Genomic DNA, 288,358 nt, shown 5'->3' with positions numbered 1-288,358 from the left:
CATTTTAGAAAGAGTTTCAATTGGGAATTTGACCAGGTAAGCAAAATGTCTTTAGTAAGTTTAGCAATTTTAAATGCCGCTGACATATTCTTGTAAAAGTTGAATTTTGATGCATCTAATTCAAATGTCTCGGTCTTTAGCAAGGATCGCAATGAACCTTCCTTTGCGTGCAGGATATTATAAGCCCATCTGATGACATTGGCAAGAGCTGTAGCATAAGAGCTTGTTAATGAAAATTCCAGTCTTAGGGCTTGAACAGGTGTTGATTTAGAAACCTTTAAGAATTTTTTCAAAATTTTCCCTTCGGTTAGGTCCATATAGGACCATTGCTTTATTGGTATGTGCTCAGTAGCATAAGATAAAACCGGAGGAATTTTTGCTCTATACACTTTTAACAATGAAGAGAAGTGCCTATTTCCTGTGGCAGAGTACAATCTGGAAAGAGCCGTGTAATTCTGAATTTCTCTTTAAATTGTTTATCTGTTTTGTATTTTGCAAGTTCTTTGAGAAAATCCTGCCGAGGTAAGTATATTCATCAACTTCTTCTACTCTAACCCCGTCAAGTTTCCAACAGTATTTTACACTTTGTTTCCTACCAGAAAAAGCTACCACTTTGGTTTTTGTTAAGTTTGGAATTAAAAAATGGTCCTTTGAGTAATCATTTAAAGTATCCAGTAGCTTTTGCAAACCAAAGGGTGTAAGGTCCAACATTACAATGTCATCTGCGTATAGCAGAGCGTGAACACTATGTGAAGCAATCTTTGGAGGCAGACTAGAGCATTGTTGCAAATGGTGCGGTAAGTCACTAAGATATAGTGAAAATAATATTGGTGCTAGAAGGCACCCTTGTTTGAGGCCATTAGCAGTTTTGATCGATTTGGTTAGTCCTTTTTCACTCCCCATTTGCACCTGGGACCAAGTGTTGGTATGAAGATTAATTATGATCTGCAGTAGATATTCCGGAATTCCCAGTCTCCTTAACTTTTTCCACAGTGTAGGTCTGTCTACGCGATCGAAAGCTGTAGAATAGTCAATAAACGCAGCATACACTGGTTGTAATTTCTGTACGATGTATTTATCTAAAATAGTCTGGAGAATTGATATGTTGTCAGTAACTGAATGGTTAGGTCGAAAGCCTGCTTGGTACTTAGGTATTAAACCCTGCGAGAAGGCCCAGTCTTTTAGTCTATCCAAAACCTCAGCAGCGAAGATTTTTCCTGTAGCGTCCATCAACGCTATTTGGCGATAGTTGCCAGCGGTATTTTTACTCCCCTTTTTATAAATGGGAATTATAATACTCCCCTGCCACGACTTTGGTAGTCTCCCAGTGTTGAAGATATAGTTGAAGAGCGGTAGTAACATCTAACTCCATTCTTTAGGATATGACTGCAAAACCTTAATGGGTATTTGATCAGGACCTGACGCGGCGGTGCTTCTTGCTTTTCTGATATGTGTTTCTATGGAAAATGCTGTAGTTTTTGCTATCAGAATAGATTTATTTTCCAAAATAATGTCTGTGTCTTTTCTGTCTGATTTAATTAAATTTTCCTTGTATAGGTCGGTTAGATAGATTTCCCATTCCTGCGGTGGAACTGGTGTAGCATGTAGTTTCTTTTTTGTTCCTGTCATTTTGGCAATTAGGGACCAGTATTTTCTTTGATTGTATTTTTTAGCCGCTACTTGGATATCAACCCAATTTCTGTCCTGCAACATTCTTTTTTGGCTATTCTTCTCTCTTCTTAATCGATTTTTTAGTTTATTAATTTCTTCTTGAATTACAGGTGAAAATTTCAAGTATTGACCTCGAATAAGTTTGTTGAGCCTCTTCGAGGTCAAAGTTCTCCTGGTTGTATTTTTGTTGTTCTTCTTGGAATTTCTATTTTTATCTTGTTTTATCCTATCTAAGAGAGCTCTCTTAAGATTGTTGATAATACTTTCAAAGTTTGTTATTTGGTCGCTAGAATGTATACTAGTTAAAAGTTGACTATGTGAAATCATTTCAGTGATATGGTCCAAGGTCGCCGAGTTCCAAAAGATCCGTCTCTGGTTGTTGTTAATTTCAATATTACTTTTATGGAACATGATTCGGTTTGTCGAGGAGGGCATAACCGACCAACCAGTGTTTAAGTGTAAGAGAGCATGGTCGCTATCATCTGAGAAGTTGATGCTCAAATATGAAACTGTATCCACTAGCTCCATGCCACATATTATATAGTCAATAATTGTTAGAGATCCTTTCCCTCGTCTTGTAAAAGACGCCGGTATGTCTCCGTCCACGTTGCCATTCAGAATTGTCCCGTTTAGGTTTGGCAAACATGCTAATAACAGTTTTCCTCTCTTGTCTGAAGCTTTCCCTTTAGGAAATATTGGGATAGATAGTACCAGCGATTCTTCTTCGTAGAGATTTGCCCATTTTCCGATCTCGACATTAGAAATTTTTCCATTCAGGTCGCCCATGATTAAATAAGACATATTTGCTCGGTCTTCGACTATCTGTGCAATTGCATCCAAGGTTTCCACAAAGATGACGTCCTGGTTGGTGCCGGGGGGGACATACATATTAAAGAGTAGAAAGGCATTTTTTTGGTCTAGATTATGAGTCTTCAGCAAAACCTTAATACATTGAAAGTTATCAGAATTAGACTCAACAACTTCTTGGGACCATGAATGATCCTCGCTCAATAAAATTGCCAATCCGCCCTTTGCGTGGCCTCGGTTTGTAGCTTTAGCTGGAATATCATAGACATAGTAGCCCGTCTGGTTGAAAGATTTTGTTGCCCAGGTTTCCTGCAAAGTCAAAATATCAGGATGATTTTTGAGAGCTTCATTCATTTTATTATTTGTTTTTCCGGCTATGTTCCATGAAGTGATCTCTAAACCATTGTTAAACAGTAAGATGTTGATGGTAAGATAATTTATTACTGTTTAATGTCTCCGAGACCCAAGCCCAAGACTTTGTTGATTTTTTTGTCCTCTGTTGCTTCTAGGTCTTGGCTCCAGACTTTTCTTTCGCCATTGTTCCCATGAATTTTCAAAATTTCCTTTCTTGCGCGAGTTGATCCTAAATCATCTTGGTTAGAGTTCTTAGAATAACAATTCTCAGTTGGGGTATTCAAATTAGTGCCTACGGGGCCAGTAGTCCTGTTCTTAATTTTAATTTCCTTAGATAGAAATCTTTCGATAACATCATAACCACATTTATGTAATGTTTCTTTTTCCTTTATAATAATCCCGGGAAGTACTGATGACCAAAATGCTACTTCCGCTATTTTACAATTTTCTTTTATGGGGAAGGTCACCAGATCTATTTCTTTGCTGGTTATAGATAAAGGATATATTTGCTGTAGAAGATTAATTATCCTTCCTCGATTTAATGGTAAATTATCGATTGGAAAGAGTTCTTCAAATTGTAAATGGTTAGTCAAGATTTGTTCACCGCCTAGAGGCATCTTATTATTATTTTCACTTATTTCCTTGTTTGTCTGTCCTGCTCTTTCAGTAAATTTAGAAGGTATATATTCATTCGCTCTATAGTTCAGTAACTTTATTGATTGTATTTTTTTTCTAACACTAGTTGCCTCTACTAAAGGAAAGTTAGATATTATTTTATCGTTTTGTCCCTCTTGATTTTTTTGAGGAGTGGTTGTGTTTTTGAATTTTAGCTTTCGGGATTTCTTTTTATTAATTCTTCTTAGCGGTTTCCTTCTTCTATTTTTTCCCTTTTTTTCTTGGTTGAGTTTTATTTGGGAGATCTTGTCATCTCCAACTTCATCAGGTGTAAGTTTAATGGAGGTTCTTTGTTCTTCCTTATCGGACCTTGACTTTTGCAAGTTTAGTTTATTGGGAACCGAAAAAATAGAGTACTCTTTAACAGTGGGTAAAGGCTCTTCTCTAAAAAGTTTCTTCAAGGAGTATATTTTGACATCCTTAAGATTTTTCCGGATCTTCTTATTTGGTTTTTCAAGTATTTTTACATCGAGTGTTTGGGTACTAATGTCACATTTAATTTGAGGCTCAGTGCTTATAATGACATTAGAAGAAATATTGTAGTTGTCCTGCTTCGCATCAGTTATCTGTTTATTATTTGTTGCATCAGCGAATTCTTTTTTCCTTTTTTCTTCTACTAAGAATTTTAATATGCCAATTTGGACATCCAAAGTTTGATCGGAGTTTTCCAAGATATTACCTAAAAAAGAAAGAACTGATTCCAATATTTCCTGTAAGGTGTAAAGAGCTTTTGATATAGGTGTTGCAGTATTAATTGAATTAATGTTTTTAGGAAGAAATGGGTCCAATGAGGAATCAAGGACTATTTCGTGTTCTAATGATTGTTCCTGGGACCTGGTGAGTGAATTATCTGGATTTGACTGAAGATCTAAGATATTTTCCATCGACTTCATGTCGTTTTGAAAAGGATCCTCAGTACAAGAAAGGCTACCTATTCGTTTTATAGGTGTTAGAGATGTTAAGTGTAAGGACTCGTGATTCGGGATTTGTGATTCCTGTGTTGAGAATAATATCTTTTGGTTGGATTCAAGACCCGAAACGCTAGAATTTTGAATAATTTGATGGTCCGGGAGGGACAACTCTGTTACCTCATTGATTTTTGATGTTTCAATATTTGTTGGAATTTCCCATACATAAGTAGGAGCTTGCTTTTTTGGTGATAAGGCTGTGAAATAGTTACTAATTGCCGGGGTTCTAGTTATCTGGCCGTGTTTTATTGCTTTGTCAGAGGATTTTCTGACTGCTTCCTCAGTGCCCATTCGCTTCATTATTATAGTGCGAGATCTAAGCTTTTTAAAAGCCATATAGTTTTCCTGGAAGGAATTTGCGAGGTGTAGGTGATATTTCCTTCTCTGTTGTTGATTGATACGCCAACAGCTCAGAGAGTCGTCTCCCCGATAGTAGAGTCAAGTAGACAGATGTTACACTTACCGCACTGATGCCGGTTATTACTCGACCCTAGTAGAAAGGGTTTAACGCAAAAAAGTAACGTTGCTAAAAAACAGGCGTTAAACTGAGAAATGTTTTCGTTTCTCAATGCTTTTGCGACTTTGGCTATGGCGCTATGGTTTGTGCCCGGTGCTCGGCAGCTGAAATCAGTGCCGGCACCAGGGAGAGGGGATGAGAGAGCCATCTCTATGTGAATATCGCGCTCTCCTGCTCCCTCCCTGTCACGCAATGCAGCGCAGCATCTTCGGGTGCTGCACGGCGTTGCCTATCAGGTTTCAGAATCTGGGCCTTCGAGTCCTCCCTGGAGTCAAGGACAGTGGACAGATTCACCCCACACACTGAGCACATCTTCATGCATAACCAAAATCCCACTTCCACAGGCAAAGGTTCACCAAAGTCTCCCAAACTCAGCACTGCTTCAGAACCCCCAAACATCACTTGTGCGATGACCAGGACAGCCCAGCCACATCCAGAATCTGTTGCAGGCATCGACGCCTGTTCTGCTCGGCCCCATTAAAACTTCAACCAGCTACTTCAACGGCCCGTGTCTACTAGCACAGCCACTACCATCAACACATAATAATATTTTTTTGTCAAAAAAGCCAACTCTAACACAGTCACATCGTCGAGAAAAATCGTTTTGATAAAGCTGAATTGTCCAACTGGGCAAAGTATATATTGTACCTATTACTTAAATGAAAAATAGCTGTATAAACGTCATTAGAATATGTGGATGGATACTAATCCTTGTTGCACACTGCAATTTGCATGCGTTAGCTTTGCCATCCATTCAGCTGCGCCCTGCTGCGTCATTTTCAAAGCACAGGGATGCATTGTTTCAACAATAAGGCTTCGGGTTTTCCATTTTTAATGATTTTTACAGATAAATACAGACAGAAAACAGTGGGGCATATGTACAAGCCCCTATCGCCACCACAACGTCACTTTTTCAGATGTTGTGGTGGCGATAGGGGCTTAGCCTTATTTACAAGGAAGTGTTAAGCCACTCAACGTGGCTTAGCTCTGCCATGTAAATAAGGCCCCCTTTTATGCTACGGTTAGTATGAAAGGGGTGAGCTGTGGGTGTTGCAGTGGGTGTTCCACGCTACACCCATTCATTTTGACGCTGCCCCCTATGTACAAGGGTGGCGTATATAGGAGGCAGCACCAAAATTAAGACCAGCGAAAACTAGGTCTTCAGTTGGAGAAAAAAGGAGACATGCATTATGTCTCCTCGTTTTTGCTTTTTTCATGTGTGCTGGCTTGTGCAGCACATATTGAAAAAGCAAACTGAAATAAATTGTTTATGTACAGGAAGGTCTCCCATCACAACAATCCCGCCAGCTATTATTTCACAAACAGGTTTATTCCTTGATTTGCCATGAATAACAATTTCATCATTGTCAGTACAACACACACTGTTCTCATAACCCTCTGGATCTTCAACAACATCGTCATCGTCATCTTCACATTCATCTACAATACATTTAACTGTTTTTTAATTTCTACATGCTCGAGCAAAATGTCCAGTCATTTTGCAATAAGAGCACCTTTGTCCGAGGGCTGGACACTTCTTGTCATTTGTTAAGTGTGAAGAACTGCCACAGCGATAACTAGCACCTTTCAACTCACTAGGTTTGGATGAGGAACGCTCCTTAGTTTTGAATTTCCCTCTAACTGTTGATTTGCTTTTATCTTTTCGGACCTGGATTGGCTTGGTACTCTTACAATTTTATTAATTTCATCACTGGTATCTATTTTGGTTTTGTTCACTACAGTCTTAGCACACCTAGAAGTTAACTCAGCCTTGCTGATAATAGCAATAATTTCACGAAGGGTAGAGTCTCCATTTGTCCAAAGTTTATCTTGTAAGTTTTGATTATTGCAGTGCACTAACAGTTGGTAAAAAATGTGTTCCTCTTCTATAGTGCCAAATTTACAAGATAAAGCTAATCTTCTCAGTGAAGCAATATAGGGGCATATTATCAAGGGGGTTTATCTCCGCTTTTTTGGCTTTAAAAGCCAAGAAAGCAGAGATAAAATGATCTCCCTATTACCTAGCTGTCGCTAACACTAGTTAGCGACAGCTAGTAGAAGATAGCGACCATCTTGGGCCCCACTTTGCATGTCAGTGATATTTATCACTAATGACATGCAAAGTGGGCGTGCCAAGATGTTAGGGACTGGAAACAGTCGCTAACATCGCTATCTCCTATTACCAACGTTTGGAGATATTCGCGCTCCAAAAGCAAACACCTGCCCTGAGCAGTTCTTAGCCATGTTATCCAATGGTAGGTGGATAACATGGCTAAGAGCATTAGCTCGGTAATGCATGAATATCGCTGACTTTTCAGCGATATTCATGCATTTGCGGCCGTTTTTTATCGCATTTGCGATAAACCTTGGTAATACTTATCTGCGATAAAAATCGCCGCAGCTCAGCGGTAATGTTTTGTCTCTAACCAAGCAATAGCGATAATTATCGCTATTGCTTGGTAATATGCCCCACAGTCTTCAATTTTTCCTTTAGGTTGCTGTTTCCTGTGATAGAAATTAAATCTGTGTACAGCTTTGCAAACTGTAGGAGTAAAATAGGCATTAAGGTCAGCAATTGCCTGGCTAAACACATTTGCATCACTACCACTAAGGCTTTTTTTCTATGCTATTATATACTCTCAACCCACGAGGACCGAAACAATGTAAGAGAATCTTTTTCTTCCTTTCTGGAGGTAATTCTTTGCTTTCAAAGGTGTCTAAATATTTGATTAAATAATCCCTCCATTCTTCCCACCTTTGGCTGGATACCTCGCAGTCTTTAACCATGAATGCTTGGGTTGCAGGTATCGTTCATGGTAGTAGTTGCCATTATGTTGAATATACAGTGACCAAATATGCAATTAACTGATGTAATTAAGTGGTAGTGAAGCAATATAAAACCTTTTCTTTGTTGTTCCTTTATAATTGGACAATATCACTGGTGAAGTGAAATGCGAAACAATTATCCAAGTTCTGTAAAAGAAGTAACAGTACTTTGGAAGGCACGCTGTGTGTGTGTCACAGAAGAAACCAGAATGTCTTATGTGGGGCCTCTTGCCGGTTTAAGACTTCATTGAAAAGGTTGTATATATAAAAAAATAACAGTACTCCGGTAAATTTCGCTAAAAAGAAAAACATTTAAATCACAGTACCTTACTAGGCATGCTGTGTGTGTGTCACAGAAGAAAGCCAGGGTAATAATTGTGTACGGCAAAGAATAATGACTCTTGCCGCTTAGAGTTTCCAGTTATAACTTTTAAAGAGATCGGAGGAGAGGACAAGGTCCGCTTGAAAAATGGAGTCCTGTTGCGTGACCTCGTAGCGTGACCCTGCGTTGATCAGCGCGATCCAAATCCGACGTGTTGCACTATTACTGAAATGACGTGACAGAATCTGACGTATATGGTACGACCTCCGTGGCAACTGACTTCCTCGAATTTTGCTGCCGCTCGAATAATGCGGCCGAAAACAGTCATCAATAGAAGGGTTAAAGGTACAGCCACTTTTCTGTATGCTTTTTAGAAACGTCACACATTAAAGTACATTAAATATTTTCCAAGTTGTGCGCAATATCTTTAGTAACTGACTCCCTTGAATTGTGCTGCCGCTCGAATCCTGCGGCCGAAACAATCATCAATAGGAAGAACACGCTTCCATGTGTTGTTCGCAATCGTCAACACTTAAAGTACTTTAAATGTTTTCCGACTCATGCGCAATATCTTTAAAGTTTTTCCAAATATTTCAACGTATATGCGGTAACAAAAATATGTAGGAGTAGATCAATGTGACTTACATCGGTTTCATAGAGTCTTCCCTTTGAATGCTGTGATCATATGGCCGGGATGCCCGCCACCCCCTCCCAACACACATCCCCAAGGATGGGAAGTCGGACAATCGTTGAACTTTTGGAAGACGGGAGGGAGTCACCCTCCCGGCCGTATTTATTAAAATATGAAACAAAATTTAAAACATTAAATTAAAAGTTTCATCATTATGCATTATGTACAATTTGACATTTATTACATTTCGATGCAGTCATGTACTTTTGGCTAACATCCTGAAAATGCATACACTCTAATTCAAATTGTACATCCTAGCATTAAGGGCCAACGGCAAGGTCTTAACCGGTGTCAGATCCCTACTACCAATCTCCCGCCTCACCGTGTGAGCGGCGCATGCGCAGAGGGCTCTACCCTCATTGCCAACTGTAACTTCCCTTGTCGTGGTGGGGGCCCCCTTTCTACTCGACGCCATCTTAAGGGTCGTCCGAGTTCCCGTATGAGGTCTCTGTAGGAAGGACAGCGTGGACTCTCCCCCCCACCCCATACTCTCTATCCGCCGTCGCGGATATCCGGCCCCCGGGAAATTAGTCAGGAGGGGCATTTAACCGCCTCCCCCCCTGGGAGGGGCCCATGGCCATCTCCCCCTAGGCGCCCCATCCTTAGTGGGTGCCGCCTCCCCGTGGAAGGGGCCAATGGCCGTCTTCCCCCGGGCGCTCCCATCCCTTGTGGGTGTCGCCCCACTCTAGGGACCTTTAAATTCCTGCTCACCGATCATGACCTTACCGCCCGACAAATAAATACGACAGTTGTTTACCTACTAAAAGAAAAAATTCCACATCATCTTACTGCTATTACTGATCATTCCTGCAAGAAGAAATTTCTCCAATGCAAACCATATTTACATTCTCAACATTCCTTTATTCACTCTACCAAGGAAAAGGAAAGGCCTATACTTTCATCACTCAGAAAACTTTATTTTCTCCAAACATTTGCTATCAGGGGCTGGTGGGTGGGTCAAAATTGCTGCTTCTTCCGTCGAGGGCTCACGAGCAACGAGTGGGTGCAGCCTTCCGATCCGAGGAACAAGAGGACGATCTTCTGGGTTCCCGCTCCTTTATCCTTCTGCGGGAGGGCGTGTACCCGTCCCTGATACGCCTACTGGGCGTGGTCTTCCTTCGAGGTGTCTAGGACAACCCCTCTCGGGCGGGGGAAGGCGCGCTCCGGCTACGCCGCTTTGGGCATACCAGCCGGGCCACGCCCACCCCGCCCAAAATGGCTTCCCGGGAGGTTCGGGCCCCCATCCATACGTTCGGGGGGACCGAGCGGTCGCCCCTTTCCATATGGCCGGGATGCCCGCCACCCCCTCCCAACACACATCCCCAAGGATGGGAAGTCGGACAATCGTTGAACTTTTGGAAGATGGGAGGGAGTCACCCTCCCGGCCGTATTTATTAAAATATGAAACAAAATTTAAAACATTAAATTAAAAGTTTCATCATTATGCATTATGTACAATTTGACATTTATTACATTTCGATGCAGTCATGTACTTTTGGCTAACATCCTGAAAATGCATACACTCTAATTCAAATTGTACATCCTAGCATTAAGGGCCAACGGCAAGGTCTTAACCGGTGTCAGATCCCTACTACCAATCTCCCGCCCTCACCGTGTGAGCGGCGCATGCGCAGAGTGCTCTACCCTCATTGCCAACTGTAACTTCCCTTGTCGTGGTGGGGCCCCCTTTCTACTCGACGCCATCTTAAGGGTCGTCCGAGTTCCCGTATGTGGTCTCTGTAGGAAGGACAGCGTGGACTCTCCCCCCCACCCCATACTCTCTATCCGCCGTCGCGGATATCCGGCCCCCGGGAAATTAGTCAGGAGGGGCATTTAACCGCCTCCCCCCCTGGGAGGGGCCCATGGCCATCTCCCCCTAGGCGCCCCATCCTTAGTGGGTGCCGCCTCCCCGTGGAAGGGGCCAATGGCCGTCTTCCCCCGGGCGCTCCCATCCCTTGTGGGTGGCGCCCCACTCTAGGGACCTTTAAATTCCTGCTCACCGATCATGACCTTACCGCCACAGACCGGATAGTTGACCGACTATCCGGTCCCCCCAACTCCTCCTATAGGTCATGCTTCCTCAAACCTCTCAGCCATGCAACGAAATCTCCTATTAGTAAATCATTCCCCTCCCTGGACAGGTGAACCCCATCGTTCAGATACATATGGTCACCCCGGATACACCCATGAGGGATAACATGCAACTGTGCAGAACGGAACAGTCTATTAATCTTATTATTGACCCGTTTAACTGAATGGTTCAGAGCTGACACCGAAAGGCCCCCCTGCCACCTCCTTCTAGGAATCATGTGGGACCAGGCAATGGTGCACCCCGGGACTCTTTTAGCCAACCAGCTAACAGCTGACAAGATTCGTTGAAGTAACACTCGTCTACCCAGTGTCACCAAATCGTTGCCACTCAGGTGTACTATGACTATAGATGGCGGTGACCTATGCCGCCCTAAAAGTCCCTCGAAAAATGACTCAAATTTGTCAAAAACGAGCCCACCTTTCCCATGGAAAGCCACTCTGAAACCGTATTCCCCAGGTGCGTGAATCGCGTCACCTTCCTTGAATACGTCACCGGCGCGCCTCACGTATGAGTGGCCCACGACCCATACCATCCTCTCCCCAGTCGGTGATCTCTGACCGCTGGTCTCTTGATGTAGGGTCAACCTCCAATTCCGCCCTGCATGGCAGGCCCGCGAAACTGCAAAGTAAACAAAAGACAGAAAACGTGAGTGCATGTCAATTGATCACTTACAACATGTGCAACCGCACATACCTCTTAAAGCAATTCGAGGACCAACGGCCCAATTGTTTCACTTCCTCGGCACTCTGACCCCTGGCTGTAGCCTCAGTAGCAGCCCCTATCCTAAAGGAGTGGGTCCCAAAATTGCACGGGTCCATGCCCGCGTCAGCGATTGCCAGCGCCAGCACCCTCTGAAACTGAAATCTCGTCAGTGGGGTGCCATCCTTGTGTCGGAGCAAGCTCCCCCCCCAAACGGCCGCTCTCAGCGCCAAATAGTCTTCCACGCACTTCAACGGGCAGACGGGGGACCCTCGCTTGCGCTGCACGACCACACTATCTCCCATGGCCCCCTGGTCAGTCTTGGACCTGGCTATCATGATTACCATCGAATCACCCCTTATCTAGATGTGATCCCTGCACAAACCTCCCTCCATATCTCTCTTGTTCCTTGCGACAAGCTCGCTCACCCTCATGGCCCCATGGAATGCCAATGTGAACGCTGCCCGGAACAGAACTGCTTCGTAATGGGAGGAACACGTCTCGTCCAGCTTTGCTAAAAGCAGAGACAGTCTGTCTAAGCCAATCGGGTGCCTCGTATCTCTCCTGCAACCCTCAAGGCGCTGCCAGCCGCGAAGGGCTTTCTTCACCAAAAAAGAACCTGTAGGGTCTTTTATGCCGTGTACCTGGGCCATGAATGAAATGGCCGCCCTATGCCTACCGGCCGTTGCCACTGAACGGCCCTCCCTGTGTAGTGCAACCAGGTACCCCAGGAAGGATTCCTCCTGCCCCCAAAGCAGACTCCCCACAGGACCCAAATATGTGCAATAAGAACGAAACGCTCCTTCGTATGCTTTCCTTGTCCTGGGGGCTAGACTCGCTGCCACGAGGTCTTGTAATCCGAGGCACCGATTAGCCACATTGCTTCTGGGAATGGTGCTGCCTCTAAGTCTGCTGTGGGCAGATAACCCCTGAATGCCTGCATACGTGAACGAGAGAGTGCATCAGCCGCATGATTCAGTACACCTGGCACATGTTTCGCCCTGAACAGTACATTCAATCTCATGCACAGCAGCACAATCTCTTTCAACAATCTCAAAACCATTTTGCAGCGTGCTGCCTGTTGGTTAATGCAATCTACGACAGTCATATTGTCGGACCAAAACACCACTGAGCGGCCCCTGAAGTCATCAGCCCATGTCATCAGAGCAACCCAGATGGGGAATAACTCCAGGAACCCAATGTTACCTGTGAGGCCGTCGGAGTGCCACCATGTTGGCCATGTTTGTGCCGACCATCGATCACCTAAGATGGCGCCAAAACCCACGCTCCCTGCCGAGTCGGTCCATAGACCTAGTTCCTCCGAAGACTCTGGCGGGGAGCTCCAGACGACTCGACCGTTGAAGTCCGCCAGAAATGCCAACCAAATACGCATATCCTGGCGAACCTCTCCAGACAGTCTCGTACGGTGGTGAGCCTCTCTGAGACCACCCATAGCCTGCGCGATAGAGCGCGAAAACAGGCGGGCCATAGGAATGACCCTCAAGGCAAAATTAAGCTGACCCACTGTTCGTTGTAACTGGTGCAGGGTCACTTTCTCCCCCCCCAGGCATTGCATCAAGGAAGCCCGGAACTTGGTCACTTTGTCTACTGGTAGTCGGAAACACCCCTCCACAGAATCGAGCTCAATACCCAGAAACTCCAGTGAAGTAGATGGTGCGACCGTCTTACCTGGTGCCAATGGGACACCGAATTCATTCATGAGGATGCAGAAATCATACAGCGCCTGTGCGCAATTCCTATCACCGGCTGCCCCCAAAAACAGAAAATCATCCAGGTAATGCATAACATGTCTATGCCCTGTGGCCTCTGTAAATGCCCATTCCAAAAAACAGCTAAACATCTCAAAATATGCACATGAAATGGAACAACCCATGGGCATGCATTTATCCATGTAATACTTTCCCTGAAATGCAAAACCTAGCAGGCGCTGATCCTGCGGGTGCACCGGAAGCAACCGGAATGCTGATTCGATATCACATTTCGCCATCAGCGCCCCAGGGCCTAGGTGGTTCAATATGGCCACGGCATCGTCGAACGATGCGTATCGTACCAAACAAACTTCTGGGTCTATGGCGTCATTTACCGAGGAACCCCTGGGAGCAGAAAGGTTATGTATGAGTCTAAACTCCCCCGGATCTTTCTTCGGGACCACCCCTAACGGGGAACATATGAAATCGGCCACCGGCGGGCAGGAAAAGGGGCCAGCCACTCGTCCGAAACTGACTTCTTTTGCTATTTTCTTTTCTGCCACGCTTGGGTTGTGCCGTACTGATAACTGGTTTCTACAAAAAGGAATTCCCCCGAACTTCCCCCACCGGGATGTGGAAGCCATGTAAGAATCCCTTCCTCAACACCCCAGCGGACACATGATCAGGGTATTTGTTTAACCACGGAATCATAACCATTAGATCAACGGGTGTAGGTAATCTGTTACAAAGGTCCACCTCACTCCTGCTTAGGTCCTCCTTTTCCACCCATCCCGCCATTCTTTGATCTACATGCACTTTCCGGGTGTGAGGAATTCCCACAGCAGGCACACACATGCTTAAACTTGCATGTCCCATGCGGTCTGTCACAATTGCCTCGATTGAAGCTCCAACAGACCCCTCCTTGTCCGCCCTTCCCGCCAATTCTAGGCTGATAGCTCCCACCTGTGCCTGCTCGAAAGGGCACCCCGGGCTTTTGGCGGACAACTCCGGACCCGCTCCCGCCTGGCGAGGACGTACCTGTCGCCCCTGGCAGGAGTTGCTTGTGCCATGACACCGAGTCCAAACAATCCCAAGACAGAGAAGCATCATATTCCTTTGCTTTACGGAACTTCATGTCATAGCCTTTCCATTCTTCCCCTTCATACATTGAATAAAAATCCATAATGCGATTCTGATAGCAAACCAACTCAGTCATAACCTCAGGTTTACGTTCCCCCATAACTGCGGTAAATATAGAGAAGGCCTTAACCCAGTTCGTCACTGTCTCTTCCACCCTGAACTCGGCCATCTTGGCGCGCCATACACTAGGGTGCCACAAATCTTTCTGCGTTTTAGCATACTCCATCTCACGATGGTCCGTTAACAATGAAAACATGTTGACATACTTGTCTCCCCATATTAACTCTTTCGTGGCCAAGGGAACGTGCTGTGCAACCTTTTCCCGCCTTGAGGGTATCGAGCCCTCCCCCACCATTGGCAATGCGATCTTACCCGGATCGGCTATTGTTGCCGCCGCCTTCTCTTGACCAGCTGCTGGTACTCCTGGCGCCACCTGTGGGGGAACAAGAGGAACACTCGCCTTCGCGACATCTCTCGATTGCCGCAACTGCTTCATTAACACTCTGGCCTCTTTGGCCGGATCTCCCGGGGTCGCTGTGCCCCCCATCTTTGTTTCAAGCCATGCGGTCAACTGTGCGGCCAATTCTGGGGGCATTTCATCATCCTCGTCGAGGTAATCACCACTGGGATAGGCTGGCCTAAAACTGGTTCCTGAACCGGGACACCAGCCGGTACTAGGGGGACGATGGGTGGCACCTCTCGTGCCGAGACCCCCCCACCCGATACTGCCCTTTCTTTGATCCGTTTCCCTCTTAACCCGGGAACCACTCCCGGCAAGGCCGGGCCTATTACCTTTTTCGGCTGACCTGGGTCGTTCATTGTAGCCAATTGCTTCTTTACCTCCGCCAAACCTCTACCGAGCGATTGGACTTGACCGAGCTTTCGGTCCATACAAGCCATCCGGTTCGACAACAGGCGTAACATCTTCTCCATTTCGGAACCCTTTCCTGCTTGTTTGCTAGGCATGGTTACGAGTCTTCCGCCTTTGGTCGATCCACGAGGTCCTGAAATCCGTGTTGAACTGAAAGAGAAAAAACAGGATTACCTCGTTCAAAATTGCTGCTTGTTCCGTCGATGGCTCACGAGCAACGAGTGGGTGCAGCCTTCCGATCCGAGGAACAAGAGGACGATCTTCTGGGTTCCCGCTCCTTTATCCTTCTGCAGGAGGGCGTGTACCCGTCCCTGATACGCCTACTGGGCGTGGTCTTCCTTCGAGGTGTCTAGGACAACCCCTCTCGGGCGGGGGAAGGCGCGCTCCGGCTACGCCGCTTTGGGCATACCAGCCGGGCCACGCCCACCCCGCCCAAAATGGCTTCCTGGGAGGTTCGGGCCCCCATCCATACATTCGGGGGGACCGAGCGGTCGCCCCTTTCCATGAATTTTGTTTGCTTCTTCTGAATGCACAATTTTAAAGTTCCTTTTTGAGTTTTTGAAAATCCATTGAAGAGACGAATACGCTTAGGTTCCTCTCTGGGTTTAAGCTGCCATCGTTGCCATTGTTGTGAAGGTAAATAGTCCACACTTGAAGTAATTAATTAACTTTTATTCAGCTCGTACCCTCATACAGCACAGGGAAGTACGGACGCAGCCGCCAGTCAGCTCCTCTCTGTTCTCTTGTCCTAATCCCTGTAACAGAATCCCACAACAGAATTGTCATGCTCATTCAAAGGAAAATACTCAATCAGTATTGAGTGCTCGAGCTGGGCTCGGACCAAGCTCAGCTCGAGACACAACACAATGCAATACAAAAACACCGGGCCTCATTTTCACAAAAATAACAAAGCAAAGCGCCGCAAGCCATTGTGCTGTGCAGAGCGGTGTCATTTTAAAAGCATAGGGTGTTGTGCAGTTCCTATATATATCTATGTAGGTTCTGGGCGTTTAGGCAACATAGACTATAGGATTGGTGTCAGACTGATTCTGGACACCCCTATCGGGTATGTTTGCCTGCATACCAGCTAGCTCTCAGTGCCACTAAAAACCCCTCTTACCAAGGAGAGAATAGTTCTTGGCAACTATCAGACATGACAACCCTGTTCCCTCAGGACCGTGGAAACAGTGTTCTACTTTTCGCTCAGTCACACAGACTAAACGGTAGGGACGTTTTCAATGAGGATTTATTGAACAGTCATTATTCTGTGACTAGAAGCACTAGTAAAGTAAAAGGATGGTGGATTTCTACCATTCTGCTAAGACTATGAATGCAGGCAAGTTTATAAAATACATGACAATAAAATGCATACTCCCACGATGCAATCCTAACCAGATGTACCTAAGTGTACCTAGCCTGTGTGTAGGTGTTAAGCCAAGAATCCCTCCAGGATAAAGTCGGACCCCATTACCTGAAATGAGAGACTGTGGAACCCCGTTCTGGTCTCTAGATGGACACCCAGCAAGGGATGTCAGACCACTGCGAGCTGAAGTATCTGCATGCAGGAACCTCAGTGTCTCAGCCTGGAAGTCCTGATCTCTTCTCTCTATTTCAGCAAGATGTCATGTTTATATACCCGAACGTCTACCTTGCTGTGCCGCTGTTGGACTTAGGATGACGTCAGGAATGAACCTTGTATATAGTTATTATGCAGGAGATGGTAGTCCTGCTGTCTTTCCGGGAATCTAAGGATCCCCATGCATAATGTAGGAGGCTATTGTTCACGGAAAACCCTACGTTCTGTAAGTAGTGCTGTAACTAGGTAAAGGGTCAGTCCTAACAGCCCGTTATGTATGTAGTGTAGGGCCGAATATAGGTGAAAGTTTGAGATGTTATCCTAGCCTATATTGGGGTACCTATATATCCTAGCCTATATTGGGGTACCTATATGGAACATAACACCCACTCCTCATCCTACCGGACAACATAATTACATTCTAACTTATTGGTACACAATAACTATGGTAATAACCAATACTTTCGCAAAAACATTTTAAAACATTAAAAAGTGCTAAAACAATTGTCACTCAATCAATAGCTCTAATGTGTCCGTATATATAGTTCGAACAACTATAAGCATTGAAAAGCCATGCAGGTCAAAAGTGTCATTATGATTTTTAGAGTTCCAATTTATGAGTTCGTTTTTGAAAAAAAGAAAAGAAGGCCGAATTTTTCCCAGCACATGTCGGCCAAATGTGTATGTGTCCTGGCTGGTAGACGCAACATTGCTGCTGCCTGCCTCCGCAGGCTATGATTCCTGTAACACCTTGCAGACGATGTCAATTGAGCACAGATGATCTTCCATACTGCCTGCAGCCGATGCTGGGGAAGTCTGTGTGCCATCCAAGGCCTGGGTGTCAGATGAGGAGCCGGTATCCATCCCAACAGGAGCTGAGACTTCCTGTGGTGGCTCTAAAAATGCTGCCAACAACATTGGAATTCTGCTAGGGACATTGCAGAACATGGGCTGTTATCTGGTACAGTAGAGTATCAACGTCTGGTGGCGCAATCGATGGAAGTGTCAGACAGAGATCCAAAATGCATTCTTCTCAGCGGAACAGGCATCGGAGAACAGGTAAGACACAGTCCACCCAGAATGGTCTGAATGGCAGAAACCAAGAAGCACTTAGTTCCCTTAGGGGAGGTGGGCCTAGATGTTGTACCATGCGATCACGGTATTTACGCTCCAGGATCACTCTCTCCATTTCCTTGGTGACTGGGACGTCCATAGCATAGCAGAAAAATTACAATCCGAATACCTGCAATTAGGAGCAGCATCAACGGAAGCCGTCTAAAAAATGCTTCAGATTACGAAGTGTATAAAGTTTGGTATAACTTAGAGAAGTTGCTTAACAGTCCAGAACCTATGGTCTTAAAAAGGTGGACTATACCCATCGTATCAGACATTTTAAAGATACGATACACCCTTTCTGTTGAATGCAAGGGGCAGTTTGTATATATGAGTGCCTGTATCTTGGTCGAGGACCTTGCTATTTGAAGATCAAAAGTCTCTCGGGCGGAGGTTAAGGGCATGGATTTTTGAAGAAGCATGGCTTTCATTCTGCCCAGAGTATCAAACCATATAAGAGAAATATTCAACGAAGGCCTTAACGGCGCCTCCCTGATTGTGTGTGTCGGTGGAACTAATACTTGCATACAGCAAGTAACCCTGGAGCTCACAGTGACCCAATATGTAATGCTCGGAAGCATTCCGAAACAACCTTGATCGTTCAGCATCAAGTAGCTCCCATTCGAAAGCAACTCAAATACTGGGGTAATGGCGGCTGTCCGGGTACCTCTCCGAAGGCAGGACAAGTTTGCTACTGCTCCATGCAGGCCCCGTGTAACATAATATCGTGGTGTATGAGAGATCCATTTAAAGCATTCCCGCGGTTTGTGCCGCTTAGAAACACTTCTCGATCCTCACTCTTGCATTGAAATCTACGCGGTAATTCCCAAGATTCCTATAATTAATTCCCTACCCATGTCTTCATATCTGCCTGCCTGTTGTTGTTCTAGGCAATACTTAAACTAGAAAGTTGTGATCGGTAATGTTTTTTGGCCATGGATCAACCATTCTGTAGATGATAATTGTGATTGTCCATGCTGTAGTATGTACAGATCTTGTTCTAGTACTTCAATAACAAAAGATACAATGTTGCCCAGTGATTAAATCCTGGATGTTAATGTAGTCATACCATTGTCGCCTACAGCTAATGCTTTTTCTAAATTGATCCAATCTATTTCTCGTAATCTCTCCACTGCTTCTTGTTGAGAGATTTCCCAGATTTCATTATTCTGGGACCCAATAAGAAATCCCGTAGGTCCACATCCGCTGCAAGTAAGGATTAGTGTTGTCTCACCTCTGTGAGTGTTGAGGTTTTTAGCCAATCAAGGCATAACTTCTCAACAATGTATGATGTTACCACCCCGGATGTTCTCTTTGTACATAGCGTGGGTCTGTCCTATGGACAATAAACCCTTCGGTGGTACCCCATAATCTTTCTTGACATCTGTTAGTGTCTGTGGGAGAAACCAACCATCCCTTCCAATTGGGGTCTGATCTATTGTATTGCATGATGTCATCTAGCGTAAACCCTTCTTTGGACATATTGTTGCCCTCTATTTGTGATGGTGTTGTAATCCGAGGTGTGTTCAAATTCTTGTTCTTGGCTATTTCAAGACAGGAAATCTGTTGCACAGTTTCGTTCAGAAATATCATCTGCTGGGGAATGAGGCAAGCTCTAAATAGTGCTTCTTTTTCCCTGGACTTGCCAGTCTCCAGAACCCCAGACTGATTTTAAATCTACAGTCCCTTTCCATAAGTCAAAACCATGTTCAAACAGTTGGGTAACAAAGGAAGCAGAATAAATCTGTTTGGTATTTGTCAACACATTTTTCTGTTCAGATTTAGGTGTAAACTTTTAGTAATATGAGGCTGGGTCAGAAGTATTAAATCCTGAAAATATGAGAAATGTGTGCACACGTTTTTGAACTACTTTTCGGCGGTGTTGGGAAATATTCCCATTTTTGATATGTAAAAACATTTCTAGGGACTTTGACTTTGATTAGCTTTATTCGATTTCAGTATAAAAAATCATAAAAGCAACAGCAGTACATAAATATACACCAATACATTAATACATTTCATTTCATTTCATGAAAAGAATTAGATCTGTTTAAGAATAGATTAAATCAATAGAATACATCAGCTAATCAATGAACAACAGGAAGAGTGAACAGATTGATAAAAAGCAGGGGAGAGGTGGCCACTCAATACAAGACCACTTCTCGCCGTCCGGAAATTACTCTATGTTGTTTGGCATTGCGACGGGGCATATAATGTCCTGGGGTAGAATTCATATAAACTCCAAACGGATATAGGTCCATCACCTATTTGTGGCTGCCAAGATTGGAGGTATGGGACGACATATTTATTTCTAAATTTTACGAGTACCAAATCGCCCACAGTGTTTTTTGTGAGAGGTCCTAACCAGCCCACCCTTCTAACGCTTAATATAGTCCCGTCTATATTGGGGGGCAGAGGTCTATTTTTGGTGAGCCAGAACACTACCTTGTTCCTTAGGTCCTGCTGTCTTTCAAGTTTCCCCTTTGGGAGTTCAGGAGAGGACACACACAATTGGGGCTGCCTCTGGTGGCAAATGTAGGTGGTTAGTTTTGTGTGGTAAAGTATCATGACTAGCCGCTATTCTTTTTTGAGATGACTTCTCTTTATTCTGCCCAGCACTAGAGTAAGAACTCTGTGATGTTGTGGCGGCTTTCGAGATATTTAAGGTTTTCATGTGTGGAGCAACTGATTGGTTACAGGAGATCTTGCTTTGTGTAATGGAATTAGGCGTTTCTATAGGGGCTGGATACTGTGATTGTACGGATCCTCCCATGTTTTTTGTAACTATCGCCTTAGCTTTTATTGCTTCCTCAACACCCTTGAGCCTGTCCCCTAAGCTAGTCATTTTATCGATCAACGGGGATATAATTGACTTCATCATGGTTTCGAGCACCGACAGTAGGGAAGTCTGTGTAGTTGCTTTCAGTGTAGCAGTGCTAGGAGTGTTGGGTAAAGATGGATTACGATTTAATTTTTGTAGCTTGGCCTGACTGCCCGTTTGTTTAACCTCATCTCTCTTCCTTTTAGCAGAAAAATAAATAAATAAATAAATAAATAAATTGTACTAAGTCAATATCGACTATCTTAGAAGGGACCTGTTACATGGACCGGAAATATTCAATGGGTAACGGTACCTTTAGTCAATGTTCCTCGAATCTTTAGTAAAAAGCTAAGGGGGGTGCCCCGACCCGGCCTCCTCTGGACTTTGATGGCCTTTGATGGCCCCGCCCTTGTCCCGGGCTTCGCCCGGCGCGCTCCTGCGCGCTCTCCGCGGGGCGGAGGTAGCGCTCCTCCTTTCAAGCGCCTCCGGGCGCTTCCTCGTGACACTGCAGGTGTGGGCCGCTGGGGGATGCTGGGACTTGCAGTCCTATCCCTGGTGGCAGTGACGGCGGGAGAGAGAGCCGTGCTGCAAAGAACCCGATGCAGCCTCTGCGGGTCATGGGCTGGTAGCGTGGAGACAGGTAACCCTCCTGCAGTTAATTAGACCCCCAGGAGCTACGGCAGCGCTCCTCCTTTCAAGCGCCTCCGGGCGCTTCCTCGTGACGCTGCAGGTGTGGGCCGCTGGGGGAGTGCTGGGACTTGCAGTCCTATCCCTGGTGGCAGTGACGGCGGGAGAGAGAGCCGTGCTGCAAAGAACCCGGTGCAGCCTCTGAGGGTGATGGGCTGGTAGCGTGGAGACAGAACCCTCCTGCAGTTAATTAGACCCCCAGGAGCTACGGCAGCGCTCCTCCTTTCAAGCGCCTCCGGGCGCTTCCTCGTGACGCTGCAGGTGTGGGCCGCTGGGGGAGTGCTGGGACTTGCAGTCCTATCCCTGGTGGCAGTGACGGCGGGAGAGAGAGCCATGCTGCAAAGAACCCGGTGCAGCCTCTGAGGGTGATGGGCTGGTAGCGTGGAGACAGGTAACCCTCCTGCAGTTAATTAGACCCCCAGGAGCTACGGCAGCGCTCCTCCTTTCAAGCGCCTCCGGGCGCTTCCTCGTGACGCTGCAGGTGTGGGCCGCTGGGGGAGTGCTGGGACTTGCAGTCCTATCCCTGGTGGCAGTGACGGCGGGAGAGAGAGCCATGCTGCAAAGAACCCGGTGCAGCCTCTGAGGGTGATGGGCTGGTAGCGTGGAGACAGGTAACCCTCCTGCAGTTAATTAGACCCCCCCACATTTCTAGGGATACTAGATTTGTGTAGCAAGTAATGACCAAAATGTTGATAACAATACGTGGTGTTAAAATCTCATGTTTCTTCTAACATTTCATTGCTAGAAAATGCAGCAGATTGTTCTAAATCAGACAACATATTATTTACAGTTTCAAAATCCCAATCATCGGAAAATGTACTGGAGGTAATAACATAATTTAAGGAAATTTTGAATAAATGAGGTATTTCTATAAGTTCTGTAGGGCCAAAAATATCATAATCAACCTTGTCCCATACTATACCATACTATACCATCAGGTATATGAACTGCTGTAATGTTCACTGATGACAAGTCATTGTGTTCGTGATGTGATGAAACATGAGGTTTATGGGGTAAGTTCACTTTTGATGGTGCAGAGCTTTGGAGAAGGTAAGTTCCATTAATAAGTACGCAGAAAACAGTTACTAAGCCTAACCACAACAGAAAGAACAGGATCCCATTAAATATCCATAGTTGTAACCACAGTGACAGCAGGTAAGTCTTTTTAAGAAAAACAAAAAAGTCTTTGAGTTGTTGTTGATAAGTTCTTTGGGCTGGCATTGTTTCAGATTCACTTAGATTCAATTAAAAGGTATCAAAGTCTATGAAATAGCCGGATGCAATTCGGTGTATTTCCGATAGCTAAGCCGTTTTTTGAAACTTTTGGGTGGATCGTGTTGAGGTACGTTTACGCAGACCTCAGTGTTTGGTCTAATTGAAATTTGTCTTTCATTTTGATTTTGATTTTCTGTTTGAATATCAGTTCTGCTCCAGCAGGACACCAAGCTGCGGACAAGTATCACTAAAATACACACATTCGGGCCCATAAACCACACTTACTTACAATATCCGGGCTTTTCCATGTGTCCAATCTACCTAACTAATTGAGTCGATTTAATTACTAAGCCCTTTCTTACACATGGATCTATTTTAGTTGATTAGATATAGGTAATTTGACACAGTAATATTCACCTGGTTTATTCATTATATGACCACAGACTCAGTTTCGAGTTTAAAGTTTTATCTCAAATATTTTAGTGAATCAAATACATATTACAGTGTTAACTACATCATTCTGAAGAGGTAAGATGTGAGGGCATACTAGCCTCATTAAAATTATTGATGTTTTAGCGGCACGAAACTGCCGCTAAAACAGCGATAATGGGCTTGCTAATATGCGTTATAGAATTCCACTAGAAGCCCAGGTTAGATGTCCTGCACATCTTACCTTGGTTTCTATTGGAATTCTATAACGCATATTAGCAAGACCATTATCGCTGTTTTAGAGGCAGTTTATGACATCATGCTGGTGGCGCATGCGTAATTCATTTACCGCGTTTTCTAGCGGCCATTTTTGTCTCATTCAGGTTACTTGTTAGTAGACACATAGGCAAGCTTCCCCTTCTTCCACATTTTGTACATACTTTGTGTAAATTAGTATTACAAACCATTATTAGTACTTTATTATGATTTTATGAGAGGATTCATCCAGCAAGTTGCTTACGTGCAAATCCTTTCTCCATCAATCCCCTCTCTGATGGCATTTATGCCATAAACAGCTACCCATACCCAACTCAAATGCCAACTTTACTATATTTTCATTCCCTTCTCTAATTTGTCCATTCCTATCTGGTCTTTTCCTTCCATGTTCTTAATTTTCTTATACAATTCACCTTTTAATTCTTCAAGCCTAATTTCTTCATATTTTCTTTTCTTTCCCTGTTTATTTATCTCATATTTTCTTCTCCTTTTAATGCATATGCACCAGAGTATTAATATAATAATAATAAACTTTATTGCGTGATTAATAAAAATCTTTGCAATTACTCTTTAGAAAAGCTGGAGGAGATACATGATCAAGAGTTTTACAAAAACGGATAAAAGCAATAAAAAGAGTTAAAAATGAGGAAGAAAGATCCGTGCAAACTGGTACAGTACATTGGATTGGTATAAAAAAGCCTTTCAACATTTACTGAGACTTTGGTGATCAAAGAGAATTTTCTTAAAGTGCAAAAGCGGGTCTTTTTGAATCAAGTTCAATCACTAGCATCTGGATTTTGGATCGTGTTAACTGTTTTCATGAAGCGCACTTGTCTGCAGGCTAATTGGATATTTTCTCCCTTAAAGCTGAGCTTGTTCGCACACCACTTTGGTTCCAGAGCTGTGTTAGTTGGCCCCTTCGGGCTCTATCTAAAGCTTTGCAGCTACATAACAAGTGCAGAACGTCCTCCTTTGGGTTGTCGCAGAGCCTACAATTGGGGTTGGACTCCAGGCGTTTCCATGGGGGGAGGTGTGCTTTTGGCAGAATTACCCCCATCCTCAAAGTCTTCCTTCACCTTCCTTGAGAAGCAGGTGCTGAGATATGGCTGAGGTAAGGCGCTGGTGTAGCCTTGGATCACGAACCACCCGTGGGATCTCCTGGTTAGTGCTGCTTTATCTTCTTCCATGGAAAGTATTATTATAAGACATATCAATCTTATTCCAAGTATAGGTAGTGTTACTTGAGCTACAACTCGTTTACCAAAACTAGCAAACCAAGAACCTATTGAAGTAAAACTATTTGTTAGTCTTTTCCATACACCGTCAACTTCCAGTGGTTTTAATTCCTCTTCAAAATTAGTAATATTCTTAATGTATTTTCCAATTTCTAAACTTTTATCAGGAATGTAAGTGCAACAATGTTGCACTTTTAACATTTTACAGACTCCACCCTCTTTTGCTAATAATATATCAAGGGCAAGTCGATTCTGCAAAACCATAGATTTGATTGCAACCGTTTCGGTGTTGATCATTAAAAATCCTCCAGCAGTGTAAGTTGATAAGCGATCAACTACTGTGGACAATTGACAAATTCCTCATGAATTTAAAATGACTCCTACTGAAGGTATCAATGCACTGAATATATCTCCTACAATTTCTGCAAAACTAGCTCTTTTACTACATATTAGTTCATTATTGCTTTCATTGCTTCCAGTGATTCTTTTAACATGGTAAACTTTAGGAAATACTATTCCAAAATAGCAACTCCCATTCCACCTTTCAGGCTGCTTAAAATAAGCTTTGTTTCCACATATATAATAGATTCCAGGAAATACTGGATCTGTTCCTCCTTTTAGTTCCCATCCTCCAATAATGAAGAAATTATGTTCCCATTCACTGGAACCAATAAACATATTGTTATAGTCAGTTTTCAACCTGTGGAGACAAAACTTCCCTTTCTTATCGAAATCTCCTGCCACCACAGCCTGAAACTTGCCAGGTGTATAAAATGTTCCTTTCTCCACTCATAATGGAATTTTGGGTGTCTTTTCATTTGCCTTCTTCTGGAAATCTTGTCTCCTCTCTTCTACTAAATTCAAAAATATATTTTCTTCTTTCTAAATTAAATGTATGAGCTTCTGCTATATCTATTGCGTTTTGTGCTAAGAAAATTCTCCCATAAACTGTGCAACTAAACTAGTGAATACTGGATTCATATTCTTTCTAACAGGAACTTCTGAAAATATCACCCTAAATTTGAATAATAATACTGCAGTTTTTCTGTTTTATAGAACAGACTTGTTAGTACTCTACATGATATGCCATAGGTTAACGGTAAATGATATGTGACTCCTTCTGCTACTGATGCTGGTAATTTCATACATACATAACAATCACTAATCTCCATACTGTCTACATATTCAAATAATAATTTTGTAACCCCAGAATGGTCTATTCTACGATTCTTCCTCACTCTTCACAACAGTAATTTAAACCCCTACCTGAAAAGGAAAATACAACATGCTTTGTATTTGGGAGGAAAGATATGGGTTGAGACCAGGGATAGCAACCAACTGCAATGACAAACACACAGGAACACGACGAGCTTATATTTTCATGTGAGGCTATTGTAGTCACCAATAAAACATACTACATACCACACTAATATTGTGTTCTTCCTTAGGTTAGACCAATCCCTCTGATCACGTACCCCTGAATCGTCTCCCCTGTGTTTTTGGAAATAAAGCTTGGAAGAAATGTTGTGCAAAAGAAATCATAAAGGAAAACAGCAGGCAAGGTTAAATCACCCTTTCAAACGGTTTCCTGCCAACTTGTTTAGTTCATCCAATGTAGGAAGTGATCTTCGTCTTGCGACACCTCCTGTGCCTGGACACAAAGTAATTATCTCAACGAACAGTTTGATCCCAAACCGCTCCGATCTCCTTAATAAAATAAAGAAATGTATAAAGTGTTTGTCGGACCACTGATTCATTTCCGATCCAGATGGACCGTCAACAGGCTTCTCCCTGCACTGAGAAAGCGGAATGATGTCTCGTCCAACAGGGAGAGAGAAACTCTTGTTTCAAACAAAAAGGTTCTTCGTGAAACCTCGAATATGCACGCAGCCGTGTGCACAAAGATTTACAGATCCAATAATTCCTTCACCCGACCCAGAACGGGTTGAAAGGGACACAAACGAATGAAAAGTCTCCAAACAGGAGCTTACCGCAACTCCACCATACCAACCAGTACGACGACTTGGCAATAATTATCGGCACCGCTGGTGAGTCTTGGCTGAGTCTTATTTCCGGGAGTTTGCTTGACTGGCGTTGCTGCGTGACGTCGTCTCCCGGCATTCTGTGAAGTGTAGTCAGGCGTGTACGGTCGCCCTTTGTCCCGCAAAATGCGGACAGCGTCTCTACGCGGCTGTAACCATGATAGCACATCCCCCCTTACAAGGGACGCTGTCCAGCAGCAGGCCTTCCAGGAAACAAACGATGGAACTTTGCCACCAAACGAGGAGCACGAACCAAACGTGGAGGCTCCCAGGAATTCTCTTCCTGACCATAGCCTTTCCAGGAAATCAGGTACTGCAGATGCCCCCTCACCCATCTAGAGTCAAGAACCCCCTGAACTTCCTATTCACGGTCGTGCTGTACCCATATTGGAAACGGAGCACGCCGAACCGGACAAAGAGAGGGTTTCAACAGGGACACATGAAAAACAGGGTGGATCCTAAAATGCGCCGGCAAGCGTAACCTAACCGATACGGGGTTCACATGTTTAACCACCATATATGGTCCTATGAACCTAGGATTAAACACACTGTGTTTCTTGAACCTGATGTGCCTCGTAGACAACCACACCAGGTCTCCTTTCTGGTAGACGGGGCAAGGCCTACGGTGTTTATCTGCCTGCGCTTTGTACCTACTTTTGGCTCGAACGAGATTCTTGCGCATATCCGTAAGTATCCGGCGTATGCGCAACAACCTGGCCCTGACGTCTGGCAGTTTTACGTTATCACTTGGGAGCAACAAGGGACTGATTCTAGGATGGTGTCCATAAGAACAGAAAAAAGGGGAATGAAGCGTGGAGGAATGTTGCGTGCTATTGTATGCCACTTCCGCCACCCACAGCCAATCCACCCATGAGTCTGTGTTGGTCTGAACATAGCAACGCAGATATTGCTTCAGGGTCTGATTAAGTCTTTCAGTCTGACCATCGGTCTGGGGGTGGAAGCTAGTAGACAAGGAAGAGGATACATGCAATGCAGAGCACCAGGTTTTCCAAAATCGGGCAGTGAATTGGGCACCTCTGTCTGACACTATCACCCTTGGGAGACCATGCAACCTGACTAAGTTCACTAAAAGGAGGTGCGCCGAGGGACCAGCTGTAGGGACCTGATTACATGCTATAAAATGCCCCATTTTGGTTAGGAAATCCACAACTACTAGGATAGTTGTTTTCCCTTGATCTTTGGGGAGACCGACAATGAAGTCCACGGAAAACCTCTGCCAGGGTGTTTCGGGTGTAGGCAAGGGTTGTAAGAATCCCTGAGGTTGTCGACGATCAGATTTCATTTGGGTGCACTTCATGCACGCTTTTCCCCATTGAGTCAGGTCGAATCGTATTGATGGCCACCAGGACTGTGTCAAGGCTTTTTCAAGGGTTTTCACCAATCCCATGTGACCAGCATATGGCGCTTCATGACACCAGGCAAACACTGTCTTCCATAGGGTTTTTGTGGGTACGAGCACTTGAGATCCTCTCATAGGCACACCGTGTCTCATCTTCCACTCCGGATGATACAGAAGCCAGGTTCTCCACACACAGGTTTGTATACCCGATCGTACACGTTGCAGAAAATCCCCTGTTTGGGTTATACACACAACTTTTGCGGGATCAATGATGGATCTGCTAGGTGTTATGGCGTGCATAGCCGGGTTTTCTTGTCTCGTCAGGGCATCTGCCTTTTTGTTATCTATGCCCGGTCTGTACGTGACGATGAATCTGTATTCTTCAAAGAATAACATCCAGTGTAGCTGTCTAGGTGTGAGATGATGAGATGCTCGTAATAACTGAAGGTTCCGATGGTCTGTGTAGACCATAACCAGATGAGTAGCACCCAACAACCAATGTCTCCACTCCACAAAGGTATCACGTATGGCCAGCAACTCTTTTTCCGCTATTGTGTTGTTCGTCTCAGCGGGACTGAGTTTCCTTGACATGAAGGCAATGGGGTGTAACATTCCAGTGGATTCATCCCTTTGAGATAACACAGCCCCTAAGACAACTTCTGAGACGTCGGCTTCCACCAGGAAGGGCAGGTCAGGATTGGCGTGAGTCAGAACAGGAGCCGTAGAAAAGGCTTCTTTCAACCCATCAAATGCTCCTTGTGCCTCCGTATCCCATACAAATGGAACGTTCTTCCGTGTGAGACGGGTCAAGGGTGTCACCAAAGCAGAGAATCCACGTATGAACCGCCGGTAAAAATTGGCGAATCCTAGTAGACACTGAATGTCCATCACATTACTCGGACTAGGCCACTCCTTTACCGCCTTCACTTTTTTCTCGGCCATGACCTGACCAGAGGGTGTGAGCATCACCCCTAGGAATTCTACTGTGGTCACGTGAAACTCACATTTCGTGATCTTACAATACAAACGATGATGCAGCAAGGCCTGGAGTACCTGGCTCACATGTATCGTATGTTCTTCGGATGTGTTGGAATATACCAAAATGTCGTCAATATACACGACAACGAAACGATCGAGGTATTCCCTCAGAACCTCGTTTAAAAAGAACTGGAAGGCGACCGGGGCGTTACATAGCCCGAAGGGCATCACCAGATATTCAGAGAGCGCGTACTGCGTCTTGAAGGCCGTCTTCCATTCGTCGCCCTGCCTTATACGGACAAGATGATATGCACCACGCAAATCAAGCTTGGGGTATATAGTAGCTGATCGAACTTGCTCCAGCAACACCGGAATCAATGGCAACGGATATTGATTTTTAATTGTGATGGTATTCAGGGCTCTGTAGTCGATACAGCATCTCTTGTCTCCATTGGCCTTTGGTATAAAAAACAACGGCGAGGCTGCAGGCGATCATGATGGCCTTATATACCCTATAGCCAGATATTTATCCAAATAAGCCCGTAAGTACTCATTTTCGGGTACTGTGAGAGCATAGAGTCGTCCGTTTGAAACCACCGATCCTGGGAGCAGATCTATTCGGCAATCGTTGGCTCTATGTGGTGGAAACACTGCTGCCTGAACGTCGCTGAATACCTCCTCAAATGCTTTATAGCAGGGTGGCAGTGCCACTTCTTTCTCAGCAGCCGTGGCTATTCCATGTATCGAGGCCAAGGCCTTGGAGGGGCCTCCAAGTCAGGTATACACTGCTTTTTACAATATTCAGATACAAACTGCACCGTCTTGGTTGTCCAGTGTATAGAGGGTTCATGCTTTTGCAGCCAGGGAAGCCCCAGAATGATGCCGTATTGAGGTGCTTGGATTATGTTGAAGGATATCATTTCATGATGGATCCCATTGTGGGTGAGTTCATATTCGGGTGTATGGAATTTAATGGGGCCCTGCTATTAGTTCGCTCCCATCCACCGCGTACACCATTTCTGGCTGGTCTGTTGAAATTAGCTGTACACCTAATCTTTTTGCTTCTGCAAAATCCATAAAACATCCAGTTGCACCGGAATCTACCATGGCGTTAATGTTTTTCTCTCCTGAATCAACACACAAAGTCATAGCCAAAAACAAGTGATTCTTTTTCTTGGTCACAGCCAGGCGTTATAGAAGGGATGATAATCCTGCTTGATGGGTCCCCTTCACTCGCCTTCAAGCATTGGAGTTTTCCGACCTCTTCTCATTGGTTCCTGCTGCGGTTTGTCCTGTCCTAAACTTTCCTGATTTAGGCTTCACCCGACAGTCTCTCAAAAAATGCCCTTTTTACCGCAATATAAACAAACGCCATATTTTCTGCGGTGTTCTTTTTTGCTTAACGTTAAAGCAGCCCTCACCGCTCCGATTTCCATAGGATCCGGTGTAGTAGTTGATTTCTCCCCCAGCCCCCCTTTGTCATAAGACAGAACGGGTTCTTCTTTTTTCTTGATGTCTCCTTTTCTCTCTCTCATTCTGTGATCCAAACGCAGGGTCAGTTCAATGAGAGCAGAGCAGGTGCGAGGCTGCGGATCAATGTGGGCCAGAGCATCCTTCATCTCATCATTTAAGCCTTGATAAAATAAAGCGGATTGTTTGATTTCTGGCCAGTCGGTCTCTGCCACCAGACCACGAAAACTGTTTAAGTAGGTAACCAAGTCTGTGTTGCCTTGTTTCAGGACTAGCAGCTCCCTGTTTCGGCCCTACGATCAAATGTTTTTTCAAATTTTGATCTGAACTCATCCCAATCGTAGAGTAGTGGGTCGTCTCGCCGAACTACGGGGACTACCCACTGTGCTGCTTCCCCCCCTAGGTAGGAAATAAGAAAAGCAACCCTAGCCTGGTTGGTGGCGAACATCTTGGGCTTGCACATGAAATGCAATAACACTTGTGTCATAAACACCTGAACTTTCTTGTTGTCCCCATAGAACCGCTCAGGGAGTGCTAGGGGGATTTGTGTAGGCATTTCTACCACTAAGGAGGTGGAATGAGAAGGACTTGACCCAGCATCAAAGGGGTTCCCTTGCATTCGGTCCATTCTAGCCCTTAACTGTGCGTTCTTAGATCTAGAGGCCGCCACTTCTCTGTTGGAGGCGGCTAGCTCCGTTTGAACCAAAGCCAGAGCTGCCATGACGTCATCTAGAGTAGCCATTGTATCTTCAACACAGCCAAGAAGAGAAAACAATCTTGGGCCGATAAATCTGTCAGGCTCGCCGTCGGTTCTCTTCGGGGCTGTGTCGAATAGCCTGTAACCTCCCCCACACAACTCTCCTAGAGTCTGAAGCAAGAAACACAGACTACCAAGACAGTCCCGTGAGGGCGGGAAAGGAAGGGGACAGCGGGAAGGGAGATCTTAAACGACAAGGACAGAGATTTAGAAAACACCCCCCAAAACCCCACAATGGTCTATTCTACGATTCTTCCTCACTCTTCACAACATTAATCTAAACCCCTACCTGAAAAGGAAAATACAACAGGCTTTGTATTTGGGAGGAAAGATATGGGTTGAGACCAGGGATGGCAACCAACTGCAATGACAAACACACAGGAACACGATGAGCTTATAGTTTCATGTGAGGTTATTGTAGTCACCAATAATACATACTACATACCACACTAATATTGTGTTCTTCCTTAGGTTAGACCAATCCCTCTGATCACGTACCCCTGAATCGTCTCCCCTGTGTTTTTGGAAATAAAGCGTGGAAGAAATGTTGTGCAAAAGAAATCATAAAGGAAAACAGCAGGCAAGGTTAAATCACCCTTTCAAACGGTTTCCTGCCAACTTGTTTAGATCATCCAATGTAGGAAGTGATTTGCGTCTTGCGACACCTCCCGTGCCTGGACACAAAGTAATTATCTCAACGAACAGTTTGAGCCCAAACCGCTCCGATCTCCTTAATAAAATAAAGAAATGTACAAAGTGTTTGTCGGACCACTGATTCAGTTCTGATCCAGATGGACCGTCAACAGGCTTCTCCCTGCACTGAGAAAGCGGAATTCTGTCTCGTCCAACAGGGAGAGAGAAACTCTTGTTTCAAACAAAGAGGTTCTTCGTGAAACCTCGAATATGCACGCAGCCGCGGGCACAAAGATTTACAGATCCAATAATTCCTACACCCGACCCAGAACGGGGTGAAAGGGACACAAACAAATGAAAAATCTCCAAACAGGAGCTTACCGCAACTCCACCATACCAACCAGTACGACGACTTGGCAATAATTATTGGCACCGCTGGTGAGTCTTCGCTGAGTCTTATTTCCGGGAGTTTGCGTGACTGGTGTTGCTGCGTGACGTTGTCTCACGGCATTCTGGGAAGTGTAGTCAGGCATGTATGGTCGCCCTTTGTCCCGCAAAATGCGGACAGCGGCTCTATGCGGCTGTAACCATGACACTATGTTTTAGCACAATATTGAGCAACTTGGTCAGCATATCAATTACCAGCAGTCACATAGTCATTTCCTGACTGATGTGCAGCACATTTGACCACAGCTACTTCTTTTGCCAACTGTATGACTTCTAAAAGCTCTTTCACATATTGTCCATTTTTGACAGGGGTTCCTGAGGAAGTCATGAAATCCCTTTATATCCAAAATTGGCCAAAGTCATGCATAACCCGTAACTATACTGACTATCCGTGTAATTGGTTACTCTCTAATTTTTTCCAATTTTCTTTCCAATTTTCCAATTAAAGCAATCAATTTGGCTATTTGTGCAGACCTGACTCCAGTTAAATAGGATGCCTAAACGATTGCAGCCAATGTACGAATAGCATAAGCAGCACTCCCTACTCCTTCCTTATGCCTCAGGCATGAGCCATCTACAAATAATTCATTTTCACAATTGATCAGGGGTTCTTCTTGAATGTCTGGGAGAGGTTTTGTACAATATTCTGTTACATCTAGACAATCATGATCAACTTCATCCCTCACTTCTTCTCTGTACACATCAGGTAATAGAATAGCGGGATTTAAAACTGTGCACCTTATTACTGTTACGTTTTCTGCTCCCAAAATAATCCTCTCATATTTTGTTATTCAACTTGGGGTGAGAGACTGGGTTTGAGTTCTAGTCAAAAGAATTTCAACTGAATGAGGAATGTGTACCATGACAGGATGTACCATCACAATCGGTTCACTCTGTTCAAGACTTGTGCAAGCAGCAGCTACTGCTTTCAAACAACCAGGTAATGCAGCGGCTACTCGGTCCAAAGTAGCAGAAGAAATATGCCACTGGAGGTCTCATCAAACCATGTCTTTGGGTCAAAACTGAAAAGGCACAATTATCTCGTTCACAACAAAATAATGCAAATTCTTTTGTGTAATCTGGCATTCCCAAAGCAGGAGCTTCACATAGACAGTCTCTTAATTTTACAAAAGCTCTCATGCTTTCATCATCCCATACTACAGGATCTTTTGCTCGTTTTCTTGTCATTTATATCATTAGTTTGGCCAGTACAGAAAACCCTGCAATCCACTGCCTACAATATCCTACATCACCAAGAAACATTCAAATTTACTTCTGGGTCTGAAGTAACTGCATCCATTTTATTATTTTGATTCTTTCAGGTGTCACCCTCCTTGCTCCTCTTTCTAATTGATGTCCGAAATATTTTACTTTGTTTTGGCAAAACTGGATTTTATTTGGTGACACCTTGTGCCCTCCATCTGCCAGATGGTTTAACAAGGCAATGGAATCCAACACACAATCTTCTCGTGTTTTTGAGGCCACTAACAAATCATCTTTATACTGAACCAAAACTGAACTCTTGGGCATTACCATTGATTCAAGGCACTTTTAATCTGATTAAAAATAGAAGGACTTTCGGGGTACCCTTGAGGAACACGATTCCACACATAAATTCGATTTTCTAATTTAAATGAAAATATGTATTGGCTATCTGGGTGTAATGGAATAGAGAAAAATGCATGACTCAAATCGATTACTGTGAACTATCCTGCATTCCATGGTATCTGATACAAAATCACTGCTGGATTTGGCACTACAGGACAACAAGGTACCACTGTTCTATTTATTTTTCTAAGGTCTTGCACTATCCTATATTTCCCGTTAGGTTTCCTAAGGCCAATTATGGGTGAATTACAAGGGCTTCTCATTATTTCTTTTAAAATGCCTTGTTGAATCATTTGTTCTATTTCTGCTATGTCACCTGATTTTATTTCTGGACACATTCTATATTGTCTTGTATTTGCAGTCACTTTCACTGGGTCCACATCTGCCATCAATCCTACTTCTTTTCCAGTGAAATCCCATACTTTTGGATTTAATGTTAATTTTAATTTGTCTCGTAGGTCATCTTTAGTCATCATGGAATACATCTCATCTATCTCTGTTCCTTGTTTTGCTAACATCAATGTATAGATACTATCTTCATCATGGGTTTCAATTGTCACACCATCCGGTGTACAATATATGGTACAGTTCATCTTGCATAGTAAATACGCATGGGCGGTAAATTCCGTTCCACTCGCGGAATTTGGGTACATTCGCTTTCTGCGGAGAACGCGAAATTGCCCAAAATTCTGCGTTTCGCGACTTCACCATTTTTTTTGCTTGTTCGCGTTTTCAAAATGCGTGTTTGCAAGATATTTCCCCTCAAGCACGCAAACAGCGATTGCGAACAGAAAAAAAGCATCGCGAACAAGCAATTTCGCATGTTCGCGGAATTTGATTTGCGCCATTATTAGATTGAATAAATTCTTTCTTTGCTTCTTCTCTAATCATTTTCCCTCCCGGTTTTCCCGTGTTAATTTTATTCTGTCCTGATCCTTTATTTTGTTAATTATTTATTTCAAGTTCTTGTTGTTCTGCCAGTTTTACTGGTGCCCACATTACTTTTTGTTCTAACTTTTTCTGTCTATTTCGTCTCCACAATATTTTGCATATTTCAAGACTTCGTCTATAGGCTTCATTTGCAAGCACGGCGTGTGTGCTTGAATCACCTGACAAATCTCTGGTCTCAATCCAGACACAAATCGATATACAAAATGTCCCATACTTTTATCACCAATATTTTCAAATCCACTATACTGTTTAAACACTTGCAACAGACGCTGGTAGTATGCATGGACAGTCTCATTTATTTCTTGTGTTCTATCTATTTTTATCCACTCTATTTCTTTTGGAGGTATTTTCCATTTCAAGAAAGGAATCACTCGATTATATTTCTTCATTACCTCTTCTGAAGGTACACCTGTTTTCTCATCTCTTGGATATTCATCACTAGGCCAATCTTCTGTAATTTTACACTCTGTCCATAATTTGGATGTCAAACAGACCATCCAAATCTTTCAACAAAACCTTTGAAACTTTCACAAACCTTTCAACTTGTCTGTCCCATCCAACAGGCTTCTCTGTTAATTTTGGAAAATCATTTGTAAATCATTGTAAATGATAAAATATCTTGCCTAGTCCATGGAACATGTACATATCCCCCTCCGAGTACTTTTCTCATAGGACACAATCTTTCTGTCTTTTTTGTTTCTTTTAGTACATATTCTGATGCGGTTTTATTTGCTTGAGCTTCCTCCTTCTTTTTAGTCCACCTTGCCTTCCACCTTCTAATTCCCCCCATTTCTGCAAAATTGTCATCAATTCTTTAATCTGTAGTTTCCTTCCTGACATGTTCATATTTTCTAAGTCTTTGTCAGTAAATTATGCTCTGTAGGTTTTCTGCAGTACCTTGGATTTCCCTATTTCAATTCCCATCTCTGAAGCAAGTTCTGTTAATTTCTCATGAAATATTTTTCATTTCTTGTTAAGCTTCTACATGTGAATAATAACTCTTCTTCACAATACGTATTTAATCTGTCTATTCCCACATTTCAAGCTATCATTTCTTCTAATTCTATTTTTAATCTATAAATGTCCAAAATCTTTGGTGGTGGCACTGTTTTATCTACTCCCTGTGCTCATCTTCCAAATTCTTCTGGTGACATTAGGGTAGCACTTCTAGTTCCCGTGAAAGACTCCATTTGTATTTCTTTTGACCAACGTGGGGTAACTCTTTTTGGAGTCTCATTTACCTGTTCTCTGATTGGTGAGTCCATTAATGATATTAGTGACTCAAATTCACTAGCTTGATCTTCAATTATTACATTTTCTTTTCTCAGCTCCTTTACAGGAGTAGCCATAACTGGTGGGTTAGAACAGTTTATTTTATCCCCATATAATGGGACAATAGGACCTATAGTCACTGGTATAGTTAATGCTCCTGGATGTACACTCAATTGGGTTATTTTCTTTATTACTTCCTCCTTATTTTTATTTATGGCTTCTCTTTCCTTTTCTTGTAATATTATTTCATTTAATGAATCATGCAATACTTGTGGAACCAAAGGGGCGTCTAAACCTGGTGCACTCAGTATATTTCTATTGGGTCATTCCTGGTATGGCGGAGGATTCTTTGTTAAAATATCTTCCATGACCTTGTCTTCAGATTCACCACAACCTGTCATATTTTTAGTTTTTCTTGTACATTTGCCTCTTGGTTGCTCATCTGACATTAATGCAGAATGTCCTAGGAGAGAATTGTCTATGCTCCCTAGTACTCCTAGTACTGTCTCTGTCAAATGCCTCCATTTCCTACTCTTGCAGTGCTTCATACTGGGTTAATCACGGTCTGGGTTTCAATTCATTCATTCTATTTCTTCAATTATAAAGGATTTTACCATTGAATCTACCATGTTCTGGAAAAGCCAATATTCCATCACCTTTTGTATATTCGATCCAATTATCTAACCATACACAGGTATGATATTCTTTTTCCATCATCATAAATGAAGCTGGGGTTTGGGGCGGTGGGATAAGAATTCCTTCTCTAGTTTTAATAGGTTCATCATGTGTGAAATAATTTTAGATTTTCTGTATAAATGACATTTTTCTTTTTTCTAAGTACATATTATAGGTTCTTCTTGTAATGAATTCTTGTCTAACAAAACCTAAATGTCTCCTATCTGGGCGATTCCCTATTAAAGTTGGGTCGTGTTTCCACATACAATTCTTACTCCAATTTGGTTTAATTTTACAAAGCTCTTTTGTCCAATGCTAGCGCATCTTTTAGTGTAACCTCAGTATCCACTCCTCACTACTGACCCCTCCTTTACAATCCTTTGTAACTCACATGCCTGTTGTCTCGACCAATCCCAGCGTGGCACCTGAGGAGGTCAGCGTGACAACCGAGCCTTCGTTTACAATTCACTATCGTGTCACCCACACCCGCTGACCAATCCTAGCGCAGCACTTTGTGACATCAGTGCAACTCCGGCCACTGACCCTCCCTTCAAAAGGTAATACAAAAACTTATTTTCTTTAACCTTTTACCAAAATTTTCATTAGATGACAACATAGAAACATTTGCTACTTTGTCGATTTTACAAAATCAAATGATTAGTTTCTTTTACTTTGAGTAAAACCTTCTGCTTACTCTTCAGGCACTATGAGTAAAACCCTTCTGTTTACTTTTCACATAGGCTCAGTAGAACCTGCTACTCTTCCAGTGTTACCCTTTCTATGTGTTATAACACCAACATTTCAACAGCATATTCTTCACTGTCAATTACTCTCACTATTTCACAACTAAATTCTCTAAAACTGATGAGTAACCTCACTGCAGTGTGATTTCTATTCATCACACGCTATTCATTTCCCGGGAATTTCCAGACAACATTAAACAATATACAAACAGATTTGTTAATTAATGGGGGCGTGGCTTGGCGTGCAATGGAGGACGAAGTGCTAGGGTAGAGCTCCTGCTCGAGCTCCCCATTCCCGGGCCGCTTCTCCGGCCCAGTTATCCTGACTTGGCTGAAACTGCTGGCGGACCAACACACAACCCCCGCCCACCCACTGACCGACTGTGGGGCTGAACAGTCACTGTGCCCCGCACCGGTGCTAACTGGGACACCATAGCAGATTCTGGCGCAGTCCCCCTGGGGTGCCTAACTACGTGAGGCCGGGGATTTGGGCGTGCCCCTGGGCCTGATGCTGTGGCCTGTGCGGTGCCCGGCCGGCGCCTGCAGAGCCTGAGGGGGAAAGCCGGACGGCCCTCCGGACCCTTGCTGCCGACCGGCCCTGCTGAGTGGCTGTGCCCTCCTTACCTGGAGCTGCTGTGGACGATGGTGGTGGCAGCGGAGAACTGGTGGTGATCGGGCCCCGGGTGGGGCCGCGGCCCGAGGTGGCAGACTGAGAGGAGGCGCGGGATGCGGTGACCTCAACGCCTACGCCGACAGCTGCAAGGAAGAGGTACCCAACTGCCCTGCGGTGCTGCCCACGGCCATCGGTACGTAGAGGAAGCGGAGTGTTGCCTGAGATCGGGCGGCGGCCCCCACACACTGCCGCCACTTGGGACCCTAGCTCGAGGCGCTGGGCCTGGGGACGCGGCCTGTCTGCCACGCTGCTGAGTCTTGAGAGGTCTGGGGGCAAGGACTGAGTGATATGCCCCCCTCCACTCCACTGATCCACAATGGGCACGGCGCTCCCCTCCTGGGACGTGGCGTGGACTTTGCCTCTTGATGCCGAGGGGGACAGACGCCGGAGGGGGAAAGTGGGACACTACGGCTGAGTGCCACTCGGAGCGCACTCCACGTCGAGAGCTGCGGAGAACGGGAGCTCGGAGGCCCAAAACACGAGCGGAACCGCCAACGGCGAGAGAGAGTCTGTCCACCTCCTGGCACCATAAGATAGCGCTACTGGGCGCTGAGGCCCCACCGCTCCGCGTCTGGAAAGACGCCGCGCCACGGGAAGCCCTGGAGAGGAGGAAATCTGCGAGTGGGCCACGGGAGCTTCTGGCGGTGAACTGGGGGCCCCCCTAGAGACAGTTATCCATCTGCATCCCCCGCCTCATGCCACGGACTCGGGGGGTTGCCACGACGAGGAGGACATCGCGGGATAGCGACGCTGCCCGCGACTGCCCAGGCGCTTGCTCTCCAAATGCTGTGGAGGTGGCTCCTCACGCCGGCTGCCGCACAGGCCGGTGAGCTCGCATGAACCTCTGTGGTGCACCTTCATCGCTTGCCCTGCCCTGATACACATCCCAGTGTGGCCATTGATGATAGAACTGGCACGCGAGCGCTACCTGACACTAATGTAGCCCACGCTACTGCTCACCCGGCCTACACCTGGAAAAATCGGCTCATTGAACCCCAAAGCGCCTGAAATCTGGAGCTGCTCTTTGGGACACCCCCCTTCGGTCATTGCGAGGTGCCCCCGCTGCCTGCCCTGCTCATCTGTGCACCCGCGAGTGGACGCTGGCGCTAGCGATAGCTCCACGACCACGGAACCACGTGAATTATGGGGTGCCGCTGCCGTTGCTGCCACCTTAGACCCAGACTGTACTTGAGGCCACCGACCTCCCAGAATCCTGCATACTGATCACCTGGAGCTACGTTTTGCACTGTCCCACTCGTGTGCAAGCCTTGCATAGCCGCTGCGCCTGGCCCATGTCTGGAGGGGTGAAGACGCGGACCGGTACCGGAGGCGCGACGATAAAGGGGAAGATATCCAAGGCGGCGTCTAAGATGGATGCGGGACAGGTAACATCCAAACTGGATCATGTGTTGGCCGTCATGGAGCGGCTGGAAGAATCCCTACAGCAGACTCGCACCTCCCTGGAGACCAAGATTGACAGCGTGGCGATTGATTTGACCCACCTCAGAGCCGACCATAAGAAGCTGCAAGACCGCACTTCGACCCTGGAGGAGGCGGTGACGGCGCTGGAACCCACGGTGAGCCAAGCAGACAAACATATCCGGGACCTGCTAAACCTCGTGGAATTTTTGGAGGAACGTGCTGAGGACGCAGAAGGCGGGCACGGAGAAATAACATCCGCCTGGTAGGCGTCCCGGAGAAATGGGAGGGGGTGAATCCAGTTCGACGAGTAGAAGCCTGGCTACAAGACCTGCTGCCGGAGGGCGCACTGTTGCCTCACTTTGTGGTGGAACGGGCTCAACGGGTGCCCACAAGACCCCTCCCTACTGGCTCCAACCCCAGGCCTCTAATCTTCCGTGTCCTTAACTACAGAGACCGCGATACGATCCTGCGGGAATCTAGGAAGCTTGCCGACGTCCAGATAGATAACGCCACAGTGATGTTTTTTCCTGATTACACAGTACAGGTGCAAAGACAACGTCACTCCTTTTTAACGGTGAAGAGACGACTGCGGCAGGCGGACCTCAAATATTCGCTGCTCTTCCCCGCCAAGTTAAGAGTGGTGGCACAGGCCAAAAACACACTTCTTCACTAACCCTGAGGAGGTTGAGGCCTGGCTGGATGGAGGAGTGGCTGAGGCACCTCGGAGGGCACAAGGGACCACCACGGCTTTGCGCATACGAGGATCAAGACGGCGCCGCAGGCGCAGAACACCCACGCCTCCCCACACCCAGGAGGCGCCCATTCGCTCTCCACCAGCGGACCTGGCCCTACAGGAACAACAGGATGCGCTGCGCAGGGTTACGGAGATCAGCAGCTCCCCGACCCCGTCCATTGCCCCAAACACCAGCCCAACCACGTTTCCGAGTGACGATGAGGCGATCTACGGCCTGACGGACTCCCAACGATCTACGGATCCCCCGGACGTCACGCCACAGACAGTGGACCTTCTCGGCTGAATGGGACCCGGGGGCCTTCCTCCCCTGTGGTGCGGGGATGGCACAGCAGTGCTGGTGTTGTTCGGGCTTGCCCTGAGGTTAGCGACCTGCAGCTTTGACTGATGCAGGGATTTTCCTGCCCTGAAGGATCGAGCGACGAAGAGGCACAGTGAGTAACGTTTTGAAATGTACACATGGCCATGTTCTCTACCCTGGTGGGACTGACGCTTCAGCTGTGACCACACGCCTGCTAGAGACTTCTGTTCTGGCCCCAGCATCCTGGGTGGGCGGATCCATGGGCCTGCCTGTCAGTCACGGCCTCTCCTTTTCGGCCCGGGAGAGGCGACAATCCTCTCGTGGACACCATTGTTCTTCAGACTTTCGTTGTATAAGCCACTTACTACCCCCCTAGAACTGTATAGTTTACTATAGCTCATTTGAGTGTTTGGACGGCGACATGTTGTGCAGCCGACCTTTTGGCATTGTCTATAATGTTGCCTTTTCCTGGCTTTATATGTTCCTCTTCTCCCCTACCCTTAAGCACCTGTGGGGGTCACTGCGTATTGTGTTAACGACTGGATATGGTCTGGGGGCGAGGATGGGAACGGGGAGCCTGCGGGGAACCTCATCTGGAGGGCTGGACCTGGCTGGTGAGTGAGGTACTTACATGAGTGGTGAATATGGCTGGAATCCGGATCTGTACTTGGAATGTCAGGGGCATGCACACACCAGCTAGACGGTATCAGATTTACTCCTATCTAAAACGTCATAAGATAAATGTAGCACTGCTCCAAGAAACACATCTGAATAAGGCGGAGGAGCATGCTCTGCACCGTAGGTGGCGTGGGCAGCTCTATGCTACGGACTACTCCTCGTATGCACGCGGTGCCCTATTATGGGTCCGTCCTGGGACGCCCTGGGTGGTCATGGACACACATATAGATCCCGAAGGCAGGTACGTGGTGGCCCAGGGCAGGCTGGATGGGCAACAAGTGGTGCTAGTCTCCTTATATTCCCCAAATACATACCAGAGCGGCTTCCTTGCATGCCTCTCTATGACAATGGCGACCTGGCATACGGCCCCATGGATACTGGGGGGTGACTACAATTGCGTATTAGACACGACAATTGACCGCTCCTCCTCACCCCTAGCTGGCGCACCGACACACGGTGCCTCGAAGGCGCTGCTCGGCTGGGCCGCGCAGTGGGATCTCCATGATGCTTGGCGAGCTCACAACCCCACAGCACAGGTGTACTCCTATTACTTTGGCGCGCACAACCTACACGTATGCCTGGACAGATTCATGGTGTCTGCTGACCTTCTCCCACTTGTCACTGACACGCGATACATGGGACGCACTCATTCGGACCACAATCCACACTTCCTGACCATCACTTGGGAACACCCACACCCACCCATTCCCACCTGGGTTTCCAACCGGCGCTGTTGCTGGATGCGGCTTTCCGCGACTCCCTTCTCACGCAAACAGCCCAATATTTTGAGGAGAATTCTGGTACGGCGTCCTCTCCCCAGGTTGAGTGGGACGCCTTTAAAGTCGTGATTCGTGGCCACTGTTTGGGCACGCAAGGACACATGCGGCGGCAGCTAGAGGGCGACTTAACGCGACTGGAGACCGACCTGCTCGATCGGGAGCAAGACGCGGTCGGTGGCACAGCTGACCCGCTGACGGAGGCGCGTGCAGAACATGCATGCCTCCTGGAATGGCTACGCACTCTTAACTACGCTCCCCACTCGGCGCGGACACACCATCTGAAATTATTGGCATGGCTGATCTCACAGGAAGACCGAACGGCCCCGGTGGCAGCGATACACGTAGACGGGAGGGGCCTGCTGTACTCACAGTGCCACATTCATGAAGCATTCACGACCCACTACGGCGCCTTATATCGCTCCCGACTCCGCGACCCACACCCTGACATAGCAGGGTATCTTTCCCCCCTCCTGATGCCACAACTGACTATTGCACAACAAGACGAACTCGGGGCCTCGCTCACATCTGAGGAGATCCGTGAAGCAATCTTTAATTTATCCAATAGCAAATCCCCCGGCCCGGATGGGTTACCAGCCGAATTTTACAAGGCTGGCTCGGACATTCCCATTCCGAAACTCCTAAAGGTGTACGCTGCGACCGCAGAGGATTCCTCTCTTCCTCCCACGCTGAATGAGGCCAACCTGATATCCATACCTAAACCCAGCAGGTATAATACACGGGTGGGCTCTTATCGCCCCCTGGCCCTCCTGAACACGGACTAAAAAATTCTTGCTTCCACCCTAGCCCGGAGACTGGCCCCCCTGGTCCCCCTCCTGGTACACCATGACCAGAATGGCTTCTTTCCAGCACGCCACACCTCTTATAATATCCGTCGTCTGTTCCGTGTACAGGAGTATGCCGTTCGACACAGGCCTCGAGCAGGGTGTCTAGTGTTAGTCCTCGAGAAAGCGTTCGACTCTGTTGAGTGGCCGTACCTGGGGGTGGTAATGGAGAAGTACAAACTGGGAGGCGGCTATGAGACCATGGTAGATCTACTTTACCGCAGACCCACGGTCCGGGTCCGCACCGGCAAATTGCTTTCTGACACCATCCGCGTGCGAAGAAGTACCAGACAGGGCTGCCCCCTGTCGCCCCTGATGTTCTCTTTGGCCATGGAACCCCTGGCCACGATCCTCCGTACGCAGGGAAATGAGTGGGGAATCCCAATGGCAGATGGACTTCATGTGGTCTCGCTATACGCAGACGACCTACTATTATATGTCAGAGATCTGACGAGTGTCCCAGAATCGCTCACCGACATTTTCCGAACTTTCGAAGACATGTCGGGATTGCGGGTCAACTGGTCCAAGTCGGGAGCCTATTCCTTCAGCCCGGATACGCCTGAAAGCGATATCCGCCTGGGCGGCGAAAGGCTGTAATGGTATCCCACTACATTCCGCTATCTGGGAATCCATATCTACCGGAACCCAGCAGATGTCCTGGAGGGGAATATGATGAGAGCGATTGCTTCCATTCGTGCCCAAATCAGCTTTTGGAAGACCCTGCCCCTAAATGTGCCCAGTCGTGTGGCGCTGGCCAAGATGATAGTCCTACCACAGCTATTATACTACTTATCCAATATTCCGGCATATGTCCCTGTGACAGGGTGGGTTCTCGGGGGCCCCTTGAAGGGGGTCTGACCACCGAATGGTGGTCCGGCCCCATGTTTTCACATACCTCCGTTTCTTCTCCTCATCCCCAGCCCCAGGAACCGGAAGACGAAGCAGATTGGACGACTGGAGACCCCGGATACTGGTGGCAGACAGTGGACGATGAAGACGCCTATTCCTTTAAGGAACTGGGCTCTGGAGGAGTAGCCACGCTCCCTAAGCATGACGCGTCGAGGTCAAAAGGGACCCGGAACCAGGAAGCATCGGACGGCGTTTCCCGAGGAGCGAGCCACGGAGAGGAGAAGCGAGAGAGCTGCAGTCGTGAGGAAGAAGAGGACGGTATCCTGAGGAGAACAGAAGTGTCGGCGAAGCCAGGAGGCCCACGGTTTTGCGCCCCGCCACGGTCCCACGGGAGGAACGTGGCTTTAGCAGGTACGGGGGCGTATGGCAGGGTGGATGGGAAGTTCAGTCCCTAACTTCAAAGAGTGAAGTGCAGCGTCGTAGCCTAAGCCTCCGACCCCCACCCCATCACGAGCACTACCCTCCACTAAGAGTAAACTGCTTCTTTCGATGCCTACGGCTCACCCGGGCAATGAAGCCATATGCCCCGATACTCCCTCTTCAGGGCGCCCGCGGGGCAACGGGAGCATTGAGGGAGGCCCAACTGAGCAGCTGGACACGAACAGGAGTGGAAACGCTGGGTGACCTCTACGCTCTACGCTGACGGTGCGCAGCTTTCTTTTGCGGACCTCGCCGCAAGTACGGACCTCCCAGCTGGGCAATTCCTACTGCATGCATCCATTGTACGTACGCTGACCGCCTCCTGGGGCGATATGTCGGAGGAGTTGCCGATGCATCAATTCATGCAGTATTTACATGTCATGGGCAATGGCTCCCATGTAATACACTGGCTGGCGCAAGCCCTGCTGCCCACACGCAGCCTTCCCCCTTGCCGCTAAGGGAGAAGTGGGCAGCCGACAGAGGGAGGGACTGGACTGACAAGGAGTGGGCGATGGTATTAGATGGGCCAACTAACATCCCACGCAATCCCCGTTTCAAGCTCGTCCAATTTTACATCCTACACCGAGCCTATCTCACGCCCGACAAAATTAACAGATACTTCTCAATTACTGACACTGCCTGCCAGCGTTGTTCCCTGGTGGGAGCGGATCTCCTACATATGCTCTGGCACTGTCCCAACATTCAAACGTACTGGGACGAAGTCACAACAATGCTCACACAATGTACCGACGAACAAGTGCCGCGAACGTGGGAAGCCTGTATCCTGGGATTCTATAAACGCATGAAGCTGAACAAGGTGCTAGCACGGTTCTGGGATATGGGTCTAATCACAGCCAAACGCTTACTTACCAAACACTGGAAGGCCAGCAACCCCCCGCACATCCGACACTGGCACACATCCTTCATTAATTGGGCGCGGGCAGAGAGTACGGTGCTCCTGCGGGAGGAAACAGCGGGCCTCCGGAAGTTCCCCATTGCACAGCTCTGGGACGATCTCCTTAAATCCTTTCAGCAAGCCTGCCAGGAACAAGGGATAACTTGAGGTGTAAAGACCCACTACCACCACGCTGACGATGGACACTGCGAGGCACCGCAGCACTCACTTCCTCCCCCCCTCTGGTCAGCACCGTGCTCATGCCGACGCTAGCGCTCCTGCCTTTCCCCCACACCGCGCACGCTTAAGCCGCACCATACCCGCTCCCATGTTCTCGCCCCTGATTGCCTACACCACACACCCCGCCGCTAACGATGGGTGGACTTCTCCTCTACGCCCTGCCGCGTTCCCCGCGCACCAGACTCTGACCATGCCCCTCGACACATGACCACTTTCCTGGCTGCACTCTGGACATATCGTTCAAGTGCCCCAACTTGGACCCCCCTCATGCTCTCGAGGTGGCCCCGCCACATCCCGCCCCGGGACCACTGACCCCTTGCTACGACTGCAAAGACCCCCGCCCTATAACACACTGACAGGCACTATTGTTCTCTTACTTCCCACCCTTTGTTATCCCACCGTTGTATTGGTTCATGTATTTGTTCATTCACCGGTCATGTTCCACGACCAGGCCTTTTATTGCTGTAGACAAAGACATTCTATACGCCATGGCAATGTTGCGGGTCGTCACGTACCTGTTGACACAATGCACTGACATGCCACAACCTTCTGCACACATGGGCTGCGGACCACGGCTGGGACGGGTGCCCTCTGACACCGGAAGACCGAACCTGGGTGTTGCCTCTTACCTCTGACGTCCACACCTACTTGGCCGTCGCTGGGAGGTTCCACACGCAACAAGCCACCAGGCGTCTCGGTCTTGGCTGCACCGGTCACAACCTGACGTCACCGCCTATACGTGCCTACTGCCCTGCCTTAGTGAGCTATACCATTATCCAGCTGTTCACGTCATAGCGACATCTCGAACGCAGGATTTTCAGTCCCTCTATTACCTGTCCACACAGTACCTAACAAACATTGCTATTACTTGATATTCCTTGTGGATATGGACTGTTTCTCATATGGTGCAGATGCCGGAGACGCATTGATATACCTACACTACCGAACGAAGAAAACGAAAACTACACAGACCTACTTGTTTACCGTGCTGTGTATTATAAAATGTCTAAGTGTTCTATCTATACTATGCCGCCGGACCCCAGGGTTGTCGGCTGAGTGGCTGTGTCATCTCGCCCATATTTCCTTTGATTGCCATCTTCCGGTGCCAGCCCCTGCGGGTTGTAGGCTATGCGCTGTGTGTAAACTAAACAAAATGTCTTGACCAATAAAGGTCTTTAAATATATAAAAAAAAGATTTGTTAATATCCAAATCTATAACCAATAATCACCAAACTAATCAATCACAGTTCCATCATTTAAACATTGCAACTTTAAAAAGGCAGGTCGACATTGTCTCAGGCCATACATTTTTAAAATAGGCAAAATCAATTTTTTCCTAGGCAAAGTATAAAACGTACAAAGAAACATAACGTGAATTGTGGACTGTACAGACACATTATCCCAGGGACATAAGCATAGGGTACGAGACCAGTCAATTATGTTTGGAAAAGTGACCCTGATATGAAAAATTCGGAGGCGAAGACGGGTCAATAGCAGCTGCTCCTTGGTAAAAACACCAGCCACTGGAATGAGCACTGGTGGCCTTCATCCTTAGGCCCCATTCCTCCTCCCAAGTCCCTAGTAAAAAATCTAGGAGTCTGGATGGATGCCTCACTTAGCTATCAGACACATACCAAGAAAGTGGCTGCCATCTGTGTTGGTCTGCTGAGGAATCTCAGCCCTATACTTGGCTTTTTTGACGCTAAAGTCCGCTGACTTATCATCCAAGCGACAATCCTTTCTCGCTTAGACTACGCCAATGTTCTCCTCCTAGGCGCCAACAAAGGAGAAATAGCACGATTTGCAACGCGTGCAAAACGCCGCGGCAAGAGCATTAGTCGGCCTTCCCCGCAGATGCTCGGTTAGAGCCACTATTCGCTAACTGCACTGGCTACCCGTCAACTCCAGGATTCATTTCAAAACCCTTATTATGATCTTCAAAATCCTCAAACTCGGAAGCCCTATACTCCTACGACCCCTCCTCACTCCTTATGTTCCACGACGCGATCTGCGATCCTCCAGCCAGCACCTAGTGAGCGTTCCCCGCACAAAGCTTTGCCTCATTGGCGGCCGCTCCTTCAGGGCTATGGGAGCCAAGCTTTGGAATGCCCTACCTCTAAATACCAGCTGCATAGAAAGCCTTCCCACCTTTCGAAAGGCCATTAAGACTCACCTGTTCCCCTCTCTCTAACCCTCCTTTTTTCTCTCCCTTTTTTCCTAGCTCAGGCTGGGGTCTGTGGCCCTCATTAGCGCCGGGACGCCTCTTCGCTGGGGCAGCTGTTTGCGCTTTACCAAAACCATAGAATAGAATAGAATAGAATATCGTAAATTCCTAAAATATTTGTCAGGTAGGGTTGTGCTCCTGGTTGAATCAAGAGTAATTGATGCACTCTTACTGTTGGGTTCATAATATTTGCAGCCAATCTAATGCTCTCCAGGTGATCCGCATAGCAACTTTAGCTCATTCCAAGTAACCTGATTCAGGCTGTCAGGGTTCGCAAAGTACTCAGGATGACCAAAGTAATTTGCTGATTTTTTGACATATATAACCATAGGATACAATCTACCCCATGAATGGACAAGCAATCATTAATCACGTCCCGGTTCAAGGTAGTAGAAGTACTAGTACAGACCTTATGCCATAGCAACATAGGCTGCATTTTAATCTGATCAGACAGATATGACAAGCCCAACTCAGCATGGCAGATAAATGTAGCAGTACTGTTCGATGCCGCTAGGAGATATCTTAGAAATCTATTTTCTACTAGCTGCAGGGGCTCGACGTTGGCATAGCCCCAAATGCCAGCACCATACATGGCAATATGGATACACTTGGCTTTAAAAATTGTTAATAGGTCAGTGTTAGATCTGGCACCATTGGCGTGGGTCTCTCTTCCATTTTTTTGCTGTTGCCTCATGTGTTTTTGCTGGTGTTAGATGCTTTAGGCACTCTGCCACTGCTGTCCGGTACCAAATTGCAAGTGCTCCCTACTGTAAATAAATATATTAATTGGTGATTACATGATTGACTGTTTGGTTTACTTATCAGACCCTAGTACAGTGCATCAGGAGTGCCCAGGGCATGTAAATCCAAATGCTGCTAGTAGTCTTGCAGCACTGGTTGTGCCACCCACAGAAGCAGCCTTGTAAAATATGTCTAAGGCCTGTCATTGCAGAGCCTGGTGCAGTCTGGTACTGTCATGCTGACTGGGCAAGTGCACCCACTTGCCAGTCCCTAAACTTTCCCTTTTATTCATGTCAGACACCCCTATGGTAGGCCTAAAGGCAGGGTGCATTGTAAGTACAAGGTAGGACAAGCCCTGATGTGTGTGGCATGTCCTAATAGTGAATTACAGCCATTTTCGTGTTTCACTATTGCAAGGTTACCTGTTCTCCATAGGCCAGAATGGGCTGTTAGATTATTACATGCTTATAATCCTAACTGACTCAGAGAACATGGTAGAAATTCGAGTTTAGTATGCCTGAACTCAGAATGATAAAATACATCTTTCAGTGAAGTTGGTTTTAACATTCTGTGTTTGAAATTACCACTTTTAGAAAGTAGGTATTTTCTTGCCTAACCTTTCAAGCCTGCCTATGCTAGGTTGTGTATTCCTTTGTCTGGGATTTGTGAGTGACAGGGCTGGGGCTTCCAAGAGACAGGATGAGTCAGCCCAGTGCTGAATAGAGAGATCTGCATCTAGATGGGAGGGAGGAGTTGCACCTGAACGTTGAATAGGGCTGTACCTGCCTTCCACAATGCTGGCTCCACCTCCTGGGGTGCGGCTGATGTCTCTGCCCTGCACACTGAAAGAAGAGAAGGAATCATGACAACAAAGTGCTCCAGGCTGTGATTGCCTTCCACAATGCTGGATCCACCTCCTGTGGAGCGTCTGATGTTTCTGCCCTGCACTGTGAAAGGAAAGAAGGAGTCTGGTAAACAGAGTGCTCCAGAACTGGTTTGGACTAGGCAAAGGCCCCTCTCCCCTTAGAGAACAAAGGATTTTGGGATATAAATATTGGGACCCTGATAAAAAGAAATTAGATCACTTTTGGTCTATAAGAAGAAACCTCTCCTGAGGAGAGGAACCTGCAGAAACTGAGGAGAGACTATTCCTAAGCTGAAGTGCTGCTTAGGAGATTGGCCTGCAATGGTTGCCTGACTGCCAAAGAGAGGAGAAAGAACTTTATGTGCTTCACTTTCAACTTGTGAAGGATCTCCAAGGGCTTGGAAAAGATCTTTCCTCCTGCTGAAGTCTCAGGGACAACAGACTTCCCAGAGTTCTTTTGGAAGTGCCTGTAGTGGGTCTTCTGAGGGACTGCGTGTCGCAAGGAGCTGGTAGCGCGACTCAACGAGGAAGAAGCTGCCGTCCCATCTCTGAAGAAGGGTGTCGCCGCTGGAGTTTTCGCACTGCACCGCATCGAGAGAAGCGTCTCGCAACGAAGAGGAAGCGTGTCGCTGCTGCTGCCGTCGCATCGTGAATGTCCGCGCTGTAGCTGTCGTATTGCACCGCATCACAAGAAGTGTCTCGCAACGAGGAAGAAGCGTGTCGCCGTTGCTGTTGCTGCAGTCGCATCACGAATGTCGGTGCTGTAGCTGTCATATTGCACCACATCGAGGAAAGCGCCTTGCATCTCCGTAGAAGCACGCCGTCATCGGAGCTGCTGCCGTCGCATCTTGGATGTCGCCGCTGTAGTTGTCGCATTGTGCGGAAGCTTCTTGCAATGTCGGAGAAGAGTGTTACAGCTGAAGCTGTTGCCGTAGCATCGCGGAACAAGGGTGTCGCCGCTGCAGCTGACGCATCAAATCGAGACTTCTCACATCCCCGGAGAAGCGTGCTGCATCTGGAAGATCTTCACGTCTTTATATCTTTGCACCAGAACTTTGCCACATTTCCATCGCTGCAACATTGCTTGTTGTGGAAGCACAACGCATCGTACGGTACATTGACGTGAAGTGTTGCATCTTAAGAACTGAACTGAACTAAGCTAAAACTACCATCTTAAAGTAACAGTATTGTGTATTTTTGTCGTTTATGGTTTTGTGGTAATTCTTTATAAAGTATAGTTATTTTTTATATAAAACCTGTGTGGTGTCCATCTGTAGTGTTGTCACTGGGTTACTGTATGTAGTCACAAATACTTTACACACTGCCTCTGAGATAAGCCTGTCTGCTCATGCCAAGCTACCAAAGGGGTGAGCAGGGGTTATTTTAGGAATGTACCCCCTTACCCTGACTAGAGGCAAGGGTCCCTATTTGTCACAAATACCTACCTGTGCCAACGAGAGACCCCCAAATCTAACATTGGTGGCAGTGGTGGGATTCTGGACTTGCATTTGTGACTTATATACAGTGATTGGTGAACACTACTTAGTGAGTGCAGACCATAATGCAACCACATACCTTTTGGTAGATTTCTTTTTGAATTTTCTAATTTTGAAAGATGCCTGATTCAGTTATCATGGGAGATACAGAATCCATAGCCTCTATTGATTGTGAATGGGAAGAAGAGAAGCTAGAAAGCTACAAAGTAAAACAGCTGAAGTGCTTCTGCAAGAAATGTTATGTTTCCACTTCTGTGTTCAGAGTGAAGGAATAATTCTACAAGGCACTGATGGCCTGGGTAGATAGCAGTACAGAGGGAGTCCCAGAACAGAGGGGTCCCAGAACAGAGGGTCTGGGTAGAAGCAAGGAAAACCCCTGAAATTGAGGAGGGGGATGACCATGCAGATATACAACAGGAAGGGCCATTGGGCCCAGGAGAAAGGAAGGTACCTTCCCCCTCAGGTAGCAGTGCATCTGGCAAGAGTCTGTCTCCAGAGGAGCTGGAGGACAGAGAGAGATCTAGCAGGCATGAAATGGAGACGACCAAGTTCAAGGTGAATAGGCAACTGGAGATAGAAAATGTCTCCTCTATTAGACATAGAGGAAAAGAAATTACAGTTTGAGCATGAAAAGGTTTTGAGGGAGTTGGAGAACCAAGAGTTTAGAGGTTACTCCCCCTGGTGGTAGCGTACCGTCAGTATCTGTGGAAAGTAGAGTGTATATTCCCAAAGATGTGGTGAAATAGTTTTATAAAAACAATGATATTGGGCAGTGGTTCAGAGCCTATGAGGTAGCCATTTTTTCCCACCAGGTCCCTGAGAGAGATTGGGGAGCGGGGTTGTGGGGAAGATTCCTTGGTGAGGGGCAGGACACACTGTTAGACTTGCCTATTGAAGTCCACAATTCATACAGCCATATGAATGAAGGATGCATTAATGTCTAGGTATGGTTTTACCCCTGAACTCTATAGACAGAGGTTCAGGAAATGCAAAAAGTTAGAAAACAGTATCTGGGTTGAATATGTCACTTTCTTTTGCAGAGCGTTGGATGGTTGGGTGAATGGCAGCAAGGTTAATGATTTTTAAGGTCTCTTTGATTTGATTGCATGGGAGCACTTGTCTGATAATTGTTTTCCAGAGCTGCACCAGCATCTAATAGTTATCTATCTGACGAACCCTAGGAAGCTTGCTGAAGAGGCGGACCGCTGGGTGAGCACCCGGGTCCACAAGGGTCACATGGGAGACTCAGCCAAAGGTGGGCAGGGTCCTCAGCAGAAGAGTGGGGGGACAAGGGTAAACAAAAGGAGTTCCACAAAGGGCCCCAAAGTAGTCCCCAAGGGAACCAAGGGAGTGGTTCACAGCCTCCCTCTGAGAGAAAGCAAAGGGTCCTGACAGGTAGTCCTGTTCCACAGGGACCCCTGAAATGTTACAAGTGTGGTAACCTGGGTCATAAGGCGAATGATACCAGGTGCCGCCTGTTTGGAAAACAGGTACCCACTCGTGCTCCGCCATGGCTAGTGTAGCCTTGGGAAAGGAGATTGATGTCCAAGGTGGGTGGGGTCCCGCACAGATGACCCTTGTCTCTTTAGGAGACTTTGGGATGGTCTTAGAAACTCAGCTGCCCAGGAACACTAAGAAAAATGGGCAGTGGGTGACCATCAATGGCTAAAAGGCGGAGGCTCTTAGACATACAGGAGCCAGTGTGCCAGCTGTCAGGTATCACCTGGTGTCTCAAGAGCAGATTGTCCCTCATGCATTTTGCCGAGTTGCTGCCGCCGACAACACAGAGAGCCATTGTCCAATGGATCAGGTTCCCTTTGGGTAGGGGGGGGTCTATGGTACTCTTCAGGTAGCCGTGAGGCCCACCATGCCTGTTGACAGTTTGTTGGGGAACGATTTAGAGAGCTCACCTTGGGAGAAGGTGGAGAAGAGTACTCACATGAAGATGGTGGGTCTGCCTGACTGGGTGTGCATGACCACCCGGACAATGGCAGCCAGTAGGGGTGCTCAAGAGGACCTGGAGCCTGAGCGGGAAGCCCAGGAACCTGCCTTAGAGAGAAGTGGCAGGGGGTGCGGGAAACCGGCCTGAAGTTCCCACGGCCCAGGAGGAGGTAGACCCTGAGGGGGATGCCCTGGTGCCTACCGGGGAACAGGTAGCTGAACTGGGGGACTTGCCTGAGCTGAGCCATTGGCAGCAAGAAGGAGGCCCCTCCAGGGAAGACTTCTGCAAGGAGCAGAGAGAATGCCCTTCATTTGAGGGCTTGTGGCAGTAAGCTGTATGCCAGGCAGAAGGTGATCAGTCAGGATCACATTGGATCTACTGGGAGAATGGTCTCATATATAGTGAGCCTAAGGTTGCTGAACCTGGGCCAGCCCGAGTGCTGGCAGTACACCAGAAGTTTAGAGCCTTCCTACTGGGGCTGGCTCATGATGTGCCATTGGCAGGACATTTGGGGTAGAACAAGACCTCTGAGAGGCTTGTCACCCACTTTACTTGGCCCCAAATGTGCAAGAGTTCAGACACTTCTTGCAGGACCTGTCAGACTTGCCAGGCAAGTGGTAAGAGTGGGAGGAAGCACAAGGCTCCTCTCCAGCCATTCCGTGTGGTCAGCACCCCCTTTGAGCGGGTGAGGATTGACATTGTGGGGCCACTGGACCCCAAGACAGTCATGGGCAACAGGTTCATCCTGGTCTTGGTGGACCATGCCACCCGGTACCCGGAAGCCATACCTCTGAGGACAGTGATGGCCCCCGTGGTGGGACGAGCACTGATGGGCATGATAATGGGTCTTGATGAACCCATTGATGAGCCCTTTGTGCTCCAGGATAAGTGGACCGGACCATTTGAGGTTGTGGAGAGCAAGTGTCCAGTTACCTACTTGTTTGAATTGCGGTCTCCCAGGAACCCCTTGTGGGTCCTGCATGTCAACCGCCTTAAGCCCCACTTCAGAGAGATCTGAAGTGGGCATGCTCTTGGCAACAGATGCTGGAATTGAGGAGGAGACTGAGCCTCTTCCTGACCTCCTGTCTGCGACAGAGCAAGATGCGTCAGTGGATGGTGGTAACCTCTCTTCCACCCTGACCCCTGAGCAACAGATCGACTTCCGCCAGTTGCTGGGACAGTTTTCTGATCTGTTCTCCCTGGTTCCTGGTGTCACAGATTGGTGCTTCCATGATGTGGACACAGGAGACAGCTTACCTGTGAAGCACAAAACTTACAGGGTAACTGACAGGGTGAGGGCTTGCATCAAAGAGGAGGCCTCAAAGATGCTTGCGCTAGGGGTGATTGAGTCCTCTAGCAGTCCTTGGGCAAGCCCAGTGGCCTTGGTCCCAAAGACTGCAGCGCCGGGTGCCACACCCAAACTCTGGTTCTCTGTGGACTACAGAGGGCTCAATTCAGTCACAAAGACTGACGCGCACCCCATCCCCAGAGCTGATGAGCTCATTGATCGGCTAGGGGCTACACGGTACCTCAGCATATTTGACTTGACGTCTGGGTACTGGCAGATCACCTTGACTGTAGGGGCAAAGGAGTGGTCAGCATTCTCCACACCAGATGGCCATGGGCATTTCCAGTTCCGTGTTATGTCCTTTGGGATGAAGAATGCCCCTGCCACCTTTCAGAGGTTGGTCAACCAGGTGTTGGTTGGACTGGATAAGTTCAGTGCCGCCTACCTGGATGACATCGCAGTGTTCAGTGCCAGTTGGGAGGAATATCTGCCCACCTCTGGGAAGTGTTGTTGGCACTGCGGAAGGCAGGCTTCATGATCAAGGTGAGTAAGTGCCAGATTGGGCAGGGTTCCATGGTGTACTTGGGACACCAAGTTGGGAGCGGCCAAGTGGTGCCCCTACAATCCAAGATTGAAACCATCCTGGCTTGGGAACCCCCAAAACCCAGACAGAGGTGAGGGCCTTTCTGGGACTCACAGGGTATTACAGGAGGTTTGTCAAGGGGTATGGCAACATTGTTGCAGCCTTGACAGAGCTGACTTCCAGGAAGCAACCCAAGAAAGTGATTTGGACTGACACCTGTCAGAAAGCTTTTGAGGTCCTGAAATCTGCCATGCGCACTGCACCCGTGATCCTGGCACCCAAATTCTCAAGGGAGATCATCGTTCAAACAGACACTTCAGAGCATGGTGTGGGGGCTGTTTTATCACAGATGAATGAGGAGGGCCTAGATCAACCTGTAGCCTTCATCAGTAGGAGGTAACTTCCACGGGAACAGAGGTGGAGTGCTATTGAGCGTGAGGCATTTGCTGTGGTCTGGGCACTGAAGAAGCTGAGACCATACCTGTTTGGGACTCACTTCCGGGTTCAGACAGACCACAAGCCCCTCAGATGGTTGATGCAGATGAGGGGTGAGAATCCAAAGCTGTTGAGGTGGTCCCTCCAGGGTATGGACTTTATGGTGGAACACCTCCCTGGTACACAACACGCCAACGCTGATGGTCTGTCGAGATTTTTCTGCCTTAGTGATGAGAACTCCCAGGAGTTAGGGTAGTTCTCCCACATTTCATCTGGAGGGGACACATGTTAGACCTGGCATCATTGGCGTGGGGTTCCCTTCCATTTTTTGCTGTTGCCTCATGTGTTTTTGCTGGTGTTAGATGCTTTGGGCACTGTGCCACTGCTATCCAGTACCAGAGTGCAAGTGCTCCCTACTGCAAATGAATGTATTAATTGGTGATTACATGATTGACTGTTTGGTTTACTTGTTAGACCCTAGTACAGTGCACCAGGTGTGCCCAGGACGTGTAAATCCAAATGCTGCTAGTGGGCTTGCAGCACTGGTTGTGCCACCCACAGAAGCAGCCTTGTAAAATGTGTCAAAGGCCTGTCATTGTAGAGCCTGCATACAGTCTGGTACTGTCATGCTGACTGGGCAAGTGCACCCACTTGCCAGTCCCTAAACCTTCCCTTTTCTTCATGTCAGACGACCCCTGGGTAGGCCCTAGGGCAGGGTGCATTGTAAGTATAAGGTAGGACAAGCCCTAATGTGTGTGGCATGTCCTAATAGTGAATTACAGCCATTTTCGCTTTTCACTATTGCAGTGGAGAAGTGTGGCTCACTGAATAGAGGAGGCAGACCTGGAAGCAGAGGTCAGGCCGGGACCAGGGTTCAATTCCCTGCTCGGCGGGGTCTGGAGTCCTAAAATGTCCATGGACTCGACAATTCTCGCTCCGGTGCCTACTCGATTCACGGGTTCACACTCTGCGACTCTGGGCAATAGCTTGCTTAATCTCCACAACTGCCCCTCGCGGCGGGATGCCTGGCTTTCACCTTGCGGATACCCTGCCGGGGTTATCTCACAGGGGAATACCAGGACGGGTTCCCTAAGCAAGCGCTTAGAAACCGTTCGGTGATTTGCGCTATATAAATTCCTGTACATTTACATTTACATCAAGGCTACCTGTTCTCCATAGGCCAGAATGGGCTGTTATCTGAGTAGGAGTGCTTTAAAAAATGTAAAATTGCTAGATCCACCCCCATGCTTTCTAATATGCTCCATAGCTTCTGATGATTAACGCAATCAAAAGCTGAACTCAAATCAACAAAACATAAATATAGTCTCCCCCTTCTGGCCTGTAGATATTTTCCCAGCAAGAAGTTCAAATTCAGACTTTGTTCGACAGTACCCAGACCTTGGTGGAATCCATACTGTAACTCTGAGATTATACAGTTTTCCTCCGTCCACAGCTGTAATTGATTTAAGACAAAACGCCCGGCCACCTTCGTAAGGGAGTCCTGGAGTGATATTGGTCTATAACAGGTCGAGTCATTTCGCTTGCCTTTCTTATAATTAGGGACTAATATGGACTCCGACCAAGTTGCTGTAAATCCCTGGGAACAGCAAGCCTTTAGGACCATAGCTAACAATGGTCCCCATAGCGAGGGAAAAGATTTAACAAATCCACAGGTGCTTTGCCTCTCACACTCGCATTTATAGCTAAAATCACCTCGTCAGCACTAAAATCAATCTCAGTTGAAAGATAGCTTGATGGGTTTATTCTAGGAGCCTCTTCATTTTGAGGGTCTGTCGAGTTACAATAAAGACTAGAAAAGTGGGATACCCATTGATCCTCCCCTATTGTTATTTCAATACTAGGTAATTTCATTGGGGCAAGAAATGGGACATTCACCGCCTTCCAAAAGCCTTTCATATCTTTCAGATCTGAGGCTTGTTTAAGATTTTGCCATAATTCCAATTTTATAGTATCCTTACACTCTTTGAGGGATAGCTTATACGCTGTTAGGCTTCTGGGCACCCACACCCTTCTTGCGTTCCTTGGGTGCCTTTACTTTTGTGCCCACTGAGGGGAGATTAGAAGTCTGAGTCCTTGTAGCTATACTAAGCCCGGGATCAAACCAGCCTTTCTTACTATCTATCCGGTTTTTCCCTTTTGATAGTAGTTTGCTTTGCATGGACTGAGATATGTTTCTAAAAGACCAGATTTACTGGCAGTCTCGTCGAGGCAAACTGAGAAGTCGTCTTTACAACTATCGAATAAAAGCTTATGACTGACTGACTAACTATTTAAAAGAAACTTCATAGTTGTAGCGAGTCAACACATGCCCGCTTAACTGTACAAACATTCAGTCTGTTGATAGCAAGATCTTCCGCAGGTTGATATGCCAAACTTTCACTAGTTAGCACCTTGGCAGGAAGATCAATAAAAACACTAATGGGATAATGGTCTCTAAAAGCAACAGGATGTATTTTAAAATGGCGTATTCTATCCGCATATCTGTTTGATACTAAAATATGGTCTATAACTGAGTACAGGCCCCAACCATTAAAAGTACTGCTAAACGGAATTGGAGGAAACATAAATCGTTTGCAAAACCCAAATCCATAGTATATTTAAGCAGATTTAAATAATTGCCAGTAGCAGAATGCAGGAAATGGGACATATCCTTGTCATCATCTAGTGCTATACCACAGACATCTCCTGCAGTGTGTAGACAAGGTCCAGAATTAAAATCCCCGCCCCAGATTATGCAAAGGTCTTTATTAGTTATTTGCTGGATATTGTCCAAATCTTTCTGTAAGTGCTTTAAGATTCGTTCAGTGTCCCCAGCAGGTATATTGTTATAAAAGTTTATTAATACTGTGCACAAGTTAAGCACCTGAAAATACATTTTAGATTCCACAAAATCAATCTTACATGCAATCAGCCTATAAGAGATATAGGTGCATAACCCACCCTTTTTCCTTCCCTGACTGGAGGGAACTGCCAGGTTGAAGAATGTTTTATACCCATTTATGTGTTGTATATTATCAATCCAGGTTTCTTGGATACATATGATATTGAATTCATGAATAAATTCCAACCATGCAGGGTTGGTCAGTTTGGCCTTAAGGCCTGCCACATTCCAAAAAAGAATTTCTATTTTGTTTGTCCTAGGCACAACCAGGAGTGCATGATCATTATGGAAAGGATTAACCATGGGCGCATTTGAATGTTGACAGGAGCTGATAAATGGACATGGGTAAGGCACGTTGATAATTTGTTGTGATGTTCTGTTCTCGATATTGGGGTCGACAGAGGTGTCTCCCACCTCAATGTCAGCTTGTTGGGGCATGTTTATATTTTGTTGGAATATTCTGTTCCCAATATTGGGGTTAACGGAAATGTCTCCCGCCTCAATGACAACTTGATGAACATCAGACAAATGCACTGTGGGAAACAACCTTTACAACGCAACTTTTACAACGCACTACCATTACAACGAAACTTTTACAACGCAAAAACTTTTACAACGCATACCATTACCACGCATGTTTTTACAACGCAAGTACCTTTACAACGCATACCATTACAACGTAAGTATTGGTAAGTATATAATTATATTTAAAAATATATATGTTTGTGTTTTTGTAAGGGGTATTTTTAGGGTTCAGGGTCAGTTTTTAGTTTTTGGATAAAGGGGTATTTTTAGGGTTCAGGGTCAGTTTTTAGTTTTTGGGTAAAGGGGTATTTTTAGGGTACAGGGTCAGTTTTCAGTTTTTGGGTAAAGGGGTATTTTTAGGGTTCAGGGTCAGTTTTCAGTTTTTGGGTAAAGGGGTATTTTTAGGGTTCAGGGTCAGTTTTCAGTTTTTGGGTAAAGGGGTATTTTTAGGGTTCAGGGTCAGTTTTCAGTTTTTGGGTAAACGGGTATTTTTAGGGTTCAGGGTCAGTTTTCAGTTTTTGGGTACAGGGGTATTTTTAGGGTTCAGGGTCAGTTTTGGGTTTTTGGGGTAAAGGGGTGTTTTTAGGGTTCAGGGTCAGTTTTGGGTTTTTGGGGTACAGGGGTATTTTTAGGGTTCAGGGACAGTTTGGGGTTTTTAGGGTACAGGGGTATTTTTAGGGTTCAGGGTCATTTTGGGGTTTTTGGGGTGCAGGGGTACAGGTTAAAAAAAAATGTAATTAATTAAATTAAATTAAATTAAATTATATTAATTTCAATTAATTTAAAATAAAAAAAATAATATATACTTACCAATACTTACGTTGTAATGGTATGCGTTGTAAAGGTACTTGCGTTGTAAAAACATGCGTTGTAATGGTATGCGTTGTAAAAGTTTTTGCGTTGTAAAAAATTTGTTGTAATGGTTTGCGTTGTAAAAGTATGCGTTGTAACGTCATACATCCATGCACTGTACATGATAAAAGTTGATCAGATAGATTTTTTCTGGCTACCACATGATTAGATCCGAGTCTGCGCAATGTCTCTTGTACTAAGCTTGGCATTTTAAACTTAAGAACAACACAGTCTCCGGGCAACATTTTTTCTCTTTTCCCCACCCATCCCACCCTTCTTACCATTTTAAATTCCCTGAATAAGGCATCTGTTAGGCCAGATTTAGAAGCAAGCCAATAGAGAGTCTTGTTTCTTAGGGACTCCCAGGATTCGATTGACTTTGAAGTGAGTTGTGGAATATTCATTAAAATTATTGTATATGGAGTGGCCTCTGGCGGCAGGTTTAGGAGCACCTCCTCCCCATTTTCTCCCTCCCTCTGGGTTACATGGGGGTCAGGCAGAAGCGGAAGACATCTATGCCCTATTTGCACTTGCACTTTTTTATGATTAGTATAAAGATCACTCTTAGGACCAACACATTCCCCAGAAACCGATTGCAAATTATCAGCAAGAGAAGTCTGGGGTTCCCTGCCATCACTCAATGCACTTGTCGGACGATTCTGCAGACTATTAATGGAACATGCAACCTGTATTTTACTGAACAGATCCTCAATAACAAGTGTCATCATCAACAGTTTCTCTAAAGGAACCAGGACTGACTTATAATAATTAGTAGAGTTGTCAGATCCCCGCACTTCCAAGGCCTTAATGGCCTTTGAATTCTCTACGGTAAAGAGAGACTCCCTATGCCCCGACATATTGGTCAATACATTGTCTAGATGCTCAAGACTACCATGCTCAAGACGACCATTGTCTATTAGGTCTTTGATCTGGTCACAGGCAGAATCCAAAGCAGTCACAACAGCAGCAATGATAGCAGTTTTATTTTCCCAGCTGGAGGGCGTCCATAGTCTGAGTGCCGATGGAACAAGTCGCGACCATGTGTTTGCACTGTGGCGCCTTTTGTTGTTTAGGCTTCTGGGCACCCACACCCTTCTTGCGTTCCTTGTGTGCCTTTACCTTTATGCCCACCGAGGGGAGATTAGAAGTCTGAGTCCTTGTATTAGGATGAATACCTTCAGTTGGATTTGACCTTTGAATTTGCTTAAGCTTTTCCATCTGTTCATCTGATATGCAGGTTGTTAATCGTTTCGGGTAGTCCACATTGACCTGTAGAGCCCTATCTCTACTTTTACGTTTCGGCATAAGTATTTCTAGCTTCAAAGGGAAGTGGTCGCTACCTGCCATATTCACCACCTCGAAATGACTTATTTTGTCAAAACACCAGGCCTGACAAAACATGTAGTCAATTGGGCACAGTTGCTGGCCCCTCATAAAAGTCCTTCCCGCTGGCCGGTCTTGCTGAAATCTTCCATTTGCACATACCATGCCTAAGGACCCCATTAGCTGACTAAATGACTCATCCTGCTGTGAGAGTTTCCCCCCTTGGAAAGAGTGCTACTTCGAGATTGTGGGCTTCTAACAGTTCTTTGTGCCAACTATCAATCTTTCTGGGGTCTAATCTATGGTTAAAATCGCCTACTACTAGTACTAAATCCTTCTGATACTTAACGCTAGTTGACTCCAGGACTTTTTTCAGTTTACCCAGATTCTCCTTATAATCATGAGCCTTTCCCTTCGGTATTCATCCTAATGCAGGAATCCCATGGTTTGAATTAACCATGGGTAAGCTGGCAAATTCTCTCAAGAAGGAATTCAAGCCAAAAAAGTCAGGATTGGATAGCTATGTTGATAACAAAAATAGGAAACCCGGGTTTGACGAAGAATGCAGGGTAGCTAAGGCACTGATAAGACAGATGGAGAGAAGAGTAAGGGCCACGTTCAAAGTGGATCTATACCAAACACTTCAGAAATCAAGGGTAAAGTATAAAACATTAATTCGGAATAAAAAAAGAAGGTATGAAGAGAAATGTTGGGCAAAAATGTTGGAGGTGATTGAAACCAAGGATGCAAGAGGTTTCTGGAAATTAGTTCAAGAGAGTGTGGGCGGGAAATCTGGTTCCATGGCCTGTATGGTCCCCGAAGTTGATTGGGTTGGCTATCTGGAAGAAATCTATGGAAGATGGCCGACACAATCAATACCAAGAACCTCAGCTTGGTCGCGGGTGAGGGACGATATAAAGGACTACTTTACCCCAAGATATATAACGGAGATTATAGCTAGCTTGAAACTTACCCGCGCTGCAGGACCAGACAACCTCCCGGCAGTGATAATTAAAACAAGTCCAGAATGGTGGGCAGAGTTTTTTGCTAAGATGTTTCTGGTAATCCTGGACACAGGAATTATTCCAGAAAGTTGGAAGGGCGCAATTATAAGGCCTATTCATAAAAAGGGCAGCCATAAATTACCAAAAAACTATAGGCTGATAAATCTCCTGGATATTGGGGAAAAAGTCTTTGCAAAAATAATATTAAGCTTATTAAAAGATTGGGCAGAGGAAAACCAAATCATTCCCCCGGAACAGGGTGGGTTTAAATCCGGCCATTCTACAATCGATCACTGCTTTGCCCTCTGGGCCATAGCACGGAAGTCAATGGAATCTCGGGGTAGGTTATTCTGTTGTTTTGTTGACTTCCGTGCAGCTTTCGATTTAGTGGACCGGGAGCTGCTATGGGAGGCTTTAATTAGTCAGGGAATTCCTAATGATATACTGCGGCTGCTACAAATGCTCCGTACTAAAAATTGGGCACAGATAATTTTGGACTTGGATGGTAGTCTATCAGGGAAAATAGAAATTGGAAATGGCCTGCGTCAGGGATGCGTATTAGCTCCCCTGTTGTTCTCCCTGTTCCTAGCTGACCTACCATTAATGTTGGGAAATACAACTGAGGCAAGCCCGAAACAAAATGGCAAGCAGATAGCATGTTTACTCTATGCTGATGATCTGGTGATTATGGACCAGACTGAGGTTGGCTTGCAAAGGAAACTAAATGTATTTAACGACTACTGTTTAAGGAAAAAACTTGTGATAAATATGGACAAGACTAAAACAGTGAGCTTTGGCCGGAGGGAAACTGAGTTCTCATGGTGGATCGGGTCACAAAAAGTGGAATCAGTAACAGAGTATAGATATCTGGGGTTATGGTTTGAGCAGAATCTGAAATGGAATACCCACTTAGAGGCAGCTAAATTAAGAACCTCTGCCTCGATTAGCGGTCTGATATTGTTTAACAAAACCTATGGTGCTATGACCGACAATCCAGTGCTAAAAGCTTATGCTGCTATTGTACCCCCACAATTTTTGTATGGTGCTGAACTGCTGTTCCTAAGTGGTAAGGAAAACTGGGATGTGGAAGAAGGTAAAAATCTAAAAAAGTTATTTATGCTCCCCCGGTCAGCAATGGTTCAGGCAGTAAGATTGGAACTAGGCCTGACTTCATGGGGTACGCAAGTTGGTATGGCTCTCTTGCGATTTTGGCAACGACTAGAAATAGGCGCAATTACCAAAATTTCACAATGGTGCAAAAATGAAATTCAGGATAGTGAACTAAAGTGGGCAAGAGAGATCAGGGGGAAATTAACAAAGTTATGTAAGAAGATGAGCGTTAATATAAGCCCTACTGTCTCCGTGGCTAATATTGATAAAAAGTTACTCAGGTCAGCGGGGAAAGAACTATCGCATGCACAGGACAAAAACTATCTCGCTAGTAAAACCTCGATCTGTTTTATGATTGACGCATGGAATAATGATAAATGTTTCCCCTACACTGATAAGTTACCGGACCGCAAATTACGGAATGAGGTTCGGAGGGTAAGAATTGGGGTAAACCCTTGTTACATGAACAATTCTGTAAAGCGGGCTATGATCAATGAGGAGGGAATCTGCTTTTGCTCTTTGGGGCCCAAATGTGATATGCTACACATCTTATTTGATTGCTTGAAATTTTTGGACTTGCGTATTACATTTTTAAAACCAATTTTTATGAAATATGGTATTAAAACTAGGACCCAGGCTGTGACACTGATGACAGAAATGGCCAACTTAGATATTGCTGTGGCGATGGGGAAATATATGCAAAAAGTGAAGGCAGTTTTATATCTTTTTAACGAGTTTTAATAAATAGTAATTTTTAGATCAGATAATTGTAGGTTTTTAGACTAAATATGTTTAGGAGGTTTTCATGTGGGTTAATGAAATGCTTTGCTTTATGTGATTGAATGAACCTTTTATCGACATGTATTGTTTGTGGACCAATGGTCCGAATAAACGTAAAATAAACTTGAACTTGAGTCCTTGTAGCTATACTAAACCCGCTAGGAGTATTCATGTGTGATGCTATTGAGTCTTCAGACTCAGCGATCGGAGTATCGGAAGTAACCAGAACCACCCCTTGAATGGTGGGAAATAGACAGCTTTGATGTTGAGGTAGGCATCCGGTAGTGTGTGTACCTAATGATGAACGCCTCTGCAAAGATGAGGGATCTAAAGAAAGCCGCCCCTCCGTTAATTCAATCTCGTGACAAAGTAGTGATTCTGCCCTCATAATGAAGGCATCCAATGTACCGTCCCCTTGGCCCTCTTGTCTTTGTTCACAGCAGGGTTACTCATAATTATGTTAGCAACGCGACGTCACCGCAAATGTAATAATTAGGGGTCTATGAACACAGGCAGAAAGCGTTTTTCTAGCGCCTCCAGGCGCTGTTGGAATGCGTGTCAGCTGTGCAACGCCCCGAGCGTGAGGCAGGCTGGATGCTGTGGTCCTCGGGATCGGGCACAGCAAAGCAGGAACAGCAAAGAAGAAAGAACCCGCGCTGCGGGAGTCTGCAAGCGTTTTTCTAGCACCTCCAGGCCCTGTTGGAATGCATGTCAGCTGTGCGCTCCCCTGAGCGTGAGGCAGGCTGGATGCTGTGGTCCTCGGGACCGGGCACAGCAGAGCAGGAACAGCAAAGAAGAAAGAACCTCAATCAAATGATTAGTTTCTTTTACTACGAGTAAAACCTTCTGCTTACTCTTCTGGCACTATGAGTAAAACCCTTCCTTTTACTCTTCACATACGCTGAGTAGAACCTGGTACTCTTCCAGTGTAACCCTTTCTACGTGTTATAACACCAACATTTTAACAGTGAACTCTTCACTGTCAATTACTCTCACTATTTCACAACTAAATTCCAAAAACTGATGAGTAACTTCACTGCAGTGTGATTTCTATTCATCGCCCGCTATTCATTCCTCGGGAATTTCCAGGCAACATTAAACAATATACAAACAGATTTGTTAATACCCAAATCTATAACCAATAATCACCAAACTAATCAATAAAAACCATCCTCTTCTACCGTCAAACTGACCCAGCGGGACACCAACCTGCAGACAAGTATCACTAAAATACACACATTCGGGCCCATAAACCACACTCACTTACAATATCCAGTCAATGAAACCTCGCTGGAAATCAATTTTAGGGCTTTTCTATATGTCCGATCTGCCTAAAGAATTGACGCTATCTAATTACTAAGCCCTTTCTTACAAATGGATCTATTTTAGTTGATTAGACATAGGTAATTTAACACTAATATTCACCTGGTTTATTCCTTAAATGACCACAGACTCAGTTTCGAGTTAAATGTTTTATCTGAAATTGTTTAGTGAATCGAATATAAATTACAGTGTTAAATCCATCATTCTGAAGAGGTAAGATTCGGTTACCTAAATTAGACTATGAATTTCAATGATGAGTACCTCAGGAAAAAGAGGACAGAGAATAAAGGCACAATGACAAAATACACAGATTATATTTACCTAGGATGGTGCAAGATTGGACCCCTTTGGCCAAGAGTTCTGGACCCCTCGGGAAATAACAGGTAACAGGTTCAGGACTACGACAGGACAGATCACCTCTTCTGGATTTAACGCCAGCATCAAACCCCTCTCTGATGCTAGTTTCCCTCCTTGATTCTTCAGCTAAACTCCATCTAGTTCCCTCGGCTCCTCGATTCTTCAGTAGAACTACTTCCTAATTTTATTCATGAATCGATTTATGAAAAATGAAAAATTCTAAGTCTGCTTTCAGGTAATTTGATCAGCATTCGGACAGCATCTCTATCTGTCAGCATTCTGGCAGCGATCAGGCTACTTCATCTAACTAACTACCCAAATTATATCTTTTGATGGCATGTTCCACCCCCTAATGTTTCAAACTTGTGTAAATTGTGAATTCTGATTGGACAAGCCAAGGGGATGATCGTCACTCCATACTAAGTTTATTACTTTTTCTTAAGAGCATTGCCTTACGTTCCCGCCCATTAATTTGGTTCTCCCAAGCTTTATTTCCCACCCGTTTTCATATTAATTTTATAATATTGTAGAACATTTATACATTTGTTCATTGAGTCTTCAGGATGTTCCGTCATCTTTCAGAACATGAGAAAAAGTCATCCTTGATCGAGTTCCAAGACTTGAGATCACAACTCTGAGTTTGTTTCTAACACGTCTGTGCGCACGACCCATGTGGTTATTAGCCTTGTCTCTCATTTTAGGCCCAATAACAAGAAGTCAAAAAGACAAGATGTTAGATTCAAATAAAATGATTTCACTGTATACCACTTATCTCTACTCTAATCCCATTTAATAAAAATAATTCATTATGCATTAGCACTTAGTATAAAATACAGTTTAGTTTCAAGCAAAGGAGATACTTAGCATGTGAGTTCTGAAGCGGTCATTTTCGATGTTAGTGAGCAGAAGCAAAGCTTTCCCTCCAAGAGTTATGACAACATGCTGTTGGGGCTTGCGCAATTCATTTCCCGTGTTTTCTAGCGGCCATTTTAGTCTCATTCAGGTTACTTGTTAGTAGACACATAGGCAAGCCTCCCCTTCTTCTACATTGTGTACTAATTTTGTGTAAATTAGTATTACAAACAATTATTAGTACTTTATTATGATTTTATGAAAGGATTCATCCAGCAAGTTGCTTACGTGCAAATCCTTGCTCCATCAGTTCCAAGAGGAACGAGTTCCGTGGCATTATTGCATAGTCCATCATTCTGTGTAGTTGACTCCTCAAACGTGATGAGTCTGTTGCAGGGATTCTACTCATGCACAGAACTATGCGCAGGAATCCAGGAACTGGTTGTATTGTGGTGTACCAAAAAACCCACCTCAGTACCTAGAACCCGATCCGGCTAGCATTAGTGTCTCATTCGTTTTCTGTACTACAGCGCAGCTACCAATGAATAGACAACCTAGAACATGCGACTCTCAGGAATAGTGGGAATCCAGAACTAACACTCATACCAGTCCACAACATGAGTAATCAGAGAAAACAGTATAGTTTAAAATGTTTATTTATAACTAACGTCTCTAAGATGTAGTACTCTCGCTAATACTAACAAAAAGATGCATAAGAATAATGCAATCAGCATTGTTACAATTCTGTGAAGCACAAAAGGGCAAATCATACTATAATGACAGTGGAAACAGGATTATAGCGCCGTTACCACCCTCCCCGTGCTTGGAGCTAATTTTAATTAATAATAGTAGAAGACCTCTAGGCCTTGACGGGGGACCCCATACCTCCAAGAACAGATGGAATGAATCACACCCCAGGACAAGCACAGCTCCTCAATGTTGGAAAGGTTGTCTCCAAGTGCCTCCTCATGCATGCAATGCAATATTAAAAGCACCTGAGTCTGAGTTTGAGCAGCTGCGTTTTCTATTATGTCTATGTGCGTGGGACTGATCATCATGAATTAACAGTATACATTATTATTCGACCGTGAACATGCTGTGCAGACTGAGGGCACAAAGCACGCGTAGATATGTGAGAAACAGACAGTTCTCATGTGAAAGAGCACAAGCAGGTTATTTACGAGAACAGAGCCATGTAGTGTTGTGTGCAAAGGCGACAAAAGCAGCAACATGGCGTTTGAGCATATACCTCACGTATGCTATTATAGCAATGTTTGCAGCTAACCCCTTATCCTCACTACAAGTCTTTCTGTTTGAACTTCCTGAATATTCGAGAGAGGAGGACGTTGGCTTTACAGGATTCCACAAGGTCTACTATTCAGTATCGGCCACATAGTGTGGTTTGATCAGATCAATGGAGATGAATCTCTTTTCTTTTCCGGCAAGAGGCGAAAGGAGTACAGTTCTTGTTCATTCGACTGCTAGGACAGGTACGGCCTTTCTGTGGTATGGCCCAAATTATTTCTTGTCCAATATCTTTTCTCTGACCTGATCCCTGACTTTAGGAATCCAGACAGGTTTTGCCGTTACTGATTTTACTTCCCCAGTGGCGGTATGCTTTATATGGACATTACTTTGTCATGTCCTGGATACATTCAGATCCTGTAAAACAGCCAAACGTTTATTGATGTCAAAATGCTTTTCATCCGCCACTTTTCCTTCATAATCAAGATCAGGTACCCACATTCTCATCCCAAATAGGAACTCATAAGAGTGACCCCCCTTGAGAGCTTCTTGGCAGATTATTGAGGGCACGCTGTACCCCATATAGGTGAGTGACCCGAACCCAATACCCTAGCATTTAAAGACTGCTTTAAGTCCTGGTTTTTCCTCTCCACTACCCAATTTCCCTATGGATGGTAAGGTGAGGAGTACCTGCAATGCCACACCCAAACCTTCCATGGCTTCCTTGTAAACCCGAGAGCTAAACTTAGGACTGCGGTCAGAATGTAATGTGCCAACTGTGTATGATCCTATAAATACTCGCAAATGTTTTATAACAGTTTGAGCGTCAGCCAAGCACTCAGGCCATACCCATAGGAATCTTGAGCATGAATCCTCTGTGACCATGATACATTTGTAAGCCCCATCTGAGTGTACTGGGCCTCAGTGGTCCAGATCGGTGCAAGCTAATGGTCTGTCTGATATTTTTAGAGGTGTCTGCACAGGACGTTTCACGGGTGGAGCCCTTCATCTGTTGACAGACGTCACACTTTAAGACAAAGTTCTTTGTCTGTGTTAGTATTCCTGGCCACCAATAGCATTGTTTCAGTAAAGAAACTGTTGTGGGAACTCCAGCGTGTGCAGAACCTAGACCCTTGTGTGCAGCTAGTATTAAGTCTAATCTGCAATCCATGTTTGGTACTACTCTATCCCCCACTCCGGGAATCTGAGCATAAGGAATGTAGTTTTTATCTAACTTGTAGGAGTACTTGAGTGGAAAATCTTTCGGTATTGCGGGGATATTTCTGTGTGAAGCATTGACAGCTACAATTATCTGTCTCTTCTCGTTTTGAAACAAGTGATTGCAGCTACGTAAGCAGTTATACTGACCCCTTTGCGGCTTCATCAGCCAATGAATTCCCTTCAACATGAACACCATCACGTTGATGACTCAGTGTGTGTATCATGTGAGTTCTTGCTAGTTTGTTTTTCAACTTAGCTACCTGTTCCCATAGCATTTTATGCTTAATTGTGCCACCTTTTAAATCTTTAAACCCATTCTGTCCCCAGCAGTGAAGATATTCATTGTATGACTGAACACAGTAATAGGAATCACACACAATTAGTGTGGGGAATTTCCGATCCTTATTTACCAATGCCAGTATCAAAGCTTTTAATTCTGAAAGCTCAGCCATGCATTCCCTTCGGGACTGTGGGGCAGATTTACAAGCCCCTTGCGCCTCATTTACGCCACCGTTGCGTCACTTTTGTGACGAAGCAGCGGCGCAAATTCTGCGCCATGATGCGGGGTACTTACAATGTGACGCATCTGGGAGATGCGCCACGTTGTAAAGCCCTGCTCCACATGTAGCCGTTCCTGCGTGGGGGGTGGGGGGGGGGGGGGCGTTCCGGCGCAGGAACGCCTCCTAAAAGTGGCTGAGTGAAATCTGCAAGATTTCACTCAGTCACTTTTAAGCCCTTGCTGCGACAAAACCCTGCGCCTGCCTGAAGCTGGCATAAGGATTGACGCAGCATTAACAAGATAGGGCCCCCCAGAGCATTGCTGGAGCTGCTTCGCGCTTGCGACGCAACTCCAGAAATGCGCCGCCTTTACAGCAGAGATGCGTGACGCATCTGTGCCGTTTTTGCCCCATGGTGTGACGCATTGTAAATGTGGAGCATCCATGCTGGCGGAGCAGTGGCTCACAATAACGGGCGAATCCCTGCTGATATGCAGGGATACGCCAGTCATTGTAAATCTGCTCCTGTGTATTTTTACAGCTTGGATGGAACTTGCCGTCCTGCATACAACCTTTTACCATCGCACACGCCACGCTGTGCTGCTGTTTCATTCCTATGGCTTCCTGCGGAGATCCGTCAGTGTAAATTTTGTATTCATACTGATCTAGAGGTGTTATTTCATTTGGTAGAGGATATTCTTGTTCATATTGCAGGAATGCATGTGTATTTAGACTTGGGTTGTATCTGTATTCTACATCTGATGCAGTGAGAGAATTAGCCCATTGTATCCATCTTGGATGTAAAGCTTTAGCGTTTGGGATGCTTGCCTTTGTAGCAGCTCTAAGGAGTCACAACAATTATTTGTTTCCCCTGAGGCAGCGCTCTTTCTCTCACTACCACTGTTTGTACGGCCGTCAGAATTTCTGCATCTGTGTACAAGTGTGATTTTTATGCTGTGGGTACTGTTTCGCCTTCATTATCTGTTAAGTATGTGTACCCGGATTAAATCATAATAATAATAATACTGAGCTTATATGGCGCCTGGTTACACTAGCCAGTGTGTCCCCGCGCTTACAGTGGCCCACGCAACCCCCCAAAAGCTGACCCTATGACAAGCTACATCTTTGGGAACAGAAAGGTTTTAAGCTCCCTCCAGAAAGCCGTCTCCGCGGGCTCCCTACGGAGCTTGAGGGGAAGAGTATTCCATTTACGCGCCGCCAGATAGCGGAATGATCTGCCTCCCATTCTCACCCTTCTGATCTTGGGGACATGCATCAAGGCCGCACCCTGCGACCTCAAAAGCCTAGCAGATTGATCCGCAACTACACGGATCACTAGATTGTGGATATTCACACGTGTCTGTAAATGTTTTGAAGCAATCATGTCAGCTTGTAGGGAACTCATGTATCTGTGTATTCCTGTGTACATTGCCTAGCTGAAAAATCAGGCCTTATGAGGCCGTAGAAAAGTTTAACACCTCACTACGCTGCTTCTTGTGTGCATATCCCCCAAAGTGTTGAGTGAAAAGGGGCGATATTTACAAGCACAGGTAAAGCCACACAGGGTGGCATTACGTGTGCTTGCTAATATCACACAGCAGTTTGCCCAACGGTGTGTCACACAATGTGACGCACCGGCGGCGCATGGGGCTTGTAAATCTGACCCTTAGTTTCTCCCCAGTCTTTCATTATCCTAATGTTGCAAAAAGGGTTCAGTTGAGTAGAAACCAATTCTTATTAGAAAATACAACCCCCAACCAGGGAGGTAAATTTTATTTATGGGAAGTGACGCATCGCTACGTGAAAACAGCGATGCGTCGCTTCTCAGTGTATCCTCCTTGAGAAATCATGGATGCGTCATATTTACTGTATGACGCATCATGTTGCAAGGAGTTACAGATTTGTCAGCATTTCTGACGTGTCTGTAGGCGCAAAAGTGATGCATTGCTGGGGTATGTCTGAAAACAGACGCAACTCCATCAATATGTCCTTTCACATGGGGCAAGTCCCATGTTTTAATTGGCGTGCGTCAATCCTACGCCTGCTGTGAGGCAGGCATAAGATACTTACGCCTGCTGTGAGGCAGGCATAAGATATTGACGCAATGGCGTTCTAGAAGTTGGGCAGTGAAATCTCATAGATTTCACTGTGCCACTTCTGCAAGGCATTTTGAGGGTGAAGCCCATCCTGCATAATTAATACCTGACGCAGGTATAATGTGGCACAGGGGTTTACAGAGTGACGCATCTGCCTAGATGCGTCAGTTTGTAAATAGAATGCAACATGTCACATATTTTACGCTCCCTCAGCATCACAAAAGGTGACGCACTGGCGCCGTAAAAGTGACGCAAGGCCTCGTAAATAAGGAGATGGGTTTGTGCTTCTCCAGATCAAGCACTATTAATCTATACCCAGTATGAATGACCTATGATTCCTTTTCTACACTTCTTACATAACATTTCCTATACACTGCTTTACACATGTATGATTCATTGTCTCTGTGTGATGTAAAGTGCTCTGACACACTACACTGGTATGAGTAGCTCTAAAAAACAAAACAAAAGCATGTGAGAGAGAGTGGTTATGGAGACTTGGGGGTCAATGTTAAAGGGTGGTAAAGCGCAATTATCTTCATTACTTGATTTTGCGGACAAAAAAGTATCACTCATAGTTGTTGAAATGTCACTCATAAATACCCACCTCGGAGTTGAGAAGGTTGCTGCTTGTCCCTACGACCTCGGGACTTACTGCTGTGCTGTGTTGTGTTGCCGCTGCCTCTCGCCGCACCCGCTTCGCGGGTGCCGCTTCGCGGCTTGGGAAGTTGGGAGAGCTGAGCCAAAGCGCTGTGCTCTGGGAGGCGCTTTGAATAATCATCACGTCGGCACTCTAGCAGGGACTCGGAAGTCCAGGAGTCCCTGCTTCCCCAGGTGCGCAAGCGGACGCGCCCACCAACAGACACGCCCCCCGCCTGCAACGTGCCTACTTTACGTCCAGCTCGTCGCTCAGCGGGACGCGAGCGGGACGCCGAGCGAAGCCCGAGCAAAGGGCGGGCAGTCTGTGGCAGTCAGGGGCTGTCAGAGGCTGGGCTGGGCCACGTCCCTTTCCACCGGCAGTGAGTACTACTATGTCAACCCGTTCTAGAAAATTGCTCAGGAACGTGGGTGAAAGGGGAGTTGTTGGCGGGAGCCCCGTGATTGGAACTATCACCAGGGTGGCGGCGGTAATAGATAAGGAGATTGCTATGTCAGAGCGCCGCCTATCTGAGGTTTACCTCCCTTCCAGACGCTCATCCTTGGGTGCCGCTGCACAGGCCCTGACACCGGCTTGTGAGCGGGCTCAACTTGTCTCCCCTGTTGACTTCCCGGGCTGCTCCATAGACCCCCCTCAGCTCCTAGATATAGAGCAAAACATAGACAGGTTGGAGCATTTGGCCGCGCTTCTACCTAGTGGCATCGAAGAAGTGGGTGGCTCCAGTACATCTACTCCACCAGTATCACCTATGCCCCAAAATAATGCCATAACACAGTCATTACTGCTAACACCACCAACCCCCGCTATAGTAATTCCAGATGGGGTGCCTTGTGTATCTGAAATTGCTGCAAGTAGCCAGAATAAGAGGGCTAAAAGCAAAAAGGCAGGTTACCGTAAAAAGGGTAGGTTGGTGAGACAGGCCGCGCTCTATCAAAGAACAAGAAAGCCCTGCCCAGGTGGGAAACATGCAAAGGCCCTGTTTCCAGAAGATAAAGTCGAGGTAGTGGGGGATGTTGTGGTCACTCCCAAGGGATCGCCTACTAGCGATAGTACTGAAAATGTCCCCAATATTACCGACTCGGTGACTATTGAATCTATTTTGGAGAGGGTAAATAGTCTCTTGATGCCCTTACTTACCCAGGTTAAGGGCCTGGGGGCTAGAATAGACAAACTTGAGCAGTCAACCCTTGACGGGTTTTACTCACTTAAAACCACATTTAAACAGTTAAAAAGAGTGAGCGATAACCAGGACATGGGACCAAAGGGGAGTGCGCCCCCAGTAGTCTCCTTACCACTACAGGTAGATCCCAATCACCTAAAAAGGGCAAACAAGGTTGAAACTAACAGAGTGCAAGCTCCAGCACCCAAAAATCCGTCCCCACCTAAAGCAGGGCCCCAATCCAAGGGAACACCAACACTCATAGAGGCTGCCAAAACTATGTCTAAGCCACTTCCACAAGTACAGCCCCAGGCATGCAGAGGTAAAGCAAAAGCTCTCCAAACACCTGGCTCAAAAGGTAATGCTCAGGGACTAGTGACAGGGAAGGTCACCAAAATTGCCCCCCAATCAATAGCCCCAGCTACTACCTCAGTGGCCCCTCAAAATTCCATACGTCGGATCCCCCCTGTAAATCTCCCGCCAGACTGCCAACCATTTGTAGCTGTTCTGGTGAATGTTCCCCCTCTAAAGGAAGGCCAGTTGGAGAACCACCAATCTCTTAAGAATAAGTGCATCCACTGGCTTAAGTCAAATAAGCCAATTCCTACGGGTGTGGATGGGATTATTTTAGGTGTTCGTAGAGTAGGGTGGGTAGGGCAGGGAAAAAAACCCCAAGAGGGGGACTGCATAATAATAAACTTTCAAGACCCCAGAGTAGTGAGCTCCATTTGTACTCCTATAAAAAACATGGATGTACCAGGGGTTAAAGTAGTGGACCTAACCTATTTTTACCCTAGGCAAATTGTCATCTTGCCTCGGGAGAGCCCAAGCATCCCTGATTTTTGCAAAAACTGGGACACACGCTGGGCAGGGGGTCTTGGGGGTAGTGGGCCGAACCCTCTGTGGGTGCCAGGGTGTTGCTGACTGGAGGTGGAGAACCCCAGGGAAAATACAGAGGTAGTTGCAGTTAAAGAAGCAGCGAACAGAATTGACCAATTGGTAGCATCACCCTCCCGAACTACCGCTCCCTCAATTGTAAGTGCTAGTGGGATGGTAGCCACCATGGACACTCCTCTAGATTACTGTTATTTGCAAGCCCCTTTGGTCAGGGCTACAAGCAGTAGTGTTCTTGCGACCAGTGACACATCAGCTGTGACGGACCTAGTATTTAAGGTTTTCAGCTGGAATGTCGCAGGGATCACAAGAAAGTTGGCTCTCCCTGACTGGAATGCCTGGGTTGATGAACACTCCTTATGCATCTTCCAAGAGACCTGGAGCTTGGAGCCGGTACATAGGGTGGGATTTTCCTCCCACTCTGTACTTGCCCTAACCTCAAAAACAGGGAAGGGACGCCCCTCGGGCGGTCTACTCATATGGGTAGCAGCCTCCTTAGACTGCAGAACAGAGGAGCTACAGACAGGTTGTCCGGATATTCAAAATATCATTTTAAGAGACCAAAGGGGAAGAATAGTTCTAAATGTTTATAATGTTTACGCCAGAGGGACCAAGGGCGGGAGGAAGTGTACTATCCCTCCTTGAGACCCTCCTGAATAAAACCCCACACAAGTCATGTACCCTGGTCGCGGGTGATATGAACTGCACGTTCGAGCCCTTGGGCTCCGACGTTGCCCTTGACCAGGACGAGGAGGACACTAGGATAGGGATCCCTGTATTAGAGATTCCTCCCATTAGGAAATGGTCAGAAGTGGCGTTACAGCTATACTCCCTGAGCCTTGAACTAAATCTAAGGGCAGTAAATGGACGGACAATCTCGGATAGGGGGGGGGCTCACACTTATAATAGACCAGGACACTCCTCTAGAATAGACTACATCTTATTAGATGTATGTCTCTGGAACCATGTGAGGGACATGGTTGTGGTCCCGACGATTGAAAGTGACCATAATTCACTTTCCTTAACCATGGCACAGTGGTGGTGAAAAAAAAAGGGTCCTAGTAACCCCGTATTAGCTCCCCCCGACGAATCTGTTGTCTCACTCTGTGGAAGGCGCATAAAATGGGCTAAACTGGTCCTCTCTGAGGAAAGGGTTGGAGAAATCTCAACCCTTCTAAACCAAGCAGTGACAACCCTGGGGCTTCCCCTGGAAGGGGTGGGAAGGGTGAGTGGACTCTTTGCCTCTCTAGTAGAGGCTTTGACAAACGTGTTTACCATCCCTCCTAGTAAGTCAGGAAATAAGCAAAGTAACAAGCAGGATGATGGTTGGTATACTCAAACGTGTAGGGTAGACAAAACAAAGCTTGTTGAGGCAGTAAAGCATAAATCCCATAGCGGTATACTGGAAGCAAGGAAGGCCTATAATAGATCCCTTAAAACCGCCAGGAGGGAGTGGGAAGAGAAATTCTGGGAAGACCTACTCCATGCCAGCAAAAGTAGGGACTCAAGGGCCTTTTGGAACCTTGTAGGTTCCCGGAATAGGCCCGAGGCAGCTATGAGACCCTGTAATATCCCCCCACAAAGTTGGGTAAAACACTTTGGGGCTTTATACCTCCCGGCAGATGGGGAACTAAATGTTAGGGTGATCTCCCCACTAGCATTCGAACCCCATACCTATGATCTCTTTACTTCTTTAGAGATCGAAAAGGTAATTGGGTGGGTAGCCCCCCGCAAGGCAGCTGGTCCAGATGGCCTTCCGGGGGATCTTATGCGTGCTTATCCAGTGGAGTGGGGAAGGGTCATTGCAGCTCTCCTTAATGACATCATGATGGGAGGGTCAGTGCCAGACTCCTGGAAGGGGGCGGTCGTGGTCCCGATTTACAAAAAAGGATGCAGAGAATCCCCGGGGAACTACCGCCCAATAAGCCTGATAGACTCCACCCAAAAGATAGCAGGTAAAGCCATACTTGGTAGGATTTTGCAGTGGGTGGAGGAAAATAAAATATTATCAGACTTCCAGGCAGGTTTTCGGGCAGGTATGGGGACAATAGAGCAGGTGTTCAGGTTGGCACTTCTGGGGTGGAAGGTGGTGGAACTAGGCAAGGGCAGTCTATACTTGGCCTTTATTGACCTAAGGACTGCCTTTGACCTAGTCCCCCGAGAGGAGTTATGGAGGGTGCTTCATGAGTTGGGATTGCCCCCATATATCTTGTCTCTCCTCATTAGCCTCCACGCCCATACCTTTGCTCAGGTCCGCTGGGGTAGAAATGGAGAATTAACAGAAAAAATACCAGTGTCTAGGGGTGTGAGGCAGGGATGCGTTTTGGCGCCCACCCTTTTCTCACTATATGTGAATGGGGTGGTGGAACATCTCCAGCAAGAACCAGCCGACGCCCCCTGTCTCGGAGGAGTGCGGATCCCCACCCTGCTTTTTGCGGATGACACGCTCTTGATCTCCAAGACTCCGCAAGGCCTCCAGAAACTGTTAACACGTTTCCAGGATTTCTGTGCTGCAAAGGGTCTAGTAATCAACGTGGATAAAACTAAGTTCCTAGTCCTAAATCCTCCAAAGAAACTGGGCCGCCCGCCTATTCTTAACTCTGTTGCCTTGGAGAAAGTATCCAAATTTGACTACCTCGGAATTCGGATTACGGATAGCATGAACTGGTCACCTCACATTGCTAAGATGGTCCTTAACCACAAGAGAGTAGGAGGAGCCCTCCTGAGGGAATTCCGGGCATCACCTAGGAGGTCGCTTACCCCAGTAATTGACATCTACAAGGCTAAGGTAGTAACATCAGCCTTGTATGGGGCTGAACTGTGGGGGCATTGCTGCCTGGACGCCTTGACAACAGTAGAGAGTAAGCGCTTAAAATCCATAATTGCCATCCCTTCAAGCACCCCGACAGTACCGGTATTGATGGATACAGGCTGTAAAAACATTAAAGATCAAGCCCGGTTTCGCCCTCTCCTTCTATGGACACGTATCTGGAGGGGGGAAGATTTAAAATCATATGCTGATGGGTTGGCGGAGATAATGAGCTTGGGCGGTTGGGCAAAAATAAGATGGCTGAGTGACACTAAAAAACTTTTGGAGAAAATCGGATTGGGGGACTGTTGGTTATCAAGATCGGCTCCACCAAAAGAGGTGTTGAAGAGACTGTACTGGAACTGGGTTGCGGAACAGCTAGTTATAAACCCGGACCATTGCAAGTCCACTGCTGCTTTTTTAACAGTAAAAGATGTTGTAGTGTTTGAGCCCTATCTGGACTTAATTACTCTTCCATATGACCGAGCATTGTATTTTAAACTTAGAGTAGGCTCGCTACCACTAGGGGCTCTGGTATCCAAGTGGAAATCAGGCGCCCACACGTCCCCTTATTGTGCATGTTGCCCTAATAGGATAGAGTCCTTTACGCATATCCTATTTGAATGCCCGGATTATGCAAAGCCCAGGAGCTTCTGGCTTAAACCCCTCTGCCGGAATATGGGCACACGTAGTTATCTAGTAGCACTGCGCATTTTAATGACGGACACTTCCCCCCCTATTGTATGTGGCATAGCCAAATTTTTAAAACAGTTTTGGTTGATAAGATGCAAGAGATTGACAGTAGCGGTTTAATGCATTTTTAGCTAATTTATTTATGGCATTACATGTCCTTTTACTTTTTTAATGTGCACCTAATATTTGCCTTTTTAAATGATGTTTTTTTGTAGATTTGTATTGGCTGGATTGTGTGCACGCTTATAAGATATCTTGCATATCGAATAAAAGCTTATCAATCAATCACTCTTAAAGACATTGAAATTATGAAAATGTCACACATTGCAATCTGAAACCCTGGCAGCTATGCATCTTGTAAGGACCTGTGATACTGCACCCTAGTGCTGCTGACTCCACAGAGACATCTAGTAACGAGCTGCGGTACTGCACCTAGTACTGCTGACTCCACAGGGACATCTGGTAACGACCTGCGGTAGTGCACCCTAGTGCTGCTGCCTGTACCGGGACATAAAGTGATGACCTGTGGTACTGCACTCTTGGCTATTCTAGTAATGAGTGGGGAAGGGCGGAGATGGCAGTATAAATAGGAAGTGAACGCAACATCTGTCTTTCCCACAATCCACTAAGCAATAGCTACACATATTTCTTGCAGTACTTGTTTTTCATACTTATAGGAATATAGAATTATTTTGATTTTCATGCACAGTAAAATATGTGAATATATTTGTCTGGACTGGGGGCAAATTTACTAACATTTTGCTCTAGGTTTGTGTCACAAAAGTTACGCTAACCAGCACAAAGTGTGTTTTTCCTAATTTACATTCCAGTGCAAAACCTGTTTTGCGCTGGAAAGAACCCTGGGGCAGATTTACAAGCCTCTTGCGCCACCAGTGCGTAACTTTTTCTGACGCACCAGCAACACATTTTGCTGCCCCATATTTACAAGGGCAGGAAAAGCCACACTGTGTGACTTTTCCTGACCTTGTAAATAAAGGCCCCTTTACACGCAGCACTTTGCGTGAAAGGGGCGTTCCATGGGTGTTGTTGTGGATGTTACCACACAACACCCATGGAACCAGACACATTTGCAGATTTACACGAAATCGCGAATCTGGAAATGCGTCAGAATGCTACACCTCTCGAAGGGAGGCGCAACAATGAGAATTTTTGTTTTCATTTCTCCGTGTTTTTCTCCTCTATCTATGCGTGCTTCATTCTGCAGCACAGACAGAAAGAGGAAATCACCGCTGGTGATTGTTTGCTTACAGGGAGGTGTCCCTTACTGCACATAGACAACCATTTCAACAATGACGTTTTGAAAGTTCTATGTGTGCTAATGCAACACACATAGAAGTTGTAAATCACCATTTCTGATTGTTTATGTGCAGGAAGCAAACCCTTCCTGCACATAAACAACCATCCTCGTGACGCAGGCATCCTTGCCCCATGGTGCCAGGGTGCCTGCATTGGTGCATGGCAGCAGTTTGTGCGCCAGCGCAGGGGGAAGCACAGAGATGCAACATATTGTTGTAAATATGTTGCTTCCCTGTGCTTCCAAACTAACGCAGCACGGCAAAGCAAAATTACTTTCTGCACCGCGTTGTGGTAGTTTTTTGTAAATCGGCCGTCCTGAAAGTAACACAAATCAGCTCAAAGCATTGCTTTCGGTAATGCACATGTATTGGGGCATTACATGGGAATTCCCATGCAACCACCCATGCCTTGTGACTTAAAACACTATCTACAACCAATAGCAGACAGGGCTTAGAGCCAAAGATTAAACCATTTAAAAGAAGGAGTCAAGCGGAGAAATGTTTATATTTCTCCTTTCTTTTCTGACTTTGCATGCGTGCTGCACTGTGCAGCACACATACAAATTAGGAAACTTTTTAAAGCATGTCTACATTTAGAGTTTTGTACTGGGAGGAAATTCTTCCAGTACAAAACCTATGGCAGACTAAGGCACGCACCCTGGCACTATGGTGTAAGTTGTGTGCCTGGCGCACAATAGCCGAAATCAGCGCTGGCGTTAGGGAAAGGGGAGAAGAGAGATATATCTTTGTAGATATGGTGCTCTCCTTCTACCTCCCTTCCACGCGACGCAGCGCAGCATTTTTGTCTACTGCGTTCTATGACTTTGTGTAAATCTGGACCATTGTGTTGTAAATTTTAACAAATGATGGCCCATCCTTATATTATATGGTGATTATTATGTTTGGTATGCTCAACCTCCATTGTTTTGCTTTTTTTGTTAAGTTTCGACCTATGTGTTTTTTTTTATTTTCACTTTGAGTGTCAATGATTGACTGTTATGGAGAAATATTTGAAAAATGTTTTAAGAAAAAAACATCTTGTGAACTTGTATGAAAACTGCTTTTACTTTGATTTGGTGATGGATTGTTATTCTGAAAACATGATAGTTTGTGACGTATACCTGAAAACACAACATTGAGTTAAGATTTCTGTATTTATATGGTGTTATTTTGCAGTTAATAAAAGTGCTTCTGGGTCAAGCTGCAGGCTTCAAAGCTGGCACCTCAGCAAACTGCTTTCACAAAGTGTGATTGGATGTATGCCTTTTAGTTCCAGTCCGTAGGCAGCCCACATGCCCTGTTACTTGGCGACCTATTGCGTTTTTTTAAAACCTCTAAACAGGGTTTTTAGCCCCTCCCATTGCTCAAGTTCACATTCATATTTTTAAGCTACTTTAAATAAGATCACATTCATGTTTTTTTAGAAACTGGGAGGTAAGTGATTTGCCCAGAATCACAGGATGTTTAGTAAATACCATCCCTGCTTGTTTTTCTTTGTTATATCGGACACATGCTGGGGCATATTTACAAGTTCCTAACGCCACTGGAGCGTCTCATTTTCTGAAGCTCCGGTGGTGTTGCTCTCTACACCATATTTACAAGGTGGTGTTAAACCACCTAAGGTGGCTTAATGCCACCTTGTAGATACGCCCCTTACTGCAGCAGTCCGCTGCGACAAAGGGGTGGACAGTGGGTGTTGCTGTGGGCGTTTCACAGCAACACCTATTGCCTCTGATGCTGCCCCATATTTACAAGGCTGAGGCAGCACCAAAAACATATTATTTCTTCTTGTATTTTTCTCTTTCTACATGCGCATTCTGCAGCACACATAGAAACAGCAAATCGCCTTTCAAGATAGTTTATATGCAGGAAGGTAGCCCTTTCTGAACATAAACAATCGCCCCGACTGCGCAGGCACTCTTGCAACATGGCCCAAGGGTGCTTGCTCTGGCGCTAGGCAGCTTTTTTAGCTCCAGCACTAGGGGAAATGCAGAGGTGCACCGTATTTTTAAAATACGGGCATCCATGTGTTTTAAAAATGTTTTGGCATAACACCGCACTTGGACATTTTCTTGTAAATATCCCCGTTGTCTCCCAGTACCTCTACCTCTACTTGTATGTTTTTCATAAAACTGAACGTGGGCTGCTCTTCTCTGAATAATTACACAGAGTGCTCTCTGAATTCCCCAACATGATATGAACGGTTATAATTACTCTTTCTCACTACCAGCCTGAAAGGCACTCACTAATAGGCAGTTTGCAGCCAACAGATCATTTGGACTGAGCTATGTTTTGACACTTATCTACAAGCATATGTACGCCCCTTGTGCCACGGAAACGTCACTTTTTTCGACGTTCCTCAGGTGCTGGGGGATTCACCTTATTTACAAGGTGGCGTTAGCAACTTAACATGGCTTAACGGCTCCTTGTATATCAGGCACCCTTTCACAGTATACTTAGGGGCATATTCACAATGAAGGGATGGAGCACGGCGTTAGCCTTGTTGGCTTAACACCGCACTCCACCACTTCAGTAATGCAGGGCTGCACCATATTTGCAAGAATACGGTGCAGCCCTGTCTTTCTCTCTGTGCTGGCGCTAATTGCAGCTGCCTAGCACCAACGCGGGCACTCTTGCACATTTGCGCAGGGGTGCCTGCATTGCGTGGGAAAGATTAATTTTGGCACAGCCCCATATTTACACCTCTCTTATAAATAAGGGGCACCGTCAAAATCAATGGGTGTTGTGGCGGAAGGCCAATACAACACCCATTGACTGCCCCTTGGAAGCTAAGTGTAGCTTGAAAGGCTGCCTTATTTACAAGGCGGCGTTAAGTCATCTTAAGTGGCTTAATGTGTCTTCGTAAATAAGGTGAAGCGACATCGCCACAGGAACGTCGTAAAAAGTGACGTTCCAGTGGTGATAGGGGCTTTTAAATATGTCCCAAAAGCTTGCTGAGGGTGGCTGATTTCAGCTCCTCACCAGGTGACTGTGTGAAGGGGGCCAATATTGGGTCACACGCGGTGGGAGTGAGTTGACACGTACAGCCCTGCCAAGTACCACGCATCAGGGGTTAGACTAACGCATTTTAACGCTGATGACTGCAACAGCACAGCAACTGTATTAGTCACGCTTAATGAGAACTCCTCCTACTTTATGAAATCATGAGACACTGCATTTATTTGAACAAAACAAAGTGAGAACGCTATGCCGGCCGAGCCTGGTACTCATTTGTTTTGCTATGGTCACAATTAACTAGTTGACCTAGTAAATAAAAATAAAGTAACCCCAGTGTGGCCACCAGCTCAGATGTCATGTTCCTCAAAAAAACAAAAAGTTTGGAGCTGAGGCCATGTGAATCCGCCCAATAGTGTTGTCTTTAATAAAGAAACTGAAAGCCATATATTCAATCTGGAATATGCATTTTCAATTAAATAAAAAAAAGTTTATTTTGTTTAAAAAACATCTTCAAATGTGCGTTTACATACAGGGCCATCGTAATTTTTCTAATCTATTCTATACCAATCCCAGTAGAAATCTCGGATGGTCCTTGAAAGGGGAATACATTCAAATATTACTGAAACATCAGTATGGTCACTGGCTTCAATACAGCCTCCCACGCCTGAGTTCACGCCGCATGTACATTCTCGATGAGAGAAAACGTATCAGCTATTAAAACAAAAGTTTGTTTTTCCCCTTTTACAAAAAAGCTAGTACAGATTACAAACACATATGTGCGCCCTTCAGCCACAAACTAAATTGGGGCTTTGGCATGCAAGGGGAGTGGTCAGAGCTCTGTGCCCCATATGGTTTGCTACAAAACTAGTGCAAAACAGGAAAAGTGATGCAATATATTCACCCGCATGAAATTTACAATTTAAAATGCCATTTTTTGGTGTATGTTGTAGAGACCGCCCAATCCACAGCTGGCATAAATAAGCCAGGGTTTGGGACCAGGCACACAGCTTGCATCAGTGGAGCATGTGTGTGCTCTCTGTTGCATCTGCTGCCTTTTCATTGACTTACATGTGCTCCACTGCACGTTTGCAGTGGTGTGTGTGCTCCACAGCATTGGCTGAATTGGTGTGGGTGTTGTTACATCTGCTGCACTGGTGTGTATGTGTGTGCAGCGCTGTATTTTCAGCATTTGCATGCGTTTGTGTGAATAGTAGTGTATCTGTGTGTGCTGTTTTGTGTTTGCTTCGGTGACTTGAATGTGATCTACTGCATTTGCTACTTGGATGTGTGTGTACTCTTACATTTGGAGAAATTATTCGCGCTTTGCTGCATTTGCGGCTACAGCTTGTCTCTGTTGGTAAAAGAAACGATGGATTGGGATGCAGCCAAAGGGATTGAGATGAATTAAAGCATTCCAACCATCACGTTGCTCTTTGTACTTCACTTCTTTAGGGATGGATAATAATTAATCAGGCTCTGAATAAATGTAAAAGTAATTTCAAGTTATATTTGCCATTCGAAGCATATACAGATCATTATTTATTTAGAAGGCATGCTGCATTAAAAAAAATTGATAGCTTTGGTTGGTAAAAGAAAAGTAGAGTAATAATACTAATAATTTGTGTCATTACTTTTAAATCCTGGTTGTAGGGAAGAAGCACGCTGCGACGGAAAAGCCGATCTCACCGGCTGAACCCACTGAACCAGTTCCTCCATGCAGAACAGCCATTGTTGAAAGACGAGCAGCTACATGAAGTGGTTTCTACCCAGCTTATATGAACTAAGTCAGAGTTGCTCATGTTTTCTATTGTTGGTTTCAACCGCTGCACTAAAATGCAGCAAACTTTCCATTTGCCATTTTATTGTTCTGTATATATTGCTATTCTTACTCTTGTGGGCCACGGGACTTGTAAAATGAACATGTTCATTTTTCTGTAAATGTTGCTGTGCCTTTCATTGCTGTCACGTTAATGCCACAACATTGACCCAAAACCATCCCAATGAGCACAAGCAGCAAATAGCATGCATTTGTACATTTTTCATGTCCTTGATTGCAAAATACACAACAGATATTGGTTGGTTATGTCAGAGAATGGGACCAATAGTGAAACTACTGCCATGATTTTGATGAAAAACCATGGGGCATGTTATCAATGGCATTATCGCTGCTTTAGATGGACTTTTTCCCGCTAAAGCGGCGATAATGTTATCACCCTATTAGCAAGCTGTCGCTAACAGCAGTTAGTGACAACTTGTAGGTGATAGCGACCGGTTTGGGGCCCGCTTTGCATGTCAACGATATTTATCGCTAATGACATGCAAAGTGGGCATACCCAACCTGTTAGCGACTGAAAGCAGTCGCTAACATCGCTATCGCCTATTATCAACGCAGGCGAATCGATAAAAAAATTTGCGCTAAGCGCAAATATCACTAAAACCGAACTCCTGACCACTTCTTAACCTGTATATCCAATGGGAAGTGGATATTCAGGTTAAGACCCTATTGGTGATGATGCCTGTATATCGCTGGATATCCAGCGATATTCAAGCATTGAGCCGCTATCGCCGGATATTTTATCGCATTTGGGATAAACGTTACTAATAGCACGTTATCTCTGCGATAAAATCCGACGCGCAGCGATAGAAAAAATCGCTAAGCTCATTTAGCGATAATTATCACTTTTTGTTGCTAATATGCCCCCATATATCCGTGCTGTTGCATACTCTGTACTACTGTGAAATGTCCTTGGATGGACCCAGGAATTGTTGAAGTGTGCTATGTGCTGTTACAAATCAGAGTCTGATGTACACATTAGCTGCAATTTGGCTTGCTTCATTGTTTGCAAAAATGTGCTCTCTTAGATTCCATTAAAAAACGGAATGCTCTTTCTGTCTGTACGGGGTACCAATAAGAATAATAAGTCCAGATGGTCACCGTCATCATGGTCTACTATTGGAAAATAACAGAAATAATAGATCCATCATTAAAAAGAGAATAACTTTAGTATTTCTTATACTTGTCTCACCTGGATGTTTTGTACTTCAGGCTTAATATTCCGTGGAGACTGTGGGTGAGACCCAGAAGAAACCTGGAAATACTTGAGCATAGGAAAAGAAAAGAAGACCAGGAACTTTACAGATAGAAAGACCTTTCTTAAATATGTTTGTGCACTTGTGGGACACCCCCGCGCCGCACGGCCACCAGCTGCTGTGTGTGCCCCTGCTCGCCCTCTGCCTCGCGACTGCCTCGTTTTGCCGGCTGCCGGCTGCCCCCGCAGTAGGGTTGTTTTGTCTAACATTTGTGCCTGTTTTCTCTCCTCAAACTCCGTGCATCTCCTTTTGTTTTTTCTTCCGCATTTGCCTGTTTTGTCCAACAGTTGTGCTTGTATAGTTTTCTCCGTGTTCCTGCTATCTTTCCCCCTCATACTCCTTGTTTTGTTGCTGATTTGTGCCTGTTTTGTTATTCCTTCGTATTTTCCGCCGCCCTCCACCCTCCCTTCCCGCCACCGCCGCTTGGCCCCGCCCCTTTCTTCTCTTCTGTATCCCTCCCCGCTCCCGCCTCCCAGCTGCCCCGCCCACCCGCGCACTTCGCCTTAAATGGCGACCGTGCGAACGCGCAGCGGTCACGCGCAGCGGGCGCGCCGATTGTGCGCCGAAGGCGCGCCAAAGGTAAGCCCGTCTGCGCCCGTCCGCGCCTGGACCGCGCCCAGTGCCAGGACCCCTGGCCCTCACCGACGGAAGCCGACCCGACGAACCTACAGCGCCGCCGACCTCAACGCACTCAACACCGGCCGCATCCCAGGATGTCACCGAGCCGCCCCGAAGCACACCCACGGTCCCTTCAGCTGCCACGCCTGCAAGTTCACCTGCATCCGGACCTTCCCTGCACCCGCCAAGCCGAACTCCAGCAGCACCCACCTCAAGTGTATCCTGCTCAACACCCGCTCCGTCCACAGACACGCCGTAGAACTCTGGAACCTGCTCGACACCACCGTCCCCGACGTTGCCTTCATCACCGAGACCTGGATGAACGCCTCCTCAGCCCCAGACATCGCCATCGCCATCCCAGAGGGCTACAAGATCACCCGGAGGGACCGCGACAACCAGACCGGAGGAGGCATCGCCATCATCCACAGAGACACCATCCGCATCACTACCAACACCGATGACACCCTCACCACCGCTGAACACCTACACTTCCAGATCCACACCAACCCGACCACCACCCTCAGAGGCACCCTGATCTACCGACCCCCGGGACCACGCACACGGTTCAGCGAGGACATCGCCGACTTCGTCAGCCCGCACGCTCTCCCCTCCGCCGACTACATCCTCCTGGGGGACCTCAACTTCCACCTGGAGAACAACAACGACCGCAACACCATCAGCCTGCTCGACAACCTCGACAACCTCGGACTCAAGCAACTGGTGACCACCCCCACCCACCTCGCCGGACACACACTCGACGCCGTCTTCTCATCCAGCAAAGACGTCACCTTCAGCCACGCCACAGAACTCCACTGGACGGACCACAGCTGCGTCCACTTCACCTTCAGAAGAACGACGACCCACCACCACCAGCAACAGGTTGCTCGAAGATGCTGGAACAAGATCACAGCCGACCAGCTCACCGCTTCCCTGAGCCAGCACCCTCCCGCCAACTCAGCAAACCCCAGCCAGGCCGCCGACAACCTCACGAAATGGATCAACGACTGCGCGGACGAACTCGCCCCTCTGAGAACCCCACCCAGCAGATCCTGCAGCAGAAAAACACCATGGTTCACCGACGAACTCAAGAGCTCCAAGAAGAACTGTCGAGCCCTCGAGAAAGCCTGGAGAAGGGAACCAACGACGGACAACATGACCACCCTCAAGCTCGCCACCCGGAAGCACCACCAACTGATCCGCGCCACCAAGAAAAATGCATACAAGGACCGGCTGGACAACAACGCACACAACTGCAAGGAACTCTTCAACATCGTGAAAGAGCTATCCAACCCCAACGCCGGAAACAATGACATCACCCCGTCGCAAGAACTCTGCAACTCCCTCGCGTCCTACTTCCACAACAAGATCACGGACATACACAACAGCTTCAACAACCAACCAACGCAAGCCACAACCGCAACGACGCCACCCACCACCACCCTCCGCACCTGGACCCCGATCAGCACCGAAGACACCATCCGCACCATGAACTCCATCCATTCCGGATCTCCGACTGACCCCTGCCCTCACCACGTCTTCAACAAAGCCGACGCTGTCCTCGCACCCCACCTGCGGGACATCATCAACACCTCCTTCGACTCCGCCACCTTCCCTGAGAGCTGGAAGCACGCCGAACTCAGCGCTCTCCTCAAGAAACCCACAGCAGACCCCACCGACCTCAAGAACTACCGTCCCATCTCGCTCCTCCCGTTCCCGGCCAAAGTCATCGAGAAGACCGTCAACAAACAGCTGGCCGCCTTCCTCGAGACGAATGGATCCCTCGACCCCTCACAGTCCGGCTTCCGAGCGAACCACAGCACCGAGACCGCCCTCATCGCCGCCACCGACGACCTTCGAACTCTGATGGACAACGGAGAAACAGCGGCCCTCATCCTCCTGGACCTCTCCGCGGCTTTCGACACTGTCTGCCACCGCACCCTAGTACAGCGCCTCAGCAACATCGGAATCCAGGAGAAGGCACTGGAATGGATCACCTCCTTCCTCGACGGAAGAACACAAAGAGTCCGCCTACCACCGTACAAGTCAGAGGCCACCAAAGTCATCTGCGGCGTCCCTCAAGGATCCTCACTGAGCCCCACCCTCTTCAACGTCTACATGAGCCCCCTCGCGGCCATCGCACGCCAACACAACCTCAACATAATCTCCTACGCCGACGACACCCAGCTGATCCTCTCCCTGACCAACGACCCCGCCACCGCCAGAGCCAACCTGCACGAAGGGATGAGAGACGTAGCCGAATGGATGACGACCAGCCGCCTGAAACTGAACTCAGACAAGACGGAGGTCCTCATCCTGGGCTCCACGCCCTCCGCCTGGGACGACTCCTGGTGGCCCCCCGCCCTGGGCACCGCGCCCAAACCGACGGACCACGCACGCAACCTGGGCTTCATCCTGGACTCCTCCCTCGCCATGACCAGACAAGTCAACGCCGTCTCCTCGTCATGCTTCAACATCCTGCGCATGCTACGTAAGATCTTCCGGTGGATCCCCACCGAGACGAGGAAGACGGTCACCCAAGCCCTCGTCACCAGCCGACTGGACTACGGCAACGCCCTCTACGCCGGAACCACGGCCAAACTCCAGAAGAGACTCCAGCGGATCCAGAACGCCTCGGCGAGACTCATCCTCGACATCCCCCGACGCAGCCACATCTCCGGACACCTGAGAGATCTGCACTGGCTCCCGGTCAACAAGAGAATCACCTTCCGTCTCCTCACCCACGCGCACAAAGCCCTACACGACCAAGGCCCGAGCTACCTCAACAACCGGATCAACTTCTACACTCCCAAGCGCCTCCTCAGATCAACCAACCACGCCCTCGCCGCCGTCCCCCGCATCCGAAGAGAGACAACAGGAGGAAGGTCCTTCTCCTACCTGGCCGCCAAGACCTGGAACTCTCTTCCCACCAATCTGCGCCTGACCCAAGACCACCTCTCCTTCAGGAAGAAGCTCAAGACCTGGCTGTTCGAGCAGTAGCGGCACCCCCCCCTCCCAGCGCCTTGAGACCCTACGGGTGAGTAGTGCGCTCTACAAATGACCTGATTGATTGATTGATTGTGCATTCTTCTCTTCTCCCTCTGAATAATTTAGATGAGTGGAACTGATTTCCATCTTTCTGATTGACAATGAAGAGATTTCTAATGCTAAGTTTGTCTGAGCAAAGTGAAGTTACAGGTTCCTCTGACAAAAAAGAGGATGGGAAACGAAAAGCCAAGTACAGAAAGTACAATGACAGATATCTGGATTATGGTTTCACGTGTGTTCAGGTTAATATTGAGCATCCTCAATGTGCAATCTGTTTAAAAGTTTTGGCTCTGGAATCCATGCTTCCCAATAATCTTAAGTGGCATCTTGAAAGTTTTCACCCAAATGGGGTCAGCAAGCCAAGGGAATTTTTTGTAAGAAAAGTTGCAGAAGCCAAACTACAAAACTCCACTTTCTCAAAACAAACCAAAATTATTAGCTCCTGTCTTCATTTAAGGTGGCCTATCTAGTTGCACAGAGTAAAAAAAAAACACAATTGCAGAAGAGCTGATTTTGCCTGCTGCTGTTGATATGGTAACAATCATGCTCAGCGAAGATGCGAGTAAACAGCTGCTGAAAGTGCCTCTTTCTGATAATACTATCAGCCGGAGGATAAATGATATGGCTGAAGGTATTAACGATAAGCTCATCCGTAATCTATGAGAGAAGACTTTGCACTCCAGTTGGATGAGGCAACAGACAACCACAAAGGCACCCATCTTATTTGCTATGTCAGGTTTCTATACGAAAAACAAATTGTTGAGGATTTGTTGTTCTGTAAAGAAATCAAAAGTGGAACTACAGGTCAAGACTTGTATGCAGTTGTGGATGATTTTATGCAACAGAATCACATTGACTGGGAGAGATATGTTGGAGTTTTTACAGATGGGAGTCATTCAATGGCAGGATCCTACCAAGGACTTCTAGCTCGCATACGATCTAAATCTCCTAATGCTGTTTGGACACACTGTATAATACACAGAGAAGCACTGGCAGCAGGAAACCTCAGTGAAGAACTGCATGGTATTCTGAAAATAGTCATCAAAGTGGTAACTTATATAAAAACAGGACCAATAAAAGCAAGATTTTTTGCTAAACTGTGTGAGGACATGGGTGCCGAACACTCATGCCTCTTGTTCTACAGCAGTTCTCGGTGGCTGTCTCTCGGTAACTCCCTACTTAGAGTGTGTGATCAGAGGAATGAAATATACTCATATCTACACAATGATGAACATTTTTTTGCTGACAAATGTATTGATGCAGACTTTCTAATACAAATGGCTTTTCTTTCTTATCTATTTGAAAAACTGAATGCACTGAGCAAGTCCTTGCAAAGCAATAATACTAACATCTAGCAACTGTTAGACAAAGTTTCAGGCTTTAAGAAGAAGGTGATCTTTTGGAAAAGCAGTGTAAGCAAAGGTGACTATAAATGTTTTCCTTACAGACCAGTTTGTGCAGGACATTGAGATGGTGTTAAAGGAGGAACTGAGAGCAGTTTTTGTTCTGTATTTGTAGCAACTGTGTTTTTACCTTGACAAATACTTTCCAGAGGATGAAGTGGAGCCAATAAAATGGGTGAGAGACCCCTTCAATGCTGAGATACCTCAGTATTTCAACAATGAGGAAGCAGAACAGCTTATTGATGTTTCAAGTAACTCAGCATTGAAAGTAAGGTTGCAGTCTCAGTCACTGCTTAAGTTCTGGTGCCAAACTGGCTGAAGACCCAATGATAAGCAAGAGAGCCCTGCATGGTGTGATCCCGTTTGCTACTTCGTACCTTTGTGAAGCTGATTTCTCAGCAGCTGCAGTGATAAAGTCAAAATATAGGGCAAAAATTAACCTTGAAAAAGAAATGTGTGTTGCAATCTCAAAAATAACTCCAAGATTTCAGGAGCTATGTAAGGAAAAGCAAGCACATCCATCTCACTAGGATTTGTAAGGTAAATTCGGACTCTGTTGTTTTTCCTGTTCATTGAAAAAGATATTTTATTATACAGAAGTTTTTTAACTATTGTTGTGTGGTTAGAAAAGGTTGCATGGAAACATATTTGGCTATTAATGTTGTATCGTTTCTCACTTAATGAGTTTTTATTAAACAACTGTTATCTTTTTATTTAGTTACAAATATTATTAAATACCTTTATTGCATCCCAATTAATTTAAGGAAGACAACAGGAAGAACTCCAGAGGTCGGGCTTACATCCCCCACACCCGCCCACTGGTAAAAAAATGGTGAGGAGCCACGGCCAACTGCCAATTAGGTCAAGGGAGCCACGGGTCAAAAGAGTTTGGGAACCCCTGGCATAACCAAAAGATCTCGCCTTTGGGACCGTATCAGTATTTAGTTATGCAGCACAATATCGTTGGTGCAACAACATCAACTGTTGCATGGCAAAACACTTATACGATTCCAAAGGCAAGACCTATTGGCTATGCCAATGCTTGTAAAAGCTTCTCAGGCTCACTCTTCATTTATATTGGTGGCTGTTGCAGCACACGGGGAAGCATTTTAAATTGAAAGGGTCAGGGCTGAGCAGCATTATGGGTTATAACGTTATGTTTTCCCACCCCGTCTTTCATTATCTTCGTTTGGCTAAGAGGGGTTTGTTTGGGTAGAAATGCAGGGGGATATTTACAAGAAAGTGACGGAGAGAGACGTTAGCCTTCCTGGCTTAACTCCTCTCACCACCACTTCTGATACGAAAGGCTGCACCATATTTACAAGAATGTGGTGCAGCCTTAAGTTTCCCCCTGCGACGCAGGGACCCTTGCACCATAGTGCCAGGGTTTGCGTGCAGGAGAACATTGTTTATGTGTAGGATGGTCCCCCTTCCTGCACATAAAAAACCCTAAAATACCATACTGTCACTGTCATGTGTGCTGCTTCATGCAGCACATATGAAAGTCACAAAATTGCTTTTTTTTTTTTAAAGGATTGTTTTATGTACAGAAAGGGACACCTTCTTGTACATAAACAATACATGGCATTTTGCTTTTTCCATGCGTGCTGCACAAGGCAGTACTGATGGAAAAAGCAAAAAACGAGTAGAAATAATGCATTTTGCCTCATTTCGCCAAGTTAAGACCAGCTTTTCCCTGCTCTTAATGTTGGCGCGGCCTCCTATGTACACCACCCTTGTGCATAGGGGGCAGCGTCAAAATAAATGGGCGTTGAGGTGAAACGCCCACCGCATCACCCACTGCCCACCCCTTCGCGCTAACCATAGTGTGAAAGGGGGCCCATATTTACATGGCATGTAAATAAGGCACAGCTCCTATCACCGGGAAACAGCCTTTACTCCAAAGTTTTTACTTTGGAGTACATTTATCACACATTTTTCAGCGTGCATGTTTTTACCGCAATTATGCATTTTAATGCATGCCAATACAGCCCATTAAAGGTAAGTATGGGGGGGGTATTCCCCCACAATGACATTGTTTTAAAAAATAAAATAAAGCGTGGTATTGGCATGCAATTAAAATGCATAATCGCAGTAAAAATATGCGCGGTAAAAAATGCGTGCCTAAGGCATGCAAAGTAATTGCATGCGATGTAACAACGTACATCCCTATCGCCACCACAACATTGATATAACTGATGTTGTGGTGGTGATAGGAGCTTGTACATATGCCCCACAATCTTAATAGTAAAGCCTACCCCAACCACTGTGGTACGTTCCTTCTCCAGACCAAACACTCTTAAAATATTCAGCCTGCTGGTATGGATGATATGTGATAGTCATTCCTACACCTTGTAATCCTCACTGCTCTATATACGATTTCCTAGAATGAATTACCCAAGAATGATTGTCTCTGTGTAATGTGTGTGTGACGTAAAGTGCCCGGACACTCTGCACTGGTAGAACAGCACTATAAAACAAATGAAATGCATGTGAGAGAGGGGCTATGAAGAGATGACAGGCACTGATGGAGGGGGGAGTAAGGGAATGAGTGAAAAAGGAGGTCCTGTGAGGAGTCAAAAAAGATTGTTGCACCGGGTTCCACCTGCGCCAATGCCGGCTCTGAAACAATCAGTCTGTGATGTCTGTCACTCTGCTGTTTGACGTTGATAGTTTTGTCCAGTTGGGAATGTGCGGTACTTGGGGGCTTATTTATGAGCCCCTGCATCACCTCTGCACCGCCGTTGCGTCGCTCAGTAATGCATCAGTGGCGGAAAGGATGGGCCATGTTGCGTCATATTTACGATGTGATACATCTAGGCAGATGCGTCACTTTGTAAACCTCTGCGCTGCATTATACCTGCGCCAGGTATAATGTATGCAGGGTGGGCGCTCCCCCGCAAGAAAGGGTTGTAGGAGTGACACATTGAAATCTATGAGATTTTGCTGCACCACTTCTCGGACACCAATGTGTCAAAGGGTGAAATAGGCCCTTTCACATGGGGCAAAAGGCCCTTTCACATGGGTCTTGCCCCATGTGAAAGGAACATTGCTGGATGTGTGTCACGCTTCCAACACAACTCCAGCATTGCGCAAAAAGATATGTCATCTGTAACTCCTTGTGACATGATGCGTAATACAGTAAATATGACGCATCCATGGTGCCACAAGGAGGGCACACTGAGAATTGTTTCATCACTTACTTCACACAGCGATGCACCCCTTCACATAAATGAGGGCCATGGGCTTTAATAGCACGTTACTTACTTTATAATGTAAAGGCCTATTTTATGAGAAGTGACGCACAGGCTAATAAATTAGCCCACTAGGGGGCAGATCTACAAGAAAGTGGCACCGCAAGCCCTTTGGCCGCGCCACGCTGCTGCACTTTCAGAGCACAGGAATGCAACATATTTACAAGAATATGTTGCATTCCTGTGCTCTCCCCTGCGCAGGAGCACAAACAGCTGCCAAGCGCCGGCAAAGGTAGAATGCCTGCGCCATGGGGAGATTGTTTTTGTACAGTAAGGGGCACCTTCCTGCAAAAAAAACAATCACTAAAGGTTTTTTCTCTTTCACTGCGTGCTGTAGAATGCAACACGCATTAAAAGAGGGAAAAACGAGGAGAAATTAAAACATTTCTCCTCGTTGCACCACGCTACGCCACCAATAGGGTGGCGTAGCATTCAGACGCATTTCCAGATTTACTATTTCTCGTAAATTTTGAGATGTGTCTTGTTCCATGGGTGTTGTGTGGGAACACCCACAGCAACACCCATGTAATGCCCCTTCAACGCAAAGTGCTGCGTGTGAAGGGCCCGTGTTTACAAGGAGAGGAAAAGTCACGCAGGGTGGCTTTTCCTCTCCTTGTAAATTTGGAGAATCAACCTGCGCCACCAGTATGCGAAAAGTGACAGGCTTGGGGCGGGGGATTGTAAATCTGCCCCTCAGTGTTTAAATGTGATGCTCATATGGGTATAATATCTGATATTTGTCATTGCTTGATGTTGCTTGTGAGAAAGTGTCACTCATAGTGGTTGAATGTCACGCATAAGTACATTGAAACTATGAAAATGTCACAGGCGAGAAATCTGAAACCTTGGCAGCTGTGCAGGTAATGGGTCCATGCTGTGTCTTTAAAGTGCTTCCACCGCTGGTGAAGAAACAACTCTGGAGCGCCCAAGACTGAGCAACAAGCCTTCCCACAATCCTCTGCGTTATATCTGCATACAAACCCTCATTGCTGTAGTGTCCTAGCATGGACACGTTCTAGTGTTCAGGAGTGATGTAATATACTTTACACCCACCCACCACAGACGTCATGGTGTCACATGACGCTGCCAATAAAAGGGGCGGAGCGCACGTGCTCGTGGCCATTCCCACTACCCCTATCTGGTGTCCGTTTCCACATTATTGCTGCTCTCCAACATGCGGGCCTAGGGCCCTTTGCAATTTTACACTGGCGACGAGGTCGGTACGTGTGCCCATGCGTGCCTCTGCCCAAAATTGGATGAAAAAGGGGAAGAGTGCTGCCCGCCTGAAGGGCTTCCCCTGCAGCACGGCGCAGCGCGCCGAGAAGCCGGTGGGCACGTCTGAGCCCAGCAGCGACCGGGAGGCCCACAGCAAGCCGACCGGAGCCCACCCGCGTCGACCGCCACCACCAAGCACCACCAGGGAGGAGCGGACCGCCCAGAGCCCACCTGCGACGGCCGCGAGGCAGAGACCCCCACCGGAGAGGTGCACAGGCCGGGCGGAGCCCACCCGCCACGACCGCAGCCTAGGACCTGGCCCGCCGGCCGAAGGTGAGCTCCAGGGGCGAAGTGCCCGCCATGAACTATGCCAACGTATAAGCAGGACCAGCGGAGCCCACCCGCGGCCTGCCCGAGTCGTCCCCTGCCCCCGCCGCGTGTGTGAGTGGAAGCGGCGGGGCATAGAGACTAGAGCCGGCGTGGGAAGGGGCGGCCGGACCCGCAATCACCAAGAACAAAGAGGGGGAGGGAGCGAGTAGCTACCCGCCTCCCGACCCCCCTCGCAACGTGGTCCGGGCAATCAGCGGGCCAGCGTAGCCCTCCCGCGGCCGCCGGTAGCACCCCCAACAAGTAAACTCACTGCAGAACCAGCGGAGCCCACCCGCGGCCTGCGACAAGCATGGCAGGTCTCCGCCGCGCAGCGTGTGCAAGGTGAAGCTGCTGCGGCGGGAGACCGGAAAGTGGAGCCTGCAGAGGGGATAATTACCAGCGTTTAAATAGGCAGGGCCTGCGGAGCTCACCCGCGGCCTGCCTCGAGCGCCCCCGCCCAGGGAAGAGTGACTGGAGCGACGCGCTCCCCCGCCTGAGGGAAGCATCAACACCCCCCCCCCCGCCGCGTGAGGACTGTTGAGGCTACCGCGGGCCGGGAGGGGAAAGCAGAAGAGTAAGGAAGCGCCGGCATGCGGCCAGCGCCTCCGAGATCCAGTGTGCCCCACCTCTTAGGGCTCCCCAGCCGAGGAGCGGAGTGCCTGTGAGCGGCCAGTGCCGCCGATGTTTAAAGTTCATAACACAAACAAAAGTCAAAGGGCATGCGACAAGGAGCATTCCCTCCCCCTGCACATATCCACAGAACTCGCCATCATGCCTGCACCATCCCGCCCCCAAACAAAAAGTAAACTAAACCTGGGGAGGGACTCACCTGGAAGGCAGCATGAGGCCAGGTAACCAGCAGCAGCTCCAGCTCCCTGTGCACTGAGAGTGAGGGATAGTAGAGTGCACAGCCAGGGAGGAGAGTATCAGGCACAACAAGCTACGGCTGTAAGGAGGAATCCGGCATCACTGCCACCCAGTGGCCAAAAGCAAAAGTGCACCTGCATCAATAAGAAATAAAACAAGCATTGCACAAGAGAAATCAGCAGCAGCAAGGGGCAACAGACTGAGTAACGCCCCAACGAAAGCATCCAATCTCACGCAGCAAGTAAGTGCGCAACAGCGCAGGTGACACCCACACACACCAGCAAGGAGTCGGCAGCTGCCACTTCCAGCGCAACGTGGGAAGAGGCACGAACGCCTCACTAGGCATCCAAGCACTGACAGAACGTCTGGAGGAAACGACTGCCAAGCACTGGAAGAACGTCCAGGGAAAAGACTGCCGCGATCAAAGGACGGAGAGAGCAGCGACGCCTTGTGGCCACAGGCGCTCACCGCAGCATCAACTACTCCCGCCAACGGTCCAAAGCAGCAAGTACCTGACGTCAGCCAAAGCAGCAAGTACCCAACGTCACGCAACAGGCGTCCAAGAACCCTGAACAGCAAGTGCGCAGACAACGCGCCACGTGGCGACGCACAGCCACCGCAAGGAGAAAGAAGAGCGCAGGCAGCGCCACCGCGCAGAACAATTATCGCGGACGACCACACGACGTGGCGCCTCCCAGGAGCCGATCAGCAGAATGATCGCCCGTCAAGTGCTGACCCACGACGGGTCCCCAAGAACTGTTGTAGCGCAAAAGGACGACCACACGACATGGCGCCTCCCAGGAGCCGATCCGCAGCATGATCGCCCATCAAGTGCTGACCCACGACGGGTCCCCAAAACTGTTGTAGCGCAAAGTCCGACAGGACGACCGAAGGCAACCTGCCAGGCATCGGCAGAAGCGGACCGCCAAACGTTCCAGGACGTTCAACCATGAAAAGGTCTACGGTCGTGGACCCACGAACGTCACCAACAAGCATCAAGAAAAGAAGGTTCGCGACACCAACTCTGGCTGCTGAGGAAGAAGGAGAAAGTGTCCCCGACGGGGACAAGACCAGGGGTACACATGCAGAGTGCGCGCACTGCATGGAGGACCCAGGTCAGGAGAGAAGACACAAGATCGGTCCAAGTGATGTCGCGATGCAGGAGGAAGAAAAGGAGAGATCCGAGTGGCACGTCTGCCACCGCGAAAAGGAAGGAAGAAAAGGAGAGATCTGAGTGGCACATCTGCCACAGTGAAAACGAAGGAAGAAAAGGAGAGATCTGAGTGGCATGTCTGCCACTGTGAAAAAGGAAGGAAGAAAAGGAGAGATCTGAATGGCACGCCTGCCACCGTGAAAAGGAAGGAAGTATATCCATGTGGCCTGTTGCCGCAGTTAAGAGTGGAAGGAGAAGTCAGTGCGAAGCAACGTACCCACAGTGAACCAACTAAGGAAAGAGAGAGGAGTGCAGGAAGACCACTCACACTCCCGGAGAGAAGGAAGGCGACAAGTGCCAGGACAACGGTGCGAGGAACACGAGGCCGGAAGAACACCAGTGGCAAAGAAGACCAGCCGATCGACGATGTTTCCGCACACCCAGGATCTGCGGAGAGGAGCAAGCGAGACCATTTGTGACATCCACCTTTGGGGTCACACGGACACTGGACAAATGCCAGCCGTGGTGACTCAGGGGCAGAGGCCTCCGGGACGCAAGTCCCCGCGACGAGAGATGGTCCTCCGACGCCCATCCGAAAGGTCCGGGGAGGGCGATGACATCGCAAGCAAAGACAGAAACCAACAGCTACCTCGGGACGAGGCTGCGGAATCTGAGGTGAGGCACATCGTCTCCTCCAAACCCCCACTGGCGGCGGCGTAGGAGCAACCTGATGTGGCACATCCAGCCCAGCGCAAATCCAAGAAAGAGGACCTCAAGGATATCCCGTGGCAGGGGAACACCGACGAGAGGGGTCATCCTGGTGAGAGGGATGCCTTGCAACGGATCTGCCTTTTGCCAAGTAGGACACAGACTACAAGTGAAGCCAAGGCCGAGACCGGAAAACGTGCATCATTCCCCGGCGAACGACAAGAACTCTAACTGCACCCGTCTCCATGGAAGTTAGCAAAAGAAGGACTGTGAGGACAATTTTGTCGCAGAGTCGTCAATAGACTGGTTCCATCGAGCACCCCAAACCGGTGCCACTGTGAACTGATGTTCCCCGCAGCAGATTGAACATCATCTGTGATTCCAAGCAGCGGCGGATAAAAGGACTCAGCGGAAGTTGAACACTTTACTGCATCCTGATACAGTTTGTTTTTCCCACAGGTTGATTTCTGTATGTGGGTTTTTGCGATTAAAAAATGGGAGGGATGTAGTGTCCTAGCATGGACACGTTCTAGTGTTCAGGAGTGATGTAATATACTTTACACCCACCCACCACAGACGTCATGGTGTCACATGACGCTGCCAATAAAAGGGGCCGAGCGCACGTGCTCGTGGCCATTCCCACTACTCCTATCTGGTGTCCGTGTCCACATTATTGCTGCTCTCCAACATGCGGGCCTAGGGCCCTTTGCAATTTTACAATTGCGTATCTCTTTCACTTCTAGAGGCATAAATAATCATTTTAATTAATCCTGAACACTCAAATTATGTTGAATATTTTTGTACCACACTCTCCATTATTGATCGTAACAAGTTGCAGCCTCGCACTAATATTGTCAGGTGATGCTATTTTTAGCTTTCGCTCTTCAACAATCTGCTTCTTTTCCCGAAATGCTTTGCTCAATATCTGCATACAAACCCTCATTGTGTGTCTCTTTCACTCTTAGAGGCATAAATAACCATTTTTATGAATCTTGTACTCTGAGAATAATTTGAACGATTTTGTACTATACTTTATATTGTTGATGGTGAAGAGTTGCAGCCTCGCACTAACATTATCAGCGGATTATATTTTTGGGATTCGCTCTACAGTCACGGTACTATATGTACGAGTCATGTGTTGATCCTGGGGTGAGTGATCACGCGCACTTCGTGTGGTCGTTAGAATTATTTCTAGAAATTATGGAACTTCTAACCAGAAGCACATATCTAAATAGAGATATATTAATTATGATAATGGTTTGACAAAACCTGGAGCTTGTGTACGGCTTGATTCCATGTTAATCGCTGTGGGTTAAATATAAATTCTGCCCAGGAGCAGCCCCAGCCCCCTTGCCTCTGCTCTCCTCACACCTCCTGATCACAAACACGCGCCTGCTTTAGGGAGAAAGAAGAAGGGGGCATATTACCAACAACTAGCGATAATTTTTGTCTCTAACTTGTTTAGAGACAAAAATTATCGCCGCACATCGGCGATTTTTATCGCAGATAAACCTTGCTATTAGCAAGATTTATCGCAAATGCGATAAAAAACGCCCGCAATGCATGAATATCGCTGAAAAGTCAGCGATATTCATGCATTATCGAGCAAATGCTCTTAGCCATGTTATCCACCTCCCATTGGATAACATGGCTAAGAACTGCTCAGGGCAGGTGTTAGCTTTGGAGATATTCGCGCTTAGCGCAAATATCTCCAAAAGTTGGTAATAGGAGATAGCGATGTTAGCGACTGTTTCCAGTCGCTAACATCTTGGCACGCCCACTTTGCATATCATTAGTGATAAATATCACTGACATGCAAAGTGGGGCCCATGATGGTCGCTATCTCCTATTAGCTGTCGCTAACTGGTGTTAGCGACAGCTTGGTAATAGGGAGATAATTTTATCTCCGCTTTCTTGGCTTTTAAAGCCAAAAAAGCGGAGATAAACCCCCTTGATAATATGCCCCTAGATCACATATAGGGGTATATTACCAACAACTAGCGATAATTTTTGTCTCTAACTTGTTTAGAGACAAAAATTATCGCCGCACATCGGCGATTTTTATCGCAGATAAACCTTGCTATTAGCAAGATTTATCGCAAATGCGATAAAAAACGCCCGCAATGCATGAATATCGCTGAAAAGTCAGCGATATTCATGCATTATCGAGCAAATGCTCTTAGCCATGTTATCCACCTCCCATTGGATAACATGGTGAAGAACTGCTCAGGGCAGGTGTTAGCTTTGGAGATATTCGCGCTTAGCGCAAATATCTCCAAAAGTTGGTAATAGGAGATAGCGATGTTAGCGACTGTTTCCAGTCGCTAACATCTTGGCACGCCCACTTTGCATATCATTAGTGATAAATATCACTGACATGCAAAGTGGGGCCCATGATGGTCGCTATCTCCTATTAGCTGTCGCTAACTGGTGTTAGCGACAGCTTGGTAATAGGGAGATAATTTTATCTCCGCTTTCTTGGCTTTTAAAGCCAAAAAAGCGGAGATAAAACCCCTTGATAATATACCCCAAGATTCGAGAAGCCGCGCCGTAGAGAGGAGAAGGGTGAAATTAGGAGAAGGATGAAATGAGGAGGATGAAATGAGGAGAAGGATGAAATGAGGAGACGGGTTCATTTCTTCACGAGAGGTAGGAGGCTTTGCTCTCTGTAAAGCAGAGGGGACACGTGGGGGCTACTTTCTTCCTTCTTGAGTCCTCCGCCCCTTTCGTGAAGAAAGTAATCCGTCTCCTCATTTCACCCTTCTGCTCTGCAAAGCCCACTGCAGTTTTTCTTCATTTCTTCCTTGTTCTGTAGGGATCAGCAATGGTTTCCTGAATCGTCTTCATTCCCTCCTCCCCCTCCCCCTCCCCCTCCCCCTCCCCAGGAGGAGCTTGTCCAAAATTTAGAGAGTGACAGGTGTGCGGTAACAAGTCCTTTTCAAACGTGACTTTCGGTGTAATAATAAAGCAGCAATAACACATCCCACCAATATTACATATCAACATACTCATATATTACGCTTTAGACGCATTCTCTATTTAACATCGTCCAAAACTAACAAAACTGAAGTTCGATGCCACACGAAGTGCCAGTGAAACATCTTGCTAACCACCTTTTTAGACACACCAAAAGTACGATCGCCTGATAAGATTAGGGTGAGTCTACAGCTTGTGCCGTTTAACAATAGAGCGTTCATAACTAAAACGTGCAAGATAAACTGTGAGAACAGGATTCTGTAAACTAGTTATTCATGGTTTAAGGGATGAAAGAGAAATGACATGAGGGTTTGTATGCAGCTATTTCGCAAAGGATTGTGGGCCGGCGGTGACGGGAGGGGGCTTTGCTCTTGGTAAATCAGATGGTTCAAGGAGGGACTGTCTCTGCTCCTCGACCTATTCTTCAAGGCGTCCCTCAAGGATCGGCCCTTAGCCCTACCTTATTTAACTTATATGTTCAGCCGTTGGCGGAGGTAGCCCACAGTTTTGTTCTCTCCTTGGTGTCATACGCCGATGACACGCAGCTGGCCGTGGCACTCAATGGTGATTCCAACATGGACGCCCCCGCCTTTCAGTCAGCTCTTAAAGCCGTGGCAGACTGGATGGCGAACAACCGACTTCAACTCAATGCCTCTAAGACCGAGGTTAACATCTTTGGTAAGGATAGAGGGTTATGGGGGGATCAATGGTGGCCTTCTGAACTAGGTCCTGTTCCCACTCCCGCGGATGAAGTTAGAAACCTCGGGGTGTGGTTTGATGACAAACTTTCTTTCACCTCCCACACAAAACGTGTGGCAGGCACGTGTTTTGGTACCATGCAGTGCCTTCGACCCATCTTCAAGTTTTTTGATGCGGACACTCGACAGATCATAGTCCAAGCTCTGGTTCTTACCAGACTGGACTATGCTAGTTCTCTATTTTTGGGCCTGAATCAGGCAGAGCTAACTCGCCTCCAGAGGGTCCAAAACGCGGCGGCCAGGATGCTGGTTGGCCTTCCGAAGTTCGTCTCTGCCCGTCAAACTATCCAAGATCTCCATTGGCTACCTGTGGGGCAAAGAATTAAGTTTAAAGCTCTATGCTTAACTTTTAAAATTCTTAAATTAGCTTCCCCTCCTATTCTGTCGCAGACTATTCTTCATTATGTCCCCTCTAGAGCTTTACGATCCGCTGGATTAAATCTTGCCATTGTGCCACGCTTCAAAAAAGCTAGAATGGGCGGAAGGTCTTTTTCAGTGTTGGCGGCAGCTCTCTGGAACTCTTTGCCTGCCCCTCTCCGTTCCATCCCCGACCTGTTCCCGTTTAGAAAGGCACTTAAAACCTTCCTACTCTCTACAGTTTAGCCCTATTTGTTGGTTTCTACTTCGATGGGTCATTTCTACTTTGTTGTGTTACACAATCTCCAAAGCGCCGGGACGCCACTTGGCTGTGGCAGCTGTGCGCTATATAAAATAAAATAACATAACATAACATAACATAACTGCCACGCCCCCCCTAGAGTGGCAGTGCCACGCCCCCTAGAGTGGCAGTGCCACGCCCCCCCTACAGTGGCAGTGCCACGCCCCCCTAGAGTGGCAGTGCCAGGCTCCCCGAGAGCTGGCAGTGAAGCACTGTCAGCCAGGCCAAGGCAGAGCATAGGCGCCCCTCTCCTGAGGAGGCGTGACTACCCGACAAGCTGTCTGAGCTGCCAATAGGGGCGGGCTAGAGAAGAACTGTCAAAGCTGACCAATAGGAATGTGGCTACAGAAGAGTCGTCCGTGTTGGCCAATAGGAGCGTGGATAAATAAGTTAAGTCAACCTGGCCAATAGGAGTGTGGCTACAGAAGAGCCGTCTGAGCCATTCTGCTCTCCTTCTACCTCTCTTTCACTAATTAACTACTGGACAAACCCCCTTAAGTTTCTGATTATGGCGTTTTTTTTTAGGCATACACTTCTTTTGAAAGAGTTGTCTTCAGAACTGTGCAGTGTTAAGCCTGTCTTCTATCTTTACACAGCTGCCAAGGTTTCAGATTGCTTAGGCGTGGCTAGATATATTTCGTCAACCTGGCCAATAGGAGTGTGGCTACAGAAGAGCCGTCCGTGCTGGCCAATAGGAGCGTGGGTAAATAAGTTAAGTCAACCTGGCCAATAGGAGTGTGGCTTCAGAAGAGCCGTCTGAGCTATTCTGCTCTCCTTTTACCTCTCTTTCCTTCACTAATTGACTACTGGACGAACCTGTAGTGTCGCTCTCTAGCTCCGGGCACCTGCGTGATGACGCGGCACACGAGAGCGTGAACGGATGCGCATGCGCGATTGGCGATAGGCGCATGCGCGAGTGCTGAACGGCGCCAGAAGCGATCGGAGCGATTGAGGATTAGACGCTCGGCGCTCTTGTGAATAGGATTACCTTTCCCCCAATAAAAGTATTCATAGAAATACTCCTCTCTACAGTGTCCTTCATTTGGGGGTGAAGTAGCATCATTACAGTGGAGACGAGAGTGGGATCCCCCACCAACTTCATCCCCAATCGAAAAACGATAGAGCACCGCGACAACGACGCCCAGACCACGCACTAAGGTCAGAAATCGTTGGGGACACAAAACAAAAAAAAAAAAGGGAGCACACAACAAGGAAGGAAGCACAGTATTCACAAAAGAGCGCGGCAGAAGCGCACAATTCCTGACCACGCGCGCCACGTGCCCCAGGGCCTAACCACAAAGCGCACCAGGAGCAGCACGGTAAAGTGGTGACGACGCCCCGCTGAGGCCCTGGCAGAGAAAGGAGACAGTGGTGCGGGGGATGAAAAAGAACAACATCCCAACAAGTTACAGGACAGAAGTGCCAGCACACCAGGCAGCCCCAAAGGCCAGGGAGAAGGATCGGATCACGGAGAATACAGCAGTGCGCCAGGCAGCCCCGAGAACCAAGGAGAAGCACCGAGGGCAGTGTCCAAGATGAGCACCCAAGCGACATCCCTCACGGCACCAATACCATTCCTACCCAGACCAAGGGAACCGCAAATGAAATGGGAGGATTGGAGGGAATACTTCAAAAACTACGTAGAAGCCTTAGAAGATGAAAACGGGGAGGCGTTCTCTAGCGCGAGAAAAAAACGGTTACTTCTACACAATTTAGGCCCTGAAGGGATAAGGGTGTTCACAAATATCGTACCCGCGACGCGGCAAGCAGCAGATGACGACGTCTTCAAGCATGCCTTGGAAGATCTTGACAATCACTACTGCCTGGCTGTGTGTGTCTCCATTGATCGATTCAACTTCCAACAAAGGAAGCAAGAAGAAGGTGAGTCCATAGACGATTATGTTGCAGCACTGAGACGACTAGCAATCACTTGTAAATATGGACAACTTCAAGACGACTTCATCAAAGATCAAATTGTGATGCACACCACCAACAAAACGATAAATTGTGGGCGCACGGCGAGGCAACACTCAAAGAGGTGATCGCAATGGTAAAGAAAGCGAAACTCTCAAAACGGTGTGCCGAGGCAGCAAAAAAGGAGAATGCCCAAAGGCTTATGGTCAACAAAATTGACGAAGCGGAGTCCCCAAGCAAGCAAAGGAGTGCTGCAGGAGAGGGGAGAAATGTGTCTAAATGGTCAGGAAAACCGGGACAGTCAGGAAGACAAACCGCGGACAACAGGTTCGTGTGCTATAGGTGTGGAAGCACAGCACACACTGCCCAAGACAAGCGATGCCCTGCATTCCGCGCCAAGTGCACGTTCTGCGGCTTGATCGGCCATTATGAGAAAGTGTGTCGCAAGAAAGGGAAGAAGTCAATGGTAAAGTATATCGCGCAATCTCTGTCAGGAGACCAAGCAGAGGACGATCTGGAGGACGATGACATGGTGCTATGTGTTGAAGAACATGTGTTGGAAATATCTGGAAAGCGCTCAGACAAACCACTAGCAGACATGTTAATCGGAGGTGTGAAAATCAGGATAGCGATTGACTCTGGATCACCATACTCCATTGTACAAAGATCGGTATGGGAAGAAGAGTTCAGACCCAGTCTTGGTCCACAATTGGATCCGCCAGACATAAGACCGATATCGTATACAAACAACCTGATCCCCATGGTAGGGTATAGAACCCTGAAGTTTGAATTTAGAGGGAGATCAGCAGTATGCAAGCTGTGTGTGGCAGAACGAGGATCCTCGGTGCTATGATGGAGAGATCAGGGAGACCTTGGAATAAAGTTGGACCCGGGTGGCAAAGAACAAGTACTACTGACAGACGGTGGCAGTTGGCCTGATCTGGAGAAATTGAAACAAGACTTTCCCAAAGTGTTTGGACGCACAGTTGGCAAACTTGAGAAATTTGTACACAAGATCATTCTCAAGGAAAATGCGAGTCCAGTATCCCACAAAGTCAGAAACATACCGATTGCGGTTAGGGATGCTGTCCAACAAGAGCTACAAAGACTGGAGGGCAAGGAATAATTGAACCCATCGACAGCTCGGAATGGTTGGCGCCCCTGGTGGTGGCCGGAAAACCCAACGGTAAGGTGCGTCTATGTGTGGACCTGCGCGAACTCAACAAATGCCTGATAGTTGAGACATTCCCTTTGCCGAGGATTGAAGAGATGCTGGCCAAAATGAGAGGGGTGACAGGGTTTTCCACCATTGACCTCACCTCTGCATACCATCAAATAGATTTGCACCCAGCAAGCAGGAAGCTCACCTCCTTCATCACACCCTTTGGGTGTTACCAGTACCGTTGTATGCCCTTTGGGTTGGCGTCAGCGGCAGCTGTTTTCCAAAAACTCAAGCACCGCCTGTTCAAAGATGTGGAAGGCGTCCAATACTTTCAGGACGACATCCTAATTATGGGAAGAGACCGGGAAGACCATGACAGGAAACTGGCCAAAGTGTTGAAGGTGCTACAAGAGAAAGGCCTCACCACTGAGTGGGAAAAATGCAAACGAGGCATGCCAGCAGTCACCTATCTCGGACATGAGATAGGGAGTCAAGGAATCACCCCGAAAAAGCAAAACGTGAAAGCAATCTGTGATGCCAGTCAGCAAGGATGAAGTGAGATCATTCCTGGGCATGGCTGAGTATTATAGTAAATTTGTCAGACATTTTGCCACAAAGACTCACAGACTCAGACAACTCATAAGAGATAAGACAGCGTTTCAATGGGATGATGAAGCCCAATGTGAGTTTGAGGAATTGAAGAACAACATAAGTCAGGCGGAGCCGTTGCATGGCTATGATCCCTTGGGTCACACAATCCTGACAACCGATGCCAGTGAAAGAGGTTTAGGAGCTGTGCTGGCACAGGAGCGAGATGACAATACTGTGGAAACCCTTAGCTTCGCCTCCCGGGTGTTATCTCCCACAGAGCAAAAATTCAGCATCATTGAAAAGGAGATGCTAGCAGTTACATGGGCCATGGGAAAATTCAGGCAGTTCCTGTGGGGCACCCGCTTCAAACTGCAAACTGACCACAAACCACTGGTCAAGGTGCTCACCTCGAGCGGGCATGATACGGCCACACCACGCATAGCCAACATGACACTTAAATTGTTGGAATACACCTATGATGTTGAGTACTTACCGGGGACACGCAATAAAGTAGCTGATTACCTTAGTCGGGCCTCAGCCATGGAGGATGCACCTGAACCTCACCAGGAGAAGACGAAATGATGGCTGCGATGGAGGACGTGGAAAGAACAATCAGCAGGCAAGAATGGGCGCAGGCCTATGAGGATGATGGTGATATGAAAGAAGTCAAGCACTATCTGATCACAGGTTGGCCAGAGAAGAAGAGGCTGAAAGAAACCCTTAAGAAATTCTATGAAGTGCGAGAGGAATTGTCAGTGAGTGACTCGGGAATCTTCATGTACCGCAGTGATAAAGTGGTTCCCCCCACGACCTTAATCCCGCACCTGCTGAGCCATCTACACGAAGGCCATCTCGGCATCGTGAAGACAAAACTGCGTGTGAAACAAATGCACTGGTGGCCAGGTATGGACATTCAAATAGAAAGACATGTGAGGGAGTGTGACCAGTGCCAGGGAGCGGACAAGATATTGAAACCCCTGAGACCGGCGTTAGGCACGTTTGAGCAACCACGCAACCCATGGGAGGACATTGCGGTGGACATCTTAGGACCAGTGCTGGACACCCGAGGGATAGCAAAGTACCTATGTGTTGTGGTTGATAAATACTCCAAGTGGCCGGAGGTAGACATACAAGAAGTAATGGATTCTGTAGGAGAGTAGGGTCTGCTATCCTATGGTCACCCAAAATTTTAGCTTTTTGCTTCACTGGTTTTCGACTACTGAGGCTGTGGGCCTGCTGATCAGACCCCCAGCCTGCTGTTCTCTCACTAAATTAATTATACATGTGCTATAGGTACATACCACAGTTGGAAATGGACTCCTTGTCAGCCCCTGTACCATGCACTATACGTGCCCAGGGCATAGGAGCCACCAAGGCCTACCAGGGGCTACAGCATATCTTTTGCCACCCCTGGCTGGTTCTTAAATTGACACAACTGGCTGATCACTCAGCTGGGGTAAGGTGGTGTAATCACCCCTTGCTTAGATATAGTATACCTATATCTAAACCTATATCTGGACACATATAAACCTGTGAGCCACTCCTATGGAAGGCCTCATCAATCCGGGAGGCAGAGTGCGTGGTTTAATGTGAGATGGAGCTCTAGCATGAGCTGAGCCTGTCTACAGCGGTCGGGAACAACTCCCTAAGCTGTTTCAGGATAATGCCATACCATATACTCTTAAGTGCCTTATAATCCTCGCGGTTATATAGCAACTTTGGTTTGGCTTTATCAAAACATGTCGTGTAAGGTGTCATACGATTTGGAATACTATCCCCTTGCCAGTTCTGGCAACGGGGATAGCATTCCACCCCTCTAGAGGGAGAAGACATGTTACTTTACTGAAATGCGGTTAATTTTAAAAGAGCCTCAGATCCACAAAATGGATGCTTCTGCCACAGACACGGGTCTGACCCCCTGCAGCTGACCGAAACTCAGCCAAGGGGGCCTGGACAAAGGGTTTCCTGTCGCAGGGAGGTGTTACACCTCCCCAGACAGGAGATAGTGGACTGTAGCAGGGAGGTTTGAAAGAAACCAGACAGTGCTGGGGGCGCACAAGGCTGCCCCTTGCATAATCCGTCTAAACCGGTTCTGGGGCACTCCAGCCCTCGTGCCAGCGCGGCCTGGATCAAAGGAAGGGGGTGTATCCACCCACTTCCTGGGTCCCACCCATAGGAGGGGACCAAGCAGGTAATCCAGCCCCCTAGATTGGTATAAGAATGGGAGCAGTGCCAATGCACTTCAGATTATCCTGATGAAACATAAGAAACGAAACTCTGGACCCTTCAACATCCTACTCGACGTAGAAGACTGAAGAATCTCCCTTGTGGTCAAGGAGTGACCACCCTGTGCAAACAGGCACCATCCAGCCATCGACATCTGCTTTGTTGCAGTTCCCACCGGAACTCGAGCAACAGAGATCAACTAGATTAAGCTTGCCTGCCTTCTAACAGCCCGATCCACAGTCCCTGCAGAGCTGAGACCCGTGGAGGCGAACGGAAGCGGGGGGCACGCCATCTTGAAAAGACCATGAGACGCTGACTGTGCAGCCCACGAGTGACTCTCGAAGCTGTACACCGGGGTTTGAGAAGCCCCAACCCTGAGCCACTCTTGCACCGAAGTTCACCCCTCTACACTCGACGAGTGCTGCGTGGGGCCCTTCTGCTTCTTTTGGCTCAACGCGTTGGCCCGGTCACTTGCCAGCCGGCTTGTGGCCCCTGTGCCGACGAAACTTGAAATACGACTTGCGATTATGGTTGCTACAGATCTGCACCAGTTCCCCTGAAAAGGAGCCCCCACTCTGACCCTCCTGGTTCGAGTGAGAAGCAATCTCCTGTTTCCACGTGGATTGCTTTTGCCAAGTGTTGTTTGCTCCAATCCTGAAGCCGACAGCGCCGACGGCGAGAGCCTGCATGGGACAGATCGTGACCTGCTTCTGGACATCGTAGATGCCCCAAAGCCCACGTGACAGCAGAGAGAAGCTCCTTGACAACCACCTGATTGCGCCCGACATTGCCTGGTTCCGTCCTGGTTCCACCCTGGTCACTGCTGAGTGACCCAGACTCTGCCCCTTCTGCTTTCAGGTACTTTTCTACTTGAGTCCACCCTTGGACTCCACCGGACACTTCTCTTTCACCCCGCCTGCAGCCCTTTCAGCTCCAAGCACCAAGAGCCTGCGTGACGAAACCCGACTCAACTTCGACCCTGTGCACCCACTTCCTGTGGGTGAGGTAACATTGCAACGCCGGTGTTCCCACACTGGTACACACCTCTAGGGTCTGTGTCTTAAGTTTTGTTCCTCTAGGTTCAGCGGAAGTGTCCTTAAACTCTATTTGTGTAACTTTTACGCACCATTGACTTAACATTGATGCATGCTTGTGCTTTCAGCACTGCACCCGAATCCCGCGGGCTTTTCCCGACTTCAGCATTGCTTGTCCCGACTGCTCCCAGCGATTCCCTAGGCCCTAGGCCTAACCACTGATTGAATGGTCTCTCTTATACCATTTTTTTAGTATGTGGTTTGAGTGGCCCCTTGGCCTCATCCAAAATTGTGCAACTTTGTTTGTTATACTGTGCTTTTGATTTAACGCTTGTGTCCCTTTATTCATAAAGAATACTGGGGGTTGTTTTTAGTGATAAATACATATATTTTTATAATATATACTTGTGTGGTGTCCTTTCATTTGATATTACAGGATTGTATGTGGTAAAACAGCTCGCTTAACACTACCTCTTAAGTTAAGCCTTTAGGCTGCTTAGTCCATGCTACCCCTAGGATAGCTTGTCTAATAAGGTTGACTTACAACCAGACACCATAAGGGATTGTTTGGTCTGATACCAGGTGGTTCCAGAATTGGAAACATCACCTATCTGGCCAACTTCTCACATTGGTGAGCAGCGGTGCGGATTTGAGCTTGCTGTTGTTTTACCATTGCAATCTTTTATCAAATTGAAAGATCACATCAAGTACCTTAGGTACATATGAATCAAAAGCTTAGCATATTTAAGTTCTACTGAACTTAGTAGTTGTAGATTAAAGGGATTAGCACACCCTGACTACAACTCACTAGCAAGGTACAGTAGGGAAACACTTAGTGTAGGTAGGTGCATCACTTACACCACACTAGAGTAATGTCTGACACAGGAAAAGCCTCAGGGTCTGCTCCTGTGACAGTTGACCTTACCAAGGCAACTTCCAGTTATGACAAACTAACCCACAAAGACTTGGTTGCCTTGTGCATCTCAAGAGGGTTAAAAAGGGGCAGAAGTCCCACCAGTCCTTCCCTGATAGCCATTCTAGAACAGGATGACTTAGAAAAGGCAAATGCAGTTCCCTTAGAGTCAGGAGATGGAGTGAACCCCCCTGTAACTGATACTACTCCAGAGGAGGAAGAAGAAGAAGAGGAGGAAGAGGAGGAGGAAGGTTCAGACTTAGAAGAACCTGAAGATCAGGAGCTAGGGGTTAACCAGGTTGTAGTTGCCAGGCTTAACCAGGCCAACTTAAACCTACTTGGGAATGGAGAGGGCCAGCACCTCCCCAGATCCCACCAGAGCATTCTCCCAGGCAACAGAAGAGTGAGATCTCCCTCAGGGGACTCTCATATTTCTGGTGCCTCAAGAGAATCTCAGAGAGGTATGACTGCCTCTCAAAAGATAGAGCATAAGGCCAGGATGAGAGCTGTCAAACTCCAAATAGAGAGGGAGGAGGTAGCCCTGGCTCAAGCTAGACTTGCCTTGGCAAGAGAACAGAAGTTGTGTGGCTTAGATGCCACCGGTGGCAGCAATATTCCTAGAGAAAAAGACAGGAGCTATGATAATAGAAACCTGACAAAAATTGTGGCCCCCTACAAGGAAGGGGATGACATCCACAAATGGATGACTGCTCTTGAGAGAGCCTGCATGGTACAGCAGGTTCCTCAGGATCAGTGGGCTGCAATTTTATGGTACTCCTTTTCTGAGAAAGGGAGAGACAGGCTCCTCACAGTTAGACCCGAGGATGCCAAAAACTACTCTGTCTTGAAGAGTGCTCTTATTGAAGGGTTTGGCCTAACGACTGAGCAAAACAGGTTGTTGTTCAGAGATACCCAAAAAGCACAGACTCAAGACTGGACTGATTTTGTTGATTGTGCCACTAAGGCTCTGGAGGGTTGGTTGCAGGGAAGTAAAGTTTCAGACTATACAGGATTGTATCATGAGAGAACAGATCCTTAATAACTGTACAAACCAGCTGTTGCATCAATACCTTATTGACTCTGATCTGACCTCTCCCCAAGAATTGGGAAAGAAGGCAGACAAATGGGTCAGAACAAGGATTAAGCAGAAACCCCAGAACCAAGGTGGTGACCAGAAGAAAACAGACCAGAAGGGTGGAAATCAGAAAGATAAAGAAAAAGACCAGAAGTCTTCAGGCCCCCAAAATAGTAATAAGGAGGGTGGTTCGCAAAATGGAAACAAGAAAAAGAAAAATGATGGCCCAAAGAAACCTTGGTGTAATACCTGCAAATCAGTTTCACACTGGGGCAGTGAATGCACCAAGAAAAATCCAGTCCCCACCATTGCAGCTCCTAAAGCACCTGCACCCCCTAGTTCAGTAAGAAGTGGTGGAACACAGCCAAAGGGGGTAGTAGGGTTAACCCTGGACACTGAAGTAGGATCTGGCCTAGTCAGAATCCCTACTCAGGCAGTTCTCCTATATGATGTGGACTTAGCTTTGTCCACTACAGTGAGTCCCAGTAACCTGGGCAAATATAGGCAGACGCCTTTAATCAATGAAAAACTGGCTCAGGCCTACAGGGACACATGTGCCAGTGTCACAATGGTGACACCTGACTTTGTGGACCCTGGACAGATTGTACTAGGTGAAAGTTACCTAGTGACCAATGCAAGCAACTCCACTACTTCCCATAGTGTGGCAGTTGTGAACTTCTCCTGGGGAGGGGTAGATGGCCTAAAGAAAGTTGTTGTGAGTGCAGACCTCCCAGTAGACTGTCTGTTAGGCAATGATCTTGAAAGCTCAGTTTGGTCAGAAGTGGAGTACAGGACTCATGCAGAAATGCTAGGGATTTCAGCACATGTCCTTGCAGTGACAAGGACTCAGGCTAAGAAGTGCCTTCCTGAACCAGTGGTGGATCTTGGAACAATAGACCAACCACAACCCAAGAGAAGGAGCAAGAGAGGAAAGGCTGAGCCTTCCACCTTGCCCCAGGTTGAGGATCAGGTTTCACAGGAAACTGATTCTGCAGTCCAAGAGGAGACTGTCTCTGAAGAACTTGAACCTGACAAGGTTGAGTTTCTGGGGACAGGGGGACCCTCAAGGGCAGACCTGAGGCAGGCTCAATTAGATTGCCCTTCACTTGAACCCCTCAGACAGCAAGCTGCTGCTGAGGCTGCTGGGGATGCCCAAGGTACCCATACTGTGTATTGGGATGATGGACTCCTTTACTCAGAGGCTAGAGACCCCAAGCCTGGTACAGCCAGGAGGTTGGTTATACCTCTGAAGTTTAGGGGCTTCCTTCTTACCTTGGCCCATGATATTCCCCTTGCAGGACACTTAGGCCAGAACAAAACGTGGGACAGGCTTGTTTCACACTTTCACTGGCCTCATATGTCAGAAAATTTCAAGGAGTTTTGTCGCTCCTGTGTCACTTGCCAAGCCAGTGGTAAGTCAGGTGGCACAACAAAGGCCCCCCTAATACCACTACCTGTGGTGGGGGTACCCTTTTAAAGAGTTGGAATAGATATTGTGGGTCCCATGGATCCTCAAACAGCATCTGGGAACAGATTTATACTGGTGGTAGTGGATCATGCCACCAGGTATCCAGAAGCTATTCCCCTGAGGACCACCACAGCACCTGTGGTGGCAAAAGCCCTCATTGCAGTTTTCTCAAGAGTGGGCTTTCCAAAGGAGGTATTATCAGACAGAGGTACTAACTTCGTGTCTAGTTATTTGAAGGCAATGTGGAAGGAATGTGGAGTAAACTACAAGTTTACCACACCCTATCACCCACAGTGCAATGGGCTTGTGGAGAGATTCAACAAGACCCTGAAGGGAATGATAAAAGGATTACCAGAGAAGCTTAGGCGGAAATGGGACACCCTTTTACCCTGCTTGCTCTTTGCTTACAGAGAGGTCCCACAGAAGGGGGTTGGCTACAGCCCTTTCGAACTTTTGTTTGGCCACCCTGTGAGGGGTCCATTATGTTTGGTGAAGGAAGGATGGGAGTTACCTCTCAAAAAGCCTAAGCAAGATGTGGTGGACTATGTACTTGGTCTCCACTCCAGGATGGCTGAGTATATGGAGAGAGCATCCAAAAACCTGGAGGCCAGTCAAGAATTACAGAAAGCTTGGCATGACCAAAAGGCTGTTCTGGTTGAGTTCCAGCCAGGGCAGAAGGTGTGGGTGCTGGAGCCAGTGGCCCCAGCAGCACTCCAGGACAAATGGACTGGACCCTACCCTATCATTGAGAAAAAGGGAGAAGTCACCTACTTGGTTGACCTTGGAACCCCTAGGAGCCCCCACAGGGTGCTCCATGTAAATCGTTTGAAAGCATTTGTGGACAGGGAGGACATGAGCTTGCTCATGGCCACAGATGGGGAACAGGAGGAAGAGAGTGACCCTCTCCCAGACCTGCCTTCTCAGAACCCTGATGATGGTTCAGTTAATGGAGTAGCCTTGGCAGACAGCCTCACTGACCAACAACAGATGGACTGCAGACAGGTTTTGCAGGCCCACAGACACTTGTTTTCACTCACACCCAGCTAGACTAACTGGTGCACCCATGAGGTGGACACTGGTGACAGTCTGCCTGTCAAGAATAAGATCTACAGGCAACCTGACCATGTCAGGGATTACATCAAGGCTGAGGTGCAAAAGATGTTGGAGCTTGGAGTGATTGAGCCATCAGAGAGCCCATGGGCCAGCCCAGTAGTCCTTGTGCCAAAACCTCATACCCAAGATGGAAAGAGAGAAATGAGGTTTTGTGTGGACTACAGAGGTCTCAATGCTGTCACTAGGACAGATGCACATCCCATTCCAAGAGCAGATGAGCTCATTGACAGATTGGCTTCTGCCAAGTTTCTAAGCACATTTGATTTGACAGCTGGCTACTGGCAAATCAGACTAGCTGAGGAGTCAAAAGCCAAGACAGCATTCTCTACCCCCAGTGGACATTATCAGTTTGTGGTGATGCCCTTTGGTTTGAAGAATGCACTTGCCACCTTCCAAAGGTTGGTGAATCAAGTCCTTGCTGGGTTGGATGACTTTTGTGCAGCATATCTAGAAGATATTGCTGTCTTTAGCTCCACCTGGGAGGATCACCTGATCCACCTGAAGAAGGTGGATCAAAAGGCAGGCCTGACTATCAAGGCTACCAAGTGCCAGATAGGGCAAACTAAGGTTGTGTACCTGGGCCACCTAGTAGGTGGGGGTCAGGTTCAACCACTGGAGAGCAAAATCCAGACCATACAGGACTGGGCTCCTCCAGTTACCCAGACACAAGTCAGAGCCTTCTTGGGCCTGACTGGGTATTACAGAAAGTTTGTGAAAAACTATGGGTCCATTGTGACACCATTAAATGACTTGACATCCAAGAAGATGCCAAAAGAGGTTCAGTGGACAGTTAGCTGTCAAAAGGCATTTGATGACCTGAAGAAGGCCATGTGCTCTGCACCTATCCTGAAGAGTCCTGACTACTCCAAACAGTTCATTGTACAGACAGATGCTTCTGAGTTGGGGGTGTGAGCTGTGCTTTCACGACTTAATCAAGATGGTCAAGACCAGCCCATTGCTTTTATTAGCAGAAGGCTGACCCCAGGGAGAAACGTTGGTCAGCTATTGAGAGGGAGGCCTTTGCTGTGGTTTTGGCCCTGAAGAAGTTGAGGTCCTACTTGTTTGGAGCTCACTTCCTTGTTCAGACAGACCATAAGCCCCTCTTGTGGCTAAATCAGATGAAGGGTGAAAATCCCAAACTGCTCAGGTGGTCCATTTCCCTACAGGCGATGGACTTTACAGTGGAGCACCGCCCAGGGACTGACCATGGTAATGCAGATGGTCTCTCCAGGTACTTCCACTTAGAACATGAAGACTTATCTGGTCAAGGTTAGTTTAACGTCCCTGCGTTTGGGGGGGGGTTGTGTAGGAGAGTAGGGTCTGCTATCCTAGGGTCACCCCAAATGTTTGCTTTTTGCTTCACAGGTTTTCGACTACTGAGGCTGTAGGCCTGCTGATCAGACCCCCAGCCTGCTGTTCTCTCACTAAATTAATGATACATGTGCTATAGGTACATACCACAATTGGAAATGGACTCCTTGTCAGCCACTGTACCATGCACTATAGGTGCCCAGGGCATAGGAGCCACCAAGGCCTACCAGGGGCTACAGCATATCGTTTGCCACCCCTGGCTGGTTCTTAAATTGACACAACTGGCTGATCACTCAGCTGGGGTAAGGTGGTGTAATCACCCCTTGCTTAGATATAGTATACCTATGTCTAAACCTATATCTGGACACATATAAACCTGTGAGCCACTCCTATGGAAGGCCTCATCAATCCTGGAGGCAGAGTGTGTGGTTTAATGTGAGATGGAGCTCTAGCATGAGCTGAGCCTGTCTACAGCGGTCGGGAACAACTCCCTAAGCTGTTTCAGGATAATGCCATACCATATACTCTTAAGTGCCTTATAATCCTCGCAGTTATATAGCAACTTTGGTTTGGCTTTATCAAAACATGTCGTGTAAGGTGTCATACGATTTGGAATACTATCCCCTCACCAGTTCTGGCGACGGGGATAGCATTCCACCCCTCTAGAGGGAGAAGACATGTTACTTTACTGAAATGCGGTTAATTTTAAAAGAGCCTCAGATCCACAAAATGGATGCTTCTGCCACAGACACGGGTCTGACCCCCTGCAGCTGACCGAAACTCAGCCAAGGGGGCCTGGACAAAGGGTTTCCTGTCGCAGGGAGGTGTTACACCTCCCCAGACAGGAGATAGTGGATTGTAGCAAGGAGGTTTGAAAGAAACCAGACAGTGCTGGGGGCGCACAAGGCTGCCCCTTGCATAATCCGGCTAAACCGGTTCTGGGGCACTCCAGCCCTCGTGCCAGCGTGGCCTGGATCAAAGGAAGGGGGTGTATCCACCCACTTCCTGGGTCCCACCCATAGGAGGGGACCTAGCAGGTAATCCAGCCCCCTAGATTGGTATAAGAATGGGAGCAGGTATAAGAATGGGAGCTTTTTTGTAGGTTCTTTCATCTATTCTGTGTATATATCACTAGACCTTGCATTTCCACACACATGGGGGAGATGATGTTATTGGTGCAGCTTTGATGTGATTTTGAATATTTGGATTTTTTCTTGTTTACTTGATTAGTAAGATGTTATAATATATGTACTTAATTGTTGTTATCAGAGTACCCATTGTCCTGATGAAGCCTACATCATCTGGCTGAAACGCGACCGCGACTGCGTCTACACCTTTTGCTTCAATTGGAGTCCCTTGTTACGTTGAAATAATTTGTTGGATTTTTTTCTGATTGGCACCTATATAAATATAGATTGGGTTGATTTTATAACCCCCAGGTGCTTCACTCTTGGGACTACCATTGTGTTGTGCTCTCATTATAAACTAAGTGGAGGCACTGATCCAAATTAGGATACATATATATATATATATTTTTTATATATATTTGTTTTGTTGTGTTTGGGGTACATAGAAACGTGCTATTGTAAATATAATGTATATTTGTATATATGTATATGTGATATTTTGTAGATATATTGTTGGTTGTTGTGCTCCCCTTGATATCCGCTCATATGTGTGCTGAAGAATTTATATATGGAATTTTTTGCATGTTTGATTTCTGTGTCACAAGAGAATTAATTGTTTCTTGTTTGAAAATTAAATTTGGATCAATCCCTTTGGTACCTTTTTTTGCTACTTTTTCATCTTAGGATGTCTCCTGCTCAGGTATGGGAGGGTTAAATGGGCAGAACCCCTGACCATTTTTTTGCTAGTCTTTGCTTTACACTTTGTCAAGTGTGAGGGTTGTTTCTACAAATACAATCTCAAAGTATATTTGATGTTTGAATACTTAGAGGTTTTACATATATGAGTTTGCACCTTGGTGAGCCTCTTGTTCATTGATTGTATGATATATGTTTGTTGTTGTACCTTTTTGGAACACTTTTCATAGCTGCATAATATACATGTATTTCACCTTCTTTCCAACATTTCTGTCTTTTGAGTGTTCCCATTTCCCATGTTCATGATATATTTTGTTTAATGAAACTTCTTTCGTTTTCTTTCACCTAAGAGGGGTATCACTAGTTCTACATGTTATATGAAATATGTCCATTCCGCATCTAGTTAGCTTTACAGAAGGGGAAATCAATAGACTTAAACAATTACCATCTGTACTGGGAGCCGATTTGGCTGGGGATGGACCTTTGAGCTCTGATAAAGGAGAAAGGTTAATCCAATTACGTAAGAAGAATACCCGCACACAACTGCATGCTGAAGTCTTGCAAGGGCACCTTAAATCCAATACTATACCTGTAGGCTTACAGGTTAGAAATACTCGGGTGATATTTCTCCAGGATAAACCATACCTAACGGACTTCAGTGGGGTTGGTACGAAATGCTCTCAGGACTGGATAGTCCTATCTATTAATACAGCATTACGTATCAATGAAGAGGAACTAAAGGAAATTAAAAAATTGGAAGAAGAACTAAAGGGAGACCCAACTATAACTGACACTAAAGCCTTGTTAGACAGTATTGAAAAAACTCTTGCAGACTTCAAATCTCACACTGTAAATCTTAAAACTACCAAATTAAGCAGGGATATAAAAAACTTTAAATTGGAATTGGTGTACCCTTACCTACAGGACGACTTTTTTAAGAACACAAACCCAGGTAATCTCAACACTCAGTATAAGGGAAGGTCTAAAACAAGATTCCTTACTTTCTCAAACTCTTCTTCTGACTCAGACCAAAGTGACGGAGGATATTATTACCCCCCATACCCTCAATACCAACCACACTACCAATACCATCTAAACCCCCGCCCATTGAAGATAGAGGTAGGAGACGGGGGAGAGGGTTCAGACGAGGCTGGAGACAACCACAATACCAATCTTTCCAGCCGTTCCCACAGCCAGCCCCAGCACAAGATCCTAATTTTTTTCAGACACGCCAACGAGCGTACCCACGTTAAACATGGTTGATGATCACCAGGGACCTGGTGACATTGATACCCACGATCATTTGAAAACTGAACCCATACCAATCTACAATTTATCCAAAATAATTTTGTCTCCTGTGGAATTAAGAGTCCTTCAGAAGGGACTATCTTTTGTCCCTTTAAGCATACAAGACCCTGTGGACACTAAAACCGAGGTTTTTCAGTTCCTCAGAAAGGTTAGACTGAAAGCATTTTTCAGAGATCAAGAACAACAGATGGACTGGAATGTCAGTGGTCTCAAATTGAAGTCAAATTTTTGTCCCGATTCTGCTAGTATGCCAGACGAAGTGATACTCTTTGAGAATCAGGTACTAAGGGAGATAGATATATTGAATAAAAAGAACATTTCCTATAGATTCAATTTCTGGAAAGAAGATCGCCAGGCTTTGATCAGTCTAGCTAATAACCCCTTAGCGGTGATAAAACCTGCAGATAAGGGCGGGGGCATTGGGCTCTGGGATAGTGATGATTACGAAGGTGAGGTGTTGAAACAGCTGAATAATGCGGCACACTATCGGAAAATAGTAAATAGCCCCGCCCCTATGTTGAGAGCCAAAATTCTACACTTGACTACCGAAGCTTTAGATCTGGGATACCTTGGCAAGAAAGAATATGAGTTTTTGAACACTTCTGAACAAAAGACACCTATGATATATGTACTCCCAAAGGTGCATAAAGATGCTACAAAACCTCCGGGACGCCCGATTATTGCGGCATGTGGCTCAATATTGGAGCCCCTTGCCAAATATATCGATACGTTCCTAAAACCATTTGTGAGCACCACCAGGGCTTATGTGCGAGATATGATGGACTTCATCCATAAGGTGGAAGACTCGGTGTTCGACGGTGATCAACAATTGTTGGTCACCCTCGACATCGAAAGTCTGTATACTAATATACCTCAAGAAGAGGCATTATTGGTTATGGAGTTGGTTTTAGACCGTAGAAGTAGACCCCACCAGGTCCCTACGAAATTCATCATAGAACTGGCCAAAATCTGCCTTAAAAATAACTTCTTTACGTTCAAGGACTCCCTTTATTTACAACTGAAGGGAGTCGCAATGGGTTGCTGTTTTGCGCCTGAAATTGCGAATCTGGTGATGGACCAATTTGAGGAGGTTTACGTCTTCGGTGCGGCGAACCAATTTCGGCATTTTTTGTCGAGGTGGGTTCGCTACATCGACGACATATTCCTCATATGGAACAGTAATAATGAGGAATTGGCCCTCTTTTATGAGTGGCTTAATTCATGTTCCCCTGATTTGAAATTCACTATAAATGTAAGCAATGACAAAATCAATTTTCTTGATGTCTGGGTTTTTAACAACGAAGGGACCTTGAAAGTTAATCTCTTTACTAAACCTACGGACCGGAACACGCTTCTAGAATTCAGTAGTGGTCATCCTAAGAGCCTCAAAGAAAATTTGCCCTATGGGCAATTTTTGCGCATTCGTCGCAATTGCTCCAACAAAAGTGATTATTTTGACAATGCAGAAATCTTAATGAAAAAACTCTGCAATAGAGGGTACCCCAGGAAGTTGATCAGAGCAGCACTCAAACGGGCATGGTACACGCCCCGAGAAAGCTTACTAACACCTAGAGATAAAAAAGAAGGTATTGCATTGACCTGTGTATTGACTTTGAACCCCAAAGCGAACAAGGTCAAACAAATTATTTAAAAAAACTGGAGACTGATAGACCATTTGAATATACCGAAACCTCTTTTTGCGTTTCGTAGAGGAAAGAATATAAAGCAGCATTTGGTGAAGGCAAATAGAATGCTACCACTCAAAAAAGACACTAGGGGATTGCTGGGATTACCACCGGTAACTGGACATTATCGCTGTATGAACTGCTCTGTATGTCCAAACACTAGAGATCTGAAAGAAATAGAGATCAATGGCCATACGCATATGATACGTACTTTTTCTAACTGTAACACCAAGAATTGTATCTATGTTGTTATTTGTCCTTGTGACCTGGCATATATTGGTCAGACGTCACAAGCGGTCAAAATGCGCATTTGTCAACATAAATCACGCATAAGATGTAAGTACATTGGGGCACCACTAGTACAGCATTTTATGGAGAAAGACCATAAGGAAGAAGATCTCACTTGGGCAGTTCTTGTCACCATCCTAGCTAAAAATAAAACAGATTTAGAGACCAAGCTGAATCGAACTGAAGCAAGACTAATAGAGAGATATCACACGTCTGAAATAGGGCTGAATGAACGTGATGAAATTTGGGCATTAATCTGATCTGTTGTAGTTTTCTTTTGAAGCCTCCGAATGCCCTTCCTCTTGCTGCGGGCTCTGTCCTCTTTCATTTTTTCCTTATTTCAATTTTCAATTGAAGTGGATAGTGAAAATATGATGCATAGCCCTCGATATTGACTGCTGAGCACATTATTTTATGTGAATATATAGTTCTATTGAATATGGATAATCAAATTTGGATAGGTATTTTTTATTGATATCACATCCAGAATGGGAACCCAAGCTGTGGAAATGTTAAATTGCTTTCTCTTGATATATATTAATGTGTTTCTTTTTTCTTTCACTATGTGTGTATACTGACTGCTTCTGTCTGATGATTAATCACTCACGTCAGTCCCATTGTTTGTCTTTAAATAAGATTTCTTTCCTTATAAGTGTGCACAAGCTTTCTACTACTTGAGAGAATCTGGATTGAGGCATTCCGGTGTTGCACTTTAGACGTGTGATAAGTGGGACTATTAAGTTGTTAAACTGTATTGTGGGGAGATTTGTCCTTCTTTAGTGGTTACGATTAGACTGACGCCGGTGCTGACGCTCTAGATATGCACTCTATATGCGTGTGGAGATTGGTCCTTTTTTAGTGTTTATGACTAGACTGACGCTTGTGCTTACGCTCCATACGCGCCCTCTATATGCGTGAGAAGGCCCGCCCTGCCCTAATTGGAGTTTATATCTCGCCGTAGCGAACATCGGTTGTCCGTGTTGCCTTAAGCTTGTTGCTGCAGGTAATTTCTTTTTTCCTGTTGTTTGTTGCACAAGTTCCTTGGACTCGCGAGCTAGCGCGATAGAGTTACCATCTGAATAGATTTGTGTCCCTTTCCACTGTGGTCTGCCGCGTCTGCTGGGAAGCATGCTGGACAGTTGATTGGGAGTGTGAGAATACCGGGGCTAGTTTTTGTGATATACATGCAGGCTCGGTTGCTCACCGCGTTCTTTGGACCCTAGATATATTGAACTTGCTGACATTTGCATACCTAGGTTTTTAGAGGGTTTCCCATATGTTGTGATTGGTTATGCGAGATATAGACATATACTGACAGCACTATCCACGGAGTGACGCGTTCTTTACATTTGCACGCGCATGATTTGTTTAATAGACAAGGGTTAATGAATTTGTGGGAATAGAGGCCAAAGGGAGTTTGCTAATGGACGATTCCCCTTTCCTCTTGTTTCTCTCTTCCATGCACGACGTTTATGTGATGGCAGACAGCACGTGGAATTCAAGCCACGCCTGTTCCACGTTTGACTTATCCAAGTGGTTTCACTACGTGTACATTAAGGTATGACAGGGCTCGGATTTCTGGACATTGTGATGAGATTCTTCTGTTTTAAGTTACACTGGGGATCACTACTTAATTGGTTTTTGTTATATATTAATTTTAGGAAGATTTCCCTGTCTTGGGGTCAGATAGTGATCTCTGCCCCATCCCCACACACCCCTCCCTTGAGGGTGGGTGTGTTTGCGGGCTGCCAACACCTGTCCGAGAATCTACGAGGACCGATAAGTATAGGTATATTTATTCCTCCTGTTGGGCGTCAGGTTCTGAGTCTCCCAGTATTGGAATTAACTGTGGGAAGATAATTGGTGTATAATTTTGGTGCCACTTTTTGTTCTTCGAGATGTTTGTCTTTCCGCATAGAGATACGGTTGATGGTTTCTTCTATACACATGTCTGTTTATTTAATATCTTCTCGCTCATTCTACTTGATTTTTCTTTGCACACTGGTGGATTGTTGGTGCTTATCCTTTGCCTTTCATTGGCTTTTTTGTAGGTTCTTTCATCTATTCTGTGTATATATCACTAGACCTTGCATTTCCACACACATGGGGGAGATGATGTTATTGGTGCAGCTTTGATGTGATTTTGAATATTTGGATTTTTTCTTGTTTACTTGATTAGTAAGATGTTATAATATATGTACTTAATTGTTGTTATCAGAGTACCCATTGTCCTGATGAAGCCTACATCATCTGGCTGAAACGCGACCGCGACTGCGTCTACACCTTTTGCTTCAATTGGAGTCCCTTGTTACGTTGAAATAATTTGTTGGATTTTTTTCTGATTGGCACCTATATAAATATAGATTGGGTTGATTTTATAACCCCCAGGTGCTTCACTCTTGGGACTACCATTGTGTTGTGCTCTCATTATAAACTAAGTGGAGGCACTGATCCAAATTAGGATACATATATATATATATTTTTTTTATATATATTTGTTTTGTTGTGTTTGGGGTACAGAGAAACCTGCTATTGTAAATGTAATGTATATTTGTATATATGTATATGTGATATTTTGTAGATATATTGTTGGTTGTTGTGCTCCCCTTGATGTCCGCTCATATGTGTGCTGAAGAATTTATATATGGAATTTTTTGCATGTTTGATTTCTGTGTCACAAGATAATTAATTGTTTCTTGTTTGAAAATTAAATTTGGATCAATCCCTTTGGTACCTTTTTTTGCTACTTTTTCATCTTAGGATGTCTCCTGCTCAGGTATGGGAGGGTTAAATGGGCAGAACCCCTGACCATTTTTTTGCTAGCCACCCTGTGCAAACAGGCACCATCCAGCCATCGACATCTGCTTTGTTGCAGTTCCCGCCGGAACTCGAGTGACAGAGATCAACGAGATCAAGCTTGCCTGCCTTCTAACAGCCCGATCAACAGTCCCTACAGAGCTGAGACCCATGGAGGCGACCGGAAGCGTGGGGCACGCCATATTGAAAAGACCACGAGACGCTGACCGTGCAGCCCATGAGTGACCCTCGAAGCTGTACACCGGGGTTTGAGAAGCCACAACCCTGAGCCACTCTTGCACCGAAGTTCACCCCTCTACACTCGACGAGTGCTGCGTGGGGCCCTTGTGCTTCTTTTGGCTAAACGCATTAGCCCGGTCACTTGCCAGCCAACTTGTGGCCCCTGTGCCGATGAAACTTGAAATACGACTTGCGATTCTGGTTGCTCCAGATCTACACCAGTTCCCCTGAAAAGGAGCCCCCACTGTGACCCTCCTGGTTTGAGTGAGAAGCAATCTCCCGGTTCCGCGTGGATTGCTTTTGCCAAGTGTTGTTTGCTCCAATCCTGAAGCCGACAGCGCCAACGGCGAGAGCCTGCGTGGGACAGATCGTGACTTGCTCCTGGACGTCGTAGATGCCCCAGAGCTCACGTGACAGCGGAGAGAAGCTCCTCGACAACCACCTGATTGCGCCCGACATTGCCTGGTTCCGTCCTGGTTCCACCCTGGTCACTGCTGAGTGACCCAGACTCTGTCCCCTCTGCTTTCAGGTACTTTTCGACTTGAGTCCACCCTTGGACTCCACCGGACACTCCTCTTTCACCCCGCCTGCAGCCCTTTCAGCTCCAAGCACCAAGAGCCTGCGTGACGAAACCCGACTCAACTTCGACCCTGTGCACCCACTTCCTGTGGGTGAGGTAACATTGCAACGCCAGTGTTCCCACACTGGTACACACCTCTAGGGTCTGTGTCTTAAGTTTTGTTCCTCTAGGTTCAGCGGAAGTGTACTTAAACTCTATTTGTGTAACTTTTACGCACCATTGACTTAACATTGATGCATGCTTGTGCTTTCAGCACTGCACCCGAATCCCGCGGGCTTTTCCCGACTTCAGCATTGCTTGTCCCGTCTGCTCCCAGCGATTCCCTAGGCCCTAGGCCTAACCACTGATCGAATGGTCTCTCTTATACCATTTTTTTAGTATATGGTTTGAGTGGCCCCTTGGCCTCATCCAAAATTGTGCAACTTTGTATGTTATACTGTGCTTTTGATTTAACGCTTGTGCCCCTTTATTCATAAAGAATACTGGGGGTTGTTTTTAGTAATAAATACATATGTTTTTATAATATATACTTGTGTGGTGTCCTTTCATTTGATATTACAGGATTGTATGTGGTAAAACAGCTCGCTTAACACGACCTCTTAAGTTAAGCCTTTAGGCTGCTTAGTCCATGCTACCCCTAGGATAGCTTGTCTAATAAGGTTGACTTACAACCAGACACCATAAGGGATTGTTTGGTCTGATACCAGGTGGTTCCAGAATTGGAAACATCACCTATCAGGCTGTTAGAAACGGCTGTCTCTAGTTGGCAGAGGTATACACTTCTGACGAATAGGGACACACCTTTTCCAGTCAGGGCAAGGGGATCACACACTTAGATAACCCCTGCTCACCCCCTTGGTAGCTTGGCAAAGCAGACAGGCTTATCTCCGAGGCAGTGCGTTAAGCATTTATGACCACATACAGTAATAAAGTGAATACACTACAAATGGACACGACACAGTAGTATTATAAAAATAAGGATTTTTATATAAGGCTTAGCACAAGACCAAATAACGACAAAAATATACCACAGTCTTAATAAATACTCTTGGAAGGAAAAATAATAGTTCAAGCGTAGTTTCTTCTTAGCACAAAGTCTTTAGTATCAAAAGCAACTCTTCTTCTTTAAAACACAGTTCTTGGCAACAATGTAACCCACACGGGAGTCACACGACGTCGAGGCAAAGTTAATCCAAAGGTTCGGCGTCAACGGCAAGGAGCGCTACGTCGAGCCCGGAGTCGCACAGACCCCAACAACACAGTACCTTGGAAAAGCGAAGCACTCGATGATCAGCGGCGTCGAGATGTCCGGCGTCGCGTCTTCGCGTCGATCGGGCCTCGGAGTCGGGGGCGATCTGCAGCGGCGTCGACCGAAGTCAGGCAGGAGCAGCGCTCACGAGGTGAAGCAGGATACGGCGGCGTCGTCGATGTCGATGATGATGTTGCAAGAGTGAGCAGCGCTCACGGCGTCGAGAGGGCTCGATGTTGATGCGATCAGCGGCGGCGTCGACACAGGGTCACTTGGAGCTGGAGCCGAACTCGCTACTCACTGGCGTCGCTACTGGCATCGATCGGGCCCGGCGGCCGGCGTCGAAGGTGCGGGACACAGGAGCCGTTACTCACGATGTCAAGCTGAATTCGGCGGCGTCCGTCGGCGTCGAGATTGCTGGATTCTTCAGAGGTGCTAGATTTCAGGTTCCAGCAACAAGCACTTTTAGCAAATAAATGAAGTCCTTTGGCCCTGTGACTTCAACAGGAGGCTGGCACTTCTTCCAGCCCTTGGAGATTTTCTTTAGCAAAACTTGAGAGTACACACTCAGTTCCTCTCTCCTGGTTCCTTGGCAAAAAAAAAGAAGCAACTGCAGGATTCCCCCAACAAACAGCACTCTGGCAGAAGGGGTAGGCAGTCCTTGGATCAGCAGGCTTCTTGTCCTTGGTTCAGGTTTCCTTGTCAGAAGTGCTCTAAATTCTTGGTTATGGGGTCCTTCTCTTATACCCCTTTTTGGCTTTGATCCCTTTGTCCATGCAGGGGAATTTCCCCCCATCTTGGGTTTGTTGTGGGTGTTGCCAGGCCGAGGCACCTGGCCTATTCACTGTGCAGGGCAGAGTCTTCAACCGCCCAGCAGGAGCGGAGCCAGCATTGTCACTGGCAGGGGCAGGGCCATCAGTTGCCCGGCAGGAGGTGGGGCCAGGAAAGTCCCTGGCAGTCACAGAGTCATCAGTCGCCTGGCAGGGGGGCAGAGCCAGCATTGTGTCAGCCAGGGCAGGCTATCAGGAGCTACTCTTCCCCTACTCTCAATGCAAATGCCCCACTCATCCCACACTGACTCATTCAGACCTCTGGAGCCACCCAGCTCCTGTCACTCGCACACCAGAACCAGCAGAGCCCGGTAGACAGTTAGACAAGAAAATAGCTACTTTCTAAAAGTGCTATTTTCAAACACAGAGTCCAAAAACCATCCACCCAAACGGATGCGTTATTAAACCCTGAGTTCAGGGATACCAAACTCGACATTGCACCATGCTCCCCGAGCTCGCTAGGATTATAGCATTAATAATCCTGGCAGCCCATTCTAACTGATGGAGAGCAGGTAACCTTACAATAGTGAAAAACGAATATGGCTGTAATTCACTATTAGGACATGCCAACCTTGTCAGGCTTGTCCTACATTATGCTTACAATGCACCCCGCCCTTGGGCCTACCATAGGGGTGACTAACATGAAGTTAAGGGAAGGTTTAGGGACTGGCAAGTAGGTGTACTTGCGCAGTCCTCATGACAGTCAGACTGCACGTGGTCTAGCAATGGTAGACCTTCAGACATACTTTTACCAGGCCGCTCTTGTGGGTGGCACAACACGTGCTGCAAGCCCACGAGCAGCATTTGTATTTACAAGCCCTGGCACCCTTGGTGCACTCTACTAGGGACTAATAGTAAACCAAATAAGCCAAACATGGAATTCAATCAATACAGCAATTTCACATAGGGAGCACTTGCACTGTGGCACTGATCAGCAGTGGCACAGTGCCCAAAGCAATATACCAGCAAAAACATCGTAAACAGAGGAGGCAAACAGAAAAAATGGAGGAGAGACTCATGCCAATGATGCCAGGTCTAACACGTGTCCCCTCCAGCTGAAATGTGGGGAGAACTACCCTTACCCTAGGGAGTCCTCATCACTAAGGCGGAAAAATCTGGACAGACCATCAGCATTGGCGTGATCTGTGCCAGGGCGGTGTTCCACCGTGAAGTCCATCCCCTGTAGGGAAATGGACCACCTCAACAGCTTTGGATTCTCACCCCTCATCTGCATCAACCATCTGAGGGGCCTGTGGCCTGTCTGAACCCGGAAGTGAGTCCCAAACAGGTAGGGTCTTAGCTTCTTCAGCGCCCAGACCACAGCAAATGCTTCTCTCTCTATCGCACTCCACTTCTGTTCCCTGGGAAGTAACCTCCTGCTGATGAAGGCTACAGGTAAGTCTCGGCCCTCTTCATTCACCTGAGCTAGAACAGCCCCCACGCCATGCTCTGAAGCGTCCGTCTGGACAACAAATTCTTTAGAAAAGTCGGGTGCCTGGAGTATGGGTGCTGTGCACATTGCAGTTTTCAGGGTGTCAAAGGCCGTCTGACAGGCGTCAGTCCAGTTCACAAGTCGTGGCTGCTTCCTGGACGTCAGCGAAGTCAAGGGGTGCACAATGTTATCATAATCCTTGACGAACCTCCTGTAGTAACCCGTGAGACCCAAGAAGGCTCTCACCTGAGTCTGGGTTTTGGGCAGTGCCCATGCCAGGATGGTATCAATCTTGGGTTGCAGGGGGGCCACCTTGCCGCTCCCTACTTGGTGCCCCAAGTACACCACTGAACCCTGCCCAATCTGGCACTTACTGGCTTTGATTGTGAGGCCTGCTCTGCGCAGGGCCAACAACACTTCCTGGAGGTGGCGCAAGTCTTCCTCCCAGCTGGCGCTGAACACTGCGATGTCGTCCAGGTAGGCGGCACTGAAATCCTCCAGCCAGCCAAGACCTGGTTGACCAACCTCTGGAAGGTGGCAGGGGCATTCTTCATCCCAAAGGGCATAACCCGGAACTGGTAGTGCCCATCTGGTGTGGAGAATGCTGACCTCTCTTTTGCCCCATCAGTCAAGGCGATCTGCCAGTACCCAGACGTTAGATCAAACGTACTAAGGTACCGGGCAGCCCCCAACTGATCTATGAGCTCATCAGCTCTGGGGATGGGGTGCGCGTCAGTCTTGGTGACTGAATTGAGTCCTCGTTAATCCACACAGAACCGAAGTTCCCGTGAAGCACCAGGCGCTGCAGCCTTTGGGACCAAGACCACTGGGATGGCCCAAGGACTGCTAGAGGACTCAACCACCCCTAAGGCAAGCATTTTGGAGACCTCCTCCTTGATGTATGCTCTGACCTTGTCAGTCACTCTGTAAGCCTTGTGCTTCACAGGAGTGCTGTCCCCAGTGTCCACATCATGGACACACCACTCAGTGACACCAGGAATCAAGGAAAACAGATCAGGGAATTGTCCCAACAGATGGCGACAATCTTGCTGCCGTTCAGGGGTCAGTGTGTCAGAGAGGACAACACCATCCACTGACCCATCTTGCTCTTTTGCATACAGGAGGTCAGGAAGAGGCTCACTCTCCTCCTCCATTCCAGCATCTGTAGCTAGGAGCATGCCCACTTCGGACCTTTCTAAGTGGGGCTTTAAACGGTTGACATGCAGGACCCGCAAGGGGTTCCTGGGAGACTCCAAGTCCACCATGTAGGTGACATCGCTCTTTTTCTCCACAACCTTAAATGGTCCAGTCCATCTGTCCTTGAGCGCACAAGGTTCCACAGGAGACATGACCCAAACTTTTTGTCCAGGCTGAAGCTCCACCAGAGTGGCCTTCTGGTCGTACCACCGCTTCATCTCTTCCTGGCTGGCCTCCAGATTTGCCTGAGCAAGATTTCTGAAGCGCCTAGTCTGGTTCCTAAAGGCCAGCATGTAACTGTACACATCCTGGGGAGGTGTCCTGGGAGATTGCTCCCAGCCTTCTTTGACCAGACTCAAAGGTCCTCTTACCGGGTGTCCATACAAAAGCTCAAAGGGGCTGAACCCTAGAGACTTCTGTGGCACCTCACGGTAAGCAAACAGCAGGCATGGCAAGAGGACGTCCCATTTACGCCTCATTGGTTCTTCAAGACCCATAATCATGCCTTTAAGGGTACGGTTGAATCTCTCAACCAACCCATTACCTTGAGGGTGGTAAGGAGTGGTGAACTTGTAGGTTACCCCACACTCCTTCCACAGAGACTTCATATAGTTGGAAATGAAGTTGGTGCCCCGGTCTGACACCACCTCTCTGGGGAACCCCATGCGGGAGAAAACACCCATCAGTGCCCGTCCCACCACGGGGGCCGTCACTGTTCTGAGAGGGATGGCTTCCGGGTACCGTGTGGCATGGTCCACCAAGACCAGGATGAACCTGTTGCCCAGGGCTGTCTTGGGGTCCAGAGGCCCAACAATGTCAATCCCACCGCTGCCACCAATGTTAGAAAAGGCTGTCTCTAGTTGGCAGAGGTATACACTTCTGACGAATAGGGACACACCTTTTCCAGTCAGGGCAAGGGGATCACACACTTAGATAACCCCTGCTCACCCCCTTGGTAGCTTGGCAAAGCAGACAGGCTTATCTCAGAGGCAGTGCGTTAAGCATTTATGACCACATACAGTAATAAAGTGAATACACTACAAATGGACACGACACAGTAGTATTATAAAAATAAGGATTTTTATATAAGGCTTAGCACAAGACCAAATAACGACAAAAATATACCACAGTCTTAATAAATACTCTTGGAAGGAAAAATAATAGTTCAAGCGTAGTTTCTTCTTAGCACAAAGTCTTTAGTATCAAAAGCAACTCTTCTTCTTTAAAACACAGTTCTTGGCAACAATGTAACCCACACGGGAGTCACACGACGTCGAGGCAAAGTTAATCCAAAGGTTCGGCGTCGACCGCGAGGAGCGCTACGTCGAGCCCGGAGTCGCACAGACCCCAACAACACAGTACCTTGGAAAAGCGAAACACTCGATGATCAGCGGCGTCGAGATGTCCGGCGTCGCGTCTTCGGCGTCGATCGGGCCTCGGAGTCGGGGGCGATCTGCAGCGGCGTCGACCGAAGTCAGGCAGGAGCAGCGCTCACGAGGTGAAGCAGGATACGGCGGCGTCGTCGATGTCGATGATGATGTTGCAAGAGTGAGCAGCGCTCACGGCGTCGAGAGGGCTCGATGTTGATGCGATCAGCGGCGGCGTCGACACAGGGTCACTTGGAGCTGGAGCCGAACTCGCTACTCACTGGCGTCGCTACTGGCGTCGATCGGGCCCGGCGGCCGGCGTCGAAGGTGCGGGACACTGGAGCCGTGCGGGACGATGTCGAGCTGAATTCGGCGGCGTCCGTCGGCGTCGAGATTGCTGGATTCTTCAGAGGTGCTGGATTTCAGGTTCCAGCAACAAGCACTTTTAGCAAATAAATGAAGTCCTTTGGCCCTGTGACTTCAACAGGAGGCTGGCACTTCTTCCAGCCCTTGGAGATTTTCTTTAGCAAAGCTTGAGAGTACACACTCAGTTCCTCTCTCCTGGTTCCTTGGCAAAAATAAAGAAGCAACTGCAGGATTCCCCCAACAAACAGCACTCTGGCAGAAGGGGTAGGCAGTCCTTGGATCAGCAGGCTTCTTGTCCTTGGTTCAGGTTTCCTTGTCAGAAGTGATCTAAATTCTTGGTTCAGGGGTCCTTCTCTTATACCCCTTTTTGGCTTTGATCCCTTTGTCCATGCAGGGGAATTTCCCCCCATCTTGGGTTTGTTGTGGGTGTTGCCAGGCCGAGGCACCTGGCCTATTCACTGTGCAGGGCAGAGTCTTCAGCCGCCCAGCAGGAGCGGAGCCAGCATTGTCACTGGCAGGGGCAGGGCCATCAGTTGCCAGGCAGGAGGTGGGGCCAGGAAAGTCCCTGGCAGGCACAGAGTCATCAGTCGCCTGGCAGGGGGGCGGAGCCAGCATTGTGTCAGGCAGGGCAGGCTATCAGGAGCTACTCTTCCCCTACTCTCAATCCAAATGCCCCACTCATCCCACACTGACTCATTCAGACCTCTGGAGCCACCCAGCTCCTGTCACACGCACACCAGAACCATCAGAGCCCGGTAGACAGTTAGACAAGAAAATAGCTACTTTCTAAAAGTGCTATTTTCAAACACAGAGTCCAAAAACCATCCACCCCAACGGATGCGTTATTAAACCCTGAGTTCAGGGATACCAAACTCGACATTGCACCATGCTCCCCGAGCTCACTAGGATTATAGCATTAATAATCCTGGCAGCCCATTCTAACTGATGGAGAGCAGGTAACCTTACAATAGTGAAAAACGAATATGGCTGTAATTCACTATTAGGACATGCCAACCTTGTCAGGCTTGTCCTACCTTATGCTTATAATGCACCCCGCCCTTGGGCCTACCATAGGGGTGACTAACATGAAGTTAAGGGAAGGTTTAGGGACTGGCAAGTAGGTGTACTTGCGCAGTCCTCGTGACAGTCAGACTGCACGTGGTCTAACAATGGTAGACCTTCAGACATACTTTTACCAGGCCGCTCTTGTGGGTGGCACAACACATGCTGCAAGCCCACGAGCAGCATTTGTATTTACAAGCCCTGGCACCCTTGGTGCACTCTACTAGGGACTAATAGTAAACCAAATAAGCCAAACATGGAATTCAATCAATACAGCAATTTCACATAGGGAGCACTTGCACTGTGGCACTGATCAGCAGTGGCATAGTGCCCAAAGCAATATACCAGCAAAAACATCGTAAACAGAGGAGGCAAACAGAAAAAATGGAGGAGAGACTCATGCCAATGATGCCAGGTCTAACACAGGCCAACTTCTCACAGAATCTGAAGCGGTACTAAAATTTCTCACCTCAGTGTTTCTACGTGAAGGGATACCAAGGACGATCCTAAGTGACAATGGCCCGCAATTTACGTCTGAGAAATGGACCAGATATATGGAAAGGAACGGCATTAAATCGAAACACACCTCAGTGTACCATCCTGCAAGCAACGGACAAGTAGAAACGTTCAACCGCGTCCCGATGGGATCCATACAGGCCGCAATCATGCAAGGTAAAGACTGGGAGGTGGAAATACAGAACATGCTGTTGGCATACAGAACCACCCCTGCCCCTTCCAGATTTTGAGTGGTAGACTCCCCTTTACGAGAGACAATGTAGTCTGGAGAGAGAAGACGATCGCTAGTAAATGGTCACCAGCCGTTGTTCAGAATAACCTAGAAAAGGCCCAGAAGGTGTACACCGAACATTACAATAAGAGACGGAATGTCAAAGAGACAGATCTAGAGAGAGGGGAATGGGTGAGAGTCAAGCTTGCCGCACTCAGAAGGAAAGGAGAAAGCAAGTACAGCAAACCCCTGCAAGTGGAAGAGGTGTATGGAAGAGCTGCATTACTCAGTGATGGAAAAGTGTGGTCCCAAGACCGCATGGCGAAAATCAACAAGATTGTGAAATGGCCCATAGGCAAAGAGAATGATCTATGCGATCAGAGACAAACAAGTGACGCTAAAGTGATGACCGCAGGAGAGGAAAGTCAAGAGGAAGGACAGATGCAAGCAGAGAGAGAAGAGAGCGAGAATGAGAGTGAGGAAGGATCTCCGACAACAAGAAAAACCACTTCCACCGAGAGTGATGCTGGGACACAGAGAGTGGTGATGAGTCCCACATGTGAAGGTACCCGTGAAGAATCTACTCCGGTAAGGCGCACACGTGCTGGGAGGATGGTGGTCCGGCCCGCTCGATTTAAAGACTTTGAAGTAAAAGACTATTGAACTATGGGACTTATAACTTTATGTTGTTATTGGAAAAGAGGAGATATGTAGTGTCGCGCTCTAGCTCCGGGCACCTGCGTGATGATGCGGCACGCCGGAGCGAGAGCGTGAACGGATGCGCATGCGCGATTGGCGATAGGCGCATGCGCGAGTGCTGAACGGCGCCAGAAGCGACCGGAGCGATTGAGGATTAGACGCTCGGCGCTCTTGTGAATAGGATTACCTTTCCCTCAATAAAAGTATTCATAGAAATCTTGAGATGTGTCTTGTTCCATGGGTGTTGTGTGGGAACACCCACAGCAGCACCCATGTAATGCCCCTTCAACGCAAAGTGCTGCGTGTGAAGGGCCCGTGTTTACGAAAAAGTCACGCAGGGTGGCTTTTACTCTCCTTGTAAATTTGGAGAAGCAACCTGCGCAACCAGTATGCAAAAAGTGACAGGCTTGGGGCGGGGGCTTGTAAATCTGCCCCTCAGTGATGCTCATATGGGTATAATATCTTATATTGTCATTGCTTGATGTTGCTTTTGAGAAAGTGTCACTCATAGTGGTTGAATGTCACAAATAAGTACATTGAAACTATGAAAATGTCACAGGCGAGCAATCTGAAACCTTGGCAGCCGTGCAGGTAATGGGTCCATGCTGTGTCTTTAAAGTGCTTCCACCGCTGGTGAAGAGACGACTCTGCAGCGCCCAAGACAGAGCAACAAGCCTTCCCACAATGCTCTGCGTTATATCTGCATACAAACCCTCATTGCGTATCCCTTTCACTTCTAGAGGCATAAATAATCATTTTAATTAATTCTGAAGACTCAAATTATGTTGAATATTTTTGCACCACACTCTCCATTATTGATCGTAACAAGTTGCAGCCTTGCACTAATATTGTCAGGTGATTCTATTTTTAGCGGTCGCTCTTCAACCGTTCTGTTCTTTTACCCCAAAATCCTTTGCTTAATATCTGCATACAAACTCTCATTGCGTGTCTCTTTCACTCCGAGAGGCATTAATAACCATTTTGATGAATCCTGTACACTGAGATTATGTTGAACGATTTTGTACTATACTTTATATTGTTGATGGTGACGAGTTGCGGCCCCGCACTAACATTATCAGCGGATTATATTTTTGGGATTCGCTCTACAGTCACGCTCCTATATGTACGAGTCATGTGTTGATCCTGGGGTGAGTGATCACGCGCACTTCGTGTGGCCGTGAGAATCATTTCTAGAATTTTTGGAACTTCTAATCAGAAGCACTTATTTAATATGTAAAGATAAATTAATTATGCTAAAGGTTTGATAAAAACCTGAGGAGCTTGTGTACGGCTTGATTCTATGTTAATCGCTGTGGGTTAAATATAAATTCTGCCCAGGAGCAGCCCCAGCCCCCTTGCCTCTGCTCTCCTCACACCTCCTGATCACAAACACGCGCCTGCTTTAGGGAGAAAGAAGATTCGAGAAGCCGCGCTGCAGAGAGGAGAAGGGTGAAATGAGGAGAAGGATGAAAGCAGAAGGGTGAAATGAGGAGTCGGGTTCATTTCTTCACGAGAGGGGGGGGGGGGGGCTTTGCTCTCTGTAAAGCAGAGGGGACACGTGGGGGCTGCTTTCTTCCTTCTTGAGTCCTCCGCCCCTCTCGTGAAGAAAGTAATCCGTCTCCTCATTTCACCCTTCTGCTCTACAAAGCCCACTGCACTTTTTCTTCATTTCACCCTTGTTCTGTAAGGATCGGCAAAGGTTTCCTGAATCTTCTTCATTCCCCCCTCCCCCTCCCCAGGAGGCGCGTGTACAAGATTTAGAGAGGGACAGGTGTGCGGGAACAAGTCCTTTTCAAACCTGACTTTCAGTGTAATATAAACCAGCAATAACACATCCCCACCAACAGTACATATCTAAATACTCGTAAACTACTATTTAGACTCTATTAAGCATCTTCCAATAGTATCAACACTGAGTTCCAATGCCACACGAAGTGTAAGTGAAACATCTTACACGGGAGAGTGCTACATTCTTTTTAGATACACCAAAAGTATGATCGCCCGATAAGGTTAGGGTGAGTCTACAGCTTGTGCTGATTAACAATAGAGCGTTTGTAACTAAAACGTGCAAGATAAACTGTGAGTACATGATTCAGTAAACTAGTTATTCATGGTTTAAGGGATGAAAGAGAAATGACATGAGGGTTTGTATGCAGATATTTCGCAAAGGATTATGGGCAGGCGGTGACGGGAGGGGGCTTTGCTCTTGGTAAATCAGATGGTTCAAGGAGGGGCTGCCACGCCCCTCTAGAGTGGCAGTGAAGCTCTGTCAGCCAGGCCAAGGCAGAGCATAGGCGCCCCTCTCCTGAGGAGGCGTGACTACCTGACAAGCTGTCTGAGCTGCCAATAGGGGCGGGCTAGAGAAGAACTGTCAAAGCTGGCCAATAGGAATGTGGCTACAGAAGAGTCGTCCGTGTTGGCCAATAGGAGCGTGGATAAATAAGTTAAGTCAACCTGGCCAATAGGAGTGTGGCTACAGAAGAGCCGTCTGAGCTATTCTGCTCTCCTTCTACCTCTCTTTCTTTCACTAATTAACTACTGGACAAACCCCCTTAAGTTTCTGATTATGGCTTTCTTTTAGAGGCTTGCACTTCTTTTGAAAGAGTTGTCTTCAGAACTGTGCAGTGTTAAGCCTGTCTTCTATCTTTACACAGCTGCCAAGGTTTCAGATTGCTTAGGCGTGGCTAGATACATTTCGTCAACCTGGCCAATAGGAGTGTGGCTACAGAAGAGCCTTCTGAGCTATTCTGCTCTCCTTCTACCTCTCTTTCTTTCACTAATTGACTACTGGACGAACCTGTAGTGTCGCGCTCTAGCTCTGGGCACCTGCGTGATGACGCGGCACGCCGGAGCGAGAGCGTGAACGGATGCGCATGTGCGATTGGCGCATGCGCGAGTGCTGAACGGCGCCAGAAGCGACCGGAGCGATTGAGGATTAGACGCTCGGCGCTCTTGTGAATAGGATTACCTTTCCCTCAATAAAAGTATTCATAGAAATACTCCTCTCTACAGTGTCCTCATTTGGGGGTGAAGTAGCATCATTACAGTGACGACGAGAGTGGAATCCCCCACCAACTTCATCCCGAATCGAAAAACGATAGAGCACCGCGACAACGACGCCCAGACCACGCCCCTAGGTCAGAAATCGTTGGGGACACAAAACAAAAAAAAGAAGGGAGCACACAGGAAGGAAGCACAGTATTCACAAAAGAGCGCGGCAGAAGCGCACAATTCCTGACCACGCGCGCCACGTGCCCCAGGGCCTTACCACAAAGCGCACCAGGAGCAGCACGGTAAAGTGGTGACGACGCCCCGCTGAGGCCCTGGCAGAGAAAGGAGACAGTGGTGCGGGGGATGAAAAAGAACAACATCCCAACAAGTTACAGGACAGAAGTGCCAGCGCACCAGGCAGCCCCAAAGGCCAGGGAGAAGGGTCGGATCACGGAGAATACAGCAGTGCGCCAGGCAGCCCCGAGAAACAAGGAGAAGGACAGAGGGCAGTGTCCAAGATGAGCACCCAAGCGACATCCCTCACGGCACCAATTCCATTCCTACCCAGACCAGGTGAACCGCAAATGAAATGGGAGGATTGGAGGGAATACTTAAAAAACTACGTAGAAGCCTTAGAAGATGAAAACGGGGAGGCGTTCTCTAGCGCGATAAAAAAATGGTTACTTCTGCACAATGTAGGCCCTAAAGGGATAAGGGTGTTCGCAAATATCGTACCTGCGACGCGGCAAGCAGCAGACGACGACGTCTTCAAGCATGCCTTGGAAGATCTTGACAATCACTACCGCCCGGCTGTGTGTGTCTCCATTGATCGATTCAACTTCCAACAAAGGAAGCAAGAAGAAGGAGAGTCCATAGACGATTATGTCGCAGCACTGAGACGACTAGCAATCACTTGTAAATATGGACAACTTCAAGACGACTTCGTCTAAGATCAAATTGTGATGCACACCACCAACAAATCGGTGCAGGATAAATTGTGGGCGCACGGCGAGGCAACAATCAAAAAGGTGATCGCAATGGTAAAGAAAGCGGAACTCTCAAAACGGTGTGCCGAGGCAGCGAAAAAGGAGAATGCCCAAAGGCTTATGGTCAACAAAATTGACGAAGCCGAGTCCCCAAGCAAGCAAAGGAGTGCTGCAGGAGAGGGGAGAAATGTGTCTAAATGGTCAGGAAAACCGGGACAGTCAGGAAGACAAACCGCGGACAACAGGTTTGTGTGCTATAGGTGTGGAAGCACAGCACACACTGCCCAAGACAAGCGATGCCCCGCATTCCGCGCCAAGTGCACGTTCTGCGGCTTGATCGGCCATTATGAGAAAGTGTGTCGCAAGAAAGGGAAGAAGTCAATGGTAAAGTATATCGCGCAATCTCTGGCAGGAGACCAAGCAGAGGAAGATCTGGAAGACGATGACAAGGTGCTATGTGTTGAAGAACAAGTGTTGGAAATGTCTGGCAAGCGCTCAGACAAACCACGAGCAGACATGTTAATCGGAGGTGTGAAAATCAGGATAGCGATTGACTCTGGATCACAATACTCCATTGTACAAAGATCGGTATGGGAAGAAGAGTTCAGACCTAGACCTGGTCCACAATTGGATCCGCCAGACATAAGACCGATATCGTATACAAACAACCTGATCCCCATGGTAGGGTACAGAACCCTGAAGTTTGAATTCAGAGGGAGATCAGCAGTATGCAAGCTGTATTTGGCAGAGCGAGGACCCTCGGTGCTAGGATGGAGAGATCAGGGAGACCTTGGAATAAAGTTGGACCCGGGTGGCAAAGAACACGTACTACTGACAGACGGTGGCAGTTGGCCTTATCTGTGTTTGGAGGCACAGTTGGCAAACTTGAGAAATTCGTACACAAGATCATTCTCAAGGAAAATGCGAGTCCAGTATCCCACAAAGTCAGAAACATACCGATTGCGGTTAAGGATGCTGTCCAACAAGAGCTACAAAGACTGGAGGGGCAAGGAATAATTGAACCCATCGACAGCTCGGAATGGTTGGCGCCCCTGGTGGTGGCCAGAAAACCCAACGGTAAGGTGCGTCTTTGTGTGGACCTGCGCGAACTCAACAAATGCCTGATAGTTGAGACATTCCCTTTGCCGAGGATTGAAGAGATGCTGGCCAAAACGAGAGGGGTGACATGGTTTTCCACCATTGACCTCACCTCTGCATACCATCAAATAGATTTGCACCCAGCAAGCAGGAAGCTCACCTCCTTCATCACACCCTTTGGGTTTGACCAGTATCGTCGTATGCCCTTTGGGTTGGCGTCAGCGACGGCTGTTTTCCAAAAACTCATGCACCGCCTGTTCAAAGATGTGGAAGGCGTCCAATACTTTCAGGTCGACATCCTAATTATGGGAACAGACCGGGAAGACCATGACAGGAAACTGGCCAAAGTGTTGAAGGTGCTACAAGAGAAAGGCCTCACCGCTCAGTGGGAAAAATGCAAACTAGGCATGCCAGCAGTCACCTATCTCGGACATGAGATAGGGAGTCAAGGAATCACCCCGAAAAAGCAAAACGTGAAAGCAATCTGCGACGCCAAAGCACCAGTCAGCAAGGATGAAGTGAGATCATTCCTGGGCATGGCTGAGTATTATAGTAAATTTGTCAGACATTTTGCCACAAAGACTCACAGACTCAGACAACTCATAAGAGATAAGACAGCGTTTCAATGGGATGATGAAGCCCATTGTGAGTTTGAGGAATTGAAGAACAACATAAGTCAGTCGGTGCCGTTGCATGGCTATGATCCCTTGGGTCACACAATCCTGACAACCGATGCCAGTGAAAGAGGTTTAGGAGCTGTGCTGGCACAGGAGCGAGATGACAATACCGTGGAAACCCTTAGCTTTGCCTCCCTGGCGTTATCTCCCACAGAGCAAAAATTCAGCATCATTGAAAAGGAGATGCTAGCAGTAACATGGGCCATGGGAAAATTCAGGCAGTTCCTGTGGGGCACCCGCTTCAAACTGCAAACTGACCACAAACCACTGGTCAAGGTGCTCACCTCGAGCGGGCATGATACGGCCACACCACGCATAGCCAAAATGACACTTAAATTGTTGGAATACACCTATGATGTTGAATACTTACCGGGGACACGCAATAAAGTAGCTGATTACCTTAGTCGGGCCTCAGCCATGGAGGATGCACCTGAAACCTCACCAGGAGAAGACGAAATGATGGCTGCGATGGAGGACGCGGAAAGAACAATCAGCAGGCAAGAATGGGCGCAGGCCTATGAGGATGATGGTGATATGAAAAAAGTCAAGCACTATCTGATCACAGGTTGGCCAGAGAAGAAGAGGCTGAAAGAAACCCTTAAGAAATTCCATGAAGTGCGGGAGGAATTGTCAGTGAGTGACTCGGGAATCTTCATGTACCGCAGTGATAAAGTGGTTCCCCCCACGACCTTAATCCCGCACCTGCTGAGCCAGCTACATGAAGGCCATCTCGGCATCGTGAAGACGAAACTGCGTGTGAAACAAATGTACTGGTGGCCAGGTATGGACATTCAAATAGAAAGACATGTGAGGGAGAGTGACCAGTGCCAGGGAGCGGACAAGATATTGAAACCCCTGAGACCGGCGTTAGGCACTTTTGAGCAACCACGCAACCCATGGGAGGACATTGCGGTGGACATCTTAGGACCAGTGCTGGACACCCGAGGGATAGCAAAGTACCTATGTGTTGTGGAGGATAAATACTCCAAGTGGCCGGAGGTAGACATACAAGAAGTAATGGATTCTGAAGCGGTACTAAAATTTCTCACCTCAGTGTTTCTACGTGAAGGGATACCAAGGACGATCCTAAGTGACAATGACCCGCAATTTACGTCTGAGAAATGGACCAGATATATGAAAAGGAACGGCATTAAATTGAAACACACCTCAGTGTACCATCCTGCGAGCAACGGACATTGGATCACTCCCTTGCCTTCCGCGGGAGCACTTAGATTTACTTTGTTTTTAACTCCACCACCCTCACTAGCTAGCGCTATTTCGCGCTTTTTAAATTCTTTTGTCCTCACCTTGCCTCAGGGGCCCTACCCTCTACCCTCTGCTCCGCGCAGCCGAGCTTGACGCTGCCGCGGCCTTGCATCCAATCGCCTGCCGCCTCCAGCGGACGCTCCCCCGGCCACGCCCACTCCTTGGCCACGCCCACTTTTGCCGGTATGTAGGAGCTGAATACAAGCTCAGTCTTCATTGGATCACTCCCTTGCCTTCCGCGGGAGCACTTAGATTTACTTTGTTTTTAACTCCACCACCCTCACTAGCTAGCGCTATTTCGCGCTTTTTAAATTCTTTTGTCCTCACCTTGCCTCAGGTGCCCTGCCCTCTACCCTCTGTTCCGCGCAGCCGAGCTTGACGCTGCCGCGGCCTTGCATCCAATCGCCTGCCGCCTCCAGCGGACGCTCCCCCGGCCACGCCCACTCCTTGGCCACGCCCACTTTTGCCGGTATTTAGGAGCTGAATACAAGCTCAGTCTTCATTGGATCACTCCCTTGCCTTCGCGGGAGCACTTAGATTTTCTTTGTTTTTAACTCCACCACCCTCACTAGCTAGCGCTATTTCGCGCTTTTTAAATTCTTTTGTCCTCACCTTGCCTCAGGGGCCCTGCCCTCTACCCTCTGCTCCGCGCAGCCGAGCTTGACGCTGCCGCGGCCTTGCATCCAATCGCCTGCCGCCTCCAGAGGACGCTCCCCCGGCCACGCCCACTCCTTGGCCACGCCCTTTAGCTGCACTATTTATCATGTGCTTTCACCGTTCGCACAGCGGACGGGCGCAGCGGGCGCGCCTAAGGCAAGCCCGTCTGCGCCCGTCCGCGACGGGCCGGGACCCGGGGCCCTAGACTCTGCCCGTCCTCTGGTGTATTCTTCGGCACAACTCTCCTCTATTCCTGCCTCTATCTCTCTCTCCCCCTCTGTAGCTCTACACCTATCTTCCCACGGTATCTATGCCCCCCCCTTCTCTGGTTCTGCCCTGTCCCCATCTCCTCCTTTAATCTCTTCTGTGTCTTCTCTTACGCCCTCCCCCGCCCGTGTTTCCCCCGGTTCCCCTGCTGCCTCTGCTATTCTTCTTAACACGCGCTCTGCTGTTAAAAACTAAATCGCCCTTTTCAATCTGTTGGACACTGACCCTCCGGACCTTCTTTTCCTCACCGAAACCTGGTTCTCCTCCCACTCTCTTCCGGACCTCCTCGCCATTCTTCCTGCCACTCACTACGCCCTCCGCGCTGACCGCCCTGATGGAAGAACTGGGGGTGGCGTGGCAATGATAGCTCGCCGCTCCCTGCAATTAAGGAAGGGCTTCTCTCCAAAGCGGGAGATTACCTGCACAGATGCCTAAGGCTGCTCACGAGCGGTCGTTCTCACGGAAACGCTCCTAAAACTTTTAAACTTTTAATATTATAATTGTTGAATCGAATTTCCCCTTGTGTCCGCCCCCCCCCTTGAGCCACATTTTGCACACATTAGGGACCGATTTTACTGTTGGGGACACGCTATTACCTCCATTCTTCTTCCCCGCATCCCAGGTGGGGCTTAGCCGTCTTCGAGGCTAAGTTCACCGGGTCCCGGGTGCTGACATTGGCGGCCATCTTAGATTGGGCGCTATTGGACGAGCGCTCTAGTCGCTCTACTTAAGGAAGGGCTTCTCTCCAAAGCGGGAGATTACCTGCACAGATGCCTAAGGCTGCTCACGAGCGGTCGTTCTCACGGAAACGCTCCTAAAACTTTTAAACTTTTAATATTATAATTGTTGAATCGAATTTCCCCTTGTGTCCGTCCCCCCCCTTGAGCCACATTTTGCACACATTAGGGACCGATTTTACTGTTGGGGACACGCTATTACCTCCATTCTTCTTCCCCGCTTCCCAGGTGGGGCTTGGCCGTCTTCGAGGCTAAGTTCACCGGGTCCCGGGTGCTGACATTGGCGGCCATCTTAGATTGGGCGCTATTGGACGAGCGCTCTAGTCGCTCTACTTAAACGGTCAGTCATGCCTCCGCGCAGCGGACGCGGGCAGCGGACGCGCCGGACCAGCGCCGGAGGTGCGCCAGAGGTAAGCCCGTTTGCGCCCGTTCGCGCTCGGTCGGGCTCAGGGACCAGAAGCTCTGACCGATCCTCTGGCTGTCTACAAACCTACTCCCGCCTAACTCTCCTTGCTCTTAAGAGTGCCCTGCCTCCTTCTTGTACTCATTCTATAAATCTAGCGGCATGTCGTCCCGCCTGTCAATACTGCCCGTTCAGAACTACGGAAGCGGATATTAATATAATCAAAGCAAAAGACACCTTGAAAATCGCTTTGGTCAACTGCCGCTCATTACCTAAACATGCCACTGAAATTTCCTTGCTAATACAAGATCTTGGACTTGACATCCTCTTTTTAACCGAAACGTGGTTGGGATCCACGTCTGGCCCAGATATCGTCCAGGCCCTTCCTCCGGGATATCTGATCCAACACAGGGACAGACAACGTAAAGTTGGAGGAGGGATAGCCATAGTATGTAGGGAGCACCTAATCTGTCGTATGATCGACAGCTCCATCCCGGACTGCGAAAGCGCACAATTTGCCATCACTGTAACCCCAGAAGTGTCATTTTCTGGATTCTTAATCTATCGTCCACCTGGTGCTGTAGGACAATTTCAGGAAGGAATTATTGAATCAACTATAGAGTTGGCTAGCAGGGTCTCTAATTTTATAGTACTGGGAGACCTGAATCTTCATTTCAACAATCCCTCAGATACTATTGCCACTGAATTAAGTAAGGATTTTGCGGCATGTGAACTGAATCAGATAGTTTCACATCCCACTCACTCTAAAGGGAACCTTCTAGACCCTATATTTTCAAACATTGTGGGCTTAACATCAGCCGAGCCATACCCTATTCCTTGGACAGATCATATGCTCATTCCCTTTACATGGAACATGCCCTTACCCGGTCCAGCAAAACTGCCCAGTAAAATTCTGGGTAGGCGGTGGTCAAAATTAGAAGTGAACGAATGGGTAGAGGCACTGAACACAAGCGAACCTCAGGCCAATCAGGATATTGGCAGGGCTAATGTGGAATTTAATCATTGGATTGAATCATCATTGGATAAGGTGCTTCCAAAAACAAACATCTCCAAAAAGAAAGGCTCCACTAAACAACCTTGGTTTACTTCTGAACTAAGGTCACTAAAACAAGAATGTAAACGGTTGGAGAGACAGTGGCGAAAACATTTTGAGGAAGAGGAAAAAATCAATTATCGACTCTCTCTAAAAAAATATAAATCTGCTCTAAATGTGGCCAAATCCATCTTTTACGCAGAAAAAATAGAGACTTCTGCCAATGCCCCAAGAGAGATGTTTAAGATAGCTAACTCTCTGCTAAAAGCCCCCGACTCGCCATCACCACCACTTTGTACGGAGGAGGCTGACGCTCACTGCAACAACTTGGCAAATTTTTTCGCTGAAAAAATTCAAAAGATCCTCCTGTCCCTTCCTTCTCTATCTTCGGAAGAACTTATCCTCCCTCTGCCAGATGATATTGATACCACTCTGCCTTGCCTTTCTCTTTTTTCCCCCCTTAGTACTGAATCTTTACCCTTACTTTTCAATTCCGTAAAAAGTGGGTCTCCACTAGACCCAGCCCCTATGAACATTCTAAAGCTGGTCTTGCCTAATATCAGTACACATATCATCCATCTAGTTAATACCTCACTTGAATCAGGAAGGGTACCCCAAGACTGGAAATTGGCCATGGTTAGGGCCCTGTTAAAAAAGCCTCATCTCGACCCCCAGGACTTTTCCAACTATCGTCCCATTTCCCTGCTCCCTGCCATTAGTAAACTTGCCGAGAAATGGGTAAATAAACAATTAGCATCCTTTCTGGAGACCCATAACCTGCTCCATCCAACCCAAACCGGGTTCCGGAGAGGACAGGGAACGGAGACGGCACTGCTGAGGGTGGTAGAGGACTCCAGGAGGATTCTGGACGCAGGTGGCAGCGCGGCCATTATCCTCCTGGACCTCAGCGCCACCTTCGACACGGTGAATCACCGTGTCCTCCTGTCTCGTCTCAGAAAACTGGGCGTCAAAGACAGGGCACTCATGTGGTTGGAGTCCTTTCTTGACGGTAGATCTTTTAAGATCTTTTCAGACAGTAGTTGCTCTCCATCATTGCCATTACAGTGTGGGGTGCCCCAGGGTTCCTCCCTTAGCCCCACACTGTTTAATGTTTATATGGCGCCCCTGGCAGAAGTAGTAGCTCCCTTCGGGATCCAATTGGTAAGCTATGCTGATGACACCCAGCTAGTTGTCTCTCTCAATCAAGTGGAATCCCCCCCTTCCAGGCTTTGCCGTTGCCTGGAGGCAGTAGCAAACTGGATGGATTTATCCCACCTAAAATTGAATGGAGGAAAAACAGAGCTGATGCTCCTAGGAAAACGAGCCATATTTAACAACGTGCTTCACTGGCCCTCCTGTATGGGCCCAGGACCCACTCCAAAGACCGAGATAAAGAGTCTCGGGTTTTGGTTGGATGCAGAGCTGTCATTTAAGACCCAGGCAAGGAGGACAGTGGCCACCTGTTTCGGACTGCTGAAAACAATTCGGAAAATTCTTCCTCAGCTACCCGAAACAGCAAAGAAAACCATAGTCCAGTCTCTTATTTTATCCAGGCTGGATTATGGAAACGCGCTCTATCTTGGAGCCCCTGTCTCTGTTATCCGGCAACTTCAGGTTGTCCAGAATTCTGCAGCACGGCTACTCACGGGCACTAGCCACCGTACATCAGCTAGGCCCGCACTCTGCACCCTGCACTGGCTCCCCATAAAGGAGCGAATCCATTTTAAGACTCTCTGCACGGTCCATAAAACACTCTATGGGAATGGCCCCCTCATCCTAGATGACATGATCAGACCATACAAATCCACCAGGAATCTTCGCTCGAACCAACAAAACCTGCTGATAGTTCCTAGGATCAGCAGAGCCCGCACAGGAGGTCGTCTGTTCTCGCACAACGCGGCTGGATTGTGGAATGCTCTCCCTCCACCTCTTCGCCTAGAGCCTAACCTTCTTGTCTTCCGGAAAAAACTAAAAACCTTTCTGTTTCCAAAAACCAGATAATTCAGATCCGCATTGTTAACCCATCCCTGTCTGGTCAGTCTTAAGCGCTGGGATGCTCCCGAGTGGCCACGCGCTATAGAAGAACCTAATAATAATAATAATAATAATAATTCCAACTCCTTTCGTATCCTTGTATCACCAGTGTTGACTTCCTGGTGGCCCGCTCCCTTAACCTCCCGGTTCCCCTTACAGTGATCCTCCTCTATCGCCCTCCTCAAAACATGCCATCCTTCGTGTCTTCTCTGCAGGATCTCTTGGCCACCCTGGCTGTAAACAATTCCTCGCTACTTCTGCTCGGGGACTTTAATTTTTGGCCGGGTGATCCGCGGGAGGACTCTTCCTCCAAAGATTTCTCTGCCACTCTTCGCTGCCTTAATTTTTTATCTCACGTTTCGACCCCCACTCACACCCACGGTCATATCCTTGACCAGATTTGGTCTTTACGTTGCAACCCCTTGGTCTCTTCGATTTCCCCTTGTGTTTGGTCAGATCATTTTTTGATCTCCTTTTCCATCCCCCTGGCTCAACCCGAGAAAGCCCTTTTGCCCAAAAACATCTGGGCTCGGAGCTGGAATAAGGTTGATCTCAATGATCTTTCCTCCTCTTTGTCTTTATCGGCCCCCATCCTGACCGATCTCCCCGTAGAAAATCAGGCGGATGCTATTCGTACCTGGCTTTCCTCGGCTTGCGATCAAGCCGCTCCTCTTAAAAAGATCAGATCGGCCCGCCTTCACGACGCCCATAAGTGGTTCTCCAACGACCTCAGATCCCTGAAACTAGAGCTCAGGCGGTCTGAACGTCGCTGGCGTCGTGACTACTGCCCCACTCTCCGTCTGAATTATAAGGCTCTCCTCCATAAATACAAATCAGCCATCCTAGCGGCCAAATCTAAATACTTCACGGACCGCGTAGCCCTTTCGGCTAATAAATCTCGTGAGATCTTTTCACTGGTCCGTAGCCTTGCCACCTCTGACCGTGCTGGTCTCTCCCCTGCTCCTTCACAATCTCTCTGTCATTCTCTGAATGACTATTTCATCAATAAAATAATCACCATTAAGGCCAACATCCCGATCGTGCCCCATCTTGACGTGCCGGATCATTCCTCCCTCTCCCCCTCTGTTTTGGACCACTTCAAACCCATTACACCAGAGCTCTTTCTTGACCTTTTGGCTAAGGTCAAGTCTGGCTCCCCGGCAGACTGTGCTCCTGCCCGTATTCTTAGAACCCTTTACACTAGTTGCCCTACCCCCCCCCTAACCTTTCTCAATTCTTGCTTGGCTTCGGGTTATGTCCCTTCTTCTTTTAAGTCTGCCATCGTGCTTCCTATCCTGAAGAAAGCTGGCCTGGATCCCTCCCTTCCATCGAATTTTAGGCCGATCTCCCTTCTTCCCTATCTAGGGAAAATTCTTGAGAGCTACGTGACATCTTGCCTCTCATCCTACATAGAGGAGAATAACATCCTGGCCTCTCATCAGGCTGGCTTTCGTCCCGGCCACTCAACTGAGGGTGTGGTCCTTGCGGTCCTGGACGAACTGAAGGGCAAGGCCGATAGTAATCTTCCCCAGGCCTTAGTCCTTTTGGATTTGTCCGCTGCGTTTGACACGGTCGATCATGCCATCCTTCTTGACCGTGTCAGCGCAGCGGGCATCCAGGGCTCTGCCCTTTCCTGGATCGCGTCCTTCCTTCAGGGACGATCGCAGGCTGTTCACCTCTCTGATTTCTCTGCACCCCCCCTCCCTGTCACATGTGGGGTACCCCAAGGCTCTTCTCTTTCCCCTCTTCTTTTTAATCTTTATATCCGCCCTCTTATCTCCTCGCTTCTTGAGCTGGGGGTCTCAGTGTATAACTACGCAGATGACCTCCAGCTCGTCTTTGATCTATCTTCCCCCACTTACTCCCTTCCTAAGCTCAGCTCTACTCTTGTCTTTATTTCCCAGTGGATGAGCTTCAATCACCTGAAGCTCAACCCGGACAAGACAGAGCTCGTTCTCACTGGTGGCCCCTCTAATCCTTGGTCTTCAGCCCATTGGCCTCTTTCTTTTGGTTCCCCTCCTGCTCCTGTCCCCTCTGTCCGGACCTTGGGCATCAAGATCAGCAATGATCTTTCTATGCATGTGCACATCAGTTCTGTTGTATCCTCTTGTTTCCTTTCCCTCCGCCTCATCCGCAAAATTTCCCGTTTTTTTTCTGTTGATGCCCTCAAAGTCATCATCACTGCCCTCATCACTTCCCGCCTGGATTATGGTAATGGCCTGTATGTAGGCATTCCTGCCTACGAGACTCGTCGTCTCCAGGCCATCCAGAACCAGGCGGCCCGTCTTGTTCTTCGTCTTCCTAAGTTTTCCCATATCACCCCTGCCCTCAAAACCCTTCACTGGCTCCCCGTTCATTTCAGGTCCCAGTTCAAACTTGCTTGTTTGGCTTTTCGGGCGCACGCCCGCTCCGCTCCTCTTTTCATTAATTCGCTGATCTCCTCTCACGCCCCTAGTCGCTCTCTCCGGTCTTCTTCCCTCTCTCTTCTTCACGTCCCCCGCTTCCGCAAATCCCGCACTGGTGGCACCCGCTTCTCTGTGCGGGCTCCTCAGATTTGGAACACTCTCCCTCTTTCTATTCGCTCCATCCCCATTTTTTCTCACTTTCGCAAAGCTCTTAAAACTTTCTTCTTTCTTCAGGCTTTTCCTGGCTAAATTCCCTTCCGTGCCCTCTTGGTAGATATGGATGTGATCCTCAGCGCCAGGAAGCCGCTTGGCCGCAGTGCGCTTTATAAGTTATTTTTTCATTTCATTTAGAAAGGTTCAACTGCGTCCTGATGGGATCCATACAGGCCGCAATCATGCAAGGTAAAGACTGGGAGGTGGAAGTACAGAACATGCTGTTGGCATACAGAATCACCCCTGCCTTGATGGGCTACAGCCCCTTCCAGATTTTGAGTGGTAGACTCCCTTTTACGAGAGACAATGAAGTCTGGAGAGAGAAGACGATCACCAGTAAATGGTCACCAGCCGTTGCTCAGAATAACCTAGGAAAGGCCCAGAAGGTGTACACCGAACATTACAATAAGAGACGGAATGTCAAAGAGACAGATCTAGAGAGAGGGGAATGGGTGAGAGTCAAGCTTGCCGCACTCAGAAGGAAAGGAGAAAGCAAGTACAGCAAACCCCTGCAAGTGGAAGAGGTGTATGGAAGAGCCGCATTACTCAGTGATGGAAAAGTGTGGTCCCAAGACCGCATGGCGAAAATCAACAAGATTGTGAAATGGCCCATAGGGAAAGAGAACGATCTATGCGATCAGAGACAAACAAGTGACGCTAAAGTGATGATTGCAGGAGATGAAAGTCAAGAGGAAGGACAGATGCAAGCAGAGAGAGAAGAGAGCGAGAATGAGAGTGAGGAAGGATCTCCGACAACAAGAAAAACCACTTCCACCCCGAGAGTGATGCTGGGACACAGAGAGTGGTGATGAGTCCCGCACGTGAAGGTACACGTGAAGAATTTACTCCGGTAAGGCGCACACGTGCTGGGAGGATGGTGGTCCGGCCCGCTCGATTTAAAGACTTTGAAGTAAAAGACTATTGAACTATGGGACTTATCACTTTATGTTGTTATTGGATAAGAGGAGATATGTAGTGTCGCGCTCTAGCTCCGGGCACCTGCGTGATGATGCGGCACGCCGGAGCGAGAGCGTGAACGGATGTGCATGCGCCATTGGCGATAGGCGCATGCGCGAGTGCTGAACGGCGCCAGAAGCGACCGGAGCGATTGAGGATTAGACGCTCGGCGCTCTTGTGAATAGGATTACCTTTCCCTCAATAAAAGTATTCATAGAAATACTCCTCTCTACAGTGTCCTCATTTGGGGGTGAAGTAGCATCATTACAGAACCCCCTTAAGTTTCTGATTCTATTACAGGACCCGAGGCTTCAGATTATGCTTCTCAAACACAGCAGCAGATGAAAATGCATATTTTCATAAATAACAGAATAACAAACTACATTGCCCATGATGCACACATGTATAGGCACGCCCCCACAGTCCATAAGAACCCTCTGCGTGCTCCCATCATCCTCTTTCTTTGCTGCTCACAGCAAAAGATAAGTGCACCTTTGTTCCCTCCTTCTGCTGTATTGCATATTGTTTGGTATTGTTAATGCAGTTGGTACTTTAATGAGTGATTACGACTTGTTTGTTCACTGTATGTTATTTGTCTGGATTTATCGTGAGGGAATAGTGCATTAGCGGGCGAGCACTTGGTTGTGAGCGCGTCGCATCAGCCCGCTTTCTTTTACATTCCTCTGTGGCTCACGTATTAGATTTGCGCCGCTACACTCCGCGTGGGTGTGACGGTCGTTGACCGTGGGCAGACCGATACCTGTGTTTTTCCCCGAGCCTTGTTCCTGTTTGTCATTCAGCTTCCCCATTAGGCATGCGCTCCTCGTGCACAAGGGCCTCCCTCATCGCCCTGTGACGCTTCAAGTACTGGGTGGCTCTCGACGGCGACGCGCTCCCCAACGCGCTAAATTTGGGCTGGTTTTGGGCAGATTTCAGTCGCGTTTTAGGCGGCGCGTTAGCAGCGCGATTTTCCCCATATTTCAAACGCATTTCCTGACGGTTATCGCTCTGCCTGCTAAAACGTCTGTCTCAGGGTTGTAAAATTCTGTCCAGAAGAGAGCGAGCACACACTCTTTATATAGTTGCATTGGCCTGGGTCTCTGACCCTTTAGACTACAGCTTTGCTGAGGGGGTTTCTAGGTGGAAAGAACTTTGGGGCATATTATCAAGAATGGGCGTTACATCTATGAATTCCAATCGAAGCCCATGTTAGATGTCTTCACATCTAACATGAGCTTCGATTGGAATTCATAGAGCATATTATCAAGCCCATTATCGCCGCTTTATCGGCAGTTTCCTGCCGATAAAAGCGGCGATAATGTAATGCCCATTCTTGATAATATGCCCCTTTGTGTGCTGGTGGGCTGACCCGCCACATTACCCCTCCTTGTGGCTGTGAAAGAGACTCACAGAGACTATTATTTCAGTTGTATTCATACAGATATTTTAATCGCTTCACGCCACCATTGAAGATGGATGAGTGGGTACGATACCCAGAAGAGTATGCTGAGGAAGAGGCATATGACGGACAGCAGGAGGCTGTTTTAGAGGACAATATAGTGAATGCATTGGACTCCTCGGTCCAGCTTTAAAAGCCAAAACAACGGAGATAAAACTATTGCCCTATTTTAAAGAGGGTGTTAACATGCATAATCGCATGTTAGCACCCCTTTTCCAGACGCCTCCATTTGCATCTCTAAAGTGATGCAAAGTGGGCGTCACTGGGTGTACCCCTAATGTACTACCTTGTAAAATATCACTGATGTGCACATCGTGATATTTACAAGGCAACCCACAGGATTTTAGCACACGTTAGATTTCGGCGAAAACTGCGGTTTGTAAGGAGTAGGATCTGTTAAATGAAATGGAAGCGCATGGTAATAAGTTCCCATTCCGCTTAAGGAATAACACTAATCAGTATGAGCTTGCATCTGGAATTATTCCAGACTAGCCAGATCCAACTACAAGGCAACGGGAGTACACTCACCCGGATAATTGAATTCATATATGGTGTATTCTTTCTTCATAGAAATAGGAACTCATGGGTCCCTCTGTATACTTAAGTGCTCCTCATTGTCCAATAACAGCCGCAAATTACTAGCGATCTGGAAAAATGAAAGAGGAGGGTGGCGGTCAGCCGAGCATATTAAGTGTAATATATGGCTCAAGAAGGCATCAACATCGGGTACCGTCAACTGCCCTGAATTCGAGCATTGTCAACCGCCTCGAATTCCGATGGATCTATGAAAGGGAATGCGGCTAGTCTCACCTGGCGTCTAGATCAAAGTATCTGACGGGAGGGCTCATACGCGTTCAAGTTCTGTATGTATGGCCTCCGGAGGAATCGATCAGTAATCCTTAAGCGGCAGCGCCGGTCACAACTAGATTTCATTCCTCGATGGCGTGGCGCCGCGGCAGCGTTGCCTCGTTGCTAAGCAACTAAATACTAGCGTTCGCACCGACGGTCGTCCTCATGATGTCAAGACGCTGAGCATTCCTCGTTGCTAGGGAATGCCATGATAATGGTTGCCACTTGTTTGAAATGCATTAAACCCGCAAGTTTCCGATGGCATGTGGAGCTTCTCTGCCTTTTTGAAAGGCCGTGGGGCATATTATCAAGCCCATTATCGCTGCTTTAGCAGCCGTTTTCGGCCGAAAAGCGGCAATAATTTAATCGCAGTATTATCAAGGGCACTCTAACAGGCTTTAGCGCGTGTTTCCTTGTACTAGGACCCGTTTTACTAACGCCTTGCATCGCATCGCTGATGAGATGCAAAGTAGGCGCTCCTGGGAATACATTGCTTTCGCAGCTTCGCGATATTTACAAGATGCCCCAGACCCGCATAGCGACGATTAAATTCCCCCTAAGCCCCCATTATGATGGAATCTAACGTCTGCAAAATTCCGGACTTAGCTATATTATCCTATGAGAGGTGGATTGTCAGGCTAAGTGCACCATGTCGTATTATCAAGGTTTTACCTATCGCTGAGTTTTTTTCGCTGGATTTCATGCGATATTCCTGTATTTCCCCGCTATTGCTGGATTTATTATCCCCTTGGAGATAAAATCCAGCGATGGCCGGCGATAAGGAAAACTGCGCTAAACGCGCTTATCGGTAATCATCTCTGTTTGTTGATAATATTCCCCTGTATTTTTTCTACACTTCAGTGTGGGGGAGTCAGACACGTTGTGGAGTGTGTGTCCTTACCCCCTACCTGTTCACACAGACCTTTCTCTCCCGCTCGCACACACTGTCAAGAGAGGAGCAGGGAAATGCAGGGGAGAAGTGTGACCATTTCAGGCGAATGCCTGTGCCAGGTTCCTTTACTTTTCATTTAAATGCATCCTTCAGGTGACACCTCAGGGAGCAAAGAGAGGGTCGGGCAGAAGAGACTGCCAGAGACGGCTCACAATATTCATCAGTTCAGAACGGGGGAGGGGAAATGTACTGGGGCAGTCTGCCGTGAATAACAGCCCGTTATCACTGATTGTCCAGTAAGAGGAGCTGGCAGGACACAGGAAAGCTCATCACAGCGCGCGCTTTTTAAAAACACCCTGCAAGGCTCGTTACTTCATGAGAGCACGCGCGACCCAGGGCCACGTCAGCACATATAACACTTGACAGTACAGCTTTGATTATGTGTAGCTGACACTTGGTCATTAGGAAGGATAGTCCGTCAGGATAATTTCCTATTTCATAAAATAGTCTTTTATATTCCATTATATTTGAAGACTTAATCTCTGCCACTTTTGTTATTGGAATTTCATGAATATCAATTATGTATTGAATGATTATTACAATATTGTTTTTAATGTCACTAAATATGTATTTTTAAGTAATTAATGTTCTCATATCAACATTGAATTTGAGAGTTGGAAATTAAATAACTTCCGGGCATATTATCAAGCAGGGCGTTAAAATTATCTCTGTTTTAGCAACAGAAAACTAGCCGCTAAAGCGGCAATAATGGGCTTGATAATATGCCCTGGATAATTCCAATAGAAGCCCATGTTCACCCCAGAACATGGGTTTCTATTGGAATTCACAAGGCCATATTAGTCAGTGTGTCATATTTTTCTCCCCTGAGGCGGAAGCCGGGGGTTAGGCACTCCGTAATTTTCTTTTAAAATTATATCCTTTCTGCTTTTTACTGTTTCAAGATTACTTTGATTTTAAAAATAAAGAAACCTACTTGCCCCTCGCAGGGCTTGAACCCTGCTCCCCGCTCAGAACGACTGAGGTTCTGACGCGGTGAAGACAGGGATAGACGCCATCTTTATGGGGGAATTGAGCACAGCGCACCAGCTGTTGGGCCGCCTCCCGCCCTTAAGTATTTAAACCGCGCTTGGGGCGGCGGCACAGATCAGTGTGTCATATTCTTCTCCCCTGAGGCGGAAGCCGGGGGTTAGGCGCTCCGTAATTTTCTTTTAAAATTATATCTTTTCTGCTTTTTACTGTGTCAAGATTACTTTGATTTTAAAAATAAAGGAACCTACTTGCCCCTCGCAGGGCTTGAACCCTGCTCCCCGCTCAGAATCACTGAGGTTCTGACGCGGTAAAGACAGGGATAGACGCCATCTTTGTGGGGGAATTGAGCTCACCGCACCAGCTGTCGGGCCGCCTCCCGCCCTTAAGTATTTAAACCGCGCTTGGCGCGGCGGCACAGATCAGTGTGTCATATTCTTCTCCCCTGAGGCGGAAGCCGGGGGTTAGGCACTCTGTAATTTTCTTTTAAAATTATATCCTTTCTGCTTTTTACTGTGTCAAGATTACTTTGATTTTAAAAATAAAGGAACCTACTTGCCCCTCGCAGGGCTTGAACCCTGCTCCCCGCTCAGAACGACTGAGGTTCTGACGCGGTGAAGACAGGGATAGACGCCATCTTTGTGGGGGAATTGAGCTTACCGCACCAGCTGTCAGGCCGCCTCCCGCCCCTTTTTTTCCCCATAAAATGGACGGTGGATTCCGTCCGCGCAGCGGGCGGGTGCAGCGGGCGCGCCAGCGGCGTGCCAGTGCAAGCCCGTCTGGGCCCGTCCGGGCCACGTCGGGCCCAGGGGCCAGTTCCCCTGCACCTACGCTTAATGATAAACCCTCGATATCATATAACAGGAATCAACTCCTGCAACTAAGAGGTAGGACTGGAGCGAACTGCACCTTGTTAGCTACTCATAGGGACCATAAGTCCTGCACGGGGTGTCAATATTATCTTACCCCGGTTATAAAGGCCCCTGAGGTACACCCGTTCTCACTGGCACTGCTTAATTGTCGTTCCTTACATAAGCATGCGCTAGAGATCTCCCCGCTTCTGGAGGAACTGGACATGGAGGCACTTTTCCTCACAGAAACATGGACTAACGACAGCTCCGACCCCGATATTGTCCGTGCCCTGCCCTCGAACTATGCAATTTCGAGGCAAGATCGGACGGACGGAGGAGGAGGAGGGATCGCCATCGTGCATAAAAAATCTGTAGGTTGTAGAGTGGAGAAGGTCATCATCGCTGGGGCGGAGTGTATGATGTTCTCAGTTACGCTATCCCCAATATGCACGCTTTCGGGGCTTTTGGTTTACAGGCCTCCGGGGGCAATTGGACAATTTTGTGAAGAGCTGTTAAGCGCTGTTATCAATTTGTCCTGTAATGTTCCTAATTTCACTGTATTATGAGATTTTAACATCCAGTTAGATAAATCCGACACTCCAGTATGTCAGAGCTTGATGACAGCGTTAGACACGGTCCAATTTAAACAAATTATTAAAGGCCCTACACACAAAGCAGGACATACGCTGGATAACTGTTACACTAACTTAAGCACGCTTGAGTTAAAAAAATCCACCATAATTCCTTGGTCTGACCATACCATCCTGTCCTTTTCCCTTACTCGCCAGGAACAGCCAGGCCAGGCTAATTTTTTTTAAAAAAACTAGCAGAGCATGGTCCAAACTATCAAAGGATAAATGGATTATCAACCTTATAGAAACTCTACCTGAACCTAGTAATGATCCCTCAGAAGCAACTGATCGCTATAATCACTGGCTGGAGGTATCATTGGACTTGGCCCTACCAAAGACTGAACTTTCCCATCGTAGTGGGGCGAACAAAAAAGCCTGGTACACTCCAGAGCTCAGAACCCTTAAACAGCTTTGCAAGCAGAAAGAGAGGATGTGGAGGAAAGATTATCTTGAAGCCAGTAAAAATAGCTATAGGACTGCACTACGTAATTATAAACAGGCTATTAAAGTTAGCCAGTCCAATTACTATCAAGAAAAAATTACTTCTGCCTCTAGCTCTTCTAGAGAAATCTTCAAAATATTTAAGTCCTTAGTTACTCCTCCGACTCCCACTAGTGACCCTCTTCTTGCCCACACACGCTGCAGGGAGTTAGCAAACTTATTTGCTTTGAAGATAGCAGATATCTATTCAACATTCCTGGGGTCCCCTGTGGCACCACCTCTTTCCCCGGGACCAGATTTGGCCCTCCTTGAGACATTCCCCCCTCTCGACTGTCTGAAGGTTCAGGCGCTTTTGGACAATTTGAAATCAGGCTCGCCGGTTGATGTAGCACCACCAACTGTTCTTAATCTGGTCCCAGACACTGTGGCCCCGGTGATTCGGGAGGTGATTAATACCTCACTGGCAGCTGGGGTAGTCCCTCTCTCCTGGAAACAAGCAAGAGTAAAGGCGTTACTGAAGAAACCCAATCTCAATCCTGATGATTGGGCCAACTATCTCCCTAGCTCTTTGCTGCCCACGATCAGTAAGCTTACCGAAAAATATGTAAACTCCCTGATATCCAGCTTTATAGAAAATAACAACTTACTACATCCAACCCAGACCGGGTTCAGGTGCAAACAGGGCACTGAAACTGCCCTTATTGCAGTAGTTGAGGAAGCAAGGAAGATTGTTGATGGAGGTAGTTGCGCGGCCATACTGTTATTAGACCTCAGTGCGGCGTTTGATACTGTTAACCATTCTATTTTGATCCAAAGGATGAGTGATATAGGTATCTCTGGGACCGCACTGAGGTGGCTACAATCCTTCCTCTCCGAGCGGACTTTTTCGGTATTTGAGGATGACATCTCTTCCCCACCTATGCATCTACACTGTGGCGTTCCCCAGGGTTCATCCCTCGGCCCAACCTTATTACCTACTGGCGGTCGCCAGTAGGTATATATAGTTAGGAATTTTTCTCTATGGGATTTTTGAAAATTCTATGTCTAATAACTTTGGCGTTTGTGGACGGAATTGGCTGAAATTTTCAGGAAAATGGCACATTTTGTTTCTGAGCAGCCCCTGAAAATTGGGGGGGGGGGGTTCGTCCAGGGGGGGTCGAGAAAAAAGGGGGGTCCCAAAACGTGTTTTTAACATTGAGTTTTCCATAGGGCGGTTGGCCTCACTTTTAGCCCGAACGGCTGGATGGATTTGCACGAAACTTGGCAAAATTGTAGGGACTGGTAGCCCGATGTGCCTTTTGTAGGTCTCAATATATGTGCTACAGTGTATTTTGAGAAATTCACGTTTAAAAAAAGATATATATCTGTAACAGCGGACCGGGCAGCGCTCCAGTTCGCGTACTTTTCGCGCAACGGAGCTTTGTGAAGCGAAGCTGATTGGTTCTCCGGCGTCTGTAAACATTCCAAACAGTCCGTAGCGGCCGCCATCTTGTCTCTCGGTAGGATCGAGAGACAAGAGGAGGCCAAAGCGAAGGGGCAAATGACCATAAGGGGGCATAGTAGATCCTCCCTGACCTCTTAGGTTTGATGTACCATTTTGCCAAGTTTGGTGTAATTCCGTTCAGCCATTCAGGCTGTAGACGTATCTAAATGTCAATAATCGAACGGCTGAATGGATTTGCATGAAACTTGGCAAAATATTAGGGACTGGTAGCCCGATGTGCCTTTGCTAGGTCTCAATATATGTGCTCCAGTGGATTTTGAGAAATTAACGTTCAAAAAAAGATATATATCTGTAACAGCGCTCCGCTTCGCGTACTTTTCGCGTTACGGAGCTTTGCGAAGCTGATTGGTTCTCCGGCGTCTGTCAACATTACAAACAGTCCGTAGCGGCCGCCATCTTGTCTCTCGGTAGGATCGAGAGACAAGAGGAGGCCAAAGCGAAGGGGCAAATGACCATAAGGGGGCATAGTAGATCCTTCCTGACCTCTTAGGTTTGATGTACCATTTTGCCAAGTTTGGTGTAATTCCGTTCAGCCATTCAGGCTGTAGACGTATGTAAATGTCCTATGGAAAATTGCATGGGGAAAACACATTTGAAAGTGTTGAAATTTAGAACCAATTAAAATGTTACTTTGGTTTTGTATTTGTGTGTGATGAAAGTTAATTGGTTATGTATATATCTCAAATGAGAGGAAACCACAGCCATTTTGTGATACTACTGTCTGAGGTACATTTGTGAGGAATTTTTGGTGGTGAATTTCTGGTGTTTGATTTACACAGTACTAACACTTCTCCTACTTTTAAAAAGGTGAGTTGTTAATTTGTAAGGGGAACTATGTTGTACACTTGAAGATAATTTGAAAAATGTTTTCTGTTATTTATTTGCAGTCCTTCTGTTATACTAAATACTTGATAAAGTTATTTTTATATTATGTATTACTAAAAACGATAAATGAAAGTGATTATTTTTTTCTGCAATTTACAGCAAGCAATTTCAAAATAAAATGGCTCACAATGAAGAGACCGTGGCAATTTCTTTTGCATTGTCCACTACATTGATTGAAATTGAGAGCACCAATAATGAAATATTGTCACAAGGAGGAGATGACTTGTATGATTTCATTAGATTGATTGAAATTGACAGCACCAATAATGAAATATTGTCACAAGGAGGAGATGACTTGAATGATTCCACTACATTGATTGAAATTGAGAGCACCAATAATGAAATATTGTCACAAGAAGATGACTTGAATGATTCCACTACATTGATTGAAATTGACAGCACCAATAATGAAATATTGTCACAAGGAGGAGATGACTTGAATGATTCCACTACATTGATTGAAATTGACAGCACCAATAATGAAATATTGTCACAAGGAGGAGATGACTTGAATGATTTTTTTGATCAATCTGTTGATGGCGAATTTATCGAATGTTTGGAGACCATAGAGTTACAAGAATCATCATTGCAGACTTTTAATGAGGAGATTCCAGATGAGATGATTGAAGAGGAAATTGCTGATGAGGACATGTTACTAGTTCTTTCAAATTTAGAAAATTCTGAAGAATAAATTTATATTTAGAAATCAAAAATTGTTTGAGACATTATTCATTTTTATTTTTAATTTATGAGGTTGTAGCGAAGTGATTGTAGTATAAAATGAGACTTATAGTATAGAGTGCAACATTTTTATGTTACATGGTAAGTTTACTCATATTTACTTCCCTTCTCCCACTATATTATCTCCAATGTGTATTTGACATCTCTTCTTCATCTCCGGCCTCCTTTCTCTCACTGTGTGTCTCTGATGCATCTTATCGCTGCTATTTTGTGTAATTACAGAAGAGAGTAAAATAAAATAGTTCGGAACGTGAAAAGGGGGCAAAGTAGAGTACCCCTCACCCCCTAGGCCTTCTCAGGCGGTCCCAAAAGGATCAGTTTCTGCTTTCCTGAGAGATTATGGTATGAGTTCCATATACCATAATAATTTGCATTACAACATGCAAGATATATATCTCCTATTACCAACTTTTGGAGATATTCGCGCTAAGCGCGAATATCTCCAAAAAGTAACACCTGCCCTGAGCAGTTCTTAGCCATGTTATCCAATGGGAGGTGGATAACATGGCTAAGAGCATTAGCTCGGTAATGCATGAATATCGTTGACTTTTTAGCGATATTCATGCATTGCGGCCGTTTTTTATCGCATTTGCGATAAACCTTGATAATAGCAAGGTTTATCTTCGATAATTTCTGACGATGCTTAGCGGTAAAAAATTTGTTGGTAAGCATCGTTAGCGATAAATATCGCTTAACTTTGGTAATATGCACCAACGTCTGTTAACGTTCGATTCGAAGGAAATGAGGAAGTGTTGAAAAACATTGTTTGCGCCATCTTGCCTTTTTTGAAATGCCACACTTTTGTCGTGCACGGCAGACATTTTAGATGCCTTGACCAGACCCACTCTCTGCACGCTGTCGATTCGTAGCATGGCTCCCCACCCTCGCAAGCATCTTCCCCAGGCACTGGTCACCCCCGCTCTCTGTGTTATGCATGGGCAATAAACCTCCCCCCATCTGCGCTGCTCTTCCCTGAGAATCACACTCTGTGCCCGCCCGACACCTCCCTTTCGCCCTATTCACTACCGCACCCTCTGACACTCCTCTTCCTCTGTGTCCGATTGTCCAGGCTATCAGCTAGCCCTGCAGATGTAGTTTATGGCTCCAGCTGTAAAGAATCACCCCTCTTCAAAGGAGTTATAGTAGATCAAGGCCCACACCCGATGAGATCCGTCACACCACACGTGTTCCTACTATCTGAAAACCATCCTGTATTGTGATTGGGGAGGGGACCGAGCCTGAAGCGGAAGATTCGAGGATTGACTCTTTGTACATCAAAGTTTTTACAATTATGTGTCACATTAAAAATATATAGCACTCCAACAAAGTAGTAGGAATATAAAACTTTAATAACATATAAATATATACAACAAAACAAAAACAGTAAAAACATTTAAACAACGAAGAGACCGTGGCAATTTCTTTTGAATTCCTGATGAGGACATGTTACTAGTTCTTTCAAATTATGAAAATTCAGAAGATGTTGCCTGGGGGTGGGTCGTCAGTAGCAGTCTGTTGTGCGAATAGTTCCAAGGCAGCAGAACGCGCTGAAATCTAGATGACACGAAAGTGATGTCTAGTAAGTTGCCGCCCAGCAAATAACGGCGTGGGGCGCCGCGGGGGTGAGTGAGTCCAGTAGGCACCACAGCTATTCTTACCGGCATTGCAGAATTACTGCTGGGGACAATGCCTGTGCTGTAGCAGGGTCACAGCAGAAACAAAAAGGATTCTGTTGAAGATGTTGTTGGTTTTCAATTTGAAAACAGTTCTGGTGTCAACTGCTATGGTAATGTAGTGGTTAATGTTTTGTTTTCTCTAGAAAATGTAAAAGAGGGGGAGGCAGTCCAAAGTTCCGTTAAAAGGGCAAAGGAAAGGATCGGTGGTTTGAACTATCACTTCAAAAGGGGAGGGGGTGCAACAATTTTTCCTACCGGGTCACACTGTGCTTTCACCGGAACTGAGGTCTGCAGGATTCTAGTAATTCAAAGTGAGGCTGGTGCCAGCATGGGAGCGCCGACGTCCCGCGGATACAGTTTCGTCACTCCACGGGCGATCATGGCAGTCATTCCCCATCGGGGGTCGGAGACTCCCGCGGCTCCTGTAGAATCTTCAAGGTCGTGGAGGACTACGGTGGTGGAGTCAACCAGTGACCGGGCCATTTCTTCATGCTGGGCCCGCTCTTGCCAGGTCGATCGCCATTTTGAGAGTTCGGCAGCTACCGGCGATCGCGGGATCACATGAGCGGACGGGCTCCACCCTGCCGGGCGAGACGTTGCAGCATCGCCACAGTGGACGAACCCTTTTCGGGGCGCCTGGAGCGCTGAGGGTGCAGCTGGGAAGCCTTCACCTGAGGAGGCGGGAGAGGCCTGTTCGCACCGTCTCTCCCTCCCAGTGCACCCCACGGCGCCCCGCTTGACATTTGTTATGGCCGGTGGCGATGAGGACGGGGGGGGGGGTCGGATGCATGTGCAAGACATCCCCCCCAGTGTTGTCAAAGCCATTTTTGAAGAAAGAAGTGGTGCCTGGCGTGTTGCCGCTGCTATTACGAAGGAGAAAAGAAAAAATGTCCCGTCCGTCTTTGGGCCGGGCTTCCGGTGGATGTCGGCCGGACGCCCCTGGCTCTGGCCCCATGAACGGGTTCCTTGGTTTATCGGCTGCAGCCGGATCCCTTCGGCCTCGGCCCCCCGACCGTTGGTGGCCGGACCGGAAGAGCATGTGGCGGGACTACCTGAAACTCTCAAGGGCCACCGCGGCCGGACTGGGAGAGAGAGGGGAGGGTCGAGGAGACATTCCCCCCCCTGCAACTCTTCAGCGTTGTAAAGGCAATCCCCTGGCCGGGTCCCGCTGGCCTCGGCCTCTCCTCCGGCTACACCCTACGTTAGGATCTCCTGGCCGAGGCGTGGCAGCAGGACCCGCCTTATATGGGCTGCTCCCGGCTGGGCGTAGCCGCAACCCTGCCCCACCTTGGAAGTTTCCAGAGTGGGGGCGGATGTTCTACTGACTTGCATTTTCCCTAGTCTATCGATTTTTTTGGCGTGGCAGGCGGTGGGACAGCGAGGGGTGATTTGGTTTCTCTTACTGTTTTTCTGGTCTCTCACCACTGGCATATTTCTAACGTTTTCTTGTTTCTAGGACATTAATAGGTTTTATCATTACGTTATGTTATCGTTTCTTTGTTCGTTGTTTAATAAAAGTTCATGTTCATCAGTGGCCTACTGATTTTCGTTTTCCTATTCTTTTCTTTCCAGGTTGTTTCATGCTAAAGTTTCTGTTAACAGGATACAGTGATCACTTCGTTATTATTGCATATGTCCTTTTCACTAGGGGTGCTCTCTGGTCGGGCCAGATGACGTATCTCTAGTAAATGGTCCGGGTGAAACAGGTGCATCAATCAGTGGGGAGTAGATAGGCATGACAGATTACAACGGGGGAGAAAGGTCCGCATTACGTACCCTTTCACTATTTGCAAAGATTTTCCTACGTATATTTGCAAACAGGGAATACCTCCAAAAAGAACCAATTCCCAAACAGTCAATGTTTGGGGAAACAATCAATCAATGAGGAACGAAATAGGCACGACGTGTTAAAGGTTTGCGTTACCTACCTTCACTATCTGCAAAGGGAGAGAGAATATTCCTATTCTTCCTCGTTTGCAGGCAGAGAAGATTCTTAAGAGAACCAACTTCGAACAATTCAATGGTCGATTCAAACAATCAACAAGGGGTACTGTGAACACAAATGAACGCCGCTTATGTACATACACATTGGTATTATCAACAGGTTGTTCCTAATGTTTCTATTTTAGGGAGGTCAAAAAGAGATCCCTTTAGTGGCCTACTGATTTTGCTCGATTCCTTTTGTTTTTTTACACGATTTCTCGCTATCTGCAAAGACTAAACAGAGTATTGCGACTCTGTGCTTGTTTGTAAATAGAGAATGAACCAAAGAGAACAATCAATCAAATGGAGAGAGAAGCAGGCACGACGGATTACAACGGGGGCAAAGGCCTGCGTTAACTACCCTTCACTATCTGCAAAGAGAGAGTACTCCTAATAGAAATGAGGGGTGGGGGGCAGCATTCAAAGCAGATCAGTGTGCATAAACACGAAAATGTTTTTACATACCACGTACTTGACATTCGACAGCTTATGATATTTGCTATTAAAAAACCATTGAAATTCACTGAAAAAACCATAGGTTATAGACCATATATAGTTAGGAATTAGCATTTACAAAACCTTGAAAATTCACTGAAAAAACCATAGGTTATAGACCATATATAGTTAGGAATTAGCATTTAAAAAACCTTATTTTACTCACACAAAACCATTGAAATTCCATATATAGTTAGTTGCACTAACTATATATCGCGCACCCGCAATCCACTGCTGATCATGTCACATATTACATCATTCATGACATGGTCAGTGACATCACTGATGACATCAATGATGACATCTCAAATGACATCACTGATGACATCACTGATGACGTCTCATTTGACATCATTCTTGTGCTAATACGATAAACCTCTTCAGACTCTAATATAACCTTAGATACACTCAGTGTATACAGACACTCACACACTGCCACTCATCCATGGAGTTACTCACACACCCAGTCAGTCATGCAAAGAAACAATCTCACCTCCATTTCTTCAACTATACAGTTATACACACCTTACTTATTGAAACATATACTAACACATATTTACTCTCTTATACAATCCCTGATACAAGTTTACAATGATCGATACAACCACTCACTCATTCAGTGGCTCTCATGCACAGTTATTTATATATGCCAACTCTCACATGTACTGTGTTTTACATATGTACTTACTATGACATGTAGCATTGAGATATCCATTCACTCATCAATACACTCATGCACACAGTCAACTGCCCATGTAGCTGTTTCCACATGCACTCTTGAACTCATACACCTAGTGAATAAACTGCTCACACATCTATGCACAGAGTCACACACCTTCCAGCCAACCCCACACAAACTCAATCTCCCATAGAAATACTTGGGCAACCAATTAATAACACATATAGCCTCTCGTATAGCTAATGATCAACACATGCAGCAGTTTACATCACAACAGACATAATGATGCACAAATTAAGACAGTTTAGTCACTAACCCATGCATTCAGTGAGACACATTTAATCACTCACTCATACAGTCAGTCACGCACCTACTAAATCCTTCATCCAGACACTTATACATCCACTCATTCTTCAATATGTAAGACATATTTTAACTTTACAGAAACATACAGTCACTGGATGTTGTCATCAGTGATGTCATCAGTGATGTCATTTGAGATGTCATCAGTGATGTCATCAGTGATGTCACTGACCATGTCATGAATGATGTAATATGTGACATGATCAGCAGTGGATTGCGGGTGCGCGATATATAGTTAGTGCAACTAACTATATATGGAATTTCAATGGTTTTGTGTGAGTAAAATAAGGTTTTTTAAATGCTAATTCCTAACTATATATGGTCTATAACCTATGGTTTTTTCAGTGAATTTAATATATACATGAGACCATTGGCTGAGGTGGTGTTACCTTGGGGGGTGTAAATAGTGACCTATGCTGATGATATTCAGCTTATCATCACCCTTTCTGGGCAGATGTCAACCTATGACAAACTTTCTTCCTGCCTCAGTAGAGTCCGTGAGTGGATGGATGAATCTTTCCTGAAACTCAATGGAGCAAAGACGGAGGTCATGAAGCTAGGACATAACGCACCCTCCTCGGTGGACGGATGGTGGCCGAATACTTTGGGACAGCCTCCCTCCCCAAAGGAGAGAATTAAGAGTCTGGGAGTATGGCTGGACCCAGCGCTTAATTTTTTGGTGCAAGCTCAGAAGGTAGCAGCTACTTGCTACGCCCTGATGAGATCACTCTGGAAAATCATTGGGCTGCTTCCGTTTGAAGCAAGGCGGATATTAGTACAGGCCCTGATTTTAACTCGCCTTGACTACTCCAACGCAGTCTACCTAGGGGCCCCACAGGGACATTTAAGGTTCTACAGAATGTATAGAACTGTGCAGCCCGGATGTTTTTGCAGATCACACGAAGAACCTCAGCCAAACCAGCGCTCCGGCAATTACACTGGCTGCCGGTACAACAAAGGATTGAATTTAAGGCTCTGACCATCGTCCACAAAGCCCTAACTAAGACAGGACCTGATCTCATTCAACCTTTGTTTCGCCCCTATCAAACTAATAGGACCCTTAGATCCAGTAATAAGAACTTACTGGCAGTTCCTAGGATAAGAAGAAGCCGTATGGGTGGCAGGCGTTTTGCTGTTCAGTCATCAAAACTTTGGAACAGCCTGCCCGATTCTATTCGGCTGGAGGAGAACCATCTTAGGTTTAGGAATATGCTGAAAACTCTCTTATTCCCCTAAATCATCGGGGATGAATGGACCACTGAAGTGCTGGGATGCCTCCGGGTAACCATGCGCTATACAAATGTGTAGTCATTCATTCATTCATATAATCAAGCCCATTATCGCCGCTTTAGCAGCAGTCTGCCGCTAAAATGGTGATAATTTATAACGCCCAGCTTGATAATATGCCCCTTCATTTTAATATAGATGTGCATTTCGATCTTTTACACTGAGTTTATTATATTGTTCTATATATCAAGTTGTTATGTTTCAATATATGTTAGTTACCTAGGAATTTAGGGGCATATTTACAAGGGTTTTATCTCTGCTCTATTGGCTTAAAAAGCCAAAAAAGCGGAGATAAAACTATCACCCTATTTACAAGAGGGTGATAACATGCATAGTCGCAGGTAGCACCCTTTTCCCCAAATGCCTCCCCTTGCATCTCTAATGAGATGCAAAGTGGGCGTCACTGGGCGTACCCCGGATGGACAACCTTGCAAATATCACTGATGTTCACATCGCGATATTACAAGGCTGCCCCAGCATTTTAGCACACGTTAGTTTTTGGAGAAAACAGCTGTTTTCTCCAAAAACGAACGTCTGCTAAAATGCAGACTTACCTATCCCTAACATTGGGGTGGATTATGCTGATACGACCCTGTAGGTCGTATCAGCAAGGTTAGTGCCATTTTGCAGGGAACATTGCTTGGAAACCAGCGATGTTCTCTGCAAAACAGCGATAACCTCTCTATCTCTGGAATTTTTATTACCCTGGATAAACGCGTTGTTAATAACACGCTACCAGGGTGATACATTCCAGAGATAGCCTGCGATAATGAAAATCATCGCCAAGCACGGCCAGCGATAATTCTCGCTGGCCATTGATAATATGCCCCTTATTTTCTACTGTGTGTTCATCTGTTTTTTGGCCCATTAATGTAGCTGGCCTTCATGTGTTTCTCCCCGAGAGTATAGGCGTGGTGACGTTGCACATAATATAGGGGCATATTAGCAAGGGCTTTATCGCCGCTTTAGCGGCACCTTTTGCTGCTAAAGCAGCGATTTGTTTTCCGCCCTATCAGCAAGGTGTCGCTAACTGGCGTTAGCGACAGCTTTCTGGCGATAGTTGCCGGTTTTCCAATCGACGTGCATGCCAGCGATAATTATTGCTAATGACATGCAAGGTAGACGTTCCCAACTAAAAGCGACTGAAAACAGTCGCAAACACAACTACCCCCTATTAGCAACTCAAGTGAAGCGATAAAAAAAGTTGTGCTAAGCGCGATTATCGCTGCTGAAAACATGACTTACCTGTTCCTACAATGGGAGGTGGATTGTCAAGCGAAGTCTACCATGGCGTTAATTCATGAATATTGCTGGAATTCCAGCGATTTCAGTCATTCTGCCGCTATCACTGGATATTTTATCACAGTGGAGATAAACATTGCTAATACCAAGTTATCTCCACGAAAATATCCAGCGATTGACGGCAATAAAAACAAACGCGCTAAGCGCATTTTGCGTTAATTATCGCAAGTTGTTGCTAATATCCCCCATAGTTTTGTCCAGGGAAATGGAGTTTATACGGACACAGCTTCACGCTGCAGTGTCTGAGCAGTTGTTGGGCAGGGGTGTGTGCTCAGAGTATGCAGAGGACGAGTAGATATAACAAGTATTCGCAAAGCCAAACGCTCCCCCCTCTGGGACAGCTTTTAAATTCAGCAACCAATGAGGGGACGGCTAACGGAGGAGGACGGTTGGATGTCTGAATTATTTGAAAAAAGCACTAGCAAGCAGGTTGTGCTGAATGCTTCATAGCGCTTTAAGGTCCTGATTGCAGAGAGGGGGGAAGGTGTGAGGGGTGAGGAAGGAGGAAGAAAAATAGTTCAAGGGAGGGAAATGGGAAATGAGACAGTGGGAAGAAGGTAAAAAGCAAGAAAGAGGACAAAGTGGAGAAGGAGAGAAAGAACATGAACCACATATTCACAAAACTGTGGGGCATATTAGCAAGGGCGATATTGCCGCTTTAGGGGGACTTTATCCCGCTAAAGTGGTGATAATTTTATCGCCCTATTAGCAAGCTGTCGCTAACAGCAGTTAGTGACAGCTTTTAGGCGTTAGTGAGCCGTCTGGGGCCCACTTTGCATGTCAGCGATATTTATCGCTAATGACATGCAAAGTGGGCGTACCCAACCTGTTAGCGACAGAAAGCAGTCACTGACACAGCTATCGCCTATTAGCAAGGCTGGCTGTGTGATTAAAAAAGTTGCGCTAAGCTCGATTATTGCCAGAACCTAACGCCTGCTCAGAACATTAACCTGTATATCCAATGGGAGGTGGATATTCAGTCTCCATTAGCGTTAATGCCTGAATATCGCTGGACTTTTCTCCTATTATTTTTCTCTGGAACGCCCCCTTTGCATCTCATTAGAGGTGCAAAGGGGAGCGTAGATAAAAAGGGTGCTAACATGCAAATTTGCGTGTTAGCACCCTGTTGCTGATAGGGAGATAATTTTATCTCCGCTTTCTTGGCTTTTAAAGCCAAAAAAGCAGAGATAAATCCCTTGATAATATGCCCCAGGATTAGCTTGTGATATCCAGCGAGGATTTCAGCGCTCATTAAATGCTTGATAATAGGGGAGTGTGGACCTAACCTGACGATCCACCTCCCATACAAAATATGCCTAAATCAGGTTTTAAGCAGACGTAAGAAACCAGCGATAACCGCAGTTAGCGCGGCTTATAACTTCTTCGCGGTTCCTTGGCTGCGTTGTTAATACCGCAATGACATGTTTGCGACCTTATTCATGTTGTTTAAAGAAGGAACGCTTACTTTGCATCTAATTAGCGATGTATATCGCTAATATGCGAAGCGTTACGAAAACACCAGCTAACATGCGCTAATGCATGTTAGCACTGCCTTGATGATTGTGCGATATAAAAATCGCAGCTTTTTCGGTGCTATGTGCTGAAAAAGCGTTGATATACGTGTTGATAATATGCCCCTATTTACTTGCTAACAAGGATTTGTTGTGTTTTCACCCCGCTTATGGCCCCTGCATCTCCACTCTGCATAATGCAGGAATAATCAGCCCACCCTGAACTTTTTTAGTAGCTCCAACCCCCTGAAATATGGCTCTAGTTGCGCCTGTGATTACAGCTGCATTTCCCGGTGGTTTAAGGCGCGAGGCCGAGGTATTCTGCCTCCTCCATTATCTCACGCCATGTTATGTTTTACTACTTAATTAGTGCTGTGTTTTTGACCCAGTTTGCGAGCTTGACATGTACTATTGTGCTGCCTGTGGGTCTTAGAGTGTCCTCTCCGGCGGCTTTGTCAGTCACTGCCCATGGGCCTTGTTGTCCTATCTTCTCCTTGATATGTAAGTCTTCTGCGGCTAGAGTTACACGTGCTGCAGCTCCAGGTGAGGGTCTGCCCTATGTTGAGTACATTGCTGGCACACACCTCTATGGGGCATTGTTAGATTTGGGGGTCTCTAGTTGACAGAAATAGGTACCTTTGACCATATAGGGACCCTTGCGTCTAGTCAGGGTAAGGTGCTACACTCCTAAAATAACCCTGTTCACCCCGCTGGTAGCTTGGCACGAGCACGCAGGCTTATCTCAGAGGCAGTGTGTAAAGCATTTGTGAACACATACAGTAATACAGTGACAACACTACAGATGGACACCACACAGGTTGTATTATAAAAATAAGTATTTTTATATAGACTTAACACAAGACCAAACAACAAAAATCCACAATACAATACTGTACTCAAAAATAGACTTTAAATAGCTCAGTTCTATCAAGTTGTAAATGTGACACTTTACTCTCAATATATCTTTGATGCGTAACGCAAGGAAAATAAAAGGGTTGCAGGGAAGTTGATGCGTCGGTTCCTTACACTCAGGTGAGTGGATGCATCGGTTTGTTACTGCTGTGCAGGGAGTTGATACTCGCTTCCTTACTGTGTGGGGAGGTGATGCGTCCTTTAAAAAAAAAATCTATTTATTTATTTATTTTTATTTGCAAAGTTTTATATAGCGCTGGCTAGACCCCGAGGTATCAGAGCGCTTTACATGAGGATCAGCGAGATACAGGTTACATAGTTATATCAGTTGAATCAGCGAGTTACAGGTTACATAGTTATATCAGTTGAATCAGCGAGTTACAGGTTACATAGTCACATCAATTTGAATCAAAGAATCACAGGGAGAGGAGGAGGGGGAGGGAAGGAGACACGAACAGGGAGACGAGGAAAAACAATGTCAGATGATCGGCTGAGTAGGTGACGGCCAAGGGGCCAGACTCCTCTATAGCTGTATAAGACAGCTCCACCGGGCATCGGCCAAGATTGCTCTGGCTCTGTAGTAGTTAAAAACAGTTATGGGGTCCACCCAGGGGGAGTCGTCATAGTTCTATCAAAGGGGGAGGGAAAGAGACACAACCGTGGAGACAAGGAAAAACAATGTCAGATGACCGGCTGGGTAGGTGACGGCCAAGGGGCCAGACTCCTTTATAGCTGCATAGGACAGCTCCACCAGGCATTGGCCAAGGTTGCTCTCCGGTGCGATGCGACACTCTTCTCCGGTGCAATGCGACAAAATGGCGTCTTCCCCACGGTTGTTGTCATAAGTGCATACATCAACTGTGAATGCATCCCCGATTCAGGGCACTCCATAGGTTCTACATAACAGACTCCTCTTCGTTCTACTTGAATGTTATCATTTATTTACGGTTAACAAAAGTTCATGTGGGATATTTCACATCATATCAATTCCATCAGCTTTATATTTGAGCCATAAACGTTATTGTGAATCATTCCATTAATTGCTCCAATGCATTTCGGGCTTCCTAGTCCTTTATCAAGGAGATCTATAATTTGAAAAATTGAGATATAGCCAATTACTACATAAATACAAATAAGCATACACATAAGTGTTCACAAGTGACATAAGATCATGCTCTAGGTGTACGAGTACCCGGGGTGAATGCGACGTGTTTACAAAAGTGCTCGTGAAAACTAACCGGCATGTGAGAAGCGGCATGTGCTTAACGATATAGAAAAAACTTACGTGACTGAATCTCAAACAACTCAAAGGTAGCTGTGACAAAAATAAAAAAGCGCTATCAGAACTCGAGTGAGTTCGACCAGGTGAAATGATGGTGACAGGGCGGCCATAAAAGCCGACTTACCGAGTGTAAAGGATGGGTTCTGCTTCGCTTAGCGGTCGGACCGTTGTGCGGCTGTCGGCTGTGATGGGGGTGATACGGTAGAATTATCGTGAGTGTTTAAGTTAAATTGAGGTGAAAAAGTAAATGATCCTGATTTGATTAACGGGGTGTCACATGACTGACCAACATAAAAGTTGGACTAGACTCGCGGCCATCTTAAGAACGAAAAAGTGCAACGGAAACCTGTGTTTTCAATAAAGCTGTGATTTCAATAAAGCTATGTAAGCACAAATGTCACTCAGTGTACAGTCTAAATGATCGAAATAAAAATTACAGTACGGGCCACTACAAAAAACATTGTCATTAGTAAACCACCTCTAGGTGATTAAAGAAAACAACTAAATTCAGTCCTGTCATTAAGCCCGAAGGGCTTCATTGCTTGAAGGCGATATATCCATGATATTTCCCGTTGTAGCAAGGTCTTGTTATTGTCTTTACCCTCGCGCTTCTCAATTATTTCAAGAACTAAATATTTCAATTGCGCAATGTTGTGCTTGTGTTCCAAAAAGTGTACAGCAATACTGGATTTCTCATTCCTGGTTCGGATGTTCGATTTATGTTCATTTAATCGGGTTTTTCTTTTTCTTTCAGTTTTTCCGATATAAATTTTCCCACATGGGCACTTTAATAGGTATATTAGATTTGATGACTCACATGTGGCATTGACGTTGAGTTTGATGTTGTGACCCTTGATAGGGTGAGCGATAGTGTTGCCTTTATATACATTATTGCAACTATTACAATTCAAGAATGGGCGTGTACCTTTTGACTCTCCACGTTTGGGTTGTTCTTTAGACAATATCTCCTTAATGTTATTGTTGCGTGTATACGCAAAAATCGGGGGACATGTAAATGAATTTTTTAATTCAGGTTCCGCCGTTAGTATGGGCCAATGTTTCATGATTCTTTTTTTGTACGTGTTACTCAGCGTTGAAAATTTCGACACCTTGGGTCATCAAGATATTAGAGAAATACATCAATAGTCTCTTGACTAACTTTCTAGAAAACAATCAGTTGCTTGACCCTTCACAAACGGGCTTCCGCCCCAAACATGGGACGGAATCTGCTCTGCTGGCAGTTATGGAGAAAACTAGAGGAATCTTAGATCGGGGAGGATCAGTGGCAGTCATCCTCCTCGATCTAAGTGCCGCTTTTGACACGGTAAATCATAAAATCCTATTGCAGCGTCTCTATGACATCGGGATTCAGGAAGGAGCGCTGGAATGGCTTAGGTCATTCCTGAGTGATAGAACCTTTCAGGTTTTTTAGGGAAATACCATCTCAACCAGCAGACCTCTGGGCTGTGGGGTCCCGCAGGGCTCTACGCTCAGCCCGACGTAGTTTAACGTTGATATGAGGCCGCTGGCTGGGATCGTCCGTCCATATGGTATTAAGATCGTTACCTATGCGGACGATACCCAGCTGGTGGTCTCTCTGACGCGGGGCGAGGGCTCTGCGGCCATGGTAGATCTGGCGGGTTGCCTGAGTGAAGTGAGAAGCTGGATGACCCTGTCTTGTCTCAAACTTAATGGGGACAAGACAGAGGTCATGCTGCTGGAACGATTGGCTCCAGCCTCGGTTGGCTCGGTCTGGCCCGCCTGTCTGGGTCCCCCTTCAGCTCCCAAGAGTGCCATTAAGAGCCTGGGAATTTGGCTGGATAGGTCCCTAACGTTAGATTATCAGGCCGTCAAGCTATCTGCCACCTGTTTTGGCCCTCTCAGAATTTTAAGGAGGATACTCCCTCTGCTACCATTCAAGGCCAAACAAACTGTAGTACAGGGATTGATCCATTCTAGGCTGTATTTTGGAAACGCACTTTATCTTGGAGCCCCCGACTCCACATTGCGGAAACTTCAAGTTATTCAAAACTGCGCGGCCCGCACCCTACTGCAAATTCCCCGCAGGTTCTCTGCCAAACCTGGACTAATAAGCTTGCACTGGCTCCCTGTTAGGGACAGGATCAGCTTCAAGTCCCTCTTCATTGCCCATCAGTCATTCTGGGAAACTGGTCCAGCAATTAATCTTCCTTTAATTACCCCTTACCTCCCCAGCAGACAGCTGCGTTCAGCTAACACATTTCTTGCTGTCGTGCCCAAGGTTAAAAGAACTAGAGTGGGAGGCCGTTCCTTCACCCTAAATGTGGCCAGGCTGTGGAACACTCTCCCCCTCCACTTAAGGTCCAATCCAGACCTAACTTCCTTCAGGAAACAACTGAAAACTTTTTTGTTTAATAAGTAGGCCCCCTTCAACCACCGTGCCATCTGCCTTACTGTAAGAACACCTTTAGTCATAGCGCTTGGACGCCTCCGGGCAACTATTTGCGCTTTACAAAACGCATTTTCATTTCATTTCATTTCATTTCATTCATTCACCAATACCATTCTGTTATCTTTCAGTTGAGCTGTTTTTTTCAGCGTTTGTTCTCTTGAAATCAGAGATACCCGTTTTTCAGCTTCTGTTATGATATCTTGAGGGTAACCTCTTTCTGTAAATCTCTTGCCCATCTCTTTGATACGTACTTTCCCCACTTCAATATTGGATGCTATGCGTTTGGCACGAAGCATCTGAGAATATGGTTGATGGCATTTTAAGGAACCCTGGTGGAAGCTAGAAAAATTAAGTGTGTTGTTGCGATCCGTCAAAATGCGGAAAAGATCAGTTTCAAAACCTGTGGAGGTTCTTGAGATGAGTACATCTAGGAATGTGATCTTGTGTTCGCTCATCTGCCATGTGAGTTGTATTCGCTCATCTCGAGTGTTTAATTCAGTTAATGCTTGTTGTAGATTCTCTTCTGTTCCCTTCCATATGAAAAATAAATCGTCGATGTATCTGACATATAGTTTGAGATTGTCGGATCAGGTGGAGTTGTCGAAAATATGTGTTTCCTCAAATTCCTTCATGTAAATATTCGCATATGAAGGCGCTGCGAAATTACCCATGGACATTCCAGATAGTTGCATATACCATACTTTTTCATGTTTAAAATAGCTGTGATAAAGCGTGAACATCATTAGTTCCAATAGAAATTGCTGCATTGGTGTGTCAATGTCACTGTTCATGATTGCCTTTTCAATGGCGTCGATCCCTCCTCCATGCGGGATGGACGTGTATAGGGCTTTCACGTCAGCTGTGGTGCGATGCGACAAGATGGCACCTCGATGCGATACTCTTCTCCGGTGCAATGCGACAAAATGGCGTCTTCCTCACGGTGCAACAACGTTGATGTGATGCGTGCATTCCTGACGGCCGTGCGGCGATTAGATAATCTTTGGAGCTGCGACAGGCACTGCGACGCGCTTCTCCGTTGATGCAATGGCGACCTCTGCGGCGGTGCCACACTTCGCCGTTTCGCTTCGTCGGCGATGGCATGATGACAGCGGCAGTGGCGGCTCGCTTCTTCGGCGATGCGACGACACGCTTCTCTGTGAGCAGGAGGTCCGAGAGAACCGGCCAGCGACATTGAACCGGCCAGCGACATTGACTTTGAGCAGGAGGTCCAAGAGAAACTGCCAGTAACAGGGACTGTGAGTGGCAGAGGGGTGGGGTTTCTTATTTCCTCTCCCTCGCTCTTGCCTTTGTTTGCCCCCTTGTCCTCCCTTCCTTGACCTCCGTCTTCAAGTGTATTGGTTGTAATTTATTCACGTTAATTAACCTTGTTTTTATTGTGGCTGCTATTTTCCACCTAACACTCCATCTAGGGACCAGCAGTAGTATTGCAGGCGTTACAGCAGCTTTCAAAAGGGGCATCTATCTTCGTACACTGAGCACACTTCGTCAGCTCCAGTATTTAAGGAATACTCCACTACAGTGCACCTCCCAATCGTCGCGACTCCAACTCTATTTCTACCCCTTTACATACAGTTTATGGTCCGATGGAGAAATTAATAAAGAACATTGCGGCTGCTATCAGAGTGGCAGCAGCAAATGGCAGCAAACTGCCTCACCCATAACTTGTTTTTTTTTATTTACTTTAAGCTAGTGCCTTTATAAATTACAATTACTTTCATTTAAGTATTAATTATTTGAAAAAAATTTAAAAGCCATTGTTATTTGTAAAATCAATTAATATTTCACCTCTGTTCTTGCATTTTCGTCATAATAAAATACACTGAACATATTCTTCACAAAAGTTATTTACAATAGTTTAAGCTATTGCTATTATAAATTACAAGAACTTTTATTTAAGTATTAATTATTTAAAAAAAATAAAAGCCATATGTATTTGTTATATGAATACATGTAAGTCACGTACATACAAAACATGTTGCATTACAAATGCTATAGGTGTCCCATTTGAAAAAGTTAAAAGAATTGTCATTGTAAATGACAAAGATATTAATTTTGCTATTTTCAAGACCAACACATAAAAAAAAAATTGTCATTTACAAAAACAATAGCTCCAACTTTTCTAATGCGAGACCTATTGCATTTCCAATGCTTGTTTTCATTATGTATCCATTCAGTCTTTTATTCATCCTTTCACAAATCCATCCAGCCAATCACACATTCCTTCACTTATTTCTCTACCCACCTTTTCACATTATCAGCTGAGCCTTTGTCTGCAGAGTTGCAGACAGAAGAGGCCCATCAAGAACTTCACCTCACTGTAGTTCCTAAAGCAAGGGGTGGGGTGGGTGAAGGTTCACTATGCCCCTCCACATAGACAATCTGAAAACTTAGGGGCAGATTTACAAGCCCTTTGCGCCTCTTTTACGCCACCGTTGTGTAGTTTGTGACGCAGCGGCGGCGCAAAAGATGCACCATGGTGCAGGGTATTTACAACGTGACGCATCTGGGAGATGCGTCACTTTGTAAAGCCCTGTGCCATAAGGAGGCGTTCCTGCGCAGGAAGGCCTCCTTAAAGTGGCTGAGTGAAATCTACAAGATTTCACTCAGTCACTTTTAGGCCAATGCTGCATCAAAACCCTGCGCCTGCTTGAAGCAGGCGTAAGGCTTGACACAGCATTGGACAGATAGGGCCCCCCAGAGCATTGCTGGAGTTGCGTCGCGCTCCAGCAATATGCCGCCTTTACGGCACAGATGCGTCACGCATCTGTGCCGTTTTTGCCCCATGGTGCGCCGCATTGTAAATGCGGCGCACCATGGGTGGCGGAGCTGCGGCGCACAATAACTGACGCATCTCTGGGGATGCGCCAGTTATTGTAAATCTGCGCCTTAGTAGTCATGAGTCATGCATGATGCACAGTGCCAGGACGTGAGGTGACTGTGACATGGTGTTGTTTTCAGGGCTTTAAGTGGGGTTAGAAAACTAGGGGGTCTCTTCAAATGGGGTGTTCGATGTAATTACGGGGGGCATGGCTTAAATCACCTCGGATAAAAATCTGTGCTTAGCATTGTGTTCTGCCCACCCGACTAGTATTATGTTGTTTCTGTCATTGTATCCAGATATATAATACAGCAAGTATCATTACAACCACACCAAGCTGGACTATTGGCTTTGTCAATGGTTGTTAGTTGCTTAAATTAAAAAAGCAGCAACCATGGCGTTGTTGAATATAATATTGAAAAGGCTCAGCCAGTGAAAGAACTTTTTAACTTGTTTCGCAGGCTTCTTTACATAAACTCTTTTCTCACCTTGCAGCATAGGCGTTTTACCTTTGATCCATCTGACAGAAGGCCCTGCTGGACACTGAGGCAGGAGGAGGACACCGCATGCAGTAACAGCCCAGACTGCTTGTCATTCTGCTCTTGTCCTCAGAGGGGTGTGAGGGGCCCCATCACGGGGCTGAGGCTTCTGGCAGGGGAGCAGTGCTGCTCCCTCTAGTGGCCATAATTAGGGACAACGTAAGGAAGAAGGATCCTCATGGACCAGGGACTGAGGTCCAAATTTACGGAGAGCTGGTCACCCTACTCTGCAGTGACCAAAGACTATTGGCAACACCGCCTTCCCACAATCCTTTGCGTAATATCTGCATACAAACCCTCATTGCGTGGGATCAGGCAACTGCAGCGCCCCAAGACTTAGTGGCACCGCTTGCCCACAATCCTTTGTGAGAAATCTGCATACAAACCCTCATGTCACTTCGCTTTCATCCCTACGAGCCATGGATAACTATTTTTGAATCTTGTGTTTACAGATTATATTGAGCGTTTTTGTTCCAAACTCTCTATTGTTGCTCGACACAAGTTGCAGCCTCGCCCTAACCTTATCAGGCGATCGTATTATAACGAGAGCTGCCGGCTGCTGTGACAGCGCGTGCATCCAGTTCTTTCTTCCCTTACGTCGTGTTTCACTCGTACTTTGTGTGACAGTGAGACTCACGTATAGAATTTTTGGAAGGCATTTCCTGGAGGAAATGTCCGGTATTTGTTCAATAATAGACATGTTTGGATTATGTCATTTTTGACTCCCTTCAACAGAAGCGACGTGAGAGTATTAAACACTGCCTTCTGAGTTACTAATTTCACCGTGTTAATCAGTGTGGTATTCTGGTTTGGATGCCACGTGCCTCTCCTATTATCCTGTCTTGCTGCTCAAATAGAGCACTGTCCTATGAGTAGTTGTTTCTGTTAGTCTCTTAAAAATTCAACAATGGTCACCTTATTTTTCATCTTCTTGGGGCTCATTTCTCAGTTTTTCGCTACGGTTTGTGGTGGACTTCATTCTCAAGTAAGTGATTCCACAGTTATGGATAAGTTCAACCTCATTTTAATAACCTTCATTATTTACATGGAATTGAATTGCCTTCATCACAACGGTGTCTACTTTATTTTTTTTAATCTTTTTTTGTGGGGGACTGTATTTGGACTCTTCTATATATTTACAACATTAAGTAATTAAATGTTTTTATGCCAAATTGGTCATGTGGTTAACCATTTATAGGGAGTAGGACAGTTGCAGACGATAGGTAATTGATTTGCTATTTTATATATCCAAGTGCTACCCTGTGTTCCACTGTAGGTTATTTTCGAGTTTTAAGAATAGCATACTAAAGTTAATTCGCTATTCTAGAAGGTAATTACACGAGTTTTAAAAGTAGCATACTAAAGTTAATTTGCTATTTTATATGTTCAAGTGCTAGCCTGTGTTCCATTGTAGGTTATTTTCATGAGTTTAGAGAATAGCATTCTAAAGGTAATTTGCTATTTTAGTAGGTTGTCTGCACGAGTTGTAAATGTAGCATACTAAAGTTAATTTGCTATTCTAGAAAGTTATTAATGTAGCATACTAAAGTTAATTTGCTATTCTAGAAGATTATTACGTGAATTTTAAAAATAGCATACTAAAGTTAATTTGCTGTTTTGTATAGTAAGTTCAATGCTATACACATATGTAATGTTTATAGTTAAATGCTACATGATAGCATATGTGCTCATGACTGTCACAAATTTGTTCATACAAATTTTATTTTTAATACTGTTCTATGCACGTGACTGTCATCTATTTGTTTTATACAAATTGCATACATTGCATGTGACTCTGTTGTTTAGTCACCTACATATACCTACTTAGTGTACGTTGTGCACACGTCACTTTATAGGAATTGTAATTTATTTAAGTACTTTTTGGTGATTTTCTTTTTCACGTATTTTAATTGTTGACTTCTCCGTTTCTTTCACTTTGCTGGTCTGGCCAACTGGGTTGTTGTGTGGGTTACGGTGAATTCTATTCGTTTCTTCTGGTGAAATTCAATGCGAAAATATGTTTTATCAATCTATTCCTGTTTTATATATAAAGGGGGAAGGGGTGGTCGTTATAGATACTTTTATGTATTTATTCATAATTTCTATTCTACAATGTAAGATCCAATTTTAGAATGACTATTCTCATGTTCTACACTATTCCTTTTGTTTGTTCATTTGTAAGGGGGAAGGTGGTGTGGTATCCTGGGGGCATATTACCAACGTTAAGCGATATTTATCGCTAACGATGCTTAGCAACGAATTTTTTAACGCTAAGCATCGCCAGAAATTATCGCAGATAAACCTTGCTATTATCAAGGTTTATCGCAAATGCGATAAAAAACGGCCGCAATGCATGAATATTGCTGAAAAGTCAGCGATATTCATGCATTACCGAGCTAATGCTCTTAGCCATGTTATCCACCTCCCATTGGATAACATGGCTGAGAACTGCTCAGGGCAGGTGTTAGCTTTTGGAGATATTCGCGCTTAGCGCGAATATCTCCAAAAGCTGGTAATAGAAGATAGCGATGTTAGCGACTGTTTCCAGTCGCTAACATCTTGGCACGCCCACTTTGCATGTCATTAGTGATAAATATCACTGACATGCAAAGTGGGGCCCAAGATGGTCGCTATCTCCTACTAGCTGTTGCTAACTGGTGTTAGCTACAGCTAGGTAATAGGGAGATAATTTTATCTCTGCTTTCTTGGCTTTTAAAGCCAAAAAAGCGGAGATAAACCCCTTGATAATATGCCCCCTGGTTTGGATGCCACGTGCCTTTCCTATTATCCTGTCTTGCTGCTCAGCCCTATCTGCGTGAATGGTAGAATGTTGAGTGTGTGAGGTAATATGGAATGTGTGGTGTGCCTGGTGGATGGATGACAGTTGGAAGAGAGGGCTGAGTAGCAAGAGAGCTGCTCCTGGTGGGGCTTAGGAGAGACTTGAGTATACTTATGTGATCCTTAGATGATACTTGACTGACTTTATGATTTAACCTGAAATCCATAAATAAACCATCATCAATCTGTACTACTCGGCTACAGATCATCTTATTACAGACGGTCGATCTGGACAGGCCAACGCCATCTTGGTTTGGGGTGACATAGGAGGGTATGCTGACTGTACAGCAGCATCAGCCAGTGACCACGGAGCCTGTGCTACGTTTATGTCATCAACTGGCAACAATATATTCACTAGAAATACAATATCTAGTGCGTGTATCGTTGACAGCTGATCGCATGAGAGTGGCACACGCTCTGCTGTCACTGACTACTGCTGCCTGTTTTATATTTGTTTACTTTAGTCCATTTAAAACGCAGTGGCGGCTCCCCCATAGGGGCGGGGGTGTGGCCTCACTGCTTTCTCGCGGTGTGAGAAGGCAGAAACATAACCGGTAAAAACTACCATTTATGTTTCTGCCTTCTCGCATTGGGCCACAGTGCCCGAAAGCACTGCTTAGAATAAGGGCAGGGGCATGGAGGTGCCGAGGAGAAAGAAGAGTGGCCCTGGCAAGAAGTATGGTCTGCCGGAGTATGCAAAATAAATGGATACTGGGGGAGTTTGTGCTGGACAACTGGTCGGTGTCCTGCGTGTTTGAGAGTTAACAGACACTAAACAAGTTGGATATGAGATGCACACTTGCACCAACACTACCTTGTTATTTTCAAAATGCATTGTCTAACTGAAATTCGAGGACCTTTCACAACAAGCTTGGATGCAGAGTTGTTGGTAGTCGTAAAGCGCACGCCTGTCTCTGGTGTGCATTGTGGCATGGTGCCGGGCGGTGCAGCCTGCCTCTGGCGTGCATTGTGGCACAGTGCCAGGTGGTGCATTGCTCCGCAGCTCCTGCCAACTGCCAGGTACCCAGCTATCGAGAACCTGCAGACCAGGCTCAGATGAAGTGATATAGAGGCATATTATCAAGGGGGATTATCTCCGCTTTTTTGGCTTTCAAAGCCAAGAAAGCGGAGATAAAATTATCTCCCTATTACCGAGCTGTCGCTAACACCAGTTAGCGACAGCTAGTAGGAGATAGCGACCATCTTGGGCCCCGCTTTGCATGTCAGTGATATTTATCACTAATGACATGCAAAGTGCGCGTGCCAAGATGTTAGCGACTGGAAACAGTCGCTAACATCGCTATCTCCTATTAACAACTTTTGGAGATATTCGCGCTAAGCGCGAATATCTCCAAATGCTAACACCTGCCCCTGAGCAGTTCTTAGCCATGTTATCCAATGGTGGATGGATAACATGGCTAAGAGCATTAGCTCGGTAATGCATGAATATCGCTGACTTTTCAGCGATATTCATGCATTTCGGACGATTTTTATCGCTTAGGTGATAAACCTTGATAATAGCAAGGGGGCATATTACCAACAACTAGCGATAATTTTTGTCTCTAACTTGTTTAGAGACAAAAATTATCGCCGCAAATCGGCGATTTTTATCGCAGATAAACCTTGTTATTAGCAAGGTTTATCGCAAATGCGATAAAAAACGGCCGCAATGCATGAATATCGCTGAAAAGTCAGAGATATTCATGCATTATCGAGCAAATGCTCTTAGCCATGTTATCCACCTCCCATTGGATAGCTAAGAACTGCTCCTGGGCAGGTGTTAGCTTTAGGAGATATTCAGGAGATAGCGATGTTAGCGACTGTTTCCAGTCGCTAACATCTTGGCACGCCCACTTTGCATGTCATTAGTGATAAATATCACTGACATGCAAAGCGGGGCCCAAGATAGTCGCTATCTCCTATTAGCTGTCGCTAACTGGTGTTAGCGACAGCTTGGTAATAGGGAGATAATTTTATCTCCGCTTTCTTGGCTTTTAAAGCCAAAAAAGCGGAGATAAACCCCCTTGATAATATGCCCCATGGTTCCTAAGCGATAAAAATTGTCGCAGCTCGGCGATAAAAATATCGCCGCTAAACCAACATAGCGATAATTATCGCTAGTTGTTGGTAATATGCCCCATAGTGTAGGGTTGACTGGCTGTGTTCACAACATATGCATTCTGTGGGGTGTCTTTGTCTTTGTGAATGTGCAACAAACACAAACATGCTTTGACATCGCATTTTTGTTCCTGAAATAACACACACTGGGGCATATTACCAAGGGCATTATCGCCGCTTTAGCTGGAATTTTTCCCGCTAAAGCGGCGATAATTGTACCGCCCTATTACCTAGCTGTCGCTAACACCAGTTAGCGACAGCTAGTAGGAGATAGCGGGCATTTAGGTGCCTACTTTGCATGTCAGCGATAATTATCGCTAATGACATACAAAGTGGGCGTGCCAAGATGTTAGCGACTGGAAACAGTCGCTAACATCTCTATCTCCTATTACCAACTTTTGGAAATAATCGCGCTAAGCGCGATTATCTCCAAAAGCGAATGCCTGCCCAGAGCTGTTCTTAGCCATGTTATCCAATGGTAGGTGGATAACATGGCTAAGAGCATTTGCTCGGTAATGCATGAATATTACTGACTTTACAGCGATATTCATGCATTTCGGCCGATTTTTATCGCTTAGGAGATAAACCTTGATAATACCAAGGCTCCTAAGCGATAAAAATCGGCGGAGCTCGGCGATATTAATATTGCCGCTAAACCAACATAGCGATAATCATCGCTAGTTGTTGGTAATATGCCCCACTACCCCCAGCACGAGCACAAACCCTCCGGAGTGGTGGTGGCCCTGGTGCTGTTCTCGACCAGTGGAGAGCCCGTAAGGAACCCCTGCACGGAACTACCAGGTCCCGGAGGAGGCCCTGTGACCCTGCTGGCAAGAAGAGTGTGCAGCGAGGTGTCTCCGTGTTGCAGAGCCCGGATCACACTCACGCTGGGCGGTGGAATCTTAGCTGAGCGGCCTCCCTTGCTTGCGGCCCCTGTCCCGACAACACCGTCGTGTGCCTGTACACCCCGGCGTGTGGTGTCTGCAGCTCCAGTGAATCGCCGGAGTGACTGCGGGCAGGCGGCATGGTGCTCAGCCTGGCGGCTTGGGTGGCCATCTCCGCCGTCCTGTGAAGCTCATAGTGGTCCTGATAGGCCCTGCCCAACATCTAACCAGCGCAGTGAGTAATTGGCCGCCCGCGGCTGCGGGGAGACGGACACCTTGCTGGAGACTTTGCCAGCACTACAGCGAGTGAGACATGTGACATCAGGAGAGATACTGACAGCTGGTCCTGGATCCCCAGTAGGCCATATTTGAAGAACAGGTCCCTGTGGGCCAGCATCAGAAGCATCTACAGCTCGTTTGTCAGTGCAGTACTCCCGGAGTGTCCTGGTTAATCTACGTCACACAGTGTCCCCCTCATCGGCTTGATTGTGCATGGTAGCACTTCAGTGGTAAGGAACCTTTTTATTCTGTTCTGTGGTGGGCTTCAACAGTGGCCTTGAGATCAGTGTAGTTTACATCGGCGTCACTCAGCTGCCTCACTATCATCCAGTTGGCATCTGTGACACATACACTTGGGCCCAGTGTGCTGGCTACTGACAACAAGTACTACGGTGTCAGTATTGTTAAGCTCCACCTCCTGAGGCAAGTATGTTATGCACAGGACCCTCCTTAGCTGCGGGTGCTCAATACTGTAGCTGGCCGGCAGCTGAAGGCTGACTCACTCAGGCAGAATGTAAAATACTTTGAAATGTATAGTAGCCTACTCATTTAACTGGGGGGGGGGGCGATGGAACAAAATTTGAGTGTGAAATAGTGGACCCCCCTGTGAAGGACCCCAGGTTCACAACTGCACCCAAACAATATTTCCACACTACTTTTGTCATAGTATAAGTGGAAGCAGCATCAACTGCATTGCATATGGTTCCTGCCGTAAAGTTACAATGGAGGTTCAGACTTGAGGCGTGAGAAAAGAAGCAGGCGAGTAAAATGGTATTTTAAAATGATGATAAAATATTACAGTAGTTACAGACATAAAAAAGTTGGTTGAAACCAACAAGAGAAGTTGAATAATTGTCCTCTGGCTAACTTTAATGACAGGAAGGGTCATCTTCCCACAGTCACAAGTATCACGTTGTGGTTTCTCTTTTAAGACTAATATAATACCAGCTACTTGCCAGCAGACTCGACACCATCAAGTAATACTTGATGGTTGCAACCAGCCTGAAGTTGCCATCCATTGCAGAAGCACAAAAGAGCCAGCAACGGTGGCAGGATTATTAACTCTTCAGGTAAAATAAGATTTTGCCCTTGGAGCGCTCCCCCAACACTAATTTTACAATGCCAATTCCTATCCTTTTCATTTGATTTGGAGCCACTGTAGTATGTTTATCTAGGGATCTGTATCGATACTCCTATTTCTGACCATTTGTCCGGTTAATAAATCACTAATGGCCATACAACGGCACAGAAACCCGTTTTCTGATTAGGTCATAGCGCATGCTATCACATTAGGCAAGCACTATTCCTCCAGCCCCCCCTAGAAAGCATACCGAGTTCTCAAAACAAATCAAACCTCCAGCAGACTTGGGAAATCCCCCGCAGCTATTGTTTTGATTCAGCCGAGAACTTCAGTAAAGAATGTAAGAACGACCAGTTCTTATGACATCCTTATTGACGTATTATGTCCATCCTTACGTCAAACTCGGCACCTTTCAGGTATAAATAATACCGACATTGCCCTAAGCAAACACACGGTGGTGACGAGCTTGGAGCAGCGCTACTTGCCGGAGAGCCCAGCTGATGCAGAAAGCCCACGGACGCTGCCCCTCCATTTTGACGCGCTGAGAGAGACGCTGCCTTTTCTCCTGCCGAGAAATCCAGCCTCCGGCGTTTCCAGCCGCCCTCGCGGGTAACTGGGATATCGAGTTCTGAGACTGAGATACCAGCCCTCCAGCCTTCTAAATCCCAGGTACTCAACTGACTAACCCCTTACAGAGAATTCTTGAGTCAGATCCTTGGCAAAACAAACTTAACTTAAACTGCTACTTATTTACTCCCGCCCACGTATTAGGCTTAGGTTAGGTACACCGGGGTAGGCGTAGTTAGAAGCACCAGTTGAGAACGATTAGTCAATGTATATATGTATGTATATCTTTTATCCATTTTAAGTATCATATGGCTAAGAAACCATATCAATGCTTTTACAGTATTATTTTATAATCCTGCTTTTACTATATGCACTTTACTTAACCTTAAGTATTGCAATTGTAGCGATTCATTTCTCTTGTATGAGAAAAGAGACTAATCAATAAATAACACCTTTTTATTGAACACGCCCATCTCTTCTTTTCTCTACAATCTGGTGAATCTAAGAATGCACGTATTGACCTTGTAAAATAGCTGTCTTTTGTTTTCACACGACTCTAGATATATACTCTTGATTAGGGAGAGCAAAGTTGTTATGTTCTATGGTTGTCAGAAATGAAATCCCTTCTTGTCTATCCAGGGAGGTTAAAATCCTACTTGCCTATTCGAGAAAGTTTCTAGTGAACTCTGAGCTAGCTGGCACACATAACTTTAAGTCTAATATCGTCAGTAGAAGACCTAGTTAACCTCAGTCCTACGTCTATACTATTGAAGATATTATTCCAATGCGCAGAGCCTATTGGGATAATAGGAACTACACTACATGGCGCCCAACTGTTTGGTAAGGCGATAAATCTAACGCAAGGCATTAGAGTAACTCAATCGTGCTTTTTCACACAGACCCTTTTTTCCCATAAAACTCCAAAGACGTCTGGAGTGGGTGAAAGGTTAAATCCGCCAAATTTAGTAGGAGGAGACTCCTATGTATGGTTCTTGGTTTATTCAACGTTGAAGGATACACTGTTCCAAAATATTGTGCATCTAATCTTTGTTTCCGTAGAAACCTGGCGCCCTAAAACATAATGATCACATCACCAGGCTCTGTCCACTAGGTAGACCAGGAGCAACGTGGCCGGTTCTAGCCGGCTACACACCACATCCAGACATAGAAAAAATGTCAGTACCAGAACTTTTAGCACACCTAAAACAACTGATTAAAATACATAGACAATTAGTCCAATATGTAATGCGGACTTCAACAGTCCAACCAGCTATTAACATTCCACAGCTGACCCCTCATCAGGGGAACACAAATAAAATTACACCACAGAACATACAGTCCTGTCTAGGTAAAGTACCCATTAAACGGGAACAAATTCCATTCTGGTTAGCACAAAAATCACTCAAATAGAGGCGGTATTTCCGGATACCACCCCTGTTGAGAAACACAGAATTCTGACTATCTGTCTTCCAATGGGGATCGCACCACATGTGGAGGACTGTGACACTTGGGGCACAGTCTTTGCTTCCATTTACACAAAAACACATGGTGTTCCATCCATGTCGGTAATACCAGAAGTTCTAAAACAGATTCAAAATGAATACGGTCCAGAACCTGCCTTAACTCTGGGTATGAAATTACTGAAAGACTTCAAGCAGGTCTCGGCAATATTACTAGCCAACATAAAGGGGGAAGCAGCAAATGTGGCGATCCGCCAGAGGTTGAAAGAAACAGATATAGCAGAACAACCATTTGAACTTGCCAGAATCATAGAAAAATCCTATGAAGAACTAGGAAGAGATAGTTTGGGTGGGAAACCAGTGAAACCCCAACTAATTGAAAATCCTGAAAAGGTATTCATTAAAAATAATCTAAACACTCCAAAAAAGAGCTGGGATGGAAATAAACAATCCACTCCCAAAGAAAAAAGATTACAGTCCAGAGGAAGGTCTCCTCGGCGGAGAGAAAGATCTCCGGACCAAGGACACAAGTCTCCCCAAAGGGAGCCCTCTGAGAAAAGATACAACCTTAGAAATAGGGATAATTTATAGAAACCTGATAGATATCAAGATATTGATACACGTCCCTCTCGATCTTTTCAGACTTCCTCGCAGAAATCGGAAAGAAGAGGACGGTCAGAACACAGGGAAGAGCACGTCAAGTCCAAAGACAAAGAACCTGCTCATCAAAGTAAAAAATTACAATTTCCAAAGAAGAAGGTAGCCAGTATTAAAGTAATCAAACATGCCGAAGATACTGAGGACACAGCTGAAAAACGGAGAATGGGCTCAGACAATGCTAACAGCGCAGCAGAAGTGAGCATAGCTCGCACGATCCTGATGAATCATCTGGAGACAGTGGACACGAATGAATACATTCAGGTGGAAACTGCAGATACCAGAGTTAGCAAACCTCATAAAATATATGAAATAACATTGCGTATAGCGGGAGATAAGACTAGGAAAATAAGGGGTCTATTTTGGGATAATCTCTCCAAGGGCTATGACATCCTTCTAGCTGAAAAAGACTGGCCACCGGAGTTTGTCAGGGAGTGCCCTCATGGCGAAGAAATGATTATGCCTGCCTTCTCAAATCATATTCCAATTCATAAAAAATATACACTTGCAAGAAAGTGGGCAGTAGCCCAAGCTCCTGCATTATATAAAAACCATGTGGGATGGGATGAGGACTCTCCTCCTCACAAAATCCAGTTAAAATCTCAACCTACTGCGCAGAGGCAGTACCCAATTAAGCAAGAAGCTAAAAAACAGGTAAAAGAGATCCTAGATCAACTTGAATACCAGGGGGTGATTGAAACTTGCACCTCACAAATGAACAATCCTTTGTTTCCTGTCTCCAAACCAGATGATTCATATCGTCTAGTTTTGGACTACAGACAATTAAACTCATGTTGCAAGACCTTTGCAGTACAAAACTCACACAGTGCAGCACTAATGAATAGCATAGTGTGCAAAAAATATAAAACAACATTAGACATCTCTAATGGATACCTTTGTCAAAATATAGCACCAGAAAGCAGATATTTGACCGCGTTCTCAATAAACGGCTCGCAAAAAAAATTCTGTTGTTTGCCACAGGGGTTCAATAACAGCCCAGGATTATTCTCAGCGAGAGTAACAGAGTTACTTCAAATATATGATGACGAGGCATTATCTTATGTAGACGACATTTATCTAACAGATGATGACTTGGATACTCACTTGAAAAGAGTGAACACCATAATACTTGGGTTCGCAGCAGAAGGTTACAAATTCAACTTTAAAAAGTCAAGAATTGCCCATCTAACTGTCCTGTTTTTAGGATATGTAAATGTAAATGTATTGCGATTTATATAGCGCACGTATCACCCAAAGACATCAAGGCGCTTGCCTTAGGAACCCGTCCTGGTATTCCCCTGTGAGATAACCCCAGCAGGGTATCCACAAGGTGAAAGCCAGGCATCCCGCCGCGAGGGGCCGTAGTGGAGATTAAGCAAGCTATTGCCCGGAGTCGTAGACTGTGAACCCGTGAGTCGAGTAGGCACCGGAACGAGAATTATCGAGTCCGTGGAATTTTTGAGCCCAAGACCCGCAGAGGCGGGGAATTGAACCCTGGTCCAGGACCGATCTCAGCTTCCGGGTCTGCCGCCTCTAACCCCTGAGCCACACTTCTCCAATATGAATTATCAAGTGAAGGCAAAAGCCTGGCTGACAATTTCCTAGAGAAATGTGCTGTAATCCAAGCACCTAGAACGCTAAAAAACTTACAATCAATTCTAGGTTTCCTAAATTTCGGAAGAACGTACATTATAAATTATGCAGAGAGGGTTAAACCCCTCTATGATCTAATAAAACCAGATTTTAAAAGAATCAACTGGACTCAAAAACACACAGAAATTTTGAGATCTTTACAAACAGACATGTTAGTTAAAACAAAACTACAAACACGCGACAACACACGCAACCTTGTGATTCGAGTCATCCCAGGAAGATGCGGATTCACACACCTAACCTCTAATGAGGGAGAAACGGTACCAATAGCATACAAATCACATCTATACACAGAAGCTGAAAAAACGTTCAGCATTAAGGAAAACATTGTTCATGCGGTTCAAACAGCTGTAGCAAGAGAAAAAGAACAAGCTGACGGTAGACGTATTACAGTCAGAACAGCAGAATCAGCCTTTGAGGCATTAACAAGCCCATGTAATTTACCGACTACGGCACTGAATCCAGAATGGATACAATGGGAAAATTCTCTTGCTACAGACAAAGTAAAATACTATTTTGATCCAGAAATGAAAAAATTAAAAAATCTAGAATATGAAAGAGAATATCCTCTGCCGATCGACATTCTGCCCTTACGACAGTACGCCTGTGCAATATATACAGACAGACATGCTCAACCCTCAGTTTGGGGAGAGCAGGCATTCAACGCCACATGCGAGATTGTAAAAGACGTGTGGCGCGGAGGTAAATTGAGACCTCTATTGACAAAAACACACTCAGTGGAAAATAATTCCGAAAAACAAACTGAAATAATAGCGTTAAAAATGGCGCTAGATAATGCCGATCGTGAATTCCCGACACTAATAGTGTGCGATTCGTATTACTGCGTCAAGTCATACAATAACGATTTACAGAAATGGATTCAAAACGGTTACAAAGATGACACAGGTGCCACAATAAAGCAAAAAGCGCTTTGGGAACAAGTAGTTCTTTTACAGAAAGAACTACCAAAGACTCACGTGATACACTCACTGAGTCATCAGCGTGATGGCGTTCACGTTGCAGGGAATTCATTGGCTGAGACAGCCACAGCGGAAACAACTAAATCGGCTTCCGTAGCTACAAAAAAGCGTTCAGTAAAATACATTGACGGGGAAACAATGCTGGCGGTGAAAATGTCATCAAAAGGCGACTGCTCAGCGCTACCCATCAACTATCCACTCAATTATACATACATAATCGATGCAAACTCCGTTCCTTTTGCTGTAATCCCTGGAGTGGGGGATAGAGTAATTCCAAACATGAACAGGAGAGGCTTGTTAATAGCAGACGCACATATGGGTGAGGGTTTTAGACACCTTAAGCTTAAGGATTCTCTAGAAGAATTACAATCAATATACTGGTGGCCAGGAATGAGCCTGCATCATCACATTTTTGCAAAAAACTACCCAGACTGCAATAGAGATCGCAGTGGCGAGCGAGACGGTGTATTACCATGGCGTTTCGCTCCAGATTGGATTAAACAATAGACATAAACAACCCATTATGAATAATGCGTCATATTAACATGTAAAGACTATTTTCACTTATAATGTAGACCCCAACTCTCGGCTGACGCCAGAACTGTTATAAAAGATTTGCGAGTCTTTATCGGCACATACGCAATTGGCATGCTACATTCTGACCAGGGTCCTGCTTTTAGCTCTCGAGCTTATAAGGAGGCCATGACCAGCATGGGCATTGCATTGCGGTACTCTTGTCCCTTTCATCCTGAGGGAAACGGAATTGTGGAAAGAAAAAACCGTGACATAAAGCAATCTATAACGGCAAAGGTATTAGGTTCGGGAGCTGGGTGGGTCAAATATTTAATAAGTGTCCAACGTAGTCTTAATAATCTGCCAAGAAATTCTCTGAGAGGTCTCAGTCCGTACTAATTATTGTTTGGGACTAGAATGTTAATCCAGGACTTGGATAGTCAAACTTCAGTGGTGAAAGAAAAATGCTTTGATATCAAAGATCGTTTGGCTATTTTACAGGAGTTAAATGAAACAAGAAAAGACCTGAGCAACATAAAGTTGAAACAGCAGCCAATAACCACTGAAGAGAAACCACCTGTCCCAGCAAGGCCTGTCTGGATTCCAAAAATCGGAGCTCTGGTCAGAGAGAAGATCGCGGTAAAGAAGAAATTTGGGCCTTCTTACAGAAAAGCAGTTCCTGTCTTGTCTGTCAACGGGACAAGATCAGTAGTACTACCGCCCCTTGCTGGTAAAAAGGAGAACCGATTTGTATCCATCGACCTGGTTAAACCACAATCATGTGGCCGATAACAAGTAGTAGGCCAAGTGGACTCCCAAGAAGTAGCAGAACACCAAAGTTTGCTACAAATACAGAGGTTCAAACTGAAAGACTAATCACATCTGATAAACCTACAGTGATTCAACAAGGACTATGCAACAAAGCCATGGAACTTAAACCTCTTGAAACCCAAATCAAAGCTTTACATCAAGAAACTCCATTCTACAGTGATGTAACCATTGACTATGCTAATGAAACAAAGCAAATACCTAAAGCAAAAAGGAATCCAGAAGCAATTGAAATAATTGACAGAACAGCATCCGGCTACTAAATCAACTTCGATGATTTTTCTGAGGATCCAGGGGCCTCATTTATGAAAAGTGACGCATCGCTGCGTGAAAACAACGATGCGTCACTTTTCACTGCGCTCTCCCTGCGACATGATTGATGAGTCATATTTATAATATGACGCATCATGTCGCAAGAAGTTACAGATACGTCAGTATTTCTGACGTATCTGTAGGCCCAAATGTGACGCATTGCTGGAGTGTGTCACAAAAGTGACGCAACTCCAGCAATGCTTCCTTTCACATGGGGAAAGCCACATGTGAAAGGGCTTGCGTCAGTCTTACGCCTGCTGTGAGGCAGGCGGAAGATTTTGACGCAACAGCATCCTAAAAGTGACGCAGTGAAATCTCATAGATTTCACTGCGTCACTATTACGAGGCTTTTTGCGGGTGAATGCCCCCTCTACATACATTATACCTGACGCAGGTATAATGTAGCGCAGGGGTTTACAAAGTGACGCATCTGCTTAGATGCGTCACTTTGTAAATAGTGCGCATCAGGAGGCATGTTTTACGCTGCCGATGCGTCACAAAAAGTGACGCATCGGAAGCGCAAAACTCACGCAAGGCCTCATAAATGAGGCCCCAAGTGTACCTGAGGTACAGCCAACAACAAAAACTTTTAAAGACAAAGCGAAGGAACTCTGGGGCATATTACCAACCAATAGAGATCATTTTTGTCTCTAACTTGTTTAGAGACAAAAATTATCGCCGCACATCGGCGATTTTTATCGCAGATAAACCTTGCTATTAGCAAGGTTTATCGCAAATGCGATAAAAAACGGCCGCAATGCATGAATATCGCTGAAAAGTCAGCGATATTCATGCATTATCGAGCAAATGCTCTTAGCCATGTTATCCACCTCCCATTGGTTAACATGGCTAAGAACTGCTCAGGGCAGGTGTTAGCTTTTGGAGATATTCGCGCTTAGCGCGAATATCTCCAAAAGTTGGTAATAGGAGATAGCGATGTTAGCGACTGTTTCCAGTCGCTAACATCTTGGCACGCCCACTTTGCATGTCATTAGTGATAAATATCACTGACATGCAAAGCGGGGCCCAAGATGGTCGCTATCTCCTATTAGCTGTCGCTAACTGGTGTTAGCGACAGCTTGGTAATAGGGAGATAATTTTATCTCCGCTTTCTTGGCTTTTAAAGCCAAAAAAGTGGAGATAAACCTCCTTGATAATATGCCCCTCTGAGCGTATTATCAAGGGGGTTTATCTCCGCTTTTTTGGCTTTAAAAGCCAAGAAAGCAGAGATAAAATTATCTCCCTATTACCAAGCTGTCGCTAACACCAGTTAGCGACAGCTAATAGGAGATAGCGACCATCTTGGGCCCTGTTTTGCATGTCAGTGATATTTATCACCAATGACATGCAAAGTGGGCGTGCCAAGATGTTAGCGACTGGAAACAGTCGCTAACATCGCTATCTCCTATTACCAACTTTTGGAGATATTCGCGCTAAGCGCGAATATCTCCAAAAGCTAACACCTGCCCTGAGCAGTTCTTAGCCATGTTATCCAATGGGAGGTGGATAACATGGCTAAGAGCATTTCCTCGATAATGCATGAATATCGCTGACTTTTCAGCGATATTGATGCATTGCGGCAGTTTTTTATCGCATTTGCGATAAACCTTGCTAATGGTTTATCTGCGATAAAAATCGCCGATGTGCGGCGATAATTTTTGTCTCTAAACAAGTTAGAGACAAAAATTATCTCTATTGGTTGGTAATATGCCCCAGAGTTCCTTCGCTTTGTCTTTAAAAGTTTTTGTTGTTGGCTGTACCTCAGGTACACTTGGATCCTCAGAAAAATCATCGAAGTTGATTTAGTAGCCGGATGCTGTTCTGTCAATTATTTCAATTGCTTCTGGATTCCTTTTTGCTTTAGGTATTTGCTTTGTTTCATTAGCATAGTCAATGGTTACATCACTGTAGAATGGAGTTTCTTGATGTAAAGCTTTGATTTGGGTTTCAAGAGGTTAAAAATCGCCGATGTGCGGCGATAATTTTTGTCTCTAAACAAGTTAGAGACAAAAATTATCGCTAGTTGTTGCTAATATGCCCCTCTATCATCAACTAAAAGAAACCTATCTGATTTCTCCATGGATTGAAATTTGGGTGGCACTAGGTGTATTTGTCCTCGTACTTTGGCTCATCATGGTACTATGCTTGGGACACTTCATTAAGGGAAAATATGCTACAATGGACACAGCAAGTCAGAATATCAACTTGGTCTTAAAACCACACAAGTCTTCACACATCGAGAAAAGAGAACTTTCTTCAGTAAACTTCACAGCCAATCCTATACCCGGTGGGGTAGCATGGGACAAAACTGATTACGAAATATATGCTCCGGTTGAGCTCCTGAAGTGTCCACATCAATTCAAGATTTCATTGAGTGACTTTGTAAAACCAAGCACATTCGCTGATGATTGGGACTTTGAAAGTATTAATGATATGATGTCTGATCTAGTGATGTCTGCTAAATTTACAGAACATGGGGGCATATTATCAAGGGGGTTTATCTCCGCTTTTTTGGCTTTAAAAGCCAAGAAAGCGGAGATAAAATTATCTCCCTATTACCTAGCTGTCGCTAACACCCGTTAGCAACAGCTAGTAGGAGATAGCGACCATCTTGGGCCCCACTTTGCATTTCAGTGATTTTTATCACTAATGACATGCAAAGTGGGTGTGCCAAGATGTTAGCGACTGGAAACAGTCGCTAACATCGCTAGCTCCTATTACCAACTTTTGGAGATATTCGCGCTAAGCGCGAATATCTCCAAAAGCTAACACCTGCCCTGAGCAGTAAATACAACTATGCACGCGATTGGCGGAGCACATCTGTCACTAGCAGGACGCGGTCTCTCCACGTTCTGTCTACACTTTCTAACCCTCTCTCACATGAGTATCTATCCCTGATGGGTTCTGTTTAATTTCTTCCCTTCAGAACGCATCACTTGCATGTTAATTTTTGATGTGCTACAATGTTCAATTTTAAATAGACAAGTGATTGACTGTACACTTCTTTTGTCTCCTCTCCTAGTCCCAGGGAGGGCTTCATTGGAGGGTTGATCCCACGACATACTCCAGGTCGTATATCCGATTCCTCCAATTATTGAGGTATCGTTAGCAATTATATGAGCACTTTGGTCCTGACGAATTGCCGTAGGGGCAAGAAACATGTCGACCACACTTTGACTGAGGGTTGAATGAGGTTTGGTCACCATTATTACCACGCCTCTATACCCCTCAATTTTTTCTTTTAACAAAGCAGTGAGCCATAACATTAAAGCTTCGCCTAATGGACCCTACTGACTTTTTTTAAACTTCACTCACGCTCACTATTGCACCTTTTCTAGGCCCCTCACACTCACACACCCATTGGCTAAGGAATAAAAGAACTCCGACAAAGTGCAGCACCTTGGGCTGCCCGACAGGCATTGCATCGCCAGCCTGCCGTAGGAGCGGGACACCAATGATGACACTGTACGATCATCGGGTGGGATGACAGTGGTCGTCCAACCGGTGACTTGTGTGAGGTATCCTTAATTCCGCAAAAGGGTGTAGCACCTTCACCTTTCTGGTCAAAACTCTACGTGAGAGAGGTTAGATATAGTTGACTTAATCAGGGGAACTCTGTACAATTTGTTGTTGTTTTCTACCGAAGGACATGTACATTGGACCCCGTGAAAAATTGTCCGGTTTTGTTCCCCCCTTTTGATATCATTTCTTACGTGCATTCTGCACGGGAACCCCTCCTTTTAGGCTACCATTAGTGAAGAATTTTTCACCTTTTGGCCCAACCCGAGTCAGTACTTACTACTCAACAAAGGCACCATTCTTACGCTCTGCTCTGGCTGGCACAGTCCGTGGCTCCGCATCCTTGCTCCTAGAGCGAACCCGGTTGCCAAGATGGAGGATGTACCGGGCTTAAGCTTTGATGAGGACACCATAGCCGAGGCACTAAGATCAACGCCATCAATATTAACCAACCTTTCGGCCTCCACATCTGGTGCATCTTCCGATGAATGGACAACTTTAACGGAGTTGAAGAAAGAACTCATAAGAATTACGATCCATGGGATCATGATGACAGAATACTTGAGGAGTAACATCGCACCACAGGGCTTAATTGTCAATATAATCCCAAGACTCTTTTTGGATGATAAACGCTTCAAAGTGGACTGGTGCCAGGTTTCCTGGAAGTGCACCAAGGATCTACTGTTCTTGATCACCCAAACAGCGAAGCGCCTTTCTGACGCATTGCTAGAAAGAATCTCAGCCTTAGAGGCAACCATGAAGAACGCAATATCAAAGAATAACAAGACAGCTTTCGCCACCAAGCTTTCTGAGATCAACCAAGAAATGGCTGATCATCATGAGTTTTTACTAAAACAGAAAACAACAAAACTTGAGAAGGATATTGCCAAATTTGCGAAAGTAAAGGTATATCCCTATTTGAAAGATGATTACAAAGGGAAAAAGAACAATTATTCGTCTGATGAGAACTCAGCCAGTGACAACAGACGGGGATCAACAAGCAGTGACTCCAGTGGTGGCAATCCCTCTAGGAATCCCCGCCCACCGCGCACATGGCAACAAGGTTTCCATCAAGGCCCAGTATTCCACGGCCCACCACATATGACACCACCATGGCAATACCCTTTCTATCCACAAGGCCCCCCGCAATTCTACCCCCTTAATCCGCCACCTTTTCAAGGCAGAGGCTGGGGCAGAGGAAGAGGGCGAAAGCGAGGCGGACAGAAAGGAGTACAATGGCAGGAACAACCGTCAGTACCGACAGCAATGGAGACCAGGAGCATTGCAGCCAGGGGGAGACGAGTTTGATCGTCAATTTATCCCACCGAATCCTTTCACCAACAGAAAATAGTGTCTTGGAGAAGGGTCTGGGGTTTGTCCCCACCCCTACCCCTGATAACTTCCTAGAAATGATTGAGCTGAAACAATTCTTCAGGAAAGTACGCCTTCGGGCATTCTTCAAAGACCAACCTGAAGTTCCCAGTCTAGACACAGGTTTGAAAAAACCATCCACCTTTACCCCTACTGATGGGATGGTGCCACCAGAAGTCTTAACCTTCGAGCGTGCGGTTCTAACGAGCCTACGCAACAAACCAACTATCAAACCCTTCCACAATTTAACTACTGCAGAAAGACAAGCTTCCATTGCTTTGGGGAGGGACGAATCCATTGTCATCAAGCAGGCAGATAAAGGGGGAGCCACTGTGATACAAAACTATGAGGACTACGACCTTGAATGCAGACGACAATTGTCGAACAGTACACATTACAGACCACTCATGGAGGACCCTACTAAACGGTTAACGACAACCATCATGTCCCTTGTCATCGAAGCAGAGACGAATGAGTGGTTAAGTAAGAAGGAAGCTGAATTCTTGGTGACACTGGACCCTGTAACACCTTATTTTTACACGCTCCCCAAAATACATAAGGGGACGACCCCAGTCCCGGGGAGACCCATTGTCTCCGGCATTGGATCTGTGCTGGAGCCGTTGTCCCAATTCTGTGACGCCTTCTTCCAGCCTTTGGTCAAACAGATTCCATCCTATCTACAAGACACCAGAGACGTCCTCCGTCTTATCAATGATATCGACGGGAGAGAAGACATCGACCTACTCCTAACTCTTGACGTAGAGGCATTGTACACTAACATTCCACAACAAGCGACATTAGAAGCGGTCGACTCACTGATGCGACAAGAAGAATGGATGTCCCCCACTCCAATAGCCTTCATCATGGAGCTAGCACATATAGCCCTGACGGAGAATTTTTTCAGATACGAATCCCAACTGTATCATCAGGTCCGCGGAACCTCGATGGGTTCGACCTTCGCACCTAGTCTGGCATGTATCTATATGGCCTCGTTTGAAAAGAATCATATCTACCCTCCAGAAAACAACCCCTTTCGAGAGAATCTCACCCTCTGGCGTCGATATATCGATGACATTTTGGTCTTCTGGAAGGGTGATCGGCCCAGTTGCGAGGCCTTTTGCATTTGGATCAACCAGCAGGACCCTTTCCTAAAGTTTACAGGCACAATTGCTGAGACATCGATACCCTTTCTAGATCTAACCATCCGATTGGATCCGGCAACGATCAGTACCACCCTCTTCAAAAAGGAGACTGATAGAAACAGCTTGCTCCTCTATCAGAGTCATCATACGAGAACTCTGAGGGATAACTTGCCCTTCGGGCAATTCCTCCGCCTCCGGAGAAATTGCAGCTCGGTCCAAGACTACAAACAAGAAGCCAGTATCCTGCAACACAAGCTCCGGGATAGGGGCTACCCTACACGACTTCTAAAGACATCATCCAAAAGGGCACTAAACAATCACAGAGAGGCATTGCTTGAAATCTACCCTAAAGAGCAAGATGACATAATTACATGTGTAACATCCTACACCAAGCATTCAACCTTTATAAAAAAGACTGTGAACTCACACTGGGGGATCCTCAACACAGCGGGTATGGAATTACCACGCCCACGTTTTGCATTCAAAAGGACAGCGAACCTCAAAGACACTTTGATTCACACTCGTCCCAAAAAATCTAGTACACACCCGGTCAAAACCTTATGGGACCTTCCACCGGTCACTGGACACTACCGGTGTGGATCATGTGTAGTGTGCCCTCAAACCATCCAGGGTAAAACTATTGAATTACCGAGGGAGTTCATCTGGACAATTAAAAAACACACCAACTGTAATAGCTCAAGGTGTGTGTATGTTCTCATCTGCCCTTGTAGGATGCTCTATATTGGGATGACGATGCGCCCTGTAAAACAACGAATCATGGAGCACAACAGTAATATTCGGTGCTCAAAGACACATACGAGACTGTACGACCACTGCAAAGAACACAATCACTCCACAGAGAATATGCGCTGGACTGTCCTAGAGTGTCACGCCACAATAAGCCAACCAGCCCTATTCAGACTGGAACAAAGATGGGTCCATCGTCTGCGTACCGATGAGCTCGGCCTTAATGATGCGGTGCCCTGGACAATGCTAGCCAGATAACAAAGACTCGGACCTGACAGTCCGTTTTCCACTAAATAACTGTCTCCACCAAGTAAATAACTTCCCTGTTCCAAGATGGCGCCCACATTCACCGTTTCGGCATTTCCAGGTAATCTTCGCTTTCCACCCACGCGTCGCGTTGCCTAGCAACACGCACCGGACACGCCTACCATGGCGCCCGCGCATCTCGTTTTCATATGCGGCGGGAGCCTTTCATCGGTCTGACCGGCTGTCCTGTGACGGTACCGACGTGGGTGGGGTAGGTGTCTAGATGCCTGATGCCAGAAATCAATCAATCAATCAATCAGGTCATTTGTAGAGCGCACTACTCACCCGTAGGGTCTCAAGGCGCTGGGAGGGGGGGGTGCCGCTACTGCTCGAACAGCCAGGTCTTGAGCTTCTTCCTGAAGGAGAGGTGGTCTTGGGTCAGGCGCAGATTGGTGGGAAGAGAGTTCCAGGTCTTGGCGGCCAGGTAGGAGAAGGACCTTCCTCCTGTTGTCTCTCTTCGGATGCGGGGGACGGCGGCGAGGGCGTGGTTGGTTGATCTGAGGAGGCGCTTGGGAGTGTAGAAGTTGATCTGGTTGTTGAGGTAGCTCGGGCCTTGGTCGTGTAGGGCTTTGTGCGCGTGGGTGAGGAGACGGAAGGTGATTCTCTTGTTGACCGGGAGCCAGTGCAGATCTCTCAGGTGTCCGGAGATGTGGCTGCGTCGGGGGATGTCGAGGATGAGTCTCGCCGAGGCGTTCTGGATCCGCTGGAGTCTCTTCTGGAGTTTGGCCGTGGTTCCGGCGTAGAGGGCGTTGCCGTAGTCCAGTCGGCTGGTGACGAGGGCTTGGGTGACCGTCTTCCTCGTCTCGGTGGGGATCCACCGGAAGATCTTACGTAGCATGCGCAGGATGTTGAAGCATGACGAGGAGACGGCGTTGACTTGTCTGGTCATGGAGAGGGAGGAGTCCAGGATGAAGCCCAGGTTGCGTGCGTGGTCCGTCGGTTTGGGCGCGGTGCCCAGGGCGGGGGGCCACCAGGAGTCGTCCCAGGCGGAGGGCGTGGAGCCCAGGATGAGGACCTCCGTCTTGTCTGAGTTCAGTTTCAGGCGGCTGGTCGTCATCCATTCGGCTACGTCTCTCATCCCTTCGTGCAGGTTGGCTCTGGCGGTGGCGGGGTCGTTGGTCAGGGAGAGGATCAGCTGGGTGTCGTCGGCGTAGGAGATTATGTTGAGGTTGTGTTGGCGTGCGATGGCCGCGAGGGGGCTCATGTAGACGTTGAAGAGGGTGGGGCTCAGTGAGGATCCTTGAGGGACGCCGCAGATGACTTTGGTGGCCTCTGACTTGTACGGTGGTAGGCGGACTCTTTGTGTTCTTCCGTCGAGGAAGGAGGTGATCCATTCCAGTGCCTTCTCCTGGATTCCAAATGCGAAACAATTAAGGTAAGGCGCACTGATCCAACGCGATCTTCACGACCGCTGCAATTGAGCCGCAAGCGTTACCAACAATCAGCAGTAAGCCTCACCGCTAAGTAACCCCCTGACAAACGGTGGCTCTGACTCTTTGCAGGTGAATTACGTATAGTTCTGGCCCCACCAGGTCAGCCGGTGGGCTCCCCGACCAGGGGACATTGGTAAGATTTCCCTTTCCCCCTGTTTCACTTTCCCCCCCCTGTGTGTTCAATTACTGATTGTAAGAACTGTTGACCACACTGGCGCTACGATTTGCCTAGTCCTATGAGATAGAGTGTTACCACGGTGCCTTCCCTTTAATTTTAATTCGAATTGTTTCCTGTGTGTTAATGCGCACACCTAGCGGCGCCTGCATGTTACTCACTTGACATATAGCACGGCATGATACGCTAGAAATGTAAATACAACTATGCACGCGATTGGCGGAGCACATCTGTCACTAGCAGGACGCGGTCTCTCCACGTTCTGTCTACACTTTCTAACCCTCTCTCACATGAGTATCTATCCCTGATGGGTTCTGTTTAATTTCTTCCCTTCAGAACGCATCACTTGCATGTTAATTTTTGATGTGCTACAATGTTCAATTTTAAATAGACAAGTGATTGACTGTACACTTCTTTTGTCTCCTCTCCTAGTCCCAGGGAGGGCTTCAATGGAGGGTTGATCCCACGACATACTCCAGGTCGTATATCCGATTCCTCCAATTATTGAGGTATCGTTAGCAATTATATGAGCACTTTGGTCCTGACGAATTGCCGTAGGGGCAAGAAACATGTCGACCACACTTTGACTGAGGGTTGAATGAGGTTTGGTCACCATTATTACCACGCCTCTATACCCCTCAATTTTTTCTTTTAACAAAGCAGTGAGCCATAACATTAAAGCTTCGCCTAATGGACCCTACTGACTTTTTTTAAACTTCACTCACGCTCACTATTGCACCTTTTCTAGGCCCCTCACACTCACACACCCATTGGCTAAGGAATAAAAGAACTCCGACAAAGTGCAGCACCTTGGGCTGCCCGACAGGCATTGCATCGCCAGCCTGCCGTAGGAGCGGGACACCAATGATGACACTGTACGATCATCGGGTGGGATGACAGTGGTCGTCCAACCGGTGACTTGTGTGAGGTATCCTTAATTCCGCAAAAGGGTGTAGCACCTTCACCTTTCTGGTCAAAACTCTACGTGAGAGAGGTTAGATATAGTTGACTTAATCAGGGGAACTCTGTACAATTTGTTGTTGTTTTCTGAGCAGTTCTTAGCCATGTTATCCAATGGGAGGTGGATAACATGGCTAAGAGCATTAGCTCGGTAATGCATGAATATCGCTGACTTTTCAGCGATATTCATGCATTGCGGCGATTTTTATCGCATTTGCGATAAACCTTGGTAATACCAAGGTTTATTTGCGATAAAAATCGCCGCAGCTCAGCGGTAAATATTTATCTCTAACCAAGCAATAGCGATAATTATCGCTATTGCTTGGTAATATGCCCCATGATTATTTGCAAGGTTCATCTAATTACGATCAAATGTTTTGTTACAACCATTATGGTAACCATTATCTGCATAAATCTACTCAACCTAGAAATGTTTTAAATTATAACCAATGGGAACATTGTGCAACTCCACCGAAAGGCAGTTCAAAAACATTTTATGATAAATATTCATACTTTTCAGAGTTTAACACAAGTAATGCAGAAACATTCTATTTCAAATTGTTAAATAAGACAGGAGTGAAAACCATGCTTATGAACACAAAATTGATATATTCGGACTCATTTTTTGAAAAAATGAATACATTCGTTTTTGATTTCTGGAACAATAACATTGAAACGAAAACGATCTGGGGCACAAAAGATTGGCAAGTGCAAGGTATAGAATCATTATTTAGAGCCTGCATGATCCCAGAACAAATTATATTTTTGAATGACACAATTCAACAGACTACCTGTCTTGGCCTAGCCAAAATCAAAGACTTAAACAAACCGTCTATTCCAAAGCCAACACCTGACAGTAATAGCACTATAGATGTTGAGATAGACGTATCCCATATTTTAAACCAAAACAGAACACATCCTGATTGGAAACAATGGTTGATCTGGCCCACAGACACAAATAACTGTCAAGACAGATTCCTGAACAAAATACAGGGGTTCACATTGACCAGGCCAGACCCTAGATACTCCCAGAGACAACATCCAGGGATTGTAACTACTTACAGTGTGGGGAAACTCTGCCTTCAATGGCTGCATACATCCACACTGGCAGAAATTAAGCAACACTTAACTTTACTTAAAGAATGTGCTGACTTGCGTGATTTCATTATGGGACCACGCAAACAGCGTCAAAAACGTTTCATAGCGGCCTCTATATATGCAGCTTATAACGAAGCTTGGAAAGAAACTCAAATTGAGACAGCAGAAAAAATACGGGAAATTGACCGTGTTAATTTGGAAAAATCACTTTCTGTTGTGGACAATGGGTTAATGACTCTGTCTTCCAGAATATATTCACTGGACAGTATTGTATCTTCTGCAATCGATATAATAGAGCAAGACTTACTGATGTTGCAACACGGTCAGTCTCAATTACGTTCTATTGTACAGCTTGGCTGGACGTTACAAAATCTGCGTTCAGGCTATGTGCCTTGGCGTTTAATCAACACAACGTCACTATTCAATATCTTTAACCTTACTGATAACAAATCAGTTTGGCACAAAGGGTGCTGATTATACAATTCTGAGCATTGAAAAACTTGAGAGATTACCATTGACAATGTCAGAACGACCTGTCATTGAATGGATAATACATGGGATAATAAATATCCCGATAACAACTTTCCAGTTTCAATACTGCCAAAAATATATACAGGCAGGCCAGTATGAAAGGTTGGGTAAAGGATACATTAAGTCAACATGGATCTTGCCCTATACACACACATGTGTCAGTAATAAAGGACAGAGTGTATTTCTTAGTGGTAATAATTGTGAAAAATCACTAAGTGGTATATTTCTGTGTCAGGGTATAAGTTTGCATGGGGCCTGTGAAGGGACTTCAAATAACCTTTCATGTCACCAGCAAGGCACACCTGCAACACAAATAGAACCATTCTTTAGAAGACAGAAGACTTTCGAACGGGAGTTACATTCTAATTGTAGATCACAGATGTTGTGGCTTGCTGCCAGGAAAACCTTATCTAGTAAGCGTGACTTCCAGGGTCATGTGCTGTGAAAGAGTATTGTTCCCGAATGATGCTCCAGACAGGGAGGGAAGGTTATGGCCCAGTTTAAAAATCTCTTCTATTCAAATGGATACTTTAAGCAGAATGAAGACTGTGCTCCTACAGACGTCAACCCATTTGACGTCATCAAAAGAAACGTATGATCTCCAAGTTGCAAGGACAACGGCAGAGATTCATTCATTGTTATCAACAAATTGCCCCCTACACTTCGCAGAAATGCTAAACGAAATTCTAAACATTTCTGATACGAGTGGTATCGCAAGTGTATTTAAGACAGTTTTTTCAGGAGCTCTAACCCCATTCAAAGCGATCCTGGGTATTTTTCCTAATTTCGTCCATTCCATCTTTGGCGGACTACCACTCCTGTTGGGACTAGTAGCAGACATTTTCTTTTTGCTACTGTTGCTTCGCTATGGCAAGCCATGTCACAGACAATGGAAGAAACGATCCTAGCTATACGCTACCGGGACCGCATAACTAAAGTCCTTGGATTAGCCCGGCTACTAGATTTGAATATGACCTGGTTTCTTTCATTCAGACCCTTATGGCAGAATTGTGTTATGCCTGTATTAAGGTGCATGCTATGCGGCGAGGAATGCGTGTTGGACACCTGTCTCACACTACAATCAGAAGTGCCATTGGATGCAGAAACTTTGTTGAGTCCAGTAACATTGTAGGTTATTTTCATGAGTTTAGAGAATAGCATTCTAAAGGTAATTTGCTATTTTAGTAGGTTGTCTGCACGAGTTGTAAATGTAGCATACTAAAGTTAATTTGCTTTTCTAGAAAGTTATTAATGTAGCATACTAAAGTTCATTTGCTGTTTTGTATAGTAAGTTCAATGCTATACACATATGTAATGTTTATAGTTAAATGCTACATGATAGCATATGTGCTCATGACTGTCACAAATTTGTTCATACAAATTTTATTTTTAATACTGTTCTATGCACGTGACTGTCATCTATTTGTTTTATACAAATTGCATACATTGCATGTGACTCTGTTGTTTAGTCAGACCGCATCAACCAGACAGGAGGTGGCATCGCCATCATCCACAGGAACACCATCCGCATCACGACCAACACCGACGACACCATCGCACCCGCCGAACACCTGCACTTCCAGATCCACGTCAACTCCAAGACCACCCTCAGAGGCACCCTCATCTACAGACCCCCGGGACCACGCACACAATTCAGCGAGGACATCGCCGACTTCATCAGCCCGCGCGCCCTCCCCTCAGCCGACTACATCCTCCTCGGGGACCTCAACTTCCACCTGGAGAACAACGACGACCGCAACACCACCACCCTGCTGGAAAACCTCGCAAACCTGGGACTCAAGCAGCTGGTGACCACCCCCACCCACCTCGCCGGACACACACTCCACGCCGTCTTCTCATCCAGCAAAGACATCGCCTTCAGCCACGCCACAGGACTCCACTGGATGGACCACAGCTGCGTCCACTTCACCTTCAGAAGAACGACGATCCACCACCACCAGCAACAGGTTGCCCGAAGAAGCTGGAACAAGATCACAGCCGACCAGCTAGCCGCTTCCCTGAGTCAGCACCCTCCCGCCAGCTCAGCGAACCCCAGCCAGGCCGCCGACAACCTCACGAAGTGGATCAACAACTGCGCGGACGAACTCGCCCCTCTGAGGACCCCGCCCAGCAGACCCGGCAGCAAGAAAGCCCCATGGTTCACCGACGAACTCAAGAGCTCCAAGAAGAACTGCCGAGCCCTCGAGAAAGTCTGGAGAAGGGAACCAACACCGGCCAACTGGACCACCCTCAAGCTTGCCACCCGGAAGCACCACCAACTGATCCGCGCCACCAAGAAAACTGCATTCAAGGACCGGCTGGACAACAACGCACACAACTGCAAGGAACTCTTCAACATCGTGAAAGAGCTCTCCAACCCCAACGCCGGAAACAACGACATCACCCCATCGCAAGACCTCTGCAACTCCCTCGCCTCCTACTTCCACAACAAGATCGCGGACATACACAACAGCTTCAGCATTCAACCATCGCACACAACGACCGCAGCAACGCCGCCCACCACCACCCTCCGCGCCTGGACTCCGATCAGCACCGATGACACCATCCGCATGATGAACTCCATCCACTCCGGATCTCCTACCGACCCCTGCCCTCACCACGTCTTCAACAAGGCCGACACCGTCATTGCACCCCACCTGCGGGACATCATCAACACCTCCTTCGACACCGCCACCTTCCCGGAGAGCTGGAAGCACGCCGAACTCAGCGCTCTACTAAAGAAACCAACAGCGGACCCCACCGAACTCAAAAATTACCGCCCCATCTCGCTCCTCCCGTTTCCAGCCAAAGTCATCGAGTAGACCGTCAACAAGCAGCTGGCCGCCTTCCTCGAGACGAATGGATCCCTCGACCCCTCACAGTCTGGCTTCCGAGCCAACCACAGCACCGAGACCGCCCTCATCGCTGCCACCGATGACATCCGAGCCATGATGGACAACGGAGAAACAGCGGCCCTCATCCTCCTAGACCTCTCCGCGGCATTCGACACTGTCTGCCACCGCACCCTAGTGCAGCGCCTCAGCAACGTCGGAATTCAGGAGAAGGCACTGGAATGGATCGTCTCCTTCCTCGACGGAAGAACACAGAGAGTCCGTCTACCACCGTACAAGTCAGAGGCCACCGAAGTCATCTGCGGCGTCCCTCAAGGATCCTCGCTGAGCCCCACCCTCTTCAACGTCTACATGAGCCCCCTCGCGCCCATCGCACGCCAACACAACCTGAACATCATCTCCTACGCCGATGACACCCAGCTGATCCTCTCCCTGACCAACGACCCCGCCGCTGCCAGAGCCAACCTTCACGAAGGGATGAAAGATGTAGCCGAGTGGATGACGACCAGCCGCCTGAAACTGAACTCAGACAAGACGGAGGTCCTCATCCTGGGCTCCTCGCCCTCCGCCTGGGACGACTCCTGGTGGCCCCCCGCCCTGGGCACCGCACCCACACCGACAGACCACGCACGCAACCTGGGCTTCATCCTGGACTCCTCCCTCTCCATGACCAGACAAGTCAACGCCGTCTCCTCGTCATGCTTCAACATCCTGCGCATGCTACGGAAGATCTTCCGGTGGATCCCCATCGAGACCAGGAAGACGGTCACCCAGGCCCTCGTCACCAGCCGACTGGACTACGGCAGCGCCCTCTACGCCGGAACCACCGCCAAGCTCCAGAAGAGACTCCAGCGGATCCAGAACGCCTCAGCCAGACTCATCCTCGACATCCCCCGACGCAACCACATCTCCGGACATCTGAGAGACCTACACTGGCTCCCCGTCAACAAAAGGATCACCTTCCGTCTCCTCACCCACGCACACAAAGCCCTACACGATCAAGGCCCGAGCTACCTCAACAACCGCATCAACTTCTACGCTCCCAAACGCCACCTCCGATCAGCCAGTCACGCCCTCGCCACCGTCCCCCGCATCCGAAGATCGACAACAGGAGGAAGGTCCTTCTCCCACCTGGCCGCCAAGACCTGGAACTCCCTCCCGACCGACCTGCGCCTGACCCAAGACCACCTCTCCTTCAGGAAGAAGCTCAAGACCTGGCTGTTCGAGCAGTAGCAGCACCCCTCCCCCCCCAAGCGCCTTGAGACCCTCCGGGTAGGTAGTGCGCTCTATAAATGTCTTTGATTGATTGATTGATTGAGTCACCTACATATTCCTACTTAGTGTACGTTGTGCACACGTCACTTTATAGGAATTGTAATTTATTTAAGTACTTTTTGGTGATTTTCTTTTTCGCGTATTTTAATTGTTGACTTCTCCGTTTCTTTCACTTTGCCTGTCTGGCCAACTGGCATGTTGTGTGGGTTACGGTGAATTCTATTAGTTTCTTCTGGTGAAATTCAATGCGAAAATATGTTTTATCAATCTATTCCTGTTTTATATATAAAGGGGGAAGGGGTGGTCGTTATAGATACTTTTATGTATTTATTCATAATTTCTATTCTACAATGTAAGATCCAATTTTAGAATGACTATTCTCATGTTCTACACTATTCCTTTTGTTTGTTCATTTGTAAGGGGGAAGGTGGTGTGGTATCCTGGTTTGGATGCCACGTGCCTTTCCTATTATCCTGTCTTGCTGCTCAGCCCTATCTGGGTGAATGGTAGAAAGTTGAGTGTGTGAGGTAATATGGAATGTGTGGTGTGCCTGGTGGATGGATGACAGTTGGAAGAGAGGGCTGAGTAGCAAGAGAGCTGCTCCTGGTGGGGCTTAGGAGAGACTTGAGTATACTTATGTGATCCTTAGATGATACTTGACTGACTTTATGATTTAACCTGAAATCCATAAATAAACCATCATCAATCTGTACTACTCGGCTACAGATCATCTTATTACAGACGGTCGATCTGGACAGGCCAACGCCATCTTGGTTTGGGATGACATAGGAGGGTATGCTGACTGTACAGCAGCATCAGCCAGTGACCACGGAGCCTGTGCCACGTTTATGTCATCAACTGGCAACAATATATTCACTAGAAATACAATATCTAGTGCGTGTATCGTTGACACCTGATCGCATGAGAGTGGCACAGGCTCTGCTGTCACTGACTACTGCTGCCTGTTTTATATTTGTTTACTTTAGTCCATTTAAAACGCAGTGGCGGCTCCCCCATAGGGGCGGGGGTGTGGCCTCACTGCTTTCTCACGGTGTGAGAAGGCAGAAACATAACCGGTAAAAACTACCATTTATGTTTCTGCCTTCTCGCATTAGGCCACAGTGCCCGAACGCTCTGCTTAGAATAAGGGCAGGGGCATGGAGGTGCCGAGGAGAAAGAAGAGTGGCCCTGGCAAGAAGTGTGGTCAGCCGGAGTATGCAAGTGTGGTCAGCCGGAGTATGCAAAATAAATGGATACTGGGGGAGTTTGTGCTGGACAACTGGTCGGTGTCCTGCGTGTTTGACAGTTAACAGATACTAAACAAGTTGGATATGAGATGCACACTTGCACCAACACTACCTTGTTATTTTCAAAATGCATTGTCTAACTGAAATTCGAGGACCTTTCACAACAAGCTTGGATGCAGAGTTGTTGGTAGTCGTAAAGCGCACGCCTGTCTCTGGTGTGCATTTTGGCATGGTGCGGGTGGTGCAGCCTGCCTCTGGCGTGCATTGTGGCACAGTGCCAGGTGGTGCATTGCTCCGCAGCTCCTGCCAACTGCCAGGTACCCAGCTATCGAGAACCTGCAGACCAGGCTCAGATGAAGTGATATAGAGGCATATTATCAAGGGGGTTATCTCCGCTATTTTGGCTTTCAAAGCCAAGAAAGCGGAGATAAAATTATCTCCCTATTACCGAGCTGTCGCTAACACCAGTTAGCGACAGCTAGTAGGAGATAGCGACCATCTTGGGCCCCGCTTTGCATGTCAGTGATATTTATCACTAATGACATGCAAAGTGCGCGTGCCAAGATGTTAGCGACTGGAAACAGTCGCTAACATCGCTATCTCCTATTAACAACTTTTGGAGATATTCGCGCTAAGCGCGAATATCTCCAAATGCTAACACCTGCCCCTGAGCAGTTTTTAGCCATGTTATCCAATGGTAGGTGGATAACATGGCTAAGAGCATTAGCTCGGTAATGCATGAATATCGCTGACTTTTATCGCTTAGGTGATAAACCTTGATATTAGCAAGGTTCCTAAGCGATAAAAATTGTCGCAGCTCGGCGATAAAAATATCGCCGCTAAACCAACATAGCGATAATTATCGCTAGTTGTTGGTAATATGCCCCATAGTGTAGGGTTGACTGGCTGTGTTCACAACATATGCATTCTGTGGGGTGTCTTTGTCTTTGTGAATGTGCAACAAACACAAACATGCTTTGACATTGCATTTTGGTTCCTGAAATAACACACACTGGGGCATATTACCAAGGGCATTATCGCCGCTTTAGCTGGAATTTTTCCCGCTAAAGCGGCGATAATTGTACCGCCCTATTACCTAGCTGTCGCTAACACCAGTTAGCGACAGCTAGTAGGAGATAGCGGGCATTTAGGTGCCCACTTTGCATGTCAGCGATAAATATCGCTAATGACATACAAAGTGGGCGTGCCAAGATGTTAGCGACTGGAAACAGTCGCTAACATCTCTATCTCCTATTACCAACTTTTGGAAATAATCGCGCTAAGCGCGATTATCTCCAAAAGCTAATGCCTGCCCAGAGCTGTTCTTAGCCATGTTATCCAATGGTAGGTGGATAACATGGCTAAGAGCATTTGCTCGGTAATGCATGAATATTGCTGACTTTACAGCGATATTCATGCATTTCGGCCGATTTTTATCTCTTAGGAGATAAACCTTGCTAATACCAAGGCTCCTAAGCGATAAAAATGGGCGGAGCTCGGCGATATTAATATTGCCGGTAAACCAACATAGCGATAATCATCGCTAGTTGTTGGTAATATGCCCCACTACCTCCAGCACGAGCACAAACCCTCCGGAGTGGTGGTGGCCCTGGTGCTGTTCTCGACCAGTGGAGAGCCCGTAAGGAACCCCTGCACGGAACTACCAGGTCCCGGAGGAGGCCCTGTGACCCTGCTGGCAAGAAGAGTGAGCAGCGAGGTGTCTCCGTGTTGCAGGGACCGGATCACACTCACGCTGGGCGGTGGAATCTTAGCTGAGCGGCCTCTCTTGCTTGCGGCCCCTGTCCCAACAACACCGTCGTGTGCCTGTACACCCCGGCGTGTGGTGTCTGCAGCTCCAGTGAATCGCCGGAGGGACTGCGGGCAGGCGGCATGGTGCTCAGCCTGGAGGCTTGGGTGGCCATCTCCGCCGTCCTGTGAAGCTCATAGTGGTCCCGATAGGCCCTGCCCAACATCTAACCAGCGCAGTGAGAAATTGGCCGCCCGCGGCTGCGGGGAGACGGACACCTTGCTGGAGACTTTGCCAGCACTACAGCGAGTGAGACATGTGACATCAGGAGAGATACTGACAGCTGGTCCCGGATCCCCAGTAGGCCATATTTGAAGAACAGGTCCCTGTGGGCCAGCATTAGAAGCATCTACAGCTCGTTTGTCAGTGCAGTACTCCCGGAGTGTCCTGGTTAATCTACGTCACACAGTGTCCCCCTCATCGGCTTGATTGTGCATGGTAGCACTTCAGTGGTAAGGAACCTTTTTATTCTGTTCTGTGGTGGGCTTCAACAGTGGCCTTGAGATCAGTGTAGTTTACATCGGCGTCACTCAGCTGCCTCACTATCATCCAGTTGGCATCTGTGACACATGCACTTGGGCCCAGTGTGCTGGCTACTGACAACAAGTACTGCGGTGTCAGTATTGTTAAGCTCCACCTCCTGAGGCAAGTATGTTATGCACAGGACCCTCCTTAGCTGCGGGTGCTCAATACTGTAGCTGGCCGGCAGCTGAAGGCTGACTCACTCAGGCAGAATGTAAAATACTTTGAAATGTATAGTAGCCTACTCATTTAATTGGGGGGAGGGACGATGGAACAAAATTTGAGCGTGAAATAGTGGACCCCCCTGTGAAGGACTCCAGGTTCACAACTGCACCCAAACAATATTTCCACACTACTTTTGTCATAGTATAAGTGGAAGCAGCATCAACTGCATTGCATATGGTTCCTGCCGTAAAGTTACAATGGAGGTTCAGACTTGAGGCGTGAGAAAAGAAGCAGGCGAGTAAAATGGTATTTTAAAATGATGATAAAATATTACAGTAGTTACAGACATAAAAAAGTTGGTTGAAACAAACAAGAGAAGTTGAATAATTGTCCTCTGGCTAACTTTAATGACAGGAAGGGTCATCTTCCCACATTCACAAGTATCACGTTGTGGTTTCTCTTTTAAGACTAATATAATACCAGCTACATGCCAGCAGACTCGACACCATCAAGCAATACTTGATGGTTGCAACCAGCCTGAAGTTGCCATCCATTGCAGAAGCACAAAAGAGCCAGCAACGGTGGCAGGATTATTAACTCTTCAGGTAAAATAAGATTTTGCCCTTGGAGCGCTCCCCCAACACTAATTTTACAATGCCAATTCCTATCCTTTTCATTTGATTTGGAGCCACTGTAGTATGTTTATCTAGGGATCTGTATCGATACTCCTATTTCTGACCATTTGTCCGGTTAATAAATCACTAATGGCCATACAACGGCACAGAAACCCGTTTTCTGATTAGGTCATAGCGCATGCTATCACATTAGGCAAGCACTATTCCTCCAGCCCCCCCTAGAAAGCATACCGAGTTCTCAAAACAAATCAAACCTCCAGCAGACTTGGGAAATCCCCCGCAGCTATTGTTTTGATTCAGCCGAGAACTTCAGTAAAGAATGTAAGAACGACCAGTTCTTATGACATCCTTATTGACGTATTATGTCCATCCTTACGTCAAACTCGGCACCTTTCAGGTATAAATAATACCGACATTGCCCTAAGCAAACACATGGTGGTGACGAGCTTGGAGCAGCGCTACTTGCCGGAGAGCCCAGCTGATGCAGAAAGCCCACGGACGCTGCCCCTCCATTTTGACACGCTGAGAGAGACGCTGCCTTTTCTCCTGCCGAGAAATCCAGCCTCCGGCGTTTCCAGCCGCCCTCGCGGGTAACTGGGATATCGAGTTCTGAGACTGAGATACCAGCCCTCCAGCCTTCTAAATCCCAGGTACTGAACTGACTAACCCCTTACAGAGAATTCTTGAGTCAGATCCTTGGCAAAACAAACTTAACTTAAACTGCTACTTATTTACTCCCGCCCACGTATTAGGCTTAGGTTAGGTACACCGGGGTAGGCGTAGTTAGAAGCACCAGTTGAGAACGATTAGTCAATGTATATATGTATGTATATCTTTTATCCATTTTAAGTATCATATGGCTAAGAAACCATATCAATGCTTTTACAGTATTATTTTATAATCCTGCTTTTACTATATGCACTTTACTTAACCTTAAGTATTGCAATTGTAGCGATTCATTTCTCTTGTATGAGAAAAGAGACTAATCAATAAATAACACCTTTTTATTGAACACGCCCATCTCTTCTTTTCTCTACAATCTACTGAAACTAAGAATGCACGTATTGATTGAGTAAAATAGCTGTCTTTTGTTTTCACACGACTCTAGATATATACTCTTGATGAGGGAGAGCAAAGTTGTCATGTTCTATGGTTGTCAGAAATTAAATCCCTTCTTGTCTATCCAGGGAGGTTAAAATCCTCCTTGCCTATTCGAGAAAGTTTCTAGTGAACTCTGAGCTAGCTGGCACACATAACTTTAAGTCTAATATCGTCAGTAGAAGACCTAGTTAACCTCAGTCCTACGTCTATACTATTGAAGATATTATTCCAATGCGCAGAGCCTATTGGGATAATAGGAACTACACTACATGGCGCCCAACTGTTTAGTAAGGCGATAAATCTAACGCAAGGCATTAGAGTAACTCAGTCGTGCTTTTTCACACAGACCCTTTTTTCCCATAAAACTCCAAAGACGTCTGGAGTGGGTGAAAGGTTAAATCCGCCAAATTTAGTAGGAGGAGACTCCTATGTATGGTTCTTGGTTTATTCAACGTTGAAGGATACACTGTTCCAAAATATTGTGCATCTAATCTTTGTTTCCGTAGAAACCTGATCTGTTAAACACACAAAAAAAACCTTCCTGTCAGTGAAATGTCAGACAGTGAAGTAGAAAGGGAGACAGCTAGAGTAGCAGCGGATGACAATAGTCTCCTGCAAACTGACCCGGATGCAATACTCATCCCGGTCACCATAAGAAAAACTATAACTTTAAAACTGATAGAAAATGGACTGACACCAAGAGGTGGTACAGTCATATTCGTAATTGAGGCACATGAATATCGGCAGACAGAGGTATTCTATTCATGGATAAACTTTCCAGCAGCAAACGCTGTAACAAAGGAATTCCACTATTACAAAATAGAGGAACCTCCGAATGAGTACACTCCTTTCGAGGAGGTGGAAATACCACTGAAATACCAAGAGCACCTGCTCTGGTTTAATGGCGCCCTAAAACATAATGATCACATCACCAGGCTCGGTCCACTAGGTAGACCAGGAGCAACGTGGCCGGTTCTAGCCGGCTACACACCACATCCAGACATAGAAAAAATGTCAGTACCAGAACTTTTAGCACACCTAAAACAACTGATTAAAATACATAGACAATTAGTCCAATATGTAATGCGGACTTCAACAGTCCAACCAGCTATTAACATTCCACAGCTGACCCCTCATCAGGGGAACACAAATAAAATTACACCACAGAATAGAGGTAACGGCAGAGGTGGTGGAGTGGCAATAATAGTGGACAACAGTATCCCCTGCTTGACTTTTGCGGTAGAGAACATTGCTGGTAGTGAGGCCCTCGGTTTCACTCTTAAACTGTCTCCCCGCCAAACCTGCTCAGGGATTATAATCTATAGGGCTCCTGGCCCGCTGGGCACCTTTTTCGATGATCTGCAGGCTGCTCTTTCAGTGCCGTGTCTTAGATCAGAGCACTATATCCTTCTGGGAGATTTTAACCTACACATGGATAAGCCGTTAGACTCCGACACCATCAAACTTTCTGACATTGTGGGTCCATTTGGGATGACCCCTTATGTTGTCAGCTCTACTCATGTCAAAGGCCATGTGTTGGATCAGATTTTTTCCACTAGGATCATAGAGGCATCTTCTCCTATGCCAGTCTTATAAACCGACCACTATCTGATCAAATTCTGCATCTTAGCTGCAGTCACGTCTGGCTCAAGAGGGGTGAGAGACGCAACAAGAGTGTCTCGACCTTTTTATCGAGTTACGGCGGACATGTTAGCAGATGCTCTTGGTCGATATCCCTGTCAGCTTACAGGTCATCTGGAACAGGATTTGGAACTGTTTCAGAAATGGCTTTCTATCAGACTGGAGGAGTTAGCCCCTGTGAAGCCTAGCAACGATGCGGGTAGACATGTATCGTCCCCCTGGTTTACTCCACTCTTGGCCAGGATGCGCCAAGACTGCAAGAGGGGAGAAAGGGCCTGGAGACGGAGATACGACCTGGAAGACAAGAGCAAATACAAGGAACTTATGTGTCTTTATCATAAGCACATCTTTGAGGCAAAAAAGGTGTATTTAGAGCGTAGAATTGATGCTGCTGAATGCGTGAGCAAGGACATTTTTAAAGTTGTACGGGAATTTGTGTCACCTGTATCCTGCACACCTATTCATGCCCACAGCGCAGCCTGGATCAGGCAACTTGGTGAATTTTTCACTAATAAAATCAAACTCATCCAAGGCTCTTTTCCGACATCGGGGCTTTCCCTTGCGGCCGACCATCCAGCATCTATGTTTTCAGCTGGTAAGGACGCTGGCCCTTTGCTTTCGGATTTCCCGTCCATCTCTCATGCTTCTTCTCTGAATCTGCTCTCTCGGCTTAAATCGGGCTCGCCGCTTGACCCCTGCCCTGCCAAGTGTTTGGGGAAAATTGCACCGGCAGTTAATACTCTGCTCAATCCCTTGCTCAATGCCTCCCTGATTTCAGGAGAGGTACCAAATGCATGGAAGCACGCCCTTATCCTCCCGCTGTTGAAGAAACCATCTTTAGACCCCCTTGCACATGCGAACTATAGACCAATCTCCCTCCTCCCTTCGCTGGCTAAAGTGATTGAGAAGCACGTGCACCTCTCTATTTCCACCTTCATAGAGAGTAATAACATTCTGCACGACTCTCAGTCGGGCTTCCGTGCTAACTTTAGCACGGAGACGGCTCTCCTCGAAATCACTGATGCCATTCGAGAGATACTGGATGGAGGGGGAAAAGCCATCTTGGTCTTGCTGGACTTGTCGGCGGCGTTCGACACCGTGCCCCATGCCTGTCTCCTTCTAAGACTCTGGGAGATAGGCTTTCGTGGGACGGTGTGGAAGTGGTTTAAGTCTTTCCTGACCAACCGCCGGCAAGTGGTCTGGGCACCTCCGTTCTCCGCCGAAATGCCGCCGCTTGAGGTGGGGGTTCCTCAGGGGTCTATCCTGAGCCCCACCCTTTTCAATATCTATATGGCCCCTCTTGCGGCGGTGGCGGAGTCTTTTGGTGCCCAGATCATATCCTACGCGGATGATACCCAGCTTCTTTTTTCATGTGGCAAGGGGGAAAATTTTGACAGCGGGCGGATTCAGGAATGCCTCGAAGCCGTTTTTAAGTGGTTTCAGGGACACAGTTTGAAGTGCAACTCAGACAAGTCTGAGTTGCTCTTCTTTGGCTGTGCGCCCGATCCGGGCTGGAAGTCATGGTGGCCTTGTGACATGTCTCCACCTGACACTGCATCAGTAAAGGTGAAAAATCTGGGCTTCCTGTGTGATGTCGACCTTTCCCTGAGACCCCAGATCATCGGGTTGACGGGGAAATGTTTCGGCATCCTTAAAATGCTACGGAAGTTCCTCCCTTTACTGTCCCTCCAGCACAAAAAAATCACGGTGCAGGCCCTGATAGGGTCACGTCTTGACTACGTGAATGCTCTTTATTTGGGCCTTCCTAAATATCTGATGGCACGTCTGCAGGTTGTGCAAAATTCGGCGGCCAGAGCCATTTTTGGACTCCCGCGAAGGGCGCGGGCTTCGGAGCTTTTAGAGCAGCTCCATTGGCTTCCGATCGCCAAGAGAGTCACTTTTAAGATCCTGACTCTGGCTTTCAAGGCGCTTCACCGAATTGGTCCAAACTATCTTCATAAGCGGATCGCCTTCTATGTCCCCAGAAGATCTCTCAGGTCTGCCTATGAGGTTAAAGCTGTGGTTCCTTCCATCAGGCGCAATCGAATTGGAGGTCGCTCCTTCCGGTACCTTGCACCGCGTTGCTGGAACGATCTCCCTCGATCTCTAAGATTGGCTACCAATTTGTTAGCCTTCAGAAAGGAGCTAAAGACCTGGCTTTTCTCTTTGTAAATCCCCCCCTTTCTTGGAGCACTGTTATGCTGTATACTTTTCCTTGTTTCTCTCTTCGCCAAAGCGCCGGGACACTCCTCGGAGTAGCCGCGCGCTATAGAAGAGCCAATTTAACATAACATAACATAACATAACAGAACATACAGTCCTGTCTAGGTAAAGTACCCATTAAACGGGAACAAATTCCATTCTGGTTAGCACAAAAAATCACTCAAATAGAGGCGGTATTTCCGGATACCACCCCTGTTGAGAAACACAGAATTCTGACTATCTGTCTTCCAATGGGGATCGCACCACATGTGGAGGACTGTGACACTTGGGGCACAGTCTTTGCTTCCATTTACACAAAAACACATGGTGTTCCATCCATGTCGGTAATACCAGAAGTTCTAAAACAGATTCAAAATGAATACGGTCCAGAACCTGCCTTAACTCTGGGTATGAAATTACTGAAAGACTTCAAGCAGGTCTCGGCAATATTACTAGCCAACATAAAGGGGGAAGCAGCAAATGTGGCGATCCGCCAGAGGTTGAAAGAAACAGATATAGCAGAACAACCATTTGAACTTGCCAGAATCATAGAAAAATCCTATGAAGAACTAGGAAGAGATAGTTTGGGTGGGAAACCAGTGAAACCCCAACTAATTGAAAATCCTGAAAAGGTATTTATTAAAAATAATCTAAACACTCCAAAAAAGAGCTGGGATGGAAATAAACAATCCACTCCCAAAGAAAAAAGATTACAGTCCAGAGGAAGGTCTCCTCGGCGGAGAGAAAGATCTCCGGACCAAGGACACAAGTCTCCCCAAAGGGAGCCCTCTGAGAAAAGATACAACCTTAGAAATAGGGATAATTTAAAGAAACTTGATAGATATCAAGATATTGATACACGTCCCTCTCGATCTTTTCAGACTTCCTCGCAGAAATCGGAAAGAAGAGGACGGTCAGAACACAGGGAAGAGCACGTCAAGTCCAAAGACAAAGAACCTGCTCATCAAAGTAAAAAATTACAATTTCCAAAGAAGAAGGTAGCCAGTATTAAAGTAATCAAACATGCCGAAGATACTGAGGACACAGCTGAAAAACGGAGAATGGGCTCAGACAATGCTAGACAGCGCAGCAGAAGTGAGCATAGCTCGCACGATCCTTATGAATCATCTGGAGACAGTGGACATGAATGAATACATTCAGGTGGAAACTGCAGATACCAGAATTAGCAAACCTCATAAAATATATGAAATAACATTGCGTATAGCGGGAGATAAGACTAGGAAAATAAGTAGTCTATTTTGGGATAATCTCTCCAAGGGCTATGACATCCTTCTAGCTGAAAAAGACTGACCACCGGAGTTTTTCAGGGAGTGCCCTCATGGCGAAGAAATGATTATGCCTGCCTTCTCAAATTATATTCCAATTCATAAAAAATATACACTTGCAAGAAAGTGGGCAGTAGCCCAAGCTCCTGCATTATATAAAAACCATGTGGGATGGGATGAGGACTCTCCTCCTCACAAAATCCAGTTAAAATCTCAACCTACTGCGCAGAGGCAGTACCCAATTAAGCAAGAAGCTAAAAAACAGGTAAAAGAGATCCTAGATCAACTTGAATACCAGGGGGTGATTGAAACTTGCACCTCACAAATGAACAATCCTTTGTTTCCTGTCTCCAAACCAGATGATTCATATCGTCTAGTTTTGGAATACAGACACTTAAACTCATGTTGCAAGACCTTTGCAATACAAAACTCACACAGTGCAGCACTAATGAATAGCATAGTGTGCAAAAAATATAAAACAACATTAGACATCTCTAATGGATACTTTTGTCAAAATATAGCACCAGAAAGCAGATATTTGACCGCGTTCTCAATAAACGGCTCGCAAAAAAATTTCTGTCGTTTGCCACAGGGGTTCAAGAACAGCCCAGGATTATTCTCAGCGAGAGTAACAGAGTTACTTCAAATATATGATGACGAGGCATTATCTTATGTAGACGACATTTATCTAACAGATGATGACTTGGATACTCACGTGAAAAGAGTGAACACCATAATACTTGGGTTCGCAGCAGAAGGTTACAAATTCAACTTTAAAAAGTCAAGAATTGCCCATCTAACTGTCCTGTTTTTAGGATATGAATTATCAAGTGAAGGCAAAAGCCTGGCTGACAATTTCCTAGAGAAATGTGCTGTAATCCAAGCACCTAGAACGCTAAAAAACTTACAATCAATTCTAGGTTTCCTAAATTTCGGAAGAACGTACATTATAAATTATGCAGAGAGGGTTAAACCCCTCTATGATCTAATAAAACCAGATTTTAAAAGAATCAACTGGACTCAAAAACACACAGAAATTTTGAGATCTTTACAAACAGACATGTTAGTTAAAACAAAACTACAAACATGCGACAACACACGCAACCTTGTGATTCGAGTCATCCCAGGAAAATGCGGATTCACATACCTAACCTCTAATGAGGGAGAAACGGTACCAATAGCATACAAATCACATCTATACACAGAAGCTGAAAAAACGTTCAGCATTAAGGAAAACATTGTTCATGTGGTTCAAACAGCTGTAGCAAGAGAAAAAGAACAAGCTGACGGTAGACGTATTACAGTCAGAACAGCAGAATCAGCCTTTGAGGCATTAACAAGCCCATGTAATTTACCGACTATGGCACTGAATCCAGAATGGATACAATGGGAAAATTCTCTTGCTACAGACAAATTAAAATACTATTTTGATCCAGAAATGAAAAAATTAAAAAATCTAGAATATGAAAGAGAATATCCTCTGCCGATCGACATTCTGCCCTTACGACAGTACGCCTGTGTAATATATACAGACAGACATGCTCAACCCTCCGTTTGGGGAGAGCAGGCATAGAACGCCACATGCGAGATTGTAAAAGACGTGTGGCGCGGAGGTAAATTGAGACCTCTATTGACAAAAACACACTCAGTGGAAAATAATTCAGAAAAACAAACTGAAATAATAGCATTAAAAATGGCGCTAGATAATTCCGATCGCGAATTCCCGACACTAATAGTGTGCGATTCGTATTACTGCGTCAAGTCATACAATAACGATTTACAGAAATGGATTCAAAACGGTTACAAAGATGACACAGGTACCACAATAAAGCAAAAAGCGCTTTGGGAACAAGTAGTTCTTTTACAGAAAGAACTACCAAAGACTCACGTGATACACTCACTGAGTCATCAGCGTGATGGCGTTCACGTTGCAGGGAATTCATTGGCTGAGACAGCCACAGCGGTAACAACTAAATCGGCTTCCGTAGCTACAAAAAAGCGTTCAGTAAAATACATTGACGGGGAAACAATGCTGGCGGTGAAAACGTCATCAAAAGGCGACTGCTCAGCGCTACCCATCAACTATCCACTCAATTATACATACATAATCGATGCAAACTCCGTTCCTTTTGCTGTAATCCCTGGAGTGGGGGATAGAGTAATTCCAAACATGAACAGGAGAGGCTTGTTAATAGCAGACGCACATATGGGTGAGGGTCTTAGACACCTTAAGCTTAAGGATTCTCTAGAAGAATTACAATCAATATACTGGTGGCCAGGAATGAGCCTGCATCATCACATTTTTGCAAAAAACTACCCAGACTGCAATAGAGATCGCAGTGGCGAGCGAGACGGTGTATTACCATGGCGTTTCGCTCCAGATTGGATTAAACAATAGACATAAAAAAACCATTATGAATAATGCGTCATATTAACATGTAAAGACTATTTTCACTTATAATGTAGACCCCAACTCTCGGCTGACGCCAGAACTGTTATAAAAGATTTGCGAATCTTTATCGGCACATACGCAATTGGCATGCTACATTCTGACCAGGGTCCTGCTTTTAGCTCTCGAGCTTATAAGGAGGCCATGACCAGCATGGGCATTGCATTGCGGTACTCTTGTCCCTTTCATCCTGAGGGAAACGGAATTGTGGAAAGAAAAAACCGTGACATAAAGCAATCTATAACGGCAAAGGTATTAGGTTCGGGAGCTGGGTGGGTCAAACATTTAATAAGTGTCCAACGTAGTCTTAATAATCTGCCAAGAAATTCTCTGAGAGGTCTCAGTCCGTACTAATTATTGTTTGGGACTAGAATGCTAATCCAGGACTTGGATAGTCAAACTTCAGTGGTGAAAGAAAAATACTTTGATATCAAAGATCGTTTGGCTATTTTACAGGACTTAAATGAAACAAGAAAAGACCTGAGCAACATAAAGTTGAAACAGCAGCCAATAACCACTGAAGAGAAACCGCCTGTCCCAGCAAGGCCTGTCTGGATTCCAAAAATCGGAGCTATGGTCAGAGAGAAGATCGCGGTAAAGAAGGAATTTGGGCCTTCTTACAGAAAAGCAGTTCCTGTCTTGTCTGTCAACGGGACAAGATCAGTAGTACTACCGCCCCTTGCTGGTAAAAAGGAGAACCGATTTGTATCCATCGACCTGGTTAAACCACAATCATGTGGCCGATAACAAGTAGTAGGCCAAGTGGACTCCCAAGAAGTAGCAGAACACCAAAGTTTGCTACAAATACAGAGGTTCAAACTGAAAGACTAATCACATCTGATAAACCTACAGTGATTCAACAAGGACTATGCAACAAAGCCATGGAACTTAAACCTCTTGAAACCCAAATCAAAGCTTTAAATCAAGAAACTCCATTCTACAGTGATGTAACCATTGACTATGCTAATGAAACAAAGCAAATACCTAAAGCAAAAAGGAATCCAGAAACAATTGAAACAATTGACAGAACAGCATCCGGCTACTTCATCAACTTCGATGATTTTTCTGAGGATCCAAGTGAACCTGAGGTACAGCCAACAACAAAAACTTTTAAAGACAAAGCGAAGGAACTCGGGGCATATTATCAAGGGGGTTTATCTCCGCTTTTTTGGCTTTAAAAGCCAAGAAAGCGGAGATAAAATTATCTCCCTATTACCAAGCTGTCGCTAACACCAGTTAGCGACAGCTAATAGGAGATAGCGACCATCTTGGGCCCCGTTTTGCATGTCAGTGATATTTATCACTAATGACATGCAAAGTGGGCGTGCCAAGATGTTAGCGACTGGAAACAGTCGCTAACATCGCTATCTCCTATTACCAACTTTTGGAGATATTCGCGCTAAGCGCGAATATCTCCAAAAGCTAACACCTGCCCTGAGCAGTTCTTAGCCATGTTATCCAATGGGAGGTGGATAACATGGCTAAGAGCATTTCCTCGATAATGCATGAATATCGCTGACTTTTCAGCGATATTCACGCATTGCGGCAGTTTTTTATCGCATTTGCGATAAACCTTGCTAATAGCAAGGTTTATCTGCGATAAAAATCGCCGATGTGCGGCGATAAGTTTTGTCTCTAAACAAGTTAGAGACAAAAATTATCGCTAGTTGTTGCTAATATGCCCCTCTATCATCAACTAAAAGAAACCTATCTGATTTCTCCATGGATTGAAATTTGGGTGGCACTAGGTGTATTTGTCCTCGTACTTTGGCTCATCATGGTACTATGCTTGGGACACTTCATTAAGGGAAAATATGCTACAATGGACACAGCAAGTCAGAATATCAACTTGGTCTTAAAACCACACAAGTCTTCACACATCGAGAAAAGAGAACTTTCTTCAGTAAACTTCACAGCCAATCCTATACCCGGTGGGGTAGCATGGGACAAAACTGATTACGAAATATATGGTCATGTTGAGCTCCTGAAGTGTCCACATCAATTCAAGATTTCATTGAGTGACTTTGTAAAACCAAGCACATTCGCTGATGATTCGGACTTTGAAAGTATTAATGATTTGATGTCTGATCTAGTGATGTCTGCTAAATTTACAGAACATGGGGGCATATTATCAAGGGGGTTTATCTCCGCTTTTTTGGCTTTAAAAGCCAAGAAAGCGGAGATAAAATTATCTCCCTATTACCTAGCTGTCGCTAACACCCGTTAGCAACAGCTAGTAGGAGATAGCGACCATCTTGGGCCCCGCTTTGCATTTCAGTGATTTTTATCACTAATGACATGCAAAGTGGGTGTGCCAAGATGTTAGCGACTGGAAACAGTCGCTAACATTGCTATCTCCTATTACCAACTTTTGGAGATATTCGCGCTAAGCGCGAATATCTCCAAAAGCTAACACCTGCCCTGAGCAGTTCTTAGCCATGTTATCCAATGGGAGGTGGATAACATGGCTAAGAGCATTAGCTCGGTAATGCATGAATATCGCTGACTTTTCAGCGATATTCATGCATTGCGGCGATTTTTATCGCATTTGCGATAAACCTTGGTAATACCAAGGTTTATTTGCGATAAAAATCGCCGCAGCTCAGCGGTAAATATTTATCTCTAACCAAGCAATAGCGATAATTATCGCTATTGCTTAACCAAGCAATAGCGATAATTATCGCTATTGCTTGGTAATATGCCCCATGATTATTTGCAAGGTTCATCTAATTACGATCAAATGTTTTGTTACAACCATTATGGTAACCATTATCTGCATAAATCTACTCAACCTAGAAATGTTTTAAATTATAACCAATGGGAACATTGTGCAACTCCACCGAAAGGCAGTTCAAAAACATTTTATGATAAATATTCATACTTTTCAGAGTTTAACACAAGTAATGCAGAAACATTCTATTTCAAATTGTTAAATAAGACAGGAGTGAAAACCATGCTTACGAACACAAAATTGATATATTCTGACTCTTTTTTTGAAAAAATGAATACATTCGGTTTTGATTTCTGGAACAATAACATTGAAACGAAAACGATCTGGGGCACAAAAGATTCGCAAGTGCAAGGTATAGAATCATTATTTAGAGCCTGCATGATCCCAGAACAAATTATATTTTTGAATGACACAATTCAACAGACTACCTGTCTTGGCCTAGCCAAAATCAAAGACTTAAACAAACCGTCTATTCCAAAGCCAACACCTGACAGTAATAGCACTATAGATGTTGAGATAGACGTATCCCATATTTTAAACCAAAACAGAACACATCCTGATTGGAAACAATGGTTGATCTGGCCCACAGACACAAATAACTGTCAAGACAGATTCCTGAACAAAATACAGGGGTTCACATTGACCAGGCCAGACCCTAGATACTCCCAGAGACAACATCCAGGGATTGTAACTACTTACAGTGTGGGGAAACTCTGCCTTCAATGGCTACATGCATCCACACTGGCAGAAATTAAGCAACACTTAACTTTACTTAAAGAATGTGCTGACTTGCCTGATTTCATTATGGGACCACGCAAACAGCGTCAAAAACGTTTCATAGCGGCCTCTATATATGCAGCTTATAACGAAGCTTGGAAAGAAACTCAAATTGAGACAGCAGAAAAAATACGGGAAATTGACCGTGTTAATTTGGAAAAATCACTTTCTGTTGTGGACAATGGGTTAATGACTCTGTCTTCCAGAATATATTCACTGGACAGTATTGTATCTTCTGCAATCGATATAATAGAGCAAGACTTACTGATGTTGCAACACGGTCAGTCTCAATTACGTTCTATTGTACAGCTTGGCTGGACGTTACAAAATCTGCGTTCAGGCTATGTGCCTTGGCGTTTAATCAACACAACGTCACTATTCAATATCTTTAACCTTACTGATAAACAAATCAGTTTGGCACAAAGGGTGCTGATTATACAATTCTGAGCATTGAAAAACTTGAGAGATTACCATTGACAATGTCAGAACGACCTGTCATTGAATGGATAATATATGGGATAATAAATATTCCGATAACAACTTTCCAGTTTCAATACTGCCAAAAATATATACAGGCAGGCCAGTATGAAAGGTTGGGTAAAGGATACATTAAGTCAACATGGATCTTGCCCTATACACACACATGTGTCAGTAATAAAAGACAGAGTGTATTTCTTAGTGGTAATAATTGTGAAAAATCACTAAGTGGTATACTTCTGTGTCAGGGTATAAGTTTGCATGGGGCCTGTGAAGGTACTTCAAATAACCTTTCATGTCACCAGCAAGGCACACCTGCAACACAAATAGAACCATTCTTTAGAAGACTTTCGAACGGGAGTTACATTCTAATTGTAGATCACAGATGTTGTGGCTTGCTGCCAGGAAAACCTTATCTAGTAAGCGTGACTTCCAGGGTCATGTCCTGTGAAAGAGTATTGTTCCCGAATGATGCTCCAGACAGGGAGGGAAGGTTATGGCCCAGTTTAAAAATCTCTTCTATTCGAATAGATACTTTAAGCAGAATGAAGACTGTGCTCCTCCAGACGTCAACCCATTTGACGGCATCAAAAGAAACGTATGATCTCCAAGTTGCAAGGACAACGGCAGAGATTCATTCATTGTTATCAACAAATTGCCCCCTACACTTCGCAGAAATGCTAAACGAAATTCTAAACATTTCTGATACGAGTGGTATCGCAAGTGTATTTAAGACAGTTTTTTCAGGAGCTTTAACCCCATTCAAAGCGATCCTGGGTATTTTTCCTAATTTCGTCCATTCCATCTTTGGCGGACTACCACTCCTGTTGGGACTAGTAGCAGGCATTTTATTTTTGCTACTGTTGCTTCGCTATGGCAAGCCATGTCACAGCCAAGACTCCAGCAACAATGGAAGAAACGATCCTAGCTATACGCTACCGGGACCGCATAACTAAAGTCCTTGGATTAGCCCGGCCTCTAGATCTGAATATGACCTGGTTTCTTTCATTCAGACCCTTATGGCAGAATTGTGTTATGCCAGTATTAAGGTGCATGCTATGCGGCGAGGAATGCGTGTTGGACACCTGTCTCACACTACAATCAGAAGTGCCATTGGATGCAGAAACTTTGTTGAGTCCAGTAACGGCTCATGCATTGTGCTGTCCCCAGCGGCTACCTATCCTGATGACGCCATTCATGGAGACTTCACCACTACGATTGAAGGGTAGTGAAGTACAAGATGAAAGCAGCATCGATCAGGTACGACCTTCTGTCAGCTATGCTGATCAAACCATCACTGAAAGCGATCATGCCCATGACTGCATGGCAGCGACATTTTCCAACCTAGTCGACCTTTCACAAGAAGCTGTAGACTGTTTTTTCGAGAGTCTATCTGAAATTATGTTTTCATCAGAACAGAGAGAATAACTTTAAACAACGTGCACACAGCGTTCCCTGAACTCTGAATTTGCCCTTCAACTTTAAAAACAAAGCCACTAAGAATTTTTTCCCGTCTGAAAACGAGAACTTTTTTCTCCAAATCCAAAATATTTACCTTTTTGGCACTTATCTTCTGCTTAAAGTAAAACTATTCTTAGAGAACAGAGCTTCTATTTATAGGAACTCTAGAGACATTACCTCAACCTCAACCTCTAGCTTATTTACAAGTAAATTGTATTTTTATGTGATGAAGTGGTCTCACACTTTTTCTTCTGTATTAAGAGCCATTTCATGTGTAATTTTCACATATCATTCATGCTGATTTAAAATGTGCATCATTCTTTGCATTATTATACTGCTTGATTGCATACAGTAGCTGTACTCATTTTTCGTGTATTTCGCAATACCAATTTTCAAATGCAAATTAATGTATTTTGGGGTGGTTCGGTATACACATGCACTGTTAGTTATGTTTACTATTGCTTAGGTTAGTAAATATGGACATAAATTCCGTGGAGTGGGTGTAGTATGTTTATCTAGGGATCTGTATCGATACTCCTATTTCTGACCCGTGTCTGGTTAATAAATCACTAATGGCCATACAACGCCACCGAGCGCTGGGATGCCCAAGGGTAACCATGCGCTATATAAGACTCAATAATAATATTAATAATAATACAACGGCACAGAAACCCGTTTTCTGATTAGGTCATAGCGCATGCTATCACATTAGGCAAGCACTATTCCTCCAGCCCCCCCTAGAAAGCAGACTGAGTTCTCAAAACAAATCAAACCTCCAGCAGACCTGGGAAATCCCCCGCCTATTGTTTTGATTCTGCCGAGAACTTCAGTAAAGAATGTAAGAACGACCAGTTCTTATGACATCCTTATTGATGTATTATGTCCATCCTTACATCAAACTCGGCCCCTTTCAGGTATAAATAATACCGACATTGCCCTAAGCAAACACACGGTGGTGACGAGCTTGGAGCAGCGCTACTTGCCGGAGAGCCCAGCTGATGCAGAAAGCCCACGGACGCTGCCCCTCCATTTTGACGCGCTGAGAGAGACGCTGCCTTTTCTCCTGCCGAGAAATCCAGCCTCCGGTGTTTCCGGCCGCCCTCGCGGGTAACTGGGATATCGAGTTCTGAGACTGAGATACCAGCCCTCCAGCCTTCTAAATCCCAGGTACTGAACTGACTAACCCCTTACAGAGAATTCTTGAGTCAGATCCTTGGCAAAACAAACTTAACTTAAACTGCTACTTATTTACTCCCGCCCACGTATTAGGCTTAGGTTAGGTACACCGGGGTAGGCGTAGTTAGAAGCACCAGTTGAGAACGATTAGTCGGTGTATAAATGTATGTATATCTTTTATCCATTTTAAGTATCATATGGCTAAGAAACCATATCAATGCTTTTACAGTATTATTTTATAATCCTGCTTTTACTATATGCACTTTACTTAACCTTAAGTATTGCAATTGTAGCGATTCATTTCTCTTGTATGAGAAAAGAGACTGATCAATAAATAACACCTTTTTATTGAACATGCCCGTCTCTTCTTTTCTCTACAATCTGGTGAATCTAAGAATGCACGTATTGACTGAGTAAAATAGCTGTCTTTTGTTTTCACACGACTCTAGAGATATACTCTTGATTAGGGGGAGCAAAGTTGTCATGTTCTATGGTTGTCAGAAACTAAGGGGCATATTACCAACAACTAGCGATAATTTTTGTCTCTAACTTGTTTAGAGACAAAAATTATCGCCGCAGATCGGCGATTTTTATCACAGATAAACTTTGCTATTAGCAAGGTTTATCGCAAATGCGATAAAAAACAGCCGCAATGCATGAATATCGCTGAAAAGTCAGCGATATTCATGCATTATCGAGCAAATGCTCTTAGCCATGTTATCCACCTCCCATTGGATAACATGGCTAAGAACTGCTCAGGGCAGGTGTTAGTTTTTGGAGATATTCGCGCTTAGCGCGAATATCTCCAAAAGTTGGTAATAGGAGATAGCGATGTTAGCGACTGTTTCCAGTCGCTAACATCTTGGCACGCCCACTTTGCATGTCATTAGTGATAAATATCACTGACATGCAAAGCGGGGCCCAAGATGGTCGCTATCTCCTATTAGCTGTCACTAACTGGTGTTAACGACAGCTTGGTAATAGGGAGATCATTTTATCTCCGCTTTCTTGGCTTTTAAAGCCAAAAAAGCGGAGATAAACCCCCTTTATAATATGCCCCTAAATCCCTTCTTGTCTATCCAGGGAGGTTAAAATCCTCCTTGCCAATTCGAGAAAGTTTCTAGTGAACTCTGAGCTAGCTGGCACACATAACTTTAAGTCTAATATCGTCAGTAGAAGACCTAGTTAACCTCAGTCCTACGTCTATACTATTGAAGATATTATTCCAATGCGCAGAGCCTATTGGGATAATAGGTACTACACTACACGGTCTGGTTGTGGCCTGAAGCATCGGCTGTACCCTGCCTTATGGAAATACTGGGGCCAGTCAAGGCACAACTACAGACCTCTGGTTTATGTAGAGGTCCAGAAACAAGGGTACAGTATAGGAACTATTCTGGGCATGTTAGTAGCCAAACAACATCTCCCGCGCCCCTGAATCAAAAAATATTTTAGATTCCATTAACTGGTGTTAGCGACAGCTAGGTAATAGGGAGATCATTTTATCTCCGCTTTCTTGGCTTTTGAAGCCAAAAAAGCGGAGATAAATCTCCTTGATAATATTACCTAGCTGTCGCTAACACCAGTTAGAGACAGCTAGTGGGAGATAGCGACCATCTTGGGCCCCGCTTTGCATGTCAGTGAAATTTATCACTAATGACATGCAAAGTGGGCGTGCCAAGATGTTAGCGACTGGAAACAGTCGCTAACATCGCTATCTCCTATTACCAACTTTTGGAGATATTTGCGCTAAGCGCAAATATCTCCAAAAGCTAACACCTGCCCCATAGCAGTTGTTAGCCATGTTATCCAATGGTAGGTGGATAACATGGCTAAGAGCATTAGCTCGGTAATGCATGAATATCGCTGACTTTTCAGCGATATTCATGCATTACGGCCAATTTTTATCGCTTAGGAGATAAACCTTGATAATAGCAAGGTTCCTAAGCGATAAAAATCGCCGCAGCTCGGCGATAAAAATATTGCCGCTAAGCCAACATAGCAATAATTATCGCTAGTTGTTGGTAATATGCCCCTTAATTCTTTGAAAACTCCATGAGTTCTTGGATAAATCAATATTCAAGCAAGGGGAAGTCCCTGACTGCTGAAGGCGAGTTTTCCAAGAAATCGTTGTGGATTTTCGGAACTAGTGGAAGTATGCATGCCGTATTTGGACTGCATGAGCTATGTCTAAATATAGTTATGATTTCAATGCCTATATAAGGATATAGTGAATGATACCTATATAAGGGCATGAATCGGAAAAATTACACTGGGGTCCTAAAATGCTATACAACACCCACTCAACTTATTATGTTCGTCTTTACTAAAGTATAAGCATCTAAAACATAGCTAAAGCATGTGTTTACAATCCCACTCAAAAATACATAAATGTATCTGACAATGGTTATACACAAAAAATGAGTATTGGTACTGCACGCATTTTTAAAGGCAATAGTTGACATTCACAGCATATGTAATGACATTTAATGCTATCTGAATTAATTATTAAATGGACATTCATGAAATGGCTCTAAGTTTTACAGAAAGGTCGAGACCATTCCATATCAGAATATATAAATTGTTATTGTTTTTAAAGACAAGGCCAAATATTGTCTCTAGGAAGTGTTCAAAAGAATTTCTTGTTCTCTAAGAATAGTTCTACTTTAAGCAGATTAATTAGCACCCCAAAAAAAAGTTTCAATTTTTCTGAAAAAAAGTCAAATCAAAATAGTAGAAAAATAGAGTACCAAAGTTAAAAGCTTTGTTGTTAAAAAAATGAAGGACGAATTCAGAGCTGTGTGCTAATTTCAAAAGTTAATCTCGGGGTCAGGAGAAAACATCAAATCGTCTAAGCTGGCAAAGAAATCGTCTACCACAGTAGGTGAAAGCTGAACCACTTCATTAAGTAGATCAATTGTACACAGATGAGAATCATCACCGTCAGCGTCAACCGCATTAGCAACGTTCACAGTAGATGGTACCAGTGTGCCAGTTGGTCCATGAATCGCACTGGCAGTAGCTTGCGTCTGTGAGACCTCAATGAATGCCGTCATCAGGATTGGTAGCCGTTGTAGACAACACAATGCAAGAGCCGCTACCGGACCTAGCAAAGCGTCACCATCCGTTGGCAGTGCTGATGGAAGTGTCAAACAAACGTCTAACACGCATTCCTCTCCACAAAGTAGGCATCGTAGAACAGGTAAGATGCAATCTTGCCCGATTGGTCTGAACGAAAGGAACCATGTGGTATTCAGATCTCTTAAACGAGCCAAGCCAAGAATCTGTGTTATTCGGTCACGATACTGCATCGCCAGAAGAGCATTTTCCATGGTAATCTGGGTATCGCTGGTGACTGGACTTGCCATATAGGAGCAGAAGTAATAAAAATAGTATCCCTGCTACGAGTTCCAAGATGAGAGGCAGGCCGCCGAACACTGAGTGCAATAAAATTTGGAAAAATGCCTAGGACTGCTTCAAAGGGTGCTAACAGTCCCGAAAAAACTGCCTTAAATACACGTACAATACCACTGGTATCAGACATGTTTAAGATGCGACCTAATATTTCTGTGAAAAGTATTGGGCAGTTTGTTGATAATAGGGCATGTATCTCCGCATAGGACCTTGCAACTTGCAGATCATACATTTCTTTGGACGAGGTCAGTGGCACAGTTTTTTTTAAAAGAAGGGCTTTTATTCTGCTTAAAATATCAATTCGAATAGAAGAGATGTTCAGTGAAGGCCATAGCGGCGACTCCCCTTCTGTCTTACTTTTAGGAAACAATACTTGCATACAACAAGTGACCCTGGCTGACACACTAACTAAATAGGATTTTCCTGGCATCATTCCACAACAGCTGTGATCATTCAACATTATGTAGCTGCCATTGGATAGCTGCCTAAAAACTGGATCTATCATTGCTGCCGGGGAACCCTGCAGGTGGCAAGAAAGGTTATTTGAAGAACCCTTTGCAGGCTCCGTGTAAATTAATACCTTGACACAAAAGTGTACCGCTTAGTGAATGTTTGCAAATGATACCACTAAGAAATATCTCCTTTCCCCCACTCCAACATGTGTGTGTGTATGGTAAATCCCAGGTTGACTTAATGTATTCTTTACCCAACCTTTCATACAGGGCTGCTGGTATGTGTTTCAAGCAATATTGAAACTAGAAAATCGTCACTGGTATTGTGATGGTGCCATGTATTATCCATTCAATGGCTGGTTTCTCAGAAACGGTTAATTTGAATTTGAATTTGAATTTAAAAGCATTTATTGAGCGCGCTTATACCCAGCGGTTTCATGGCGCTTTAAGGACTACTAACAGCAACAGCAGCAAAAAGAAACAGGCTAGGCAGCAAAAGCTCTGGAAAAAAGGAAGGTTTTCAGGTTCTTTCGGAACTCCAAATAAGAGGTTGAGGATCTAAGTGTCATAGGGAGGGAGTTCCAGAAGACAGGTGCAAGGACCGCGAATTTCGCCCCACCTGCTTTCTTTTTCTTAAAGCGAGGTGTGGCCAGGAGTGCCATATGGGTAGAGCAGAGTTCCCTGCCCGGCAGATAGGGTTTGATGGCTGAGCATATGAACTCGGGGGCAGTGCCCATCCTAGCCTGGAAGGTGAGGCAGCCTAATTTAAATAAGGCCCGCCCCCTCACAGGTAGCCAGTGCAATGATTTTAGCAGTGGGGTGACTCGATGGGATTTGGGCAACCCATGGATCAGGCAGGCAGCCTGATTTTGCACTAGCTGCAAGCGGTGTATGGCGTAGGCCGGTGCGCCATTATAGATTATGTTCCCATAATCAAGGCGCGAGAGCACCATAGCCATCACAATTATTTTCAATGCCGGAAGAGAGAAGAAGCGGGATATCTTCCTGATTATCCGGAGGGAAAAAAAACAAGAGGAAACCACCGAACTGACCTGGGGGTTTACGGATAGTTGGGAATTGAGAACAATCCCAAGGGTTTTGACTTTGGGGACCGGGAGTGGAGGGGCACCGAGTGAGAGGGGCCAGAACGAGGGGGACCAAGGACTGCAACCACCTCCTGTCAAGACCAACTCTGTCTTGTCAGGGTTGAGTTTAAGGTGGTTGCAGTTCATCCAATCTTGGATGAAAAGCATAACAGTTTGAAAATTCTGGACAGAAGAGGGGGAGTGGGAGAGGTTAAAAATAAGCTGGAGGTCATCGGTGTAGTTAAATACCGTGACCTCGAGCTGCTGCAACGAAAAGATGAGGGGATAGATGTATAAATTAAACAGAAGAGGGGATAAGGAGGAGCCCTGAGGGATGCCGCACTCCACCTTTCGTGAGGAGGCAGCAAAACCAGCGAGATGGACAGCCTGTGCCCTGTCACACAGGAAGGAATTGAGCCAGGAGAGGGCAGAGCCATCTATGCCCGCCGCCCTGATACGAGTGAGAAAGATGGAATGATCCACCGTGTCAAAAGCGGCGGACAGATCCAAAAGAACAAGGGCTTGCGGGAGGTTGGTGTCAATACCCTTGCGGAGTCCATCCATCACTGAGATCACTACCTTCTCCGTGGAGTGCAGAGGTCGAAAGCCCGCCTGGCATGAGGCGAGGCAATGATTTGCCTCCACATAAGTGCTCAGGGAGCTCGTAACATGGGTTTCTAAGACCTTTCCCAAATAGGGCAAAAGGGAGATGGGACGATAATTGGCTGGGGACGAGGGATCAGCGCCAGTTTTTTTAAAAATTGGAATAATGACTGCTGATTTATGGAAGGAGGGAACAACACTGCTGTTTTGTGAGTCATTAAGAAACGTGAGGGGAGGGGTAGGGCAGGTCGAAAAAATCTCTCTTAAGACATGGGCGGGACCAAAATCCAAGCGGGAGCCCGACTTCACCCGCCGAAGCAGAGGGAGGAGTGAGTCCTTGGTCAGCAAAGGAATGCTAGTCAGTTTAGAGGTAGAGGGGGGAGGGGACGGATTAGCAAAGGTTAACGAAGGGGATGGTATATTGATTTTAATCTGTGCGACCTTCTCAATGAACAATTCATTTAGCAAGTCGCAAAGATGTTGAGAGGGGGGATTGTTGCCGTAACTCTATCAGATGCTGCCAATTCATGGACGGCAGCAAAGATCTCTTTGGATTGGGACTCTGCCGCTAAAATCCTGCCTGAGTAGTATTCTGTCTTAGCCTCAAGGATGCCTTTTTTATAAGTCTGTAAGGCAGAATGGTATGCAGATTTTAGTAAGGGACAATAGGCTCTCCTCCAAGCTCGCTCAGCTCTCCGTGTAGCTAGTTTTTTCGCCTTAAGGTCAGAGTGAAACCACCTGTTAGCTGCATGGGCTCGCTTGACCGTAATCCGCCTCAGGGGAGCCAATTTGTCGCCCGATTGAGTCAGCCAATTATTGATGGATTCCGGTTGAACTGGGGCTGCAAGGCCTGAGAGGTCAGGGCTGGACTCGGACAAGGACGAGCAGAGGGACGGCATATCGGCTTTGCCCCATTTCCTGATCCAGATGTTATTGGGGAGCGGGGGCTTGACCACAGGGGATAGTGCAAGGGAAAAGGAAATGAGAGAATGGTCCGACCAAGGGCAGGGAGGGATAGTGGGGGGCGTAGTAGGGACATTTAGGGCCCAAACTTGGTCCAGTGCGTGACCATGAATATGAGTGGGGCTATGAATGTGAGGTACAAAGTTAAGGCTAATCATGAGGTCAATGAAATCCTTAGAGTAGGAGGTTTCGGCGGGGTCGTTAGGCCAATAATTAAAGTCCCCTATGACTATGACTGACAAATTATTTATCGCCAAAGTAGCCAGGAGATCTTGGAAGCCAGAAATGAAAGATGAGGTGAGTTGAGGGGGGCGGTAGACAAGGACACAGGTCAAAGGGGTTTGGTATGAGGTCGAACGCGCTACCAAGTAGTCCACTTCAGGGATTACAGGGGAGGGAAGAATCTGAAAATGCAGATCGGCGCGAGCTATCAAGGCTACTCCACCGCCCATCTTGCCCTCAGGCCAGTCCGCTCGGATGGCAGAGTGTGAGGGGGGCAGTGCGGCTAGAACGTTGGGCAGGGAGTCTGCTCTGAACCAGGTCTCGGTTAAAAACAAGAGATCAGGTTCATGCGTGTCAATGTAGTCAAATAGCTCATACTGGTGTCGAGCAGCTGTCCGGGTGTTAAGTAGGGCAGGCGAGATGTTAAATACCGGTGTTTGAGGATTGGGAAAAGGGGGTGGGGTAGGGAGTAAGGTAGGAGGCAAGAATGTCAGCTGGGTAACAATCTCCGGAGGAGAACAAGGAGGCGAAGTAAACAAACCAAAGGAGGTCACACGGTTGAATACAGCAAGAGGAATGGTACCAGGGGTCCAATAGGAGCAGAGCTGTGATGGGGTGTATCTAATCAACTGGGCAGAATGGGGTGCCCCTAGCCCCGGTCGGCCGCAGACGGGCGCAGACGGGCTCGACTTTGGCGCAACTTCGGCGCGAAGTCGGCGCTCCCGCTGCGCTCGTCCGCTGCGCTTCCGCCAGGTCGTCATTATATCCTGGAAGGAAGTGAGCCACTAGACCTCTGACCTGCGCGATGGAGAGGCAGGGCAGGAGTGGGGTAGGGCAGGAAGTGGTGCTCGATGTTGCGACCCTCCGCGCAAACGGCACAATGCCGGGGCGGAACGGGGTCCAGAGCAGAGGAGACAGGTAAGATAAGCCCCAGCCCAATAGTTTGTATATCACAAATGCACAAATGCGCGTTAGCGCTGAATAACAGTTTCACAAATTAAAACAATGCAGCTAGTAATCAGCTGTTAGAGAAGATTTAAAACCAACTACAGCGCCATAACACGCCAGCAGCCTCAGTCGCCGCGTTAATGGTTATCTTTCCAGTTTTTCAATGCTCAGCACCATATAGTCTGCTCCCCTCTGTGCCAAAGAGATTTGTTTATCTGTAAGGTTAAATGCAGAAAACAATGATGTGATGTTGATTAGACTCCAAGGCATGTAGCCTGAACGAAGGTTTTGTAACTTCCAGCCTAGCAGCATTATAGAACGTAATTGAGACTGGCCAAGTTGTAACATTAGAAAGTCTTGTTCCATTATGTCTATGGCAGAGGATACTAAGCTGTCCAAATAATACATTCTGGAGGACAGAGTCGTTAACCCATTGTCCACTACAGAGAGAGCTTTCTCTAATTGAATACAATCAATTTCTCGTATTCTTTCTGCAGTTTCTATTTGCGTGACTTTCCAAAATTCATTATAAGCAGCATATATACTGGCATATATGAAACATTTATGACGTGGTTTACGAGGTCCTAGTAAGAAATCTCTCAAATCAACGCCATCTTTAAGTAAAGTTAAGTGTTGTTTAATTTCTGGAAGTGTGGATTTCTGTAGCCACTCAAGGCATAGTTTTCCTACACTGTATGTTGTTATTATCCCTGGATGTTGTCTCTGGGTATATCTTGGATCTGGCCTGGTTACTGTGAACCCTTATGTCTTTTTCAGGGAACCTATCTTGACATTTATTCGTGTCTGTTGTCCAGATTAACCATTTTTTCCAATCAGGATTAGTTCTGTTCTGTTGTAAAATATAGATTACGTCTACCTCCTCATCTGTAGTTCTATTACTGTCAGTTGTGGATCTAGGTATGGATGTTGTGTTTAAATCTTTTATCTTAGCTAGGCCAAGATAAGATGTCTGTTGAATAGTGTCATTTAAAACATCATTTGTTCTGGGATGATGCAGGCTCTATACAAAGCTTCTAAACCTTGCACCTGCCAGTTTTTTGTGCCCCAGACAGTTTTTGTCTCAATGTTGTCTTTCCAAAAGTTAATTTCTAATGTAGACATCTGAGCATAAAAAGCAGCAGAATAAATTTGCTTAGTATTGGTCAACATACTTTTCATTCCTGTCTTATTAACATTTTTAAAGTAAAAAGTTTCTGGATTTGTGACATTGAAGCCTGAAAAGTATGGAAACTTTGCATAAAATGTTTTCGAGCTACCCTTTGGCGGCGTTGGACAATGTTCCCATTGATTATAAGTTAAAACATTTCTAGGGTTTGCAGATTTATGCAAATAACGATGACCATAATGATTAAAACAATACATTTGTTCATAATCTGATGAACCTTCTAAGTATTCATGTTTTGTGAATTTAGCTGACCTTTCTAATTCTGTCATCATGTTATTAACAGTCTCAAAGTCCCAATCATCAAAGAATGTGCTAGGTGAAACTAAATCACTCAAAGAAACCTTAAATTAGTGTAGAATCTTCAACAGCTCCACCGGGCCATAGATGTCATAATCAGTTGTGTCCCATGCTATAACACCAGGTATGCCTGTTTGTTCACGATGAGATTTGTGAGGGTTCAGGAGCAAGTTGATGTTCTTACTTGCTGTGTCCATTTTACTATATTGTCCATCTATTAGCTTTCCAAAACTTAAAACAAGGATGAGCCAAAGTAGGAGAAAAAGTACACCTAACACAATCCAAAATTCAACCCATGGTGAAACCAGATATGTCTTCTCAAGCTGATGAAAGAGTTCTGTTATTTTGTATTGGGAAGTTTTATTTGCAGGTGTTGTTTCAGGCTCACTGGGATCCTCGGAAAACGTATCAAAGTTGATAAAATAGCCAGAGGCAGTTCTGTCAATTGTTGGAATTGCATCCGGATTACTTGAAATCGCTGGAGCTGTTTCTTCCTTTGTCATATTAGTATAGTCAGAGGCTATATCATTGTAGACAGGTGTTTCTTGACAAACTGTTATTTGGGTCTCAAGAGGCACAAGTTCCATGGCTTTGTTGCATAGTCCTTCTTTTCTCACTGCAGGCTTATCAAAGGTGATGAGTCACTCAGTTTGAACCTCTTGGATTGTAGCAAGATTTGGCTGTCTACTACATCTTTGGAGTCCACTGGGCCTACTACTTATTATCGGCCACATGATGTGGTTTGACCAGGTCGATTGACACAACTCTGTTCTCCTTTCTTCCAGCAAGGGGCGGCTTTAACACTGATCTTGTTCCATGGATTGCTAAAACAGGTACTGGTTTTCTGAGAAGGCCCAAATCCCTTCTTGACCGCGATATTTTCCCTGACTAGAACCCCAATCTTTGGAATCCACAGAGGTCTTGCCGGGACAGGTGTTTTTTCTTCAGTGGTCATTGACTTTTGTGTTGTATTGCTCAGACTTCTTCTTGTTTCATTGTAGTCCTGTAAAACAGCCAAACGTTCTTTGATATTAAAGTGTTTTTGTTCCTCCACTGAAGTACGATGATCAAGATCCTGGATGAGCATTCTAGTACCAAACAGTATTTCGTATGGAGTGATTCCACCCAGAGAATTTCTTGGCAGACTGTTAAGACTACGTTGGACACTTATTAGTTGTTTGACCCACACGTCACCCGAGCCTAATACCCTAGCTGTTATAGATTGCTTTGTGTCTCAGTTTTTTCTTTCCACTACCGTATTTCCCTCAGGATGGAATGGACTTGAGTACCGCAATGCAATGCCCAAACTGGCCATGGCCTCCTTGTAAGCTCGAGAGCTAAATGCAGGACCCTGGTCAGAATGTAGTGTGCCGATTGGGTATGTGCCGATAAAGCCTCGCAAATCTTTTATAACAGTTCAAGGCCACATCCAAATGAATCTGTCCTAATAGTTGTGGGAGCGCATTCGTCGGTGGTGACGTCTGCGTGTAGAAAGTCGAATGCTGTCTAACAAAGGTGTCTGGACTGGGCTGGCTACACTGTAGTCAGGTATCTGGTGGCGTTCAAAGCTATGATCTCTGTAACAGACATCACAATTGATTCAGAATTCGTAAATATGGGCATTTATCCCTGGCTACCAGTACATCTCTTTTAGTTCTAGTAGAGATTTTGAGATCCGTTGATGTGTCAGACCCTCTCCCATAGGTGCTTCTTGTATCAAAGCACCTCTGTGTTTTCTGTTTGGAATTACTCAGTCCCCCACTTCAGGGATTCGAGCAAAAGGAACGCAGTTTGCATCAATTATGTGTGAATATTCGAGTGGATAGTTTAGGGGTAACATTGCACTGCTGCCTTTGCTAGTGGAAATGACAGCTAGCATTGTTTCACCGTCTATTTCTGTTTTTGAACGAGTGATTGTAGCTACGGAAGCCGTTTGTACAGCTGCCTTCGGGGCTTCATCAGCCAATGAATTGCCTGCAATGCGAACGCCATCCCGCTGATGACTCAGTGTATGGATCACGTGAGTCTTTTGTAGTTCTTTCTGTAATAGAACTACTTGTTCCCAAAGCATTTTGGGCCAGATGTAGGTAGCCAAATACCGGTCGGTAACGGCCGATTTCGGCCGTTACCAACCGGTATTTGGCTTTTGACATGTAGGTGGGTCGGAATTTACAGAATCGGTATATTTACCGATTCGGTAAATTTACCACTTCGGTATTTTACCGATTCGGTAAATATACTGATTCTGTAAATCCATATGTAGGTGGCACTGTTTTCAGTGCCACAGGCCCTTAGGAATTCTTATTTTACCACCCAATCCTATTGGGTGGTAAAATACCGAATTCCAGTGTACATGCACATCTGTGCATGTACACCTATGCCATGTGACACACAGACATGCCCTTAGGGCATGTCTGTGTGCCACATGGCACATAAGCCTGCAATTGGGGTGCTACAGGGTGTCAAAGTGACACCCCGTTCCCCCTGCCAGGATTCGGTATTTACCGATTCTGTAAAAAAGGAATCGGTATTTCCCATTGATTCCTATGGGCTTCAAGGCCCATAGGAATCAATGGGAAATACCGATTCGGTATTTACCGAATCGGTAAATACCGAATCCTACAGAATCGGTAATTCTGAAATCAGAATTACCTACATCTGCCTCCTTCCTATTTACCTACTCTTAAATACCGATTCGGTATGTATCGGTATTTAAGAGTAGGTAAATCGGAATTACCTACATCTGACCCTTTATGCTTAATTGTGCCACCTTTTGCATCTTTGAACCCGTTTTGAACCCAGTTCTGCAAGTATTCATTGTAAGATTGGACGCAATAATACAAATCACACACTAGTGTGGGGAATTCGCGATCGGTATGCCTGTAGTTCAGCTCTCTGAGCTGTACAGTCTCCTAGTGATTACGTTTTTCTGACCATGGGTCGGAATTTACCATTGCGCCAGCGACCTTTAACAATCACGCACGCAGCACTGTAAGCTTGTTTACCCCCAATTGCAGGCTGTGCTGATCCGTCTGTATAAATTATACAGCTGTAATGTTCTAGAGGCAGAATCTCAGCGGGCATAGGACATTCGTGTTCGTATTGCAGAAATTCTTGAGTTTTCAAGTAGGGGTCAAAAACGTATTCAACGTCTGTTGCAGCAAGAGAATTAACCCAGTGTATCCATCTCGTATGTAAAGCTTTAGCTTTCGGAATGCTTGCTTTCGTCACTGCCTCTAAAGCAGGTACAAGCGTAACAACCATTATTCGTTTTCCCTGTGCCAGGGCTCTTTCTTTTGCTACTGCAGTTTGAACCGCTGTCAGATTTTTTTCTGTTGAAGTGAATTTCATTTCAGCTTGTGTGTACAAGTCTGATTTATATGCAATTGGTAATTTTTCTCCTTCATTAAAAGTTAGGTATGTGAATCCGCATCTCCCTGGGATTACAAGATTGCGTACGTTGTCGAGTGTTTGTAACTGTGTTTTTGCTAACATATCTAATTTCACTGAATGCTAAATTTCTGTGGGTTTTTGAGTCCAATCAGTTAGTTTGAAATCAGGTTTGATTAGTTCGTAGAGTGGTTTAACCCTTTCTGCGTAATTTAGAATGTAGGTTCTTCCAAAATTCAGGAAACCTAGAATTGACTGTGAGTTTTTCTGCATCTTTGGAGGTTGGAGCAGTGCACATTTCTCTAGAAAGTTTGCTGCCAGGCTTTTGCCTTCACTTGAAAGTTCATATCCCAAGAATAGGACGTTGAGGGGGGCAATTCGTGATTTCTTAAAATTGAGGGGCATATTATCAAGGGGGTTTATCTCCGTTTTTTTGGCTTTAAAAGCCAAAAAAGCGGAGATAAAATTATCTCCCTATTACCAAGCTGTCGCTAACACCAGTTAGTGACAGCTAATAGGAGATAGCGACCATCTTGGGCCTCACTTTGCATGTCAGTGATATTTATCACTAATGACATGCAAAGTGGGCGTGCCAAGATGTTAGCGACTGGAAACAGTCACTAACATCGCTATCTCCTATTACCAACTTTTGGAGATATTCGCGCTAAGCGCGAATATCTCCAAAAGCTAACACCTGCCCTGAGCAGTGCTTCACCATGTTATCCAATGGGAGGTGGATAACATGGCTAAGAGCATTTGCTCGATAATGCATGAATATCGCTGACTTTTCAGCGATATTCATGCATTGCGGCCGTTTTTTATCGCATTTGCGATAAACCTTGCTAATAGCAAGGTTTATCTGCGATAAAAATCGCCGATGTGCGGCGATAATTTTTGTCTCTAAACAAGTTAGAGACAAAAATTATCGCTAGTTGTTGGTAATATGCCCCTGAATTTGTACCCTTCGGAAGCGAACCCAAGTATTATGGTGTTCACTCTTTCCAAGTGTACGTCCGAATCATCGTCTGTAAGATAGATGTCATCAACATAAGATAATACCTCATCATACGTTTGTAGTAACTCTGGGGCATATTATCAAGGGGGTTTATCTCCGCTTTTTTGGCTTTAAAAGCCAAGAAAGCGGAGATAAAAATATCTCCCTATTACCTAGCTGTTGCTAACACCAGTTAGTGACAGCTAGTAGGAGATAGCGACCATCTTGGGCCCCGCTTTGCATGTCAGTGATATTTATCACTAATGACATGCAAAGTGGGCATGCCAAGATGTTAGAACTGGAAACAGTCGCGCTATCTCCTATTACCAACTTTTGGAGATATTCGCGTTTAGCGCGAATATCTCCAAAAGCTAACACCCGCCCCATAGCAGTTATTGGCCATGTTATCCAATGGTAGGTGGATAACATGGCTGAGAGCATTAGCTCGGTAATGCATGAATATTGCTGACTTTTTAGCGATAGTCATGCATTTCGGCCGATTTTTATCGCTTAGGAGATAAACCTTGATAATAGCAAGGTTCCTAAGCGATAAAAATCGCCGCAGCTCGGCGATAAAAATATCGCCGCTAAACTAGCATAGCGATAATTATCGCTAGTTGTTGGTAATATGCCCCTCTGTTCCTCTGGCTGAAAATAACCCTGGACTATTCTTGAATCCCTGAGGGAGACGGCAAAATTGTTCCTGTGTCTCCATGATTGAGAAAGCGGTCAAATACCTGCTTTCTGGTACAATGTTTTGACAGAAGAAACTGTTTGAAATATCTAATGTAGTTTTATATTTCTTGCGAACGATGTTATTCATCAGTGCTGCACTGTGTGCATTTTGTACTGCAAAAGTTTTGCAACAAGAGTTTAAGGGGCACATGCATCATTGTAAATTGCATTCACAAATGGTGCGAATCGCACAATTCGGCCGTTTGTGAATGCAATTTCAACTTTTGGGATGCATCATAATTTTTGTACTTTTCACAATTTAAGAAATCGCAAAATTGCGATTTCTTAAATTGCGAATGCATTTAAGGAATCTAAAATTGAAGTTCCTTAAATGCAATGCACCAAACTTAAAAAATTAGCGATTTCGCTAATAAGAGGAGCAAATTACCATGAAGTTGACCTGCATGGCAGTTTGCGAAAAGTTTGAAAAATGCACTAAAGTGCATTTTTTAAAGTTCGATTTTACACACACAAATGCCCTTGGGGCATGTGTGTGTGCAAGATGTACTTATAGGCAGATTTCAGGCGTGCAACAGGGTGTCCTTTGGACACCCCTGCACCCTTGAAATTGCATTCTCAATTTGCGATTCTCTAATGGAGAATCACAAATTGAGAATGTCTTCCCATTCATTCCTATGGGCCTTCAGGCCCATAGGAATGAATGGGGAGGTATTCCTTAATTGCGATTCTCAATTAGAGAATCGCAATTAAGGAATTTTAAGAAATCGCTATTTTTTTAGCGATTTCTTGATGCATTGCAGTTTGCAATTCCTTAATTGCGATTCCTTATTTTTCGCAATTAAGGAATCGCAAAAAGCAATATTGATGCATGTGCCCCTGAGTGTCCGTAGTCCAAAACTAGACGATATGTATTGTCTGGTTTGGAGACAGGAAACAAAGGATTATTCATAGACTAGGTGCATGTTTCAATCACCCCTTGATATTCAAGTTGATCTAACATCTCCCTGACCTGTTTTTTAGCTTCTTGCTTAACTGGATACTGCCTCTGTGCAGTAGGTTGATTTTTTAACTGGATTTTATGGTGAGGAGAGTCCTCATCCCATCCTACATGATTTTTATATAATGCTGGAGCCTGATCTACCAGTTTCTGGCAGAGGTGTATTTTTTAATGAATTGGAATATGATTTGAGAAGGCTGGCATAATGATGTCCTCACCATGTGGGCACTCCCTGACAAATTCAGGTGGCCAGTCTTTTTCAGCTAGAAGAATGTCATAACCCTTAGAAAGCTTCTCCCAAAAGAGCACTTTTACTTTTCTGGGTATGTCCCCCTCCATCCGGAGGGTTACTTCATATAACTTATGGGGTACACTAACCCTGGTGTCGGCAGTTTCAACTTGAATGCATTCAATCAAGTCCACTGTCTCCAGATGATCGTTCAGGATCTTGCGAGCTATGGTAACCTCTGCTGCGCTGTCCAGCATTATCTGGGCTCACTCCCTGTTCTTGAGTTGTGTCCTCAAGATCCTCGGCATGTCTGATTTTTAGACTTGCTACCTTCTTTTTGGTGAATTGGGTTTTCTTATTTTTCTGAACGTGTTGATCGTCTTTGGACTTCACGTGTTCTTCCTTTTGTTCTGACCGTCCTCTTCTTTCTGATTTCTGCGAGGAAGTCTGAAAGGTACGAGAGGAACGTGTATCAGTATCTTGATATCTATCAGGTTTTCTCAAATTATCCCTATTCCTGAGGTTATACCTCTATTCAGAGGGCTTCTGTTGAGGAGACCTTCCTCTTGACTGAAAACGCTTCTCTTTAGGATGTGTCTGTTTTGTGTTTTCTCACTTCTTTTTAGGAGTAGTAAGATTATTTTTAATAAAGACCTTTTCAGGATTTTCTGTTAGTTTGGGTTTTACTGGTTTCCCACCCAAACTATCTCTACCTAGTTCTTCATAGGATTTTTCAATAATTCTTGCAAGTTCATATGGTTGCTCAGTTATATCTATTTCTTTTAGCTTTTGGCGGATTGCCACGGATGCTGCTTCACCTTTAATGTTACCTAATAGTATAGCCGAAACCTGTTTGAAATCTTTTAGTAATTTCATACCAATATTCAAAGCAGGTTCTGGTCTGTATTCATTTAGAATCTGTCTTAGGACGCGTGGTATCACCGCCATAGATGGAACACCATGTGTTTTTGTGTAGATTGAAGCAAAGACTGTACCCCAAGTGTCGCAGTCCTCCACATGTGATGCAATCCCCATTGGCAAACAGATTGTTAAAATCCTGTGTTTCTCATGAGGAGTACTATCGGGAAATACTGCCTCTATTTGAGTAGTTTTTTTAGCTAACCAGAACGGAATTTGTTCTCGTTTTGCGGGTAATTTACGAATGACTGATTGTGTAGTCTGTGGTGTAATTTTGTTTGTGTTCCCCTGGTGAGGGATGTGCTGTGGAATTCTTACAGCAGGTTGGACTGTTAAAGTCCACATGACATATTGAACCAACTGTCTTTTTTTTTTTTTAATAACTGTTTCAGCTGAGCTAACAGTTCTGAACCTGTCCTTCTTTCAATGTCAGGATGTGGTGTATAGCTGGCTAGTACCAGCCATGTTGCTCTGGTCTACCTAGTGGACCGAGCCTGGTAATGTGATTTTGATGTTGTAGGTCACCTTTAAACCAGAGTTGATGCTCTTGGTAAGTTAATGGAATTCCAACGTCCTCGAAAGTAACGTATTTCGCTGGAGGTTCCTCTACTTTGTAGTAGTGGAACTCATGTGTTACTGGATTTGCTGTAGGAAACAGAATCCATGAATAGAATACCTCTGTCTGCCGATATTCATGTGCCTCTATAACAAAGATTACTTACCACCTCTCGATGATACTCCATTATTTATAAATTTGTAAGTTATAATTTTTCTTAGATTTGCCGGGATGTGTATAGCACCCGGGTCATTTTCATTCAAACCTGTAGTGTCTAGCTTTTGTTCAATTGCTGCTGCTGCAGCAGCTCTTTCCTCGTCACTATCCATCATTTTTATGGAGGTTTGCAGAGCTACTTTCAAGGAAACAAAGATAAGGTGTACAATATTTTGGAACACTGTATCCTTCAACTTTGAACAAACCAAAAACGAATACATAGGATTTCGTCCTACTCAGTTATGGCGGATATTATATCCTTTTACCCACTCCAGACGTCTATTGGAGTTTTTACGGGAAAAAAGGGGTCTGTGTGAAAAGCACGACTGAGTTACTCTAGTATATAGCGTTAAATTAGTGCCTTACCAAACGTTGGGCGCCATGTAGAGTAGTTCCTATATTCCCATTAGGCTCTGCGCATTGGAATAATATATCCTATAGATTATATTTAGAACTGAGGTTGACTAGGTCTCAATCGGATATATTGGACTTAATTGTGAGTGCCAGCTAGCTCAGAGGTCACTAGAAACTTTCTTGAATAAACAAGAATGGATTATTTTCTGACAACCGCATAAACATGACAACTTTGTTTCTCAAGAATAAGAAATATATCTTTAGAGTCGCGGAAACAATAGATAGTTATTTCACTCAGTCAATCGTGCATGCTTCGTTTCACCAGAGGTACAGAGAAATAGAGAGACGGGCGTTTTTAATAAAAGTATTTATGGAACAGTCTTCTTTCTCATGCAGAAGAAATGAACTGCTACAATCGTAATACTGGTTGCAAAGTACAATGCGGACAGTAAGAATAGTATTATAAAATAATACTGTAAAAGCATGGTATGCTTTCTAAGCCATTTAAAGTAACATACAAAAATACATAAATAGTAAAAAATACTCAACTGGTGCTTCTAAAATACGCCTACCCCGATGTGTCTAACCTAGGTCTAGTGCAAGGGAAGAAGTAGGTGAGGTGCAGCTTAGTTTTAGGATTCTTTTGCCAAGAATCTATCCAAGACTTCTCTTAGGGTCTAACCAGCTCCGTACCTTGGTTTAGAATGAAGGAGGTCTGGTATCTCACTCTCAGGACTCGATTTCCCAACTCCCCACAAGGGGAGCTTGGAAACACTGTTGCTGGATTTCTCGGCAGGAGAAAATACAGCGCCTCTCTCAGTGCGTCTGCTAGAGGGTCGGCTTCCATCGGCACTTGCTGTAGTGAGCTGCGTCGGGCAAGTAGATAGTCGAACTGCTCCAAACCACCGTGTGTTTGCTTTGGCAAGTGTGGGCATATTTATACCTTGAAGGTGCTGAGTTTGACGTAAGGTTAGACATAATAACGTCATCAAAGGGTCTTAGTTCTTCGAAAACTCCATGAGTCCTTGGATAAATCAATATTCAAGCAAGGGGAAGTCCCTGACTGCTGAAGGTGAGTTTTCGAAGAAATCGTTATGGATTTTCGGAACTAGTGGAAGTAGTCATGCCGTATTTGGACTGCATGAGCTATGTCTAAATATGGTTATGATTTCTACACCTATATAAGGATATGGTGAATGATACCTACATAAGGGCATGAATCGGGAAAATTACACTAGGGTCCTAAAATGCTATACAACAAAACAAGAGCAAATTACTTTTCTAGAAGTGCAACTTTAATGGTGGAGTACTTAGATAGCCTCTCTGGGGTGCATTCGTACATTCCACATGACATGAGGTGTTACTTGCTTTTCACATTTTTGCGTTTGCTACTTTCTTCTGGGTAGAGCTGTGGTCTATGCTGTTCCTAAGGTATGTGGCTAATGGAAAGGTTATAGCCTGTCTGGGAATGCTTGGTCGCTAATGCTCTCTTGCATCCCTAATTTTTTCCAAAAGTCTTATTGGAGTTACAGAGGTGCTGGGTGAATACACTTAAAAGAAGTTACTTAAAATGGTCCTCCTCGGAGCCACCCAAAATTGTACTTCAAAAGCTCAGGCCATCTGCTGACATTGGCATCAACGTAACTGCCCAGTTTTCTGTGTGCTCATGTGACATTTAAATGCCATGTTTGTATAACTTATAGCCCACAAGTGCCACTTTATAGGAAGCACCACATACTGTTACTACCTTCAAGTGTTAAAAATACATTACCATGTTTTGTGCAAGGTAAGTTTCATCAGACGCCATGTTGCAAACACATATAGATGGGACGTGTCTTTTATTGCAATTTGACTGTATTTATTCAAAAATACAAGATAACTGATGCAGTATCCTATAGCTTATTGTAGATATTTTTGTATTTGGATAACTGTAGCGCCATGTTTATAATAAAAACAAGCATTGGCATTGCCAATAGGTCTCGCCTTTGGGACCTTAAAAGTGTTTAGTCATCCAGCCCTGCCAAGAATCACGCATCAGGAGTTTTTGTGCATTGATCCGCATCACGTCACGAAAATGTAAAGTCACGCATTTGTATTGCCTTCTTGACACCACCGCCGGTGCAAAAGGAAGTCGATACCCTGGCCAAACAGTGCACTCGCGATGAGCACGCAGCGCGGACCGCATGATGCTGCTGAGCTCTGGCAGAGTGTGTGATTGTAGTTGGTAGTGTAAAAGTCTACTCAGGTCAGGAGCGTTGCGCCGAACTGGCTCATTGATGCTCTGGCTGCCGCAATGAGCATTCATAATTAGCCCAGCTGCTGCGGCCAGCTGAGGTTACCACCTCAATCACGTGACATGGTGAGGTCACGTGATTGCAACAAACACTGTATCCATAACTCTCGGTGAGAGCGCGGCGGGCGAGTGCAGCGGTTTTTTTCTTTCATTTGCCATTGCCCGCCACTCTGCATTCATTATTTTGGTGCCCCCTCAATAATTCACACAGGCGTTCACTGGATGGATCAGTCAGGACAAGAGGCAGGAGCAGATTATTATTATAAAAGATCCGGGGCAGCTGAGGTGATGAGCACGCCACCGCTCGCACCACCACGGGCCTGCCTCGGCCTCTTTGAAACTCACCCGACCCCTCCAGCGTTAGCTGCTGCTTCCTGGCCGTTGCGAGCATGCAGCCACCATGAAGCACTGCAGAGGTTACTGTGCGCCACTTTCGGCCCAATGCGTGCTCTGTGCAGAGTGTGTAGTGTGGTTTATTCATGATCCCTCCTTTTAGGGGTCAGCGACTCTGGCCAGGCTGGCTGCTGCCTGCAGCTGTGAGACCATGTACCTACCAGCCTGCCTCAAATCCAAGTAAGTGAAACATTAAACATATACTTATTACCTGTGAACTTGTAAAACGATCAGTGCTCTTAATAAAATGTAACGTTTGTCAGAGCAGAAGGAATTGAGTGGAGTCTGCGCCTTGGATATATTCAGTGCCCCAGCGAACGATGATGTCTGCTTTCAAGTGATGAGACCCAATCTGGAAAACAGTCCTCATGGCCTTCTTTTCTCCCCCCTCGACATCTATAGCAGTCATTTTGTTATTCTCTGTTCTTGAGGTGAGCAAGTGGCAGGAACATTGCGCTGGTTTCGCAACAGATAATCTGACCCTACTACAATAACTCGCTTTGCTGAAATTTGCGGAGGGCACTGTCAATGAGTGGTGAATATCTGAGTCCTCGTTTTGTTTAACAGTATGCTCAGCTTAGAAGGGCACTAGAGGGCATATTATCAAGGGGGTTTATCTCCGCTTTTTTGGCTTTAAAAGCCAAGAAAGCGGAGATAAAATTATCTCCCTATTACCTAGCTGTCGCTAACACCAGTTAGCGGCAGCTAGGAGGAGATAGCGACCATTTTGGGCCCCACTTTGCATGTCAGTGATATTTATCACTAATGACATGCAAAGTGGGCGTGCCAAGATGTTAGCGACTGGAAACAGTCGCTAACATCGCTATCTCCTATTACCAACTTTTGGAAATATTCACGCTAAGCGCGAATATCTCCAAAAGCTAACACCTGCCCTGCGCAGTTCTTAGCCATGTTATCCAACAGGAGGTGGATAACATGGCTAAGAGCATTAGCTCGGTAATGCATGAATATCGCGGACTTTTCAGCGATATTCATGCATTGCAGCCGTTTTTTATCGCATTTGCGATAAACCTTTGTAATACCAAGGTTTATCTGCGATAAAAATTGCCGCAGCTCAGCGGTAAAATTTTGGGGCATATTACCAAGCAATAGCGATAATTGACACTGACACGCAAAGTGGGGCCCAAGATCGTCGCTATCTCCTACTGGCTGTTGCTAACTGGTGTTAGCGACAGCTAGGTAATAGGGAGATAGTTTTATCTCCGCTTTCTTGGCTTTTAAAGCCAAAAAAGCGGAGATAAGCCCCCTTGATAATATGCCCCTTTGTCTCTAACCAAGCAATAGCGATAATTATCGCTATTGCTTGGTAATATGCCCCTAGGTGCTTCAGTTTCTGTTTTTTTCCAACAGTTTAACCATCTTCTTAGAGAGTCTTCTTGCTCGAATGGGTGCAATTGCTGTTAATTATATGTTTTCCTAGTCTTCCTTGCTAGATTTTGCTTGCGAAAAAAAGTCAATCATAGTCATTTAACTGTCACTCATAATTTCACTGGAATTATGAAAATGTCACACATAGCAATCTGAAACCTTGGCAGCTATGGTTATCCAGCACAATATCCTTGGTGAAATAACATCACCTGTTGCATGGCTAAACACGTATACGGTCCCAAAGCCGAGGCCCATTGGCTATGCCAATGCTTGTATTCCTTTTTACTGAAAGTCAGGTTTGCACACAATCAGCGTTTTAGTTCCTGCACACCTGTTGCCTCCTAATTCACAAACATGCTCCTGATTTGGGGAGAAAGAAAACTACAGAAGAAAGAGATAAACCTTTGCTGATTCCTAGAGAAGAAGGGTGAAATGAGAAGACAGATTACTTTCTTCACAAAAGGGTCAGAGGACTCTAGAAGGAATAAAGCAGCTTCCACGTGTCTCATCTGCTTTACAGAGAGCAAAGGCCCACCCCCTCGCGTGAAGAAATGAACCCAAAGTCTCCTCATTTCATCCTTCTCCCCATTTCACCCTACTTGCTCTCTAGGCAATGTTTTCTCTTATTGAATATTCTTCCTTCTCCCAAAGCAGGAGCGTGTATGTGCCCCTACATTGTGTCAGGAGAACAGAGATACAGGGACCGGGGCTGCTCCTGTGTAGACCATATACTTAACTTCAGGAGAAAACACATACCAGGAGAACAGCAATTTCACAAACTCTCCCCTGTATGAAGCATTTCCTCCTGGTTAGAAGTTTAAAGAAATCAAACAAGCATTGGCATAGCCAATAGGTCTCGCCTTTGGGACCTTATTAGTGTTTGGCTAGAGCTATTGGCTTTGCCAATGTGTGTAATGAATGTTGTAGAGCAACTAGTTGGAGCCAAAGAAACGGAAAACTGATAGGGTATGAAAATATAAGCTACCTTTAGCTGAATTGTACTCTAAATGTTGCCCTTTGAAACAAAAATAGTACAAAAAGCTAAAATAAACAATGGAAACGAGAGGCAAGCAAGAACTAAACTCTGAGCAATAACCACTGTAGTTGCAGAATATAACCACCTAGAGGAAACCTACTTCCAAATATTGTATGAACCTCTGAACTCCATCTGGTAGTATGTGGCGATAGAGTAGATACAGCAGCTCTCGCAGAGCAGCGTCCTCGGGGAGGATAAAGTTATTTTTGGAGCTGGAAAATGAAAAGATTTCAGACTTGTGCTGCAATATGAACAATGAAAATAGGCATTTGTGTCTGTAAGAAAGGTGCAGTACAGGAGGTCAAGTTTAGAGGAAGGTGTAGATACAGGGCACAGAGAGATTGAGGGCGGAGGGAAAGGAGGAACGGGAGAAGATTTAGGGGCATATTACCAAGGGTGGCGATAGGCAATTATCGCCGGTTTAGCGGCCTTTTTCGGCCGCTAAGCGGCGATATTTCTATCGCTCTATTAGCATGCTGTCGCTAACTGATGTTAGCGACAGCTTTTAGGTGATAGCGAGCGGTTTGGGGCCCGCTTTGGATGTCAGCGATATTAATCACTAAAGACATGCAAAGTGGGAGTACCCAACCTGTTAGAGACTGAAGCAGTCACTAACGTCGCTATCGCCTATTAGCAAGGCAGGCGTAGCGATGGAAATATTCCCGCTATCACCAAAAACCAACGCCTGCTCAGACCAGTTCTTAGCCATGTTATCCAATAGAGGTGGATAACATGGCTAAGAGCATTTCGTCGCTAATGCGTGAATATCGCTGTATTCTCAGCGATATTCACGCATTTTGCCTGATTTTTATCGCTCTTGAGATAAACCTTGCTAATAGCAAGTTATCTCAGCGATAAAAACTGGTAATGCACGGCGATAAAAATATTGCTGCTAACCCTACTTAGCGATAAATATCGCTATTTGTTGGTAATATTCCCCACAGAGCGGGAGACTTGGAGCAATGAAGAGAGGGAGGCCATGAAAAGGGAGAGGGCTAAAGAGTAATGAAGATGTGGTATACAATGAAATAGAAATCGGGCAAGCAAGCCAGAAAATCTAGGCCCTCGAAGACCAGGAGAACAAGTTCACAATAAGGAGTAGAACCAGTACCAGGAGAAAGAGAATGAAGACCAGGATGATGATGAGGAGAATCTGGAGCAGGAGAACGAGAATGAATGCAGACCTGGAAGGTGATGAGGAGAACCTGGAGCAGGGGAAAGAGGATGCCTGCAGGCCACATGTATGAAATATGCCCTTTGTACAGTAGACACACTTCTCATAAACTATTCTGAGCTACTGTCTTAGGCCACAGTCCAATTAGAGACCACCAACCTTTTGTGTCCCTTAAAGCTCTACTTACCCTCCCGAGCTATATCGAAACACATCTTGCTCGTGTCGAATGAAACCAAAAAAGCTCTACTATTAAATGTTTTCCATATTGTGAATTTCTTGAGCAGAGTTTTGCACTGTTCACACTTCTTCCCTGACCGACCACTACGAGAGTAATTTCAACTGATAGTTATATTTTGCACTGGTGGGGCCGTTTGCCTCCACAATGAGTGAAAGTGGGCCCCAGCCAGAAGCACCTTCCATTGGCATCTAGTTGCACACCAAGCGAACGGCCCTTCAAGCCCGCAGTGTGTTGCAATGTGTCTATCTGCAAACCGCACTACGGAAATGTTTCAGGACACTAGAGGGTTCGCACAGATATATCCTCTTGCTCGATTATTGTGCCACACTAGATATTTCACGCCGATGTCACCTCCTGTTACACCATCTGCACATCACTAGAGTCTGGCACAAGTGCTGGTTTCATAACCATGCAGAAAACCAAGCTTACTAGAGTTTGTGGTACTATTTACACACCCGACACACACTCATGTCACCTCACACTCTCCCGGTTATAAACAGAAAATCAGTCATTTTTAGATAGACACATTCAATAACAACCCAAGACACACATTACCAACGTTTGTCGAGCGCACATCTGCCCACTGAGACATTAACCGCGTGCACCCTCATTTCTTTTATTTCCATTCATGCAGACATGCTCTGAAGAACGCTCACACTGACAAGTAGACATGCCTACTAGCAGAAACGCAAAGGAACAGCCTGCAGGCTTCACAGCAGCATGGAATACACCAATAATAATTAAAAACAAGTTAAACGGGGGAGGTGGTTGGGTTGCTTGGTAACGCCTTGCTCTTCCTGGAATTCACAACAGCTCCTGTGCGGTTACCAATCCCAGCGCGGCTCTTCCCTAACATCAGGGGTGCAGCGCATAGGGTTCCCGAGGCTCCTGAGCTGGTTTAAATGTGTAAAAGTTTAAATAGCGTGAAAACAAGGCAGTGGTATTGATAACACGCAGTGCCCTCACAGTTCTCACACAAGCAGAGGCGATTCCCTGGGTCCGTGGCGGGGATCTTACGATGAGATGTGTGGGGGGGCGGGGAAGAAGGCTCGGATAGCGGGAGGAGTGGCACAGGAATCCCCCGGGCTGTGGTGGTGATTTATTTATTTATTTTATTTTAAAAGTTTTATATAGCGCTGGCCAGACCCGGAGGTATCAGAGCGCTTTACATGAGCATCAGATCATAGTTACAGGTTACATCGTTACAAAGATTACACAGTTCTTTGAGCGTGGCAACATAGTTACTTGTAAGGTCGAGATAGACAATAAGCACAAATACGTAAGGGGAAAAGCAGGCAAGGTGAGAGATTCAGGGGAGGGGGGTTGGAGCAGGGGAAGTAGACGGATAATGAAGGCGGGAAAGGGGAGGGTGAGAGACACAGCATAGGGAGAGGAGGGGAAGGGTGATGGGGACACAAACCGGTAGACGAGTCAAGGCAACGTCCAAAGTCCAGTAAGCTGTGATCCCAGGGGAAGTGGTATCCCTTCCCTATCTCTATTGCGAGAGGCTCCCTTTACGCAGTGGACTCTCTCAGAGGGGTCTCTGAGACTCCAAGGCCTACCTACTGGATCCTTCCCCAAAAAGTGGAGAGGGAGTGCTTTGGCAAGGGGTGCCATACCATACCTCAAGTGTGAGTGGCTCCCTTGGCGCAGTGGACTCACTCAGCGGGTTTGCTGAGACTCCAGAGTATAAATATTGGATCTTCCCCAACAAGGGGTGAAGGAGTGCTTGGACACAAAGGACAGGGGGTAGGCAGAGTAGCAGGCAAGGGGAGAGATTCAGGGGAGAGAGGATAGGAGCTAGGGAAGAGACAATAAGGAGAGACGAAAAGAAGTCTGCCTAAAGACCAACTGGGTAGGTGACGGCCAAGGAGGGAATCCACGGCCCATCTCCCCTATAGCTAAACCAAGTAGCTCCATCGGGCATCAGACAAAATAGTTTGGTCTCAAAACATTGAGAGAGGAGGGAGGGAGAGACATAAATAGAGGGAGGATGCGGTAGGAGACGACAGGAGAGACGAAAGGAAGTGCAACAATGTGGTTCAACAATATACCAGAAAAAGATCAACAAGTAAACATTAAATCAAACACTCAGCAATACAATTTGGGGAGGAGAGAAAGGAGAGAGAAAGTAGTGGGGCATAGGGGAGTAGGGAAATTGAGGATAAGGAAAGAGACAACCGTAGAGACGAAAGGAAGTCTGTCTAAACACCGACTGGGTAGGTGACGACCAAGGAGGAAATAAACGGCCCATCTCCCCTATAGCTAAACTAGGTAGCTCCATCGGGCATCAGACAAAATAGTTCGGTCTAAAGTGGCGAGGGAAGAGGTTCACAGAAAAACAGGGTGGGGACAAAGGGCAAGGGCATGTGAGGGCAGAGGACAGAAGCTGGAAAGAGTAGAAGCGGAGAGGAGGGAGGGTTGGGGGAAGGGGGAGGGGGAATGTAAGGTCAGGAGAGACGCGGGCGTGTAGGCCCGAACTCCGGCTGGGTAGGCGATAGTCAAAGGAGGGAGCCCAAAGTCAATCTCCCCCATAGGTAGCGAGGTAGCTCCACCGGGCATCATACAAAAAGTATGCAGTTGGCCCCTCAATGTTGTGCCCTCAATTCGTGGCACAACAAGGAAAGTGAGGCAGTATCTGATGAATTCTGGGAACAGCTGACAAAATCCGGATCACAAAGAAAATCCAAAATGAACTCAGCCAGAGGCACTAGGGCGATTAGGGCAACATGCAAAGCGCTGGTCAGGGGGGCAATGCTTTTAACTGTGGTGATGTGGCTCACTCCGTGTATATCCAACACGCAGATCACTGTGCCTCGTTATCTCATAGGCAGCGTCATAATGAGATGTGTGGGGGACGTGAGAGAAGACTCGGACAGCGGGAGAGGTGGCAAGGGCACAAAGTAGTGCTCAGCAAACACACAGTAAAGGGTCCAATAGCCTTGGAAGGAGACATAGCAGTGATAAAGCTAGACTAGCAGCCTCTAAACCAATCAGAAAGCAGCATTTAGAAAAAAACTAATCCACAAGCCAATTAAAAATATAGCCAGAAAGGGGGTGGGGCTTCCCCCACTATACTGTACGCAGCATTTCTAAACGAGACAGCGCTTGCGCGGCCTAAGCCAAACCTAAAAATGATTTGCACCGCTACACAAAGTGCAACCGATCATACACCCCAAACTCATCATATAACTCACATGCCCTTGGTCTATAGAGCAAACCCCAAACATGTAATCACCTGATTATGTTAGTGCGAAGCTGCAACGTGTCAAGAGCAACAATGGTGAGTGTGGCACAAAAAACGTTCAACATAATCTGAGTAGACCGGATTCATTAAAATAGGTATTCAGGCCTCTAGGAGTGAAAGAGAAATGCAATGAGGGTTTATATGCAGATATTACGCAAAGGATTGTGGGAAGGTGGTGTTGCTCACAGTCTTTTGGGCGCTGCAGAGATGTTTCTTCACCAGCAGTGGAAGCACATTAAAGAAACAGCATGGAGCCATTACCTGCAAAGGTTTCAGATTGCTCAGCAATGTTCCTTTCACAAGGGGCAAGAGCCATGTGAAAACGTCTTTTGGCCCATGTGAAAGGGCCTGCGTCACCCTTTGACACATTGGTGTCCTAGAAGTGGCGCAGCAAAATCTCATAGATTTCAATGCGCCATTCCTACGACCCTTTCTTGCGGGGAAAGCCCACCCTGTATACATTTCACCTGGCGCATGCAGCGCAGGGGTTTACAAAGTGCCGCATCTGCCTAGATCCATCACTTCGTAAATAAGGCGCACCATGAAGCATTTTTTCCGCCATTGCTGTGTCACTATGTGTGCTGCAGAATGCACGTATAGAAAAAGAAAAATATAAGAAGAAATTAATACGTTAAAAAAGCAATGGGTATTGCAGTGAAACCACCACAGCAACACCCTTTGTCGCAGTGGACGGCTGTGGTAAGGGGCGTATCTACAAGGTGGCATTAAGCCACATAAAGTGGTTTAACCCCACGATGTAAACATGGGTTAGAGAGCGACACCACCGGAACTTTGTTAAATTAGACGCTCTAGTGGCATTGAGCACTTGTAAATATGCCCCAGCATGTGTCCGACATAAAAAAGAAGAACAAGCAGGGGTGGCATTGACTAAACATCCTGTGTTTCTGGGCAAATCACTTTCCTCCCCGTTTCTAAAAAAACATGACTGTGATCTTATTTAAAGTAGCTTTAAAAATGAATGTGAACTTGTGTAATGGGAGGGGCTAAATCCCTGTTTAGAGGTTTTTAAAAAAACACGATAGGTCGCAAAGTAACAGCGCATGTGTACTGCCTGCAGGCTCAAACTAAAAGGCATACATCGGCTCACACTTTTTTAAAGCAGGCTGTTGAGGTGCCATCTTTGAAGCCTGCAGCTTAACCTTGAAGCACATTTATGAACTGAAAAATAACCAAATAATACAGAAATCTCAACTGAAAGTTGTGCTTTCAAGTATACGTCACAAACTATCATGTTCTCATAATAACAATCCATCACCAAATCAAAGTAAAAACAGTTTTACATACAAGTTCACAAGATGTTTTTTCTTAAAACGTTTTCCAAATATTCCTCCATAACGGTCAATCATTGACGCTCAAAGTACAAATAAAAAAATGTAAAAAACGCATAGGTCAAAACGTAACACAAAAAAGAAAACGATGGAGGATGAGCATACCAAACATTATAATCACCATATAATATTAAGGATGGGCCATAATTTGTTAAAATTTACAAAACATTGGTCCTGATTTACAAAAAGTCATAGGGGCATATTCTCAAGGACTTATCGCTCAGTTAGCGGCACTTTATCGCAGCAAAAGTGGTGGTGAATTTATTGCACCATTCACAAGCTGGAGCTAACAGCCGATAGCACCAGTTTACCTGCAATAGCAGCCGCAAAAAACATTGGCGCGGATGACACCGGCAACTAACGCTAATGAGATGCAAAGAAGGCGTTCCCCTGCAAAAAGCCGCGAAAACACCAGTTGCAACATTCTCAACGACCAGCCAGATTCGCGATAAGATCCCAAAACAGGTGATAAGGCACTCTAGCAGCAGGGATTTAACACCTGCCCTGACCAGGTGTAAAGTCGGACGACAACCTGCACCATGAAAGGGATCCCAGCCCACAGCCACACCTGCAGAACAACAGATGCCAAGGAGCTACTGATCATGCAGCTCAGACACCCAACAGGGCCACAAAACCCCACCCCCCTTCCTGGACCCCCCTGGGGCCCTACCCCGGGCACCCCCTAGACAAAGATATGTCACATCAACCTTACGGAATCATGAACCAAACAATTCGCCTGATGCCCACAATTAGAACATTCATGTGTGGTCAGAAAATGGAGAATCATACATTCATAATTGCAATTCCCAACACCAAATTTCATTCAAAATAACTCAAAACAACTATTCGGAAGAGCCATAGCGGGTCTTCCCTGGACAATCTGTAGGTCACAGCCTGGAAGATAAAAATTAAAGAGAAGGAGGTGTGTCATGCGCTCATCAAAGGACAGAGAGAAAGAGAGGGAGAGAGAGAGAAAGAGAGAGGGAGAGAGATTGTACAAGGAGCGCAAGGCCACTCGATCTTGTGGCTCTACATGCCAACTGGTGTGTGTGTGTATTGGTGCACCATAAGCCTAAGGCCTGTCCTCAATTGCAGCTCCAAAGCCACATCACATTTCGAAAATGCAAGTTGTAGTCAGACAAACATTAGGGATGAAAGCTCCTTTGTTCCAATACATAAGGCGGAAGGACATCTGCACCTCTGACCTTGGTCTTGAATGCGGCTGGCACACCCTGAGAGAGATACCAATGCAGATGACGACTCCCGCACCATGAACTGCGCTAATGAAAGACCAACGTATCCACACCCCACACTCAGAAGTCCCTGCTTGAGGTACCCCTGCATGGGATGACCTTGACACTCACATACACAACAACCCATTCTTCCTAATGTTGCACACACATACGACTCATTGCTCAGAGCTGTGGCATATCATCCACATAACCGCCACAGGTCAGAAGAGTGCCGATTCTCCAAGATGCACCAACGCTATGGCAGGCCATCCCGGGCACATGACAAAAAAAAACCGTCACGTGGAACAGTACCGTGCATGCATGCTGCATTTGTTGGGAGCACTGCCACTGGGTAGCTGAACTGGATTATGACTTGTGTGTGCTCTCCCTGTTGGATCATGAACAGGAGTGTAACAGTTATACCTGTGCATGGGATGCCTTGATATTCTGCGTATGTGTTGGCAGTTGTGCATGGGAGATTGCACAATTCCTTGTGTGCAGTGACCACATCGAGGTGCTCCCCTATTGGGCTGTGTTGCTGACTGAGGAAACGGAATGGACGGAGCACATCTGTCTGAACTACTTAATGGATTGGCTTGAACTCGTGTTAGTTAAACTAACCCTGGGCGTAGTTCGCGTAGCCGCACTCCGCGACGCTACGCGAAGACGCACTTGCACTCCGCGAGCTACACGTAGCTCCGCGGACATGCGTAGTAGCTTGCTAGACCCGTTCGCGCGCCGTTTTTCGTCTTCGGGAGCGCGGTGCGCGTGTTCGGGGCGCTGCCTGCATGCTCGAGATAGCTAGCGCGCTAAGTTACTCAAGAGGTTTGTCCCGCACGCTTGCGTTCCCTTATTTCCGGTTCCGGGTCACAAGTAACGTGTTCGCGTTGTGTTAGACATGTTCGGGAACTCATCTTCTCGTTCGCACTGCCAAAGTGCGTGATCGCGTCAAATATCGTGCGAACTTACCGCGGCGGTCGCGACGGGCGGAGCCATCTTCGATTTCACACTCTGGCTATGGTTTTGGGCCTACTTTAGCATCTAACTCCTATCTCTTCCATCCTGGTCTTTTCACTCAGTTTTTCAAACTTTCTTTACTTATTACCTATTTCTCTCTGTGCCTAGGTTTATATTTTTCATTTTATTTTTACTTTTACAACTTTTTTTGCAACTTTTCTCTTGTTTTATATTACTTCCTTCTTTTACCTTGCTTCTTCCTTCCCCTACCTTTTTGTCTTCAACTTTCCTTCTCCCCTCCACCCAGAACCATGGTGAAGGGTGCCAGCAGCATCGGCGGCTCAAAGGGCAAGGCGGCTGTGCCAAAAAAATCCCGGCTGCCTTGCGGCAGAATGCGCCCCGCAGGAGTGACGCCCCGCCAACTTTTTGGGGAGGAGGAGGTGGCTGCCCTGGTCTTTTTTATCCAGCGCCACCTCCCCTTGACTTTGGCAGCAGGCGGCAGGCCCGGCTCCGGCTACCAGCGCATTGAAGAGCGTCTCCGGCGGTGGGCGAAGGTGCGCCGTGCAGTCTTCCGCTGCTCCGGTATCCGGCGTACCCACCATCAGCTGTCCCACCGCTGGGCCGACATTTTGGACCGGGAGCAGGACCTGTTGGACCTGCTTGGTGTCGAGGTTGTGGGTCTTGGTGAGTGGCTACCCCAAAAATAAAGTGTGTATATATATATATATATATATATATATATATATATATATATATATATATATATATATATATATAACTATATATATTATATATATAGTTATATATATATATATATATATATATATATATATATATATATATATATAGTAGTATAAATATTGTTATTGTATCTTTGTAAATATTGGCTGAATAAGTAACGCGATGACTGTTGCTCCTAGTTACATTTCCGATGTATTCCGGTATATCTACTGTAATTGTATGACAGTGTTCTTCTTCTTCACTGACTCTTGCGTGTTGTTTCAACTTGGCGCTAGCTGTTGCTGTTTATTGATGTGAGATTTTCTTTATTGTAGAGAACTGAAGTTAGTTAATGCTATTAATAGAGTCTTGTCCTTCCTTTGTCCGTCAGTGAAATAGCGGTGGATGGATAATTGTACGTAGTTTGCATATTGTAGCATTTTTTTCACGGCCTTCTCTTCTGCATGAATCGAATCCTCCACTGGCAATGAATGCTAACGTTACTTTGTTCTTCTTACCTCAGCCAGGGCCGGCTCTAGGCATGTGCAAGCTGTGCAACTGCACAGGGGCACCAAACTTCAGGGGCCACCGCACCAATAGATATCCTTAATTTAATAATACTCTAAGGATGGATACATATTTGCGTTGCGGCCCCTGGCATGGATTTGTTGCCTCCGGCTCTGTTCCACTTCCAAACACCCTGACTGACTCCCCCTCTTCACTGTCTTCCGTCCTCCGCCCGACCTCCTCTTCTGGGGACCCCTACCTACGCTCCCTGCCCAGGAGGACCACCATGAGCCTAGAGCCACCCCTGCCTCAGCCCTCCATAGAACTGATGTAGTTTGTTTAATGAGTGGTAGGCTTGGCAGCAGTAGCATTCAGTCAGTAGCAGAACAAAATATGATGCAACGAACGTACAATATCGTGTATCCACAAAATTTCTGCATGTCTCCTCCTTATGATCTATGTCATTTTGCTGGCAAAAATGAAAAAGAAATGACTACTCACAGATAATTGATTACCCCATTCTTGAATCTCTTGAATCAGTGGTGTTGTTCAGGTGTTACTGCCTCTGTGTTACTTATTAATCTGCAATCAGAATGTTTATGGAACATGTGATTTGTTTCCTACAAGTATACAGTCAGTGAATCCTGCAAGGCAGTAGTCATTTCTTAGATCAATGTTTGTTTCTTTTAATGTTCTAGCAGTGTTTTTTGCAATGATGTCTATGTTTCACAGCACTTAATGTTTTTCTCTTTGTTTATTATTTTTTACATGAACCACAGAACCCAGGGGCAAGCAGAATGCAGGGACCGAGTCGGCGGGTGAACAACCACGTACACAGAGCTCCTCTACTGAGGATCCTGCTGCTGTCCCCAGTAAGTCCAACAGTGCTTGTTTTTTCCTCTGTAATGTGTCTGCTTTGGCAATTGACAGCAACCAAGTATGCATCCAGAATGATGTTTGTCTAGTATTTTTGTAAACGTTAGTATACCACTACTAGTCTTGTGGGTATTCTATCTTCTATGGAGTCATATACATATTACACAACTATGTATGCACACGAAAATTGGATGTTGGTACTGATAGGCAGGTTGGACCTTACTTACACCTCAGTCACAGAACTCTGAGGAACGCACAATTCACTGAACGACAACCTATATGGCCTGAGTCATTGGTCAATTATTCAATTCACACTCCTGAACCCCAATACCAAGATGCCGAATGCTTTTAGTACACAAACCGTTACCTAAGAAACCCCCTTTTGCTCACTCACTCGTGTGAGTCTACAAGACAACAGACACTGAAAATAAACTTCAGAGTCAAAGTGGTACTTCAAAAGCTTTATTTTGTTAGAAGTAAGTAAGTAACATCAATGTTTTTAAGTTGTTCCGTCAAATACGTTGAAGGGCCCACCAGAAAAAATCCAGAGTTAAAAAAGGCAGAATAAAGTAATCAACATTTGTACAGCTACTAGTGCACAATAGGGAAATGTGGCAACTATCGGAGACCTCTCACCAACATATACTGGTCAGATATTCCTCTTTTTTTGTAAGCTATGGAAATGTCCGCTTCGTAGAAGGCAATCTTCTCATCTGCCGAAAATAAATGACAAAAGTGGTGCACGTTAGACAGTATGAAATACATTTATGCCAGTTTTATGCAGCCATGCTAAAAAGAAGTTGTAACCTGTAAGCAAACTCTATTCCACAATCCACATAGAAAACTTAAATACGGGCCCTTTTATTTTCCCACCTCTTCAGGTGTATGCATTGAACAATGATGTGTTGCCTCAGAGCGTCTTCTCGTACTGCGCAACAAGCTGCGAGTTAACATGCGCAAAACTGGATACATTGATGTACAAAGGTTACATAGTTCACTTCCAATTTCCAAGGACTAGAGTAGCAGGACAGATGAGATGAGCTTGGGTACCATACCATAACAATGAATGCTAATATGTGTAGTGACTCTGCTGTACTATGCAATGTGGACTCCTACTGATTACGTACGTTGTACTTAACTGTTTTGAAGAACTCCATTCTTGGTGAACAAGTACAAAGGGGGCTGTGCATCCATCTAAAAAGGTGTACTTATTTTTATAGGTGCAGAACCCTTACCATCGACCAGTGCCGACGGGGACAGCGGCGCAGCTTCAGCGATCCCGGCGGGGACAGGAGGAACAGAGGCACCTACACCTACACCAGCAGCAGTGGGGGGGGAGCCAACAGCGGCGGGCGATGGTAAGTTACATTCAATAGTGATCTGCATTACTTGGTGGGAGGGGAAAACTTTCTCACTGTACTCTACTGGACAATATATGATGTTACCTTTACTTGTCATTAGCATGCTAAGCATTACCACTACAGTAATGCAAGTGGCTGATAGCAGTCGGATGCATGGGTTGTTGTTAAAGCATGTAAAGGGGAAAACACAGCTGCCAGCGTGGTTGGGAGACACACCCAATACCGGTGGTTAGTGGATAGTCTCAGCAGCAGCGGTGTTTTGGGCAAACCCAAAGGCAAGGGAAGGAGGGGACGACTGGGTGCATGGGTCGTTGCTGGTGAAACACAAACCAAATAAGGTTTGTTGCGCGGTATAAAGTATTATAGTCTCTACTAGACATGTACTACTAGCTGCCCCCTGTTAATTAATGTTAGTTTGAGACTGTTCCCGCCTTCCCGGAATCAGAGTATATAATACAAAAGGAGATATGAAAAAGACAGGTGTTCGTTCTAATGTGTGTGACCGTTGAAGTACACCCATGCTAATAGGGCAGGCATAATGCCGTGCCAAAAAGTCCAATAAATTAATAGAGGCTGTAGAATGTTCAAGATAGATGCAACACAATTTTTTGTACTCAGCTTGCTTGCTAGTGCTACTGTGCCGCCCACTATGTGTTGAATCAATGTTGTGTTCTTGATTTGCGGGGATTTTGGATTACAACAATTCTGTTTCTTTCTTTATAGTTACTCCTTCCCAAAAACCAACAAGGAAGGAGTTGGCAGTCCGGGCCCGGCAGCGGAAACTGCAGGCTATCGTAGAGGCCTACCGCCGGCTGGTGGATCAGGCCGAGGAGGAGGAGGAGGAGGCGGCGGCTGCAGCTGCTGCCTCTTCCAATGCCCCGGGCCCCAAGCCTGCAGGACTACGTCGCCGTGGTCAGGCAGCCGCCCGCCGCCGAGTTATTACATCTTCGGCGGCCCCCCCACAACAACATGCGTGCAAGTGTAGGTGCCGGGAATTCCAAGAGAAGATTCTCCGCCGGGTAGCGACTAAGTTTGAGGAGGAGCGGAAGAAGCTGGAGGACGGTATAGAGGAGCGTGTAAAGATAATGGTGGACAAACACCTGAAAGCCCGCCGGCTTTGAAATGGACCCTGTTTTTTGCCCCTTTTTAAATCCTTTTGTTGGTGGGTGGGATGTGGGAGTTGGGGTGTACATTTAACGTTGAAATTTGGTTGGGGTTAGGGGAGGGTAGGGACAGCTCTGGGTCAGGGGGTTACATTTGTTATATATTTTATTTTTCTATCATCATTATGATAAAATAAAAATCAGACAAAGATATTTTCACAAGAAAACATTTGAAGTTCATTTGTGTTTGTTGGGGGGGTGGAGGGGGGACTGTTTCACCAAATAATGTACGTTGTGCAACATGAACATGAACTACGAACGATAAATTAAGTACTGACTGCACCTGTAGTAGTAGGGTCACAAGTGCATAAATAATTTATATTATTAAATAACATGGGAAAATTGCCCATCACGTGAGTCTGAAGTTACTAGTATACTTTAATTCCATGCACATTTGCTCAGAGTCCGCTAAACATCCTATGCAATGCATTGCATCATTCCTTTAATATACCTGTCCTAGTTGTCAGGGAAGAGGAGCTCGTCCTCAAACTCTGTGCGTTCAGACAGAAGTAGGTCATGTAACCCAGTAGTGAGGAGGTCTTCGGACTCGCTTTCTTCATCCGGCGCTGATTCACGTACTTGATAGTCTGGTGGTATGAAGCGTTGATTCATTTTTATCATTGTCAGCCGCTCCACGCTTTTGGGGGAGAGACTAGTCCTTTTCGATGTGACAATGGCACCAGCAGCACTGAAAACCCGCTCAGAAGAGACACTGGCTACAGGACAAGCCAGATACTTTATCGCCAGCCTGCTCAGCACTGGCCACTGTCTCCTTCTTTCATACCAATAGACCAATGGGCTTTGCTCCATGAACACCTCTGTTGTGTCATCCAGATAGGCCTGAACCATCCGCTCAATGTTCATTGGGGCTCGGCTTTGCTGGTCCTCTTTTCCCTTTGCAACAGCAACGGACTTACCCATCCCTTTCTGTAGAAAAAAAGCAGTTATGCTTTTGGTTGGGTCTGCTGAATCAGATCGTGTAGGTGCTGCTTTTGGTACTGTTGGTGCCTGCTGGAAAGCAGACGCACTGCTCTCATGCTGTGAAGAACTTGCGTCAGGAGTACTTGGACTGGCCTGGGCTGGCAGTGGCAGGCCTTTAAGTAACAGCCGTTCAGTTTCTAACTCATTAGCTTCCGCAGCTATGGAAGTTTTGTACTTGTCAACATCCTCATCTGAAAATGGAATTACTGCGCTACTGCTGACAAATAATTTATACCGTGGATCCAAGATTGTTGCAGTTATGTAATGTTCACCTGACACAATATTGTTGAGCCTTACGTTTGCACACAAGCGGTTGGTTAAGCCCTTGGCTAAGGTATATGCATCAACTTTTTGTTCGTCACCTTCGTATGTTTGACAGACCTCCTTCACCTGTTGCTCAAGCATGTACAACAATGGGATGGCTTGGCCCATAGTACAGTCCTCCCTGCTAACTGCACGTGTGAAGACCTCAAAGGGTTGTAGCATCTCTGTGATGCATTTAATGAGGTCCCACTGCCACATCTCAATGGTCAGGGCTTTAAGATTAACAGTAGGATCCCCTAATCTTCTTGACATGACATAAGCATTCAGTGGGATGTACTGCTCAAAGAGACGCTCAAGCATGAAATAAGTTGAGTTCCAACGTGTTGGGACCTCCTGGATCAGTGCTTTGACTGGCAACCTATGCTCATGCTGAATGACCCGTAGCAGCTTCCGTCCTTTAAAAGAATGGTTAAAGTGCGTGCATATTCTTCTGCAGATGGCCAGTATGTTGCTGACTTTGGCTTCAGTTTTCAGAAAGTCTTGCACGACTAAGTTTATGCAGTGTGCCAAACAGGGTACCCTGAAATAATGTCCTTCTCTCATTGCCTTCACTACATTACTGCCATTGTCGGTGGCAACAAAACCAATCTTAAGGCCTCTTGGTTTCAGCCATTCAAAGACCTTGTCGTTAAAGTCAGACAAAATGTTTTCAGCAGTATGACTTTTGTCCATACCAAACATGGCTATAGTTGCATGTCTGCGCGTATCATTAAAAATTCCAGCAACGTCACGGAGGCCTGAAGTTAACTTGTCTTTAACACCTGCAAAAGAGATCCAGTGTGCGGTGATGCACATGAAATCTGTAGCATCGCAACTGCTCCACATGTCTGTTGTCAGGTGGATACAATGGACAACACTCTGTTGTAAGGCTTTCTCAATCAATTCCAGCACGTCGTGGTGTAGTGCTGGAACAGCAACTCGGGCAAAATAGTAGCGACTGGGAACGTTCCATTTTGGGCAGAGGGTTGCCACTAATTCCAGAAATCCAACAGCCTCAACAAATGAAAATGGGAGAAGGTCCAGTGCTAACATTTTCGCAAGTTTGGCATTGTACAAACGTGCTACTGGGTGGTTCCGCTCGTACTTTCCCTCCTGCCTTAACATGCTAGGAATGGTAAGCTGCTTTGCATGTCTTTGAGTTATGCTAGACGGACCACCTTGCATCGCAGACTTTGCACTCCTTGGTGTTTCCAGCTGACTCTGGTGCCACTGAGAAGTTGCTGATGCGGAGGATGTGGACTTTACCACTCCAGTGCTGGCGACAGGGGTCCATTGTGTACCACTCCTAGATAGAAGGTCATCGTCTCCCTCTTCTTCTACCTCCTGGTCAACCATGAGTGGACCTTGTACCACTGTATCCCCACCAACACCAGTGCTAACATTTTTTAAGCTTGCAAGGTGGTTCTCCCACCTGATCAAGTGTGTTTTTTTCAAATGGGTCGTTTGGCCTCCAGTCCCATAGTTTGTACCAAGCTTACCACGACTAACATTGACATGACAAATGGTGCATACAGCAATGTTCTCCTGAACTGGGTGAACCGTAAAGAAGTCCCACACTGGGGAGGTAAACTTTTGTCTCCTGCCATAGGAAGAGGAGGACCCACTGCCAATGCCGGATGGACTGGAGGATTGTGGAATTTCACTATGGGACAGCTCAGTCCTAGTACTGCCACTACCTCCTTCTGTTGAAGTGGCGCTTCTGCTGGATGTCGGATGCTGCCGGGCCTTCGCTGATGAAAAAATTGGAGCTGGTGTTACTTTGGGTGTTGAGTGTGTAGGAGTTATGCGTGGTACCTGCTCATCAGTCATTGCAGCATTTCTGGATAGGGTGAAAATGTTGGTCTCTACATCCTCTGCACCAGGAATAACGCTGGTCATGATGACAGTGTCAGACCCGTCTTTATCACCAGCAGTATCCTGCTCACCTACATCGACCTCCATAAGTTCAAGCCTGCCTGGAAACTTCCTTTTTCCTAGCCTGGTCTTCTTGGGATGTCTCTCCTTTGAATGCGCAGATAGTTGTGGCTGCCAATCCGTATCAAGGTCATCGGAAGGGATGCTTGGCGAAGAACTCGATGCACTAACCCTCCTTTCCCTTGTTGAATTCAAAGGAAATAGATCACCTACAGAAGTGGCTTCCTCTTCTTCTTGCTCGGAAGGAGGCTCTACTTCCTGAACTGCCCCGACTTCGGGAGGAACAACTACTACTATTTGGTGCGGAGATGGTGGTTGTTGTTCTTGAGGAAGTACTATTGCGGGCTGGGGTTTTTCAACAACAACTGTTGCGGGCGGTGGTTGTGGTTGTTCAACAACTGTTGCGGGAAGTGGTTGTGGGTGAACAACTCCTATTGCGGGCGGTGGTTGTGGTTGTTGAACATCTACTGCTGGCGGTGGTTGTTGAGCACTTCCATCTTGCGTGGATTGTGTACTACTTTGAGACAGCGATAAGTTTAGTTCAGGCTCAGTATCACTGCTCGCAAACAGAAGGCTGGCTACCTCTTCGACCCTCATCATGTGCTTGGCCCTGGGATGCTGGCTTGCCCCCACTAATGCAGATGTGCTGGTCCCAGCTTGCACCCCAGACACCGCTGCTGCAGGCGTACCTTTTGGGGTACCAAAACAGGTTTTGGGGTCCATACCAGACTTAAGTGACACTTCCTTCTGCTGTTCCTTCTTCTCAGCAACTTTCTTTGTGGTGGAGGACCTGGTAGCTTTCTTAGGGCCCATCTTCTTCTGATGTCAGTCAGCTCACAGCAGCACAAATTGCAGAGATGTCTGGTCAGATGAGTCACACACCACACGTGGCGTACAACTGAAGGACGTCCGTCTGGCAGTAGAACGAGCGATGGATGAAAAAACAACCAGCACCTCCTCAGTCTTTTTTTGTGCACCTACAAGTAAAGAAGGCAGAACAACATCAGTCAAACAAGCAGTAAGGCAACATGAACAATTGAAAGACACACAGGCCAATGTATAAAAGACAAAACAGAAGACTAATAATACCAGTCCAGCAGCACCACAGCTCAAAGGCCACATGAAGTCCAGAAAGAACCAATAAAGTCAAGCAGGCCTAAATATACCAATATGGACAGAAAAAGGAGGATGCCTGCTGCACATGACAGGTTAATGTGCAAGGAATAAATAGCCCATGGCTAAGACAGAGGTTGTAAACCTAACACCGCAAAAACACATACAAACAAACCCCTGCCCAGACAACACATTGTTGAATGCAATGCCATACACACACATGCCCTAATGATGTTAATTGCATACACCGAATTAAAACAGCTACATAAAGGCAGCACCCCCGCTAACTACTACCTCTGGGACTCTGGCCTACTGTGAGATCAGACAGAAAGCTGGGAGTCCAATGATAAATGCACAAAGGAAGTACCTACAAAATGGCCGCCACCACATGGCCTAGCCACCACCAGCAACATGAAAAGCAAGAGAAAAAAGAAGACAGACAATAAATGCCTATGGGAAAGGGACAATGCTTTGTTTTGTTTCACAAAGTAGCCGCACCGCTGCCCACGTGGTCAGCCCACCCACAAACAAGAAGACAGACACAGGAATTGTTCCAGGCTCCAAAAACTACAACCAAATGACAACTTCTGTTTTTTTGGGTGCACAAGAAACACCTGCAACATTTTCGAGAAACTTTTATGCAACTCGGGACATATTGTCCGCAAGAATGCAAAATCGGCGTGTTCGGCAGCGCGAATAGAAGAAAACGTCGTTTTCGCGTTCCCGAGCAAGTACATTGAGCGCGCGAACAAGACAAAAAATGTAATGTCGCGTCAAGAGTTGATTAACTTTAATGCACCTATGGCTATGAGTAGTAGTAACTCTGCCCTACTGCCACAATACAATAGTCAAAAACCTTGGATGCCTATGGCAAAAGCACAAAGGAAGGACACACAAAATGGCCGCCACCATAGGGCCTGGCCACCAACAACAACATGGCAAAATCACAAAGGATGTATACACAAAATGGCCTCCACCACATGGCCTGGCCACCAACAACAACATGGCAAAATAAATCACAAAGGAAGCATACACAAAATGACCGCCACCATAGGGCCTGGCCACCAACAACAACATGGACAACTTTAATGTATACACAAAATGGCCTCCACCACATGGCCTGGCCACCAACAACAACATGGCAAAATCACAAAGGAAGCATACACAAAATGGCCGCCACCACATGGCCTGGCCACCAACAACAACATGACAAGAAAGAGAAGACAGACAATAATGCCTATGGCAAAGGGACAATGCTTTGCTTCACAAAATGGACACACCACACCACCGCCCAAATTGGTCACCCCACCCAAAAACAAGAAATCGTTACATAGAGGACAGAAAATGGAAGTGGTCCATGCTCCAAAAAGAGAAAACTACAACCAAATGACAACATAACATAAATGAGGACTTTTTGGGTGCACAAGAAACACCTGCAACATTTTCGAGAAACTTTTATGCAACTCGGGACATATTGTCCGCGAGAATGCTAAATCGGCATGTTCGGCAGCGCGAATGGAATAAAACGTCGTTTTCGCGTTCCCGAGCAAGTACATTGAGTGCGCGAACAAGACAAAAAATGTAAGTTCACGTTCTCACACTGTGCGAAGTTACCAAAACTACCCAAGCTGTATTCCTAGGGTTACCTAATGGCAGAAATTGACAGAGTATTTAAACACACCCAAAACCTGAAATACCCCACACATAAAAATAAGATTTTCTACATCAATCCAAGCCATCCATGATTTTCACATTAAGGGTACACCACAAAAACAGTTGATTAACTTTCATGACCCTATGAGTAGTACCTATGGCCTACTGCCAGAGTAGGCCACAAGGTTGGAGGCCTATGGCAAGAGCAAAGTGGCTGGAAACATAAAATGGCCGCCAACACATGGCCAGGCCAACCACAGAAAGTTAATACAATGAACTCAAGCATGCCTACACACTAACTACATGGAGTACTAGGGTCAGATATTGGCTTAAAAAATAAAAACATTTTAAATTCCACAAACAGAAATTCCACAACAGACATTGCTATTGCATAATGAACATAATCCAATGCCATCCATGATGTTTGTTTACAAACTGGAATAAACATTTAAACACAGACTACAGAAACATGATTGGACCCATGGGTACCTCTTTATGTAGCCTGGATGAAAGTTAAAAAAAAATACAAGTTGGGACCTCATAAAAGTACAGGCCTCCATCAATAATTTAATTCCAGGATTGAATACTGTAGTTAAAAAAAAAATCAAATCAAACAAGCACAAGTCTACATCATACTCACTCATACATTACACAAACTTACTTGAAAAAGAGAATTCCAATTCCAAAAGTCCTCAATAAATCCAAGATAAATCAGTAATGCAGCCAACACAGACAGAAAGTGATCCTTTCAGCTCAAAATCCAAAGGAAAGTGAGCACCACATGGACAAAGCACTGGGAGGAGCCTGGTGGACAGGAACAGGAAGTTGTAAACTCAAGAGCCCTTCCTCCTTACTCTTCAAAACAAGAGTAGAAACAAAAAGAGGGCTCCTTCCCCCCTAAAAATAAAGCCAAAGGTACAACTTTAAGGTTTTTTTGCTTTTTTTTCCTAACTAAAATGGTAATTTATTATGGTTTTAACATGCTCGCGAGTTATTCTGTGCAAGAATGCAGTTTCTGCGTGTTCGGCAACTCGATCTTACCAACAAGCATCCTCGCGCATCCTTATGACGCTATCGCGCATCCAAATGACGTTATCGCGTTCGCACAGTCGCACGGGATTGTGCGAGAGTGTTTCCAAACATGGTGGCACACGCGACCAGGAAAAAACGAACGCAGAACGAAGGTAAGCCATTGCCGCGCACGCGATAATGTTATTCAGCGCGCGAGAACTACGCTACGCACCGGATCGCGGAGTAATCGACAGCTTCGCGTTCTCCGTAGAACGCGGAGTTGCCGAAACTCCGCAAGCTCCGCGAGCGGAGCGTAGTTCTTCGCCCAGGGTTAAGTTAAACTCGACAACGACGTACTCTTGGAACTGATTGCCCATGAAGCTGCGCTCGCATTCATGGATGAGTAACTACGTTCCTGCAGCCACAACTCATTATAACCCAGAGCACAGTTCCCATCACCTTGTTGCATCTTGGATGAATGGTCACATATCCCACCACAACAGTGGACATGTCTGCATTCACCTGGACTTAGAATGTATGTGCGTGCACCTATGCGTTGACATACAGCAGTGCAAGGTGAGGCAGTCCCATGGGCAGAGCTGCACAGCGTCGTCTGGCAACGTTCCTAAATCGGACATACTGCTGGAGGGAGAGTACACACTTGGCAAAGTAGTGCTACATGTAACCTTGTTGTACCCTTTCACATGCTCACTGTCAGCAGAGCAGACAGTCGGCACAGTCTGGTGGTACAGCACTATGCCGATCCCATGTTTTGTGAGTCATGTCTCCTGACAGGGGGCAAGGAGCCGACGCCAAACATCACACGATTCAGCTAGGCAAGTTGGGCTGAGAACGTTGCCATCCTTAACGAATGGGGTTCATATTTAGCTCCACCTTTCTTGCACCTCTACATGTTCCTGGGCTGCCTGTTATTGCCTGAAGCATTTGTCTGCATGTTGTGGCCCTTCTCTTGCCTGTACTGACACGCACATGCCAATAAAGCCTATGCAACTTCACTGGTGTTCAACTGTGATGAGTGTTGATTAGAATGCTAAATCTTGTGCCTCAATGAGCATTGTCCGTACACGGGGAGGCACTGGCTGATGCATTTCACCTGGGGGGTGAGTCCCCATTGATAGCTCCACCTCTGTGAGCCAGACATCATGTGTGGGATAGTTGCTGGAAAACCTGTGCTCTCACGTGTCTATGGCAATGTGAGTATGGTGCCCAGATTCTTATCATGTGGATCAATGAGATCCATCAAAAAAGGCAGTGTCCACACAGTTGAGTGTGAGTAGGTATGCTAAGAGAGGTTCTGTTGTATTGTATTGTATTGTATCTTATATAGCGCAAACTGCCACCCTACGGGTATCCTGGTGCTTTAGAAAAAACCTAATCAGATGGAAACGGCAAATAGCAGGCTGAGTAATGGGCACCGGAATCTCAGATTTTAGCAGATAGCCAGGTCTTTAGGCTTCTTCTGAAGCATATCAGAAAGTCGGCTTGCCTGATGTTCTGGGGCAGCTGATTCCACAGCCGGAATGCTACTGTGCAAAAAGCACTGCCTCCCATCCTGGATTTCTTGAATCTGGTAGTTGTTGCCAGACTCACACTGGAGGAACGAAGGAGCCTAGTGGGCTTGTACCATGTAAATCTTTCCTGCATTGGTAGGGGGCCCATACTGTGCAATGCTCTATAGACAATGCACAGTGATTTAAATGTAACTCTGTCCCTTATCGGCAACCAATGGAAATCTCTCAAGGCCATTGTGGTAGAGGAACTGCGTGGTCTGTTGAGTGCCAGCTTGGCCGCCAGAGACTGGACTCTCTGCAGCCCCTGCAAAATATATGAAGGGGCCCCTAAATATAGGGAATTACAGTAATCCAGTCTGAACAAGATTATACTCCTTACCACAGGGTTCTAGCCTCATTGGGTAGGAGAGGAAGAATCTGTCTGAGAGCTTTTAGCAGGCCAAAGCATACGCTGATTGTTTTGTTGGTTTGCGATACCATTTGAAGATTTTCATCAAACAGTACTCCCAGGTTACTCACTGTTTTAACTGGGACACAGAGATAGGCCCCCGGGGAGAACCTAAGCTCACACGGTATTTGCTGATTCAATTTAGCCGACGAGCAGTAGACTACCTCCGTTTTCCCCTCGTTAAATTGTAGAGAGTTTGCATTAAGCCAACCGGAGACCCGACACATACATTCCTGGAATTTATCCATAGACACCACATGTTTCCCTTCAATGGAAAACACCAATTGGGTGTCGTCAGCGTAATTGATCAGGTCGATCCCATAAGATTTTATAATAGGGATCAGGGGACCCAGATATATGTTAAAAAGGATAGGACTGATCGACGAGCCCTGTGGCACTCCGTGATGAACCTTGGAGGAAGCATACGGGGTCATGGTCACTACCTGTTGTCTACCTGACAGGTACGATTGCAGCCATTTCAGAGCTTTGCCTTTCACACCCAATTTCTCCAATCTGCATAACAGGACTGCGTGGCTTACCGTGTTGAATGCGGCCGACATATCCAATAGCACTAGCACTGACGAGTTGCCATTGCCGACTCCCATTCGCAGTGTGTCCAGCATGGTTGCCAACGCAGTTTCTGTCCCGTGGCCTGGGCGGAACCCAAACTGATCCCTGTCCAGTAGACGGTTATCTTCAAGGTAACTCCACAAAGACCTGCCTTTTCCAGATTTTTTATAGGGTAGGAGAGATATAGGCCTAAAGTGAGCTGGGATTGTTGGGTCCAGTGAGCGTTTCTTGAGTAGGGGAGTTACCACTGCCTGCTTCCATACCTCCGGCACTACTCCTTCCTCCAGGGACTGGCAGCAGATCAATCGCATCCAGGAAAATAGCTCTGGTCCATACTCCTTCCAGATCTTATGAGGAAAGGGGTCTAAAGGAGAACCAGAAGATACACTAAGTGCAAGGCTGTTAAAAAGCTCTTCTGTGAGAGGTTGAAAACTCTCAATGGATGATACTACCCGTGGTTCCTCCTCGGCAATCTGGAGAGGTGCGTCCAGACTGCTGACCTTACCCTGAGCAAGCCCCCCCACAATGTTGGCAATCTTTTCTTCAAAGAAGATGGCGATTTCATCACAAAGGTTTTGTGTTGCAACCACCCTATTGCTCGTGCAGGCCGGATGGAAAGGTCTCTTATGATATTGAAGAGAGTTTTTGTGCTGTTCGGTGATTGAAGTATAGAGGTGGCATAGAAGAGAGCTTTTGATTTAGCAATGGCCCCTTTATATTTAGCCTGCACTATCTTCAGCAGTCTCGTATCAGTCTCTAAATAGAGTCTTCACCACTTCCTTTCTGCCTGTCTACACTGATTATGTAATAATTTCAGCTCCTCGCTAAACCAAGGGGCTGAAGGTTTCCTTCTGTTCTTTATCTTTTTCAAGGGGACAAGTTTATCAAGGGTATCATTGATATAGTTACAATAGGTATGATAGTTCTGGCCCACCGAGTCACCTGGAGCAAAAAGTGTCTGGTTGGTAAAGATTGGATCTGTTTTAACTTATTGGTAATTTAGACTAGTCCCTTCCCTTTCGGTAGGTTGCTGGGCAGGTATTTTTATTCACATGGGTAGATATAATGATCTTAAAGTGAATCAGGGAATGGTCAGTCCAACATTGGGGTAGTATGCCAATCACCTCTCGGGGAGTAAATTCCGGCCCGGAGGCGGAGCTTACGGCCCGGAGGCGGAGCTTCCGGCTCGGAGGTGGGGATTTTTGCCATGCTGAAATCTCCAACTCTGGGCCGCAAGCTCCGCCTCCGGGCCGTAAGCTCCGCCTCCGGGCCGTAAGCTCCGCCTCCGGGCCATAAGCTCCGCCTCCGGGCCGGAATTTACTCCCCGATTTCGGACTTAGAGTTAGTAGTCTTAAATCTATTCTGTGAATACCGAAAGTAGTAAGTTTATTCTGTGAATCCCGAAAGTAGTAAGTTCACTCTGTGAATCCCGAAAGTAGTAAGTGCATTCTGTGAATACCAAATAGTAGTAAGTTTAGGATTTAGTCTTAAGTTCATTCTGTGAATCGGGCCCTTAGGGTTTAGGGTAGTGTTGTAGTGTTTGTGTAGTGTAGTGTTTTAGGGTTTAGGGTAGTGTAAGGGGGTCGTTTAGGGTAGTGTATCAGTGAAGGGGACGGACTGGGGGTAGGGGTAGGGTCGTACTGGGGGTAGTGTTCTAGGGTTTAGGTTAGTGTTGTAGAGTTTGTGTAGTGTAGGGTAGTGTTTTAGAGTTTAGGGTAGTGTCAGGGGTTCGTGTAGGGTAGTGTTTGAGTGTAGGGAACAGACTAGGAGTAGGGTCGTGCTGGGGGTTGTGTTATAGGGTTTAGGGTAGTGTTGTAGTGTTTGTGTAGTGTAGGATAGTGTTTTAGGGTATAGGGTAGTGTCAGGGGGACATATAGGGAAGTGTTTGCGTGTAGGGGCAGGACTGTGGCACAGGGTAGGGTCATCCTAAAGGTAGTGTTGAAGGAATTAGAGTAGTGTTATAAAGTTTGTGTAGTGTAGTGTATTTTCAATTTGTATTTTGCGTACTGCAGGGGTGTTTATTTACTTATTAAAACTTACAAAAATAATTAAAAGCCTTTCAAAGTGTTTGGGTGTTCATTAAAAGAAAAAAAGCAATGTGAAAAAAAGATGTGTATTAAATTTAATAAACGACTATTATTATTAAAAATATATTAAAAAATACTCCCCCGCCCAAAACCCCTATTTCCCTGTAATCCCGTCTCAGGGGCTAGGTTACTTTCTTTAAAAAAAATTTAAAATGGTACATATTTTCAGAGTAGTGGTCTGCGAAGTAATTATCTGCGCAGTGAAAGCAGTTTCTTATTTTACAAATGCATTTGCGAAGCAATGGTTTGCTAATTAAAAATATGCGGAGTATTGGTAGATGCGATGTAAAAACATCGCACTAAAATCATGCGAAGTAATGGCATGCTAAGCAGCATCATATATTCCTTCAGGGCTGATACCGATTTTGACATTATTTCAAACAGCCCTATTTAGCTCATGGACGTGTGGCAACGTTGGGGGATTTCGAGATTGGTGTTCATGAGCAATGAGGCCACAGCTAGTTCACACCATCACAGTCACTTATTGGCCATGTGGGTCAGGGTCAAACATGCGCATTGATGCCATTTCCCAGAGTGTACCTTTTTGTGCAATCAATGTCCCTACGTTCATCCATACTTTTATGCTTTATTGAACATAGACATGCCATATCTGTGTGACTTGGAATTTTATATTCACATTATGTGGTGTGTCGGAGCTGGAGCAGTACATGTCCATGCACACCACACATTAAATGGTTGCCCAGAGTCCTTTGGGGAATGACAAATTATTCGGACGAGGAAGAGTTCAGTCCACAGGCTGATTGCTGTGTCATTAGTAACTAGAGCAGATATAGCAGTCCATGTCGGGGTCCATGTGAATGTTGCAGAGTGTGTCAGGGGACAGTGGAAGGTGTTGTTCCAGGGCATGATGCAGAGGGCTGAACCAAGCAGGAGCAGGCCATATGGCGGGGATGAATGCTACACCTTCCGTTTTGACACAGAGTCATTACCATCCACATCTTCGTCCTCTTATATGTCTTCTGTGTCAGGTGTGCCAGGTGTGTGTGTTGGTGTTATGGTTGCATCACTGTGTGCCACTGACACATCAGGGGGTGGAGGTGGTGGCTGCGGTTCTTCATTGTCCTCCGCATCTGTGCTGTGCGGTCTTTGCTGGAGCCTGTCTCTCTAGACAGTTCTTGTATCCGAGTAATGGCTCCAGCGTGGTCATCCAAGAATTGTTGTAGAGCATGGTACAGACTCTGTGTGTCCGATAGGGAGTGTAAGTGGTCCTGATGGGACTTATGCACCAACGCAAGGCATCCAGTTTGGCTGCCATGAGGTCAAACCCCACCGCACCTGTTCTGCCAGCTCCTTCTGGCAGTCTAACACATGGCGTTGGAATGCCATGTGTCTTTCCGTGAGGTGGTGTGAGCCATCCGTGGTGGTGGGTGCTTCTTGCTGTTTGGACTGTGCAGGGGGGGGGGCTCACCTTGATGCAGCTGGGCAGCCCTCCTCTTTGGGGTGGGGTCCGGAGGCTGTACCAGAGCCATTGCAGGGTGTCAGAGCAGATGCAGATGCAGGGCATCTAACCTGGGATTCTATAAGAATTCTATAACGCATATTAGCAAGCCCATTATCGCCATTTTATTGGCAGTTTCCTGCCGATAAAACGGCGATAATTTTAACGAGGTTCCTTGCTAATATGCCCCATGGTTCCATGGGTAATGAGTGGTAACCCACACAACAACACCCATAAAACCCTCCTTTCACGTAAAGTGCAGCGTATAAAGGGGCCGTATTTAAAAGGACAGGAAAAGTCACCCAGGGTGGCTTTTCCTGCCCTTGTGAATAGGGGGCTGCAAAATGCGCTGCTGGTGCGTCAGAAACAGGTACGCACCGGTGGCGCAGGGGGCTTGTAAATCTGCCCCAAGGTTCTTTCCGGCACAAAACAAGTTTTGCACTGGAAAGTAAATTAGGAAAAACACACTTTGTGCTGGTTAGCATCACTTTTGTGACATAAACCTAGAGCAAAATGTTAGTATATTTGCCCCAGTCCAGAGAAATACATTTCACATATTTTACTGTGCATGAAAATCAAAATAATTCTATATTTCTATAAGTATGAAAAACAAGTACTGTGAGAAATATGTGGAGTTATTTCTCAGAAGATTGTGGGAAAGACAGATTTTGTGTTCACTTCCTATTTATACTGCCATCTCCGCCCTTCCCCACTCATTACTAGAATAGCCAAGAGTGCAGTACCACAGGTCATCACTTTATGTCCCTGTAGAGGCAGCAGCACTGGGGTGCAGTACCGCAGGTCGTTACTAGATGTCCCTGTGGAGTCTGCACCACTGGGGTGCAGTACTGCAGGTCGCTACTAGATGCCCCCGTGGAGTCAGCAGCAGGGGGGTGCAGTACCACAAGTCGTTACTAGATGTCCCTGTAGAATCAGCAGCACAAAGTGCAGTATGACAGGTCCTTACTAGATGCATAGCTGCCGGGGTTTCAGATTGCAATGTGTGACATTCTCATTTCATTTTCATAATTTCAATGAAATTATGAGTGACATTTCAACAACTATGAGGGATAATTTCCTGCGAGCAAAATCAGGCAATGAAGACGATTGCGATTTACCACCCTTTAACAGTGCCCTTCAGTAGGAGAAGTGTGGCTCAGGGGTTAGAGGCGGCAGAGCCGGAAGCTGAGATCGGTCCTGGACCAGGGTTCAATTCCCCGCCTCGCCGGGTCTTGGGCTCAAAAAATTCCACGGACTCGATAATTCTCGTTCCGGTGCCTACTCGACTCACGGGTTCACACTCTGCGACTCTGGGCAATAGCTTGCTTAATCTCCACTACGGCCCCTCGCGGCGGGATGCCTGGCTTTCACCTTGTGGATACCGTGCTGGGGTTATCTCACAGGGGAATACCAGGACGGGTTCCCAAGGCAAGTGCCTTGATACCTTCGGGTGTACGTGCGCTATATAAATCGCAATACATTTACATACATTTACAAGTCTCCATAACCACTCTCACTCACATGGTTTTGTTTTGTTTTTTAGAGCTACTCATACCGGTGTAGTGTGTCAGAGCTCTTTACATCACACAGAGACAATGAATCATACATGTGTAAAGCAGTGTATAGGAAATGTTACATAAGAAGTGTAGGAAAGGAATCATACGTCATATATACTGGGTATGGATTAAGAATGCTTGATCTGGAGAAGCTCAAACTCATCTCCTTATTTATGCCATGTTGCGCTCTATTTGCAAAGTGACACATCTAGGCAGGTGCTTCACTTTGTAAACCCCTGCGCCACATTATGCCTGCAGCAGGTATAATGTCTGCAGGGTGGGCTTCCCCTCAAAAAGCCTGGTTTAAGAGGCGCAGTGAAATGTATGAGATTTCACTGCCCCACCTCAAGGACGCATTGCGTCAATATCTTACGCCTGCCTCCCAGCAGGGGTAAGACTGACGCAGGCCGATTAAAACATGGGACTTGCACCATGTGAATGGACGCATTGAAGAAATTGCGTCTGTTTTGCAACGAGGGTACACTGAGAAGTAACGCATCCATGTTTTCACGTAGCGATGGGTCACTTTACATAAATAAGGCCCTTGGGGGGCAGATTTACAATTACTGGCGTATCCCTGCATATCAGCAGGGATGCGCCAGTAATTGTGCGCCGTTGCTCCGTAACCCTGGATGCGCCGCATTTACAATGCGGCACACCATGGGGCAAAAACGGCACAGATGCGTCACGCATCTGTGCCATAAAAGCGGCGCATTGCTGGAGTTGCGTCGCAAGCACGACACAGCTCCAGCAATGCTCGGGGTGCCCTATTTTCACAATGCTGCGTCAATCCTTACGCCTGCTTCAAGCAGGCACAGGGTTTTGACGCAGCATGGCCCAAAAGTGACTGAGTGAAATCTTGTAGATTTCACTCTGCAACTTTGGGAAGGTATTCCTGCGCCGAAACGCCTCCTCTTGCGATGGAATGCCTCCTGCTGGTGCAGGGCTTTACAACGTGATGCATCTGGGAGATGCGTCACGTTGTAAATACCCCGCACCATGGCGCATCTTTTGTGCCGCTGCTGCATCACAAACGTGATGCAACAGCGGCGTAAAAGAGGTGCAAGAGGCTTGTAAATCTATACCTCTGTGGTTGGGGGTTGTCTTTTCTAATAAGAATTGAGTTCTACTCAACTGAACTCTTTTTGCAACATTAGGATAATGAAAGTCTAAGGAGAAATTAAGGGGCAGATTTAAAAGCCCCTTGCACCGCCGGTGCGTCACGTTGTGTGACACACCAGCAGGCAACCTGCTATGTGATATTAACAAGCACACGTAAATCCACCCTGCGTCACTTTACCGGTGCTTGTAAATATCTCCCCTTTTCCACTCAACACTTTGGGGGATATGCACAATAGAAGTGGCAGAGTGAGAGGTTTAACCTTTCTACGACCTCATAAGACCTGATTTTTCAGTGAGGCAATGGATACAGGAACACACATATACACTTTGTCCCCTACAAGCTGACATGATCGCTTCAAAACATTTACAGACCGGAAACATCCTTTACGACGCAACTTTCACTACGCAGTACCTTTACAACGAAAGTCATTACAACGATTTGCGCTGGGGGGCGCTGCATGATAGGGAATAGTTTAATTTACTATCCAAAACTTTCCCTACTATCCACGGGGACTGGAGTTGGAATAGTAAATTAAACTATTCCACTATCCAGCGCCCCCCAACGCAAGTCGTTGTAACGACTTGCATTGTAAAACCTGCGTTGTAAAGGCATGCGTAGTAAAAGCATGCGTTATGATGACATACATCCTTTACAGACACGTGTGAATATCCACAATCTAGTGACAAAACAGTACCCATAGCATACAAATCACACTGAAACTCAAATGATGAGATGTGTTTCACATCCACAGAAAAAATGTAGACGTCCGTACAGACTGCGGTAGTGAGAGAAAGAGCACTGGCTCAGGGGAAACAAATAATTGTCATGACTCCAGTACGACCTTAGAGGCTGCTACAAAGGCAAGAATCCCGAACGCAAAAGCCTTAAATCCGAGATGGATACAATGGGCTAATTCTCTCACTGCAACAGATGTAGACTACAGATACGACCCAAGTCTATAAACACAAGCATTACTGCAATATGAACAAGAATATCCTCTACCAAATGAAATAATGCCTTCAGATAAATATGAATACATAATTTACACGGACGGATCTGCGCAGCCGGACATAGGAAGTAAACCGCAATACAGTGCGGCGTGTACAATCGTAAAAGGTCATACGCAGGACGGCAAGTTCCATCCAAGCTGTACAAAAACACAGTCCCTAAGGAACTGTACAGGTCAGCTGGCAGAATTAAAAGCTTTTATATTCGCATTTGTAAATACGGATCAGGAATTTGCCACACTAAGGGGCCCATTAGGATGTCTGGCGGATCGCCACCGCCATGCGGGCAGTGGCGATCCGCCAGACATCCTTACCCGTCCGCCACCCATTCCCCCCCACCATATTACTATGGCGGGGGGACCGCAGCGGACGGAAAGACCGTCCGCCGCTTTTCTGCCCCGATCGCCTGCGACCGGGGCGGAAAGGATTTAATATGGTGGCGGTGTCTATCAGACACCGCCAGCCATATTAGCATGGGCCAAAACAGATGCCTTTCCGTGGCGGCAATGCCGCCACGGAAAGGCAAGCGGTCTTCACTACGAGGGCCCCCTGTGGGCTCCCATTGTGAAGGCAAGGTGGGGGGTGCACATGGGGGGTACCTGTGGTACCCCCCTGCATCTGCATACGCAATGCAGCAAGCACTGCGCTGTGCCTGCCGCTTTGTGTATGCATACATGCATTTTTAGCATTGTGGCGGGTGGTGCTGAGAGCACCGCCCGCCACAGTGTTAAAAATGAAGGATGCGCCCGCCACTGTGGCGGGCGCATCCTAATACCCCCCACCATCCAAAAGGATAGCGGGCGGACTAAGTCAGCCCGTCATCCTAATGACCCCCTTATTGTGTATGATTCCATTTACTGTGTCCAGACATACAATGAATATCTTCACTATTGGGGACAGAATGGGTTTAAAGATTCAACCGGTGACCCAATTTAGTATAAAATGCTATGGAAACAATTAACTAAGTTGAAAAACGAACTACTAAGAACTCATGTGATACATACACTGAGTCATCAACGTGATGGCGTTCATGTTGAAGGGAATTCATTGGCTGATGAAGCCTCAAAGGGGGCAGTACAAACTGCTTCCGTAGCTGCAATCACTCATTCAAAAACGAGAATAGATGGACAGATAATGGTAGCTGTAAGTACTTCAGGCAAAAACAACCCAGCCATACCAAAAGGTTTTCCCCTCAAGTACTCCTACAAGTTAGATGTAAATAACATTCTGTATGCTCAGATTCGTGGAGTGGGGAATAGAGTAATACCAAACATGGATCGAAGGTTAGATTTAATACTAGCTGCACACAATGGTCTAAGTTCAGCACATACTGGGGTCAATAATCTGCCAAGAAGCTCTCTAGGAGGGGGGGGTCACTCCATATGAGGTCCTAGTTGGGACAAAAATGTGGGTACCTGATCTTGATTGTGAAGGCATAGTGACGGATGAAAAACATTTTGACATCAATCAATGTTTGGCTCTTTTACAGGATCTGAATGCATCCAGGACACGACAAATTAATGTCCATATAAAGCAGACCTCCACTGGGGAAATCAAATCAGTAACAGCAAGACCTATCTGGAGTCCTAAAGTCGGGGATCTGGTCAGAGAAAAGATATTTGACGAGAAAGAATTTGGGCCATCATACAGAAAGCCCATACCTGTCCCAGCAGTCGAAGGAACAAGAACTGTATTTCTGACGCCTCTTGCCGCAAAAGAAAAGAGATTAGTCTCCATTGATCTGATCAAACCACACCATGAGGCCGATACTGAACCGATGTGGCCGATAGTAGACCTTGTGGACTCCTGGGTAGCCAAGGTCCTCCTCTCGCTACTATACAGGAAGTACAAACAGAGAGACTTATCACATTTGAGGAGTCAACTACACTGAATGATGGACTGTGCAATAACGCCATGGAACTCATTCCACTTGGAAATGATATTCAAACAGATATCAAAATGAAAGACACATTTCAATTAGACCAAACACTGACGTCTACGTAAACGTACCTCAACAAGATCCACCTACAAGTTCAACAAAACCTGCTGAGCTACCGAAAATAGACCAAACTGAATCTGGCTATTTCATAGACTTTGATACCTTTTCATTGGATCCGAGTGAACCTGAAACAATTCCAGCCCAAAAAACGTGTCAACAGCTCAAAACCTTTTTCATTTTACTTAAAAAGAATTACCTGGTGTCACCGTGGTTACAAATGTGGATAAGTACAGAGGGATCCTTTTCTTTCTGTTCTGGTTAGGCTTAGTAACTGTTTTCTGTTTACTTATTAATGGAACTTACCTTCTCTAAAGCTCTGCATCATCAAAAGTGAACTTACACCTGAGACCTAAAGTTTCATCACATCGCGAACACAGTGACTTGTCATCAGTGAACATTACAGCAGCTCCTATACCTGATGGTATAGTATGGGACAATGTTGAATATGATATTTTTGGCCCAAAAGAAGTTTTAAAAATACCTAATTTATTTAAAATTGTGTTAAATTATGCTATTATCTCCAGTGCATTTTCCATGATTGGGATTTTGAAACTGTTAATAATATGTTGTCTCATTTTGAAATGTTGGAAGACACATCAGATTTAAACATTATTCAAATTCAAAACAATCTTTATTTGGATACAAGATATCCATAAAAGCACAGGTAAATAAAAAATTAGCATATGATAGTTACATTAAAATGTTTCGGTAAAAAACAGAAAATAATAACAAATAACAAGAACTTGTAGTTAGGCAAAATCAGGGATATTAATAATCATATTATAAAAGGGAGTTAGGTACATAGAACGACCGCTCCCTTAGATTACACAGTTATCTATGGCATTAGCAACATGGTGAGGGAAGTGCAAATATGCGGTTATCATAACAACTTGAATTAATACAAGAGCAATCAAAGATATAAAATAGCAGCGCAACACTGTGCAAAGACAACAACATGTTGTATTAAAGTGCGTACAGATATACTCTAATTCTGAAAAGCCATGGTGAACAGGGCAACAATTTTTTCAAGAGCACCAATGAATAATAGGAATTATGATTCTATACTAGTAGCAACTAAATAAAAACAAGTGCAATCTGATGATTTCTAGAAGATGCTCATTAAAGCACGTGAGTGGTCTGCCCCTTTCAGAAAGGAGGTTACTCTGAAACTTAAATCTGCGCTATTGATATTAAGGATTTCCAGGTAAGCTGTTCTGAAATCATTAGTGGCTTTAGCTTTAAAGAAAGGAATCAAAAACTGTTTAGTACATAACAGAAAAAAATTACTGAAAAATAAGAAGTGTAGAGTTGATTAATTGCTTTGGTTGCCACAGGGACAAAGCATTTGCCCAAGGTTGATATTGAAGCCTATTGGGAAGCACAGTAGATATTTTAAGGCTACTCTCCCAACAACTTAAATTCAGTAGGAGGTAGCTAGAAGTCAAATGGGTACAGGTGCAGTTGGTGGAAACCAAGGATGTATACCTTATAGCTGACGGCTTCACAAGTTCGATGTTGTGCCTTGAATTGCTATATTGGTCATATAGGGCCTCCTGTGGCGTCTTCTCGGTTATTCCCTCTATGTTGTTCGGATTTAGGAAGATGTCCTCAAGGTTTACCAAAGACAAGCTATTTCTAACCGCAGCAAGCCATGGTATATCACCACCCCTGTCACATTTAAGGCAGTCCGTTATAATTTCTCTTGTTAACGATCAGTAGCGGTTCCTGGAGGGAGTGCTGCAGGGCAGTGTGGGTGTGGCGGGTAGTAAATTTTGGCTTATGGGTCTGAACAGAGGAAACTACATAAATAAATAAATACATCAAATTACATTGCACAGGCTGCATCGCCAGTTGGCGTTGCGGCTTGCGCAATATAATTTGTTTGAATTATTTATGTACTTACCTCCGTTTGGCCGTATGCCGGTGTTTACTACCCCCCGCCCGCCACACCACACCGCAGCACTCCCTCAGGAGCCGCTACTGTTAACAATGCTGCCAGATTTTGCCAAACTTTTAACCAAAATATGGCTGGTCGAGACCTGATATAATCTTCGATGTAAAGCAACTGTAATTTCTGATGTCATATAAAATTTGCAGAAGAAATTAGGACACCCAGAAGCTTACAGCAAAAACGATTTTCTTCTCCCTGAATGCAGCTACTTTTTGTGTAACCCCAAACTTCCGCTCCATAGGTAGCCGTAGGTATGCATTGCGCTTTGTAAATTTTAATTATTGGTAGCACTAGATCTGTTCTTTTTGGTTGCAGGAGACATAGGATTGAATTAACCGCCCTTAAGAATTTATTCTGAGTATAAGCCAAGTGAGCTACCCAGGAGCCAGTGTCTGAAAACATTAACCCTAAATACGGAAAAGTGCTAGTGCATAGGAGGCGTTCGTACCCTACCGTAAGTGAGGGGATGTGGTACTTTTTGTAATTTCTTAAAATTAGTACAAAGGTCAAGGCCGCCCTAAAATCAACAAAGCCCCTAATTAAAGTACAAAGTGCTTTTGGAGTGCGGCCCATAAGTACTGCGTCATCTGCATATAATAGAACTGGGAGTACATTGCTATTGATTTTTGGTACATCATAAGTAAGTTCCGACAGGGCATTGTGTAAATCAATGATGTACAGGATGAACAGGAGAGGGGCCAGTACACACCCCTGCATGATCCCTCTGCCGATGTTAATATACATCCTTGCCAATTCTCACCCGTGCTTTCAAGTCCCTGTGCAAATAAGCAAAAAAATTAACTAAAACCTCGTCCAACCCGTATTTCATAAGTGCTGACCATAAACGAGACCTATTTACGAGATCAAAGGCCGAGGAGAGATCCATAAAAGCCAGATAGATTGGTGACTGTCGGGCTACGGTGTATTTACTGACAATCAAGTTAAGATTTAAACATTGTTCATCTGTGCCCAGTTTGCTTCTAAAACCTAACTGACAATTATTTAAAATGTGTTCCTCCTCGGCCCATGAACTGATTTTATTAAACAGGATCCTCCCAAGTATCTTGAGTTTATTATCAATCAGGGAGGTCGGTCTATAGCAGCTAGGGTTAGACCTGTCCCCTTTTTTAAAAATCGGGATGATAATACTCATGGACCATGTGCTTGGTATAAAAGTATTTACTAAATTATTAAAACATTAAGTAAAAGAGGCGCCCAGAACTCAGGTTTATACTTGATGAGGTCAATGGGAAGCCCGTCAGGGCCGGGAGCCTTTTTACCCAAGCTTTAAATAATTGCGTCCTCGACTTCTGTAATTGACATCTGGATGGGTGCTACATCATCATAAGAGTCAAAAGGAACATCACTCTGGGGAGGGCTGCATACATTTTGGAAAAATGTGCCTCCCAGGCCTCACTTGGTATATTACAACTTATAGAAGTAAGTGGGAGGCCCAGGGATCTCATGTCTTTAACTGCTGCCCAAAACGTATTCCCATTTTTTAAACTAGCAGCACAGGCAAGCTTGTCCCAGCGTTCTTTTAATATTTCCTCTATGCGCTGTCTTGATGCTTGTTTATAATGTTGACTCATGGTTCCAACAAGAGTTGCATCCCTGGGTACCACTGCAAGTGCTGCACGGAGCTCTCTATTCGCATGAGAACAAGCATTAGTAAACCATCTGGGGTTCGAATTAGTATTAGATACAGGCCTTGAAATGAGCCCCTTAACGCCAGCACATAGGTGGCAAAAAGAATTAACTACTTCCGGATTGGGATCATTAAACGACAAACAGACCTCAATAGATGGTGAGTATTCTGTTATCATGTTGAGAAACAATTTGCCATTATCGATCCCCTTCCAGATTACCCTCAAGTTGTCCGTCGAGTGTTTTACATTTCTAGCCCCCTGCACTTTGGTGAAGACCGGTCTGGGAGCCAACCTAATTGTTATTAAAAGCCAAGAAAGCGGAGATAAAATTATCTCCCTATTACCAAGCTGTCGCTAACACCAGTTAGCGACAGCTAGTAGGAGATAGCGACCATCTTGGGCCCCACTTTGCATGTCAGTGATATTTATCACTAATGACATGCAAAGTGGGCATGCCAAGATGTTAGCGACTGGAAACAGTCTCTAACATCGCTATCTCCTATTATCAACTTTTGGAGATATTCGCGCTAAGCTAAGCTAAGCGCGAATATCTCCAAAAGCTAACACCTGCCCCTGAGCAGTTCTTAGCCATGTTATCCAATGGGAGGTGGATAACATGGCGAAGAGCATTAGCTCGATAATGCATGAATATCGCTGACTTTTCAGCGATATTCATGCATTTCGGCCGATTTTTATCGCTTAGGAGATAAACCGTGATAATAGCAAGGGGGCATATTATCAAGGGGGTTTATCTCCGCTTTTTTGGCTTTAAAAGCCAAGAAAGCGGAGATAAAATTATCTCCCTTTACCAAGCTGTCGCTAACACCAGTTAGTGACAGCTAATAGGAGATAGCGACCATCTTGGGCCCCGCTTTGCATGTCAGTGATATTTATCACTAATGACATGCAAAGTGGGCGTGCCAAGATGTTAGCGACTGGAAACAGTCGCTAACATCGCTATCTCCTATTACCAACTTTTGGAGATATTTGCGCTAAGCGCGAATATCTCCAAAAGCTAACACCTGCCCTGAGCAGTTCTTCGCCATGTTATCCAATGGGAGGTGGATAACATGGCTAAGAGCATTTGCTCGATAATGCATGAATATCGGTGACTTTTCAGCGATATTCATGCATTGCGGCCGTTTTTTATCGCATTTGCGATAAACCTTGCTAATAGCGATAGAGACAAAAATTATCGCTAGTTGTTGGTAATATGCCCCAAGGTTCCTTAGCGATAAAAATATAGGCGATGCTTAGCGATACTTAGCGATAAAAAAATTGTCTCTAACCCTACTTAGCGATAAATATCGCTATTTGTTGATAATATGCCCCCAGGTTTGTCATGTCTGATAGTTGCCAATAACTATTCTCTCCTTGGTAAGAGGGGTTTTTAGTGGCACTGAGAGCTAGCTGGTATACAGGCTAATATTCCCGATAGGGGTGTCCAGAATCAGTTTGACACCAATCCTATAGTCTATGTTGTCTAAACGTGCAGAAAATATATAGATATATAGGAACTACATGACACCGTATGCTTTTAAAATGACAACGCTCGGCACAGCAAAATGGATTGCGGCGCCTCGCTTTGTTATTTTTGTGTAAATGAGGCCAGGTGTTTTTTGTACTGCATTGCAATATAAAATGCAGTAAAATTTGTTTACAAAAAAAATGAGTGCCGATTTCCTTTTTAATGAAATCAGATCAGTGGCATCTGATGACCTTATTAGTTTGGTGATTGTAAATAACATATTAGACCTTCTTACGGGGAGTCTAGTGACTGATGAGAGTACTGTGAGTTTGTGTTCATTGGTACAAAGGTACGTCTTGTCTCTCCGTTTTCTTTAAACAGACCGCATCTGCTGACTATTAATCTGGGGCTCTTAGAAACCGTTTTATATTGACTGCATGTCAGTGCACTTTCGGAGAGATTTGTCATTCCACATAAACCTTACAAAATTTATTAGCTTGGGCAATTAGCTAGCAGCAAATCCAGAAAAGCATTTGATAGCTTTGAAAGATTGTATAGTTTGCAAAGTACCAAATGAATGTGTGGTGTAAAACACAAAGGGGCATATTACCAAGCAATAGCGATAATTATCGCTATTGCTTGGTTAGAGACAAAGGGGCATATTATCAAGGGGGTTTATCTCCGCTTTTTTGGCTTTAAAAGCCAAGAAAGCGGAGATAAAATTATCTCCCTATTACCAAGCTGTCGCTAACACCAGTTAGCGACAGCTAATAGGAGATAGCGACCATCCTGGGCCCCACTTTGCATGTCAGTGATATTTATCACTAATGACATGCAAAGTGGGCGTGCCAAGATGTTAGCGACTGGAAACAGTCGCTAACATCGCTAACTCCTATTATCAACTTTTGGAGATATTCGCACTAAGCACGAATATCTCCAAAAGCTAACACCTGCCCCTGAGCAGTTCTTAGCCATGTTATCCAATTGGAGGTGGATAACATGGCTAAGGGGCATATTACCAACAACTAGCGATAATTTTTGTCTCTAACTTGTTTAGAGACAAAACTTATCGCCGCAAATCGGCGATTTTTATCGCAGATAAACCTTGCTATTAGCAAGGTTTATCGCAAATGCGATAAAAAACGGCCGCAATGCATGAATATCGCTGAAAAGTCAGCGATATTCATGCATTATCGAGCAAATGCTCTTAGCCATGTTATCCACCTCCCATTGGATAACATGGCTAAGAACTGCTCAGGGCAGGTGTTAGCTTTTGGAGATATTCGCGCTTAGCGCGAATATCTCCAAAAGTTGGTGATAGGAGATAGCGATGTTAGCGACTGTTTCCAGTCGCTAACATCTTGGCACGCCCACTTTGCATGTGTTAGCGACAGCTTGGTAATAGGGAGATAATTTTATCTCCGCTTTCTTGGCTTTTAAAGCCAAAAAAGCGGAGATAAAACCCCTTGATAATATGCCCCTAAGAGCATTAGCTCGATAATGCATGAATATTGCTGACTTTTCAGCGATATTCATGCATTTCGGCCGATTTTTATCGCTTAGGAGATAAACCTTGATAATAGCAAGGGGGCATATTACCAAGCAATAGCGATAATTATCGCTATTGCTTGGTTAGAGGTAAAATTTTACCGCTAAGCTGCGGCGATTTTTATCGCAGATAAACCTTGGTATTACCAAGGTTTATCCCAAATGCGATAAAAAACGGCCGCAATGCATGAATATCGCTGAAAAGTCCGCGATATTCATGCATTACCGAGCTAATGCTCTTAGCCATGTTATCCACCTCCCATTGGATAACATGGCTAAGAACTGCTCAGGGGCAGGTGTTAGCTTTTGGAGATATTCGCGCTTAGCGCGAATATCTCCAAAAGTTGGTAATAGGAGATAGCGATGTTAGCGACTGTTTCCAGTCGCTAACATCTTGGCACGCCCACTTTGCATATCATTAGTGATAAATATCACTGACATGCAAAGTGGGGCCCAAGATGGTCGCTATCTCCTACTAGCTGTCGCTAACTGGTGTTAGCGACAGCTAGGTAATAGGGAGATAATTTTATCTCCGCTTTCTTGGCTTTTAAAGCCAAAAAAGCGGAGATAAACCCTCTTGATAATATGCCCCAAGGTTCCTAAGCGATAAAAATAGGCGATGCTTAGCGATAAAAAAATTGTCTCTAACCCTACTTAGCGATAAATATCGCTGGGGCATATTACCAACAACTAGCGATAATTTTTGTCTCTAACTTGTTTAGAGACAAAAATTATCGCCGCACATCGGCGATTTTTATCGCAGATAAACCTTGCTATTAGCAAGGTTTATCGCAAATGCGATAAAAAACGGCCGCAATGCATGAATATCGCTGAAAAGTCAGCGATATTCATGCATTATCGAGCAAATGCTCTTAGCCATGTTATCCACCTCCCATTGGATAACATGGTGAAGAACTGCTCAGGGCAGGTGTTAGCTTTTGGAGATATTCGCGCTTAGCGCGAATATCTCCAAAAGTTGGTAATAGGAGATAGCGATGTTAGCGACTGTTTCCAGTCGCTAACATCTTGGCACGCCCACTTTGCATGTCATTAGTGATAAATATCACTGACATGCAAAGCGGGGCCCAAGATGGTCGCTATCTCCTATTAGCTGTCACTAACTGGTGTTAGCGACAGCTTGGTAATAGGGAGATAATTTTATCTCCGCTTTCTTGGCTTTTAAAGCCAAAAAAGCGGAGATAAACCCCTTGATAATATACCCCGCTATTTGTTGATAATATGCCCCAAAATTTTACCGCTGAGCTGCGGCGATTTTTATCGCAGATAAACCTTGGTATTACCAAGGTTTATCGCAAATGCGATAAAAAACGTCCGCAATGCATGAATATCGCTGAAAAGTCTGCGATATTCATGCATTACCGAGCAAATGCTCTTAGCCATGTTATCCACCTTCCATTGGATAACATGGCTAAGAACTGCTCAGGGCAGGTGTTAGCTTTTGGAAATATTCGCGCTTAGCGCGAATATCTCCAAAAGTTGGTAATAGGAGATAGCGATGTTAGCGACTGTTTCCAGTGGCTAACATCTTGGCACACCCACTTTGCATGTCATTAGTGATAAATATCACTGACATGCAAAGTGGGACCCAAGATGGTCGCTATCTCCTACTAGCTGTCGCTAACTGGTGTTAGCGACAGCTAGGTAATAGGGAGATAATTTTATCTCCGCTTTCTTGGCCTTGATAATATGCCCCAAAGGTGCTTATTTAAAAGCGCATTGTGCCGCTGGTGCGTCACGTTTTTGGACGCACCGCGCAGTGTGCCTACCCATATTTACAAGGCCACATATTCTCACCCAGCGTGACTGGGAATGGTCTCGTGTTTGATAGCACATACTTTATACTGATTTGTGTAGTCCCAAGGCAGCAGTGCCTAACCCCCCTCCCCTCGCTTGACTTTGCAGGTTTATTGTATAAGAGGAAACCTCACATTCAGCCTTCCTTTTAGCCTCTTTTATAGTTTTGTTCTGACCTCCGTGGCTGCTGTTTCCTTTTACTGTGTCCTTCCTTTTAACTTATATTGGGTAAATTGAAGGTTTATTCTTTGTTTCCTGGCGCAATGACATATTCACTGCTGAAGCCAAACAGGAGGCTGCTCACAGCATTTGCAGTGCAAAACCACTCGTATTAGTGAAAATGCCAGCTATTGACATTACAAATGCAAATTGTTATTTCATTTCAAAGTATGCCAGTATTAGCATAAACCGAGAAATTATTTTCAGGAAGAAAATGGTGCAGTAACACATGCTGTCCCTAGGTGTCCCTGGTCCTGCACCCTTTGCTTTGTGAAAGAAATTTCTTTGCGTATGTATTTATTTATGCATTTTTATATAGCGCAGACTTTACCCGAGGGTGTCAGAGCGCTTCACAATAGGAACAGTAATGATACATGAGGAGAAAATTACAAGTGAACAAATTACAAAAGCAAACGTTAAGTTACATGAGGCAAAAGTGACAATTGTGAGCAACCAAAATACTAGAGGTAGCAAACGGTATATTACAGGAGGAAAAAGTGATATGTGTGCAGGTTACAAAAGCGTACAAAGTACAAGTAGAGGTATAACACTGCAATAAATGGCAGACACTCAAGCACAAAAACAAATGTTACGTAGGCAATGGTGGCACTTGTGCAAGTATCTAAAGGAAACAAAATGTGAGAGGTAGCAAACAGTGTGTTACAAGAGAAAAGTGACGTGTACATGTTACAAAAGAGTACCAAACACAGGTAGAAGGATAATACTGCAATAAATGGTAAACACTCCAACCACAAGAACACACTGGGAAGGCACTTCCATAGTCATGGAAAATAGAATTTTCAATAATGGGAGGTCTTCCTTCAGATAATAGAGAGGGCGTGAATTAAATTTGGAGGTGTCTTTGGAGGAGGAGAACTTTGAGGTCCGTTTTAAAGGCCTGGGAGGAGGTGGTGGTCCGGGGCTGAGGCAGAAGTGAGTTCCAGGGGCCTCATTTATGAGGCCGTGCGTGAGTTTTGCGCTTCCGATGCGTCACTTTTTGTGACGCATCGGCGGCGTAAAACATGCCTCCTGATGCCCACTATTTACAAAGTGACGCATCTAAGCAGATGCGTCACTTTGTAAACCCCTGCGCTACATTATACCTGCGTCAGGTATAATGTGTGCAGAGGGGGCGTTCACCCGCAAAAAGCCTCGTAATAATGACGCAGTGAAATCTATGAGATTTCACTGCGTCACTTTGAGGATGCTGTTGCGTCAAAACCTTGCGCCTGCCTCACAGCAGGCGTAAGACTGACGCAATCCCTTTCACATGGGGCTTTCCCCATGTGAAAGGAAGCATTGCTGGAGTTGCGTCACTTTTGTGACACACTCCAGCAATGCGTCACTTTTGCGCCTACAGATACGTCAGAAATACTGACGTATCTGTAACTCCTTGCGACATGATGAGTCATATTATAAATATGACGCATCAATCATGTCGCAGGGAGAGCGCAGTGAAAAGTGACGCATCGCTGTTTTCACGCAGCGATGCGTCCCTTTTCATAAATGAGGCCCCAGATTCTCACTGCGTTGCCTGAAAAGGATTAGGCCATCGATCTTTTCTTCTTGAAAGTGGGAGGTTCAAGCAGTCGATTTTCCACATTTCGTGATGGTCTAGAG

This window comes from Lissotriton helveticus, chromosome 2_1 (genome assembly GCF_964261635.1).
Source record: "Lissotriton helveticus chromosome 2_1, aLisHel1.1, whole genome shotgun sequence".
Classification (NCBI taxonomy): Eukaryota; Metazoa; Chordata; class Amphibia; order Caudata; family Salamandridae; genus Lissotriton; species Lissotriton helveticus.
Note: the sequence above shows the minus strand (reverse complement) of the source record.